The sequence below is a fragment of the Salvelinus namaycush genome, chromosome 3, assembly GCF_016432855.1.
Source record: "Salvelinus namaycush isolate Seneca chromosome 3, SaNama_1.0, whole genome shotgun sequence".
Lineage (NCBI taxonomy): Eukaryota > Metazoa > Chordata > Actinopteri > Salmoniformes > Salmonidae > Salvelinus > Salvelinus namaycush.
The window spans coordinates 55991326-56270751 of NC_052309.1; the positions used below are offsets into that span (position 1 = coordinate 55991326).

Consider the following 279426-nt stretch of genomic DNA (forward strand, 5'->3'; position numbering starts at 1 on the left):
TTGGTTCCAACAGCCGTATCTTTGTGAGTGAACGGATGATCTCTGCATGTGTATTTCCCACCGTAAAGCATGGAGGAGGAGGTGTTATGGTGTGGGGGTGCTGGTAACACTTAACCAGAATGGCTACCACAGCATTATGCAGCGATACACCATCCCATCTGGTTTGGGCTTACTGGGACTATCGTTTGTTTTTCAAAAGGACAATGACCCAACACACCTCCAGGCTGTGTAAGGGCTATTTTACCAAGAAGGAGGGTGATGGAGTGCTGCATCAGATGACCTGGCTTCTACAATCCCCCGATCTCAACAAAATTGAGATGGTTTGGAATGAGTCGGACCGCAGAGTGAAGGAAAAGCAGCCAACAAGTGCTCAGCATATGTGAAAACTCCTTCAATACTGTTGGAAAAGCATTCCAGGTGAAGCTGGTTGAGAGAATGCCAAGAGTGTGCAAAGCTGTCATCAAGGCAAAGGGTGGCTATTTGAAGAATCTCAAAAATAAAATATATTAGCTAGGTGGCTAAAGTTAGCTAGGCTAGGGGTTAAGAGTTAAGGTTAGGTCTAAGGTTAAGGTCAGGAGTTAGGTTAAAGGGTTACGGTTAGGGGAAGGTTTAGCTAACGTGCTAAGTAGTGGCAAAGTAACTAAAAAGTTGTAAATAGTTGCAAAGTTACTAATTAGCAAAAATGCTAAAGTCGTCTGTGATGAGTTTCAAACAAGCAACCTTTGGAATGCTAGACGGTCGCGTTATATGCTCACCCAAACGTATCCTTTAAAAAGGAATGCCAAGCATGTCATAGAACAAGGTACATTTTTTAAACAGATTAAGATGAGGTCCAGGCGAGAGCATTTACTCCACCCACAATCTGTCCGCTTGAGATAAACCCGTTTTTGTGTGGATGTATATAACAGTGTCAAATTACTTGCGGATTTTGATCGAAGTTTCGCAATGTTTACGCTTTAACAAATGTACTAATATATGTGGATGCACGTGGCATTCCGGCAACTTTGAGCAAAACGACGTTTAGTTCTGTGTGTTGTTCACACGCGTACCTGCACTTTCATTGGCTAGAATGGTCCCACCTGATCTTGCCTGTCTTCAATCGTTGAGCACATGTATTTCCATTGTTAGATTGGTCACTCGGCTCTCTTGTCAATATAATAAATAATCTTCGCTTTAGGTCATGTGTATGAGTGGGCTCGTCGTCAAATGATCCGCCTAGTTCCTGTTGAAATTCTAAAGGTGATTGGCTACGCTCTGTGAGGGTGGATTTCACTGACGCGTTCCGTTCGGAACAATAAATAGCGCGAACAAGGCTCCTTCAAATTCACAAGTCTGTGAAGACGCATGAAGAAGTTCTTGCTTCAACAGTGATTGAACGGAACTCCTCTGCCTTCGTCCCGTATTATAGAACATTCCGGATTGATAACTTAACACTTACTTTAACTGTAATAGCAAAATAGTTGAAGGAACTTTATTTTTGTAACATTCATTTAGATATAAAAGAATCTGCCAAGATGGAGTCTCAGATCCGCCAGAACTATCACCACGATTGCGAAGCTGCCATCAACCGGATGATCAACTTGGAGATGTTTGCCTCCTACACCTACACGTCAATGGTAATGAGTCTACCAAGATTACCGTTTTGTTGATCTACCCGTGTATTGTAATGCCTGGGCTTAAATGGCTTTTTTCACCTGACTTTTCTGTAGGCCTAGAAAATGAATAGGCAAGAATCTCAACTCCGTGAAGTACATATTTGAGTTTTATTTGGCTAGGCTATTAAGAGCCTCCAGGTAGATATAGCATTAAAATGAAGCCGGGAATCTATCCTACCTTGGACAGAGCGCGTAACAACTCCTTGACAGGTTAATTGTCAGGTTACCAAGTAGACTACGGACTAGGACGAGACTGATTCATGCTTTTGTCATCAAGTTTAGTTGCCACAACAGAATGCTGTCATGTTTGGCATGTTTTTTTTCTTCTCTAACCACACTGTCTTGTTTATCCACCCAGGCTTTCTATTTCTCCCGTGACGATGTGGCTCTGTCTGGCTTCGCGCATTTCTTCAAGGAGAACAGCGACGAGGAGCGCGAGCACGCCGACAAGCTACTCTCTTTCCAGAACAAGAGAGGGGGACGCATTTTACTCCAGGACATCAAGGTGAGCCCCTGAGCATCGAAAAACCCATTTAGATTGTAGACTGATAGAAGTGTCTTTACTTCATGGAGGAGAGTGTCTACAGAGTTAAGTTGATCAATAGAACCTGGAGTAGTCCTGAACATACTGCCTCTAACCACTGAACTGAGTGTGAGGTGTGTGTGACTCACTTTATCCTAACCTTAACATCTGCTAGTAGTCCCTAACACTTCTGTGTTCACTCTGTCCTGTGTAGAAGCCAGAACGTGATGAGTGGGGCAATGGGCTGGAGGCCATGCAGTGTGCTCTGCAGCTGGAGAAGAATGTGAACCAGGCCCTGTTGGACTTGCACAAGATTGCCTCTGACAAGGTTGACCCCCATGTAAGTTGAGGAATTGCACATCACATAGAAGACAGGTACTGTCTCAGGAGATGATCAGGTTGTAGCTCTGATAACTAATGACACAAGATTGTGTGACCTGCTGCTTCACACGCACACAATAGTCCACAGATGCACACTATACAGACAATGCAGCTAATGCATAAGTTTGCATGAAGGGTGGCAGGTTGCCTAGTGGTTAGAGCTTTGGGCCAGTAACGAAGGTTGCTGGATTGAATCCCCTAGCTGACAAGGTCAAAATATGTTCTGCCCCTGAGCAAGGCAGTTAACCCACTGTTCCACGTTAGGACGTCATTGTAAATAAGAATTTGTTCTTAACTGACTTTCCTAGTTAAAAAAACCTGGAAACACAATATCTGCACTTATGCTGTTACCACCATGCTCTTGTGTTAATGTATCTACAATAGTCTAGTCATTCTCTTGTCTGACCTGTGTTTTCCCTCTTTAGCTGTGTGACTTCCTGGAGACCCATTACCTGAACGAGCAGGTGGAGGCCATTAAGAAGCTGGGAGACCACATCACCAACCTCACCAAGATGGATGCTGTCAACAACAAGATGGCAGAGTACCTGTTTGACAAGCACACCCTGGGAGGCCAGAGCTAAACCACTTCCATCCCCAGGCTACCGCCTCAGTCCAGGACTCCTGCCTTCTCTGATAGATCCTACTGGCTTTGTATTTATAGGGAGGGGAGAGTGTTAAACTGGTTCAGTGCACAGCTGTAACATTGAGGTGTTTTTGTTGACAACACTACTGTATTTTGGAGTGAAGGCATCTTGTAAAAAAATTAAAAAATATCACTAAAGTTTTTATTTTCTAATTGTTGTAATGGATGTTGTATTAGTCTATTCAGGTTGTTTGCTCCGTCTTACTGAGTATCTTTGTTTCCTGGTGGTAAATACTGACAATTGTAGACCTACTAGTGACTGAGGGTCATAACAATAGGGGAAGTTTAACATGAGGTTTATAAAGGACATTACCTCTGACCACAGAGCGTGTCCTCTACCGTATCTTGTTATAGTGCCATGTCAATTAAGGGCCCAACTGTCAACTCTAGGTCCATAGGAGTAAAATGGGTAACTACAGTTGATGTAGACCTTTACTCTGTGCATCACAAGTTTATTAGACGGCCTAGAGGTCAATCAAAGCCGTTAGCCAGCTGTTATGGCACATTTCTCTAGTGATGGAATTTTGGCTCTAACTGAGAAATTCATCTTTAATCATTTTGTTTATGTCAGTTTAATGCCCAATAGTTCCCCTTCAGCAAACTGAACTGCATACTAAAAAAGTAATGATTCTACAAGCCTCTCGTTCACCATAAGGTGCTTATTGGAGCTGTCATATGGTTGCAAAGCTACTGGTAACTTACTGAAATGACGGAACACTTTCATTTTGGTAATGAACAGTCAAGCTAAACTTATACTTTAACTGAAGAAAAAAAATGACGTTAATGTCCATATTCTAAATGAGTTTCTAGTGGATAGACCATTTGGTTAATTGGGAAAATGGCCTAATGAGAACTGTAATCAGCAATGGCATTTTCAATAACTATGCAACTATTTTCTTTTCACAACTGCCACCAACATTTACAACCAAGAAGTATTGACATGGTAAAATAATTGAGTACATTTGTATGGTACTCACTGACTTGGTTTATATTTAGGGTAAAGTTTCACAGCTTTGTCATTCTATTTGAAAATATATTTTACGTAAGGCCACAGAGGGCCAGAGATTTGTAATCATATGTACCCAAGAAGGCCACTAGATGGCATCTGATTAAATTGCATATTCCTTAATTTACCAACATTTGTATTTGTTATGGATCCCTATTAGCTGCTGTCAAGGCAGCAGTTACTACTCATGGGGTCTGACAAATTAAAGGCAGTTCTATACAATAAAACTAACATTACAATACTAAACAGATTTCACAACACATTAAGGGTTTGCACTCAGGCCACTACTCTACTACCATATATCTACAACACAAAATCCATGTGTGTGTGTCTAGTGCATATGTGTCTCTTCACAGTCCCCGCTGTCCCGTAAGTTGTATTTTTATCTATTTTTAAATCTTATTTCACTGCTTGCATGAGTTACTTGATGTGGAATAGTAGCCATGTCATGGCTCTCTGTAGTACTGTGCACCTCCCATAGTCTGTCCTGGACTTGGGGACTGTGAAGAGACCTGGTGGCATGTCTTGTGGGGTCTGCACTGGTGTCTAAGTTGTGTGCTAGTAGTTTAAACTAACAGCTTGGTGCATTCAACATGTCAATACTTCACACAAATACAAGTAGTGATGAAGTCAATCTCTCCTCTACTCTGAGCCATGAGAGATTGACGTTCATAATGTTAATGTTAGCTCTCTGTGTACATTTAAGGGTGAGCTGTGCTGCCCAGTTCTGGGCCAATTGTAATTTTCATAAGTCCTTTTTTGTGGCACCTGACCACACGACTGGACAATAGTCCAGGTGCAACAAAACAAGGGCCTTTAGAACCTACCTTGTTAATAGTGTTGTTAAGGAGGCAGAGCAGTGCTTTATTATGGACAGATCTATCCCCATCTTAGCTACTGTTGTATCAATATATTTTTACCATGACAGAAGTTTATTCTCAACTTGTTACATTTCCACATTATTCATTACAAGATTTAGTTGAGGTTTAGGGTTTAGTGTTTTAATTTTATGTCCCAAATACAATTCCTTTAGTTTTTGAAATTCATGTATTTAGGACTAACTTATTTCTTGCCACCCATTCTGAAAATGATTGCACCCCTTTATTTGTTGTAGTGTTTTCACCTGCTGTGGTGGCTGATGTGTATAGTGTTGAGTTATCAGCTTACATAGACACACAGGCTTCACTCAGCACCAGTGGCAAGTCATTAGTAAAGATAGAAAAAATAAGGGGCCTAGACAGCTGCTCTGGGGAATGTCTAACTCTACTTAGATTAAGTTGGAGAGGATTCCATTAAAGAACACCCTCTGTGTTCTGGTAGACAGGTAACTCTAGATCCACAATATAGCAGGGCATGTACAGCCATAACACTTACGCTTTTTCCAGCAGATTATGGTCAATAACGTCAAAAGCTGCAGAGAGGTGCTTTATTTATTTTTATGTTTATTTAACTAGGCACGTCTGTAAAGAAAAATGTCTTATTCACAATGACGGCCTACCAAAAGGCAAAAGGCCTTTCACGACAAGAGAGACAACACAACACTACATAAAGAGAGACCTAAGACAACAACATAGCATGGTAGGCAGTAACAGAATTCTGTTGTAACAGATAGGCCTACATTATTCAGTGTTTATACATGATACAGGGTATCATGCTTGTTGCTAAATTACACACCTGCCTGATAATATGGACCCATGTGGTTATTGAGCATTTGTTTTTAGTCATTGCAGGCTAAAGGTGGCAATACCAGTTATTGAGTGTAAAGGGGCAATTACTTTTTCACACAGGGGAATTAGGTGTTGCGTAACTTGGTTAATTAAATAAATAAAATAAGTATATATTTTTTTGTTATTTGTAAACCTATGTTCCCTTTATCTAATATTAGGTTTTGGTTGAAGATCTGATAACAAAAATAGAGAAAACCAGAAAGGGGGAAATACTTTTTTATGGCACTGTATATATACACTGAGTGTATAAAACATTAAGAACAACTTCCTAATATTGAATTGCAAACGCATCTTTTTCCCTCAGAACAGCCTCAATTCGTTGGGGCAAGGACTCGATCTTAAGGGTGTCAAAAGCGTTCTACAGGGATGTTGGCCCATGTAGACTCCAATGCTTCCCACAGTTGTGTTAAATTGGCTGAATGTCCCTATGGGAGGTGGATCGTTCTTGATACACACGTGAAACTATTGAGTGTGAAAAACCAAGGGGTTTGGTGATGATTTTCTAAACTGTTAGACCAACAGTTTAAAGTAATATTGAAAAATATTGTTATTTGAGTTGTGATTGGGGTATATTGTTCAAATTATCAGGAAAGTTGTTGGTGTATTTTCCCTCCAACGTTCATCAGAAACAACCATATTACAGCTATTTGTTTAAAAATGCCTTAGTAAGTTACATAGTATATGTTACTGCTGTTCCCTCCTTCTTCCCTTATTTTTCCTAAACTCAGCATGTTTTTGCCCACTCACCACCGCTCAAGTCTGTTTCCACAGTCATGAGACCTAGTTTCCTTCCACCATTGTCACGGTGATAGTGGAAAAGAATGGCCTTCAGGCCAAAGATGGTGGGTAAATGAAGGTAGTTCACTCAGGCCATTTACCACTGTCTGCTTAAGGGGGGCGGAGGGGTGGGGTGGGGGGGGGGGGGGGGGGGGGTGTTCTCCATAGACACCAATGCGATAGCTGTCTGCTTAGTCCTTGACTTCCATTGAAACAGAACCATTGAGGGAGTGAACATCTTGCTTCCTCTTCCGTCTCTGCTTGAGACTCCAGAATGCTGAGTCACAATGACAAGGCAGAAATACAGCCAGGGCAGAGCCTGAGTCAGTCCATACTGTATTACAACCAACAGGAGGTTATGACAGGAGAAAGAGTGGGAAGGAGGGAGAGAAATAGGAATAGAGGGGGAAGGGGAAAGAGTACAGACTAAAAACGCTGTGTCACCCTTCAGAACTTCAAACGAAAGAGTTCTGCAACGGTTAATCATTTACAGTGTTACTATCACTTCTGTTTATAACTTTGACTTGAGAACATTCTTAGTTTTTACGATAAAATTGTAATGCTCAGAAATTGATCAAATGTACAGGCTGGGTACCTGGAGGAAAATGGGGGAGGGTCATGCATTTTTAATTTCAGTCAAGGGGAGGGATTAGTATTTTTAAAATCTAGACCAGGGGAGGGTCATGTAGTTTGTAATTGAAGAAATGTGAATATTTTTCAGTGTTTTAGAATTCGTTGCTTATTAGGCTATATATCGATGTATTCCTCATTCCACCCGATTCTCTGCTGGAAATGCAATATGAAGTGTGCCTTTAGGCTATTTAGCGTGGTCTCAATCAATTGATTCATAGCCTATAGGCTATAGGCTACGAAGTGCATGCTCAGAGAAGCACAGAGCAAAGTTATATTTCTAAGATAGCTGCTGGGATTGCGTAAATAAAACTAGACTGCATTACACACTGTAATTATTACTGATTAGGCCTAGTCCAAAAAATGCAATATCTTGCACGTGGACTAGCCTATAGCTTATGTTCTGTAAAGTTTGAGAAGGAGAGCGTGAAGATGAAGACCGGAGGTCAACTTTGATAGCTTGGTACTACTATAATTGATTTGAAGAAAAACAATATGTTTCTTGCCCATGATGTATTTATCCAACTTATTGACATCACAATAAGCCAGATTTAAGTTACTTACATTGTGGTGCTGAAACTTGAAGCAGCAGTCGCAGCACAATCAATTGGAAATGGACAGCTGATGGTGCTGAAAATAGGCAAATTGGAGAAGGAATAATTCATTTAAACCGTCTTCATTTTAATTAGACTTTACTAACAACAAGAGGGCTTTGTGTTGGAGCCTATTTCTTCTTTTCTATTTAAGAAATAAGAGGTAGCTCTACCTGTTTGACAGACAGAATTATGCTATAGGCTGCTATATCCATAGATTTGTGGTTCAATTCCTCCACCCACCATGCACTCTTTAAATAGCCTCCTCCATGTCAGTGAATGGCTGTTAAAACCAGTACTGGAATTGAGGGTGTATGAGAGGGTATGCCATAGGCCTACCTTTTATTGGAAAACTGGCAAAAATCAAGTGCCTACCCATTGTTATCTTAATATTTGGAATAAAATTAAACAGATCCGATTACATACAGTGATCTATAACAGCACTTTGGTCCGTTATGATTTATGCAAAAAACAAGCTGAAAATACCCTGGAAAAACATGACTTCGATCCATATGGGAATATCATTGTTTAGTTTCTTTGACATTCAGAGTCTGAGCTACAATCTCCTACAGTGGAGGAGGCAAAAAATGTAATTTGCTTGAGAAGTAATCTAATTCTGTCACTTTCCATTGATTAAGCTATTCACCTTATGTACAACAGATGTTTAAACCCAGACAGCTTTTAGGGAAACCCTTGTGACCTGTTGTTAAAGAAGAGTAGCCGTCTGTTAAATCTTACATTGTTCTGTGTCGGTAGGCCTACTGTCTGGGGTGGAAAGGTAGGCCGAACTTTTGAAAGAAAGTACCATGTTCAGATTCATAACAGGGACAGTTCCGTTGCAAACAAGACACACTGATTTGGCATTGGAGAAATATGATAAGATCACTGGTGGGGCAAACTCCCCCACAAAAATGTAGATGCATGCCAGCAAAGCACTAAACAATACATTAATTGCACTATAACGGTGCCCAAACTGTTAGGGCCTAAATAAACCTGTTCCAATAGCAGTCTCAAAACCTTACCATTGCTACACCTGGCAGCAATACAGTTAATTCAGCCTCAATTACTGCCTTTATTAAAAACAGATAGCTGGTATGGCTAACTTGCCATATCAGTTGTTTATACTGACAATGAGAAGCACAAATGATGGCATAAGGGGACAACGAAAGCGATAAGAGGCAATGTGTAATTTCGATTAAGACATTAATATGCAAGTAGGATGAACGTAGTCAATATAACTATTTGGTCAGCACTTTTGAAATGTACAGCGGCAGAATTCAGAACATGGGCCGTTCTTACAGTATTCTCCCTGTGCACCAAGTCAGAACCGTAGGATAAACAAAAGGGGCATATAAGCAGACAATGAAAGCTCTTACAATATTTGTTGATGACATTTCTCTAAAACAGGCTATAGGCTACATGTGCACCACCAAGTGAGAACAGTAGACTAAGTTATGAGGGGGAAAATGACCCAATTATTAGAGTAAGGGACATGGGCTACTAACAGCTTACTACACAACATACACTTCGTATTACTTTCTTAGCCACAGTATGCATATCTCTCTCGCGGCGGCCCCCCTCGTGGGCAAATTTTGTCATCAAAGTCTGGCATTCTCTGGATTTATGGTGCTTTCAAGACAACTGGAAACTCTACAAAAAAAACAAGGTCGAATCATGAAGTCAGTGATCTTCAGGTCGGAGCTCTAGAAAGATGCCTGAGTTCCCGACTTGGAATTCCAAGTTGGATGACCGTTCAAAACGTATTTTCCCAGTCTGAGCTTTCTGAGTTCCCAGTTGTCTTGAACTCACTGAAGTCTGAGATTTCCCAGTTCCAAGTTTCCAGTTGTTTTGAACTCGGCCAATGGCATGGCCAATGTTGAATGTTTATCCTTTTAAGCATGGAAAAGAGAACCTTAACCCCAGACTTGGACCACACACCAACTCCACTGAATAGTAGGCTAGTGATTGCTTTGTAATGTTTGCAGTTAGCCACTGATTCCTTCCAAACCACTCATTGTTGAATTTGCGATTACCAATTTGTTGTGCAATGTTTATGTCCAATGGCCGATTAGCACCGATACGTTTTATCTATAATTTCTCTTCAGAATTTCCTTCATATGACAAGGATTGAAAAGGATTTGCCAGTAGATTGTCAACTTAATTCATGATGATGACTGCTAGCTTGCTAACTAAGATTTTGAAAGTTTGATGTTGACATGATCAGTCCAATCAAAGCTACGGTAGATATAACGTGATTTGAGGTCATTTTATCTGCGGTCAATGACCTTGAGCCTTCTTAGATGGGCACTTCTAATGTAACTATATGGCAGCACCCAAGGGGCTTGAATTTCCGAGCTCTCCCCATACATTTTTCTGTGACGTAGTGTCCCCATGAGTGACAGAACACTGAGCCAATCATGGCGCAAGTAGAGAACATTACCAACCCCTATGCTCTGTATTTTCTGGCTGCCCCACCACCACAGAAAGCACTGAGCTAGGCGGAAACACCTGCATTTTGGAGCTGCCTTACTGAAGAAAGCAAAAAAAGAGAATGTTTGTATGTGGCTTTATTAACTCAATGCTTTTTCTTTTTTATACATTGTTTGCAAACTGATATGTGACACGTATTAATGCCAGAATAACATGCAAAACAGGTGAGGCTCAAACAAAGCTAAACATGAAAAACAAAGCTGCCCTGAATGACAGGTCATCACTGGATAAGATGAACACATAGGGCTATCTCCATGTCCATTCTTAGCCTGTAATTTGAGTAATTTGAGTAGTATAAAAAAATATTCTGCTAATATGTAAAATTACGTAGAGTTGCATGAATTGTTTATAAAGGCACATTTTTCTCGGACCTGCAAATACAATGATAGACTCATGCAATGCTTGTACTAGGAATTAGATCTTTCCACACTTACTCTTGTCCATAGGGGTCTGTGAACACACAACCTTCTATATTTGCTGTGCTAGACCTAAGGGATCATGTTAGCTTCATAATTGTTCTTTTATGTTCAAAATCTAGAAAACCATGCCAGATTTCTAACTAAATTAGCCCTGGAGCATTTAATATAGCTATAAAACAAAACAAAAATATGTTTGGAGATTTGTATTACACATTTATGAATAATCTAAATGTTAGCATTAAACAATCAAGGCCTTTAAACACTTGTTTGACAATAATTGTACAAATGAAATGCCTTTTATGGTGTCTGACGGAGTTGACATAAATCCACTTAGTTGCATTTAATGAAAAAATAGGAGGTTGTTCCTTTACATTGTGTTAATAGCTGATACTTTGGTCTGTCAAAATAGAAACTTCACATTTTGTTAATATTAAGACAAATGTTTGTAGAACAAAAGTTGACAGTCCCATCTTTTAAGAATCCCTGAGCTCTAAAACATTTTTCTCTCTGCCCCATGGCAAAATAATCCATAGATTGTAGCTACACTAGATATGATATAACAAAAGATTGTTGTTATCCAGCATTTCTGGACATTACAGGTTTGCCAAATCAAAACACTGCAGTAGATTCTACAACTAACCTGGTATTGGCAGTACTGTCTTCGTTCCCAATTCTGGAAACCAGTTATCTTACACATGTCCGTGTCCAGTTGCAGGTGGTTTTAGAAATACCAGAGAAAACGCAGATAGATAGCAGATAAAAATATATTTCTTAGTTTTCTCTAGTGTTTGTGCATTTGTCTGTTGCCTTTTCTTTGTTGCCTACGTTTTAGTGCAGGAGTATTCAACTCGAACCCTATGAGGCCTGGAGCCTGCTGGTTTTCTGTTCTACCTGATCATTTTTTTCCTTTTTTTCTCCAAGATGGCGTAGCAGTCAGGCATCTTTTGTCTTCGTCTTGTCATGTCCCGTGTATATATCTTTATATATATTTTTTAAATCTTTTTTCTTTGCATATATTTTATATTTTTTTCTTAAACCCAACTTCAACATACTCTCCTGCAACCCGCCTTTCCCAATGTGGTATGGATCTGCTATTTTCTTTACTTTAGAACCGGAACCCCCAACAGAAGCTAGCCAGCTAACTAGCTACTAGCTAGTAGTCAGCTAGCCACTGCTAGCGGTCATCAGCTAACCTTTAGCCCGGACAACTCCTGCCAGTCTGCACAGCGTGATTCAACCTCTTCACCGGGATCATCGCAGCTAGCTAGCTGCTGTTCTGATTGGCTTCTCCTGGCTAACGTCCCTGTCCCGAAGCAAGCACCAATTAGCCTGGAGCTAGCCTATGCTAGGCCCATCTCCCGGCTAGCTGAAGAGGTCCATCAGCCACTCCTTGGGCTACATTACCTATTTTGCCAATTGGCCTGGACCCCTTTTATTGCCAATACGGAGCCCCGCCGATCCCCTGAATGCCCATTTGCTAGCCTGCTAGCCGCGGCCCGCTAGCTGTCTAGAGCATACCGGATTGTTAGCTGAAGTGGTCCATCAGTCAATTTCTTAGGCTACTATAACTATTTTGCCAATTGGCCTGGACCCTTTTACTACACGGACCCCTGCTGATCCATCACGACTGGTCTGCCGACGTAACCGCACGAGGGGGCTACAACAGACTTATTTCGTCACGACGTCCCTTTAAGGCCCTTCCGCTAGCCTGCTAGCCCCGACCCGCTAGCTGTCTGAATCGTTGTGTCTCCAGCCCGTCCAGCTACTCATTGGACCCTACGATCACTCGGCTACGCATGCCTCTCCCTAATGTCAATATGCCTTGTCCATTGCTGTTTTGGTTAGTGATTATTGTCTTATTTCACTGTAGAAATGATGCAACCCGTCCTGGATGGCAGGAAGCTTGGCTCCGGTGATGTACTGGGCCGTACACGCTACCCTCTGTAGTGCCTTGCGGTCGAAGGCCGAGTACTTGCCATACCAGGCAGTGATGCAACCCGTCAGGATGCTCTCGATGGTGCAGCTGTAAAACCTTTTGAGGATCTGAGGACCCATGCCAAATCTGTTCAGCCTCCTGAGGGGGAATAGGTTTTGTCATGCCCTCTGCTTGGACCATGTTAGTTTGTTGGTGATGTGGACGCCAAGGAACTTGAAGCTCTCAACCTGATCCACTACAGCCCTGTCAATGAGAATGGGGGCGTGCTCGGTCCTCCTTTTCCTGAAGTCCACAATCATCTCCTTTGTCTTGATCACATTGAGTGTAACTCTCCTTCTGATAATCCTGCAATTCTCCTGACATATATCTTGCTCTCGCCTTGTCAAGGGACGCCATTTAACCGGCTGTCACAATCTCCATTTAATCAGCACAAACCCCTCGGGCTTCACGCAATGCTCCCCTAACCCGGACGACTCTGATCCAATATTGCGCCGCCCTATGGGACTCCTGATCACGGCCGGTTGTGATACAGCCCGGGATCGAACCAGGGTCTGTAGTGACACCTCTAGCACTGATATGCAGTGCCTTAGACCGCTGTGCCACTCGGGAGCCCATTATAGTCAATCAGAACTCAAATACCAATATTTTTCTGTATTACTTTAAACTCTTGGTCTAACTCTAACAGTTCAGAAACTCACCACCAAACCCTTCACGCAGGCTTGACAGAGACATTTTGGCTTTTGTAAAAATGGTATTTGATGATACATCTTTCGGTTTCAAATTACATATTGTAGTTGACAAATGGTCTATCAAAGTTGATTACATTAGCCTCCAAATAACTACACAAAATCAGTAGCTACATACATCTAACCATACATAGGTTATTAAGCTAAAACTGTGAAGTAGAAAACTTTTTACAGCTAATGAAAGTCAAAGACTACAGTAATAAAGTAACCTTCCTAACAACTTCAGTTCACATGACCTGATCTTCCACAACTGTTGACAGGGTGCTTTCAGGGTGCTGGGTTATTGCTCAATACATCCATGTAGTTGAAACGTCATTGTTATTCATAAGAACTAGGTCTTCTGGGGCAGTATGTATCAAACGTCTCAGTACTGATTTAGTTTCAGTTTTTGTCTTTTAGATCATATTGAAAAACATTACATCTAATCCTTTCTGACAACAGGCTTGATACCTTTATACAGCCCCTGGTCTTTCCTGGCCCAGTATGTAAGGTAGTACCTCTACTCCAATTGTTTGAGAACAGAACCACCTTTCTCCTAAAATGTAACCCAGAACAGACTCTATCTATCAGTTTGTCATAGCTACTATCTAGGTTCATTGTTTGTTGAAAAATGATAAAGCTACTTCAACATAGATCATCTGTGAAGTATGTGCCCTGCTTTCTGTTACTTTGATCAACTGTTCTAGGTTGAACCTCACTTTATAGTGTAATGTTTTCATTATGAGTGGAAACAAAGTTTTGGAGACAATGAGACAAAGCCTCTTCAGACTGTTGGGAGTGACAGTAGACTTATGCTTAAAATGGTGCTTCAAAAGGGCTGTGACATACTTGGAATTCTTTATTTTTTGGTGAAAAGTGACATCACTTTTTGAATAAATGATGTGTCATGCTTAAAGGATAAGTTTGCTTGTTTGAAACTCATCACTGACAACTTTAGCATTTCAGCTAACCTTTCCCCTAACCTTAAACGTTTATTCTAAATCCTGACCTTAACCTTAGACCTAACCCTAACTTTAACCCCTAACCACTAGCCTAGCTAACATTAGCCACCGACCTAACGTTAGCCACAACAAATTGGAATTCGTAATATATCATATGTTTTGCAAATTCCTAACATATTGTACAAATTGCAGTTCGTAACATATCATACGAAATGGATGATGGACTTCCACAAATGAAAACATACCATACAAAACATATCATACTAATTGGAGTATCCCAGATTTACATTTACTATGTTACGTCTACCCCTGAGTCCAGGTTGTTTTAAGTGACCTTGTTTTAGCAGAAGGGTAAACAGAGCATTAAAATAGCATTTTACAAAGTATTTTCTTATTTTTTTAATGCAAATCTTTTCTGTAATGTTCAACCCAGAGAACATGTGTTAAGTTGTCACGACCGGGTCCATCATGTGACCAGATGCAAAAAGTTATAAACAGTAAGTAATACTGTAAATGGTTAACCATTACATAACTCTCAGTGCTAGACGCGTCACAACAAACCCTGGTTCGATTCCAGGCTGTATCACAACCGGCCGTGATTGGAAGTCCCACAGGGTGGCACACAATTGGCCTAGCGCCGTCCGGGTTAGGGTTTGGCCATGGTAGGCCGTCATTGTAAATAATAATTTGTTCTTAACTGACTTGCCTAGTTAAATAAAGGTCAAAACATTATAAATATTTAATACAGAAACATAAAAAAATGTTTTAAACACTTCTTTGCAGCTTTTGATGTTATTGATCATAATCCGCTGCTGGAAAAAGCGTAAGTGTTATGGCTTTACGTCACCTGCTATATTGTGGATCTGGAGTTACCTGTCTACCAGAACACAGAGGGTGTTCTTTAATGGAATCTTCTCCAACATAATCTAGGTAGAGTTAGGCATTCCCCAGAGCAGCTGTCTAGACCCCTTATTTTTTATATCTTTACTAATGACTTGTCACTGGCGCTGAGTGAAGCCTGTGTGTCTATGTATGCTGATGACTCAACACTATATACATCAGCTACCACAGCAGGTGTAATCACTGCAAACCTTAAGACCTGCAGTCAGTTTCAGAATGGGCTGCAAGAAAAAAGTCTGTCCTAAATATATGAATTTAAAAAACTGAAGGCATTGTATTTGGGACCTAAAATTAAAACACTAAACTTCAACTAAATCTTGTAATGAATAATGTGGAACTGTAACAAGTTGAGGAGACTAAACTTATTGGAGTTACCCTGGATTGTAAACTGTCATGGTCAAAACATATTGATACAACAATAACTAAGATGGGGAGAGGTCTGTCCATAATAAAGCACTGCTCTGCCTTCTTAACAACACTATCAACAAGGTAGGTCCTACAGGCCCTAGTTTTGTCGCACCTGGACTACTGTCCAGTCGTGTGGTTAGGTGCCACAAAGAGGGACTTAGGAAAAATACAATTGGCCCAGAACTGGGCAGCACGGCTCACCCTTAAATGTACATAGAGAGCTAACATTAACATTATGAACGTCAATCTCTCATGGCTCAGAGTAGAGGAGGGATTGACTTCATCACTACTTGTATTTGTGAGAAGTATTGACATGTTGAATGCACTGAGCTGCCAGTTTAAACTACTAGCACACAACTCAGACAACAGTGCATACCCCACAAGACATGCCACCAGGTCTCTTCATGGTCCCCAAGTCCAGAACAGACTATGGGAGGTGCACAGTACTACAGAGAGCCATGACATGGCTACTATTCCACATCAAGTAACTCATGCAAGCAGCAAAATCACATTTAAAAACATAAAAACACAGTAACATATTCACTATAGAAACACATGGATTTTGTGTTGTAGATATGTGGTAGAGTAGTGGTCTGAGGGCAAACACTTGTGTTGTGAACTCTGTTTTGTAATGTAACGTTATTTTTATTGTATAGAACTGCCTTTTCTTTGCTGAACCCCAGAAAGAGTAACTGCTGCCTTGACAGCAGGTAATAGGGATCCATAACAAACACAAATGTATGAAATTTCAAGGAATATGTAATTTAATCAGGTGCCATCTAGTGGCCTTTTTGCGTACTTCAGATTATCACAAATCTCTGGCCCTTTGTGTGGGCTTATCACATGTAAAATATACTTTAAAATAGAATGACAAAGCCGCAAAACATTACCCTAAATATAAACCATCAACTTAGTGAAAACCGTTACCTTTATTTAAAAAAGATGTCATCAATTATTTTACCATGTCAGTATTTCATGGTTGTAAATGTTGGTGGCAGTTGTGTAAAGAAAAATGGATGAGTTGGAGAATTATTGGAAATGTCATTGTTGATAAAACACTTCTTTACAACTGTCCTTCATTACAACTTCCATACAACTCTCCTTCCGTGGCCTCCAACTGCTCTTCAATACAAGTAAAACTAAATGCATGCTCTTCAACCGATCACTGCCTGCACCTGCCCGCCTGTCCAGCATCACTACTCTGGACGGTTCTGACTTAGAATATGTGGACAACTACAAATACCTAGGTGTCTGGTTAGTGCGACCTGTACGCTCTCGTTGTCTGGCCCTCGCTTCATACTCGTCGCCAAACCCACTGGCTCCAGGTCATCTACAAGACCCTGCTAAGTAAAGTCCCCCCTTATCTCAGCTCGCTGGTCACCATAGCAGCACCTGTTAACTCAAAATGACACAACGACAAGGTTCCAGTTTAACAAAGTTTACTATACTATATGAACACACTACAAGGTAGCCATTACACTCGAGGCTAGGTCCATCAACGACTAGACTTCCTGCGCATGCGCACTCTTGACTGAGTGATAGCCCCGTAATAACAGAAATATAGGGATACTTAAAACATGAACTTAACAGCACCCACCTGTAGCACGCGCTCCAGCAGGTTTATCTCTCTGGTCACCCCAAGCCAATTCCTCCTTTGGCCACCTCTCCAGTTCTCTGCTGCCAATGACTGGAACGAACTACAAAAATCTTCTTTAACTGGAAACACTTATCTCCCTCACTAGCTTTAAGCACCAGCTGTCAGAGCAGCTCACAGGTTACTGCACCTGTACATAGCCCATCTACAATTTAGCCCAAACTACCTCTTCCCCTACTGTATTTATTTAGCTCCTTTGCACCCCATTATTTTGTTTTCTACTTTGCACATTCTTCCACTGCAAATCTACCATTCCAGTGTTAAACTCGCTATATTGTATTTACTTTGTCACCATGGCCTTTATTTCCCCTTTACCTCCCTTATCTCACATGGTATATAGACATATTTTTCTACTGTATTATTGACTATGTTTATTTTACTCCATGTGTAACTCTGTTGCGTGTCGAACTGCTTTGCTTCATCTTGGCCAGGGCGCAATTGTAAATGAGAACTTGTTCAACTTGCGTACCTGGTTAAATAAAAATTAGGCTATTTTCCCCGTCAACCATCTGGTATATCCACTAGAAACCCATGAACTATATGGACACATGAAAAATAAATATTTTTAGTTAAAGTATAAATTACCGAAGTTAGATTGCCTGTTAATTACCAAAATTAAAGTGTTCAGTAAATTACCAGTAGCTTTGCAACCATATGACAGCTCCAATAAGCCCCTTATGGTGAACGAGAGGCTTGTAGAATCATTACTATTTTAGCATTCAGTTCATAGTTTACTGTAGGGCTACTATTGGGCATTAAACAAAATGATTATAGATTCATTTCTCAGTAAGAGCCACATTTCCATCACTAGAGAAATGCACCATATGAATTTACTGAGCAGGAGGCAAGGGTTTGATTGACCTCTAGGCCATCTAATGTACCCTTTTGAGATGCAGAGTAAAGGTCCACATTCACTGTAGTTACTCATTTCACATTTATGAGTAATGAGTTGACAGTAAGGCCCTTAATTGACATGGTGTATATAACATATCGTAATAGTGCCCTCTGTGGTAAGGTAATTTCCTTTATAAACCTCATGTTACACTTTCCCTATTGTTATGACCCTCAGTCACTAGTAGGTCTACAAATGTCAGTATTTATCACTGGGTAATGAGAAACTCAGTAAGATGGAGCAAAGAACCCAAATAGACTGATACAACATCCATTACTACAGGTCAATTACAAAACTTGTGAGATTTTTTTTATTGTTTTACAAGATGCCTTGCCTCAAATACAGTAGTGTCGTCAACAAAAACACCTCAATGATAAAGCTGTGTTGCACTGCACCAGTTTAACACTCTCCCCTCCCTATAAATACAAAGCGAGTAGGATCTATCAGACAAGCCAGGAGTCCTGGACTGAGGCTGGAGGCCGTAGCCTGGGGATGGACGTGGTTTAGCTCTGGCCTCCCAGGGTGTGCTTGTCAAACAGGTACTCTGTCATCTTGTTTTTGACAGCATCCATCTTGGTGAGGTTGGTGATGTGGTCTCCCAGCTTCTTAATGGCCTCCACCTGCTCGTTCAGGTAATGGGTCTCCAGGAAGTCACACAGCTAAAGAGAAAAAAACAGGTCAGACAAGAGAATGACTAGACTATTGTAGATACAGTAAAACAAGAGCCTGGGGGTAATGGCATAAGTGCAGATAATGAGGTATTTGCAGCTGTCTAACTCCTGCATGAGCTGCATTGTGTGTATAGTTTGCATCCGTGCGTCTGTGGACTAGTGTGTGTGTAGAGGCAGGTCACACAATCCAGTGTAATTAGTTAGCAGAGTTACAACAACCTGATCATCTCCTGAGACAGTACCTGTCTTCTATGTGATACATGTGATGTGCGGTTCCTCAACTTACATGGGGGTCAACCTTGTCAGAGGCAATCTTGTGCAGGTCCAACAGGGCCTGGTTCACATTCTTCTCCAGCTGCAGAGCACACTGCATGGCCTCCAACCCATTGCCCCACTCATCACGTTCTGGCTTCTACACAGGACAGAGTGAACACAGGAGGGTTAGGGACTACTAGCAGATGTTTCTAGACATAATTAAAAGTAAATTCAGTATATCTCAAGATGGAGTCATTTTAACAGTCAATATGAACAACCACATAAGCTAGAGTTTGAAGCACGTCATGGGTCCGGTGTGGCTCAGTCAATAGATCATGGCGCTTGCAACGCCGAAGATTTACAGAACCCCAGCTCAGAACACACAACTCGTCCATCCTTTTCACGGATGAGCTATTGCAGCAGACAACCACACCGGGTTACACTCCTATCAGCTAAAAATAATAATAAAAAGTGGCTCCAGTGGGCAATTGAGTGGAAATCATTGCCTGGAACAGTGAGCTCAGTTTACTGCGCAGTCCCCAGACCTCAAACCAATAGAGAATCTTTGGGATGAGATGGAACAGGCTGTTCACAGCATGACTATATCGCCGTACAATCTGCAGCAACTGCCTGATGCCATCGTGTCAGCATGGACCAACATCCATGTGGAACATTTGACACCTTGTAGAATGCCCCCAAAAATTCAGGCTGTTCTGGAGGCAAACAGGGGTCTGAGTAGATCTGTTTAACCACTTATTATTTCACACTCACTAGACTTTACCCCGACACACACTACATAAGCCCACAGACAAGCATATTGACACCAGTCACATATCCTGATTGCCTAGTTACTTTTACCCCTTACCTACATGTACGTACTATATTTCTCAACAACCTTGTACCCCTGCACATGTCTCAGTAATTCTTGTATATAGCCTTGTTATTCTTTGTGTTACCATATCCTTTTTTATTTAGCAAGGATGTCTTGACTCTGCATTGTTGGGAATGGTCTCGTAAGTACGCATGTCACTGTAAAGTCGACACCTGTTCTATTAAGTGGACATGACCAATAAAATTTGTTTTGAAACTAGCCAGTGATATATTATATTAACATTGGGAGAGTTTGGATAGAGTGGATGGAATGGAGGCAGTGTGTTCAGGCCTAAGCAGTCAGGACATTATCTCCTCTGGCCACCTTGCTCTAATACCAGGGCAGCCACATAGGGCGTGCCTTACACTGAACTCAGTATTAACATGAATGACTACTCATCCAAAAACCCTTGAAGTTAACAGTATTAGAAGAAAAGGCTCTAGATTGAATATAAAAGGGTTCTTTAGACTTCCTGCCATAGATTCTGGATCAACCACTTGGTTCCAGGTAGAACCTTTTCAACTGAGACCAGAACCATTTCAACCAGAGAACCCTCTATCAAGAAGTTCACGTTTGTATACTGGGCAACAAAAACAACGCAAATGTGTTTTTCGACGCTCAGGCGCTCACCTTGATGTCCTGAAGGACAATGCGTCCACCTCTTTTGTTCTGGAAGGAGAGTAGCTTGTCGGCGTGCGCGCGCACCTCGTCGCTGTTCTCCTTGAAGAAATGCGCGAAGCCAGGCAGAGCCACATCGTCACGGGAGAAATAGAAAGCCTGCGTGGACAGACAAAATTGTTTAGAAACACATGTCAAACGTGACTCATTCCATTATTGAGGGATCTAAACATGATTGACACAGCAATATGATGCGGAAAATCATTAGCCTACTTGGTAACCTGCCAATTAACCTGTCAAGGCGATACGCTCTGTCCAAGGATATATTTATCAGCTTTATTTGAATGATAGGTCTACCTCAAGGCTGTTAATTGCCTAGGCGTACAGAAAAATATTTAGGCCCAGGCATAATAATACACAGGTAAAGCAACAAAATGGTCCTCTTGGTAGCCAATTACAGTCCCCTTACCATTGATGTGTAGGTATAAGAGGCAAACATCTCCATGTTGATCATCCGGTTGATCGCAACTTCGCAATCTTGGTGATAGTTCTGGCGGACCTGAGACTCCATTTTCATTTTATATCAAAATTAACGGTGCAAAAATTGAGATTCTTAGATTATTTTACTAAAACAGTTCAAGTAAGTGTTACGTTAATCTGGAATGTTATATAGCGCGAGAGGCGGGTAGAAGAGTTCCGTTCAATCACTGTTGAAGCAAGAAGTTCTTCTTTCGTCTTCCAAGAGTTGTGAAATGGAAGGAGCCTTGTTCGCTCTATTTATTGTTCCAAGCGGACCGCGTCAGTGACATCGACCCTCTTCTTCGATGCGATTTGACGGCATGTTGGCATCCAATAAATGTTGAATTACCGCCACCTATTAGACTGGAGTATAACTCCCTTATAGTCTACTTATGTTTTTTTTAAATCAACAACCACACCAACAATTAATACAACAAATACCCTACCATCTAAAACTCCACTCACAAAAAAAACTCCACTATACTCCACTATTTACATCTATTTAGTCCTACTTCAGGCCAACAGCATGAAAGGATGGGACACCACCACTTAACACACCCTGTAACTCAAAATAATTAAAATCAAATTTTATTAGTCACATGCGCCAAATACAACAGGTGTAGACCTTACAGTGAAATGCTTACTTACGAGCCCCTAACCGACTGTGCAGTTAAAAAAAGACATATAAGAATAAGATATAAGAGATAAAACTCTTCTGATGTCAAGTCTCGCACACCCAAATACCTCTCTACAGCTGCCACCACAACCTCTATTTCCTGCGACTTTACGTTCCATCCCTGCAGTACAGTTGATAACCATTACTATAAATGCCAAAAATCCAATCTTACTGAAACATATATCACTTGTTGGTTTATCCCTCTGTGCTGGTACAGATCTACTACTCACACCCCTCCTCTTTGGATCTCTCCCCCTTGACCCATCTTCCTCTACTTCTTAACTGCCTCAGCATATGACAACTTCTGCACTACTCTAACCCTGGAAACCTCAACCTGCTTCTCTCGCACGGGACATTTCTGATCCCCAGCTCCATGGGCACCCCTAAAATAAATCTAATCAAATTGATTTATATAGCCCTTCTTACATCAGCTGATATTTTAAAGTGCTGTACAGAAACCCAGCCTAAAACTCCAAACAGCAAGCAATGCAGCTGTAGAAGCACGGTGGCTAGGAAAAACTCCCTAGAAAGGCCAAAACCTAGGAAGAAACCTAGAGAGGAACCAGGCTATGAGGGGTGGCCAGTCCGCTTCTGGCTGTGCCGGGTGGAGATTATAACAGAACATGGCCAAGATGTTCAAATGTTCATAAATGACCAGCATGGTCAAATAATAATAATCACAGTAGTTGTCGAGGGTGCAACAAGTCAGTACCTCAGGAGTAAATGTCAGTTGGCTTTTCATAGCCGATCATTAAGAGTATCTCTACCGCTTCTGCTGTCTCTAGAGAGTTGAAAACAGCAGGTCTGAGACAGGTAGCACGTCCGGTGAACAGGTCAGGGTTCCATAGCCGCAGGCAGAACAGTTGAAACTGGAGCACGGCCAGGTGGACTGGGGACAGCAAGGAGTCATCATGCCAGGTAGTCCTGAGGCATGGTCCTAGGGCTCAGGTCCTCCGAGAGAGAGAAAGAAAGAAAGAAAGAAAGAAAGAGAGAAAGAGAGAATTAGAGAGAGCATACTTAAATTCACACAGGACACCGGATAAGAGAGGAGAAGTACTCCAGATATAACAGACTGACCCTAGCCCCCCGACACAAACTACTGCAGCATAAATACTGGCGGCTGAGACAGTATCTCAGCCTCCAGCTGTTGTCTTCTCTGGGTCGAGGCGAAGGCTCTTTGTGGTGGGAAGATGCCCCATTTACATCATGCTAGTTAGCTTTAACCTGAATAAATTTTTGTTCAGCTTCAGGTTGACCTCTCTGGCTCTCTGCAGGAGAGCTATGAGGTTTCTGTCATGATCTACCATTGCTTATTCGCTTGTGTCGCCACATCCATAGAGTAGAACGTCATCTGCGATCCCTCCCTTTTAGTCTCTGTAGTGTTTCACACTGTCTGCGCTGGTATTCTTCAACTTGTGAAGGAACATTTTATGTTTGTGCTTTTCTAATAACCAATCCAACTGGGTTCATGCAAGTGACTGATTGATTGTGCCTGGGAGGAATCCTCACTATCAGTACAAGCAATTTGGCAGTACCCCCAGAACATTGTTTTGAGAACCGAAAGGGGTGTCTCAGTTTCAAGGTCTCAGCTTGGAGAGAAGGAGTCTTGTGCGGTATTGGTCGGTCACATGCATGAACCAAACGTTAATGATGAATTATTTATGAATAAGCATAATCATGCAAATATATCTTGTCTGTGTAAGCAGTACATAAGAGAACTAACAGGATTTCCCCGGCGTAGCTCCCAACCAACATGTACTATGTTGCATTACGTTTGTTGGAACCTCTCCAGCTGGCTGATAATAAATAATTATTTATTTAAGATGGACATCAGGTGTCCCTGGTGGTAATTTCCACGACAAGCTGGTGGCTTGATTCAAAATGGCATTCTGAGCCATCTATACCTGCTTATGGCTGTCCAGTAACTTTTGTGATGATGTCTGCTTTGTCCATTGAATGTATGGCCATTGTAATCTTTTCTTTCAGTGGAATAGATATTCGTCTTAGTAGCTGCTGCCGGGCCGGGCTGCTGTGTCCACTTCTATCTAGGTTATACTTGGAGATGATCTCCTCAGTTGTCATGGTGCCTCGGCGGATGTGGTGCTTGGGGTGTCGACGTGATGTAATACATGGCTGTGGTTCACATGTGTCACAACTTTCACCGAAGTCGGTTCCTCTCCTTGTTCGGGTGGCGTTCAACGGTTGGCGTCACCGGTCTTCTAGCCATCGTCAATCCACTTTTCATTTTCCATTTGTTTTGTCTTGTTTTCCTACACACCTGGTTCTCATTTTCCTCATTAAGTGTTGTGTATTTAATCCTCTGTTCCCCCCCATGTCTTTGTGTGGAATTGTTTGTTGTAAGTGCTTGTACACATGGTTACTGGTGCGCGTCGGGTTTTGTACCCATGTCGGTATTTTCTTTATGCCGTTGGTTTTGTAATTAAACTGCTCCGGCAATTACCTAGCTCTGCTCTCCTGCGTCTGACTTTACTGCCACCAGTTATGCACCCCTTTACAACATGTAGTAGGTTGAGTCTCTCACGTGTCAGTTGACAGCAGAGGAATCTGTGATGTCTCCATGTCCTTAAACTTGGAGTCTACTTTGACATTGCATTCTCCTGTTGGCTTTATCAGTGTGTCGTCATATAGCTTGAGCGTGGCTTTGCTTGACAGGGGAACTAGATTGCCATCTTGCATGACATGTTCTAGGTCCCCATAGCTTATGACATTCACTGTTGGATCCTGTGTCTAGTTGACATTTTAATGTATGGCTGGGGTCATAAGTCAATTGCTCATCACTGTGTGGAGCTAGCTTTAATTAACCTTTTGTTGGTGCTGTCTTCCACAGAATTAACACGGGAGATGTACCAATTTGCATCGGTTTGGTTATATGACTGACTCATTGTCTACCTTTACTAGATTGAGTTGAGGTTTGTGATGTGCTGGTTTGCAATCTCCGGCAAAATGGTTTTGTTTGGAAGGAAGGAAGGAAGGAAGGAAGCAGGTGGGGAGTTTAATCATAAACCGCACTATACAAACCAAGCACACCATCTGGACATGAACACAAAACCAATACTCCCTGAAGAGTGATGCTAGGGAGTGCTAGATAAAGCGGAGGTAATCAGAAAAGTGATTGAGTCCAGGTGTGCCTCATGATAGGGCACAGGTGTGCGTAATGAGGGTTGCCAGGTGTGCGTAATGATGGGCTGCCAGGACCAGTGGTTAGTAAACCGCCGATGTTGAGCGCCGGAGCGGGAGTAGATGTGACACCATATGCTGGGCATTTGGCTTTAGCATGCACTGTTCCACAGTAATGACAAGTTGAGTCATTTGGCTATCTGTTTGGGACCACAGGTTTGGCCTTTTGATTCTGAACGTCGCTCACGGGAGGTATAATTCAGTCTCTGGTTCCCCTCTGCCAATTTTCTTGATTTGCATTTTGTGCTTGTTCACTTGAGTGAAAATCGTCTGACTTTATTCAGTGTGAGGTTCAGTTCTCTGATCATGCGTGCTCGTGTGCCTATAGCCTTAGTGCCAATGACAAGCCCGTCACTGATAAGTTCCTCTTGTAATGCGCCAAATTCTTATCTTTTAACTTCTTCAGATTTACGATGTACTGCTCTACATTTTCGCATTGACTTTGTTGACAAACATTAAACACATACCTCTCATATAGCAGATTTCTTGAAGGTTCAAAGTGTTACTGGGTCCTCTCTCTCTATCTGCTTCAGACATATGCAAATGCAGCTGTAACAGGTGGCATTTACTTTCCCATCACTGTTAGCGTAGTTGCAACAGACTTTTGTGCCCTTTTTGTCCAGACCGGTAGCCATCTCGCAAATTCCACATTGTGTTCGTTAAGAGACCTTTGTCCAAGTTTTGTGCAGATCGGTCATTCGGTGCCAGAAGAGTAGCGTTTTAAGTGTCTATCAAATTCAAAATGGCAATCCATCAGGGAGGACCTTATGGGTCACAGAGTCAAATTTGTTCCTTGTGAGAATGATGTGTGTACCAAATTTCATGACTTTAGGTCAAATGGGGTGAAGGGCGTGACCTTTGACATTTGCATTTTCAATGTCTTGTTATAGCGCCACCATGTGGCCAATCTGTGTAATTTTGTAAATGTCAGACCACTATTGCAAGACACATCATTCACACAAGTTTCATCAAAATTGGCCAGTGCTGTCTGATATCGCGTGACCTAACATACTAACAGACGAAAACTGATCCACAGTCTCCTCCCCGGTTTCATTGTGGAGAACAAGGCTGCATGGGATTTCTGTTAATGCGACTCCACTTTAGTTATAATGCCAGTTCCACCAACGCAATTCCACCTCTGACGCCGCCAAAACAACCGCTATGCAAATGTCAGCTAAAGCTAATCTGATTGAAGAGCCCAAATCACATTTCAATGAACACGGATGGCTGAAGGGTAAGCAGGTCCAGATAGAGGCTGAAGAATGCCATGTCAGGTATGCTATAAGGCTAATGCTATAATAAAGCATTAGGCCTGGAAATGACCAGAATGTGGGAAAGGCACTGCATACAATTCTAACAGTAAATTATGCACTATCAGCACAAAAATGAAATGAGAGACGGCCATCAGACTAGTGTGTCTGCATGTAGCCTCAGCATTAAGTACATAGAGGATGAGGGCTCAGAAGCCAACGGTTCAGATGAGCTCCAGCAAGCCGTTTTTACATGGTCTTACCAGATTTAGGGCACAACAGTTTTTATATGCCGAGAGGAATAGGCCACTGTACAATATTATTATATTCGTTACAGAATACTATATAAAAATTAGGTGGAGGACATTGTTGGCCATATTTCCATATTTCCTCATTACCGTCACGAAAGAGAAAAAAAAGAGTGAAGACGTATTGTGCCTCTGTTCTCCTTTATAAGCCTTCCCCTTCACAAACTTCTGCCTCAGGACCAACCAAAAGTGTAATTGGCAGCAGGGGGTTTCAAACACAAAATGAGGAATTGAGCCCACATTCAAATGAGGAATCGAGTAGCATTGCGTGGTGTAAGCCACAGAAGGCCAGTAGCTGCGTGGCACTTTACAGTAGGGAAAATCTTTCTAATCAAAGACACACATACACCGAGTGTACCAAATTTTAGGAATACCTTCCTAATAGAGTTGCAACCGGCTTGCTCTCAGAACAGCCTCAATTCATCGGGGCATGGACTCCACAAGGTGTCGAAAGCATTCCACAGGGATGCTGGCCCATGTTGACTTCAATGCCTCCCGCTTTTGTCCTTTTGGTGGTGGCCCATTCTTGAAACACATGGAAAACTGTTGAGCGTGAAACTCAGAGTTGCAGTTCTTGACACAAACAGGTGCACCTGGTACCTACTACCATACCCCTTGCCCATTCACCCTCAATGGTCTCATCCCCTTCATCTACAACAGGGGTCTCCATCCCTGTTCCTGGAGTGAAACCCTACAGGAGAGTAGCTCTCCAGGAACAGGGATGGAGAGGCCTGAGCTACACTGATTTGAAGTGGATTTGACGAGTGACATCAATAAGGGATCATAGCTTTCACCTGGTCACTCTGTCATGGAAAGAGCAGGTGTTATTGTTTTGTATACTGTGTGGGTCTTAATGCACCCCAGTTCACTTGGTACATATTCAGATGGGTTTGTGGTTTCTAGGAAGAAAGAGATACATGCAAATCGTAGACAAACACAAGACTATACACAGTGTACAAAACAGGAACACCTGCTCTTTCCATGACAGACTGACCAGTATGAAAGCTATGATCCCTTATTGATGTCACTTGTTAGAGCCACTTCAATCAGTGTAGATGAAGGGGAAGTGACAGGTTAAATAAGGATTTTTAAGCCTTGACACATTTGAGACATGGGTTATGTATGTGTGCCTTGGGCAAGACAGATTTAAGTGCCTTTGAACAGGGTAGGTGCCAGGTGCACCGGTTTGAGTGTGTCAAGAACTGCAACGCTGCAGGGTTTTTCACACTCAACAGTTTCCCGTGTGCATTAAGAATGGTCCAGCACCCAAAGGACATCCAGCCAACTGGACACAACTGTGGGAAGCATTGGAGTCAACATGGGCCAGCACCCCTATGGAACGCTTTCGACACCTTTTAGAGCCCATGCCTCAACGAATTGAGGCTGTTCTGAGCGCAATAGGGGATGCAACTCAATAGTAGGAAGGTGTTCCTAATGTTTGGTATACTAAGTGTACAAGGCAACTATAGAGGGGTGTGCATGTAATAAAGCCCACCCATGGCTGCACCCTTGCCAAGTCATGTGAAATCCATAGATTAGGGCTTAATTTATTTCAATTGACTGATTTACTTATACAAACCAACTCAGTAAAATCTTTTAAATTGTTGCATGCTGCGTTTATATTTCTGTTCAGTATAATAAGCAGACTCAGGTAGAGCCTGAAGCTAGCATTAGCCGTGGCAGGTATGCTATAAGGCTATGATAAAGCACTAGGCCTGGAAATGACCACAATGCGGGAAAGGCACTGCCCTTGTATAATACAATTATAACCATAAAGGATGCACTATCAGCACAATAATGAAATGTGAGACAATGCCATCAGACTAGGGTGCCTGTATGTAGCCTCAGCATTAAATACATAGCAGCTGAGGGCTCAGACAAACTCCAGCTAGCTGTTTTTACACGGTCCTAGGTCGTGCCGGATTTAGCGACCGACAGTTTTTACACACCTAAAGATAATAGAGTAGCACTGTGTGATGTAAAGCCACAGAAAACAAGTAGCTGCTTGACGCTTTACAGCGGGGAACAAATGTATTAACAGTCAAATTCATCACGGTATACAATTGAGGTAAAAAAAACATCGTCATGACCTTACACACATGCCAGTCATACAATCACTTCCAGAAAAAGCAATCTCATGACCAGCCCTCATGAATTAAGATGGCCTACTTAAAAAGAGAGCACAAGATATGAGGTGAGGTGAATATCTTTTTATTTTGGCTTTTGAACATCAGAAGTACATTATTTAGAATGTTTTTATCATATACATTTCAAAATGTCTAATTGGACATAAAAAAATGAAGACTAAAAACGTGAAGACTACTCGTGCTGAAACAGTAGGCCTAGCCTACATTTTGATCTACATTTTGATTTCTTCCTCAATCTAAGCCCCTTATTGATAACATACAGTAAGGCAAAATTATGAAGGCCTTGTTGGCTGACTAAAGCTGGCTTCCTGTAGAGAATGCATCACCGCCAGTGCTATTAAGGCATCAGACCATGCATAGGAGCACTGGCGGTAGAAGTCAATGATCCATACAGGTTATAACATCTCTCTATGTATCTGGTGTTATTTACCACTGAGTCGTCGGCATACAGTCCTCTGATGGGAGGAAACCACTGGAACATCCTAGAAGGTTTCATAGTCATGAAAGAGGACGTTTCATACGGTTTGTAGAACATTTCCAAATTGCCCTTCTGTCAAGTGCGTTACATAAAATCATTCCCAGAATGCGACTAAGAATGACCCTTACAACCCCCCGCCCCCTTCACTTCAAATAAATGTTCTTGTTTTAATATACTTAATCTCTCACTCTACTGTCTCCCCCTGCCTCTTTCTCTCTCACCCATCTGTCTCTTTCCCTCCCTCTCCCCCCCTCTCTCTCTCTAAGCAGTGGGTATCCAGACACTCTTCCACTGGACGGCCTGTCTCCACATCTCTTCCAGGAGTGAGGCATGAGGCTGGGCCCAGTCTCTCTCTCCATCCTCCTCCTGGCAGTGGAGCCACAGGCTCTTCAGAGGGCTGGCACACGTGTGCTGTAGGAACTGGCAACCCTGTGTGTGTGTGAGAGAGAGATTACACAGCTCATTTATATACTCTACTGGAATGCAATTAAGTGCTATTTGTTGTTGTGTGAGTATACAGGGGTCAAACACACCTCCATACTCCCCCAGTACCATACGGCCTTGATGACACTGTGATTGGCTAGAGCCTGGGTCAGCTGATCTCTGCCACCAGTTATAATGCTGACCACGCCTCCTGGAAGATCTGAGGACTGGAGAACCTAGAGAGACAGGTAACAGATGTGTTTGGGCGAAAATACATGCACACACACACGCAACAGCATACACAAGCAAGCGTGTGCACACAAGTACACAGTTGAATCAAAACGTCAGGGGGCAGGACAGAACTCACCTGGATGAATTCTAGAGCAGGCAGTGGGTACTTTGGACTGGGCACCACGACGACAGCATTGCCCATGGCAACAGCAGCTGCCAGCAGGGAGACCATAGAGAGGAGGGGGGATGAGTCAGGGAGAACCACACCCACCACTCCAAGAGCCTCGGGGATGGACAGAGCCGAACCGGACTGTGGGACGGACTAGAGAAAAGGAGGTTAGAGAAGAGACACTTTATTTACAGTATGACCTCCTGAAGTGGAGAGGCTTTGTTGGTGGCCTGTGTGCCAGCCAGAACGTTGCGTGAGTAAGTGTTGAACACAAACAGCCACTAGTATTATAGAAGTTACTACTATTAGGACAGAATACATAAAAGTCTCACCGGAACTCCGCCCCTTTCCTTATCACAGCGGGCGGCCCAATCACAGAGCTGAGCGATGCTCAGCTCCACCTCCATGTCCGCCTTCTCCAATGAGAGGCCTGTCTGGGAGTGGAGTGACACGGCCATGTCCCGTCTCTTCAGCTCCAAGGTCTCAGCCAGAGAGAAGAGGCACTGAGCTCGGGCCACAGGGCTCTTCTTCATCCAACTGTCAGGAGAGCGAGAGAAAATATGCACAGTACACAAAACATTATTAACACCTGCTCTTTCCATGACAGACTGACCAGGTGAATCCAGCTGAAAGCTATGATCCCTTATTGATGTCACTTGTTAAACCCACTTCAAATCAGTGTAGATGAAGGGGAGGGGCCAGGTTAAGGAAGGATTTTTAAGTCTTGAGACAAGGATTGTGTATGTGTGCCATTCAGAGGGTGAATGGGCAAGACTAAAAAAATGTAAGTGCCTTTGAACAGGGTATGGTAGTAGGTGCCAGGCGCACCGGTTTGTGTCAAGAACTGCAACGCTGCAGGGTTTTTCACGCTCAACAGTTTCCCGTGTGTTAAAGAATGGCCCACCACCCAAAAGACATCCAGCTAACTTGACACAACTGTGGGAAGTGGAGTCAACATGGGCCAGCATCCCTGTGGAACACATGACCCCTTGTAGAGTCCACGCCCCGACTAATTGAGGCTGTTGTGAAGGCAAAAGGGGATGCAACTCAATATTAGGAAGGTGTTCCTAATGTTTGGTATACTCAGCGTAAATCACACACAGACCCAGACTCATATGCATTTTCTTTTCAAACTCCTTTCATGCCAGTCACTTCGAAGGAGAGATGAGAGAAGGCATTTATATGTGATAGTCCATACTGTATAGAGCCCAGAGTAAGATTAATGCTCCACTAAACGTACTCCGTAACCGCCTTCACCACACCGCAGAGGGCTCTGCAAAGAGAATGCGGTGCTTGCCAGAGTTAAAGGGAAAGGGGGACAACTAGTGAGTCGCAGAACTGAATGCACTCACCCAGAAACGTGTCTTCCTCATTTAACCCAACCCCTCTGAATCAGAGAGGTGCGGGGAGCGGAGACCAACAGAGACAACGCTAGATTCACATTAAAACACAGCTCACTTACATACTCTACTGGAATACAATGAAGTGCTTTTTGTTGGTGTGTCTCCCCCAATATGTCAGTATACAGGGGTCAAACACACCTCCCTACTGCCCCAGTATCATACGGCCCTGACGACACTGTCGGTGACGTTTGGTCGATAAAAATCCAGCTTAGAGCAGAGCTTACCCAGGTTGGACCTTAATGGCCGCCTCCACGGCGTTGCGAACGTCTTTCCTCCCCCCGTCAGGACAGTAGGCGAGAACAGTTCCCCCTGGTGCCAGGACACACACACTGCTGCCAGACTCAGACTTACACTGCTTCCCCCCCACATACTGCAGATAGGAACGAGGGGTACTGAAGGAGAGATAGAAACAGGAGGGAGGGAAAGAGGGAATTAAGAACATTACAAGTGACTGAATAAGTACAAAGGCAACTTTTAAAAGAAGTCTCGGAAGACAGACACACACACCTGGATGAATTAGATCCCTCTGGAATGATGGCCGCTGACGCCGCCGTTCCAAACTTGGAGTAATCAACAGAGGCTGGAGAGGAGCGGGGTAGAGGAGGAGAGGAGGAAGGGCGGAGGAATTGGAACAGACCCTGGAAAAGAGAAGGAGTCATTTAGGAGACACTCAGACATAAGGCACACTGTCTACAAACAACCTATAGCCCGACACTCTAGAAGGCATGTGTGAATATCAGAAAAGATTGGATAATTACAAGCATTATCAACAAAATTCCCTCTGGACAGGGACAGAACATGGGTATTCTCCATACCTCCTTCCCTCCATCGATGCAGTTGCCACTCTCCTTGTGGCCAGAGATAGGCAGGGAAGGGTCCATCACAGAGTGGGAGTTCACCCACACTGTACCCACAGACAGGCTGGGGAGAGAGGTTCGAGGAAGGGTTAATAAGGTGTGTATGTGTTATATCTCATAGTCCATCATTTGTCAGGTGGCTTCTGGGTGATAGGAATTATACATCTAACGCAGAGAGGACACACCACACTAAATGTCTTCAGCCATGGTGACTTGAGATTAATATTGGGAGACCAAGATAGTGTGTGTGTGTGTGTGTCCTGTACCTCTTGGCAGCCTCCAGGGCCAGAGTTAGGTCTTCAGTCCAGAGAGAGGCAGCCTGGCCGTGAGGGCTGTGGTTCCCTGTCAAGACAGATAAACAGATGGATAGATGAGTGTTTCATTAGTGGTTGGTGTGGTCATAGAAACCGTATGGTGTGGTCCTCCTTACCCAGAGTGACACCCTCCCCGTGGCTCCTGAAGGAGAGGAGGGGTAACAGAGGCCCGGGGGATGGGGTCACCACACAGGTGCAGGAGGGGGCTACTCCACACAGCACCGTGGGGGGATAGGCAGCACCGGAGGAGGGCGGGGGACACGGCTGGATCAGCTGATACAAGCAAAATACAATTAGGTTACCATTTACTTAAAAAAAATATATATATTAAAAAGGCAATTTTTATTAATTGTGCTCAACACCATATCTAACAAAATGATGGTACAAACAAAGAAAATGCAAATGACAAAAAGCAAGATGAAATAGTCCATATAGTCCAAGATGGAATTCTGAGTTGCAGTATTTGGAACTTGCATTGGATTTACTGCCTTCAGGTCTTCTTGAAATGTTATGATTATTTTGCTCACTGCAGTGCTTGATCAAAATGCTTATACAAAATTTTGCCCTCCATGGCCTAATTGGTATTGAGTGACTGATGTCCCCCACCTATACTAAGACTGTACGCTATGAAAGTAACACATCATTTACCAGGAAGTAGCCTTGTAGTTTTCTAACTTTTGTAGGCTTTTTTGTAGGGTTTTTCACACGCAACAGTTTCCCATGTGTTACCAATAATGGTCCAGCGCCCAAAGGACATCCAGCCAACTTGACAACTGTGGGAAGCATTGGGGTCAACATTGGCCTGAATCATCATGGAACGCTTGACACCTTGTAGAGTCCATGCCCCAACGAATTGAGGCTGTTCTGAGGGCAAAAGGGGGTCCAACTCAATATTAGGAAGGTGTTCCTAATGTTTTGTACACTCAGTGTACATGGTAGCCTAGCGGTTAAGAGTGTTTGGCCAGTAAACGAAAGGGTGCTGGTTTGAATCCCCAAGCCGACAAGGTGAAAAATCCGTCGATGTCCCCTTGAGCAAGGCACTTAACCCTTACTGCTCCTGTAAGTCACTCTGGATAAGAGTGTCTCCTAAACGACTCAAATGTTCAATGTAAATATTGTGACTGACCATGGCCCCCTGCTGTTGGGCCTCCTGTACTGCAGCGTCCACCAGCCTTCGGTCCCCCTCGGCCAGGAGAGGAACACTCTTCATCCCTGCCATCCGAACCTTCAGACGGGCTACAACACTGTCCAACACTGACTCCTGGACACACAGCATCCACTGGTACTGAGGGAGGAGGGTGAGAAAGAGAGCAAAATAAAGAATAGGGGGGGGGGGGTTATTTTATTAGTCTACTGTTCATATAAGTCATATAGGCCTACTGAGTCAGAGAGGGGGCTTTAAATGGGGGCTTTAATTATTTCATTTTTTTTGGTGTGAGGGAGAGGTACAGATCGGTCATACTGTACAACACTGACCACCTGTGGCCATGGTTCGGATTACATCTTGTTCTTTCACAGGAATCTCTTGAATCATTCAATGATTTGGCTTTAAAAAAAAAACACGAGCGAGAAAAGAAAGCCATCCGTTTCACCTCTCTGTTCTTCTTAAAGGCGGTCTCGATCACTCCATCCACGGCACTGTCGATATCGGCAGACTCAAATATGATGAAGGGACAGGTGGCTCCGAGGGAGAGGGAGAGAGAGACGGGAACACCCATGCCTGCTGTGGCTCTGCACAGAATCTCTCCATCCTGAAAAAGAAGGAAAGAAGAGATTGGAGGGAAGTTACTAGTTCGTGTGAGAGAGAGAGAAAAGAGGAAGTTCAATCAAAAGCACAAACACACACGACTGTCACGGGACAACTGTCAAATTCACTGCCGCACCAAATGGAAAACGTTCACGTCACACAGCTAATTGCAGTCCCATTACATTTACATAGAATTCTGGTCATTCGGCAGACCCTCTTATCCGGAGCGACTTACAGTCAGTGGTTTCAACTAGGGTAGATAAAACAACCGCATATCACAGTCATAGCAAGTGAAAACATTCCTCTGATAAAGAAGCTATCAGTGAAATGAGAGCTAGTGAGAAGATGCACGAGCAGATGCATACAGGAAAAAGACATCAACAAGGATGCATAAGCACTACTGACTAACACATTGGTTTGAGTGTGTGTGTGTGTGTGTGTGTGTCCACCTTTTTGTTGCCACTGTAAGTGACATAGCTGACATGCGGGTTTTGTGCCACTTTAGAACCCAGCGACAAAACGTTGCCCGTCACCACATTCAGCACCCCCGCAGGAAGTCCCGCCTCCACAAACAGCTGAGCCAATAACAGAACAGGAGGCGCTGTCCCCACGCCAGGGATCGCCACCACTGCGTTGCCTGGGAAACAGAAACGTTAAGGTCACAAACGGTAGAATAAAAGCTTTACCTTCCCGAAGGGAATCTTTGTCAGGGTAGAAGGTGACAGGGTCCGTTTTGAAACGTTTTTCCCCCCCATGACTTTCTAGGTAATTGACCTTTGGTCATGGTGATTAGATAGCCTGGATCTGTGACTCTCTGTGTGTGTGTGTGTGTGTGTGTGTGTGTGTGTGTGTGTGTGTGTGTGTGTGTGTGTGTCATACCCATGGCCAGTGCAGGTAAGACTTTCAGCATGAGAGAGTAGAGAGAACAGTCGTCAGAGACAACCACTACCACCACACCTGAAAGACACAAACACAAGAGAACATTCAACACACACACACTTCACAAATCACAGTTGTACAATACTCAAGGAAAGATCTCCACGACGTCCATGCACACGCGGATAAAGATCCACTTACAAACACGCGCACACTACGCATGGCCTTACCACGTGGCGTCCAGTCGGGAATGAGTGAGTCTCTGAGCTGAGCCCAGCCGGAGTAGTACTGCAGCAGTCTGACCAGTACTGAAGGGGAACTGGGAGACTGGGCCAGGTCACACAGCTCTGACAGACACTGACCGTGTCTCTGGAGGCCACTCACCAACCTGACACACACACACACACGATGGACGCACACACGCAAGCACACGCGAAGAGACAGACGTTATAGAGATAATACAGAGCATTTCTCAAAATGCTAACTTGAATTTGCCCGGCATAAATATTAGATATTAAATTGTGGTCTGTAGTGTTTATGGTTGCGATGGCACCTAGTGCCAACCTTGGTAGTTTACTCCTGCAAAATGATCCGGAATTATTCGTTTTTAAAATGTGCATTGTTTATCAACTACTTGTTGTTGTTATAGCTTATCAGGTATAGAAGACAGGAATCTCATTTTAAAAGGTTTTTACTATCATTGTTAAATTAGCTGACACATTTGGCTACTTCTCCAATCAACTAGCTAATTGTTTGGATTCAAATGCCAGACTAGCTAGATCGTCATCTCAACTCATCTCCCACGGACAGGACCGAAGTCTGCACCAAAAGATTCAGAAATGGCAGCACACCTCCACTGATTATGATTCCGCAGAAGTTTTGCACATATTAAAAACAACCCTGTGTGAGAAGCTGGAGAACAGCCTCTTTCAATATGGGACCCGGTACCAGACTATTTAACAAACGTCTACTGTGTGCACTCCTAATGAGTGCAGTAGAACATGCACACCGGAGTTGGATGCTAAAGTACACTGGGCCTCAGGGCAACTCCCAAAGTCATTCAGCTTGGGTATTTTAAAAATGCAAAAATCCAGAAACAACAAGAGCTTTTAATGCTGAATGACGTGGTCACTGACTTTCTGCCTCATTGAGACTTGGCATCAGCGCAATGAGTATATCTTCCCTCAACCAATGCGCTGCAACTGGCCACACCGACCTGGACTGTCCTCTCACATCCAGATGGGGTGGAGGATTGGCTGTAAATCTAAAGGACTGACTATTGTGAAGTCTACTCCAGTTACCAGCTGTCTCATCTTTTGAACGCGTGGCTTTCAAGAGCACTGGCTCTGCGTCAGTACTGGCTGTGTTGATTAAAAAAATTATTATAATAATTATAATAAAAATATATATATATTAAAAAAAAAAAAAAAAAAATTAAATTTAAAAAATCGGCCTCCAAAGCTCAACTGACTTTCTTGCTGGACTATCCGAGCTACGAACACTCCTAAGTCTTGTGCCCTGCTATGCTAGTGCTTGGTGATTTCAACATACATGTCGACTCCCCTAACTGCAGTCTCTCTACTGGCATGGCTGATGTTCTGGATAACTTTGGACTCTAACAGCATGTGGACTTTGCCACCCACGACAAAGGCCATTACACTAGAGCTGGTCTGTAATCAGAGGCGTGGATCTGGCCAAACTGGATGGAATTATGCCAGGCCTGTCCGACCAGAAACTCATCACCTTCGCCCTAGCTATTCCTCTGCCCACTCAGCCCAAGAAACGCTCTATAGGAGTCTTCAAACTATAAAACACAGCCACAGCCCATCTCCAACCTGCCAGTTACTGACTCTGTGGCTCAATACAACACTGCCTTGGCCTCCAAACTTGATGAAGTTGCTCCTTTGAAAACGTCTTTCCCCATATCTTCTCCCTGGTACACCGAGGAGCTTACGCTCTCTCAAAGCAACTGGCCGTCGTCTAGAACGGCAGTGAAAGAAAACTGGGCTAACTGTCACGTGCAGATGTTTGAGCGACATCAGAAAGACTACAAACAGGCCTTAAAGCTCAGACATCCTACTACTACTCCCAACTGATCCGCAACGGCAGTGGAAACTATTGGGTGCGCTCTCCGACTGGGAGCAAGCTCCTCCGGCCTCAGCCTCCCCAGAACAGCGCAATCAATACTTGTGCTTCCAAAGCAAAATTGAAAACATCAACACCCCCATTCTGTCCTCTCCAGCCCCTGTAGTTGATCTAGCCGGTCCTCTGCTCCCTGAGTCAAGGTTCTCCACCTTCACCACAGGCACTGCAGCTGATGTAACCAAACTGGTTAGAACAAAATGAGGCCCACCACTTGCTCACTTGACCCTGTCACCACCTCCCTTGTCAAAACCTGCTTACCTGCTCTGGAGCCTTTCACGGAAATCATCAACACTTTCCTCACCACTGGATGTGTCCCTCCTCAGCTCAAACTCGCTGCAGTCATACCAGTACTTAAAAAGTCTGGTTCTGACCCGACAACCTCTAGAACTACAGGCCCATCTTCAACCTGCCATTTCTGAGTAAGCTTATCGAACATGCCATCTGGCCACTCACAACCTACTCGAGCCCTTCCAGCTGGGCATCAGAGCTGGACACAGCTCATGAATGCCGGCTCTGGGGCTGCCAGCACCCTCATAGTGCTGGACCTCAGTGCAGCATTCCAGTCACTGTCAGGGCTGGAGAGTCTCTGGCCTCGTTTAAGGCACATGCTAAAGACTGAGCTGTTCAGAAAAGCTTTCAAAGACCTACGTTAATTCTGTTCTCCTGACGACACCTGTATATAGCTTTGATTGTGGTCCGCTTACAATGTTCTGTGTTTCTGATTGTTATTATTTTATTTTGTATTATTTTCTTCAGCGTCTTGGTTGAGAAAAGCCCTTTACATTAAGTATTATTAGTGTGTATCTCAGTGAGCCATTGACAGAGGTAAAGGGGTGTAGTGTGTATCAGTGAACCCTAGACAGAGGTAAAGGGGTGTAGTGTGTATCAGTGAACCCTAGACAGAGGTAAAGGGGTGGTGTGTAGCTACTTGAGTAGAGTCTTGGCTCTGAGATGACTGGGGAGAGCACTCCAGGCCTTGAAGCCACTGGCCCCAGAGGACACAGACAGGGATGCATCCTCATCCACAGCACACACAGTACTACACACAGGACCACCTAGGGAGGGAGTGGGAGAAAAACATGTCAAAATACTATTTTATTGATGATGCATTTCAAATATAACAAGAGAAAACAGTGGGCAGTGGAGGACAAGAGATATAGATAGAACAACAATACTAAATTAAGGGGATGGCTCCCCTGTAGGTTATCTTTTTTTACCTGAAGAGTCGGTCACATTGCATGTCTGTCTGTCTGCAGAACGGACAAACTTTCCATCGATGAACAGACCGAGAGCACGAGACTGAGACTCAAGCCAAGCCTGAGGAAAGATACAGAGATAGAGCTTACATCAGTGTGTATGAGAGAGTAGGCTATACAATGGAGGATAGGGAAATTTTATATATATATATAAAATTGAAGTATATATACTTCAACTGTATATATATATATATATATATATATATATATATATATATATATATATATATATATATATATATATATATATATATATACAGTTGAAGTCGGAAGTATACATACACTTAGGTTGGAGTCATTAAAACTTGTTTTTCAACCACTCCACACATTTCTTGATAACAAACTATAGTTTTGGCGTGTCGGTTAGGACATCTAACCGACTCGCCAAACAATTGTTTACAGACAGATTATTTCACTGTATCACAATTCCAGTGGATCAGAAGTTTACATACACTAAGTTGACTGCGCCTTTAATAGCTTGGAAAATTCCAGAAAATTATATGGCTTTAGAAGCTTCTGATAAATGATGTCAATTAGCCTTAGTCAATTGGAGGTGTACCTGTGCATGTATTTCAAGGCCTACCTTCAAACTCAGTGCCTCTGTTTGACATCATGGGAAAATCAAAAGAAATCAGCCACGACCTCAAAAAAAAAATGTAGACCTCCACAAGTCTGGTTCATCCTTGGGAGCAATTTCCAAACACCTGAAGGTACCACGTTCATCTGTACAAACAATAGTACGCTAGTATAAACGCCATGGGACCACGCAGCTGTCATACAGCTCAGGAAGGAGATGCGTTCTGTCTCCTAGAGATGAACGTACTTTGGTGTGAAAAGTGCAAATCAATCCCAGAACAACAGCAAAGGACCTTGTGAAGATGCTGGAGGTACAAAAGTATCTATATCCACAGTAAATCGACATAACCTGAAAGGCCGCTCAGCAAGGAAGAAGCCACTGCTCCAAAACCTCCATAAAAAAGCCAGACTACGGTTTGCAATTGCACATGGGGACAAAGATCGTACTTTTTGGAGAAATGTCCTCTGGTCTGATGAAACAAAAATATAACTGTTTGGCCATAATGACCATCGTTATGTTTGGAGGGAAAAGGGGGATGCTTGCAAGCTGAAGAACACCATCCCAACGTGAAGCACGGGGGTGGCAGCATCATGTTGTGGGGGTGCTTTGCTGCAGGAGGGATTCACACTTCACAAAATAGATGGCATCATGAGGCGGGAAAATCGTGTGGATATATTGAAGCAACATCTCAAGACATCAGTCAGGAAGTTAAAGCTTAGTCGCAAATGGGTGTTTCCAAATGGACAATGACCCCAAGCATACTTCCAAAGTTGTGGCAAAATGGCTTAAGGACAACAAAGTCAAAGTATTGGAGTGGCCATCACAAAGCCCTGACCTCAATCCTATAGAAAACTTGTGGGCAGAACTGAAAAAATGTGTGTGCGAGCAAGGAGGCCTACAAACCTGACTCAGTTACACCAGCTGTCAGGAAGAATGGGCAAAAATTCACCCAACTTATTGTGGGAAGCTTGTGGAAGGCTACCCAAAACGTTTGACCCAAGTTAAACAATTTAAAGGCAATGCTACCAAATACCAATTGAGTGTATGTAAACTTCTGACCCACGGGTCTCCCGGGTGGCGCAGTGGTCTAAGGCACTGCATCGCAGTGCTAGCTGTGCCACCAGAGACTCTGGGTTCGAGCCCAGGCCCTGTCGCAGCCGGCCGCGACCGGGAGGTCCGTGGGGCGACGCACAATAGGCCTAGCATCGTCCGGGATAGGGAGGGTTTGGCCGGTAGGGATATCCTAGTCTCATCGCGCACTAGCGACTCCCGTGGCGGGACTGGCACAGTGCGTGCTGACCAGGTCGCTAGGTGTACGGTGTTTCCTCCGACACATTGGTGCAGCTGGCTTCCGGGTTGGATGCGTGCTGTGTTAAGAAGCAGTGCGGCTTGGTTGGGTTGTGTTTCGGAGGACGCATGGCTCTCGACCGTCGTCTCTCCCGAGCCCGTACGGGAGTTGTAGCGATGAGACAAGACAGTACCTAGTAACAATTGGATACCACGAAATTGGGGAGAAATGGGGGATAATAAAACATTTAAAAAAATAAACAATTCTGACCCACTGGGAATGTGATGAAAGAAATAAAAGCTGAAATAAATCATTCTCTCTACTATAATTCTGACATTTCACATTCTTAAAATAAAGTGGTGATCCTAACTGACCTAAGACAGGGTACTTTTTTACTAGGATTAAATGTTAGTAATTGTGAAAAACTGAGTTAAAATGTATTTGGCTAAGGTGTATGAAAACTTCCAACTTCAACTGTACACACACACTACCGTTCAAAAGTTTGGGGTCACCTAGAAATGTCCTTGTACATTAGTGTCTAGTTTGAGAAAAAGACACCTCAAGTCCTCAACTGGCAGCTTCATTAAATAGTACCCGCAAAACACCAGTCTCAACGTCAACAGTGAAGAGGCGACTCCAGGATGCTGGCCTTCTAGGCAGAGTTCCTCTGTCCAGTGTCTGTGTTCTTTTGCCTATCTTTTATTTTTATTGGCCAGTCTGAGACATGGCTTTTTCTCTGCAACTCTGCCTATAAGGGCAGCATCCTGGAGTCGCCTCTTCACTGTGGCGGTCCTCATGAGAGCCAGTTTCATCATAGCGTTTGATGGTTTTTGCTACTGCACTTGAAGAAACGTTCAAAGTTTTTGAAATTCCAAAAAGTAATAATGGACATTTCTATTTGCTTATTCAAGGTATTCTTGCCATAATATGGACTTGGTCTTTTACCAATTAGGTATATGTTCTGTATACCACCCCTACCTTGTCACAACACAACTGATTGGCTCAAACACATTAAGGAAAGAAATTCCACAAATTAACTTTTAACAGGCACACCTGTTAATTGAAATGCATTCCAGCTGACTACCTCATGAAACTGGTTGAGAGAATGTCAAGAGTGTGCAACGCTGTCAAGGCAAAGGGTGGCTACTTTGAAGATTCATATTTTGATTTGTTTAACACTATTGGTTACTACATGATTCCATATGTGCTATTTCATAGTTGATGTCTTCACTATTATTCTACAATTTAGAAAATAATATAAAGAAAGAAAAACCCTGGAATTAGTAGGCGTGTCCAAACATTTGACTGGTACTGTATATATTTGTTACTGCTTGGTTAAAACAATCTTGGTTGACCAACAGCCTAACCACCAAACAATCGACCAGACAACTAATTGGGGTCAGCCCTACTTATAATGTAGGCCTATTAAAATCTGGACAGGTAGACATGAATGAGACCAATTCTGAGTTGGTCACATTTGATTGGCTGCAGAGACAGACACCTCTAACACCGAGAGTAGGGAGGTCAGGATACACTTTTCACTAGTTCCAAGCACATCATACTGCACATAATCTAGCAAAAACTACATTTCTGAAACGTAATCTGGACATGTTAGGTGGTTAGCTGTTGAAAGAGACTGCTGTTCTCTACAGAAGATCCCATCCAACTTGATCCCCAAGACCACATCTCACATGACTGCCTTTGAGTTAGTTACCGTAATAAACTTCACATGGTAATAGCCAGCTAACTCCTATTATCTAAAACATGATGTAAAACGTGACGAGAAAGATAAGTTAAATGTCATTACATGGGTGAAATTCTAACAAAATGTTCTTTATTTCGAGTAAATTGACCTCGAAGGTATGTGTCTTACTACTACTTAGACCTATGCAACCAATATCGACACTTGTGCAGCAAATACATGTTTTTTTTGTTTTTACCTGAGCAGTAGCAGTGCTGGAACTACTCGGTCCGTACTCCATAGATTGAAAGATATCGTGTATTGTCTTGGAGGTGCTGCCAGCCATTACACAATGTTGCAATAAGTAACTTTTAACTTGTATTGATCATCAACAAGAATACTATATATCAGACACTGGCTTGCTTGCTCTGTAGTCCGTCAGCGTGCTAACCAGAAATAATGCTAGCTAGCTTTGCTAATTCTGTGGTCTGAGAGTTCAGATATCAAAAGAAAAGTTCCCCACGACGAACTGCAACGTGCTGAATGAAGAAATATTGTTCTTCCCTGTCGCACTAACTCCCCCCTACTTTACTAGCTTCGTCGCTGCCCTCTTTGCTTTAACTAGTCGGACAAAAATCAACTAGCTACCATGTTGTGTACGGTAGTCGGTTTCTACACGGACACATTAGCGTGTGGACCCATGTTGACAATGCGCATGCGCCGATTGTCTGTTCGCTGCTCGTCTGCTCTCCACTTTCGATTTGCTGTCCGGTCTTGTTACTGTCTGTGGTCTTTCTTATTTCAGGCGTTTGTAGATTCTGCATATTATCTCTAAGGAATGTAGTATTTTCTTAATAGAGAGAAAACAGCAGCAACATCGTATGTCAAATAGAGCTATAATAGGTTTATGTTATAAGAGAAGAACTACAATTGCGATACTGAAGTTTTCTGAAGTTACGGTGATAGTAGCTAACGTTAGCTATCGTTTTGGCGGTGTGTGGACTGCCAATGGCGTGTGTAGAGACATCAGGTAGCTAGGTCTGCCAGTGCAATGTCTCATCACTGCAACAACGTTACCAAGTTATCAGTACATTGTCATTGCTAGCTATCATGATTCTGTTCTATTTTACATTCATAATTCTTTTTTATGTTGTTTAGATCTATAAGCTGATTTTGGTTAAATGTTTTATTCGTTCTACAGATTACAGAGTAGGAGAGGTCCTGCTGAATAGGTGAGTCACTTTCACAGATACTTAAAAATAACCAGAAAGACGCATCTTATCGACACACCTAGCTGTAAACCTGTGGCTGACCCTGTGCTGCTTCTAGTGGTGGGATAAGTACCCAATTATCATACTTCAGTAATAGAAAATGACTCATGTCTAAGTGAAAGTCACCCAGTAAAATACTACTTGAGTGAAGTATTTGGTTTTAAATGTACTTAAGTATCAAAGTAAATACAATTGCTAAAATATACTTATAGTTGAAGTCAGAAGTTTACATACACCTTAGCCAAATACATTTAAACTCCGTTTTTCACAATTCCTGACATTTAGTCCAAGTAAAAATTCCTTGTCTTAGGTCAGTTAGGATCACCACTTTATTTTAAGAATGTGAAATGTCAGAATTATAGTAGAGAATTATTTATTTCAGCTTTTATTTCTTTCATCACATTCCCAGTGGGTCAGAAGTTTACATACACTCAATTAGTATTTGGTAGCATTGCCTTTAAATTGTTTAACTTGGGTCAAACGTTTTGGGTAGCCTTCCACAAGCTTCCCACAATAAGTTGGGTGAATTTTTGCCCATTCTTCCTGACAGCTGGTGTAACTGAGTCAGGTTTGTAGGTCTCCTTGCTCGCACACACTTTTTCAGTTCTGCCCACAGTTTTTCTATAGGATTGAGGTCAGGGCTTTGTGATGGCCACTCCAATACCTTGACTTTGTGGTCCTTAAGCCATTTTGCCACAACTTTGGAAGTATGCTTGGGGTCATTGTCCATTTGGAAACACCCATTTGCGACTAAGCTTTAACTTCCTGACTGATGTCTTGAGATGTTGCTTCAATATATCCACATAATTTTCCTGCCTCATGATGCCATCTATTTTGTGAAGTGCACCAGTCCCTCCTGCAGCAAAGCACCCCCACAACATGATAAAATTTATTTATATAGCCCTTCGTACATCAGCTGATATCTCAAAGTGCTGTACAGAAACCCAGCCTAAAACCCCAAACAGCAAGCAATGCAGGTGTAGAAGCACGGTGGTTAGGAAAAACTCCCTAGAAAGGCCAAAACCTAGGAAGAAACCAGGCTATGAGGGGTGGCCAGTCCTCTTCTGGCTGTGCCAGGTGGAGATTATAACAGAACATGGCCAAGATGTTCATAAATGACCAGCATGGTCAAATAATAATAATCACAGTAGTTGTTGAGGGTGATGCTGCCACCCCCGTGCTTCACGGTTGGAATGGGGTTCTTCGGCTTGCAAGCCTCCCCCTTTTTCCTCCAAACATGACAATGGTCATTATAGCCAAACAGTTCTATTTTTGTTTCATCAGACCAGAGGACATTTCTCCAAAAAGTACGATCTTTGTCCCCATGTGCAGTTGCAAACCGTAGTCTGGCTTTTTTATGGAGGTTTTGGAGCAGTAGCTTCTATCTTGCTGATCGGCCTTTCAGGTGACTTGTTTTACTGTGGATATAGATACTTTTGTATCCGTTTCCTCCAGCATCTTCACAAGGTCCGTTGCTGTTCTGGGATTGATTTACACTTTTCGCACCAAAGTACGTTCATCTCTAGGAGACAGAACGCGTCTCCTTCCTGAGCAGTATGACAGCTGCGTGGTCCCATGGTGTTTATACTTGCGTACTATTGTTTGTACAGATGAACGTGGTACCTTCAGGTGTTTGGAAATTGCTCCCAAGGATGAACCATACTTGTGGAGGTCTACAATTCTTTTTCTGAGGTCTTGGCTGATTTCTTTTGATTTTCCCATGATGTCAAGCAAAGAGGCACTGAGTTTGAAGGTAGGCCTTGAAATACATCCACAGTTACACCTCCAATTGACTAAAATGATGTCAATTAGCCTATCAGAAGCTTCTAAAGCCATGACATACTTTTCTGGAATTTTCCAAGCTGTTTAAAGGCACAGTCAACTTAGTGTATGTAAACTTCTGACCAACTGGAATTGTGATACAGTGAATTATACGTGAAATAATCTGTCTGTAAACAATTGTTGGGAAAATTACTTGTGTCATGCATAAAGTAGATGTCCTAACTGACTTGCCAAAACTATAGTTTGTTAACAAGAAATGTGGAGTGGTTGAAAAATGAGTTTTAATGACTCCAAGCTAAGTGTATGTAAACTTCCGACTTCAACTGTAAGTATCAAAAGTTAAAATATAAATAATTTCAAATTCCTTATATTAAGCAAACCAGATGGCACAATTTGTGTGTTATTTAAATTTTTTTACAGATCGCCAGGGGCACACTAACACTAACACAGACATAATTTACAAGCAAAGCGTTTGTGTTTAGTGAGTCCACCAGATCAGAGGCAGTAGAGATAACCAGAGATGTTCTCTTGAAAAGTGTGTGAATTGAAGTAAAAAGTACATTATTTTCTTTGGGAATGTAGTGAAGTAAAAGTTGTCAAAAATATAAATAGTAAAGTACAGATACCCCCAAAAACTACTTAAGTAGTACTTTAAAGTATTTAATACCACTGGCTGCTTCCAGCCTCTTGCTTGGATGTGTATGCGTGTGCACTTTCCATGGGGTTGGGAATTGACAAAACAGACAGCAAAAAAATGATGTATTCTCTACATTATCAGCTAAGTGCAAGGAAGAAATGAAAACCGTCAGACACTGTGTCGTGACAACAGTAGTTTAGTTTGACACACAGTAGGCAATTTTTTCAATTGAACTAGGCAAGTCCGTTAAGAACAAATTCTTATTTACAATGACGGCCTAGGAACAGTGGGACAGATTTTTACCTTGTCAGCTCGGGGATTCGATCAAGCAACCTTTCGGTTACTGGTCCAACGCTCTAACCACTAGGCTACCGGCCGCCCCAGCCCCACTCCCCAGCTATGTGCTCTAAGAAGGAGTGTTTCTGGACCAGAATGCTCTCTCATCCCCAGAGTGATGCAGGAGCAGCTGGATGAGGTGTCATCAGATGTCCTGGTAGTGGTCTCCACAGAAACCCAGGAGGTGGAGAGTGATCAGGAGCAGAAGATTGTGTCACAGCTAGCCATGATGATACGGACCATCGGAGACGCCGTCAAGAAGGACGGGAAGCTGGACGAGTCAGTTGCCATTGCTTTGTGTCTTACAGTACCTGTTCAATTTCGCAAACTGTTATTCTTGTGAATTCTCATTGATGAATTTGATGCAAAGACTACCCAGCAAACTGGGAACATTCCCATAACATTATCTAAGAATCACATTAAGTTCTAGTTATGGCTTTATCAAACATTAGCCTTTTCTTCTTCAGAAAATATTTCAAATTAAATATCCTTGGGATGTTCTCCTAACATTCACTAAAATGCTGTGCACAACGTTTGTAATAATCACAACAGGACATTCCCCAAATGTTCTCATTAGATTTCCAGGTAATGTAATAACCAAAACTAAATGTCTTCTGTGAACTTTCTTGCAACATCAGGCAAAATGTTTTATACAAACACTGTATAATCATCAGCTCAACTGGACAGGTTTTGTGTTATGAGAACATTTGGCGCAACCTAACGAATGTTCTGGGAACCAATTTTTGGTTTGCTGGGTAGGTAAACAAATATGAATATAGAGTACACTACCGGTCAAAAGTTTTAGAACACCTACTCATTCAAGGGTTTTTCTTTATTTTTACTATTTTCTACATTATAGAATAATAGTGAAGACATCAAAACTTTGAAATAACACACACGGAGTCACGTAGTAACCAAAGAAGTGTTATACAAATCAAAATATATTTAATATTTGAGATTCTTCAAATAGCCACCCTTTGCCTTGATGACAGCTTTGCACACTCTTGGCATTCTCTCAATCAGCTTCACCTGGAATGCTTTTCCAACAGTGTTGAAGGAGTTCTCACATATGCTGAGCACTTGTTGGCAGCTTTTCCTTCACTCTGCGTTCCGACTTATCGCAAACCATCTCAATTGGGTTGAGGTCGGGTGATTGTGGAGGCCAGGTGATCTGATGCAGCACTCCATCACCCTCCTTCTTGGTAAAATAGCCTTTACACACTGTGGAGGTGTGTTGGGTCATTGTCCTGTTGAAAAACAAATGATAGTCCCACTAAGCGCAAACCAGATGGGTTGGCATATCGCTGCAGAATGCTGTGATAGCCATGCTGGTTAAGTGTGCCTTGAATTCTAAATAAATCACAGACAGCAAAGCAAAGCATCCCAACACCATCATACCCCCTCCTCCTCCTCCATGCTTTACGGTGGGAAATACACATGCGGAGATCATCCGTTCACCCACACCGGGTTTCACAGACGCGGCGGTTGGAACCAAAACTTTCCAATTTGGACTCCAGACCAAAGGACATATTTCCACTTTAGTAGTGGTTTCTTTGCAGTAATTTGTGCATGAAAGCCTTATTCACACAGTCTCATCTGAACAGTTGATGTTGAGATGTGTCTGTCACTTGAACTCATTTATTTGGGCTGCAATTTCTGAGGCTGGTAACTCTAATGAACTTCTCCTCTGCAGCAGAGGTAACACTGGGTCTTCCTTTCCTGTGGCGGTCCTCATGAGAGCCGGTTTCATCATAGCACTTGACGGTTTTTGCGACTGCACTTGAAGAAACTTTCAAAGTTCTTGAAATGTTCCGTATTGACTGACCTTCATATCGTAATGATGGACTGTGGTTTCTCTTTGCTTATTTGAGCTGTTCTTGCCATAATATCAAGTAGGGCTATCTTCTGTATACCCCTCCCCTTGTCACAACACAACTGATTGGCTCAACGCATTAAGAAGGAAAGAAATTCCACAAATTAACTTTTAAGAAGGCACACCTGTTAATTGAAATGCATTCCAGGTGACTAACTCATGAAGATGGTTGAGAGAATGTCAAGAGTGTGCAAATCTGTCATCAAGGAAAAGGGTGGCTGTTTGAAGAATCTCAAATATAACATATATTTTGATTTGTTTAACACTTTTCTGGTTACTACATGATTCCATATGTGTTATTTCACAGTTTTGATGTCTTCACTATTATTCTACAGTAGTTAAAAATAAAGAAAAACCCTTGAATGAGTAGGTGTGACCCAACTTTTGACTGGTACTGTATGTGTGTCTATCTGTGTGTTAGTTTACAATGGTCTAAGTCAGTAGTCTAATTCCTACCCTACCTCCAGTGCGATAGATGGAATGGTGGGGAAAATGACCAGCAAGACCAGCTACTGGAAGTTGGTAGAAAAGGTATTTGAGGACAGTCAAATCACCTGGGAGAGAATTGCTGTGCTGTTTTACGTAGCAGGGAGGATAGCTGTCAAGGTATGTTATACAGTGTTCTTGTTACTTTGTACTGTACATCCAATAATAATAACAATCAGTGTGTGTGTATTAAATCACTCTTTTTGTCTCTGTTAGGTGGTGATTGCTAACATCCCCCAGTTAGTGAAGGACATTCTGAAGTGGACTCTGGAGTACTTCAGAAACAAATTACTGGATTGGATCCAGAAACATGGAGGATGGGTAAGCTATGGATACCATCAGAGGCTGCCCCCAAGTGTTTCCCCTTTGTATTAAAATAAACCAAATTGGCAATATTCTATATTGATATAAACTTGGTATTGGTTGTAGAGTAGTGGCGCAGCGGTCTAGGCACTGCATCTCAGTGCAAGAGGCGTCACTATTGTCCCTGGTTCGAATCCAGGCGGAATCACATCCGGCCGTGATTGGGAGTCCCATAGGGCAGTGCACAATTGGCCAAGCCTTGGCCGGGATAGGCCGTCATTGTAAATAAGAATTTGTTCTTAACTGACAACCCAAGTTAATTAAAGGGTACATAAAAATAAATGATGTGGTTTTAACTATTGTTAGAGAAAACGGAAGTTGGATTGTCATTGATTTCTTTCTTTCTGCCCCCTTTCTCTTCTCTCTCTTTCTCCTCGTCTTTCTTTGTTCCCCCTCTTTCTCTTTCCCCCCCTATCTTTCTCTCTACCCAGATGAACAGTTTTGCTGAGCTGGCACGTGTGCAGGTGGAGAAGATGTCCTCTATGAGCGCCTGGTCCTCAGGGATCATCCTGGTCTTCCTCGGAGGTGTCATACTGGGTAGTGTTATCACCTGGAAACTGGCCAGGAGGACCTGACACACACACACACACACACACACACAGTTCCACTCCAGTTCAAATGCAAACGCGTGGGCGTGCACACACACAAATACATTTGTTTACCTAGTCCATGTATTATTAGTTACCTACCTTCTGGTTTGCTCAGGATAAATAAGATGACCAGATGCTGCTGAAAGTGGTGTTGGAGAGCCAGTAGGAGGCAATCTTTCCTCTGGTAAAAAAAAAAAGAAAAGAAATCCCAGTACAAAGATTGGGGGCATTCCCCCGTGTAGGGTGCTGTCTTTTGGATTGGACATTAAAACATGTCCTGACTCTCTGTGGTCAGTAAAGATCCCATGGCACATATTGTATGAGAGGGGTGTTATCCCTGATGTCCTGGCTAAATTCCCAATCTGGCCCTCATACCATCACGGTCACCTAATCATCCCCAGTTTACAATTGGCTCATTCATCCCCCCTCCTCTCCCCTGCAACTATTCCCCAGGTGGTTGCTGTAAGTGAGAATGTGTTCTCAGTCAAACTTACCTGGTAAAATAAGTCTTAAATAAAATTAAACTCCTTTTTATCAGTGCCTTCAAAAAGTATTTACACCCCTTGACTTTTTCCACATTCTGTAGTGTTACAGTGGGATTAAAAGGGATTTAATGCATTTTTTGGTCAATGATCTACACAAAATACTCTATACATCTCTGCACTTAGCAAAAGAGTGTCATCTGCACTGCTATTTTAGTCATCAGTTAATCTGACTTTTCTCTCATCATTGATTTAGTTGAATTATTTCAGTAATTTTAGGGTTTTCTGTGTAGTTGTCTAATGTTGGTGTGGCAAATTATTTTAAACACCATTATTGCACACACAATGAGTCCATGCAACTTATTATGGGACTTGTTAAGCACATTTTTACTCCTGAACTTATTTAGGCTTTCCACAACAAAGGGGTTGAATACTTATTGACTCGAGACATTTCAGCGTTTCATTTTTGATTAATTAGTGAAAGAAAATCTAAAAACATAATTCCACTTTGAAATTATGGGGTATTGTGTGTGGATCAATGACACAGAATCTCAATGTAATCCATTTTAAATTCAGGCTGTATCACAAAGGAGTGTGAATACGTTCTGAAGGCACTGTATATATTGACCTACAGTAATGAAACCAAAGTGTTGGGGCAGAGCTCAGTACATTTTGTCTCACTACCCTTACGGGAAAAAATACATGAATTTCACGTGTTTAACATGTGATCTTATGGGAAGTTAATGTGATAACATGTTAAAGCAACACGTGATAATATGAAATTGCAAAATATCAACATGTGATACTAAGGAACTACACCTCACAACATTTGAAAGTCTTTCATGTGTGAAACTGCAATTCACGTGAGGTGAAAACATGATATTCTCACATATGAAAGGGTGGTGTGAATTCTATGTTGAATACATGTGAACAACTGGTTTCACATGTGAACAACTGAGCTCACATGTGTCTCTTTTGTTTTCAAATGTGAACATTTCTGCTCAACATGTGAACAGTTATTTCACGTGTAAATATGATTTCAAATGTGATTTTCACATGTGAAACTGCAACAACAAAAATGTATATGATATGAAGTGTTCCAAAACCACATGGTTTCAAATGATTTCACATGTGAAATAAAATGTTATATGTGGAAATTTCACATGTGAAATCATGTGGTTTTTCCCATAAGGGTATATCATCATGTTTGTTGGTATCCTGCTAGACTAGGGTATCTGTGCCTGAAATGAGAAACCAGTGTAAGCATAACAGACAGCCAAGCATCATGTTATGTGATTGGTTTTAACAGAGAGGTCATTATTTTTCAATACAATAATATACAGAAATAACACATGAATACCGATTGAATCTTTAGGTTTATGAAAATGTATGAAACGTGTATTTTGATTACAAAATAACGTCTGGAACGTTTGACTTGAATGTATAATGTATTAAATGTGACATTTTATTAGGATAAACAAAATAAATATGAGTTGACGATGATGTTTGTTCTGCAATAATCATGTTTTAACTATGACCCCTTAAAGTACTCAACATGAGTCAGTCAGCTCCATAATATCAGTCGTGATGCTAAATGTACAAAAAAAATGCACAGGACACAAATAGAAAATTTTGGCATAAGCTTTTAATATTTTTATAGAGTTTTTGACGTTTTCTCTTTAAATTGGATTTGTTTGTTTTTCCAGTTAATTTTGTGGGTATTTCGTTTTATTATTCTTGTTTTATTTTCCTATCTGTAAAGGAGAAGAGTTTTTCAGTTTAATTAGCATTCACTTTCAAACTTTCATACTTTTAATAATAGAACTGTTTTAAGTCTCTTTTTTTTCACAAACTTGGTTAAATTATTACTGTTTATTCATATTTTTTCTTTACACATTTCAAAAATATAAAAGGTAAATAATAAACATTCCATTGAAATATATTTTATACAGTTCTTGATTCTTTTTATTTTTTTTCTGTGTTATGACATTAAAATTGTATCCAGCATCAATCTTTATAGCATAAACCCCATTCAGTGTTATTGTAGTAACCTTCTCTTCTTCCGTCTCTGTCTTCCCTCTCTTTCTCCCCTGATAGGAAAGTGGCATGGCTGCACCCAGTGCCTTATTCGCTTAGCGGCGATGTAGTCACAACAGTTGGCAGGACCAATAGAAACATTAGCTGCATTGGCGCTAGTAGTGCAATGTTCTTTCAAATGTAAAATTCATAACACAAATCACTGACAACATGAATCAGACAAGAGTAAACAAAGGCACCAAATGATAAGAAATGAAGTAAAAACACCAAATAATGAAAATGAACAGAAAACAACTGATACAAATGAAGCAAATCAATGATATTGACGTATCTAGAGGGGTAGATTAATAGATACGTCTACTGTTAAAGATAGTGACAGGCAGAATGATATATAGAGATGTACAGATGCAAAAGACAGATGGACATGTAAAAATGGAACAGCATGGACAGATTGGCACAATGCTACTAGCACTGCTGAGATCTCCCAAACTGTTGTATGTGTATCAAGAAAGATATCGGACTCATGAAACTGAGCCTATTTCACATTCCCTTTCCTTCCAAGTGCAATACACATAGAAAGATGGCCAGTGTATTTCTACCAATTCAGTCAAGCCACACTGCAGTAAACAAAAAATATGACAACAAAAAAATGAACATAAAACAGTGATATAGACTTTTTTTTTTAAAGAGTGTTTCAGTTTGCATATTCCCCCCCCATCATCTCACCACTGGCTGACAGAGAGAGAGGAAGACAGATTTCCGGCGAAAAGAGAGTTACTTCATTCTGGCCATTCACAAATAGGTTAAGTCGTCTTTTTTTCTCTCTCCCACGCATGCATTAGAATTCAACTTCAAACAATATGTTAGAAAAACACAACAACAAGGATGCAAAAAGAGCTTCTTCCTCGAAAATGTGTGGAGAAAGAGAAAGAGAGGGGGATAGGAGACGGGGATGAGAGGGAGGAAGACGGGGAAAGAGAATATATGACAGCGGGGTTTCTGGCTTTACTCTGCTCCTTTCTTGATATGTTTTGTATTTGGGTTTCAAGTAAAGTTATGCAAGTGTTGAGCTGTCAATCCTCTCAAGTGGGCGTGGAGGAGGATCACACACACCCCCACCTGCACAACGTGTCTTCTGGTAGCGCACACACATACATTCCCACTGACACACAGTGGTAGTACAGTCATTCACATAAGATGGCGGTTATTCACAGTATATTCACCACCTGTTTTGTGAAAACCCATCCCGAAACTCAGGGAGACTAGATGTGTATGCATGCTTTAAAATCAAGATGAAAACAATACAGAATAAAGTATTTAACAGGTTCCTTTTTTTTTTTTTTTTTTACAGGTGGTAAGGTTGCTTTGACAGTAAGTTTAGGGAAATGGCATTGGACTCCCCCACAAAATCAAGGGTTTGGAACAAATTATTGCTCTGACAATAGACCCCCCCCTCCCCCCTGACATTTTAAATGGAACGGTCTATGTTTCCATTTAACGTGTCTGTGTGGGGTGTGCTACCAGAAGGTTGATGGGGGGGGTATGATCCATTCACCTCTGTCTTTAGCTGTATCTAAGCCAGTTGTGCCCATCCCCTCTTCTCCCCATCCACCTTGCACCCGATCCCTCTCCTTCTCTACCTCACAAACAATCATTTCCATCTTCAGAATGAAATGTCTAGTAGTGATGCGACCTTCCATAATCTATGGTTACTTATCGCTATCATTTCAAATCATTCTTTTTGTAACAAACATCGTGCCATAATAAACTTTTTTTGGAAAGGGAGAGAGTGAGAGAAGGAGTAGGCAGGAGTTGAGAGGGAGAAGGAATGAATGTGAAAGGGATGGGGGTCGAGGAGAAGGAAAAGGGGGAGGAATCAGACATAAGGTGATGAATGACAGAGATCCAGTGTATCAAATGAAAACTGCGAGAACAGCGACATATCCTGAGTGGCAAACTCCAGAGGTCTTCAGGGGAGCCCCTATTCTAATTACTTTAACCCCCACACCCCCATTTACTTCAGTAAACAATGCACCATGCTAGATATAGTAGCTGCCCCCCTTTTCCATCCTTACCCTGCCCCATTCTTGCCCTCCCACACAACAGACAAACAGACCCAACACACTGAACTCCTTTGGCACAATGAAACACTGAAGTTAGTCGTAGGCTACAGTCAAACTCTTGCATAGTTAGTTGCTCAGTTCTCAGTACAGTTAGCCCCCAGCATCTCTGGAACATCATCAAAATCATCATCATTGCGTAATAACAAATAAACAAACAAAAGGAACAGTTTTGGGAAGTGAACACAAGTTAACACTCATTTGAGACAAAAAAAAATCTAAAACGAGCAATATGCAAATGAATGTGACCCAAATTGTATTTGACACGGTCTGAAGTGACGTCATTTTACCCCCCCCCCCCCCCACATTATTAACACTCCTCTCCTCCTCCCCCATTGTAACATTAAATAACACCCTTGAGATGAACCCTGCTCTGCCGTAACACTCGGCTAGACCAGTGTCACCAGAGACTAACCACGGCTCAGATGATGGCACTCTTCATTGGGGATAAACGACATATTATCTCAACTCTGATGTGGGCCTAGCTAAGGGTTTGCGGTGACTGGTGATATTACCTATACATACAGGCCTAGAAACAACACAACAACAACAAAATCACTTGAAAAGAAACATGGAAAAACGGGGAAATAAAACCAAAAATATGTTGTTGTTGAGTGTGTGGTGAGGTGCCTGGTGCGATGCATACAGCCATACTGCAAAACAGGCAGGGGTGGTGGAAGGTCAACAAGAGCTTTTGTTCATCAACAGAAACGACAACAATTTATCTAGATAAGCTCATTATGATAGCATAGATAGACAGTTTGGCGTTCCCTTCACGCATCTTTGAACAGCAGTTTTCCTGGCAATATGCTATCCCCACCTGGGAAATGGAGCAAAGATGGCTGCTTCACCAACGCCGGGGGCACCAGCATGTGTAAAACAAACACTGTTGACTATCACATGGGCTGTAGAGTAAGCGAGTTGGGGGGGTTAAATGCCACAACGACATGTTATACACATCTCCATAATCAGGGAGATAGGCCTACAGTACATTATGTCATAGCAGCACAAAGCTACGCATTGTATAGCTACAATATCAGGGCTGAGCTAATATGGCACTATCTATGGCCAGTCAGTGCAGTGCTACAGGTGCTAGCTACAGTACAGGGTCAGAGCTACATTATCATTAGGCTACACAAGCCAATCAATGTTATTTGTTGTGTTAGGTCATCGCTAATCTCGTTCACCAGATCAGATACTTTCTCCCAATGCGCATTGGGTTTTTAGCCTGGGGACGGGGTGAGGTTTAATCTCTGCTAGGTATCGCTAAACTGCTTTAGTTAGCCGAGACCTTAGAGTCTACAACCGCGTCCCGGTGGTGAAGCTGCCATCTCCCACCTTGAGCACGAGACTGAAAGAACAAAAACAGAGTCCATCATGGTCGTATTCATTGGTGCACACCGTAGCAAACAGCTTTGCAGCGGAAAACTTGTTAGACAAGTTCAGGTATAGTCCGTTCCGGCCCGTTTGGATCCTAGTAAATATGACCCATCGGATCTGAGCACAGTCCAACTAAACAGAGTTATGCAGACAGACAGTGGAGAGGGGACCTGGATGGACAGTGGGGTGGAAGACAGAGAATTGGCAGCAGGGGGCGCAATCAGGGCGGTAGGACGAGAGAGTGAGAGCAGTAGAAGAAGAAGTAGCAGAGAGGGAGAAGAGTAGTCATCGAAGTAGTAGTAGAGTAGTTGTAGTATCAGGGGAAGTTCCTCGCACAGTTCATCTCTGGTAGATTATGTGGTGTGTGTTTATCTTATTTGTCTAAGAAAACATTGTTCAATGTGTATCTTGCAATCTTATATTTTTTTTTCGTTATTCCTTTTTTTATTATCCCAAAACAAAATATAGATTTTTTTTTTTATATAATCCTGCTCTTTTTTAAAATGAGTTGCATATAACATAAATATTTTTTGTTTCGTCTCGATTTTGTACATTTTTTCAATTCCTAGCCCTCTTTTTTAGGGAGGGGGGTGGGGTTAGGGCTTGCAGAAGTAGACTCATGCAGAATAGTCATGCTGGTAAACAAAGTAATAAAAATGCATTTTCACTTTTTCCCGGAATTGTTTATCAAAGTTCACCCTCTTCCCGCTCTTTTCTCACACTTCCTTGTGAACCTCTCTGATCCCCCCAGAGGTGCAGTGCTCTTTGACCTTCCTCCTTTCTACAGAAAGGAGAGAGACCTTTACAGTAGCCACTCTCTCAATGTGCAGTTGACCGTCTGTTATCTTGACACTTGCAAATAGTTACCAATTGGATCTTTTTGAAAAAGGTTGATGTGACTATGATTGTTTGGTTTAAAAAATAAAGTCTCTCTGGTCTCTCTCTCCATCCTTTTGTTCTCTACGTTTCATTCCTCAGGTTTTTTTTCTTCGATCATGCCATGCAGTTTGCTACGGAGGAGGAGCAGCAATGCTGAGATGCAGAGGTTTGGAGATAAAGAGAGGGAGCGATTGAGAGCGAGAAAGAGAGAGGGCAATGTATGTCCTTGTTTTCCAGCAGTCGCTGGCGTTCTTGGCATGCGCATTGCGGTCATGCTTCCAGTGTCTCTCTCCTTTGGCGTCCTCCTCAACTCTCCAGCGCACACACTCTCACACGCGCACACACACTCTGGTTTTCTTTAGTCCCAAATCCTTCAAAGTGGTCGATGAGTAGGTCTGTTAGGGTCAGCCGACACCCTCTCTCATGCAACACGAGTCAACATCAGTCAGTCAGGGAGTGTATCGTATGTCAGACCTATGTGCAGGTTTCTATGAAATGACCAATGGCCTGGTATACTATATAACTGGTTGCTCTACTATTGTGGCCCATAATTCAGTATCTTCTGAAGTGTGTCTCTTGTGAGAGGGTAAGAGAAGGGCTGTCAATCACTGAAAACAGTCCAACAGCTGTGACTGACTTTACATAAGAAGGTAGCGTCACCATAGTGGGCTGACTCAAGAGTCACTGGACGCAATGGTCATTCGGCCTCATACCTTTGCATAGTGTTTGGCTGCAAAACAGTAAAATGACTTATGTAAATGTATTTTGCCATTGGCTAGCACCTGGCTCGCCTTTCTGTAGTCACATCCACGCTGACTGTGTTGAGTGATCTCAGACCACTGCAGTAGTTTGTTTATGTTGCCTACCGTACTGTATGTCCGATCTTTGAAGTACCAAATAGGAAGATTTAAAAACAATTGAATATACTGTATCTGAGAGCCGGTAACATGTCATTTGTCTAAGGGAACATTTGACAGCGGTTAAGAGCATACATTGTCTATGATACAGTAGGATGACAACCAAGTTGTGGAACATTGTCCTACTGTCCCATAACCCTTTGGCTCTTTCCTAGGGGCATTCTGTTCTATTGTTTGTTTCTTTTATCATTTGTCTGGGATTTCAATGTCAATAAACGTAGTATAATAAGACAGTGTAAAGTATGCTGACATAAGGTATGTGTTTCAGTCTGTAAGTCTGTTATGTTGGTCTGGAGTTTGTTTTTCTACAGGATGGTGCTGATTGAGGAGTCCACAGGAACGAAGGATGCTTCTGGTGCGGAGGGATGAACAAATCTCTTTGACTCTCTTTGTCCTCTATCATCCGCCCAGTATCACCATCACCTTCAGTTCTCTTTCTTTCTCTCGCTCGCTCTCCTTTTTTCTCTCCCTCTCCCTCTCTCTCCGGTTACGTATCCCTTCAGCCCACAGTGAATCCAGTAGGGAGCTCTGGGTGAATTGTGTCCTATGGTTGTTCCTCTTCTTGGACAAGAAGGGGAATTTTAGAAACTCAACACTGGGGGGGAAAAAAGAGGAGAGAAACAAGGAGAAGAATCAGTGGAAGTTCCAGCAAACCTAGAAAATCAACCAGCTACAACTGGATGTTTAAAAACCTACATGATCCAGGGTAGTTTAGTTGATACTATTAACCTAACATGAGCTTGAATGGGAGTTTGAATTAATTTCACATTCTCAATAGTTATAGTCCAGTGTTTGATTGTATGACTGGATGGGTTTACTTATGATGAGTACAACTGTTCAAAGCAAATGATTCAACTGATAAAAGCACATCTGACATGCATGTACACAAAATACGAAAAGGCAGAAAAGCCTGTAAGTTTTGCACAGACACACGCACAGACACCAATACAATTGGCGTGGGTGGTTTCAGTCCTTGTGGGCTGTTTAGTCTGCTGGTGTTCGCCTACCTCTTAATTCATTGGTTAGTCATACTCCAATAGGGTGCTTTTCCAGCCAAAAGGACTGAGTCAGTGATTTTGGAGGTCATTCCCACACAGGACTACAGCACACCAGGAATGTTAGTTTAGCTAAACACAGACCAAGACCTGAGAGCACTTCAGAAAGTATTCATACCCCTTGACTTTTCCACATTTTGTTGGCCTTCATACAATACCCCATAATGTCAAAGTGGAATTATGTTTAAAATAAAAAAATTACAAAATAATTTAAAATTAAATGCTAAAATGTCTTGAGTCAATAAGTATTCAACCCCTTTGTTATGGCAAGCCTAAATAAGTAAACATTTGCTTAACAAGTCATATAATAAGTTGCATGGGCTCACTCTGTGTGCAATAATAGTGTTTAACATGATTTTTGAATGACTACCTCATCTCGGTAATTATCTGTAAGGTCCCACAGTCGAGTAGTACATTTCAAACACAGATTCAACCACTAAAACCAGGGAGGTTTTCCAAATGGGTAGATGGGTAAAAAAAAGACATTGAATATCCCTTTGAGCATGGTGAAGTTATTGATTACACTTTGGATGGTGTATCAATACACAACGTCAGTACAAAGATACAGGGATCCTTCCTAACTCAGTTTCCGGAGAGGAATGAAACCGCAAAGGGATTTCACCATGAGGCCAATGGTGACTTTAAAATAGTTACAGAGTTTAATGGCTGTGATAGTAGAAAACTGAGGATGGATCAACAACATTGTAGTTACTCCACAATACTAACCTAAATGACAGAGTGAAAAGAAGGAAGCCTGTACAGACTAACAATATTCCAAAACATGCATCCTGTTTGCAATAAGGCACTAAAGTAAAACTGCACAAAATGTAGAAAATAAATTAATGCTATGTTTTTGGCAAATCCAACACATCACTGAGTATCACTCTTCATATTTTCAAGCATGGTGGTGGCTGCAATCTGGTTATGGCTATGCTTGTCATCGGCAAGGACTAGGGAGTTTTTTGGGGGGGGTAAAATAAATGGACTAGATCTAAGCATAGGCAAAATCCTAGAGGAAAACCTGGTTCAGTCTGCTTTCCAACAGACACTGGGAGACAAATTCACCTTTTAGCAGAACAATAATCTAAAACACAAGGCCAAATATACACTTGAGTTACTTGTCAAGGAAACATTCAATGTTCCTGACTGGCCTGCAGTTTTGGATTAAATTAGGTTGAAAATCTTGAAAATGGCTGTCTAGCAATGATCAACAACCCAACTTGACAGAGCTTGAACAATTTTTAAAAGAATAATCTGCAAATATTGTTTAATCAAGTTGTACAAAACTCTTAGAGACTTACCCAGAAAGACTCACAGCTGTAATCGCTGCCAAAAATGATTCTAACATGTATTGACTCATGGGGTATGAATACTTATGTAAATTAGATTCTTCTGTATTTCATTTGAAATACATTTAGCAAAACAAAATCTAAAAAACAGAGTTTCACTTTGTCATTATGTGGTATTGTGTGTAGATGGATGACAAGCAAAAAAATATTTCATCAATTTTGAATTCAGGCTGTAACATAAACTGTGGAATAAATCAAGGGGTATGAATACTTTCTGAAAGCACTGTATGTATCCTACAGCCTACACACACAGATAGGCAACATGGAGGAAACAATTTGACATGAAACAGAGCGAAGCACAGAAACACAAAACACAAAACACAGTTACACACACTGCGAAAACACAGCACACGAAGCACAGAGCGAAACAGCACACAGAACACAAAACACATTCTTACACTGAGAAGTGATCAGCTTACTTCCTCCTCTCATTTAGTTTTTTTCTTTCTTCCCCAAACTGTCCTCCATTTCATGGTTCTTCCTTTGATGACAATCCTTTTTTTTTATATATATATACAGTTCCTACCCCCTTCCCCCCCCCAAAAAACAAAAACATCATACGTAACATCTGACAGTCTTTCTGTCCTTTTTTCTGTCCACTCCTATCCTCGGGAGACGTTTGTAATCCACTTTTAGGGGAGATGAAACTTTAACGTTTATGGGTCTTTTCATTTTCCCAAAGTCTGTTGTTTCAGTTTGGGGTTTTGTAATGGAAACAGTAGAGAAAGCACATCTCAAAATACCAATACAACAAATTATAGCAGAAAGTGGGTAGGTTGAGATGGGGTGAAACGTGTGTGTCGGAGAGAGAGGAGAGTGGAGGGACAAAACAACCTCAGAATCACATAACAGGGTACATAAGTGAGCTGGGATGAGAACACAGGACACATACAATATTTACACGTCCATACATACAGCAGAGAGGAAGCAAAACATTTCAAACCTTCTCTCTGTTCGGCTCTGATAGACATTACGTCTGGAAGCACTGATTTAAACCAACATAGAGAGAGATATACCTGAGTTGTGAGTGTAGGGAGACTGACGAAGAGAGGGAAAGGGGAAATGTGGAAAAGGGGGAAGACAGAGGTGTAGTCAAAAACATTGCACTGGTGATATTATTCAATTCATTTCTACGTCAGTTGTTGACTAGACTACAAACATCCTCCATTTCAGCATCTTAAAGTCCTTCTCCTTTAGGATTGGTAAAAAAGTGTCTGAAGAACTTCTTCACAGAGTTTTTTTTTAATCTGCAACGATTGAACAAAAACATGCTATGATACACAGACCTGAACATCACTCTACTAACTGACCCCACTAACTAAACCATCAACTTGCCCGTCAATAATGAGCAAAATAACCACCTATCACAACAACCTCTACTGATCCATTCTAGAATGTCACATGCTCACCTCCTACTGCTTGTCAAAGAGCAGCACCTCCCTGTCCCAGTGACAATGGAGGAAAATTCACGCCCCTTTGATGTTAACCGATGTTAATTCAATGTCTATTCCACGTTGTGCCCAGTTGGTATTGACTATTCCTATTCCCTATAATAGGGCTCTGGTCATAAGTAGTGCACTATATAGGGACTAGGGTGCCATTTCAGATGCAGCCTAAAGTTTAAAGAATGTGCAGGATGTACAAGGAAGTAGCATAAGCATTTTTGCTCAACAATGAGTCATCCATGTCTGTAGCCTACGGTTGGTTACGTGTGAATTCTACCACCAGAGGGGAAGTATAGTCTATTTGTAGATTGTTCGTGACAGTCGAGGTTAGTTTTTCCATCTGCTATGACTCAATAACTGTCCTAATAAGTAACCACAAGGTGTAGCAAAACGAAGTAATGCACATCATATCCCAGGTTACAGGTTATTAGTTTATCAACAACAAAAAATGTCACTAATAATGCAAAACGTTGTGTGAGCTTTCCCTCCACATAGTGGAGGTTTTCGTATCGTTTCAAACGTTAAACCCCTAAAATGTTGGGTATGTACTGTATCTCAGGATATTTCAAGCCAGAGAGGGACAAGACAGGACAGGATGGATTGATGGAACAAGAGAGAGGGAGAACAGAGAGGAGAGGAAGTGTGTCGAAAAGTCGGTAGGGTTTGGGTGGGCTTTGGCCGATGTGGTTTTCACCGAGGGAAATTGAGTTTTGAGGACGTGTTCTGACTAACGTGGGAAAAGGAAGAAGTCGATTTGTTTCTCTAGTATTAATTCACAGTTACTGCTTCTTTTTGCATATACCTGATAAGCACTGAGCTCTCAGAATAGTTCTCTGTAAAAAGATAACAAAAATGATCAATCATAAAGTAATTATTATTACCAGTTAGTCTAGTAAGGTCGATAAGAAATAACAGAGCGGCTACACAAGACCACTGGTTACCCTTCCCCATCCTTAAAAAATAAAACTTTCCCAAACCCCCTCCCCATTAGGGTACCAATGGTCTCTTCCACCCTAGAACATCTTAGCATGCATATATAAGCCCAACTCTTCTCAGACAAAACTGTGAGGGCCGAGTGCTTTTTTCCCTAATAGCATGCTGTTAGTCTATATGTTGTGTATAGAAATATACACATTCATATGCACTTAATATATACAGTAAATATATACACATTCATTAAGCTTATGATCAAATCTAATGTCTTCTCAAATCACATTTCCTTGATTATGGATATAGACATATCAATTCCTTATTGCTCGCAATGGAAACCCCATGAAGACTGAAATAAGTCAAAACTTTACAACTGTACAGAACATTTGGACCAATAACAGGTATAAGAAGAATTCCTATAATACAAGAACAAACAACCAAAGCACTAGATTAAGGGAGAAGACAGGGGAGGAAGGGAGGGATGTGGGGATGAAGAGAGACAATTTGAAAAAATAGATTTGGTCGTTTGTAGACTGGTGTCTGGGTGTCAACAAAACCATATATAGGGAATATATCTATGTGTACTACCATATATAACTATATTATCATATATATTACTCTAGGTGTAGAGTACTGGTGCAAGTTGGGGTGAATTCCATTTATATTATATCAACTCTGGAGGTGAATAAAAATCCAAACCATTCATTGAAAACAATCCGACATTTAAGATAACAGCCGATTTTCAATGAATGAATTGAGATTCAATGCATCTCCTGAATTGACTGCAATCAAAATGGAGTGCACCCCAAACATAGTTATAGGTCAAGCTTTCACCCTCCCTGTCACTCCCACCTCAAACTCTACACAGATGAAGGCTTTTCGGATTCTCACCCACTACTATTGAATTAGCGTGGTCCCAGATCTGTTTGTGCTGTCTAGCCAACTCCTATGTCATTGGCAAGCTAAACATGACATGTTTGATGTGACAATGAGTGACAAGGACTTGGTAATAGAGCACGAACCAACTGGCACTCGGGCTACTATTGGATATGTGCAGATATGAAACGCAGATATGGAGTTTATGTCACGTGACTCACAACAGCAGTTCATATTTTAAACGAATAAAAAGTCAAACCTTCTCACAGCATCACTTGAGCCTGTAGAGGGCACAGTTCTCAACCGAACGAGTCCTGAGCTTTGAATTATCGAATGGTTTTGTCTAATTGTATTTTTTTGCTTCGATCGCTGAGCGAGGTTGCCCTAATAGCTTTTTTTTTAGCTTAACACTATCTAGAGTGTATACAGTCCACACCTGTATAAGGCTAATGCTAATGTTAGTCATAGAGAATGCCATGTCTACGAAATGTGAAAAGATTTCACCTTCAGTCCTTACACAACCCTCTGTCTCTAGTGAGAGAGGAGCAGGTAGCAGAGTGAGAAATGAGGAGGGGGAGAGATAGGAAGGTCAAACCCCCAAAAATCACATCAAATCAAACAGACACATTTCAAGTAACAGAACTGGATACGAACAGTTAGAGACATAAGCATTACCTTAATAGATGGCAACATTCGATGCCAATAAATATCAATAATAAAATAGACAGTAACATCGGAAAATACAAAAATAAAAATTTCTGTAAATCAACCGCTTAAATGAAAATATACAATCCATAAGAGTGACAATAATTAAAATGTCGACATTGGGTATATCAAGATAGATTTTTTTTTAAACATTGTCACTATAACCTCGTCATCTTCTACATTTCAACAAAATTTCTAAAGAAATCGGGATTTTAAGAAGTTTTGGTCTCTTTTTTTCTGATGTCTGGTATGGAGGGAAAACAGTTGTCCTCCTTTAACACTTCCTTTTCCCTCCTTTTCCCCCTCAGAAAACATTGAGAAAGAAAGGAATGATGTATAATTCTGATGAATTGCCACTCTTGCATCTTGGACAAGAGGTAGATGCATGTCTGTGTACACAAAACCACACAACTCCCATGTGCGCCACAGATATACAGCATATCTCCATAGGATTAACTATACATAGATACAAATATATTTCTATATATGTATGTTGCCTTTTTTGTTAATTTTATCATTGTTTCGTTCTGTTCTTCTACCAAGCGCTGTCAGTCCATCCTCCATTCACGGTGCCCTCTTTTTATGTGAGGAGCGATGGTTCAGCAGCCAGGACCGGGAGGTGGGGGGTGGGGGGGGGGGGGGAGGTCAAAAAGGACAAAAGAGAAAAAGAAAAAAAGAAAACTGAAAAAAAATCGCTACACTCAAATCATAAGAGTCATTGTGAGAGTGGCGATGTGGTGAAATGCTCGAGACAGGAAGACAACAAAGGATTGAGGAAGTGAAGGGAGATCGATGATGAAGATGATAAAAACCGAAATTGATCTTGTCTAACGGGTGACCCGAAGCCACTTCTGATTATAGCCACACCCTCCTGACACTGACATGTGCAGACTGAAAGGTATAGTTTGATATGTGTACAGATTGATTTCTGAGGAGCCATATTTAGAAAAAGAGAAAGCTTCATTTCATGCACCTGCATACAAGAGGGCAGGGAGGGCGGGTAGGGCCGGTATATGGTCAATGATGAGAAATACCGATCCCTGCTTCGATGGCCCCTTTTACTGCTCCCGACCAATGGGAATGAGAGTCCCACCCCGACCCAGTCTTCTCTACCACACCTAACCCCGCCCCCTAGAGAAAGAAGAGAGAATCCCTCCATCCCTTCTGCCCTTTAATCCTCAAAACCATTATAAAAATAGTTTGTTATTATGTCCTCCCTCTCTGTGGGTTAGGACGCTACTCGGAATCTCTTATTTAAAACATTGATGGCCGTTGTTCAGGCTTTCATCAGAGTCTGTGTATTGCACAAAAGCCCCAGAACGCTTTGCGTTCTCTCCAGCTCTCTACATGGCACTGATAACATCAATAATGATAATGATAATAACAGTAGTAGTGAATGAATGCTAGTATAGTACAACTCTCTAGCACCCCCCAGCTTTTAAAATAATACATTGCTGTTTGATCGGTCGTGAGTCTCTATAAGTGTGTATGTGTGTGCCTGTGTGTGTGTGATACAGTCTATTTTCAGCACACAGAAACGCATTTAACGGTCCATTGAGTCATCTCCCCTGGGAGATCTAGCACTAGCCAGTACATGGCTTGTTTTATGGGTGCTACTAAAAAAAAAAATTCTTACTTTGGGCTTGCCTCTTTTCTTTTCAAAGATTTTCTGTTAAATATAAGAATTTCTTTGTGTGATTTTTTTTTGTTCTTCAAAAACGAATGCATGCATTTGAATATATATTCGATATTTTGTTGGTGTTAGTTACTGTAAGTGTGTTCCTCATCCCAAATACAAGCGATGCGTGTGTGAGTGAGTGGATGGGTGTATTGTTGAGAATTGATGTTGTGTGGGGGGTGTAGAGTATCAGAAGAAGTCTCATTTGACTAAGGAGCTCTTTAGGATTAGTGATAATACGGAGTGCAAAAACAGCACACATTTACAATAATACAGGGAGGCCTGCTATTGTAGCACACTACATTATTTATCAGTCCAAATCACTAACCTACACTCAATCCCTGTTAATAAGGCAAGTGTGTGAGAGTATACGTGTGTGTGTGAGAGAGCGCGAGGGAGTGTGTGTGTGTGTGTGTGAGGGAGTGTTTGTGTGTGTGTGGTGATGTGTGTTCTCATTGCTCCAACAGGCGTAACATTGCTGTAGACTAACGCTGAATACCTCTAAACATTTTGCTTCGGCTTAACATATTGCACATTGCATGTGGTGGGAAAGTGCATGTAGTCATAGTGGATATTTTTGCTATTCATTCTAAGTCTCTTATACACTGCATGTCCCCCTCTACCTGGCTTTCAATATAGAGCATTATTAAATGTGGCTAAATGGCACCCCCTACAGCTCATTATCATTATCACTATTGGACTAATATAAATGGGAGTACTGGGATTACAGTGGTGTTGGTATGTCTCTCTTTCCTGATGCTCCTCCTGCAGTTGACTTGTTGGCTTGCTTCTCCACATCATGACGCTACAAAATGGAGGGGATGGGGGAGTGACAGCGGCGGAGGTTGGTTCCCGGGGGATCGAAAGGGTTGGTGATGGGGGTGAGGCGCATGGGGGCTCCTGACATGCCCGAAATGTTATTGAGGCTGCGAGACTTCTCATAGCCTGTCGCTGTGGTGACCGGGTTGTCATAGTTAGAGGGTTACATTAGGTTAGAGGTCAAGGGGTTACCGGAGAGGTGACAGAAGATAAGTGGTGTTTTTGGGAAAAGTAGTTTTAGGGTTAAAAACAGTTTAAATGCAGGACATTTGGTGCAAAATAAAGTAAAATTGCATAAATGTTTGTGGTTATTTTAAATGTTTTAATGATTATTATGTTATTTTTTCATGTTTAAGGAGGACATGGATATCATTTGGATGACAGAGAAAGATGTCGCGTTAAAATATATAATGGATTAGAAATAGCAAGGAATAGCGATTGTTATGAATAAATAGGTTTCAAAAAACAAAAACCACAATTTAAAAAAAAATCATACCAAATCAAGTCAAACCGAAAATCCAAATCAAGTGTTAAGGCCACAGACAAGGGACAGAGAGAAAGACAGACAGACGGGAGAGACAGGACAAAACAGGAAAATGAGTTATGAAAATATGGCATCAAAATTTTGCCACATCAATATAAAATGGTGCTGTCAGTAGTGTCAGCATACACAGTACAGCACAGTACAGTAGAATATAGTAGGGGGAGAGTACTGATGGATAAAACAGCTGGTGTCAAGCTCCAGTGACTTTTAGCTCCCTCTGGCACACACAAAGAGGGAAGAACACTCATGTGTCTCTCAGAAAAAGGGAGATATTAAGAAAGAGAGAGGGCAGACTCAGCATCCAGATGTTTTAGCCGCCAACACTGAATTCTAATCCTCCAGACAGACTTCAGACAGACGGACAGGGCAACAGTACATACAGTCAAAGCTCTATTCAGCACCTCCCCAGAATAACAACGTGACCAACTTGGACCTGGTGAAGTCGTCAGGATTTGGGAACAGAAACATCAGCAGAACATTTACTGTATGTGTGTGTGTGTGTGTGTGGTGGAAGACCTTATGAAAACTCTGACAGCTTCACCGGGCCCAACAGAACCTGGCTGCCTCCCCTTATTCACCATTTACACCTTCCTCTCGGAGCCCCCATCACAGTAGTAATGATCTCGGGTCAGTTTGACCTTTTAGATCATAACGAATAAAATGAATAAGATAATATTTGAATGTACGGAGGTGACCTGATCCTAGATCAGCACTCCTACTCTGAGACGGTTTGTGAATGCAGGCCCATACTCCCTCTCATGGTCCAAGCCTACCTTATTCCCCAGGGATGTAGTAGAACGTAAACATAAAACACAGTTTTTGCACCTTTTCATTTTGTGGATAGCCTCTATGCACATATTATTATGCCAGATTAGTGTTCGAATTTGCATTACTCCCAACTAGTCGTTGTGATGGCGTTCAGAATGTAGTTTTTGCCACTACTTCCTCAGCATTTCCTACAACTTGTGTCGGTCTGTTTGACATTTTTAGAGAACAGATGTCAATACCCTGGAGAATGACCAGGTAGAGCAAAAGAGATCAAGGTTTGACACAAGCTCAAGCTGTTGTTGCATCTGCCAAAATCTCACAACACCCCTTCAAGGGTGAGCCAAAAATCCAATACCACATTTTAAGAGTGAGCCAAAATCTAACACCATCCCTTTAAGAGTGAGCGAAAAGTCGCATTACCCTGCTCGGACATTGCATGCATCAACCAATGGTTGCATGCCACGTCATTGACTGTGCTGTCAGCAACGTCTGAGCAGTGGAACATGACCGTTATCTAACACCACCCCTTTAAAAACAAGCGAAAATCTAACACCACCCCTTTAAGAGTGAGTCGCTCTTTTCCAAGATACAATTTAGAGGAAAAAGTGGATATAAACCTCAACACATCTGACCAAGCAGTATAATTGTCAGGTTAGGTGGCATAACAGGATAGGTTTGATCATCCTCTGTTCTCTAAACTCAAAGCAGCCACATCTCCTCCTAATGTGACCTTTTTGTTGTCATGAATGACTTTTTTTTCATCGTTACTGATAATAGAGAATGTGGCCCTGGGTTAGGAATGAATGAGGGTGGAAAGGCAGTCACATCACATGTCATCAAACATAAACCTGGGATCCAATTCAATCAATCACAGATAAAGTGAAACCACACTGTGGTTTACGCCGTATACAAGGTCTCACAGACATTGTCATTGGATATTTTGATTTTGTAAAACCACATCTACCCTTAAAATACAGCATCAATATTCTGAATGAAACCTGCAGCCATGCTGAAAAAAACTGCATACATTTCAAGCTGGTTCATGCTGGTCTATACTGGTCAGTGCTGGTCGTCTGACCAGGATGGTCTGGTTCTGCTGGCCGACCAGTATGATCTAGCTGGTCTGACCAGCATGGTCTAGCTGGTTATCCTGGCAGACCAGCCTTCGTTGTGTTTCCGTTGTCTTTTCGCAGATGACCAGCCTTCATTGTGTTTTTGCTGGTGACCAGCATCAGCTAAATCAAAACCAGCATCAAGTCACATTATGCTGACTTACAAAGTGACGTTTAATTCCTATTGGAATCTAACCAGAGAGGATTTCCCACAGTCTGCATTCAGAATGACTGCCATGGTTTAGAAGATGAGGGGGGAGGGGTCGTTCAAAACTGCAGTTGTCAAGTCAACACGTCCGTCAGTGCAGCTGTGAACCGCATCACAAGAGACATCCCAAACGGGAGATGTATATATATAAAAAATGACATCATTAATGCAATTTCAATGTTGTTTGAGTTGCTTAGTGAACCACTAAATTAGCTTGAGAGGATTTTTACGCATCTTGTGCATGAGAACCCATTTAACTTTAAATGCTTGCTTATGTTCATAAGTATGGCCCACTGCTCACTGCAACCAAGTTGCTTGACATAGGCGTTTCAAAGAGCTGTCAGTCAAAGCGAGCTCATGAATATAAGCTCCCCGCCCACTCATCCTGTCTTTTCAAACTTCCTGGTACAGTAGTTAGCCATGAGAGAAAAGGTACTTTTCAGAATGACTGTTGGGTGCCATGTAGAACCCTTTGATTTGTCTCTGTAGGGGAAACTTTTTGAGTTCCATTTAGAACCCTCTCATGAAGAACCCTCTGGTTCCAGGTAGAACCAATGACAGGTTCTACAGTTATACTTATAGGATACTTCGGATGTGCCTGAAGTATCCTATAAGTATAAGTTCCCTGCTACTGAGTTGCAGTAAAATACAGTGGGCCATACTTATGAACATAAGCAAGCATTTAAAGTTAAATGGGTTCTCATGCACAAGATGCGTATCAGCCAATAGAAAAGTGTTGATTTACTTGTATGTGACGCTAAATTGTAGCTGGTCTCATCAGATAACATGGCACACGTTAGCCCTATGCTAACCTCAACAAATGGTACTGATTATGTCCTGGCACAACTTCTTCTTCTATGAAAGATCTTAGACTTTATATCGACCAACCAATGTAATTTCTTAAAATAGGTCAACCCTGGCCATTAGAGGGATAGTTTAAACCTACAAATTCAAGATTTACTACTGTAACAAAATGTTGTGTGCCAATATTGCAGTGATGCATCTTTGATTAGGCCACGTTGTTGTTTACGAGTTCCACACACATCCATGTGCTTTCACGGGGAAAATATAAACGAGGTCCTTACAACAACATAAACCTGTTCACTGCCGGTCCTTGATGCTCGATTCAAAACGCATGTGATGAAGTGGATGATTCTAATAATGCGTAGCCTATAAAACGTTGTAGCCCTACATTCAGGTGTACACGACCATGTAATATAGCCGATGCAATACGATCTGTATGTGTTTGTGTGCAAGGCTGAAGAAATAGGTAGCTCCATATTAAATTCATTCATAATCTTCATTTTCAAGCTGTTGGCTGTAGGCGTCCCTTTTCAACACAATAACACTTGGGCAGGAGCTCACCAGAACTGAGTACCGGCACCTCAAAATGTTCTACTGCACCCCTTATAAAATATCAGCTCAAAAGTATTGTACAGTTCCTGCACTTAAATATAAACAGTACCGGCACCCAAAATGAGTACCGGCACCTATTTTAGTCCAATTCAAGCACTGCACACAATACATGTAAATCAACATTTCAAAGGGGGGGAAACTCATGTGAGATTCAAACCCTTGCCACAATCTGCAACAATTACGTGGACTAGGCACTTTACACAGAGAGCAATTTGACCAGTCAGTCAAATACACGTGATAGTTGCTTTGATGATCAGAACATGCTGTTGGACTTAGTTATGTCAAGGACACTTCCAACTACTTTGACAATTTTAATTGTCTGACGCACCTGTGCCAGGATATAATCAGTACCACCTGTTGAAGTTCGCATAGGGTTAATTTGTTCCATGTTATCTGATGGGACCAGCTACAATTTAGCATTTGGTCACATGCAAGTAAATCAACGCTTTTCATTGGCTGATACGCATTTTGTGCATGTTAACCTTCAACTATTGCTTTTTTACAGTTGATTTACGGTGTTATTGTTTTTTAAATGACTTGTTGTTTACCTTACTTTCACTGCACATTGAAATGTATGTGGGGGCAATGTGCTGGCGGGGAAAAATAACATATTTGGGGGGCATGGTCTAAAATATGTTGTATTTCTGCCAATTGTTAGTGGAAGTATTGTACCAGTTTAAGAGGTTTTATCGTTAAGTTAATGAAGGTTGAGGAGGTAGAACTATCGCACAGTGCAGTGTGCTGCTCAATGAGTGCAGACATTGAAAACCGGTGCAATCATCTAGGTGTAATGTGTGGTGTCTGGGAGTCGGAATGGTGGCGAGTAGTGCAGACGAAATGGAGAAAAAGTTGATGAAGCAACAGCTGTGCTGGAATGCGAACAAATATGGGTGTCAGTCCCGATGGTATGGAGCGGGTGGATGAGGGTCAAGGACTGAAATGGTCTGTAGTGGAAAGACATAGGAAGAAGAGAGATCATGATACTGAAAGCAGTGGAGCGTTTAGTAAAGAAAGCATAAAGAGCACCAAGGTAGGAAGCAAAAGTAATAATGTGTCGGAGTGGAAAGACCACAGGGCCTCATTCAAACCCTATCTGACTAACTAATGCCGTAGAGAAAGATGTAGGTCAAATTAGCTTGGTTCATTGGAAATGGTAGACTGTTAATATTGTGTGGTAGACAGGCTCAGCAAGACAAGATTCTGAAAATGGAAAAGCTTAATGGGAAGAAGATTAAAAGCCATGTCCCTGGTGATTATGCTATATTGAGGGGAGTCGTCACTGGGGTCCTGATATCTATGTCCACAGATAATATCAAAGAACATGTGAAGGGAGGAAGAGTGACTGAGGCCAAAAGGTCGATCAGTAGGAAAGAGGGTCAAAGAAGTGAAGCCTATCAGTGCTGCTCAGGTTTGAGAAGGTTATGCCCGGGAAAGTACAGATAGGATTCCTTAGTTTCAATGTCAGAGATTTTGTCCCGTCCCCATTGCAGTGTTTTAAATGTCAAAGAATGGGATATGTAGCTGTTCAATGAAAAGGCAGGAAAAGATGTGTCAAGTGTGGAGGGGAACATGATTACAGTGAATGTGGGAGCAATGCGAAGGTTAAGTGTTGTAATTGTGTGGGGGAGAACACAGTGTAGCATTCGCAAGGTTAAAGGTTATTGTGGAGACGGCAAAAGAGATATTGGGGGATAACAGATGTTACTGGTGAAATGGTTGTTGACATGCTGAACAATCCTAAGGGTGGAGTGTTTCAGCATTATATAGGTCAAGTTTAATGGGGTAGGGGGGTTGGGAGGGGTTTTGGGAGAGGGTGTGGAAGAAGTTATTAGGGATTTATCTGTATTTTTTATTTTCATGGTAGTACAGAATTGGATAGATCATGATTGATTCCAGCACAGTAGGTAACGACATGCCCTTAAATGTTTGTTTGTGGACCGCCATGATATCATAGAAGAAGAATAAGGTTGAGCGCCTTATTTGTCCGGTCCCAGGAAGTTCATGTTTCATTTTCCTTAACTTACTGTTAGCTTGCTGCAAGCAGTTATTGTGAAATTCACAGTAACTTACTGTGCCTGATCTCTGTCACGCTCACTGACCTGATGATGTGACAGGAAGGTCAGTTTGCTACCAACCAAGAGGTTGAGGCCAGGTGAGGCAGGTTCCCAAGTGCACGCACCACCAGGAATGCTGAGTAGTTGTCACCTAATGTTATATGCTATCTTGTAATCAGAAAGGTTCAGGAAAGGTACAGTGAGCTGCTGGCTGCAAGTAAGTTCCTGTGCACTGTACAATAACTTACTGACATTTGGCTGCCAGTTAAGGTGCCAGTAAGTTACTGGCAGTTAGTTGTCAGTGAGTTACTAGCAGTTACTGGCTATTAAGTTACTGGGAATTTTTAACTGGTTGCCAATTAGGTAACGCAGAATTCAAAGCAACTTCGAGCCAACTCATTTCCATTATTAAGTTACTGTGAAATGTAGTCATGTTACGTTTGGTACCGGAGCTCCGAGGCATGCGTCGAAATTGCTAAGCAGCTAACTTCGAAGCAGTGTGCCGATGCGTGCATCACTTTATCAGTAGTACGTCATCAGTGATGTCCGAGACTTCGTTTGATTCCGTGCTTTTTCAAAACGCGTGTTTCAAAATGCGAGGTCCCACTGATTTCGCCGTGGTTCCGGTGCTTTCTTCGATTCCAAGCTGCTTTCAAACATTGACCTCTACTGGACACTGTACTTACAAATATAGTAATGATTTTGTACAAATATTTTAATCTGACCAGTAATTTATCAAGTAGAGTAGGGAACAATTCAGGGACGTGAGGGTATGAGGTCGAATCCTGTTGAAGGCACACTATTTAGAAATTTGTTTTATGTGAAACCACACTTTCTACACTGTTGTTCAAAAATGTGTTTTATTTGGTATAGTATAAGCTTCTGTCTTCAGCATCCTAAATAATGTCATAGATTCAGATTATGAAAAATAGTAAACTTTAAGGTAAAAAAGGGAAGCATGATGACAGATGTGAACCTGGTATTCCAACTGATTATAGGAGTTTTGATGAACAGTAGAGAAAGAAATACTTTATATGATAATCATACGCTGCTATTTATTGCTGACCAGGAGATGCAACTAATGTACATTGTGAACAGATAATGAAGCTCTGAGTAATGAACTGTTTTTCAGCACAATTTGGTGGAAGCGTCAAAGCCTTCAGAAAGCCTCGGTTTCTCATCACTACTGAAATGCACAGTAACCTCTTTTTTATTTGACCTTTATTTAACTAGGCAAGTCAGTTAAGAACAAATTCTTATTTTCAATGACGGCCTAGGAACAGTGGGTTAACTGCCTTGTTCAGGGGCAGAAGGACAGATTTTTACCTTGTCAGCTCAGGGATTCGATCTTGCAACCTTTCGGTTACTGGTCTAGCGTTCTAACCACTAGGCTACCTGCCACTACTTCTTAACAGTGCAGCTCTTTAAAACTTCTTAGGGATAGCCCCCTTTTTTTTTTTTTTTTGCCTAAATGACATACCCAAATCTAACTGCCTGTAGCTCAGGCCCTGAAGCAAGGATATGCATATTCTTGGTACCATTTGAAAGGAAACACTTTGAAGTTTGTGGAAATGTGAATTGAATGTAGGAGAATATAACACAATAGATCTGATAGAAGAAATTACAAAGAAAAAAACAAACTTTTTTTCCTACCACCATCTTTGAAATGCAAGAGAAAGGTCCCACTTCTAGCCATCACTCTGGTTGTAATTCCGATGGTGTCCACAAGATGGCAGCAGTGTATGTGTAGTGTATGTTCAGCCGGATAACTTGAAGTATGAGCGAGCTATAGGAGATTTAGTGTGAAGTCACCTAGGTACATATGGGCAAATCGTGAAAGAGACATTTGCAATCATAATACATTTTTCTGCAAGAATATTGTAAAATCTGTATACTTGAACTTTGATTTAGCTTTTCCAGTAGCCATATTATAAGTTCAACATTTGCAAAACAATCAGTTTTCATAACTTAACTTCATAACTATAATTTTGGTCCAAAAAGGAAAAGGCATGCTATCGCAAAAGGTTAGCACCTACATTTTGCGACAGACACAGGGTTTCCAGATATTCCCGTAAAGCCCAGCTCATTGGCTATATAGCTAGCTTTATTTGACCCCGATTGGTGCTTATTTGACAAAGATACAGTCATTCAAGTGAAGACCGCCTGCGTCATCGGCGTGCCATGAAGGCGTCGCTCTCTGACCAAATATGGTGTCCTATAGGATATACTACACCCCTAACAATATAGTGAAGTCTTGTTACATTCTAGGATCTCTGAGGAATACATACACACGTGATTTGACTCATTGAAACAACGTTTAGGGTGAGATTTTCACAGATTCCTTTCTTTGCAAATTGAACGAGTGGAAATACAAAATCGATGCTATATGGACCTTTTTAGGATATGAAAAATGATTTTATCTAACAAAACGACACTTCATGTTATCTCTGGGACCCTTTGGATGAGCAAGATTTCAGAATGTAAGTACACATTTCACCTTCAGAGGTGAATTTATCAAACATATCGCGGTGAAAAAAGTGTTTTGTTGTTAGGAGCCCTCCTCAAAACAATAGCATGGTTTTTTCCCCCCGCAGTAATAGCTACCGTAAATTGGACAGTGCAGTTATATTAACACGAATTTAAGGTTTCAGCCGATATAAGACACTTATATGTACCGACATTTGTTGTTTCTCTGTGGCCAATCTCTGTTATGCCCACAGACCTGGTGGGGTTAGCAGGTCATTCAGGTCACTAACAACCAGTTCAAACCCCCAGTTGGGTATAGTCTCAAGTAACCAACATTCAGCGGCAAACTGTCCTTTTACAGCGATAACACCTTAATTTCTTATTGGCAGACTCAACAGCCTTGGTTTCTCAAATGACTGCCTCACCAGGTTCACCAACTCAGATTGAGTTCAGTGTGTCAAATCGGAGGGCCTGTTGTCCGGACCTCTGGCAGTCTCTATGGGGGTGCCACGGGGTTCAATTCTCAGGCCAACTCTTTTCTCTGTGTACATCAATGATGTCGCTCTTGCTGCTGGTGATTCTCCGATCCACCTCTACGCAGACGACACCATTCTGTATACTTCTGGCCGTTCTTTGGACACTGTGTTAACAAACCTCCAGACGAGCTTCAATGCCATACAACACTCCTTCCGTGGCCTCCAACTGCTCTTAAATGCAAGTAAAACTAAATGCATGCTCTTCAACCGATCGCTGCCCACACCCGCCCGCCCATCTAGCATCACTACTCTGGGCGGTTCTGACTTAGAATATGTGGACAACTACAAACACCTAGGTGTCTGGTTAGACTGTAAACTCTCCTTCCAGACATTAAGCATCTCCAATCCAAAATAAAATCTAGAATCGGCTTCCTATTTCGCAACAGAGCATCCTTCACTTATTCTGCCAAACAAACCCTCGTAAAAACGGACTATCCTAATGATCCTTGACTTCGGCGATGTCATTTACAAACTAGCCTCCAACACTCTACTCAGCAAATTGGATGTAGTCTATCACAGTGGCATCCGTTTTGTCACCAAAGCCCCATATACTACCCACCACTGCGACCTGTATGCTCTCGTTGGCTGGCCCTCGCTTCATATTCGTCGCCAAACCCATCAGGTCATCTATAAGTCTTTGCTAGGTAAAGCCCCGCTTTATCTCAGCTCACTGGTCACCATAGCAGCACCCACCCGTAGCACGCGCTCCAGCAGGTATATTTCACTGGTCATCCCCAAAGCCATCTCTTCTTTGGCCGCCTTTCCTTCCAGTTCTCTAGCTGCCAGTGACTGGAACGAATTGCAAAAATCACTGAAGCTGGAGTCTTATATCTCCCTCACTAACTTTAAGCATCAGCTGTCAGAGCAGCTTACCGATCATTGCACCTGTACACAGCCCATCTGTAAATAGCCCACCCAACTACCTCATCCCCATATTGTTATAATTTATTTTTGCTCCTTTGCACCCCAGTATCTCCACTTACACATTCATCTTCTGCTCATCTATCACTCCAGTGTTAATGCTAAATTGTAATTATTTCGCCACTATGGCCTATTTATTGCCTTACCTCCCTAATCTTACTACATTTGCACACACTGTATATAGATTGTTCTATTGTGTTATTGACTGTACATGTGTTTATCCCATGTGTGTTGTTTGTGTCGCACTGCTTTGCTTTATCTTGGTCAGGTTGTAGTTGTAAATGAGAACTTGTTCTCAACTGGCCTACCTAGTTAAATAAAGGTGAAAAAAAAATTATAATATAATAATAATTTGTCAGAAAAACTTGATTAACTTGTTGTTTACCTTACTTTTACTGCAACCAGTAGCCTGTAGTGTACCGTAAAATGACGAACTTTTTAACAGTGCATTTTATAGCATAAATGGAAAACATGGTGGTTCTTCACAACCATCACAACAGTAGTGAACCCTTCCTGATATGCAGTGTTACACACATCACCACTGACAAAGAACCCCTGAAGAACCTTTTCTTTGTGTGTATGCTGGTCCAGCTGGTCTCCAAAACCACACCCATCATTATCATATTTCCCTGCATGCTCTATTGCTGTCTTTAGAATTGTTTGTTTCAATATCTATGTTTTTGCATAGAAAGAGAGTGAGTGAGTGAATGAATGAATGAATGAATGGTCCAATTATTGGATATCACTATTCAGTCTGGATTCCAATAGGAATTATAAATTCATTTTCAAGCCAGCATAACGTGACTTGATGCTGGTTTTGCAGGTGACCAGCTTATGTTTGTCATCAGTGTCAAAAACACAGCGAAGTCTGGTCGCCGGCAAAAACCCAACGAAGGAAAGGGAAATACCTAGTCAGTTGTACAACAATGCATCCAACTGAAATGTGTCTTCCGCATTTAACCCAACCCCTCTGAATCAGAGAGGTGCGGGGGGCTGCCATAATCAACATCCACGTCTTCGGCGCCCGGGGAACAGTGGGTTAACTGCCTTGCTCAGGGGCAGAACGACAGATTTTTACCTTGTCAGCTCGGGCTGGTCACTGACGAAAACACAACGAAGGCTAGTCACCAGAGAAAACCCAACGGAGGCTGGTTACAAGAGAAAACACAACGAAGGCTGGTCACAAGAGAAAACACAACAAAGACTGGTCACCAGAGAAAACACAACAAAGACTGGTCACCAGAGAAAACACAACAAAGACTGGTCACCAGAGAAAACACAACAAAGACTGGTCACCAGAGAAAACACACCAAGGGCTGGTCACCAGAGAAAACGCAACAAAGGCTGGCCTATGCTGATTTTTTTTCAGCAGGTAGTGCGGTTTCATTCAATATCTGTAGTTGATTAAATGTGGGCCATAGTCGCCAACAGCATGGGGAGAGGTTGTAGGCTCCCATCCCTCTCCTCACAGTGTCACAAACCAACAAACAAAATGAGAGACAAAACATGGGTCATCACAAACAATACAAAATATGAAAAGAACACAACACAAAATAATATAACGCTGAATTACTATCACAATTACCAGGTGTTAATATCATTACTGCACTTCCATCCTCTCCAGAAAATAGATTATTTGTGCCTCTGTCTGGAATTTAGAACACCACACCGAGGGGCAGGTTTGGGGTTGGGGAACACTGGGCCAATGTTGTTGCGGCCGGATTAGTTAGTAAATCAGTTTGACGCCAGGCTCTTACATTAATGCATAGCCTATAGGAGCCACTCAGTCATGGGCTGGTGCTGTGAACAGGAGGCATGCTGGGTAATACTGCCCGGGTAGTACAGCTATGCGACAGATCTGGGTCATCGTGTTCCTCACAACCTGACCATTCCTCTTGGCCGAGTGGGTGTGATGAAAGTGTGTGTGTGTGTGTGTGTTTTAATGGTTTGTGTGCCTGTTTGAGGGTACAGTAATTTCCAGGATTCTGTATTCAAACATGTACTGTTAATGTGTCAAATTAATGATGTGTAAATACATGTGCATGTGTCTACTCTCTAATTACAATATATTTACGCATTAGCATGAATTGCCGTTTTCATATCTTTACACATGCATCTGACTAGCATCACTTTAGGTGTAGGGTACAGTACACACATGATTATTATTCAAAGGTACAGTACATGGCTGTGTAGGATAACCTCCTGCCTTGGTCTTTCTCTATTCAAACTCTTGTGTTCGAGACGTCGACCCTTGTAACAGCCCTCATCAATCCCAGCAGCTCTTAGCTGATTAGGAAGTGTGTGTGTGCGCGCAGGGTTCCACAAGCCGTGGGGGGGGAGGGGGTTGATTGAGCTCGATACCTCCCAACCGGGTTGGCCCGTCGTGTCCTACAGTAATGTGACATGTTTGTTTTTTTAGGCCTCGCTTAGCTCAGCTCACTGAGACCAGGACAGGACCAGGATAGGGACGAAGGCCCTGCTCAGGGGAAGTTGAGGTGGGAAAGAACAACGTGGTAACCATGAGTAAACACTGGTAGCCTTTGGTAACGGCTGGTAGCCGTTGGACGGATTCCAGCCATACCAAGCGTAATGATTCATTTGTTGAATTGTAATGTATGTCATGATACAGGGCCGGGAGGTTTTCCTTGGTCAGGTCACAGGGTTGGGGAAAACTCTGGGCCCTCGTTATATAACTCTGAACTAGAGCCTTGGGATTTTCTTGGTCGGATCAGGTGGTCTGGACAAAACTCCTGGACCTATATAATGTCTTAGAACTAGGCTATGTGTAAATACAATGGATAGATAGGTGAATGTGTGGTTGGTAGTGACAATTTGATCGGCCAATAGTCATTAGCCATACTGTTCATCTACCGTTACCCAGATCACCTCCTTCACAGCACCCAACACGCCATGCAACATGCACCTTACAACTAGGGGGTGACAGAGAGAGAGAGAGAGAGAGAGAGAGAGAGAGAGAGAGAGAGAGAGAGAGAGAGAGAGAGAGAGAGAGAGAGAGATAGAAGTACAAGCAAAAATGGTTCATTAAATTATCGCCAAAAAATGTCAAACCATAAATATCAACAAAGAGTGCTAAATAATATAATAATAATTATAATAATAATAAATTTGCCAATTAACGGTACAAATATGATCTATTTTTGACTTTATCAGGAACTCCTATTGTTTGATTAGCACTCTGGAGAACTTAACTCTGTTTCATAGCTTAATTCTTGACACAAATGCATACCTTACTACCACACACACACTCGAACGAACGCAAGCACCCACACACACACGCCATAAAACAAGATGAATTGAAGCTGGCCTGTTGGTATGCGATCTGTAGTTTGGCCAAGAAGTTGTGAGGTCACACAATATCCATTGCCGAAGCTTTCTTGCTCGGGAAACATGCATTGTGCTTCACGATCAAAGATGATCAATGCTATTAGATCTCAGACTATAAAAAAACGTTTAGATTTGTAAAAGCTAATGGACGTAATTCTACTCCATTCTTGCATTTAATCCTTACATATATCAGGTTGAACACATTCACGCCACTCTACAGGACTTCATGGCAAAGCCTGGTTGTTTAATGCAGCAGAATACAGCACTGTTCCTGCCAAAGCCGTGACATACCAGCTTGATCCTCCTGTACCCTTTTCACACTACCGAGCCAAACAGAGCCGAGCCAAACCAAGCTGTACTGCGCTGGCCTGGTTAGTGGTTACGCATTCACTACAATTGCTGGAACTCTGCTGGAATGGACAATGTGAAAATAAGATTTGTGAGCCAGCTCAGTATGGTTCAGAATGGTTCCGGTCGGCTTGTTAGTGTGAAGATTGTGTTACAGAGGAGGAGGGCAGGAAGCTAGTCGGTTGTACGTACCTCAGGTCAAACTTTAGTTATGCTACGCAGGTGCAATGACTGGGGATGTCCTGGGGATGGGATGGAACGGAACATGGAAGTTAGTCTGAGAGGGGGAGGGGGAGGGGATTGAGGGAAACAAGGGGGTACAAGGGGGCAAATATTTCCCCCAGGGCAAATCCACATGCAGATAAGGTTTCCAATATCAGAGTTGCTATATACGTTGTATATAGCAACGTATACGGCAGCCATTTTGTAGTACATCTAGTGTTTGGATCGTTGGCAGTGGATGTAAATAAATATGCACGCTCAGGTAGTTGTCAGATACTGTATAGGCTATATACTCCAGTATTGTGCACTAGATACCTTTGTAGCAATAGAGTTCAATAATATGTGTGCTGTAGTATCACTGAAGTACAACTGTGGTATCACTGTAGTAGTATTACTGTGGTACAACTGTGGTATCACTGTAGTAGTATCACTGTAGTATTACTGTGGTACAGTATCACTGTAGTATCGTATCACTGTAGTATCTATCACTGTAGTATTAAATAAATGCATATAATGTACATTGTTTTAAACTGCTAAATATCTTAATTTGCATAAATGTTTTATTACTTTCCCACTTTTTTGTATTATATACAAAGTATTATATATTTGCATTGGCTGATTATTGTTATGTCACATTGCGAAGCAACATGTAGATTTGTAATCACCCGAGGCAATATTTGAAACACATTTTTCACATTTATGGATGTATGACAGACAACACAATTGGCACAGTAACCATACATACAGTAGACAATCTGTATGTATTAGACATAGCATGACAAACTGAACCCCGTTTTAACACACCCCACACCTTATCCCCAAAGAACATCGAGTTGATTCATAGGAGACCACGCTAAGGCCTAGACGGCCAGCTCTCTGCTATGTCACATGGACACCATACATGAACACACATGCAGAACACACATTACTTACGATGGGGAGAGGGAGAGGGGCACTATAGATGAATGAATAAACCTACTACATCTCCTCCTGATTGAAGAATCTAATCCAACTGTTCTTTTCCTAATGCATATTGCATGTACCTTGTAGGTGGCACATGATGGAGAGAAAGACAGAGATGAGAGAGAGAGAGAGAGAGAGAGAGAGAGAGAGAGAGAGAGAGAGAGAGAGAGAGAGAGAGAGAGAGAGAGAGAGAGAGAGAGAGAGAGAGAGAGACAAAATGGGGTGGAAAAGAAAGAGAGAGGGAGAGGACTGAGGGCAGAAAAGAGAGATTGAGGGTGGAAGAGAGAGAGGGAAAAAGAGTAAGATGGAGAGAAAGAGAGAGGGGGGGACAGGACAGACAGAGAAAGAGATATTCTATGAGGTGAAAAGGGTTAGTTTAGTATTATGGTAATATTGGACGTAATCTAAGAAACAGGAAACAGTTTATTGTACTAACACTGCTACAATGAACATAACCCATAGATGTATATTACACATATATGTTCTGTATATACAGAGGATAACCAGAGTATATACAGTAGAAATGATTCCATGTTGGCGTCAATGACCGAGATAGGACAATAAATAACACACACACGCACACACACAAGCATGCACAGACCCACACCCTCCAGGACTCTATGTCACAACCAGTAAATCCCAGTCTATTTGTTGACATAATGCGGACTCTATGTCACTGTCACATGCAGTATATCCCAGTCTATTTGTGGACATAATGCGGACTCTATGTCACTGTCACATGCAGTATATCCTAGTCTATTTGTTGACATAATGCGGACTCTATGTCACTGTCACATGCAGTATATCCCAGTCTATTTGTTGACATAATGCGGACTCTATGTCACTGTCACATGCAGTATATCCCAGTCTATTTGTTGACATAATGCGGACTCTATGTTACTGTCACATGCAGTATATCCCAGTCTATTTGTTGACATAATATATAATCGTGCCTGCCTGATTTGGCAGACAGTATTTTCACCTGCTGATTCTAAAAGACATCCTATTGGTTTAGATCGAGGGGAGTTGAGCGCATATTGTCATGTACAGCATTGGATTTATTTTTTATATTAGCTGTTCAATGGTCAATATTAGCAATATAAGTGTAATATTATCTTTGTCTTTAATCTGCAGTTTTACAATCACTGCATCACATACCCAGGTATATAAACCTACAGGGATCCTGAGGCAAACCTCAGGCAAAGTCTACCGCCAATAATCAAAGTCCATTCTAAAAGGCCATTGATTATCAAGACAGCCTGGTTTGAACAACAAAATGGGTGCCATGAGATTGCTAATTAAAATATGTGTGTGTGTAGGGGGGGGGGGGGGGGGGGGGGAGAAAGAAGGGGGAAAGGGAGGGGAAGAGAGAGAGGGGGGGGGGGCAAAGTGTCAAAGAGAAAGAGGGAGAGGGAAAGTGAGAAGCAGAGAGAAATAGGGAGAGAACACCATTGTGGAACGGCATCTCCTTCCGTCCATCAATGATTCCGAGTGCAGCACAGAGAGAGCAGCAGCCTAATGGCGGTGGTGCTTTGTGTCTACGGGGGGAAATCAATTGTAGAAGAGATCAACTGGAACAGCGCACATGAGAGAGATTAATTGTACGGACCCCAGATTCTAAACGAACCCACTCCAGTCACATATGGCATCCTATTCCCTATATAGTGCACTACTTTTGACCAGTGCACATAGAGGGTAGTTATCTTCATAGGGAATAGGGTGCCATTTGGGAAGCAACCCTGGACTACTCCAGTGTTTTAAAAGCAGAGCCTGACAGGCTGTAAGTGCCACTCAAGCTGCTCTCAGTGTAAGAGCCCCAGGGGAACACTTTGGTCCTAGATCAGCTCTTACAGGACAAAGGCACTCTGCTCCACTAGGAGTCCTTAGGGAGGGGATTCACCCTGGTCCCGGATCAGTCTGTCTAGGGTTAATAGGGATAGAGGCCACTTCTGGATTTGATGAGGTCTTTCGACAAATAATACATTAGAATTAATAGTACATGAGAATAAAAAGCAAAATTCTACAGAATGTAGAATAAAAAATTATAATAATACAATGTGAACTCAGTGCATCGTGGGAGCATGGTTTGATGACTACGTGTAGCATTATCTGATTTGATTACTTACAACACATAGCACAACACATTTACACATTATTAAAGTGAAAGAATTATGCAATCATTCATTTTAATAATCTAACCCAGAATGCTTTGCACAAAAGTCCCAGAATGCTCTCTTCCACTGTTTCCTTGGCAACAGTGGGAAATAAGGAGAAAAGGGAGAGCGAGAGCGAGAGAGAGAGGAAAAGAAGAGGAGCGGTAAAGATATAGAAGGAAAGGAGGTGGAAAAAATATATATTCCACAGTACATTACAGACAAGAAAATAATAACCACCAATAAACAAATTATACACACATCACATGTACATAAAACACAACACAATATCGACACACACCCTCAAACACACCAATTACACTATTACACTATACAATATTTATCAGAGGAAAGTATTACAGAGAGAGGGAGAGAAAGGCTGCTTCCCAATATGTCCTTTCTCCTGAAGTGTACGCTTGTGCTTTCCCCCAGCGCATTTGAAAAGCATTGTAACCATTGGATTTGCTCTAGACAGAGTTTCCACCATATGTTTCAGGCATACCAATCTTTTTCTTTTAAATCCATGAGGGTAGTGAACAAGTGCACACTTCGGGAGTAAGGACAGATATTGGGACGCAGGGTACAGACGTAAGGAGCCCAACCCTCCAAGCTTTAACCTTTCCTGACCTCTGCACTTTAGCATTTGTCAACAGAGGTCAAAGCTGCACGCGTCATAAAATAAACCACATTAAAATAAAGCCATAAACCAGCAGAACCCCTCCGGGCACAGAAACAATGGAGAAGCGCCAGAAGGAGGAGGAAGAAGGGGAAGAAGGGGAGGTTTAAAGCACTATATCCCACTTTAAAAGCGGAAGGCCGGCAGCCATTTTGGGACGCCTTTGGAGGATGGCTTTTTTCGCTTTTAGAGTGTGGAGGAAGCTTCTATTATTATTACAGGGCTGTCAGGGGCTGTGGCTCACACTCTGTCACCACTAACACCAGTCAGCTAGTCATCACAGACCGTACAGCTACTAACGTCACTTACCTGGCACTGCACTGTGTCTGTCTGATGGTTGGTCCGTCAGTCGGTCTGTTTGTCGGTCCGTCAGTCGGTCTGTTTGTCGGTCTGTCTGCTTGTAAATCAGTCTGTCTGCTTGTAAATCAGTCTGTCTGCTTGTAAATCAGTCTGTCTGCTTGTCTCCCAGTCTGTCTCCCAGTCTGTCTCCCAGTCTGTCTCCCAGTCTGTCTCCCAGTCTGTCTCCCAGTCTGTCTGTGTGTAACACTACGTGTGTGGAGGGGTGCCCAGTGCCGGTAAGCCTTTCAGTCCCAAAGTGTGTACAGTATCTAGACTAGACCTCTATGTTTTGATCTAGCCTGGCCTTGTGCTCTCCCACTAAAGGACTGAAGCACACCTTAAAAGCACTAGACTCGTGAACAGTGTTTCAGCACAGCCAAATGCATCCCCCACTCCAGCCACTGACATTCATACATCTACCGCTGTGTAGACTACGATAGCTTGACATCTTGAGTCAATGCCACTCGTATAGGGACATTTGTGGTGGTTGGGGATTAGGGAGCAGGCATAGATATGATCCAGAGTCAGTCTTGGTTTAGGGTTGTAAAGGAGAATGGAGAGGATTTAGGTCCAATGGACTGACCCTGGACCAGCACATAGGGCCTGGGCTCCCCCCTGGTACTGTGATGAAACAATGTTCTGGTCACCTCAGAGTGGAGGTCCGTTCCAGAAAAGAGAGAGAAGTAACCAGCTTTCACTTCAAGAAATGAACCAGTACACACCAGTGGCCTTTACTCTGCTACCAGTTTATATAGACAAACATGTTCACACTGATTTGGTCTAATCATCTGGATTTAAGTCCGTCACAGTTTTTTTTCTCTCAGAATTCTCCAATTGTGTATGGATTATACAGTATATTGGATTTGTGTATCGTTTGTGTGACTGTTTGTACACTGCTAAACAGGACAGTTGTACAGGTGTCTCTGAGTAAGGAGAGAGGAGACCGTACCAGAGGAAAGAGCCACGGGAGCGAGAGGAGGACACGGCGACACAAAACAAAAACCGACAACAAAAACAACGGGAGCACAAAGGAAAACGCAGAACACAACAACCGACAGACGGACGGAGAGACTGGGGAGAGGACAGCGACAAACAGACAAGTGTAACACAGAGCAACAAGAGCCGACATACAAACGCATGACACGACACAACCTGAGGAGGGAGACAACAACAACAGACACGTCAGAAGACATGGCCCCCCTCACAACCCCACCCCCACCCCTCTCCATGGTGGTCCTAACACACACACACACACACACAGCAGAGAACAGAGGGCTAGCATCGCAGCCGACACAAACACACAGATATACACGCAAACACCTTTGCACGCACACAGCGCTAGCCGACGGACAGAGGGACATCCACAGCCAAACACACGTACCGTAGCTCATTCACACACACACACACACACACACACACACACACACACACACACACACACACACACACACACACACACACACACACACACACACACACACCCAATCAGAATATTGTGTTATGTTGGTAGCGTTGCGTAGTGGCTTAATTGGTCAAATGGGTCATGAAGGGTTCAGTTTACGGTGTGTAACAGGGCTCTAAGACGGGGAGTCGAGGGGTAGGCTACAAGTACGTGTGGTGGGAAATCCTGTGTGTTGTGTGTGCGGAGTAGAGTTCTGAGAGGGCGCATTTGAGTGGAGGCCGGGGCTGAGATTGCAGACGAGGTCTCGGGGAAGGAGGGAAGGAAGGATGGAGGGAGGAGATGAGGAGGGGAGATGGCCATCATATCGCTCACATCACATTACATAACGCCATTTAGCCTCCCATCGCACAATTAAGCCCAGCTCCCCCTCTCTTTCTTCCTCTCTCTCTCATCCTCTCTTTCTCCCTCTCTTTCTCCCTCTATTGGATCCAATGAGTCATGTAGGTCTAATCGACCCCATTCGCTCAGGGCACATTATCTCACCCCTCAGTGGAAAACGGTTGTGGCGTTTTGGTGGCGAGAGAGAGAAAAGAGAAGGTCGAGTAAGAGAGAGAATAGAGAGAGTGGATGAGAGAGAGAGACAGAGGACTACACTGGTCTGCAGAGACTGAGAGGGGGTTTGGGGTCATCCAGAGAGCAGAAAAGGAGGTTAAAGGTTGTGCGTCTGTCTTGTCTGTCTGTGTGTGTGTGTGTCTGTAATGTAAGGTTAAGCACAGAAGTTGAACTGAATGAAATTGACCAGAGGCTAAGCCATAGTTGTGGCGAGCTGTGTTAAATGTGGGGAGATGTAAACACATACATTTCCAAACATACATTGATGTACAGGGCCCTCCTGATTTATTGTCACCCTCTGTAAATATGACGGAAAAAAAGACAGTGAAAAAATGTCCTTGTTGTTTATCAGCTTGATCTTGAACTCAAAATATCATAGGACTCTGATCTTTAATTGAGTTATAATTGTAAAAAATATATAATAATTGGCACTCCTAGAAATTCTTATGAACAAAATCTAATTCATGTATATTTCGATTAATATTTTACTTTTTTAACTTCATCTGACTATTTGGGAAGTCTTAAGTGGTCCATCCATGACTTCCTGTTTCACTGGAGTATAAATATGAGGTGACACACTGGCTAAACTCCCTTAGTCATCCATCAACATGGGAAAGGCCAGAGAACACACAAATGAAATGAGATTAAAGGTTGTTGACCTTCACAAATCAGGCAATGGCTATAAAAAGATAGCTATGAGCCTGAAAATACCCATCTCCACTATTAGGGCAAGAATTAAGAAATGTAAAACAACTGGAGCTGTGATAATCCTGCCTGGAAGAGGACGCAAGTTTATTTCCCCCCCACGCACAGTGAGAAGGATGGTTCAAGAGGCAAAAAAAATCTCCAAGAATCACAGTTGGAGAATTGCCAAAGTGTGTTACATCTTGGGGTCACCAACTCTTCAAAACTACAATTAAACACCCCCTCCATGCCAACAAGTTATTTGGAAGGGTCGTCACCTCTGCTGTCACCAAACCCCAAATGTAAGCGTGTGGAGTTTGCTAAATGCAATTGGAACTTTGATTGGAACCAGGTTCTATGGTCTGATGAGACTAAAATAGAGCTTTTTGCCAACAAACACCAGAGGTGGGTTTGGTGTAAAAAGAGCCGTGGTCATTGATAAATAACCTAAACCCCGCTGTGAAGTATGGTGGTGGATCTGTGATGTTGTGGGGCTGTTTAACTTCCAAAGGCCCTGGGAACCTTGTTAGGATACATGGCATCATGGACTCCATCAAGCACCAGGAGATTTTAGGCCAAAACCTGTCTGCCTCTACCAGGAGGCTAAAACGGGGTCATCCGGCAGGACAATGATCCCAAGCATACCTCTGAATCCATACTAAAATGGTTCACTGACCATAGAATCAAGCTTTGGCAATAGCCATCCCAGTCCCCTGACCTAAACCCCATTGAATACCTGTGGGGTGAGCTGAAGAGGAGAGCCCACAAGCGAGGACCAAGGACTCTGAAGGATCGGGAGAGTTTCTGTATGGAGGAATGGTCTCAAATCCCTTCCTATGTGTTCTCCCACCTCATCAAACATCATAGGAGACGACTCAGAGCTGTTATCTTGGCAAAGGGAGGGTGCAAAAAGCACTATATGCAGGGGTGCCAATAATTGTGACATGCATGTTTTTGAATAAAAAATGTTTTTCTTGATGACAATTTTTTTTCTATGAATAATTTTAACTCAATTAAAGGTCAGATTCATATTATATTTTGAGTGTAAGATCAAGCTGATAAACAACAATTACATGTTTTCACTGACTTTTTTTGTTCAAAGTGTTGACCTAGGGTGTCAATAATTCAGGAGGGCACTGTATGCACACACACACACACACACACACAAACACTTTCACATGCACGAACACACACACACGAACACACACATAAGCACGCACACGCATCCTAACACGCACGCACGAACACGCACACAAACGCACGCGCACACCCGCGAACGAACACACATACATTTACCCTCCCAACCTACACTTAGGACCATATTCCACCATGAAAATGTTGAACCAAACTTTAAAGCTTTACTGTAACAAGCAATTAACTGTCATGCATTCTTAAACATACAACCTTTCAAGAGTGTGTGTGTGTGTGTGTGGGGGGAGGGGGGGGGGGGGGGGGGTACCATGTTACTTCATGTGTGTGTGTGCTTTGATGTGGTTTGTGTGCGTTTGTGTGTGCATGTGCGTGTGTGTGTGGATGCACGCTTGCCATGTTACTGTGTGTTTGCTCATTGTGCTTTCATCCAAACTTTGGTATGTGTCTTTTGTGTTACCTCTGTATCGCTATGGTTTGATCCAGGAGGAGGCAGAGTTTGCATTGAGGTCCTGCTGCAGCAGAGGCCCCTCCGGCTTGAACCACTCCTCTCCTGGGGGGAATGCCGGGCTGGCCGCTGCAGCGTCTGGTGTTTGTTGTGAGGGGAGTGTTGGAGTGGGGTTTGTAGAGGAGTGTATTTGGGATCGGGGATGCCAGGGGCAGGCCGGGCAGGGGGGTTCGTTTTAGGTTGAGGTGGCGGTTCAAATTGGCGGGTGGAAGGGGTTGGATTGTTGGAGGTAGAACCATGGGGATGTCAGGTGAAAGAGGAAGTGGGTGAGTGGCACAAGGTAAATGAAAAAAAGCATGCATGTCCATTGAGAAAGCATGGAGGGGAGGAGGAGAGGGGAGAGGAGGATGAATGGAGGGTGGAGCGATAGCAAGCCGACAGGGTGTGGAGAGGAGAGAGACAAAGAGGAAGAAAGCATGACCAATAAATGAGAGCCAGAATGAGAGCCACAATATAGATATACCCATAGATAGATAGAAAGATACACTACATAACCAAAAGTATGTGGACACCTGCTCCTCGTCCTTATGGGCATTAATATGGAGTTGGTCCCCCTTTGCTGCCATAACAGCCTTCACTCTTCTGGGAAGGCTTTCCACTAGATGTTGGAACATTTCTGTGGGGACGTGCTTCCATTCAGCCACAATGAAGCATTGCTCGACCTCACTAATGAGCATTAGTGAGGTCGAGCACTGATGCTGGGCGATTATGCCTGGGTCGCAGCCGGCGTTCCAATTCATCCCAAAGGTGATCGATGGGGTTGAGGTCAGGGCTCTCTGCAGACCAGTCAAGTTCTTCCACGCCGATCTCGACAAACCATTTATGTATGGACCTCGCTTTGTGCACGGGGGCATTGTCATGCTGAAACAGGAAAGGGCCTTCCCCAAACTGTTGACACAAAGTTGGAAGCACAGAATCCTCTAGAATGTCACTGTATGCTGTAGCGTTAAGATTTCCCTTCACTGGAACGAAGAGGCCTAGCCCAAACCATGAAAAACAGCCCCAGGCCATTATTCCTCCTCCACCAAACCTTACAGTTGGCACTAAGCATTAGGGCAGGTAGCGTTCTCAGCCAGATGGTGAAGCGTGATTCATCACTCAAGAGAACGCGTTTCCACTGCTCCAGAGTCCAATGGGTTTACACCACTCCAGCCGACGCTTGGCATTGGCATGGTGATCTTAGGTTCGTGTGCGGCTGCTCGGCCATGAAAAACCCATTTCATGAAGCTCCCGATGAACAGTTATTGTGCTGACGTTGCTTCCAGAGGCAGTTTGGAACTCCGTAGTGAGTGTTGCAACTGAGGACAGATGATTTTTACGTGCTATGCTCTTCAGCACTCTGCGGTCCCATTCTGTGAGCTTGTGTGGCCTACCACTTGCTCCTAGACGTTTCCACTTCACAATAACAGCACTTGCAGTTGACCGGGCAGCTCTAGCAGGGCAGAAATTTGACGAACTGACATGTTGGAAAGGTGGCATCCTATGACGGTTCCACGTTGAAAGCCACTGAGCTCTTCAGTAAGGCCATTCTACTGCCAATGTTTGTCTATTGAGATTGCATGACTGTGTGCTCAATTTTATACACCTGTCAGCAATGGGTGTGGCTTAAATAGCCAAATCCACTCATTTGAAGGGGTGTCCACATACTTTTGTGTATATAGATAGATAGATAGATAGATAGATAGATAGATAGATAGATAGACAGACAGCATGAATACAGGCAGTAGAAGACAGATTGACAGCCAGATGCAGTGTGATAGCTATTCAGTCAGCGATCGTACTGTACAGATCTCGTTTCAGAACAGGCTGTGAAAATGTGCATTTAAAGCTGAAGAAAGAAAAAAACAAAGCCTAAACCGGTGGGTTGAAATAAGAGTACGTGTAAGTGCCTGTATGTCGAAAAACGATATGATTAATAATTGAATACTAATATATGCCATTTAGCAGATGTTTTTATCCAAAGCGACATACCGTCATGTGTGCATTCATTTTACGTATGGGTGGTGGAACCCACTATACTGGCGTTGCAAGCGCCAAGCTCAACCAACTGAGCTACAATGGACCACTATTGATATGTACTGATATTGTATTGACATGTACCAAACTCTGGCAATAATACCTATATGTTATTTTACAACTCCAGCGTTCCAAAACGGGAATGCAAAGCACCACAGCACATTTAGATGTACAGTAGTAGACGTGGGGTGCCAATGTAATTGAATACAGCATGTGGGAACTGGGCCAACAAAATATCAATCCATTGATATTTCACTTATGCCATAATGTGGCATGACCCAGTTCATATAGGAAGGTCTGGAGAGTGAAACAGCTCAAAACAGCCTGTGGATATTGTAAGTGGGGTCTATGACTGTCAGTCAAAATGATTGGTTATGAGGAATATGAAGAGGGGGAGGGGTTAGGGGAGAGGAGAGGAGGTAGGGAACTACCTGGTGTGTGTGTGTGTGTGTGTGTGTGTGTGTGTGTGTGTGTGTGTGTGTGTGTGTGTGTGTGTGTGTGTGTATGGGAGTGTCATGAGCACACAGTGAGTGTTGAGCTGCTGAGTGTCGAGCTACTGAACCCTTGGGTGTGGCGGAGCGCTGCCCCTGACTCTGACCCCGGCTCTGACCCCGGCCCTGACCCTGAGCCTGACCCGGGCGTACCTTTCCTCACGTTGCCGTCTGTAGCACGGAACTCTCCGGTACTGAGGAGGAAGCAGGCGCGGTCATGGGGATAACGCTCACGGCTCCCGCCGGTGCCCAGACCCCCAGCAGCAGGACTCCTCTCCTCCCCAAGCACCATGTCTATGGTGGGGCAGTCCTCGTTAGCCAGGGCTGCGTTGGCTGCGTCGCCATTCTGCTTGGAATCTGGAGGGGAGAGGGGTAGGGGGAAGAAGAGAGGGGAGAGAGGGGAAGGAGGAGAAAGATAGGGGAGGGATGGGTTGGAGGGAGGGGGAAGACAAGGAGGCATGTAAGAAGAGGTAAGGAGAGTCGACAGAGAAGCGTGAGGAGGTGGGAGAGAGGGGTGGAGGGAAGAAGAGGTAGGGAGGGACAGAGAAGGGTGAGGAGGTGGGAGCGGGGGAGAGATAAGTAGGAGGAAGAAAGAGAAGGTGGATAGGTGGGGTGTAAGGAATGGGGGGGAAGGAGAAGGGTGGGAGAGAGAAAAAAGGAGAGGTAAAAGGATGGAGAGGAGGAAGAGAAAATATGTGGAGGGCAAGAGAGAGATGAAGTGAAGAGGAGAAGTGGAGGAGGAAGAATGTGTAAGAAGAGGGGTATAAATGGAGAGGCGAGAAGGCAGAGAAAGAAACAAGTAGCAGGAAAAGGGGGGATGGGGAAAGGTATGACAATTAGGTTTAAGGTGAGATAATAAGAACAAGGAAGTAGAGAAGGACAGGAATGAAGAAGGAGACATAGAGGGTGATGTGTGAGAACGAGAGGGGGAGGAAGACAAAGGGCGAAATGAATAAAAGAGAGGATGAGATTGTTAAAAGCGAGAGTGCGGGTTGTACATGGTGAAGACGGTGAGGCGAGAAGAAGGAGAGGAGGCAAAGAGGGGGGAGAAAAGAACATTAGTGTCCTGTGATGTGACCAAAACACTGCAGTGGAGGAGAGGAGGCGGGAGCCCAGCCTCACCAGGTCCACACACACACACTGAGCTGAGCATCATTACATTAACACACACATTGCAAAAGAGAGAGGGCGGGACAGCGAGAGAAAGAGAGAAGGGGGGAGGAAGAGAAAGAGAGGGGGAACAGAGATACTATAGAGTGTAGATATGCACATACATGCGCACTCGTGCACACACACACACACACACACACTCACGGTGAGATGCTGCGGGGTAACTTGTGCTTATAGCTTCCGACACAGCTGTCAAATCTAATTTGACGCGAGTTACTGCTCAACAATTTACAGAAATACCCCAGAGGGCCAAACCTCACAACGACACACAGAGAGACGCAGAGAGACAGCGAGGGGGGGGGGGGGGGGGGGGGGGGGGGATTGTAGGGGGCAGAGAGACTGAGAGAAAGGAACCGAGATTGCAGAGAGTAAAGAGAGCAGGAGAGAGAGGGAGTGTGAGAGAAAGAGAGAGAGACATTCAGTAAATAGCATATTACAGAGAGAGGGAAAGTGGTGAGAGAGGGAGAGAGAGGTGTGTGTATATGTGAGCGTGTACAGTATATGTCATTGAGCGTGTGTGTGTGAGCGTGCGTGCGCGCAGATGTCTGTGAGCATGTGTGTGTGTTCAAACAGGCGTATAACACGATGCTGTGGCAACACCTGGTAGTGGAGCCAGGGGGCGTCGGAACATTAAGAGGTCAAAGATTCATTAAAGTAAGAGGCTTCACGAACATCACTCACTCTACCAACTACAAAACTGAAGTACGAAGATCACTATACAGTCTGTCCCTCCTTACCTCTTCTTACCTCCCTCCCTCTTTGCCCCTCTTCACCACTTTCTCTCCCCCTGACTACCGCTTCTTACCTTCCTCCCTCTCAAGTCCAAATAGCTACACGTTTGAACACTGTGTTATTCTGGATGAATCTGTAAATGTCTGTTTCATATTACCTGTTTATACCTGCATTATTTATCAAAAGGATACAGCCACGCACCAGTTGGCAGCATATTAGAAAAAAGAAAAGGCCATCTTTAATCTTCCTTGACGCCGTTGCTTTTGAGCGCAGGTTTAGTACTTCTGACTCAAAACAATACTAAAGCAACATGTCAGGCTATATTGTTCATTGTAAATATGGTATTGGCCCTGACCCTGTATATAGCTTACTTACTTTCTCGTGTTCTCATTTCTATTCGTTCATTTTCAGCTGTTGTCGAACACACGTGGGTGTGAAAAGACGATTCTCTCTCTCAGTGTGCAGAGAATTCTACTAGAAAAAAAAGCCTGAATCACTGTGACATCAAGCATTTCATGTATAATAGGTTTTTGAAAGATCACATAGAATAAAAAACTGCATTTTTTCACGTAATCAAAAAGGCCTACTATTTAGGACGGCCTTAGACTTCGGGCCGGTTTCCCAGACACAGATTAAGCTTAGTCCTAGACTATTTATTTGTTTTTATTTAACCAGGTAAGACCTGGCAAGAAGGAAAAACAGGGAAATAGCAGCGTGTACATAGAATATTACAGAAAAATACTAAATACACACAAAAGACAAAGTGACACAAGTTAAAGATATAATTGAAGATTAGAAACAACTGCAGCTATCACAAACAGTGTTGTCGATCAGAGTCTTAAAAATAGGCAAGGACACTAACTCCCCTAACTTTAATATCTTTTGAAGCATGTTCCAGGATGAAGGGGCATTATGGGAAAAAGATTGTTTCCCCCCCATCTCATCTCAGTTCTAGCCTTAGGAACAGACATGGACAGCAGCGACAGTGAACTAAGACTGTATTGTGTGACTGATCTGGTCAGTTAGGAACAGAGATACAAAGGGAGTTGTCCCATCAATGCTTTGTACACAAAAGTGTAGCAGTGCTTTAGCCTCCCGGTGGAGAGAGCGGTCCATTGCACCACAGCATACAGATCACAGTGAGTGATCCAGCATTTGCAGTAAACCTTAACGCACATTGATACACTGTGTCCAGAGTTTAAGGTACTTGCTGAGGTCTGCATATAGACAATGTCACCATAATCCAGCACTGATTTAAAAAGAAGTGCTTTGAACAAGACCCTTTCTAAATAACGGCAGTGGTTAGAGAGTTGGGCAGGTAACCGAAAGTTTGCTGGGTCGAATCCCAGAGCTGACAAGGTAAAAATCTGTCGTTCTGAACAAGGCAGTTAACTCACTGTTCCCCGGTAGGCCATCATTGTAAATAAGAATTTGTTCTTAACTGACTTTAAATAAAGTTAAATAAAGGTAACATTAAAAAATATATATATGAGAGAGAGAGAGAGCGAGAGCGTTGAAGTCTGAAGTTTACATACACCTCAGCCAAATACATTTAAACTTCGTTTTTCACAATTCCTGACATTTACTCCTAGTAAGAATTCCCTGTCTTAGGTCAGTTAGGATCACCACTTTATTTTAAGAATGTGAAATGTCAGAATAACAGTAGAGAATATTATTTATTTCAGCTTTAATTTCTTTCATCACATTCCCAGAGGGTAAGAAGTTTACATACACTCAATTAGTATTTGGTAGCATTGCCTTTAAATTGTTTAACTTGGGTCAAACGTTTCGGATAGCCTTCCACAAGCTTCCCACAATAAGTTGGGTGACTTTTGGCCCGTTCCTCCTGACAGAGCTGGTGTAACTGAGTCAGGTTTGTAGGCCTCCTTGCTCGCACACGCTTTTTCAGTTCTGCCCACAAGTTTCTATAGGATTGAGGTCAGGGCTTTGTGATGGCCACTCCAATACCTTGACTTTGTTGTTCTTAAGCCATTTTGCCAACAACTTTGGAAGTATGCTTGGGGTCATTGTCCATTTGGAAGACCCATTTGTGACCAAGATTTAACTTCCTGACTGATGTCTTGAGATGTTGCTTCAATATATCCACGTAATTTTCCTCCCTCAAGATGCCATCTGTTTTTAAAGTGCACCAGTCCCTCCTGCAGCAAAGCAACCCCACAACATGACGCTGCCACCCCCGTGCTTCAAGGTTGGGATGGTGTTCTTCGGCTTGCAAGCCTCCCCCTTTTTCCTCCAAAAATAATGATGGTCATAACGGCCAAACAGTTCTATTTTTGTTTCATCAGATCAGAGGACATTTCTCAAAAGTACAATCTTTGTCCCCATGTGCAGTTGCAAACTGTAGTCTGGCTTTTTTATGGCGGTTTTGGAGCAGTGGCTTCTTCCTTGCTGAGCGGCCTTTCAGGTTATGTCGATATACGACTCGTTTTACTGTGGATGTAGATACTTTTGTACCGGTTTTCTCCAGCATCTTCACAAGGTCCTTTGCTGTTGTTCTGGGATTGATTTGCACTTTTCGCACCAAAGTACGTTCATCTCTAGGAGACAGAACGCGTCTCCTTCCTGAGCGGTATGACGGCTGCGTGGTCCCATGGTGTTTATACTTGCGTACTATTGTTTGTACAGATGAACGTGGCACCTTCAGGCGTTTGGAAATTGCTCTCAAGGATGAACCAGACTTGTGGAGGTCTACAATTTTTTTTTTTAGGTCTTTACTGATTTCTTTTGATTTTCCCATGATGTCAAGCAAAGAGGCACTGAGTTTGATGGAAGGCCTTGAAATACATCCACAGGTACACCTGCAAATGACTCGAATGTTGTCAATTAGCCTATCAGACGCTTCTAAAGCCATGACATAATTTTCTGAAAGTTTCCAAGCTGTTTAAAGGCACAGTCAACTTAGTGTATGTACATTTCTGACCCACTGGAATTCTGATACAGTGAATTATAATCAGTCTAATTTTTGGGGGGGAAAATTACTTGTGTCATGCACAAAGTAGATGTCCTGACCGACTTGCCAAAACTATAGTTTGTTAACAAGAAACTTGTTTTTCAACCAACAGTTTAAAGGCAATGCTACCAAATACTAATTGAGTGTACGTAAACTTCTTACCCACTGGGAATGTGATGAAAGAAAATAAAGCTGAAATAAATCACTCTCTCAACTATTACTCTGACATTTCACATTCTTAAAATAAAGTGGTGATCCTAACTGACCTAAGACAGGAAATTTTTACTAGGAGTAAATGTCAGGAATTGTGAAAAACAGAGTTTAAATGTACAGTGGGGCAAAAAAGTATTTAGTCAGCCACCAATTGTGCAAGTTCTCCCACTTAAAAAGATGAGAGAGGCCTGTAATTTTCATCATAGGTACACTTCAACTATGACAGACAAAATGAGAAGAAAAAAAATCCAGAAAATCACATTGTAGGATTTTTAATGAATTTATTTGCAAATTATGGTGGAAAATAAGTATTTGGTCACCTACAAACAAGCAAGATTTCTGGCTCTCACAGACCTGTAACTTCTTCTTTAAGAGGCTCCTCTGTCCTCCACTCGTTACCTGTATTAATGGCACCTGTTTGAACTTGTTATCAGTATAAAAGACACCTGTCCACAACCTCAAACAGTCACACTCCAAACTCCACTATGGCCAAGACCAAAGAGCTGTCAAAGGACACCAGAAACGAAATTGTAGACCTGCACCAGGCTGGGAAGACTGAATCTGCAATAGGTAAGCAGCTTGGTTTGAAGAAATCAACTGTGGGAGCAATTATTAGGAAATGGAAGACATACAAGACCACTGATAATCTCCCTCGATCTGGGGCTCCACGCAAGATCTCACCCCGTGGGGTCAAAATGATCACAAGAACGGTGAGCAAAAATCCCAGAACCACACGGGGGGACCTAGTGAATGACCTGCAGAGAGCTGGGACCAAAGTAACAAAGCCTACCATCAGTAACACACTACACCACCAGGGACTCAAATCCTGCAGTGCCAGACATGTCCCCCTGCTTAAGCCAGTACATGTCCAGGCCCGTCTGAAGTTTGCTAGAGAGCATTTGGATGATCCAGAAGAAGATTGGGAGAATGTCATATGGTCAGATGAAACCAAAATATAACTTTTTGGTAAAAACTCAACTCGTCGTGTTTGGAGGACAAAGAATGCTGAGTTGCATCCAAAGAACACCATACCTACTGTGAAGCATGGGGGTGGAAACATCATGCTTTGGGGCTGTTTTTCTGCAAGGACGACTGATCCGTGTAAAGGAAAGAATGAATGGGGCCATGTATCGTGAGAATTTGAGTGAAAACCTCCTTCCATCAGCAAGGGCATTGAAGATGAAACGTGGCTGGGTCTTTCAGCATGACAATGATCCCAAACACACCGCCCGGGCAACGAAGGAGTGGCTTCGTAAGAAGCATTTCAAGGTCCTGGAGTGGCCTAGCCAGTCTCCAGATCTCAACCCCATAGAAAATCTTTGGAGGGAGTTGAAAGTCCGTGTTGCCCAGCAACTGCCCCAAAACATCACTGCTCTAGAGGAGATCTGCATGGAGGAATGGGCCAAAATACCAGCAACAGTGTGTGAAAACCTTGTGAAGACTTACAGAAAACGTTTGACCTTACATACACTGTATTTGGCTACAGTGTATGTAAACTTCAACTGTAGGTTACCTCAGTTAATAAATACATTTTTGATACTCCTTATCTCCACGTTGTATCCCTTTTTGTTACGGGCTTCGAGACGGTTCGTGACAGTTACATGCTGACCACACTGCACGAGTCCCAAAATAAATTTACACATACATGTTATTCAATCATTGCACCCACACTGCTCACGCACGTCAATGAGAGTCTGCATAGCCAGGCGCTAAAATAGAACTTGGTTCTATTTGTGACACTTGATGCGCTGCAAGTCCTGCCTCTCCCATCTCCTCATTGGTTTTTAGCAGCATATACCCACGTGGGTGATTGAAAGATGAACTGAGGTCCACAATCTGGTCGGTTGTGGTAATGCACCTTAAAGTTGGTTACCAACCGCCATATAAAGTCCAAAAAACAAGAAGCCTGAAGGAGGAGAGATTACTAGAATCAAACTCGGTTTAATGTTACCCTTTTATCTGTGGATTAATTGTTGGAGTAGAGGACCTTGTGCATTTCAGGTAAAATAACAACCTAATATTTATCCCAGGACAAATTAGCTAGCAACAGCAAGCTTAATACTTTTCGACCTGTCTCCAAATTAATATAGTTGGATCAGAGTTCGTTTTGATATTTCAACCTGCGTGTCCTGATCGCGTCTGGTGTGGTTGGACAAAATCAACATGTGCGCGATGGCACACGCGAGCGGTCTGGTCAGCATTTTAGAATGCTAGCGCGTTCAACAGCTGCTGCAGGAATGTGCTGACAGGGATTTCGCCCAGTGTGTGGATATGGTCAATGCGCCCAGTCGCCTTGCAGTAGGCTGCCGCACAGTGAGGCAGCAGTGAGCCCAGTAGACCGACCAACCACCGGTGGCGAGTCCACCCAGCAGGGATATCCTGGGCTAGGAAGTCCAGCGCATCTAGACGTTATGTCACAGCGCACATGTCTTAGCGACACTGCCCTGCCACCATCTTGATTGTACAAATGTAAAGTGTTGGTATCATGCTTTACGAGCTGAAATAAAAGATCCCAGGACTAAACCGCATGTTCAATGGAAATCTTAATTAAATCGTTTTTTTAGTCTAGGACTAGGCTTAATCTGTTTCCCGGAAACTGACCCTACAACTTTCAAACAGACTGAGCCTAGATGGCGTAAAAGAAAGCAAAACAGAAAAACTGCGATTGAAATGTAGATAAGAGTAACAGGAAAGAGATCAGGGTCAAAACCTCTCTGCTCTTATCGTATTTGTTACGTTTTGTAGCAACCTCTTCTCCTCACCAATCCTCTCCCTTCTTACTAACATTTTAGTCATTTAGCAGACTTACAGTAGTGAGTGCATACATTGTCTACTGGTCCCCCGTGGGAATTGAACCCACAATCCTAGCGTTGCAAGCAGCCATGCTCTACCAACTGAGCTACACAGGACTACTAACTGCGCTACACTTGTCTCCTCTCCTGGGCTGTAAGCTGTGCTGACAGAAGGAGCTCTTTCGGTTGTGTGAACTCACCAGCTGATCGGGACTGGCATGTCCACACACACACACACACACACACACACACACACACACACACACACACACACACACACACACACACACACACACACACACACACACACACACACACACACACACACACACACACACACACACACACACACACACACACACAAAGTCTATTTATTACTAGTGTGGGGGGATGGCTAGTGCAAGAAGGAAATAGGCCTATATGATGTACAAATGTATGTAAGTGTGTGTGTGCGTGTGTGTGTGTGAGTGAGTGCAGTGTTTCCCCTATATTCATTTAGCAGCAGTGGCCCACCGCTGCTACATTTTTGCCACCACTACAAAAAATATGATGTAATATTTTACATATATTTCTGCCAAGATGCGCTTTTAAATGGATAGCCATTGGCTCAATGATTGGAAGTCTATGGGAACACTGTGTGTGTGTGTGTGTGTGTGTGTGTGTGTGTGTGTGTGTGTGTGTGTGTGTGTGTGCGCGCCCGCGCAAGTGCGTGTTTTAGGGATGGGTAATATGAAGCAATGTCTGTGTTCGAGTACTCTCAGGAAAACAAATGTACAGTACTGGCATGTTTGCGTTAAACATGGCTGAAGGCAAAAAAAGCTTGTGGTATGCCATCGGTTGTTCCAATTACTGGTTGTTCTGATACACAACTTTAACATTCACTGCCCTTGACATACTCACATCTGACAGACATGTTGTCAGCGCTTTTAAATGTAACCTGCTAAACAGTTGCATTTGAACATTTTGAGTACTCAATATTTAATTGAGTACAAACACCGATTCCAGTACTTGAGTACTCGTGCCCATCCCTAGTGTGTGTGTGTGTGTACATGTGTGTCAGGCTCTGAGTAGCCTACATGTGTAAATTGAGGGTCCCTCTCTAATGCCATTTTACATGCTTCTCAACTTCTCCCTTGTCATAACTAATCCTTCTCTCAATCCACCCCCCCCCCCCCCCCCCCCCCCAACCCTGCACCCATCAACACCCCGCTCTACTCTTCAAGTTTAATTGCTTTTCTGTCCACTGTCAAACAGCGTTTTGACAGGCCAATCTTCCCAACCAAATATTTATAAACGTTAAAGCCGACGTGTTGAGAGCTCCCCAGCAGAGAGAGAAGGATGAGGGTGGAGGGGTGGCTGGGGGGAGGTTAGATTATGGGATCACCCTGCTCTATACAGAGTTACGGTGTCTATCTGACTTCATCAGCTTGTGTGTGTGGCCTCAGCTTCCCTATTTAACATGGTTACAGATCCACTTCATTTCTCCCCACACTCTCTAAATCGGGTTAACTCTACATACTGGAGAGAGATGGAAACACACACACACACACACACACACACACACCACATACCCACACATGCGGTCATGGTAGAAAGGGAGGATTGTGATGGTTGGGAACCATAATCTGACAGAGTGCTATTTCCAGTACCTTAACTACAGTACAGTGATTCAGACATGGGTTATATGTTTTGGTACATTGGGTTAGTTATATGTGACTCAGAGACAAGCCGAGACACCACATCATGTAGAGAGAGTGATCGGGGTAATTTGATGATAATATTAGTGTGAGGGATGCTGCAGGTCACCAGCAGTCAGTCACTCTAGATAGATTCCAAATATACTGCATCCTCACACAAACACACAGGTGCGTGCACACACACACATGCCTCTCCTCCCCTTCCCTCCCTCCATCCCTCTCCTCCCTCCCCTGATCTACTCACCTGTCCTGTTGATCTCGATGATCTCCTCCTGAGCCAGAGGGCAGTCCCCTCCCCCCAGGCTGCCTGAGCTCACCATCCCCGGCCCGGCGGTGGCCATGGCCAGGGCGTCTGGCTTGCAGTAGTTGGGCGAGCCCGGCATGGTGGGCCGAGGGATGTGCTTGCCCTTCCTCTTGGGCAGCTTCTGCTTGGCCATGGCCAGTGAGTAGTACATGCCAAAGTTGTTGACGATGACGGGCACAGGCATGGCGATGGTCAGCACCCCCGCCAGGGCGCACAGCGCGCCCACCAGCATCCCCGACCACGTCTCGGGGTACATGTCCCCGTAGCCCAGAGTGGTCATGGTGACCACAGCCCACCAGAAGCCAATGGGGATGTTCTTGAAGTTTGTGTGTTTGGCGGCCGTAGGGTCGTCAGGGTCGGCGCCGATGCGCTCAGCGTAGTAGATCATGGTGGCGAAGATGAGCACTCCGAGGGCGAGGAAGATGATGAGGAGGAGGAACTCGTTGGTACTGGCGCGGAGCGTGTGGCCCAGCACCCGCAGGCCCACGAAGTGACGCGTCAACTTGAAGATACGCAGGATCCTGACGAAGCGCACCACTCGCAGGAAGCCCAACACGTCTTTGGCGGCTTTGGAATCCAGACCGCTCAGCGCCACCTCCAGGTAGAAGGGCATGATGGCAATAAAGTCAATGATATTGAGGGTGCTACTGAAGAACTCCTTCTTGCAGGGGCAGAAGATCACGCGCATCATGACCTCAATGGTGAACCAGATGACGCACGTTCCCTCCACATAGGTGAGCCAGCCATCGGTCACCACCTCGTAGACGATCTCCTGACGCGTCACATTGCCCACCGTCACGTTTTCTGTTTTGTTGTAGATGGTGTTGAAGGCCTCGTGCGTCTCCAAGCAGAAGGTGGTGATGGAGATGAGGATGAACAGAAGGGAGAGGAACGCACAGTACTGGAGGAGAAGAGAGAGGGAGAGAGAAAGAGAGAGAAAGATGGTTAGGTTCAAGTTTGTTTACTTTGCCAGTTACAGGATTATGTTCCTTGGGCTCATTGAATTCTCACCGAAGACTAACCCAAAGGATCACATGGATTTACAGATGAATGTCATTCACATACGGTATCACAGAAAACATGCAGCAACAGAGGTTAACCTAAACTGCAAAAAAAAACACCAATGGTTCCCAGTTGCACGAATAGATCTGTTAGACACAGTTTTAGGTCTAACGCCAACAATTACACAGAAACTCTGATTAACTCAACAGGTCAACTGAACAAACCACATAGCAACCATGCAGTTAGGATTGGGGAGTAACGGATTACATGGATGACAAAAAAAAAAAAACTGACCGCAATTCGTTATGTTACCAGCAAAAATATTGTAATCCGATTACAGACACTTTTGAAAAACTAGATGGTTACTTCTAGGATTACTTTAACATTCAGAAAAGACGTATTTGACACCTTTCTGTTTTTTCAATGACATTCAAATGAGCATTGGTGCAAATTTCAGTTTGTTCCGCCTGAGCGAGTCTGACCACAAATCAGAGACCAATATGATGACACACCAAATGAACTGAAATCACTCAGTTCTGCCTCAAGGACAAGACTCATAAATGTAAACCTGCTTAAGAGGCATTAGAAGACAAACATTTATATTACCAATTGAACATGTATTGCAGCATAAATCAATGTTAGAGTTTAGCTGGCCATATATGGGCTTCTACTACAGATAATAATACAATTAGGCTATATATTTACATAAAAAAACAACAGTCTGTCAGATTTTCTGTCATTCCAATTAATTTAATACCCTTTGATCTTCAAAAAAGGGAAATGGGCCTAGCTATGGATATATAGATTAGCCAAATTGTTTTAACTGAGCTGCTATATTGTAAACATTTATGAACACAAAAATGTGCTTTTTGGTCTTCATTTAAGGTTAGGGTTTAGGCATTAGGGTTAGCAGTGTGGTTAACGCTAGGGTTATTTAAGGTTAGCCGTGTGGGTTAGGTTTAAATTCCGATTTTATGACTTTGTGGCTAAAACGTATTACATACGCTCTTGAATAATGCAACCAAAACATATTTACGTTACACTCTTGAAAAATGCTAAAATTCACACGCATGTGCAGACAATTAAAGGGTTTATTTTCTCGTTTGTACACACATTAAATGTAGTTTCCAAGACAATAACACAGCTAGCTAGCTAATACCCCATTCATAGACGGTAACTGCTTTATCACATTTTGACGATAGTAACGTTATATTCTGACCAGGGGAGTTTTGTTAAGAGGTCCGGCGCTTCCTCTAAAAATGAACATGCATCGCTTGTAGTAGGGTTTTGGAAACAAAAGTAACGTATACTTCATATCAGCGAGAAATAATACAAATACAAAATAAGTTCAATTACTAGACTCCTTAAGGTTCACACACAGCCACATGTCCATGTTACAGCGCATGTTTACGGAAAACAGACGGAAGAAAGAGTGGACTACCTGTGCTAATTATTTATATGCGTCTCCGAATACCTTGTGTAAACGGAAGATGGACGCCACAAACGTGTTGTCACTGAAAAATACTGTCTGCTGCAACTGTTAAAACCAGTGTGTATTTTACATTTGTGAAAGTAGAGATTTATGTTTCTAGAACCGTACCGCAATTGAGATGGAGCGTTAGCCTGTTTTGGCTTCCAGTGCTGATTCACCTTTAAACAGAACATGTACGGTCCTTGGCTCCTTTCGCCCATTATTGGGCTAGCTAGCTAGTAATGTTAGCATATCAAACATGAATGTTCACCCCTCATACGAAAATACAAGTTCATTTTTCTTAATATCATGTAAGTCAACACAGTTGAGCTTCCCTTTTTTAAAGCTACGGCGACAATTTTAGAATATAACAGGTTAATGCAATATCAGGTGAATACTCAATAAAACGAGTTTAAAATATAATGAACATGTCTGTACATTTCAGCTGTTTCAGAAACATTGCTCAGCTATTCGTATTTTTACTATATGCATGTTGGGTTCAAGGATAATTCTGTTTACACTCCCCTGCTTAGAGGGGGGCAACTGTAGAACGAGTATCGTGCTGAGGTTGCATTCCAGACGTGAGAAATACGCAATATTACAGTAATGTCTCGAGAATAGATACCTCCAAGAATCTCTCGAAATTCTCGTCAATGAGAATACACCCATAGCTGTGGCCTATCAGCTGACAGTGAATGTAAATAAACAGTATTTAGCTGAAAGCTAAATTAATGTTCTCTGATGAGTAGCTATACATATATATAGTGAAGGGTGGCTGTGCTGCGTTTTGGGTCATTGCAGTGGTACTGTGGTGTGCATTCAGACCTGTGCTTCTGATAAGAGACGGAAGATAGGTGGCGCCAGACACCATGAACAACAGACCATAAATGAGAGAGAGAGATGCAGCTAATACAGTATGGGCATTCTGCTGCAATCTCATTGAAGCTGCACTGAGACAGAAAGAGGGAGGGAGAGAGCTAGAGGAAAAGAGAGGCGGAGGTAGAAAACGGTGGGAGACGGGGTTCAAGATGGAGTGTGACTGTACAGTAGAGACAGAGAGTGGTGGAAAGAGGGCGAGGGAGAGAAAGAGAGAGATGGGTGTTAGTGAGTTACGACGCTGTGGGCAATGCGCGGCCACCCTTAAGAAAACAGAGATGTCATGTTCGCTCTCACATAGATAAATGTCTATTGATTGAGCCGGCATGCCTGTTTAAAGCACCAGGCCTTTTCTCCTATCGGCCCCTCTGGGTCAATAGTATTTTTAATTAAAACTTTATTTAACTAGGCAAATCAGTTAAGAACAAATTCTTATTTACAATGACGGCCTACCCCAGCCAAACCCGGACGACGCAGGGCCAATTGTGCGCCGCCCTATTGGACTCCCAATCACAGCTGGATGTGATGCAGCCTGGATTCAAACCAGAAACTGCACTGCACAACTCTTGCACTGAGATGCAGTGCCTTAGACCGCTGCACCACTCGGGAGCCCAACAGTATCTGTTCATCTCAGGCACACAGAACCTCACTCTTTCTCACACAACCGACCTAAACCCAACCCAGCTTCAACTCAACATAACCTCACCCAACTTCTGCCCAGCCTCAACCAAACCTAACACAACCTCAACCCAAACTAACTCAACTAAGCCTCAACCTAACCAATCCACAACCCAGCCTCAACTATGGCTCAGCGATATATTGAATTCATTTGATTCATTCAAATGTATGTTTTAGCACGATATTCCAAATGCCTGTATTTTTTTATGTGGGTTTATGTCCACTTGTTCTCGTGTTGTCTTTTTGGTCTCACTCCTTCTGCTGTGACTGTGCACCTTCCAAATTACACACAAACACCAAACTCATCCCCCTGCCACTGAGAACAACAAATAGGAAAAATAACTTCTTCCTCTCTGACAACATGCGGTTTCTACTCGCCATTTGCATTTGCGGTTTGGTCCAACAGAATCGCTCATAAGGGCAGCAAAACACAGTGACACATTATTTTACTATAATAGAGGAAAACTTAAAAGATGCATTATGCAGAAATCGCTCCGCCATTTCTTGGTTGCTAACATTCTAATAGTTTGCCTAATTTCAGTTTATGTGACAAAACAAGCAAGTATAGTGTAGAGAATCATTGTACCATCTAAACAGCTGTGAAATATATTTTCGATTAACAACAAATATAGCATTTGAAGCTGGTGTACAAAACCAAAAGTAAATGATGCAAAAACAAAAACTTAAGAACAAAGTGGACAGGCTGGCATGCTGTTCAAACAGTGGGGAGACGGACAGAATGGTGTGTTCATAACAATTCAACTGTTCTACCTTGTTAGTTAGCAAATAGATCCAAGTTGGCTAGACTATAAAGATTAGCTGGCTTCTCACTAGCATGTGGGCTTGTGCTTGAGAGATTGTTTATGAGACCTGTGTTCATTTTCTATAATGCCTGCTACAACAAGTTGATCATTATTAGTGAATGTGCATTAGGCATGGTTCTGGTAAAATTTGTAACAAAAAGGGCATTTTCATACACAGTTAAACTATTTTGATCAAATAAAGACATTATTTGTGGGTCTTATTATTGTGGAAGGCCTAAGTAGCCAATGTATACTTTCACAAGCCCTGAATTCATTAAAGTATTGCTCACTGTTTAAAATGCAGTGTATTTTACCTTTAATTGTACAACAAAGCTTATTTAGAGAAAACTGTTTTAAAAATCAAGATATATATGTTGTGAATTGCCCATAAGTTTGATTTTGTTTTTAGGCCATATTGCCCAGCCTTTTTCTCTGCCTCTTTTTTATTTCTCTGCCTCTGTCTCTATATGCCTCTCTCTCTCTCTGCCACCCAATGAATTCCCTTTATGTAACACGTCATTACAGTCACTTATATACGTGTGTGTGTGGTGCTGCTGCTGTTTCCCCCTCTGCAGTGTTACCCTCCCCTCTCTGTTACTTCGCTATCCTCTTCCTCCTCCCCTTTCTTTCTCACAAAAATCTCTCTCTCTCTCTCTACTTCTAGATCTTTAGCTCTCCCATAGCTCCACACTCCTCCTCTGTCTCTCTCTCCCCTTCCCTCTCTCTCTGGTCTATGCAGTAAGCTGCCTGAACGTATCGGGGTCCTTCCAGAGCCCTGGCTGCAGAGTACAGTCGTCTTGCAAAATGCCTGCTCAGATCTCCGTATAGAGAGACACACGTACATCTGGATTGGGAGCTTGCATTTCATACTACACAAACTTAAAACATATAGGTACACACACAACAAAATCCCTCAAATTTTTTCAAAAATACAAAAACCTACACATGCTCAACCGACATTATGAATATCAAACCAACCCAGCCCAAAATGACAAGTGGCTCCAGTGTATATATACCCTTAATACAGTACATTATATTATAGATGTCTTTGAGGATGCGTCTCAAATAGCAGCAGTCGGGTCAATCTTCTCATAACAGATGAATAAAATAAAAAAACAGCCCAAATGAGTGGTCTGGATACTCCTGGGAGAACTGCTTAATTCCCCCAGCCTATTAACATGAACTCATTTAACGAGCCTCATCTCATCTCACTGTGGCCTGGAAACGCTGATGATGAGGAGACCCGTTTCCGTGCCGACTAGAGACACCGCCGCCCATCGCCTGTGATGTCACCTGCCTCGCCATCCTAAAGCACTCAAGCTCCACTTTTGGGGACACTTTTTTTTTGTCGTCTGTGTGTGCAAATCTCACTTCTCTTTCCATTGGATCTTTCTCTTTCTGTTGCTTTATCAAACATTTAACGGTTCCCTCCCTTGACATGCATGTTTTATGATAGATGACTATGTGTGCCTATGTAACCTTGGCTGGAGCAAAAGCATGCCTTTCCCCTGGCCCTTGCAGTTGCAGGGTGAGATGTTCCCCTCTTCTAGTAGCACACAGGCTCCTACTATCCTCCTAACCTTGAGTCCATGACTGTGCCGTCAAATCCTTACTTCCTCAGTCCTTGTTTCCTCCATCTTTGTTCCCTCAATTCTTCACCTTCCCCTCATTGGAGGAACGGATCGAAGGTCCCGCCCCGCTGACCTCCTCGAATAAGCTTTGAGAGGGAGGCGAAGACCCTGTAGGGTCATTGAGCACATCGCGTCTTAAAGCGCCTGAAAGCTCCCTAGGGAGTCCCTGAGATGATACAGTACGTCTGTGTTCCAAATGGCATCCTATTCTCTACACAGTGCACTACTGTTGACCAGGACTCATAAGGCTCTGGTCAAAAGTAGTGCACTATGTAGTGGAATAGGGTGCAGGGTCCTGTCAAAGGTAGTGCACTATATAGGGAAAATGGTGCCATGTGGGACCCAGTCAGACTAACAACACACCTACTGATGGACAGGCAGACAGCCCTTCTGGTACAGGTCAAGTCAGAGGGATGGCCAAATCTCTACCTCCACCCTTCTCCTGAAGTGTATGGGTTTTAAAATGGTGCAAACTCCTCCAACCAATGCTTACACCAATCCAATGCTTTTAAATGCATGCAGGGAAGTGTGCACATGTGCACTTGGGGTGAAGGGTTCCATTTCAGACACAGCCCTGGTCTACCTCACACGGATGTAAACGTGACAGTGATGAGGGTAGTGCTGGGAGGAGAACACTTAGTAGTGGGTTTTCAGTCACACTGAAGTAATGGAGTTGTCTTGAAGGCTATATTGTTCTGAGCTCTAACACACACACACGCACACGCACAAGCAGTGAGTCTGTCAGTCCGTCACACAGACAGATGGAAACGCACACACAGACAGACCCAAAGACACACACAGACAGACCTCTTCTGTTTCCAAATCAGAATACAGAGCACATCTCCATACAGACAGCACACTATGATAGACAGACATATCATCCTATAATATGACTTCCGAAACAGTGCTTTAGTACTACACACATAGCATTATGAATGATGATCTGAGCATCATACTGAACACTGCAATGGTCTGAGGACATCTTTAAACACTGCACCAATATGAAAACCCTCGACATTGCAGCAGAGGAGAGGAGGAGGGGGAAGAGAACACACACACACAGAGAGAGAGAGAGAGAGAAATGACTGGACCGATGTCTAAGAGAGAGTAGGAATTAAATTAAAACATAAGATGAAGGTGGCACTGATGAATAAATTGTTGTTTTCATAAATAAGTGATTATTTACAGTGGTTACGTCTTATAAATAAATGTGTGATCTCAGTAGATCTGTCTGCCTGGAAAAGTGACCAGCAGGAATACTTAAGAATTAGAAATGACATTTGAAAGGTCTTAGGTTTGTCAATGGACATGACGTGCTTTAGAAATGACATTTGAAAGGTCTTAGGTTTGTCAATGGACATGACGGTGGTGTTTCTAAACAGTTATTGATTTTAATCATATTAAAATCACTAACTGCTGAGAAAGACCTTATCAGAAGAGGTGAGACAGCTAGGAGTATTTGAAAAGACGATGTGATCCTTTCTAAGACACCCCTTATCAGGTTTGGGTGGTATCCAGATTGTCATACCTTCATACCACATGAGGCTGCTGAGGAGAAAATGGATCATAATAATGGCAGGAACGAAGCAAATGGCATGGCATCAAACACCTGGAGACCATGTGTTTGATACCATTCCACCATTCTTCCTAATTAAGGTGCAACCAACCTCCTGTGCTTCATACTGACCTTGTACCGTCGCAGGATATTCCGTAATACTGGCACTGAACACAAGTAATCCGAAGTTTAGCAATGCTAACAAGTACAAGTAAATTCCCATAGCGAATGCTAGCTAAATGCTAACGAGCACATTTTATACAGTCTCAAACAAAACTATTTGCAGGACAGACATCCCAGCCCATAAAGTTATACAATTAACACAAAAATGCTACTCACAGTTTGCTGCACGCACAAAGCAAATATTAGACAGCAAGGCTCTTGTTACAGGAGGGGATTCTCTGCTGTTACCAAGAGAAGCTTGGTTTTACAAGAAGCTCACCACTTATCTAACTAGATAACTAGCTACTAAATTAGCAAACCAAATGCACAACTGCAGAGAATTTAGCACATTTTAGACAGTTAACTTATAACTATTAAGATACTGTATATAGCTGGCAAACATTTAGTTGTGAATTCCATACCGTAACTAGATCACCTGGCGCTTACTGCACAACAGTGATTGACTCACAAGGCTCCGGTCTCTCATCATGGTGTGCTTGTAAACAAACACCATGTGACTGGGGACTACCGGTAAACTTCCTAATGAAGAAATAATGTGACAGGTGAAATGAAGAACGTGATGTGCTTTATCCCCGAATGTATTGCACAAGTTGACTGCAGGTATATACTTAAAAAGTAGCTACAAATATTCAAATGTATTAAAAAAAAACGTAGAGAAAATCGTTTCAATGGTATTGAAAAAACATCCCGTGACTATTTCCAAATAGCCCGGTATATGTTATATACGGTATACCGCCCAAGCCTACCCCGAATGTCTAATTTTACCCACATTTAAACTATTTCTAATCTAAATCTGAAACAAGCACAGGCTTCATCATCATCCCCATAGCTCTCTCTGTTTTGCCCTCCCTCCCTCTTTCTCTACTCCCTCAAAGTTAATCTCTCGCTCTCTTTTCTTTTCTCTCCTTTCCCCTCCAATCTAGCCCTCTCCCTCGCACTCACCGCTCACTCAAGTCAGTGACCTAATTTTCATTAATGCCTCCTCAATCTCACAGCTCTCCTATAGCTTCCTCTCCTCCTCTATTCTTCCTCTCCTCTCCTTCCTCACACTGATTTTCCTTTCTGTTTCGCCATCTCTGGTCCACTTTAAATCGAAGAAAAACTTTAAGAACCCTTCATAAAACCTTTAAGCCTCCATAGATGCTTCACAGATCATGTGTAGAGAAAAAGTAATGAGCTTCAAAGTTGTTTGTTTAAAGTAGGACGGCCATCTCTTCCTCTCTTCCTGTCTCTTTTATTGTTCTCTCTTCCCTCGTCATTGTAACTCTATCTCTCCTTTTTATCTCTTAGTGCCTCCACCTTAATTTACTCCTCTTTCTTTCTGTCCTACTCCTCTCATTCCTCCCTCTCTCCTCTCTAACCCTTCCATTGTTTAGTTTGAATAATACATGTGCTTGGAAACATTCCACAGTTCGCTGACATGCACACTGGCCATTAGGCAATCTGGTGTTCACCCCTAAAAAAATGCCTTTTAACAAAAATACAAGCCTTCATGGCTTCTTGAAAGCAACTAAGTGGTCTCAGGATCAAGAAGTTCATACACACAAACGCGCGCGCACACACACACACAGGTCTGCTTGTGCATAAAATAACACATAAAAGTGGATATTTAACAGCATTCTCATTAATGGTCTCTCAGTTAAAAACTTCAGAGTACTGATAAAAGGGGAGCGAGAGAAAGAGATAGTCAGAGAGTGGGAGAAAGAAAGAAAGAACGAAAGAACGAAAGAACGAAAGAACGAAAGAAAGAAAGAAAGAAAGAAAGAAAGAACGAAAGAACGAAAGAACGAAAGAAAGAAAGAAAGAAAGAAAGAAAGAAAGAAAGAGGAATTGCGAGAGAGAGGGAGGGACTGAGAGAGAGCGAGTGAACGAGAGGGGGAGACAGAAAAATAGGCAGAGTGAAAGAGGGAGAGAGAGAAGGATAGATGAGAGAGAGAGATATACAGGATAAAGGAAAAGAGAGGTGGTAGGAAAGGAGGAGTGACGAGAGAAGGGTAGGAGAAGAGGAGAAGAAGAAGAGGTAGTGAGGTGTAAAGGGGGAGAGAAAGAGAGCTTGGGACAGCAGATCACAACAGACTATTAGCATCAATTAGGCTGTATGAAGACGAGCCCCGCTCACAAGTCATCACAGTCAGATCATACAGCACAGCACAGATCTAACATCCCTGAGGGGGAGGGAAACCGAGAGTGAGACAGAGAGAGAGGGGAATCAGGTTAGACTAGAGAGAGAAAGTCAAGAGAGGTAGCAAGAGAGACGCAGGGTTTAAGTGCACCCTAAGTGTGAATACTGGTCATATAGGGTGCACTGTCATATAGAAGGGTGTTCCATGAAACTAAACTCATCATTTACTGAATGTGAGCAGCTCTAGAGATCACCTAGCTATCTATTTCTACTGGTACTTTAAGATGACTTTATTTGTCAATTGTACACAAGGTCCAACCGAACTTTTACTTCTGCTTTATCCCAACCCCTCCAAAAGACACATGCATATAGAGGCTGGAGAGGTAAGAGCAGGGGGTTGCCACACTGGGCACCCGTGGAACAGTTGTTGTTGGGGATTAACTGCCTTGCTCAAGGGCACAACAGCAGGCAACGGCGTCTAGGATTTGATACCAGCAACGCTCCGGTTGCCAGCTCACTTCCACCAGATCTTTCCTGTAAGATCCGGGATTCGAACTGGCAATCCTCTGGCCGCTGGCTCACCTCTCTAATTGCTAGGCTACCTGCTGCCCATATACATGGAGCTATCCTTTCACAATACAGTCATGATAGGCTCGTCAATAACACAATGCATGTTGTTACCATAACATGAAATGACTAACAAAAAGGTACATTTCCCGTGGCCCGGGCGGTCCAGCGGTCTGTGCCGCCGCCCACAGCGGCACACCGACATGGGTTTGAGTCTGAGTATCTGACCCACTGTCTATGTGACACTCTCTCCCCCTATCCTTTCCACTTTCTCTCTCCTCTCTGTCTAATAACAAGTTGGGGTGGGGTTTCCAACTACATGTCATTGTAGCTGGCCAAAGTTTCCCAAAATGAAGAGTTCTGACGAGCCACTGACTGGTCACCAACACTCCTGTACACCACAGTACAGAGGAGCTGAAAACTTTGCTCTCTACGTATACAAAGAAAGAACATGGGATTAATATTGCAGATGTATAAATATTGTAGTACAACACAACACATGGGCTAGACCAGAGCCTGAGTACAGGGAGAAGAGGTGTAGAGAGAGAGAAGAGGCGTAGAGAGAGAGAAGGTGTGTGTGTGTGTGTGCTCATCTAAACACATGTGCATTAGTTATTCTTATAACTGAACAGCAACAGTAAGATACCTAGAAACAATACCATCTATCTGTGTATGGCGGAACTAGTCCCGCCATGTTCCTAGGGTGCTACGGTAGTGTGGGGTGCATAGGAGGCACATCTCTCCCCATCCATCTCTCTCTCCAGCCCTTTTTTTTCAGTAGGCCGTGCATTAGCACTGCGCTCTATTCATATCCCAGACCTTAGACAGTCCCAGAGCTGTGGAGGGACTCTCCAGAGTGGTAGCACTGAGTCGGAGAGAGAGAGAGAGAGAGAGAGAGAGAAAGAAGGGGGGGGAGAGAGAGCGAGAGAGAGGAGAGATGGGGGGAGAGAGACACTAGAGTTGCTACCTAAAACAACCCAGCCTGCTACACACTAATGCACTGCACCACCATCTCCAGTCTGAATAGACAACACAACACGCAAGTACAGTTCATGAGTAAGAAGTGGAGGCAGGGTAAAACAAACATACACACAGGGAAAGTCTTAATGTGAAGAGACGCAGTACACTCTTAGAAAAAAAGGGTTCTTTGCCTGTCCCCATAAGAGAACCCTTTTTGGTTCCAGGTACAACCATTTTGGGTTCCCCGATGGGGACAGGCAAAGAACCCTTTCCACCGAGGGTTCTACATGGTCTACAAAAATATTCTACTTGGAACCAAAAGGGTTCTACCTTGAACCAACACGGGTTCTTCAAAATGTTTTCCTATGGGGACAGGCAAAGAACCCTTAAGTTCTAGATAGCACTTTTTTTCTAAGAGTGTAGAGACACAAACAGACAAAAATCGAAACCAAATCTTAATACACAAAACACACACAAAACACACACCTTGACCGAACCCAACTGCCAGTGTGCAGCTGAGACCAAAGCATAAAACATAGAGCGTAGACTAGAGGACAGAACATTAAGACGAGAGTATAGAAGACAGGCAGGTAGCATCAAGGCAGGGCACAGCGTTTATTGACACCTCATGGGGAATAACTGATGCAAATGTAAAGAGGAGCTATTTGCAGTCCGGTCACCTCCATGACGCTCCGGTCAGCCTCACCCCACTGTAAGGACATGCACACACACACACACGCACACAACACCGTAAAGGACACACACACTCTCGTCACAGTAAGGACACGGTCATGACGTCAGCTTCTTTTGAGTTGGGGAGGGGACAATGACATACTGTACATTAGACCCACTATTCTGCTGAATCATTTCAAGCTATAAGTGTGATGTAATATACTGTAACCCAAACCTGGACAATACTAATATATACTATTAGGACTGTACACTGAGTGTACAAAACATTAGGAACACCTTCCTAATATTGAGTTTGACCTCTGGACAGCCTCAATTCTTTGGTGCACGGACTCTACAAGGTTTAGTTTGAACCTTTATTTAACTAGGCAAGTCAGTTAAGAACAAATTCTTATTTACAATGACGGCCTACCCCGGCCAAACCCTCCCCTAACCCGGACGATGCTGGGCCAATTGTGTGCCGCCCTATGGGACTCCCGATTACAGTGCCGGAGACCGCTGCGCCACTCAGGATCCAGGTGTCGAAAGCATTCCACAGGGATGCTGGCCCATGTTGACGCCAATGCTTCCCACAGTTGTGTCAAGTTAGCTGGATGTCCTTTGGGTGGTGGACCATCCTTGATACACACAGAAAACTGTTGAGCATGAAAAACCCTGCAGCGTTGCAGTTCTTGACACAAACCGGTGCGCCTGGCACCTACTATCATACCTCGTTCAAAGGCACTTACATCTTTTGTCTTGCCCATTCACCCCCTGAATGGCACACATACACAATCCATGTCTCAATTGTCTCAAGGCTTAAAATCCTTATTTAACCTGTCTCCTACCCCTACAATGAGTGAAGTGGATTTATCAAGTGACATCAATAAGGGATCATAGCTTTCACCTGGATTCACCTGGTCAGTCCAGGTTATGGAAAGAGTTTTGTACACTCAGTGCATACTACCACTATATGCTACCACTATATACTACCTACCACTGTATTCTCATACCACTTTGCAGTGCATTCAGAAAGTACTCATACCCCCTTTTCACATGCCTTATTCTAAAATTGATTGAATAGTTTTTTTCCTCATCAATCTATACACAATACACCATAATGACAAATCAAAAATTTACATAAGTATTTAGACCCTTTACTCAGTACTTTGTTGAAGCAACTTTGGCAGCGATTACAGCCTCGAGACTTCTTGGGTATGACGCTCCAAGCTTCTCACATTCTTCTCTGCAGATCTTCTCAAGCTCTGGCAGGTTGGATGGGGAGCGTCGCTGCACAGCTATTTTCAGGTCTCTCCAGAGATGTTCTACCGGGTACCAGTCCGGGCTCTGGCTGGGCCACTCAAGGACATTCAGAGACTTGTCCCGAAGCCACTCCTGCGTTGTCTTGGCTGTGTGCTTAGGGTCGTTATCCGATTGGAAGGGGAACCTTCACCCCAGTCTAAGGTCATGAGTGCTCTGGAGTAGGTTTTCATCAAGGATCTCTCTGTACTTTGCTCCGTTCATCTTTCCCTCGATCCTGACTAGTCTCCCAGTCCCTGCCGCTGAAAAACATCCTCACAGCATGATGCTGCCACAAATGCTTTACCAAAGGGATGGTGCCAAGTTTCCTCCCGACATGACGCTTGGCATTCAGGCCAAAGAGTTCAATCTTGGTTTCATTAGACCAGATGAATGGTCTGAGAGTCATTTAGGTGCCTTTTGGCAAACTCCAAGCGGCTGTCATGTGCCTTTTACTAAAGAGTGGCTTCCATCTGGCCACTCTACTTTTAAAGGCCTGATTAGTGGAGTGCTGCAGAGATGGTTGTCCTTCTGGAAGGTTCTCCCATCACCACAGTGGAACTCTGGAGCTCTGTTAGGTTCTTGGTCACCTCCCTGACCAAGGCCCTTCTCCCCCGATTGCTCAGTTCTTCTAGGAAGAGCCTTGGTGGTTCCAAACTTCTTCCGTTTAAGAATGATGGAGAACACTGTTTTTGGGGACCTTTAATGCTGCAGAAATGTTTTGGTACCCTTCCCACGATCTGTGCCTTGACACAATCCTGTCTCGGAGCTCTATGGACAATTCCTTCAATCTCATGGCTTGGTTTTTTCTCTGACATGCACTGTCAACTGTGGGACACAGTTATATACAGTTGTGTGCCTTTCCAAATCATGTCCAATCAATTTCAATTTACCACAAGTTGACTCCAATCAAGTTGTAGAAACATCTCAAGGACGATCAGTGGAAACAGGATGTACCTGAGCTCAATTTCGAATATTTATGTAAATAAGGTATTTCTAAAAACCTGTTTTCACTTTGTCATTATGTGGTATTGTGTGTAGATTGATGAGGAACATTTTTTATTTAATATGTTTTATAATAAGGCTGTAACGTAACAAAATGTGGAAAATGTAAAGGGGTCTGAATACTTTCTGAATGTACCCTATCTACAATCCAAATGCCCTTGATCACTTAATAACAGACATCAAAAGTCTGTTAAATCAAAACAGACAAGAGTGCCATGATTGGCTCTTCCCAGTGTGGGCGTCTCAAGGGAGGGATCAAATGAAGAACCAATAGCAGCAGTCTGGGAAGAATTGAATTTATGGATTGTAGTTGTTATAAAGCATTATGATGATGGCCTTTAAAAGGCCCAGTGTAGTCAAAATTCAGTTTCCCCTGTGTTTCGTATCATATTGCATGATAACAGCTGATGAAACTAACCATGTAAAAGTGTGAAGAAATTTGATCAGTGTTATTTCCTGATAGTTAATTGGTTAAAAACACAATCTACACAGGACCTTCTAAATCAGCACGTTTGCATGGGTGGGAGTTTCGGCTTTCACCATGTGGTAAATTGGTTAATAGGCCAATAAGAAAGAGTTCCAAACCTCTCTGCCAATAACAGCTAGTTTTCAGTTTCCCTACTCAGACCACTCCCAGACAGTCCCAGCACAAGTCTTGCTTGAGAAATAGTTAAGAACATTTGAATGGAAATCTATTACAGTCAGGTACTTAATTGTTACCCAGAAATGATTTGATATAAAAATGACTACATTGGGCCTTTACCTGACAGAGAGGCTTCTGACAGGGATACATTTACATCTGGGTGAGAACAGATATTCCAAAGCTTCAATTGCGCTCGCAAATGACAGCTCAATTGACGGGGAAACTGACATAACGCTATAGTGGCCTATATGGTCAAACGGAGGCTGGTGAGGGGAGGACGGCTCACAGTAACGGCTCGAATGGAATGAACAGAAGCATATCAAACATATGGAATCCAGACATTATATGAGCCCAACATACGATTTAAAGTGCCACCAGCCACCACTGACGCAGTCTATACTTCCACATTCACGCCAGTCAAAATGTCAAGGTTTCCCACCCAACTGCGCAAAATCCGAAGGAACATTTTTTTCTCTGTTAGCTACACATCCATCCTTCAAAAGCTCAGAGGGACAAGTAGATATTAAAGCAGAAGAAAGACCCTACAACCCTCACTAGCTCTGACATTTAATTGCTTTGGGCCGTAAGCGGCGCGTAAGGGGGATCGCTGCACTGAATCAGCACATCAAAAATCAATAGGATGAAAAACAAAAGAGTGGCGGAGAAGTCTTTAATTAGAAATCAATAGGTTGAAGCCATCAACTAAAAGCATCCATAGATCATAGCAGACAAAAACAGAAAACACCGGGTTTATTGGGGGGTAAAAGTCATATTTTTGATGTGATATCTCTAAAATATCGGGAGGGAAGGAGGGCGACAGAGGGAGGGAGAGCACTTGAGCGTCACGCTAATGTATTGCCTTGAGCTCTCTCGCTCTCTCGCTCTCTCTCTCATGACACGGACCAATGGATACCCAAGGTGGAACAGGGAGGGAGGAGAGGCAGGAGAGAGAAATGAGAGAGAAGCAGTGGCACAGTCATAGGGCTATAGCACAAAGCATATCCATCCGTACAGTAGCTACAGTACGTAGAAGTGCAAACAACCCCGAGCCACGGTGCAAACCTGCATACTGTGTGTGAACGTGAGAATGTGTGCATGTGTGTGTTGTGTCTGAGGATATTGACAGCGGCTAACAAAATGAACATTGTGAGCACAGCGATTATGCTAAAACAGGAAAGAAGGAGAAGAGAGGAGGATGGGGATCAGAGAAGAGGAGGCAAAAAGGAAAGGAGAGAGAGAAAATGTGCTCACTCCAGCTCTGCTAGTGGATAGAGATTGGTGCAATGACTACTGCTCTGAACGGCAAGAACAGCCAGCTGCCAAATCCTGCTCCGGGCTCCTACACAACACAGTCATAACCGAAAGGAGGCCCTGCCAGAAAGAGATCGCTACAGGTCTTTAGAGCTGCATGAATGGAGAATACCATAGGGAGCAGTATCAGTCACGACTCGAATAATGGCCCAGTACAAAGGGCTATGTAGAGAGAGAGAGAGAGAGAGAGAGAGAGAGAGAGAGAGAGAGAGAGAGAGAGAGAGAGAGAGAGAGAGAGAGAGAGAGAGAGGTATAAACCATGCATTATGGAAGAGAGAGAGAGAGTGATGTGGGGTGTAAACCACTGTGACATCATCTGCTTCAACCAGAATGAAATAATCTGCTTTATTTTGACCATTATAATACGAAAGCAGCACAGCTCCGTGTCCAGTATGTGTAGAGGGATATCCATGTGGTAGTAGTTTTAAAACAATATATTTTGGACAGTATTGGATTCTAAGTTAATCTAACAAAAGAAAAACACAGATCTAATATCAGATTTCTTGACCACTAACTCTAACCTCAACTACAAGAGAGATGTAAGAATATCTGACCCTGGGTAACTTCCACGTCCTGTGAGGTATAGGCCTATGTGGTGGGAGGGGCTGTGCTAGTGTGGGATGTAACCGATGATTGACAGTAAGGCCCTGCCCACCTGCCTCTTACTGACACTTTAATGTGCATGAGGTCATCAACGCATTCTCTATTGATCAGCAATCAGTCAGTGTGTGTGTGTGTGTGTGTCCGTGTGTGTTTATGTGTGTGTGTGTGTGTGTATTTATGTTTGAATGCACCACACCAAGAAGAGAAGTGTGTGTCTGAGTGTGTTTTTACGTGAGAGAGAATCCCACTAAAGCATAGAGATGGTGTGTGAAATACAAAGACCCTGCAAGAGGAGGGGAGGAGCGAGGAACGAGCCAGAGTGTGTAAGAGAAAGTGGGGGGATAATATGAATAGCATCAACGTGTGAGAGGAACAGAGAGTGAGAACTGTGACAGGGAGTGCGTGAGGAAGAGAATGAGAGAGGTGGAACTTTTGCATTTGTTTCATGTTTATTATCTACTTCACTTGCTTTGTAAACATATGTTTCCCATGCCAATAATGACCTTTGAATTTGATAGAGAGAAAGGGAAAGAGAGCTAGAATGAAGAGAGAGAGAGAGAAAGAGTGAGAGTGAGAGTGAGAGTGAGAGTGAGAGAGAGAGAGAGAGAGAGAGAGAGAGAGAGAGGTGAAGCGGTAGACGCAGGGACCAGTCGCAGCATCATCAGTAGCAGCATCAGAGCCATCTGGGGGAGGGAGGAGGTTAGGACAGACATACTGTGCACCATACTAGCCAGCTCTCCCTCCCTCTCTGTCTCTCTATTTTTCTCTCTCCCTCTGACTATACATTTATCTCTCTCGCTTTCTTTCTCTTTCTCTCTGTCTCACTCGCTCTCTCTCTCTCTCTCTATTTCTTTGTCTCTCATTCCCTCTCGAATTCTCCCATTTTACTCTCTCTCAGCATCTTACTCATACCGTTTCCTGTGTGATTTGAAGAGTGCCAATAAAAGCTGGTTAAATTAATATATATATCTCCCACACGCTCCCTCTCTCTCGCTCTCTCATTCTGTCTCTCTCTATTTCACTCTTTCCATGCTTCTCTCATTCTCTCTCGCTCCCCCCTCACCCCTCTCTCTCTCTTGCTCCCCTCTCACCTCTCTCCCTCTCTCTCTCTCTCTCTCAGCAAACCAGAGGGAGTGGGAACTGGCCAGAGCTACAAAGCCACAGAGTGGTGGAGCCACAGGGGCCAGGGGCCAGGAGAACCCCAGCGGCCCAGCAGCTGGTCCCTGTCATGGGCCAGAGAGAGAGTGGAGGAGGGGGTGGATGGATGGGTGGATGGAGAAAATGAGGCTCGGGCCAGGGAAAACTCTGAGCCCGGACAGTTATAGCCAGTTATAGCTCTTCTGACCATGTGACCGGACCAGGAAAAATGTACAGGAGTTTATATCAAAACATTACTTAGTGGCAAATTGTAGCTGAATGAGTCTTAATAGTCTTATTAGTTGGAGCCCCCAGTGATAACCTCTCTCTACCCGATTCCACAATGGGTGCCATTTGGGAACAGGGTGCCAGTGTGGTGCCTATTCCCTTAATAGTGCACACATTTTTAAATAGCAAATTGGTGTCATTCTAGAGACCACAGGGTGTACACCCATCCAGCCCAGTCAGATTCATCATATTAACATGTTTTTTAACACTTCTACAACCATTCTGACGAGTTACCATGATTATGAATAATCATGGATCATGAGTTACCAACCACTCCCCTGTTGTTGGTGTTGTTGAAAAGTGAGCATCTCATTGGTGTGCGATACACCACTTTCCATGACAGACTGCACACTATGCAATATGTATTGTGCACTACACACTTTGCCCTACACACATCAACCTTGCATGGATCATTAAAGTGTCTGAACTTTCATAACTAATAGCATGGGGATAGTGTGTGTGTGTGTGTGTGTGTGTGTGTGTGTGTGTGTGTGTGTGTGTGTGTGTGTGTGTGTGTGTGAGAGAGAGAGAGAGTGTGCACGTACAATAATGCAATTGTGTAAAGGTACAGTATGCATGTGTTACTATAAGTGTGTGCATATGTGCATAGGGAGAGCGTGAGTGGGCTGGAGCGGGGAGAGAGAGAGAAGAGAATATGTGTCATAGTTGTGGGTTGAGTGTTGAACAGTACTTTTGAATGGTTAGATCACCTCTCATTGATAAAAACATCTTCCAGAGGAGCTGAGCCTCATTCTCCTCAAGAACTTGAGAGCCTTCTAATGCAATCTCTCCATCATATATATATGATGTACTCTGTACTTGGTCCTCTCTTATTCACTATTTATATAAATGATTTAGACAGAAATGTCCAAAATGCACAACTTCATTTTTATGCTGATGATACTGTTATTTACTGTTGTGCCTCATCTCTTACAAAAGCTTTCCAGAACTTGCAAACTGCTTTTTATACTGTTCAACATACCTTGTGTCAATTGAAGCTTATCCTCAATACTGACAAAACTAAACTAATGGTGTTTTCTAATGCAAGAAATAGACCTCTGAACCTTTCACCTGTTACTACCTGTCAGGGCAAGGAGATTGAGGTTGTAACCTCATACAAATATCTTGGAATTCTAATTGATGACGGCCTCTCTTTTAAATTGCATATTCAACAACTTACAAAAAAATTGAAGCTGAAATTGGGATTTTATTTTAGGAATAAGGCCTGTTTTTCTTTTGAAGCCAGAAGGAGGCTAGTATCAGCTACATTTATGCCTTTACTAGACTATGGGGATATTTTATATATGAATGCTTCCGCTCAGTGTTTGAGATCAATTGACACTCTTTACCATGGCACTTTGAGATTTATTTTAAACTGCAAAAGCCTTACGCACCACTGCACTTTGTATACCAGGGTTGGCTGGCCTTCTCTAGTCACTCGTAGGCTCAGTCACTGGTATACTTTTATTTACAAAGCCATTTTGGGTTTACTACCTTTTTATTTGGGCATTTTTATTGTTCAGAAATGTGGTGGGTACTCTCTTCGTTCACTGGACTTTATCCTGCTAACTGTTCCAAATGTCCGAACTGAATTTGGTAAAAGGTCTTTTATGTACTCTGCGCCATCGTCTTGGAACACCTTACAAAATAATTTTAAACTGGAAGAACTTGTCCCGATTGGTGTTTTTAAATCACTGATGAAGGATTTTGAGGCTGATTCCCTGACCTGTCAATGTTTTTAATTTGCTGTTTTTGATATTGTTATACTCTTGTGAATTCATGAATGGTTTTTACTAGATTACTTGTAGTTTTTCATGTTGTCTGTCTGTAATTTTTTGTAATGACTTGGTGCTGCCTATCTTGGCCAGGACGCTCTTGAAAAAGAGATTTTAAATCTCAATGAGCCCTTCCTGGTTAAATAAAGGTTAAATAAATAAAAAATAAAATATATTCCTCTCCCACCTCTCTTCGTATATCTCTCTATTCCTCTTCCTCTCTCTCTGCCCCTCTCTCACTGTTTCTTTCTCCCTCTCTTTCCGTCAAAAGCAAATACGGATAAACTTGAATTATATACAGTAAGTGAACGTCAAATACATAATGTAGAAGACAATAGTTTGACAACAGGCTCTCCCTTCAGCAAAATATACTTTAACCAAACCTTCCCTGAAAAAAAAACAAGTGACTATCCCCTATACCCCAAATAATAATTAAAACATAAATTGGATAACAGGAAACATGCCTACCATTTACCCTCACTTCTAGGATGGACCAGAGACTAAATATGCCGTTTTAGAAACTGATCCTCGTCCTGTAAGCATTACATGGCAATGCAGGAGTTTTTATAGCACAGGGCTCCGGGCCAGAATGTTGTGGGTTTGCAAACCACCGTGGAAATAGAGTAGGGTGGGAAATATCTTATTTATAATAAAAGCATTGCATGAATCTATCATCGTATTTGCAGGTCTGAGACAAATAAGCCTTTTTTAAAAATGCCATGCAATTCTACGTCATTTCACATGACTGGAGACCTTAGCAGAGTCTTTTTTAATACCACACAAATTACAAAAATGACAGGCTAAGAATGGACAGAGAGAAAGCCCTATGTGTTCATCTCTTCATATTTCTCCAATGCCAAATCATCGTGTCTTGTTTGTAATGAAACTGTCCCTGTTTGCAACTAAATAAATCTGAGACTTCATCATGAATCCGTGGTACTTTCAAAAGTTAGGCCTACCTTTCCACCCCAGACAGTGTAGGCCTATCTTTCCACCCCAGACAGTGTAGGCCTACCTTTCCACCCCAGGCAGAGTAGGCCTACCTTTCCACCCCAGGCAGAGTAGGCCTACCTTTCCACCCCAGGCAGAGTAGGCCTACCTTTCCACCCCAGGCAGAGTAGGACTACCTATCCACCCCAGGCAGAGTAGGCCTACCTTTCCACCCCAGGCAGAGTAGGCCTACCTTTCCACCCCAGGCAGAGTAGGCCTACCTTTCCACCCCAGGCAGAGTAGGCCTACCTTTCCACCCCAGGCAGAGTAGGCCTACCTTTCCACCCCAGTCAGAGTAGGCCTTCCTTTCCACCCCAGGCAGAGTAGGCCTACCTTTCCACCCCAGGCAGAGTAGGCCTACCTTTCCACCCCAGGCAGAGTAGGCCTACCTTTCCACCCCAGGCAGAGTAGGCCTACCTTTCCACCCCAGGCAGAGTAGGCCTACCTTTCCACCCCAGGCAGAGTAGGTCTACCTTTCCACCCCAGGCAGAGTAGGCCTACCTTTCCACCCCAGGCAGAGTAGGCCTACCTTTCCACCCCAGGCAGAGTAGGTCTACCTTTCCACCCCAGGCAGAGTAGGCCTACCTTTCCACCCCAGACAGAGTAGGCCTTCCTTTCCACCCCAGACAGAGTAGGCCTACCTTTCCACCCCAGACAGAGTAGGCCTACCTTTCCACTCCAGACAGAGTAGGCCTACCTTTCCACCCCAGACAGAGTAGACTTACAGACGCAGAAAAATGTCAGCTTTAACTGCTGGCTACTCTTCTTCCAAGGCTTAAACCAACGAGAGAAGGTCACAAGTGTTTTCCTAAAAGCTGTCTGGGTTTAAACGTCTTCTATCTTACAGAAAGTGAGTAGCTTAATCAATTGATAGCGACAGAATTAGATTACTTCCCAAGCAGAGTCTATTTCTGTCTCCTCTGCTATAGAAAGTTGTAGCTCAGCCAATGAATGTCATAGAAACTAAACAAAGACGTCCGCATATGCATTCAAGTCTCTTCTTTCCCAGGTTTTTTACAGCTTGTTTCTAGCATAAAGCATCAAGGACCAAAGCGCTAATATAGATCACTTCATATCATCGGATTCGTTTTATTTTCGTCAAAACCTTAAAGGGATACTTCGGGATTTGGGGAATGAGTCCATTTATCTACTTCCCCAGAGTCAGATGAACATGTGGAGAAGGAAGTTGTTAACTAGCGTTGGCTGGTGAAACTCTCTCTAACTTCCTCCCTACTGGACACAGAGACATATAAATGGTACGCACAAGTTCATCAGACTCTGGGGAAGTAGATAAAGGGCCTCATTGTCCAAATCCTTGAAGGATCCCTTTAAGCTAACAAGGGGTAGGCCTATGCTTTTCTGGAACAAAACAATATTCTTAACCAAAGGTAAGCCTATAGCACACTCATACCCCCTCAATGCGAGTCTTGGTTTTAACTTCACAGACACGGAGGTAGGCTATTTAGAGTGCATGACGCAGCACCATGAGCTGTCTGACTGATTGTGCCACGGCTACCGCGTCATGGTTTCAGCACCACAATCCAAGTTAGTTAAATTAGCGATTATTGTGAGGTCAATATCTCAGTATCGCTGATAAATATAAAAAAATATATATAAAAAAATGCAACATGTAACGTGTTTGTCCCATGTTTCGTGAGCTGAAATAAAATAAATGTCCCATACCATATGCACAAAAAGCTTATTTCGCTCAGATTTTGTGCACAAATGTGTTTACATCCCTGTTAGTGAGCATTTCTCCTTTGCCAAGATAATCCTTCCTCCTGACAGATGTGGCATATCACGAAGCTGATTAAACAGCATGGTCATTACAGAGGTGCGCCTTGGTCTGGGGACAATAAAAGGCCACTCTAAAATCTGCAGTTTTGTCACAAAACACAATGTCACAGATGTCTCAAGTGTATGAACTCTCACATATCCCGTTGGGTCTGAGTGTCCCTGTGTCCTAAGAGGACTTCATTCCTGGAGAGAAGTCAGTGGAGACATCTTAACACCCAAGTGGACATTACTTCCTATCGTCCCTAAGGAGGGAACATTATGAGCCCTTAGAAGTGGACACGCGTTTCCACTGGGAGAGAGAGTCTGAGTGACAGATAGAGAGATGAAGACAGACAGAAAGAAAGAGAGAATAAGAAGGAAAGGGCAGGAGGACGACGAGGAAGCGAAAAAGAGGAGCAGACAAATGAAGAAAGAGAGCGAGAAGGACAGAAAGAGAAGGACAGAAAGAGGAGGGAGATGCTCCCATGTGGGACTGGGAACAGAAAAAGCCCAGCAGCCTTGGGAATATTCATGGCAATTAGGACATCTTAAAGATGGAGGTTTGGAAGGATGGAAACACCATAGGAATTATATTGAAAACAAAGTGGAACAGTGAAGTAATGTTAGCTTTAGGTAGCTAAACTCTTGAAGAACAGTGAAGTATAGAGGGTAATGTTAGCTTCAGGTAAGTAGAGCACTAACCCCTAAGTCTTGGAGAGTGCTTATCGTGTACATTGTATTCCAGTGCATTAGACTGTGGAAAGTACAGTAAGTGCAGTAGGAAGCCATAAACACGCAGGAATACACACACACACACACCAACTGGTCTTACTCTCGCACACACACATGCAGAAGGACACAGACACCCACACACACTCCCTCCCTCTCTGGCCGGGACACACACACACACCCCCTGTCCATTGAGGTGAAACCAGGAAAAGAGAAGGCATTGCATTTTTTCTGCTTAGTATTCAAACCTGATCACTGCAGTGCACTATGCATGTTTGTCCTTGCAAATGTGCCTCTCCTCTCCTGCTCTCCCTCCCTCCTTCTTTCCCTCTGTCAGTCTCTCTTCTCTCTCTGTGCCCTCACATCACTCAGTATTTTACAGTTTTCTTCCTTATTGTACTTTCTCTCTCTCAATCTCCCTCTCTTTCAATCTCTCCTTCTCCCGCAATCTCTCTCCCCCTCTCTCCTTCTCTTTCGCTTTCTCCCTCTCTCTCCCTCCCTCTCCCCCTCCCCTTGTTTATCTCCAACACTTGATCAACCACTCCACACACATATGTTCTGTAGTAAAGTACACACACACACTGCATGGGGGAAAAGCATAATTGTCCTAGAGAATGAACACACACAGGCTCTGGGCACTGAGTCATAGCGTCTGTATTTGTACAGGAAGAGTCAGCAGAGAGCGGAGCAGCCGCTATTCCACAAAGACACACTGGAATCTTCTCCATCATTAAATACAACACACACACGGGCCAACTGTGTCCAAACTGTCAGAGACAGGGCCACCCAGAGATTGACTGGGTTGGCTGGTAAATGTACCCACGCTTCACACTTTGACAGAGAGAGAGAGAGAGAGCGAGAGAGATATTAAAATGCAGAACTTTGCTATCTATCTCTTTCCATCCCTCTTTGCAAATCTCTCTCTTCTTTCTCTCTTCTCTCTCTCTCTACTTCTTTCTGTCCTGTCTTGTATCCCTGTCTGTCCATTCACCTTTATTCTGCACGTGTAGGCTTTTTCCCCAACAGTTTGTCGCCTAAGGTGCTTTGATACTGCTAAGCTCAGGATCGTCCCTCCATTGCTTCTCTCTCCTTCATTCCTCTCTCAAATCATCCCTCTTTCATTACCAGGCAGCGTCGGGCCCTCGCCTCCTCCTCCTCCTCTTTCTTCTTGCTCCGCCGCATCTCTCTCTCTCTCTTCCTCCTTCCCGCCAGCCTCTCTCCACTCTCATCCCCTCTCTCTCTCTCTCTCTCATTCTCCCTCCCCTATACGGAGCTCTGCAGCATTACCGTCATCATCATTTCATGAGTCTCCCTCCTCTCACAGACCTCTTCTCTGCAGTGCGCACGCGCACGCACACACACACCCTCACATAAAAACACACACATTTTCACACATACATGCACACATATCGATACACTCTGTTTTTGCCTGGAAAGTGCCACGAGGGATTTCAACATCGTGAACACACAGAGGGTTTACGGACATCATCATGTTATCGACGTGGTGCACAGAGATTGACGGAGAGGTTTATTGTGTGTGTGTGTGTGTGTGTGTGTGTGTGTGTGTGTGTGTGTGTGTGTGTGTGTGTGTGTGTGTGTGTGTGTGTGTGTGTGTGTGTGTGTGGTTTAACAGCACAGCAGTCTGAAATAATGTTCTGTTTTAAAGACAGGATGTCTCCATCTTTCCTTTACTTCCTCTCTCTCTCTCTCCCTTTCCATCTCTCTCACGCTCTCTCTCTTTTTCTCCCTTTCCTTCTCTTGCTTTCTCCATTTGTCCCTCTCTTACTCTCTCTCTCTCTTTCCCTCCCTCAGATCAGTTTTTCCTGCCCTGTTCAAAAATGAAATCTTGTGGGAGAGAGAATCCGGAGCAGGTTGGGTGAGAAACAGTGTGCAAGGGAATTTCTGTGTGCTATAAACCATCACTTGTGTGTGTGTGTGTGTGTGTGTGTGTGTCATGACCAATGGCATTTGTATTACCAGTGGAGATATTACACAGGAGTAATTGTGTGTGTGTGTGCGCGTGCGTGTGTGTGTAATGTATTACTTGTCAATTCCTTGTTCCTTAGGCAATGTTCGATTCGACTAGGTGGGCCTCACAGCCAAATGGCTTGGCCACAATAACTGTTCTCTACTCCTGTGTAATTTCTCCACTGGTAATCCAAATGCCATTCACTTATCTCCGCTGATCCATAAATACTAATCAAGGATGCAAAGCCTGGCCTTTTCAGCAGCACCACACATGGTACACTTCTGGGAAATTACAGCTGCATTATAATGGTCATGATTTGTGTTTACAGTACAGATTACACAACAGTTTCCTCAAACTCAAGGTGCTTTACATTGTATAGGGGAAACTGGGGTAATACTTTCCACCATTTTGTGGTAAATGGGAGGCAGTTGTGTTTGATATGGCCTATTGACGTTCATAGATACGTTCTAAAGATTGATTTTGTTTCTAATGTAGGCCTAAACATTGTTTTACTGAGTGTATCAATGCACATATACAATTCAAGTGTCAAATCAATACAATTCAAGTAGTCTCGCCACATCATTGCTTGACCGCGGAAACCTGGTTAGCAGTTTTGATTGAACTGGGCCCTGTAGGGCTATGTGAAGAGGCTAATACAGGGCCGTAAGTAAGGAGAATTTGACATCTGCCTGACAAATCCCCAAAAAACTCTAAAAGCTTCCAGTTCTCTCTCTCCGGAGGATGAGAATCATCCCACCATCCTGTAACCAGAAGGGGAAGAGGGGAAGAGGGAAAGGCGAGAGTGGAGGAGAGGAGAGCAAGAGGGGAGTGGAGGAGGGGAGGGAAAGAATGGAAGAAGGGGGAAAATGGGGAACTGAGTGGTAGAGGGGAAGACTGGATTGGAAGAGGGGAGAGAAAGAGGGGAGGGAAAGGGAAGTGGAGGAGGGGAGAGAAAGAGAGAAGAGAAAGAGGAGAAGGAAAGAGGGTGTTTAAGTGTTGGTTTTTTTCACCCCCTGTCCAGTGCCAAATTAGCAATTTTTACACAAGGGGAAAGAGTGTTCCCTCAGGATCAACAGGAAAGGCACCCTCCCAACCCTAACTCTACCCCTTCCCCCAGGGGATGTAGACCAGCGGGACACAAGCCCTATGTCACATGAACACACGCTCTGACTGCTACCTCTCCTTTCGATAATAATACATTGAATTGATAATGTGCTTTTCATTGAATACGAATATAATTAAAAGGCAGTATAAAGGAACAAAAACAAAACATTTGCACACACTAAAAACGCCCAAACTACCTTTTATGTGACAAATGTTACGGTCCGAGGTGGTTTTTTATCAGGTCAAACACCACAGCATATCATCTCACATTGCAGTATACTGAATCAAGTTCATTCAGAGTTTGCTTGAGTGTCTCTCTAACAAGGTATAACTCGAGTACTATACCTTAGCTAGCCTATATGACTGGCTTGACCCTTGACCTGAAATCATTTTGTAACAACTTATTGTTGGCTAACTTTGACGTTTTACATTATTACCTCAACTGATCCCAGGCCACTTATAATAATTTTTGTTCTAACTGGTTCTGGTTAGATCTGATCATAAATCAGCTGTTTAAGGCATAAAGTGACCAGAGCCAACCCACTGAGCAGACACTGGTTGAATCAACATTGTTTCAACGTAATTTGTCAACGTATCGTGATATCGAATCAACATGGAAAATACATTAGATTTGAAAAAAAGTTATTAACCAGTATTGTTTTCCTCTCGTTTCAACCAGCATTGCAAACATTGAAATTAGGGTAAAACTTCAACTTAAATACATTGACTTGTATTTAAATGATGGTGTCCTTCGGGCAAATCAGATGTCAATGTATCCTACGTAAACCCAACCTCACTCCAATTTACTATCACATACAGCTTGTGTAAGAAAAGTTAGAGGAGTTACTTTCAATTCGTCGACGTTACTTAGGACGTCTACGCAAACGAGTATGGAAGCTAAGCAATGTCTAAATGTGTTGACGTGACAGCTCAGCTGAATCAAACACAGCTCGTTTCCAAAGCTAAGTAGGGTTCGTAGAGGTAGGCATCCGGATGGTATACAGGTTCTCACTGAAATGCATTTACCCCTCATGCACCAGTAGGAGTCACTGTTCAGGCAGGAATCGTTGGACTGCGACTTCACATTTTATTTCAATATACCTCTATTTTGGTTGTTGGCATGACGTTGAAACAATGACGTTGATTCAAACATACCATTTTACTATCAACATTGAAACAAGGTCAAATAACATATGTCTTATCAAATATGAAACTCAACATCATTTCAACCACCCAATATATTGAATATATTTATATAATTTTCAACGCAATTTCAACGTATACAGTTCTAATCATGTTGAAATTAGATTGATGTAACAACCTGTTAGTCAGGTTAAGTCAATGTATTTATGTTGAAGTTTACCCTAATTTCAATGTTTACAACACTGGTTGAAATGAGATGAAAACAGTACTGGTTAATGATTTTTTCAAATCCAATGTATGTTCCACGTTAATTCCACGTCGCAATAAATTGACAAATGACGTTCAAACAACTTTAATTCATCCAGTGTGGGCCCAGTGGGGAGATCCATCTGCACTGCAGCACCCCGTGGCACTCTGCTCTCCTCTGTCTGTCCCCTATCAGGTGAATGGAGAGGTGGTATTTTGCCAAACTAAACTCAAGTGACACAAGTCACCTTGCCTGGGACTTGGAGATTTGTGTCTCCCGGAGGCAAACACCAAGTCTTTAGCTCAGTGGGCTAGCACGGCTATCATGACATTGACTCCAGGGCACGGTTCCAATACTTTCAGACTGCCTCCTTCCTTTCAGCTGTTTCTCAAGGTTATTACTGATGACAGAAGGATGCATGTTTAAAGTTTAAGAATGGAGCCAGTCCCTGACTAACTGAACAAAGGACGAAAGGATGCATGTTTAGAGTTTTTGAACGGGGCCAGATACTGACTTACTGAAGGAAGGATGGAAGGAAGGATGCATATTTAAAATATTTGAACAGGGCCAGTCCCTGACTAACTGAAAGAAGGTTGGAATTATGCATGTTTAAAGTATTTGAATGGGGACAGTCCCCTATGAACTGAAAGGACACTGAGGAACTGGATGTGTGGGTGGTACGTAAGGGGTGGTACAAAATTAGATGATGCAAGGATTGACACAGAGAGAAAGTGTGTGTGTGTGTGTGTGTGTGTGTGTGTGTGTGTGTGTGTGTGTGTGTGTGTGTGTGTGTGTGTGTGTGTGTGTGTGTGTGTGTGTGTCACAGAAAGGCTATAGGAGGTGGTCCCTGCCGCTACTCAATTCTGGAAGAGAAAAATTCTCAGTTTTGTGGTGCAGCACCATAGCATACTATTATTGCCTGTTCTCTATACAACAGAATCTTGTTATGGGAAACACAGGGCCAAAACCCTATATGATTCCTACCTCAAACATAAACCTACATACAGTCCATGGTCTGCATTCTGCCTGTAAATAAATGACAATTTTTGTATTTATTAGATTACTTAAAAAACAGGTTACACATAAAGTGACCAGTAGGTAGATTATCTATCATGCATGTTAAAAAAACTGTTAAATTAATTAAAACAAATAACGAAGCTTTTTTATTATTTTAAATTCAAAAGCCCCCTTGATTGGGCCCTATGTGAGAACACCGGCGCTGAAAGCTTTCAGTTCCCCCGACGTTTGTCGCATTTCTACCCGCGGAGGGGCCCCGCTGCCACCGCAGTGGATGCAATTCACACGAAACACTCCGAGCAGGTACAATCGACAACGACAAGGGCGAAAACAATGTGGCTGGGGTACACGCTGCAAACCAGCCAGCGCTGTGTAAGGGAAGCCAAGTAACCGGCCGCTGAGGGCGGGCAGCACGCACATCGGTAAAAGAAAAGAGAAAGGGGAGAGAACCACGGGCGGTTTTGATGCACACGGTGGCCGGTTGCTTCTGCAAAGCACTCTGCTGCATGGGAATGTGCAACGGAGGTGCAGTAACATCCAGCGAAAACCACCGGGGGAGGTGTGCGTGTCAGTATGGGGAAGAGGAGGAAAGATGCAGCCCATCTCCCCTTTTTCGTTCTATATTTAGAGGTAGAAGAGGAGAGGGCGGGGGGGGGGGGGGGGGGGTAGAGGGACAGAATCACAAATAGGATCCAGTCAAACAGAAACCTTAGCAGAAAAACGGCAAGGTGGTGTAAAAGGAGTGGAGTGCAACATTTGTATGCCCAAGGAAATTTGAGACCGTGCTTTTCACGCAATGTCAACAAGCCTCCAAATAGGCTACTCTGTCACATGCGTTTCCCATTACATTTAATAAAGAACAACACAGAAATGGCAATCCGCAGCAGAAGCAGCATTTAAATCGGCCACAGACAGACCAATATGGCCTGGAAATTAAAGGTTTCCCAGTGGTCAATGCCTCCACAGAGGACCCACAACAAATACCGGTTGGTGATAAATAAAACTGCCGATGGGGAAAGGTGAGATCCCTGCCGGCTCGAGCATGCGCGCGAGTAAGTCTGTCGGAGTGCGCACGACACACTTTTGATGTATACAGTACAAAGGAATCTAGTTCACACACGCCGGTTTATTTTCGGCACCCGGGTCCCCTATTCACAGATTGTTTACAAACACCTGGGGAGAGAACGAGACAACCGAAACACCGAGACAAGGACGATTTAGCCCCATTTAAAAAGTGGAACACGTCACATCAAAGTCATCAAACACGTGTTTGCTCTTGATCTCTACGGCCACGTCACCATTGAGTTGATTCCTGGGTGAATAGTATTGTGCATGTGCCATGCAGTAGGCTAGCCAATTTTTAACACTATGGATAGAAAGAAAATACAGATTTGGCAAGCGATGCAGTTTCCGGGGGTGTGCCCATTAACATTGGGAAAACGGATGCCCCTAAACGTATAATAGACTATACTGTTTATTTTAGGCTAATAGTTTGTTGGGGATACTCGAGGACTGGAGTTGGATAACACAAGGTGATCAATATGTTTCGAGAATAAACTTTGCTGAGATGTTCCCTTGACCCTCAGTGACGTGTCTTACGGAGACAATGAGACCTGAGAGAGTTGAGTCAGTCAGAGAAGTTCGAACAAGTGTTCGAGACCGGCAGCATGAACTGAATGATATAACTCAGTGACCGAAACGCGTCCTCGACAATCGACACACTGAGTAGACCTAGGCTATAAGTGACACCAACTTGTCTGGTCGCATTGTTGTAACATAATAGATTGCAAGAGCAGCCATTATGTAGTCAGACACTTTAGTTCACACGAGTAGAAAGGCGAGTAAAGTAGTAAAAGGGAGAGGTCTAGGCGCTGTCTAGTGCTGAAATAGGCCAACAGACTGCCGCTGTCCAGTGCTGAAATACAGAAGGTGTGGGTGGAGCTGTCCGGTTCTAGAGGGATGGGGATGGAAAAGCCAGGCCGCAGGGGTCAGTGTTGTGCCAAACTTTTTCTCCATCCTTCGCAAACACAGCTGATTAAACTAATTGCATTAGAAACTGGAAATCATGATTTGTTGATTATTGGAGTCAGGTGTGTTAACTGAGGCTGGGGCAAAAGTGTGACACCAAGCAAGCACCAGAGGACGGGAGTTGCCCATCTCTGTGCTAGAGGACTGCATTTCAGCAGACTGTTCCGCCTAGGCCTGCTAGTCTCCATCGTTTCTCGCCTCTACTGCTTTACCTACTCCCCTTTCTACCTGCTCATTTAGACTCAAATGACGGGCTCTACTCATATCGTTTGACCTAAATAGCCATAGCATTCCATGTAGCCTACATAATATACAGAACGGGATAAATCGTTGGCAGTGTGTCATTTAAAAAAGCACTAATAACCAATAAGCACTAATAACCTATAAGCACCATAGGCCTAGAAATGTGGCCGCTCTTACATCTGGGGGAAGACTGCAGGACCTACTACAGACTACAGGACCTACTACAGACTGCAGGCCTACTACAGACTACAGGCCTACTACAGACTACAGGACCTACTACAGACTACAGGACCTACTACAGACTACAGGACCTACTACAGACTACAGGACCTACTACAGACTACAGGACCTACTACAGACTACAGGACCTACTACAGACTACAGGACCTACTACAGACTACAGGACCTACTACAGACTACAGGACCTACTACAGACTACAGGACCTACTACAGACTACAGGACCTACTACAGACTACAGGACCTACTACAGACTACAGGACCTACTACAGACTACAGAACCTACTACAGACTACAGGCCTACTACAGACTACAGGCCTACTACAGACTGCAGGCCTGCTTTGTGTGAAAAATTGGGACTCGAATGAGTTGTATTTAATAGTTAGCCTAGTACCTTCATTTGCATGAAGTCTATTAAAAACTTGCTCATCCATAGCAAATAGGAGAATGAATAGGCTAACTGTTCACCTGCAGGATGTTGTTGGTGTTGTGTACTAATAGGTGCATATAGGAAATACGGTGCCGGGGTCAAAGAACTACATACCGGTAGGTCTATATGCAGCTCAGCTGTATGTTTGGCCTAGTCCTAAAGAGAGTCATTTACTTATTTATTTTTTGGGTGATGTTATTTATTCTTTCTCACAAGCGCAGGTATATCTGGGAGGGGAACACAGCTATGACCGACCGACCGTGTCTTCAGCCAAGAGGCGCGAGGATGCGCGTGACATGGACAGAGCTGGATCACACAGAGGTTAAACAGATTTTTTCCTGACATGTCATCAAATATCAAGCGCTCCCTCTGATATCTAGGGTAACCTCTGTAGCAGCACATTCTCAAAAGCACAGTGTGTGTCGTAATTGTAACACGAGTGAAACTGGACCAGGGTCGTTCGTGAAGTTTACAAGGTGGACGAGGGTTAATTTCTCTCTAGAGGTGTGATATTGAGCGCCCGTCAGTTTGCGCGCGCACACACACATAACACACACACACACACACACACACACACACACACACACAAATATGACAGAATACTTAAAACTAACCAAACAGCGCAAGCGTAGTACACGAAAGGAGGTATCCTCTACGGGCATGATGTGAAAAGGGAGCCTAGTCAGCCATTCTAGAGCTTGACAGGTATCGCCACTAACAGCGGGCACTCGGCTATCGTCTACCCGCATTACCCCCTCCCCTCTCTCAGTGTCTGTGTTTGGGGGGGGGGGGGGGGGGGGGGGGGGGGGGGGGGTTGGAAAGCCAGCGCAACTCGCTGCGTAAAGTGGGGGCTTCGCTTTACAAATAACACCATTTGGTGGAGACAGCCACGGAGACATATGGATTAATCAATAAGCGGATACGCACATCCAAGATTGCAAGGCTAAGCAAAAAAAAAATCGCGAAAGAGGGGAAAAGCGACCCCATACAATAGTTTTAGTGCTTTTACTCTCGATCGAAGTCTTAAAAGGGCTAGCACAAACAGCCCCCGATCTCTCCGCCTCCCCCTCTCCTCTTCTCCCCTTTCTCTCCTTTTAGACCGCTGCTTCGTGTGCTGCGCTGCAGCAGAAATCGGCGCGAAGTCAGCTACTATCAGCACCGCAGTGCTACGCTATAGCACAACGAGAGAGAGAGTAGGAGAGAGGGGGGAGGGCTCCGGTGGGCTAGAAGGTGAAAATAAGCAATCCAGCGCACACCCCTGCATCCGTGACAATAAAACAAGTCGTGTGTTGTATTTGATAAAGAGTTGAGGGATACACTGTCGGCGCCGCAGAGCGATGACGACATTTGCCCACTGTGCAAAGAATAAGCCACCCCCAACCGATATGCTGTTTCTCACTATCAAACCGAATGGGGGAATCTGTAGTCAATTATGTTGCCTAATCAATGCTGTGTTAGAGCCGTTTTTTCCTCTCCGTTCCACAGCGTTTTCCATTATTTCATTCATTTTCAGAACATATAATAATGTATTACAGACGTTTTATCCAAAGCGATTTACAGTCAAGTGCGCACACATTTTACGCATGGGTGGCGCCGGGATTTGAAACCCCAATCCTAGCGTTGCAAGTGCCATGCTTTAACCAACTGAGCCATACAGGACCACAACATGTATTATGTTACAAACAGGTCAGGGGCCTCATTTATCAACCAATTTGCATGTGCAACAAATTATTGGGATTTATCAAACATACCGTGCAGTACCGTAAAGTATTCAGACCCCTTGACTTGTTCCACATTTTGTTACAGCCTTATTCTAAAATGGATTACATCGTTTTTTCCCTCATCAATCTACACACAATACCCCATAATGACAAAGCAAAAACAGTTTTTTAGACATTTTTACAAGCTTTTTTTTTAGCTTGCAATACAGTTGATCAACCACTAGGTGTGCACACGCATGGTCTGAGATTTGCGTGGAGATACAGTATGCATACTTTCCCATCAAGTTTTAAAAAAATGATAAATACCATCCTTAGCGGGAATACTGGCACACGCAAGGTTTAGAGTAGTTTTGTGCACTTTTGATAAATGAGGCCCCTGGTATCTTACTATACTCCAAACCTTTAGGTATATGCAGGCAAGGTCACTTTTGCACTCACTAATTTATAAGCCCGCAAACCACGTCATTCAGATAGATTTCACTCCACTTGAAACCAAGGATTCACCATGCTTTCATTCTTCAGTCATTAATTCCCGGCTCTGTTAACATCTCTGTTACAAAGGAAGCCTGAAAGACACAGCAACACAAGCATCTACAACATCCAGTCACTGAATGACAGTAGGGGGACAGAGGGCGTGGTTTATCTGAGATATTTAGGGCTATGAACGGATTTTCATGCTTTTTCCCCTGCATGCAGTCTCTTCAACCAGGCAACACCAGGGACCAGGCATGCAGGCGCAGCCCGGGCAATACGCTGTCTTGATGTGCCCAGTCGACAGAAAATACTCGTTTAACACACAATAATCTGGGTCACGGCACAGCTTTGTCTCCGTAAATGGATATGGATTTTTAGAGACAATTAAGCACGAGGAGGGGGAGCAAGAGAGAGAAGGAGAGAAAGAGGTTTATTGTGGTAGCGATCCTGCTACAGTTACATTTAGTAAAGCCACTACCAAGTGGATGAATCATATTGGCACATATGACGGTGTGCTTCCGCTTCCCTCCAAAGTGTGTGGTGGTGTAAAGTCACGTCCCACTTGGGCTAACCCCCTTTATTCTCTTCCCAGTGTCTTGCAATATGAAGTTCAAAATGTGACCATCCCAAACAACACAAAGTCATCTGTGATTGGTTCACTTCTGTTGTGTTATAAACAGTGGCGGGGGAAAGTACTAGATTGTCATACTTGAGTAAAAGTAAAGATGCCTTAATAGAAAATGACTCAAGTAAATGTAAAAGTAATCCAGTAAAATACTACTTGAGTAAAAGTCTACAAGTATTTGATTTTAAAATGTACCTAAGTACAGTGGTGGAAAAAGTACTCAATTGTCATACCTGAGTACAAGAGTATGACAAAAGTACAAGTACGGACAGCCAGGGGCACACTCCAAGCCTCAGACATCATTTACAAACGCAGTATTTGTGTTTAGTCCACCAGATCAGTGGCAGCAGGGGTGACAATGCATTATATTGATAGGTGTGTGAATTTGACCATATTGCTGATCTGCCTGAGCATTCGAAATGTAACAAGTACTTTTGTATGTCAGGGAAAATGTATGGGAGTAAAAATATATATTTTCTCTTTAGGAATGTAATGGAGTAAAAGTTGTCCAAAATATAAATAGTAAAGTAAAGTACAAATACTTCAAGGTATTTTTACTTAAGTTACTTTACACCCCTGGTTTTAAGCTATAAACCTTACCCTTGTTTTACACTATGTTACTAGTCAACCCTGCAGTGCGAAGCAAAAGTCCATTCAGAAGCATCAGCTTGTTTTGGATCAGCCCACAGTAGGCCTATAGCATTGTGGCCTACAGGAAAAGACCATGCATGCTCAATCATGGGGTGGTTATTTCAGCTTACCAGGAATCTTCTCCATGCACATCACACTGTAAACTCCCTCATCTGTGGAAGTAGTAGTACTAGCCCCAATAAATGTGCATACTTCTATGAGTAGCCCCCCGATAGTTTTTTTAGATGATAGAGCAGAGGGGTACTGATCAGCAATAGGTCGATCCAGTGTTTACCCTCTCCTGTCTGCAATGACAACAAAAAAAACTAATTTTAAGTGATTATAAAAGTAATTTGACATCAGGGCTACTTACATCGATTACATTTATTCATTTCATTCAAGCATTCGAAAATTCAGCTGAAATAACTTCACTTTATAGTCAGAGGGGATAAATGACAAATGTGGAAAATTCAACGCCCAAACCAGGAGGGTTATCTTGGCAACACTACCTGCTGAGTAAGCCTGGGAAGAGACCTAGCTGTCATTTCTCTCTGGGGTAGGGTGACATTGGCCCTGAACACTGATCTAAGGTTATATTTGCATTCCCTCCTCCTATTGGGTAAGGTTAGGATTGGAGGAGAGTAAACTGATCCCAGATCTGCTTCTGAGGGCAACTTCTATACCTGGAGCTGCCACACTGTTTGCGTCCCAAATGTCACCCTATTCCCTATAGTGCACTACTTTCGTCCAGGGTCAATAGGACTCTGGCCAAAAGAAGTGCACTCTTATAGGGAATAGGGTGCCTTTTAGGACGTAGCCTCTGACTCTAAGCCCGTTGCGCCCTCTAACACGAACCTCCGGGAAACAAAAGCCTGCAGTATTGTGTTCCCATGGAGACAGCATCCTTGGAGGTCAGGTAGAGGGCCACCACACCAGGAAGAGAACATCAGGTCAGTTCATCTCATAGAGCTAGACTTAGTAGAACAGATACACAACTCGAAAAACCCACCGCATTGCATAGATTAGAATGTCCATTCTACCAAGAACCTGCATTTAGAAGGACAAGGAGCTATAGCCGCCCCCGCAGGACGACTTTTGGTATTATTTACGCCTGTTGTGTGACGGTGAATATTCTAGTGTCACTCTATGTACGAAGATCTCAGGCTTAAACTGAAGCAATCGGCCCTATACAGACCATTGATGATTATCCCATTTTTAATCAAGAGCGGAATCCCTCAGTTGCCGCCTCTTGACACTTTACACCTTAAATAGGTCTGTGTGTTCTCTATAGAACGCCTTGGTTCTACTAATTATATTTCTATGTTAAGCCGATACCTGTAATAGCCTACTGTAGCCTGGGCCAGAATACAGCATAGCATACATCCTGTTGCCAGGGAACCACATGCGTTCAGTGTTACCTGCGTGAAGGTGTTAATTTGTGTTTGGGCAGGTGCAGGTGTCCACAAGTGAGCCGTTGTAACAGGTAAGGTTACAGGCCTGGCCTGCACATCCTCAACAGTCGACACATTTCAGCCAACAGTTCCTGGTTATGAATGCTCTCTCATCTCAGCAGATGCGTGGTCCTACCGGAATACTCATACAGATGTGTATTTGTTCATTTGTCACAGGTGCAGGCCTGTTGATGTCCCTGTTTTCACACAGAGATAGCCTATCACCTCGAAGGAAAACAGTGGGTAGCCTTCAATAAAAAGGCCACCATACTGAAGATAAATGGGCTATATGGTTTGTCATGTTGAAGGGATGAATGTTTATGGAAGGGGAATAACCAACCGCTGGGGCATCATACCTATAGGGCCACATGTGACATAGGGCTACTGTATGTCACCTTCATAGCTGGCATGCCAACTGCACTGACTAGACCTACACTGTAAAGGGCTTACCGTAAATTTGTCAGTAGCTTACAGGCAGCTCAGCGGCAAGTAAAATGTTGTATTTCATATTACAGAACACAGTATCAAAGCAAGTACTGTGTAATGACACACAGCACAATATCGTAAAATTGACTGTCTTGTACTTTGAAAAAGGTAATGCTACTGTAATCGGAGTGAATAAATTAATGAATAAATTAAATGAGTTTAAGGGTTTGTATTTCACAGTATTTTACTGTAATTACAAGGGATTGGCGCAAGCACTTAGGCTGCTAGGTAAAGTCTTTACAAACATGACATTATATTAATTAATATTTTGTGTTTTATATCAATTGCACTTCTAGAGGCTTCCAAACTGTCAGCGACTACAGGACATGGCAAAATGCTCAACCATTAAGGTTTAAGACTTGCTGCCACTCCCTTATACATTTTAAGTTGAAGGGGCACTATAACTACATACAAGTGAAATTGGTACAGCATTCTCACTCACGGGTGCAACAAATATAGCCTCAACAAATATTGGAATTACAGTACCATTCTAAATACAGCAATTCTTTCCGGCTCACAACATTTTCCCACAATGCCCATAATTTACGGTGTGCTGCAGTAAAACATTTTAAAGTATTTTACTGTTGATAATACACAATTACTGTATCATTTACAGTTTTCCATTAGTGTATGTCACCACAAGCAAAGTGAGATAGGCAATTGATAGGCAACTGTTGACAATTGGTCAATCAACATATAGAGGCAAGCAAAGCTTTCATTCATAATGTTGGTTGGCAACAAAACCTTAAAGTAACTAAGCCTAAAATAACCCTTCACTTGTATAGATTGAGACTGCGGTAGGTAGAGACGTTGATTGGCAGGAAGGACAAGTGCAATGGTTACAGGTAGGTTGGTGACAGGTAGGTTGGTCACACAGGTAGGTTGGTCAAACAGGTAGGTTGGTCAAACAGGTAGGTTGGTCAAACAGCAGGAGAGCATGGTCAAAGGTTTAGGTCTAGATTAGAATGAAAAGTGGTGAGTTAATGAAGTCATTTCTGTGGTGGGCACAAACATGACAATGGTTCCATTCATTAATGATCCATTTATTTAGGTTTTAACTTTATTCGAGTTAGCTAAAGTGGACACTAGTGTAGTTTACAAAACTGGCTGCTTAAAATGCGCCAAAATCAACGGCCAGGGTGCGCAAAACGCGGGTAGCCTATAGACTGGGGCGGGACGCAGCACGAGAAGGCTTGTTAAAACGAAAAAGTTATTGATGTGAGGAGATAAATGAAGATGAGGGGGGGTGAAAGTGGGATGGAGAGAGTGAAAGGCAAGGAGACAGAGAGAGATGCGCAACAGGGGAGTGAACGGTGTGGAAGACGAGTGAGTGAGCGAGGAGTCAATGCGCTAATCGAGATTGAGTGATGAACTCGATGACAACGACGGAGTCGGCACTAGAGGTCCACAAAGAACGACAATTTAATCAAGCGTGGGAACGTGTGTGCGTGTTGTGTGTGTGTGTGTGTGTGGGGGGGGGGGGTATGCAGTACGCTCGAGACGCAGTGGTAACGGGGAAATAATGCGTAAAAATGGAGAAGGATAGAGGGACGAGGTGAGAAGCGTATAGGAATGGAGGACCAACCAAGTGACTGCGTGAGAGGGAACGAGGTACATGGGAGAGAGTCTCCCCACACAACTGTAATAGCGTACTGTGGTGCTAAATATAATCATTTATACAAAAATAGAGAAAATAACGCACTATGGGCCGACAACAGTCAATTTCCAACCTGCAACAATTTCTAAGCACACCAGCACTTGTCTGAGTTGGCTGCTTGTTGGAAATCCCTAACCGATGTTTATGACAGTCACAGTTTTTTTCCTTCCAACTAATTTTCCTTCACTATCAAAGCGATCATCACCATCATTCTGACAAGAACACAATGAACACACCCTCCCTCGTCATCGTATTAACTTTGGACATAGCAGCTAACTTTCATTGACTGCAGTCTGTACACATGACGTCCACTATAAAATATGTCAGGGATATTCAATATATAGCCTAATAAATAAGCATTAGGCTATGCGGGATCTCCCTCTTCTAAATCCAGTTTAACATTCCAGTGCACCTGCAATAGACTTTTGTGGGACGCAAACAATTTTTAAAGAGGAAATTACATAACGAGAGAGAGAGAGAGAGCGCAATACAAGCATCGCAACAGCATGTATCGTGCTGGAGGGAGGACTCACCTTGGCATTCTTGGAAGAATACGGATCCTCAAAAAGATTCCAGAAATAGGGTTGCCACACACTCCACCAGCTCCTCTTGCGCCCGTCTTCATGCAGGCACAGCCTCTTGAGCTCTCCGTCCGCAGTCAGCTCCAGGTCGTCTTCCGGCTCCTCTGGCTCCGGCTGCTCGAAGCTGTCCAGCGCCTCTTCGGCATCCCTGTGTTGACGGTAGTTCATCCAGCAGCACGCCTCCACGTCCGTCTCGTCGATGCCCCAGAAGGCGAGCTCCTCCTCGAACAGTGGGCCGCACACATCGTTGGGACAGTGAAGCTTGCCTGTGCGGTAGTAGTTGAGGATGAATGTGAACGTGCCGGGGTGGCGGTCGAAGAAGAACTCGTCGATTTTGGGGTCATAGTCGAAGTTGCTAAACGCGTCCGGATCGGTAAGCCAGGATAAGCGGGTACCGGGCAAAGTTTTGAGGGTGCTGCGGTAAGTCTCGTGTCGCACCCCTCCGCAGTTTATTACGATTTTCTCGCTGTCTGGCGGACAAGTCATGTCTGCACTGTAACATGCTTTGTTGGGCGACTTGTTCCCACCCTTGCGTCCTTTGAAAGAGGAGACTGACACCGAACTGAGCATAGGGGAAAGGGGGAGGGAGAGGAAAAGAGAGAGAACACAAGGGGAGGGGGGGAGGAGGAGTCTGTGGAGAGGGAAAGAGAGAGGGGTAGAATATTGAGTGGAAGAGTGTGGTGTTGATTTTTTAACATGACGGTCAAATCTACAGATGAGGGTCAAATCTTTGAAATATAAATAGACCATAGACCATGTGTGCGTGCACCATACATAAAGTACCAGTCAAAAGTTGGCACACCTACTCATTCAAGGGTTTTTCTTTATTTTGTACTATTTTCTACATTGTAAATAACACACATATAATCAATGTAGTAACCAAAAAAGTGTTAAATAAATCAAAATATTTGAGATTCATCAAAGTAAAAATAAAGAAAAACCCTTTGCCTTGATGACAGCTTTGCACACTCTTAACCAGCTTCACATGGAATCCTTTTCCAACCGTCTTGAAAGAGTTCCCACATATGCTGAGCACTTTTTGGCTGCCTTTCCTTCACTCTGCGGTCCAACTAATCCCAAATCATCTCAATTGGGTTGAGGTCAGATGATTGTGGAAGCCAGGTCATCTGATGCAGCACACCATCACCCTCCTTCTTGGTAAAATAGCCCCTTTTGATATTTTTTTTAATTTAAACTTTATTTACAATGATGACCTACTGGGGAACAGTGGGTTAACTGCCTTGTTCATGGGCAGAACAATATATTTTTACCTTGTCAGCTCAGGTATTCGATCCAACAACCTTTCGGTTATTGGCCCAACGCTCTAACCACTAGGCTACCTGCCGCCCAGCCTGAAGGTGCGTTGGGTCATTGTCCTGTTGAAAAACAAATTATACTCCCACAAACCAGATGGGATGGCGTATTGTTGCAGAATGCTGTGGTGTCCGTGCTGGTTAAGTGTGCCTTGAATTCTAAATAAATCACGACAGTGTCTCCAGCAAAGCACCCCCACATCATCACATCTCTTCCTCCATGCTTCATGGTGGGAACCACACATGCGGAGATCATCCGTTCACCTACTCTGCGTCTCACAAAGACTTGCGGTTGGAACCAAAAATCTCAAATTTGGACTCATCAGACAAAAGGACAGATTTTCACCGGTCTAATGTGCATTGCTCGTGTTTCTTGGCCCAAGCAAGTCTCTTCTTATTATTGGTGTCCTTTAGTAGTGGTTACTTTGCAGCAATTTGACCACGAAGGCCTGATTCACGCAGTCTACTCCGAATAGTTGATGTTGAGATGTGTCTGCGACGTGAACTCTGTGAAGCATTTATTTGGGCTGCAATTTCTGAGGCTGGTAACTCTAATGGACGTATCCTCTGCAGCTCTGGGTCTTCCATTCCTGTGGCGGTCCTCATGAGAGCCAGTTTCATCATAGGGCTTGATGGTTTTTGCGACTGCACTTGAAGAAACTTTCAAAGTTCTTGAAATCTTCCAGATTGACTGATCCTCTTGTCTTAAAATAATAATGGACTGTCGTTTCTCTTTGCTTATTTGAGCTGTTCTTGCTATAATATGGACTTGGTCTTTTACCAAATAGGGCTACCTTCTGTATACCACCCCTACCTTGTCACAACACAACTGATTGGCTCAAACGCATTAAGAAGGAATGAAATTCCACAAATTAACTTTTAACAAGGCACACCTGTTCATTGAAATGCATTCCAGGTGACTACCTCATGAAGCTGGTTGAGAGAATGCCAAGAGTGTGCAAAGCTGTCATCAAGGCAAATGGTGGCTACTTTGAAGAATCTCAAATATAAAATATATATTTAGATTTGTTCAGCACTTTTTGGATTACTACATGATTCCATATGTGTTATTTCATAGTTGTGATGTCTTCACTATTATTCTACAATGTAGAAAATAGTAAAAAATAAAGAAGCCCTTGAATGAGTAGGTGTGTCCAAACTTTTGACTGGTACTGTAAATACACCTAAACCTACAGGCTAGTTAGAGAAACAATTCACCCAATAGTGCCTGAAACCACAGCTAATTAACAGGCCAATTCACCAATTCTATAGGCTAGTTGACAACAGCAAATTAACCTGAGACAGGGGATGTTATTAGGTGCAGGCTACTATAGTGACAGCAGGTGACTAGACACTGATGAGATGGAGCATGACATAAGGGGCACTGCATGAGAAACCTTGTGTTATCATTAGTGCCTGGTCCGTAGTGGACAAGGTGAGGAATAGTGAAGAAACACGTGCGTACACACAGACACACCGGTAGGGCAATGTTGAATTGGGGAGAGGTAACGTTTTAATGTGATATTACATAACGAATGGGTCCCTCTCTTCTCTCTATTCTCCCCCCTCTCTCTTTCTCACCCCCCTGCATGGCCCCACTCTTCCCGTCCTCCTGCCTTTCATTTCACTAAAACACTTTCTTCAATTAGAGAGGAGTGAGATGAATATGACAGAGTGTTTGATGCCCCCTCCCTCCGTCTCTCTCTCTCCATCCCTCCTTCTCTCGCTCTCTCCAAGTTTCAGGCTTATCCAATGGGAGAGAGGGGAGAGTGGAGGGGGAGAGGAGAGCTAGAGGCAGAACGATTATTTGCTGAGCTGCACAAAATGGGGAGAAAAGACTGCAGACCGTTAATGCACCCTGTTCTCTCTACCTCTCTCTCGCGCACTCACTCTTCCCCTCTCTCCCTCTCTCACCCATCTCTCTCCCTCTTTCTCTTCACTCTCCTCTCCCTCCTCTCTCTCTCCTCTGTTCTTCTCTCCCTCTCTCGTGCTCAGTGCAAAGCTAACGTGCCGTGTAGTCGATTGAGTACATTCTGATGATACTGTATTAACCCTTACTGCGGCGATGCAATGTCATTGATTACACTGGATTAGCTTATCAATTGGCTACATTCCTCCTTTGGTGTAGTCGTTGGAGTGTGTAGCTATACAGCCTCTTCACATACAAGCGAAGGGTCTCCTTACTGCAAGTCTTAATATAGCTGATACACTGCTGTTGTAGTATGTAAGCAGAGCCCTATTCATATTGTCGCTGTGTTTGCAGAGTCAGTGTGTGTGTGTGTGTGTGTGTGTGTGTGTACTGTAGTAGGCTATGCAGTGCCCTTGTACAACGAGGGGTGCATCTCAATAGTCTCCCTTCCTTCCTTCATCTGCACTGATCTGTAATGAGAGGATGAAGGGAAGCACACTAGTCAAGCCTACAGGAGGACCGGCTTTCACTATTCCTGCTCTTGCAGATCAGAGGGGATGAAGGAGAGAAGATGAAGAGAAGAGACGAGAGTAGGAGATGAGAAAAGGAGACGAGAGACGAGGGTCGAAGAAAGAAGACGCGAGAAAGAAGCAAACGACTTTGAGTTGCAGAAATTCGTCAAGGCATTATCCAACTATATGTGCCCTTTATTGAACGGTGATATACTACAGAGTATGGAGTGATATTAGTCTGGATGGCGAGAGAGATTCAGAGGAGGGAGTTAATAACACACATGGAGGGTTAACACACAACTACGTGGATCTGTATCTGCACACACACACTCTCACACACGCACGCACACACAGTCGTAGAGCCGCACTGCGAGCAGGGACCGGGTCCATGCTGGAAAAGTGAATGATCTTTTGCTGCAGTGAAAACAAGAATGAGGCTCCCTCTCTCTCTCTCTCTCTCACTATATCTCTCTCTCCAATCTCCCTCTACTCTCACTTTCTGAATGGCCCTGTCACTCTACCGTAGTCACATTTTGTCCTTTACCTACTCAAAGTAATCCATCCACTTCAGCTCTGCTCTCTTCTCTCCTACTCCTCTTCCCCTCTCCCTCTTTCGCTCTTCCTTCCTTCCCTCCCCTGGCTCACTCGTGTTCTGCATAAAATAATCAGATTTCACTGGGCGAATTAGAACCCGTCTTATTAACCGTTCTCTGCTTTCCTTCCTTCCCTCGCTTTCTCCTCTTACCATTCCTTTATGTTCCTGCCCTTCCCATGCTCTTTCTCTCTCTCTCTCTCTCTCTCCCCCCTCTCTCTCACCCTCCCTCTCTCTATCTTTCCATCTCTGTTTCCGTCCATCTCAGTAAAGGTACTGCACTCATCACATTTACTACCTCCCTCCCTCCCTCCCTATCTCTTTCACACACCCATATCTCTCCTTTCCTCCTCTCCCCTCTGTATGTCCTTCTCCTCCATCCCTGCCTCTCCCTCTCTCTCCCTTTCTGTTCTTTTGTCTTTTGGCTATTCACTTCCGCAGGACCGTTACTTTGCTGGCGGTGCTGTTTGAAACCCCCCTCCTCCTCTCCTCTCTCCGTCTCTGAGTTGAAAGCCCCCCCCACCCACTCCAGATGCCCTCTGTGCCGCTACCTCATGCTATCGCTTCATTAAGTCCAGGCAAACTGCCACGGACCGGACCACAGTCCCCCTGAGAGGAAGGAGGGAACCACAGTCAGAGAGAGAGAGAGAAGGTGAGAGAGGGGGAGAGAGAGGGAGAGAGAGAGAGAGAAGGCGAGAGAGAGGGAGAGAGAAGGCGAGAGAGAGGGAGAGAGAGGGGAGGGGGGGCTACAAACCTCCAAGTAAAATTTGTAGATTAAAAGTGTGTATGGGACACTCATATTTTGTTTTGGGGAAGGGGTTTTCATATCTGTCATAATTAAATATATGAAAATTGAGGAATTTGAAGGAAACATGATATGGAGAAATTGATACAAAAATAAAAGTAAACTATTCTACAATGATGACATTTAATTTGTGGTATACAAACAGTCACCAATGGTCAGCACACATACTCTTTGAATAAATAACTGCATTGTAGATGATTGGAGTGGTTGTCCGTTTCATCACCATGGACAGCGTGCATACCGCGCGTCAGTGAAAACACGTGACAACTTCGGGTATTTCCGGACAAGGACGGAAATTTAGAAGAAAAAAAATAGAGCGAGAAAAGGAAGGAAGCCCGAGGGCGAGATTTGCTGTGATTTCTGTGTCTGCTGGAACGTTACTGTAATGACGGAGTACATTCCAGATAATATACCATGCCCTTAATATGGGTGCTCCCGAGTGGCGCAGCGTTCTAAGGCACTGCGTCTCAGTGCTAGAGGTGTCACTACAGACCCTGGTTCGAGTCCAGGCTGTATCACAACCGGCCGTAATTGGGAGTTCCATAGGGCGGCGCACAATTGGCCCAGCGTCGTCCGGGTTAGGGTTTGCCCGGGGTAGGCCATTTTTGCAATAAGAATTTGTGACTTGCCTTGTTAAATAAAAATGTGTCCGTTGTTGCAATGTCAAATAGCTAATTACTACATCAGAAAGCGTTTATCATTGTAAACACCAAGATCAGGGGTCAGGGGTCTCCGACAGGTGGATCGCGAACTACCAGTAGCTTATAGCTCACCAAACAATTCTGAAAGTACATGGAATTTTCACGTGTTACACCGCAAGCGCCCAGCTACTATTTAATCAACGCAACATTGACATCATCCCCACCACTATTAGCTTAAAAAGCAAAACCTAACACAATATCTGCCAATTAATTGAACAGCAATATTGCCCGTATGTCTGTGTGGTGCGCACGTGTGTCTATCACTCAGTGTGTAGCCATTTGATGTGATAACCATTTTGTGGGTCGACAGAAATACTTCCCCCAAAACCTTCTCAATTAAATGTTAACTACAAATTATGCTTACCTGGCAGAAGTATATCATGAGTAAGTATATCATTTGTATCTATTGTTATTTGCAAACTTTGCCATGACATGAGCAGCAGCATTACAGAACCATCAGTAGACCGGCACATTAGACAACACATTCCTCACTCGAGAGATGTGCAATTAAAAGGGCCAGATGCGCAATTAAAGGGGAATTACAATCAAAAATCCAAATGGGTTAGTCTTCTTCCAGGTCCCCCTAAAAAGGTATTCTAATGTGATTTAAACATTGACATGGACTCAGAACACCACATTTCGTTGTTTCTCTATGAACAATTGTAATTGTATAGGTACAGGTATAGTGACAGAAAACAGTGCAGTGCACTGCTTTCTTTTGTACACCAAGGACCCGGGGAAGATTTGCAGGGGAGAGAAGAGGAAAAGGATGTGCCAATTTGAAAGCTAGAAAAAAATGTGTAGTTCGAGCCATGTTTCATTCAAGTAGCTCTCATACTATAAAAGGTTGGTTATACAGGTTGTTATACAGTGCATTTGGAAATTATTCAGACCCCTTTGACTTTCCCCACATTTTGTTACGTTACAGCCTTATTCTAAAATTGATTTAATTATTTTCTCCCCTCATCAATACCACATAGTGACAAAGCAAACAGTTTTTATTTAAAAAAATTTTTTTGAAAGGAAATATCATATTTACATAAGTATTCAGATCCTTTACTCAGTACTTTGTTGAAGCACCTTTGGCAGCGATTACAGCCTCGAGTCTTCTTGGGTATGATACTACAAGCTTGACATACCTATATTTGGGGACTTTCTTCCATTCTTCTCTGCAGATCCTCTCAAGCTCTGTCAAGTTGGATGGGGATATTTGATATCGCTGCACAGATATTTTCAGCAGTGTTGCCAACTCATTTTCAGGGGAAGTTGCTAGAGGCAGGTTGATTTGTTGCTAAAAGTTGCTAAATGACGTTGTGATGTCATTGCGTGATGACACCATTACGTAATAACGTAAAACTGCGTCATTACGTAGAATAAACAATAAAGTTACTCAAATTGACTGGCCATCACAGCGAAAAATATGATTTGACATTTGTTCAGGTACAGACTGACACTCTTTTCTGTACTTCTGGCTGTATTCTGGCTCAATTTTGATTGAGACATGTTGATTGATGTTGTAAGTTTTGTTCAAGATCAAACATTCATGACCAACTATATTCATTGGGTTTGGCTCGTCCAACCCGTACTACTGCTGCTGCAGTCGGCCAACAATGATTTGCAATTTGCTGAAATTGCTGCTGGCCTGCTGCTGCCTGGGCACGAGCTGAGCACCTGCTGCTGACGTCACTCACAATGCACTTTTGCAGCCAGGCACGTGTGTTGTGACTGAGTGTGTGACAGAGAAATAGTTTTTGTGTCATTTAGAGGGGAAATGTGTGCATTTTAGCGTTTGAGTCACTTTTCAAAAGTTGCTAAAAGTTCCAAATACATTTTTAAAAGTAGCTAAATTTGTTGCTAGGTGCTGTTTGAAAAAAAAGTTGCCAGGTTAGTCTGAAAAGATGCTAAATCTAGCAACAAAATTGCTAAGTTGGCATCACTGATTTTCAGATCTCTCCAGAGATGTTCGATCGGGTTCAAGGCCGGGCTCTGGTTGGGCCACTCAAGGACATTCAGAGACTTGTCCCAAAGCAACTCCTGCATTGTCTTGGCTGTGTGCTTAGGGTCGTTGTCCTTTTGGAAGGTGAACCTTCACCCCAGTCTGAGGTCCTGAGCGCTCTGGAGCAGGTTTTTGTCAAGGATCTCTCTGTACTTTACTCCGTTCATCTTTGCCTCAAAATATATGGCACATGGAAACCAAACGAGGGTGTTCTACGGTGATAGGTGAGATGGGCTGAGAGTGGCTGAGGGTTGGCTTAAAGGAGCTTATGTTTGGTAATGTATTATTGTTATGTGACTGCTGTATATTAAAGTACCATGTATGGAAAATGTATGTACATGTAGCAAAAAAGCTGTAAAAAAAGAAGAAGAAAGAAAATAAATTGTCCTCCGAAGAGGGGGGGTGGTGGAGGGGTTAATAAAAATAAATTAAAAATCTCTGTACTTTGTACTCTGTACTCTCTGTTCCCTTGATCCTGACTAGTCTCCCAGTCCCTGCCGCTGAAAAACATCCCCACAGCATGATGCTGCAACCACCATAGGGATTGTGCCAGGTTTCAGGCCAAAGCGTTCAATCTTGGTTTCATCAGACCAGAGAATCTTGTTTCTCATGGTCTGAGAGTCCTTTAGGTGCCTTTTGGCAAACTCCAAGTGGGCTGTCATGTGCCTTTTACCGAGGAGTGGCCACCATCTGGCCACTCTGTCATAAAGGCCTGATTGGGGGAGTGCTGCAGAGATGGTTGTCCTTCTGGAAGGTCCTCCCATCTCCACAGTGGAACTCTGGAGCTCTGTCAGAGTGGCCATCGGGTTCGTGGTCACCTCCCTGCCCAAGGCCTTTCTTTCTCGATTGCTCAGTTTGGCCGGGTGGTCAGCTATAGTAAGACTCTTCGTGGTTCCAAACTTCTTCCATTTAAGAATGATGGAGGCCACTGTGTTCTTGGGGACATTCAATGCTGCAGACATTTTTTGGTACCCTTCCCTTCCCAGATCTGTGCCTCGACACAATCTTTTCTAGGAGCTCTACAAACAATTCCTTCGACCTGATAGCTTGATTTTTGCTCTGACATGCACTGTCAATTCTGGGAAATTATATAGACTTGTGTACCTTTCCAAATCATGACCAGTCAATTGAATTTACCACAGGTGGACTCCAAGTTGTACAGACATCTCTAGGATGATCAATGGAAACAGGATGCACCTGAGCTCAATTTCAAGTCTCATACCAAAGGGTCTGAATACTTATGTAAATAAGGAATTTCTGTTTTTTATAATTAATAAATTACCTGTTTTCACATTGTCATCATGGAGTATTGTGTGTAGATTGAGGCAAAAATAAATGTAATCCATTTTAGAATAAGGCTGTAACGTAACGAAATGTGGAAAAAGTCAAGGGGTCTGAATACTTTCCGAATGCACAGTAAGCGTTATCAACAAATTAATAAACTGAACGAATAAGCTTGACCAAATACTTCATCATAGCCTCGTCACCCAGGTGTTTCAATAGGGAACTCCAGTGTACTAGGATTCTTCTATGTTCCACATTCTAATAGATCACACAAAACCAATGCTGCCATCAATAGACTCTTCTTGGAGTTTACCGACATGCAGTTTACCACATTAACAACTATGCTACCAACATATATATCATTTTCTCTCTTGAAACAAATCGATAATCTACAGTTGCAGTCGGACGCTTACATACACTTAGGTTGGAGTCTTTAAAACTCGTTTTTCAACCGCTCTACAAATTTCTTGTTAACAAACTATACTTTTGGCAAGTCGGTTAGGACATCTACTTTGTGCATGACACAAGTAATTTTTCCAACAATTGTTCACAGATAGATGAGTTCACTTATAATTCATTGTATCAGAATTCCAGTGGGTCAGAAGTTTACATACACTAAGTTGACTGTGCTTTTAAACAGCTTGGAAAATTCCAGAAAATTATGTCATGGCTTTAGAAGCTTCTGATAGGCTAATTGACATAATTTGAGTCAATTGGAGGTGTACCTGTGGATGTATTTCAAGGCCTACCTTCAAACTCAGTGCTTCTTTGCTTGACATCATGGGGAAATCAAAAGAAATCAGCCAAGACCTCAGAAAAAACATTGTAGACCACAAGTCTGGTTCATCCTTGGGAGCAATTTCCAAACGCCTAAATGTACCACGTTCATCTGTACAAACAATAGTACGCAAGTATAAATACCATGCTGCCGTCATACCGCTCAGGAACGAGATGCGTTCTGTCTCCTAGATATGAAGGTACTTTGGTGCGAAAAGTGCAAATCAATCCCAGAACAACAGCAAAAGACCTTGTGAAGATGCTGGAGGAAACAGGTACAAAAGTATCTATATCCACAGTAAAACGAGTCCTATATCGACATAACTTGAAAGGCCGCTCAGCAAGGAAGAAGCCACTGATCCAAAACCGCCATAAAAAAGTCAGACTACGGTTGGCAACTGCACATGGGGATAAAGATCATAGTTTTTGGAGAAATGTCCTCTGGTCTGATGAAACAAAAATTGAACTGTTTGGCCATATTGACCATTGTTATGTTTGGAGGAAAAAGGGGGAGGCTTGCAAGCTGAAGATCATATTTCGGTTCTGGTGGGGTGCGACAGTTGAACTAAGCTCATGAGGAATGTATAGGTTATGTTCATCAAGAATCAATGGGTATATAATTAATTCAAAATATGGATGTAGCAACTGCAGATTGCCCCTTTAAATAGATTTTTAAAAACAATGTTGCCGTCAATATGGTACGCTCCGACCCTTTTCGGAGCGTACCTGTCACGTTCTTCGCCCTCCACGTCTGAGGAGGAGTAAGAGATATCGGACCAATACGCAGCGTGGTGAGTTTGAGTTTGAGTTTGAGTTTATTTTTACAGGGACAGTGCACATTAATCAACGTTTCAGTAAAAGTGCCGGTTTTAGCCAGCCGGCTAATTTTCAACCGCAGTCCCTGGGCAGGTTATTAAAAACAATTACAATATAGACAATAGCAACATAGAACAAGACATAGCATACAGACATAGCAACATAGGACAAGCAAGACGTAGCATACAGACAGAGCAACATAGAACAAAAAGCAGCAAGACAAAATTCATAAAAGCAACAAAGTGTTTCCACACCTCACAAGTTACAGACAACAGACATGGAAAGCGGCAACACACAGCTAGGGACCATGTTCACAAATCTGATTGACCTTTAGCCATGTCTTCATATTTATTAGAATACTTTTCACTAAAGAACAAAAACAATAAACTGACAAAATAAACAAAGATGCAACAGTCCCGAAATAGTGAACACTAAACACAGGAACACACGAACTGGACAGACGGACGGCTCAGGCGGCGCTGGACAGACGGACGGCTCAGGCGGCGCTGGACAGACGGGCGGCTCAGGCGGCGCTGGACAGGAGGGAGCACCTGTAGTGAGGAGACGGAGAGGCAGCCTGGTGCGGGGAGCTGCCACCGGAGGGCTGGTGCGTGGAGGTGGCACCGGATAGACCGGACCGTGAAGGCGCACTACAGGTCTCGAGCACCGAGCCTGCCCAACCCTACCTGGCTGAATGCTCCCCGTAGCCAAGCCAGTGCGGTGAGGTGGAATAGCCCGCACTGGGCTGTGCTGGCGAACCGGGGACACCATGCGTAGGGCTGGTGCCATGTACTCCGGCCCGAGGAGACGCACTGGAGACCAGATGCGTTGAGCCGGCTTCATGGCACCTGGCTCGATGCCCACTCTAGCCCGGCCGATACGAGGCGCTGCTATGTACCGCACCGGGCTCTGCCTGCGCACCGCGGACACCGTGCGCCTCACGGCATAACGGTGCCTGCCCGGTCCCTCGGTGCCTGCCCGGTCCCTCTCTCTCCACGGTAAGCACGGGGAGCTGGCTCAGGACTGCTACCTGACTTAACCACACTCCCCGTGTGCCCCCTCCCAAGACATTTTTGGGGCTGCCTCTCTGGCCTCCAGCCGTGCTTTCGTGCTGCTTCCTCATACCACCGCCTCTCAGCTTTCGCTGCTTTCAGCTCTGCTTTGGGGCGGCGATATTCACCAACCTGAGCCCAGGGTCCCTTGCCATCCAGAATCTCCTCCCAGGTCCAGGAGTCCTGTGATCGCTGCTGCTGCTGCTCGTTACCACACTGCTTGGTCCTTTGGTGGTGGGTGATTCTGTCACGTTCTTCGTCCTCCTCATCTGAGGAGGAGTAGGAGATATCGGACCAATACGCAGCGTGGTGAGTATTCATATTTATTAGAATACTTTTCACTAAAGAACAAAAACAATAAACTGACAAAATAAACGAAGACGCAACAGTCCCGAAATAGTGAACACTAAACACAGGAACACACGAACAGGAACAATCACCACAACCCACAATACAAAACAGGCTACCTAAATATGGTTCCCAATCAGAGACAACGACTAACACCTGCCTTTGATTGAGAACCATATCAGGCCAAACACATAGAAACAGACAAACTAGACATACAACATAGAATGCCCACTCAGATCACACCCTGACCAAACAAAACATAGAAACATACAATGCAAACTATGGTCAGGGCGTGACAGTACCATGTTACAGCCAACAAACATGTCGCCAGAACAACTTAAATCACAACATGTTCATATCAACGTGAATACTGAGATTATGACCATAGCAAGAGGCAAATAATGTAATTTACTAATAGTAGTCGTGGGATATGGATTCAGCACCACGGACAGCACCCACCTTCAAAATTACAAAAAGGTTTACAGGTCTACATCACAAACATTCAGTTACACCTATGGTAGTACACTCATACACACGCACGCACGCACACACACACATTATTAATTAAGCTAACATGCTGAGTAAGGACGTGCGTAGGACTGCACTGTATGAGAGTGATAGAGAGGAGCAGACAGGGATCACACACACACACACACACACACACACACACACACACACACACACACACACACACACACACACACACACACACACACACACACACACACACACACACACACACACACACACACACACTAGCCCACAGTCGGGAGAGGTTAATACAATGACTGAACTAACAACCCAGGGACTAGAATCAGTACTGACACTGCACTGGGAGAGAGGTTAATACAATGACTGAACTAACAACCCAGGGACTAGAATCAGTACTGACACTGCACTGGGAGAGAGGTTAATACAATGACTGAACTAACAACCCAGGGACTAGAATCAGTACTGACACTGCAGTGGGAGAGAGGTTAATACAATGACTGAACTAACAACCCAGAGACTAGAATCAGTACTGACACTGCACTGGGAGAGAGGTTAATACAATTACTGAACTAACAACCCAGGGACTAGAATCAGTACTGACACTGCACTGGGAGAGAGGTTAATACAATGACTGAACTAACAACCCAGGGACTAGGATCAGTATTGACACTGCACTGGGAGAGAGGTTACAGATTTTTACAATCACTTTGGCACTAATTTCAGAACCTTGTGGTCATTTTTCAAAACTCTAGACACAAAACTCAAAACGGTCATCACTTGTAACACAGGCTGTCCAATGTTCAAAACATTGCATTGTGCATTCATATCTTTAAAGAAACCTTGCACTCACAGAATCATTGGTTCAAATAACTCATGTATCATGAAATACCATAGGAACATTCATTTAGATCACCCACACACAAGATACCGATAGTTTCACTGTGTAGTTGTTCGTACAATCATTAAATATTGTAGTACAAAATATGTGATACATGTTTCATTATGCTACTACACGTAAATGCATCAATGTAAAAGGACTAGTGGAGAGAATACTACAGACACAGTGGAATCATTGAACAAAATATGAAATTTATTGATGAAATGCAATAAAATCACAACATAGGTTTCTTGAATCAAAGCAAAAATAATTAGCTACAAAAAAAGAAAAAAACTACAGTAAAACGTCAACTGCAGTGTTCCTCACCTGGCTTACTGTAAAAAGCAAAACAAAGGATTGATTACTGTACTTCTGTATTTCCCTCAACTCTGTCTTGTGGATTTGGCCACAGGTTCTTATCCACATTTCAATGGATGTTTTCATTAGCCAAACATCTTGGGAAGAATCTTCAGGCATGGCGAATCCAGGCCTGACACTGGTCTGCCGTGATGTCATTGCATGCATCATCCATGGCCTGGAGAAGGGCGGCTTGTTCGTGAGGGCGCCTACAATATACCTTCCACCTCCATGTGGAGAAAAATTCCTCAATCGGGTTAAGGAAAGGAGAGTATGGGATAAGTACAGGGTGGTAAATTGTGGTTGGGCCTGAAACCATGCTTGCACCATTTGAGCATGGTGGAACCTGACATTATCCCACACAATGACATAGGTCATGCCATCTGCTCTACAGACCTAATTTAGCTCATCAAGGATGGTTACATTCGAACAGCGAATCATGTGGCTGCCTGCAACTCAATATATAGAGTATATAGAGTAGAGCGCTTTAGATTTTGTTCGACCAAACATTAGAACAGGCAAGATGAGTAATCTAAGCAACTTTGACCGTGGTATGACTGTTGATGCCACACATGGTGATTCCAGCACCTCAGAAACAGCTGCCTTCCTGGGATTGTTACACACTACAGTCTCTAGAGTTTACAGAGAATGGTGCGATAAACAAAACACATTCAGTGAGCGGCAGTTCTGTGGGCAAAACACCTTGTTAATGAGAGAGGTCAGAGGAGAATGTCCAGACTCATTCAAGCCAACAGAAACGCCACAAATGCTCAAATAACAGCTGTTTAAAACAGTGGTGTGCAGAAGGGCATCTCTTAACGTACAACACCGTGAATAATTCAGGCTGCTGTGGAGGCAAAAGGGGGTCCTACCCAGTACTAGATAGGTGTAACTAATAAAGTGGCCGGTGAGTGTACAGTAATGTCAAATCTGAAAACATGGTCTGGAAAAGTGGTACATGGGACCATAGAAACAGTGTCTGATAAAGAATGCTGATGAAATATTATATCCATAGATAATGTAGTCCAATTGGTTCATGTTCCACGGTAATTGGTGTCAATGGATCTCGTTATCCTGAAACTTTCATGAGCTAAACATGGAATATTGTTTGTCAGTTTCCATAAAACTATGCATTAAGAGTAATGCAACAGTTACTTATCATTTTTGAGCAGTTGTATCAATTGATAGTTAGATCATTGTAATGAAATGAATGGACAGTCATTTCAGATGTAATGTGTGAATTGCATTTTGAAATGGTAATACTTTGATGTTATGTTGTGTCATTTTGAACAGGTGATTTTAGTTCAATGAACAAATGATCTTAGCTTTATGTGTATTGTATCCAAGCAATTGGAAAAAGTGTTAGAGTTTTGAAAAATTAGCATTTTGATCATTGGTTGTGAGTTTTGTGTCTAGAGTTTTGAAAAATGACATCAAGGTTCCGAAATTAGTGCCAAAGTGATTGTAAAAAACTGTAATACAATGACTGAACTAACAACCCAGAGACTAGAATCAGTACTGACACTGCACTGGGAGGGAGGGGTGTTGGAAGAGGGACGAAGAGAGAGTGGAAGTGAAAGAGAGAGTGGAAGGGAAAGAGAGAGTGGAAGGGAAAGAGAGAGTGAAAGGGAAAGAGAGAGTGGAAGGGAAAGAGAGAGTGGAAGGGAAAGAGAGAGTGGAAGGGAAAGAGAGAGTGGAAGGGAAAGAGAGAGTGGAAGGGAAAGAGAGAGTGGAAGGGAAAGAGAGAGTGGAAGGGAAAGAGAGAGTGGAAGGGAAAGAGAGCGTGGAAGGGAAAGAGAGCGTGGAAGGGAAAGAGAGAGTGGAAGGGAAAGAGAGAGTGAAAGGGAAAGAGAGAGTGGAAGGGAAAGAGAGCGTGGAAGGGAAATAGAGAGTGGAAGGGGAAGAGAGAGTGAAAGGGAAAGAGAGAGTGAAAGGGAAAGAGAGAGTGGAAGGGGAAGAGAGAGTGGAAGGGAAAGAGAGAGTGGAAGGGTAATAGAGAGTGGAAGGGAAAGAGAGTGTGAGCAAGAAGAGAGATTGGTAGAGGAATAAATGATTGTGAAGTAAAAAGCAAGAAACACAAATGGCTTAGAGAGATGGGGGGGGTAAAAGGGAGGGATGGAGGGTGGGAGATTGTCACGGCCGTTGTATGGAGGAGACCAAGGCGCAGCGTGGTATGCGTACATTCTTCTTTATTATAAGAATGAACCCTGAACAAAACTAACAAAACAACAAAACAAACTGTGAAGCTATACAAAAGAGTGCTGACAGGCAACTACACATAGACAAGAACCCACGAAACCAAAAGGGACAATGGCAACCTAAATAGGATCCCCAATCAGAGACAACGATAAACAGCTTCCTCTGATTGGGAACCAATTCTGGCCACCATAGACCTACAATTACCTAGACTTACAAAAAACCCTAGATCTACAAAAACCCTAGACAAGACAAAACAAGCATACCCACCCTCGTCACACCCTGACCTAACCAAAATAATAAAGAAAACATAGATAACTAAGGTCAGGGCGTGACAGAGAGAGAGAGAGAGAGATGGAGAGAGAGAGATAGAGAGAGAGAGATAGGGGAAGTAGACAGAGGGAAACAAAAAGGAGAGAGAGAGAGAGACAGAGATAGGGAAGGAGGGAGGTGTGCTGACTGAGCAAAAAATGGGTTCTACTGGAAAACAGGAAACTCCTTGCTGTGTGTGTGTGTGTGTGTGTGTGTGTGTGTGTGTGTGTGTGTGTGTGTGTGTGTGTGTGTGTGTGTGTGTGTGTGTGTGTGTGTGTGTGTGTGTGTGTGTGTGTGTGTGTGTGTGTGTGTAAGATGATGGGATGCGACAACATCAGAATAGAGCCAGAGATAGAAGCAAGCCGAGAAGAATGAGAGTATAAGAAGCAAGCGAAAAAGATGTAGACGGAGGACAAGAAAAAAGGGAGATGAGACAGAAAGAGAGGGGCTGGATGGTGTGGTTATAGTAGAGGGATGAGAGAGAAAAGTACACTGGTTCTGAGAGGGGGGGATTACCAGAGAGGAAGAGAGACAGAGGGAAGGGAAGAGATATAATGTGTGTGAGAGTAAAATAAGAGGTGGAATACAGCAAATATAGCAGGAAGGAAATAAGAAAGAGAGGAGAGGAGGATTCAAATGGGAAGTACGCAGATATGGAATACCACATATAAATATGAGTACCTCTGGGGAGACACAGTGAACACAGAGAGAGAGAGAGAGAGAGAGAGAGAGAGAGAGAGAGAGAGAGAGAGAGAGAGAGAGAGAGAGAGAGAGAGAGAGAGAGAGAGAGAGAGAGAGAGAGAGAGAGAGAGAGAGAGAGAGAGAGAGAGAGAGAGAGAGAGAGAGAGAGAGAGAGAGAGAGAGAGAGAGAGAGAGAGAGAGAGAGAGAGAGAGAGAGAGAGAGAGAGAGAGAGCAGGGGAGGGAGAGAGAGAGAGAGAGAGAGCACAGGGGAGGGAGAGAGAGAGAGAGAGAGAGAGAGAGAGAGAGAGAGAGAGAGAGAGAGATCTACCCAACCGTATGTGGCTGGCTTTTATGCACTGTAGTATATCTGCATCTCCCTCTCTCTCTACAGGGCAGTGCCTCTCTCCTTATCTCTGCCTGCATCTCCTTCATTGTGGTACACAGGAGACATCTAGAGGACACACTGGGGTACTGCGGACTGACAAAATGCTGCAGTCTCCCCCTCCCTTTCTCCCCCCATCTCGTTCTCTTTCTCGGTGCAGTGTGCTGCTGGTTTACGATATCCATCTGTTTCTGGCTTTCACTCTATTGTATTCCCCTACTTTATAGCTGCCATGTTGGTAAGCCTCTCTCTCTCTCTCTCTCTCTCTCTCTCTCTCTCTCTCTCTCTCTCTCTCTCTCTCTCTCTCTCTCTCTCTCTCTCTCTCTCTCTCTCTCTCTCTCTCTCTCTCTCTCTCTCTCTCTCAAAAAGAAAGGGTTGTCATTGTTCTTTGATGACCTGTTAACCGGTACTGCATGAAGAATTCTACTCTGCCCAATTGTAATGAATAAACAGCCGAGACCAGTGGGAGATCGGGAGGGGTGGGGGAGAGAAGGAGGTGTGTAGGGAGAGAGGAAAGGGTGGAGGGAGTCAGGTAGGGATGAATAATAAACGGAGGGAGAGAATAGAGAGAGAGAGACGAATAGAGACACACATACACAGACGAGCACCACAGGCGCTCACACCAGGTCGTCGACAGTGGGCATGAATCACCTTAAGACTAGGGGTACTGCTGTGGGGGAGAGAAAAGACTCACACTCACAGCACACACACACAGCACACACACTCCTTCACACAGCAAATTGGCCAGTGTTGATTTTTCAGTGTGACATTTCTAGTGTTGATTCACTCTTTAAGAGTGAAATGAACACTCAGGATTGTAAAAGAACCCCCAGTGTTGGTGTTAATAACCAGAATTTTTGTTTTACACTTTGAAGAGTAAAACAGTCCCATCAAAACCACACCCATCATTATCATATTTCCCAGCATGCTATACTGGAAGCAGATTTTTTAGGATTGTTTTTAATATCTGTGTTTTTGCATGTACATTAATTGATTGATACATTGATCATTGAGCCACACAAAGATAGATACAATTTATTAGTAAGGTAGTCTTCTTATCAACTTTCCTAACCCAGACAGTCATTCTGAATGCAGGTTGCGGGTGAATAAAAACGACAACGGTTGAATATCCTAACTCATGCTGGATTCCAATAGGAATTACACATGACTTTGCAAGCCAGCATAATTCGACTTGCAGGCCTGATGTGGCCTGTAAACCAGGAGTTTCTAAACACCGCTGTGTTAGGGTTAAACTAGGCCATCAAAGTAAAGCCTTATGAGAACTGGCAGTGGGGTGCCTGGACAACAACCTCTCCCTCAATGTGAGCAAGACAAAGGAGCTGATCGTGGACTACAGGAAAAGGTGGGCCGAACAGGCCCCCATTAACATCGACGGGGCTGTAGTGGAGCGGGTCGAGAGTTGCAAGTTCCTTGGTGTCCACATCACCAATGAACCATCATGGTCCAAACATACAAAAACAGTTGTGAAGAGGGCACGACAAAACCTTTTCCCCCTCAGAAGACTGAAAAGATTTGGCATGGGTCCCCAGATCCTCAAAAGGTTTTACAGCTGCACCATCAAGAACATCCTGACCGGTTGCATCACCGCCTGGTATGGCAACTGCTCGGCATCTGACCGTAAGGCGCTACAGAGGGTAGTGCGAACGGCCCAGTACATCACTGGGGCCAAGCTCCCTGCCATCCAGGACCTATACAATAGGCAGTGTCAGAGGAAAGCCCATAAAATTGTCAGAGACTCCAGTCACCCAGTTATAGCCTGCCCCCTGTTCTAATAATAAACATTTGTTACTTTGACACTGTCTCCATCTGGGTAATCCAAAAGTTACATTACCGATTACAATTTTGGACAGGTAACTAGTAACTGTAATGGATTACATTTAGAAAGTAACCTACCCAACCCTGTGTATCATGAATGGTCCACCACCCAAAGGACAACCAGCTAACTTGACACAACTGTGGGAAGCATTAGAGTCAACATGGGTCAGCATCCCTGTGGAATGCTTTCAACACTTTGGGGAGGGCAACTCAATATTAGGAAAGTGTTCCTAATGTTTGATATACTCAGTGTATGTATTGTCATAGAGTTAAATATGAATGATAGCATTCGCCTAGGTACTCACATGGTAAAAGCCACAGGCCTTTAAAAGGAAAGAATTCAATAACCATGTCTCTGTCACTAACAAATAGTCATGGGTGGTAACTCTACCATTCACTTGAAAAGAAAAGGCACCCTGTGAAATACACAAATGAGCCTTTAGACCATACAGTGTTAAAACAACACCCCAAAATGATTTACTGTAACACTACAGCTGTTCATTTCTTACACTGAGAAAGTGTAACAGCGTCAGTTTTGTTTTCACTGTAGGTGTTGTATATTACTGTACAGTAGAGCTATGCAAACACCATAATCATGTTCATTTGAATATGGAATTCCGATTAAATGTGTCCATCGTGTCCACATTGTGTCAGGATACCCTTTTCCCACGCTATATTCAAATGCCAGTATGTATTCTGGCAAAATATGATTATAACACAACAACAACTTGATTATTGTAGCTAGCTTGTAGCTAACTAACAAGCTAGCTAGCAAAGCTAAAGGATTGCAAACGGTTAGCATAACTCTAGCAAAACAAACATTTGTTTTTCTAAATGTTAACTAGCTGGCTAGTATTTATGAGAGCAGCAAATACTTTCCTCACACGCTAGAGAAGTATTTCCTACAATGTTATAATGAAAAGGTGCCTCTCGCTCCCAAAACACACGTTTTCTGAAGACTTGTTGGTGGAGTGCTGATGACTCCACTCACTGTATGCACTTTTGGTAGCATGATTGCGTCCAGACTGAGGAGCTATCCGCACACAATGCGTCCCTAACCACCTGCTGAAGTGGCAACTGTTGTGCATCTAGACCTGTCTTTTCAATGCGATCATCGTATTCTGATTTCAGAAGTCGCATGTAAGTGTCAAGTGTAGATATGCCCTTACAAGTGCAGACAGATCTGGACAGTGAACCCATTTAAGAAATCCTTTTCCTGTCCTCTGAAATAATTGGCAGGTGTGCCACCTTATGACATCAAGAATTTAAATAAATAAATATTATTTTGAAAGAATATCTGTGAAATCATTTGCATACAGGGAGTGACCAGGAAATGGTCACAAAATGTGGACACAGTGGACGGATAAGAGACACATTTTAATACCATGTGTAGACACACATCTGAAAATGTGGGGGAAAATCCAAAAGTGGACAAGATCAGGCACCAGATTAGCGCCAGGTATAAACGAGACTATAAAGAGAGAGAGAGGCAGAGACACCTAGAAAGTGAGAGATAGAGAACGAAAGAAGAAAAGAGAAATAGAAGAGAGAACTGTCTCAAACCCAGACAAAAAAAGGTGAGAGAATCAAATGAAGACACTCTAGAAGAAGAAAACGAGAAAGACGGGAAGAACGAGAGAGACAGAGGGAGAGGTGAAGCGTTTCCTGACAGAAACGATTCCATCCCGTCTATTCCCATATCTAGAGCTAACAATATCCTTAAGATAGCTTTAACCCCTTTCCTCCTCTCCCCTTCTCTCCTTCTCTCCTCTCATCTCTCGTTAAAAGCTAATTAATAAAATTGCCCTTCGCGGTTAATTACCTCCTCTTTATAGGCCCACGTAAAGCACTCAGGGAATACAGGGAAAAAGAGAGAAGGAGTAATGGGAGAGAAGGAGGGATATACTTGTGTTAAACCAAATCACATATGAACTTGATGGAACCTATTCTTATCCCAGGGAGTCGGGGAGGGAGTCGGTAGGATAGTGTGTGTGTGTGTGTGTGTGTGTGTGTGTGTGTGTGTGTGTGTGTGTGTGTGTGTGTGTGTGTGTGTGTGTGTGTGTGTGTGTGTGTGTGTGTGTGTGTGTGTGCGTGCGTGCGTGCGTGCGTGCGTGCGTGCGTGCGTGCGTGCGTGTCAGTCTGAGGTGAAAGGTCAAGCCTTGTGGCCTTGTGAGGTCAGTAGAGGGCAATAGGTTGAATGGGAATAGAAAAAAACAGAAAGAATGGGAGAGAGAGTGATTTCTAGTAGAGGGGGATAGATGAAAGAAAAGGACAAGTGTGTAGGAGAAAGAGAGCTGAAAAGATTAGATAGGGATCATCAGCAGACATTAATGGAATGGCTACTCTGTAGCATAATGCCATAGCTAGTCATACCCAGACCTATATATTTATACTGTATATACTGTACCTCCTGTATATCTACACTCACCGGACAGTTTATTAGGTACACCACCCCGTTCACAAAAATTGATCGTTCCTACAGACAGTGAGTCACGTGGCCATGGTTTGCTATATAAAGCAGGCAGACAGGCATCAAGGCATTCAGTTACTGTTCAATTGAACGTTAGAATGGGCAAAAATAGGGACCTAAGCGACTTTGAGCTGTGTATGATAGTCGGTGCCAGGCGCGCCGGATCCAGTATCTCAGAAACGGCTGCCCTCCTCGGCTTTTCACGCAAGACCATGTCTGGAGTAAACCGAGAATGGGGCGACAAACAAAAACATCCAGTCAGCGGCAGTCCTGTGGGCGACAACAGCTTGTTGATGAGAGAGGTTGAATGAGAACGGTTAACAGGCGGGCCAAAAACAGACTAATAATGGCGCAGTACAATAGTGGTGTGCAGAACGGCATCTCGGAACGCACAACTCGTCGATCCTTGTCACGGATGGGCTATTGCAGCAGACGACCACACCGGACTCCACTCTTATTGTCAAGTTCTTTCAAAATTGAACCCAGAAGCAGACCAGGACAAGGAGCGTAGGAAGAAGGTGAGTATTTATTTACAAGTAAATGTGAATGGGTAGATATATCCAGGTGGCGTAGCGGGCAGCGGTGGTGAATTGATGGGAGTAAATAGGTGAATCCAATGGAGTAGCGGAATCCTCCGTCGACCAGGCGTGAATGGGGTGAATGATCCGGGTGAGTAACTGAAGGCAAAACAAACGGAGGTAAGTTCAAGGCAAGCAATACGTAAACAAAAATAACAAAACAAATACTATCCAACTGGAGTCTGATACTATGGCACAACATACTGTTCATGGCTAACGATCCGGCAGGGAATGGAAGTCAGGTCAGAGCTTTTTGAAGGGGAGAGATGATGATCAGGACAGGTGTGCAGATTACTGATGGGACACAGGTGCGGGTGAACATCAATCTCCCAACAAGCTAATTCGCCCGGCAACCAGACAGGGTGCGTTCCAGGACACCTGAAACACACTCCAGGACAGACACACAGGCAAACCCAGACTCAGGAAGCGGGATTCGTGACAGTACCCCCCCTCCGACGAACGCCACCGGGCGGACTACCTGGAGCGCCAGGGTGGAGGCGGTAGAAGTCACGAAGCAGGTCGTCATCCAGGATCTGACGCCGAGGAATCCAACTCCTCTCCTCTGGACCATATCCTTCCCAATCCACTAAATACTGGTACCCTCGACCCCGCCGTCTGGAGTCCATGATGCGGCGCACCGTGTAGACAGGACCACCTCCGATCATCCGAGGAGGAGGAGGACGAGGAGGAGGGGGCAACAGAGGACTGAGGTGAACCGGCTTGAGGCAGGAGACATGAAAGGTGGGATGTACTCTAAGAGTTGCAGGCAACTTGAGTCGAACCACAACAGGATTAATGATTCTCTCCACTACAAACGGACCAATGAACTTCGGTGACAACTTTCTCGACTCAGTCCGTAGAGGAAGATCCCGTGTAGCCAACCAAACCTTATCTCCGACCGTATAAGCTGGGGCAGGAATACGGCGACGATTCGCCTGGATCTGATACCGGTCAGACACTCTAAGGAGAGCCTTCCTGGCCCGATGCCAGGTCCGGTGGCAACGACGAATGTGGGTCTGGACAGAGGGAACCGAGAGATCCCTTTCCTGAGAAGGAAACAAAGGAGGTTGGTAACCGTACAGGCATTGGAAGGGGGACATCCCAGTGGCAGATGACGGAAGGGTATTATGGGCATACTCGACCCAGGGTAATTGAGATGACCAAGAGGTAGGATCAGAGGAGACAAGACAACGCAGCGTGGACTCCATCTTCTGGTTGGCTCTCTCCGCCTGACCATTAGATTGTGGATGAAATCCAGAAGTGAGACTGACTGTAGCTCCAATGGCCAAACAGAAAGATCTCCAGACAGCAGAGGTAAACTGAGGACCACGGTCAGAAACAATGTCACTGGGCAATCCGTGGACCCTGAAAACCTCCCTAACCAAGATCTCAGACGTCTCCGTAGCCGATGGAAGCTTGGAGAGAGGGACAAAATGAGCAAACTTGCTGAATCTGTCCACAATGGTCAGAATGACCGTGTTCCCAACAGAAGGGGGCAATCCTGTGACAAAATCCAGGGCCAGATGCGACCAAGGTCGCCGAGGAATAGGTAGGGGGTGAAGAAGCCCAGAGCTGGGCCGATTGGTACTTTTGTTCTGAGCACAAACAGGACATGCGGCAACAAACCTCCGGGTATCTTCTCCCATGGCAGGCCACCAAAATCGTCTGCGCAGTAGCGACATAGTCCGAGCAACGCCAGGGTGACAAGCTATCTTGCTGGCGTGGGACCACTGAAGAACAGCAGAACGGACCGACTCAGGCACGAACAACCGACCGGGTGGACCGTTACCAGGGCCGGGCTGCGTCCGAAGGGCCGCCATCACATCCTCCTCAATCCTCCATGTAACGGTTCCCACGACAACATTCTGGGGAAGAATCGTCTCAGTCTTGGCCCCACTCTCCTCCGTCTTAGAGAACATCCGGGACAGGGCGTCCGCCTTCCCGTTCTTCGACCCAGGTCGGAACGTCAGGGAAAAATTGAAGCGTCCAAAAAACAACGCCCACCTGGCCTGACGGGCGTTGAGACGTTTAGCCGATTGCACGTAAGCCAGATTCTTGTGGTCAGTCCAGACCACAAACGGTTGCTCCGCTCCCTCCAACCAGTGACGCCACTCCTCCAAGGCAAGCTTCACAGCGAGAAGCTCCCGGTTACCCACATCGTAGTTTCTTTCAGCTGGAGAAAGACGACAAGAGTAGAAAGCGCAGGGATGGAGTTTACCGTCAGTGGAGCTACGCTGGGACAGGATGGCGCCCACCCCCACATCAGACGCGTCCACTTCAACAACAAACTGACGGGAAGTGTCAGGTTGAGAGAGAATCGGGGCGTTGGTGAATCGGCTCTTCAAGTCCAGAAATGCTCGGTCTGCCTCAGGAGTCCAACAGAAATTTCTGGTGCAAGACGTCAGGGCAGTTAAAGGGGCGGCCACCCGGCTGTAATCACGGATAAACCTCCGATAGAAGTTCGCAAACCCCAGAAATCTCTGGAGCTGCAATCTCGTACCGGGCTGGACCCAATCCCGAACCGCCCGAACCTTCTCTTGGTCCATCTTGATCTCTCCCCTGGATATGATGTACCCGAGAAATGACGTCGTGTGGGCGTGAAAATCACACTTCTCAGCCTTCACGAACAGACGGTTCTCCAATAACCGCTGCAGGACCTGCTTGACATGCAGAACGTGGCTAGAAAGCTCCTTCGAGAAGATGAGGATATCATCCAGGTAAACGAACACAAAAATTCCAATCATATCTCTCAGAACGTCATTTACCATACTTTGGAACACGGCCGGATCGTTCTGTCAAGTTCTTTCAAAATTGAACCCAGAAGCAGACCAGGACAAGGAGCGTAGGAAGAAGGTGAGTATTTATTTACAAGTAAATGTGAATGGGTAGATATATCCAGGTGGCGTAGCGGGCAGCGGTGGTGAATTGATGGGAGTAAATAGGTGAATCCAATGGAGTAGCGGAATCCTCCGTCGACCAGGCGTGAATGGGGTGAATGATCCGGGTGAGTAACTGAAGGCAAAACAAACGGAGGTAAGTTCAAGGCAAGCAATACGTAAACAAAAATAACAAAACAAATACTATCCAACTGGAGTCTGATACTATGGCACAACATACTGTTCATGGCTAACGATCCGGCAGGGAATGGAAGTCAGGTCAGAGCTTTTTGAAGGGGAGAGATGATGATCAGGACAGGTGTGCAGATTACTGATGGGACACAGGTGCGGGTGAACATCAATCTCCCAACAAGCTAATTCGCCCGGCAACCAGACAGGGTGCGTTCTAGGACACCTGAAACACACTCCAGGACAGACACACAGGCAAACCCAGACTCAGGAAGCGGGATTCGTGACACTTATCAGCTAAAAACAAAAAGAAGTGACTCCAGTGGGCACGTGATCACCAACACTGGACAACTGAGGAGTGATAAAACATAGCCTGGAACATCACAGAGAGTTCAGTTTATTTGAGTGGCCTGCGCAGTCCACAAAACTCAACCAGATAGAGAGTCTTTGGGATGAGATGGAACGGGCTATTCGCAGAATGAATGTACCACTGTCCGATCTGCAGCAACTGCGTGATGCCATCACATCAGCATGGATTAACATCCCTGTGCAACGCTTCCGACACCTTGTAGAATGCCCTGAATAATTCAGGCTGTTCTGGAGGCAAAGGGGGTCGGACTCGGTACTAGATGGGTGTACCTAATAAACTGTATATCAACTGCACTGTACCTACTGTATAACTACACTATAAACAAAAGTATGTGGACACCCCTTCTAATTAGTGGATACGGCTATTTCAGCCACACCCATTGCTAACAGGTGTATAACATCAAGCACACAGCCATAGACAAACAATGGCAGTAGAATCCCCTTACTGAAGAGCTCAGTGACTTTTAACATTGCACCGTCATAGGATGCCATCTTTCCAACAAGTCAGTTTGACAAATTTCTGCCATGGGCAGGAGCTGCCCAGGTCAACTGTAAGTGCTGTTATTGTGAAGTGGAAACATCTAAGAGCAACAACGATAGGCCACACAGTGGTAGGCCACACAAGCTCACAGAATGGGACCACTGAGTGCTGAAGCACGTTGCACATAAAAACCATCTATTCTCGGTTGCAACACTCACTACCGAGTTCCAAACTGCCTCTGGAAGCAACGTCAGCACAAAAAAAGTTTGGGAGCATAATGAAATGGGTTTCCATGGCCGAGAAGCCGCACACAAACCTAGGATCAACATGTGCAATGCCAAGCGTCGGTTGGAGTGGTGTAAAGCTCACCACCATTCAGCTCTGGAGCAGTGGAAACGCATTCTCTGGAGTGATGAATCTCGCTTCACCATCTGGCAGTCTGACGGACAAATCTGGGTTTGGCGGATGCCAGGAGAGCGATACCTGCCCGAATGCATAGTGCCAACTGTAAAGTTTGGTGGAGCAGGAATAATGGTCTGGGACTGTTGTCATGACTGTCCACGAGAATCCAAATAGGTCAGATCAGGTTTGCAATGAATAACTTCAATCAGACCCCCTCTCACCCGTAGAGGGGGAAGGAAAGAACTAGTGGGGATTAACAACTCACATCCTGTTGTAAATCAAGGGAGATGATCCATGCCTGTGCTCTCAAAATTCACCCAAGGAATGTTCTTTGTCTCAACAGACCTTTTTTCCACTGAAACTCTAACACGTTCAAAAGCGAATATTGGAACAATATTTCAAACATAGAACGTGGAGAATGGTCAGAGGCAATCTATAGAACACTAATATCATTTTGTTTGGTATTTTGTGATGTCATTAAAAATGTTATAAAGAAAATACTGTAACATGGAAAGTACACACTACATAGCTGAAGTTTCCATACTATGGGTTGTACATGTAATATGAAAAAATTATGAAAGTGTTTATGTTAAGAGAGGGATGGGATTTGAGAAGAGCATGAGAAGAGCATTCCAGAGCATGAGTTAATGTTTCTGTTCTATACGGTACCATAGACCATACATGGTGGTACCATATACCATACATGGAGACATGGCTCCAGTATGGAGTTGGGGGGCCAGACACTAGTCTCTACACAATGAAAACTGTTGTTACAGCAGATAAGGTCTGCTGTGAATTATAAGTATCTTTCATAGAAATCTTAACCTTGTGACCCATTCCATACATCTGTTGTGTGTCATGCAGACTGAAGGAGGATGGACTTTGCTATAAAATGCTGTGGCTCAAACCAGCTGGTTGAGTTCTCAGTGGTCACCTCCAGGGGTGATTACTGACCAGCTCCATTACTGCAGTAATTAAATAATAAAGTTTGATTGTTTTGAAGAAATCTAAAAGTCTCTCCTTTTGATTACAATAATTCCACCACACATTTCGCTAGGGACCTGTTTTCAGTGTATTACGTCTCCCGTCAATAACCGGTGCAGTGTGTGTGTTTATCCTGTGTTCCCTTAAATTAGCTAGTAAATAAATAATTAAACCAATTTGTGTAGTACTGGATCATAAGTAAGGCTGGCGTTTTTGCCTATGCAAGGAGGTCGCGACTGAATGATGATGACATGATACGAGGTTATGATTAATAAGTTGACTGTCTATAGATGTGATAGGTAAAGACCTTTTAGAGTATAATTCTGGAGGTGGTGTCACGCCCTGACCTTAGAGAGCCTTTTTGTGTCTCTATTTGGTTTGGTCAGGGTGTGATTTGGGGTGGGCATTCTATGTTTTTGTTTTCAATGATTTTGTATTTCTATGTTTTGGCCGGGTATGGTTCTCAATCAGGGACAGCTGTCTATCGTTGTCTCTGATTGGGAACCATACTTAGGTAGCCCTTTCCCTCCTTTCAGTGTGGGAAGTTAACTTTGTTTGTGGCACATTGCCCTTAAGCTTCACGGTTGTTTTGTATTGTTTATTGTTTTTGTCGGCGTCATCCTAATAAAAAGGAATATGTACGCTCACCACGCTGCGCTTTGGTCCGCTTCTTACGACGGCCGTGACAGATGGTAACTCTTTAAAGTACCGCTCTCGTGGTGCCCCAGATCCTAATGTGTTAATTGTTACATGATTAATTTAATTGGGTAACAATTAAACACAGTTAATTAGATCAATAACAGTCTTCAGATTAATGTTAAAGTCAAGTGTTTTTCATGGTTCGGGCTGGGCCCCTTAGATAAAATGTTCTATGGAGATTGCTGTGGCTGTGCGCTCGATTTTATACACCTGTCAGCAGGTGGCTGAAATAGCCAAATCCACTCATTTGAAGGGTGTCATACATTTGTATATATACAGCTCCTTCCGGAACTATTCAGAACCCTTGACTTTTTCAATATTTTGATAGGTTACAGCCTTATTCTAAAATTGATTTGAAAAATCTGCACACAATACCCCATAATGAGAAAGCAAAAACAGGATTTTAAACATTTTTGCTCATTTATAAACATAAAAAAACCTCATATCACATTTACATACGTATTCAGTACTTTGTTGAAGTACCTTTGGCAGCGATTACAGCCTAGTGTCTTCTTGGGTATTTGGGGAGTTTCTCCCATTCTTCTCTGCAGATCCTCTCAAGCTCTGTCAGGTTGGATGGGGAGCGTTGCTGCACAGCTATTTCAGGTCTCTCCAGAGATGTTCGATCGGGTTCAAGTCCGGGCTCTGGATGGGCCACTCAAGGACATTCAGAGACTTGTCCCGAAGCCACTCCTGTTTTGTCTTGGCTGTGTGCTTAGGGTCATTGTCCTGTTGGAAGGTGAAACTTTGCCCCAGTCTGAGGTCCTGAGCACTCCGGAGCAGGTTTTCATCAAGGATCTCTCTGTACTTTGCTCCATCTTTTCCTCGGTCCTGACTAGTCTCCCAGTCCCTGCCGCTGAAAAACATCCCCACAGCATGATGCTTCCACCACCATGCTTCAACGTAGGGATGGTGCCAAGTTTCCTCCAGAAGTGACGCTTGGCATTCAGGCCAAAGAGTTCAATCTTGGTTTCATCAGACCAGAGAATCTTGTTTCTCATGGTCTGAGACTCTTTAGGTGCCTTTGGCAAACTCCAAGCGGGCTGTCATGTGCCTTTTACTGAGGAGTGGCTTCTGTCTGGCCACTCTACCATAAAGGCCTGATTGGTGGAGTGCTGCGGAGATGGTTGTCCTTCTGGAACGTTCTCCTATCTCCACAAAGGAACTCTAGAGCTTTCCGTAGTCCATTGTCAAGAAATACCACACATTGATTTTGTGTAAGCCTATCCAATATCCGTACCAATCGGGTTGCAAACTTGCAAATGTTTCTGATTAGTGGTAGGCTATATTTAGGTTATTTCTCCCTGTTGCTCCCTTTCTGATTTCTGATTATTATTGTATGCCATTCATTTGGATTTCCATGCAAGCGAATCCTTGGTAGCCCAATCCCTCGTTCTATTTCTCTCCCTCTCTCCCTCCCTTTAGCTCTATTGAAGGGATAGGTGGCACCTGGGCCTTTTATCAATTAGATGTGCTCACCTCCTGCATCCTCTCTCCTCCGTCCTCTCTTGCCTCCTTTTGAAAAAGGTCAAAGTTTGTAGAGGAGAATTGGCGAGGAGAGTCGGCGAGGAGAGTGAATATGGATGGAAATGGGTTTGATTGAAATGAGACGGTCCAGATCTCGACTCGCGCATTATTAGGCAAATGACGTTTACAGAGGTGGATCCCAAAATATATGGGTCAAGTGCTCAAAGCAAATTTAGTTAAGTGTGCAAGATATTTATAGATAAAACAATAAGTAGCATATTGTTTTTAAACTTGAGCATGTTTTTCTCCTCTGACAAAACAAAAGCTGATTCCAATGGGGTGTGGCAGATGTCAAAACTCTTCTGTGGTAGGATATACATGAGTATCCTTGATGAAAAGGGGCTATCAAGGAGTGGAGGACACTTTTCTGTTTGCCTACTAATGAATTGACACACTCCTCGACCACTTGACCACTTGATCAGTTTCCAGGTCACAGGAAGGACAAAAAGATTATCAAGGACAACCACCACCCGAGCCGCTGCCTGTTCACACCGCTACCACCCAGAAGCCGTGGTCAATACAGGTGCATCAAAGCTGGGACTGAGAGTCTGAAAAACAGGTTCTATCTCAAGGCCATCAGGCTGCTAAACAGCAATCACTAACTCAGAGACTGCTGCGAACATTTAGACCCAATCACTAGTCACTTTAAACAATGCCACTTTAAATAATGCCACTCTAATAATGTTTACATATCTTACATTACTCATATCATATGTATATACTGTATTTTATACCACCTATTGCACCTTGCCTATGCTGCTCGGCCATCGCTCATCCTATATATTTATATGTACATATTCACATTCACCCCTTTAGATTTGTGTGTATTAGGTAGTTGTTGGGGAATTGTAAGATTACTTGTTAGATACTACTGCACTGTCGGAACTAGAAGCACAAGCATTTCGCTACACTCGCATTAACATCTGCTAACCATGTGTATGTGACCAATACAATTTCATTTGATTTGATTTGGAGGAGAGAGGACTGAGGAGAGAATGTTATTTTATCCAAACGAGAATCGCCCCATGCAGACTGGTCTCATAGACTAGACGTAACATAGTAAACGTAAATCCGGGACACTCAAATGTGTATGATATGTTACATTTGGTATGGTTACATAAACAGTGCTTAATAAGGATCGGACCCTTTTTTTTCATTTTCGCCTAAAATTACATACCCAAATCTAACTGCCTGTAGCTCAGGCCTTGAAGCAAGGACATGCATTTTCTTGGTACTATTTGAAAGGAAACACTTTGAAGTTTGTGGAAATGTGAAAGGAATGTAGGAGAATATAACACATTAGATCTGGTAAAAGATAATACAAAGAAAAAAACAACCTTTTTTGTATTTTATTTGTACCATCATCTTTGAAATGCAAGAGAAGGCCATAATGTATTATTCCAGCCCAGGTGCAATGTAGATATTGGCCACTAGATGGCAACAGTGTATGTGCAAAGTTTTAGTCTGATCCAACGAACCATTGCATTTCTGTTAAAAATGTTGTATCAAGACTGCCCAAATGTGCCTCATTTATTTCTTAATAACTTTTCATGTTCAAAACTGTGCACTCTCCTCAAACAATAGCATGGTATTATTTCACTGTAGTAGCTACTGTAAATTGTACAGTACAGTTAGATTAACAAGAATTTAAGCTTTCTGCCAATATCAGATATGCCTATGTCCTGGGAAATGTTCTTGTTACTTACAACCTCATGCTAATTGCATTAGCCTACGTTAGCTCAACCGTCCCGCAGGGGACCCACCAATCCTGAATAAGTTTTTGTAAATCAGGAGGTGCCGGAACAAAAAGTGCACATGAGGGTGGCAGACTTGGGGTCAGGGATGGTTCTAGCCATTCTGCAGCAGTAGTGGAGACAAAGAAATTGCTACCCCCACAAAACTAGAACAGTCCCAGTAAGCAAAATAATGTATTTTTCATACGTTGAAGTTAAGTTCTATTTAGGTTCGTAATGAAAGGTGAAAATAATGTATTTTTCATACGTTGAAGTTAAGTTCTATTTAGGTTCGTAATGACAGTTGAAAATACGTTTTTCCCGGGTGTTGAAATCAGGTTATTTTCCATTCTGAATGAAAGCTGAAAAGATGTCATGTATAGTTGTCTATGTTTTGGCCTAATCAAAATCCAGACAGGACAAAATCTGAACCAAACATAGATGTCTATGATTGGTTCAGATTTGGTCCGGATCCAGACCAAAAACCAACATCCATGAAGGTGGAAATAAAAAAAAGATGTCCAAAAGGCATCGGCGTCGGTCCGTGCTTACTGCAATTAATTATGAGGTAGAAAAGAAAACCTGCAGGCTCCGGACCTTGTAGGGTACGAGTTGAAAGTGTCGCCGGAAATTACGTTTTAGGAATGCCCATCTAGGTGGACTACTATTTGTAAAACACCAACAATTTATGTTTAATTATTATTTAACCTTTATTTAACTAGGCAAGTCAGTTAAGAACCAAATCTTATTTGCAATGACGGCCTACCAAAAGGCAAAAGGCCTCCTGCGGGGATGGGGGCTGGGATTAAAAATATAAATATAGGACAAAACACACATCACGACAAGAGAGACACCACAACACTACATAAAGAGAGTCCGAAGATAACAAGGCATCATGGCAGCAACACATGACAACACAGCATGGTAGCAACACATGACAACAACACAGTAGCATAACAACATGGCAGCAGCACAACATGGTAGCAGCACAAAACATGGTACAAACATTATTGGGCACAGACAACAGCACAAAGGGCAAGAAAGTAGAGACAACAATACATCACACTAAGCAGCCACAAGTGTCAGTAAGAATGTCCATGATTGAGTCTTTGAATGAAGAGATGGAGATAAAACTGTCCAGTTTGAGTGTTTTTTGCAGCTCGTTTCAGTCGCTAGCTGCACCGAACTGAAAAGAGGAGTGACCCAGCGATGTGTGTGCTTTGGGGAACTTTAACAGAATGTGACTGGCAGAACGGGTGTTTTATGTGGAGGATGAGGGCTGCAGTAGATATCTCAGATAGGGGGGAGTGAGGCCTAAGAGGGTTTTATAAATAAGCAACAACCAGTGGGTCTTGCGAATGGTATACAGAGATGACCAGTTTACAGAGGAGTATAGAGTGCAGTGATGTGCCCGATAAGGAACATTGGTGGCAAATCTGATGGCCGAATGGTAAAGAACATCTAGCCGCTCGAGAGCACCCTTACCTGCCGATCTATAAATTACGTCTCCGTAATCTAGCATGGGAAGGATTGTCATCTGAATCAAGGTTCGTTTGGCAGCTGGGGTGAAAGAGGAGAGATTACGATAGAGGAAACCAGGTCTAGATTTAACCTTAGCCTGCAGCTTGGATATGTGCTGAGAGGACAGTGTACCGTCTAGCCATACTCCCAAGTACTTGTATAAGGTGACTACCTCAAGCTCTAAACCCTCAGAGGTAGTAATCACACCGGTGGGGAGAGGGGCATTCTTCTTACCAAACCACATGACGTTTGCTTTGGAGGGGTTCACAGCAAGGTTAAGGGCAGAGAAAGCTTGTTGGACACTAAGAAAGCTTTGTTATAGAGCGTTTAACACAAAATCCGGGGAGGGGCCAGCTGAGTATAAGACTGTATCATATGCATATAAATGAGAGCACTTCCTACTGCCTGAGCTATGTTGTTGATGAAAATTGAGAAGAGCGTGGGGCCTTGGATCGACCCTTGTTACTCCCTTGGTGACATGTAGTGGCTGAGACAGCAGATGTTCTGACTTTATACACAGCACTCTTTGAGAGAGGTAGTTAGCAAACCAGGCCAAAGACCCCTCAGAGACACCAATACTCCTTAGCCGGCCCACAAGAATGGAATGGTCTACCGTATCAAAAGCTTTGGTCAAGTCAATAAAAATAGCAGCACAACATTGCTTAGAATCACGGGCAATGGTGACATCATTTAGGACCTTTAAGTTTGCAGTGACACATCCATAACCTGAGTGGAAACCAGATTGCATACCAGAGAGAATACTCTAGACATCAAGAAAGCCAGTTATGGAAAAAAGTTTCCAACACTTTTGATAAACAGGGCAAAATAGAAATTGGCCTATAACAGTTAGGATCAACTTGATCTCTCCCTTTAAATAAAGGACCCACCGTGGCTGCCTTACAAACAATGGGAACGTTCCCAAAAAGGAGAGACAGGTTAAAAAGGCCAGAGATAGGCTCGGCAATGATAGGGACTGCAACCTTAAAGAAGAAAGGATCTAAACCATCTGACCCTAGATGTTTTTTGGGGGTCAAGTTTAAGGAGCTCCTTTAGCACCTCGGACTCAGTGACCGCCTGCAGGGAGAAACTTTGTAGCGGGGCAGGAGAAAAAGAGGGAGGAGCATCAGGGCTAGTCGCGTCAGAAGGGCTAGGAGATGAGGAAATGTTGGACGGGCAAGGAGGCATGGCTGAGTCAAATAGGAATCGTGACTTAATGAAGTGGTGATTAAAGAGCTCAGCCATGTGCTTCTTGTCAGTAACAACAACATCATCAACATTAAGAGACATAGGCAGCTGTGAGGAGGAGGGTTTATTCTCCAGGTCTTTCAGCATTTTCCCAGAACTTCTTGGGGTTAGACCCACAGAGAGAACTGCTCCTTAAAGTAAGTAACTTTAGCCTTCCGGATAGCCTGAGTGCACTTATTTCTCATTTGCCTGAACGACAGCCAGTCAGCCTGAGTATGCGTGTGCCGAGCCTTTCGCCAAATGGAATTATTGAGGTGGAGTAACTCTGCCAGATCACGGTCGAACCAGGAGCTGAACCTGTTTTTAATTCTCATTTCCTTTATGGGGGCATGTTTGTTAACAATACCACTGAAAATATAAAGAAAGAGGTCCAAGCGTCTTCGCCAGAGGGGATCAAGGTGATTCTATATCAATTTACAGAGGCCAGGTCATGAAGGAAAGGTTGCTAGAGCACGATGAGTTGCTAGAGCGCGATGAGCCAAGTAAAGCCCCCTCGGCCAAACCCATCCCCTAGCCCGGACAACGCTGGGCAAATTTTGCGCCGCCCTATGGGCCTCCCAATCACAGCCGGTTGTGATACAGCCCGGGATCGAACCCGGGTCTGTAATGACATCTCTAGCACTGCGATGCAGTGCCTTGGACCGCTGCACCACTCAGGAGGCCCACAAATGTCATTTTTAACAAATAGGACAATGGTTAAATCTGCGTTATTTAGAGCCACCCCCCCTGCATTTAGGGTGTGCTCATGTCTCATGAAACCCCCCCTGCGGTAAAGCGGTCAATGGAACTTGACCAAAACAATGTGAATGTCATGGAAACGCGTGAGGAAAAGATGTCGTGGGGGGAGATCCCGAATCTCCTCATTGCCCCCCAGCAAAATGTGCCTACATTTAGGCTGTTGTTTTAAATGTGTATTTCACACTATGTTCAGGTAAAAATCTTAGTATAATGCTTGTATGTCAACCCCAATACATGTTCATGTCATCGTCACCAATCAACTGCATTACAATTAAAAACAACTTTTACAACCACCACCGTTTTCTGTATGCTAGCTATGCTACCAGCCAATACGAACGGGAGTTAGCATTTAGTAGTCACTTCTTCTAAACCTGAAAAGGGAAAACTTGTAAATATTGTGCAGCGAAAACAGTTGTCAAGTCAACACATCCATCAGTGCTGCTGTGAGCTGCATCACAAGAGACATGCCAAACGGGAGATGTATTAAAAAAAAGTTAATAATTGATGCAGTTTCAATGTTTGAGTTGCTTTGTGTATTACCAGATTTGCTTGTGACGATTTTACTGCAACACTGCATCGAAGTTGCTTGACATAGGTGTTTGAAAGAACTGTCAGTCAAGGCGAGCTAATGAATATAAGCTCCCCGCCCACTCAGCCTGTCTTTTCAAACTTCCTGGTAGTCATGAGAGAAATGTACTTTTCAGAAAGGCTGTTCAGGACCTTTTAAAATTTCAAAAGAATCAGAGTTCAACCTTATCATGTGATATCAACGCAAGAGAAGAGATAGACAGGAATTACATTTAGTCTCAGGGGTGGCCAGAAATAACTATCTGAATGCCAACATTTTGTAGGGCAAATAACACTTGCATCAGTAAATCAGTTGCCAGTTTCCACACAGTCAAGTTAAATCATCCCACAAACCTCTTCATTTGAAAATGAACTAGCTAATGCATGACGGAAGCCTGGTCTTATACATTGTAGAAGAAAATATAACTAATCTTCTTTCCTATGAAGAATTGAATGAGCATCTCCATGAGAAAATTCATTCATTAATTCGTCCATTCATTCATTAATTCCTCCATTGATTATTTATTCATTCATTCACTCATCCATTGATTAATTAATAATTCACTCATCCGTTATTCATTCATATTTGACTCTCTTTCCTCCTCCCCCGCAGATGGGGTAAAACTGGTCGGGGATTCACCTGGTGCTCTGTTTGGAGTGGCAGAGTTCATCTTTAAATACAGTGACATGTATCATGCAATTGGCCCAACGTCGTCCGGGTTAGGGTTTGGCTGGGGTAGGTCATCATTATTAAATCCCCCAACTAAGGATCGCTACATTGGTGTCAGAGCAGCCCAGAGACCATTTGGATGTATACAGTTATTGAAGAAAGGTAATAGTGTAGCATCGTTAGTGCAATATCAGATACTTTATTAGTAAATAAATAATGTGGAGGGACTACCAGCATCGTGTAGGGGAAACCCCAAATGACTGAGGGGAACTATGATGACACCTGTCGGAAGACAATGGTCCGGCGTGGGAAAACCCAATAAAAGTTGAATAATTGATTGATATTAATGAATGAATATGATACCAATTGAGAAACCGTGGTAACATGATTGAATTATAAACTCCTTTTCAGGACCCTGTCTTTCAAAGATAATTCGTAAAAATCCAAATAACTTCACAGATCTTCATTGTAAAGGGTTTAAACACTGTTTCCCATGCTTGTTCAATGAACCATAAACAATTAATGAACATGCACCTGTGGAACGGTCGTTAAGACACTAACAGCTTACAGACGGTAAGCAATTAAGGTCACAGTTATGAAAACTTAGGACACTAAAGAGGCCTTTCTACTGACTCTGAAAAACACCAAAAGAAAGATGCCCAGGGTCCCTGCTTATCTGCGTGAACGTGCCTTAGGCATGCTGCAGGGAGGCATGATGACTGCAGATGTGGCCAGGGCAATAAATTGCAATGTCCGTACTGTGAGACGCCTAAGACAGCGCTACAGGGAGACAGGGTGGACAGCTGATTGTCCTCGCAGTGGCAGACCACGTGTAACAACACCTGCACAGGATCGGTACATCCAAACATCACACCTGTGGGACAGGTACAGGATGGCAACAACAACTGCCCGAGTTTCACCAGGAACGCACAATCCCTCCATCAGTGCTCAGACTGTCCGTAATATGCTGAGAGAGGCTTGACTGAGGGCTTGTAGGCCTGTTGTAAGGCAGGTCCTCACCAGACATCACCGGCAACAACGTCGCCTATGGGCACAAACCCACCGTCACTGGACCAGACAGGACTGGCAAAAAGTGCTCTTCACTGACGAGTCGCGGTTTTGTCTCACCCGGGGTGATGGTCGGATTCGCATTTAGCGTCAAAGGAATGAGCGTTACACCGAGGACTGTACTCTGGAGCGGGATCGATTTGGAGGTGGAGGGTCCATCATGGTCTGGGGCGGTGTGTCACAGCATTATCGGACTGAGCTTGTTGTCATTGCAGGCAATCTCAACGCTGTGCATTACAGGGAAGACATCCTCCTCCCTCATGTGGTACCCTTCCTGCAGGCTCATCCTGACATGACCCTCTAGCATGACAATGCCACCAGCCATACTGCTCGTTCTGTGCGTGATTTCCTGCAAGACAGGAATGTAAGTGTTCTGCCATGGCCAGCAAAGTGCCCGGATTGCAATTCCATTGAGCACGTCTGGGACCTGTTGGATCGGAGGGTGAGGGCTAGGGCCATTCCCCCCAGAAATGTCTGGGAACTTGCAGGTGCCTTGGTGGAAGAGTGGGGTAACATCTCACAGCCAGAACTGGCAAATCTGGTGCAGTCCATGAGTAGGAGACGCACTGCAGTACTTAATGCAGCTGGTGGCCACACCAGATACTGACTGTTACTTTTGATTTTGACCTCCCCCTTTGTTCAGGGACACATTATTCCATTTCTGTTCATCACATGTCTGTGGAACTTGTTCAGTTTATGTCTCACTTGTTGAATCTTGTTATGTTCATACAAATATTTACACCTGTTAAGTTTGCTGAAAATGAACACAGTTGACAGTGAGAGGACGTTTGTTTTTTTGCTGAGTTTATTTTATAGAGCTGCCAACAACCTTTAATTAATGCACAGCCTGATATTCAAATACATGTTCAGATAAATTATTGAATCTGGGCAAGTCACATGCAACACAAATACAGGTAGTTAGTGTAACTATTAAATCCATTTGTATTTTTAGCAGATAAATTATGTTGCACTTAGGCCTACACACACAAACACACAGATGTGGTAAGCAATGATTCTGTCAGCTTAGTCTGTACATCTCTGACTTGCTTATCTGAATGCTCTCTCTGTCGTTTTCCCTCTCTCTCCCCTACCGTAAATCTACCTCTCTTTCTGAATTGGTGCTAAGTGTACATCATTCCTAATGTATTTGTTACTTCTATGTATTAACCTCCTTATTTGCCCCAACATGCCAGATGGAAGAAGAGCGAGAGAGAGAGGGAGAGAGAGAGAGAGAGAAAGGGAAGAGATGGAGTAGAGTTGTATAAACATACGCATGTTAATCTAACCCTACTCCATCTCTTCCCTCTCTCTCTCCCTCCATCTCTCTCTCTGTCTCTCTTTTTCCGTCTGGCGTGTTGCCGGAGGGAGGAACGAGGGGGAGGAGAGTGAAAGAGCGAGAGAGCAGGTGGGCGGAAGAGAAAAAGGCAGAAAGGACGGAGGGACTCCAGTGGATTCTGAGGGTAATTTGTGAGATGATGCCAAAATAACCTCTAACCTACTCAGCATTTCTCTCTCCCTGACACACACACACACACACACACATACATACATACATACATAGATACATTCAGTATTTACAGTATACTGCCCTGGTCTCTCTCTCTAGCTCCAGACTGAAGGACCCCCTAAACACAGATATTGGACCAGCTTAGCCCGCTCCCATTAAAACATTAACAATAAGAAACACTAATGCCCAAACTGATCTCAGCTCAGCCTTCGCAGCCTTTGTCCTACAACTCCCTGAAATATGTTGTGTCTCTTGGGACCCCGTGGTCATGCATCACTGGTGGTGATTGATAAATCAATCAGTCCACTACAGTCCTCTTCAAACCCTGCCTGTTTATTGGGCCTTTGATAAATAGTTACAAAAAAACACTGGGACGGTTGACTCCAAAGTGGGGTCATGGTCCTTGTATAAATTAGATTTCACTTGGTGACATCTGGCAAAATACACACATGTTATTGTCTTTCTGACACACACACACACGTACCAGCACGGTCCGGCGCGGTCTCAGACCAGTACAGTCCGGTTCCCCCCATAGACCCGGTTCTCTGTCAGGTACATTTTGGGGACCTCCACGATGTCCCTGAGAAGCCCTCTCTTAGCTCCTCCAGCCCCAGTTTCAGTCCCGGCTTGTCGCCAGTCTGGGATTGCAACAGGCGAGGGACCAGAGGGAGCAGGGTGAGGGGCAGGCACACGGAAGCTGTCCCTGTACAGGCTGTGTTTCCCTCCATAAGGTAAGGGCACAGAGGGGCGGGGCAGCCAAGGGTGGCAGGACATGGTGGGAGGGGCTTTGTGGCCCGGCAGGCGGCTGTGGGTGGAGCTCTTGTTCAGGCTAAGGTAGGAGGAAGGGGCTTCCAGACCAGAGGAAGGGGCAATCTCTGACCTGAGGAGAGAAAAAAGGTGAAAGGTAGGGGAGAGAGGGATACGACACACACAAACACACACTACCCTCTAGTGGCGAAATAAAGGAAATACACACACATATACACACACACACACACACACACACACACACACACACACACACACACACACACACACACACACACACACACACACACACACACACACACACACACACAATCACACTTCTCTGGTGTAGTGGTACCTGCTAAAGCGCCTGTAGTATGCATGAGCTGTGCTGACTAAAGGATCTGCTGTCACAGTCGGGGTCTGGCCTGGATCAAGCTGTCCATAAAGTGCCTGAGAGAAGATATACAGATCTGTTGGAATACAGGTTGGACATTCATTCATTCATTTAGTCTCATCTTTCCACTCACACATTCAACTGGCTCCATTGTTTACTTTTGAAAGGTAGATGTATTCACAATTTCCATTTCACAAATACACTATTCAGACTTGAGAGAAGTTAACTTAACATGGACTTCAGTAAAAAAATGTTTACTTAAATCAATGCTTATTAGCTTAGACCCAAGTCCATGTTAAGTGTACTTATCTGAATCAGGCCCTATGTCATTATGTCAGAACATGAAATATTGCCCAATATTATTGTCAGTTTGTCTGTCAGTTTGTTTGTTTACCAGCAGGGTGCAGTAGTGGTCCAGCAGGGGGCCATGTGGAGCAGCCTGGCCCCTGTAGCTGTCCTGCATTTCACTGATTGGCTTAGAGAGCAGGCGCACTGTCCCACAGTCCCGGAGCTGGGACACACACACACACACACACACACACACACACACACACACACACACACACAATCAGGTGCTACCTTTGAATGAAAACACAGACACACACATACACGCTCAATCGCTCTCTCCTCACCTGTTGTGCCAGCTCATTGAGGAAGTGTGTGTTCCAGTGTGGAGGGGCACGTGGGTGCAGTGTGTTGGCCAGGGGCCCCGTCTGAGGCTTCCTGTCGTGCTCCAAGCGTGAGGTGACAGAGAAGTGACTGCTGGTGGACACCAGGGGAGAACGCTGGAACAGAGGGGGCAGAGATGCACCCTGAAACACACAAGGTGTGTGTGTGTGTGTGTGTGTGTGTGTGTGTGTGTGTGTGTGTGTGTGTGTGTGTGTGTGTGTGTGTGTGTGTGTGTGTGTGTGTGTGTGTGGAGAGCGAGAGAGAAGCCTTGTTTATACCTGGTTCTATCATGCATCCTTTGTCCTGATCTTGTCCACATTCTGATTGTACCCACATTTTTCAGACAGGGTAGACTATTAAAAGACGCATTGGGATCTGATTATGATCAGATCTCCTTGACCACTTTTGGAGGATGTCAGGCACACATTGGGTCTGAATATCTTACAAGTGTAGACAGATCTGGACCGTGAAACCATGTAAATAATCATTATCCCAAAATCATTGACAGGTAGACACTATTGATTTATGGTATCAGTGTGTCTTAAAAAAATGAATATAGCAATATTATTTTGAAAGAATAGCTGTCAAATAATTTGCATACAGGAAATCTGGTCACAATGCTGACAGTGGATATATGAGACACATTTTAATACCATATTTCTGAAAATGTGCACACAATCAGAATGTGAACAAGATCAGGACATGCTAGCTCAGGTATAAACGAAGCTAGAGAGAGTGGGTGTAAACACTTTTAAACACGGATAATCATAAAATATCCTATAGCCCATAGATGGTGAAAAATATAGCTACTGAAACACATAAACCTACCGAGCCATATCTCTTACTAAAATTAGAAGACTTATCATCAGAATTCTTTGAATCGAATTCTTTGAATCTTTATTAGGCCTAATTCAAATTGTAAATCGTCTTCCTCTTAAACCTACCTTGTGACTCTCCACATAAAAAGGCACGGGCTGCACATACATATGGCCGACACCTGCACTTGTCTGTCCCAGCTCTCGCCTGTGTCCCTTCCACAAAGCCATTGGAAGAATGTGACAGTTGATCCAACAACAGGAACTCCCTGTTCCAAAGTCCTGTTCACTTAGCTACTAAAATACCATAAACATGAATGAAGAAAAAGAGGTATCACACATGTATACGCATGTTCTTCAAATCAGCAGAAAAGGAAAGAAAACACGACAGGAGCTTCAACAGTGCTTGAACATTATGCTTTGTTTAGGTAATATCGTCATGGATACCGTAGACGCTACTGGCGCAAATTCTGCGCGCGCACACACGTCACTCAATGGACAAACAACAGTGGACTTTTATTTAATTAAATGTGGCCATATTCTCATCTTGCATGATCTGTTTTAAAACACCTTTATTTGTTTTATTTATTAAAATCAGTGAAATTATTGTAATTCCGTTCATACAAGCAAGGGGTACAAGTTTGTTTAGTCAACAATTGGAAACAAAATAAACATTCTACAAGTGACAAACATCAAGACAGACATGTGAAAATTATGTGTGGTACGACGTGCTGTTAGTCGTACTGTACGTAGTTATGGTTTACGACAGTGTGCTGCTTTACAGATGAATGGGTTGTCAGAATGAGTTGCACATGTCCTTACACCACAGAGCGATTGATGTACAATGTGAAACTGTGCGTTCTTTGACAGCTAAGCTAGATATAGCATTGGCGACGAAGATGGCTGAATTTAGCTTACCACAACCAGCACCATTCCTCGCCGTGCTTGGCGAACCTCCAGTCCCGTGGAATAACTGGCTTGAAAGTTTTAACACTTATCTCAAAGATGTGGACTTTTCTAGAATCTTCGACAAGTGGAGGACAGCACTGCTCCGTCACTGCCTCGGTACATATGATTTTCAGAGCGTTTGGATCGGCTCCTACATTCACCACTGCAGTCAGCATCCTACTGAACCACTTCGCCGGGATAGAGCGCGTGCTCCTCGGACGCTACCGGTTATGGAAAAGACACTAACGCCTGGGTGAGTGCATTCAAAGCAACATGGCTAATCTGAGGGATTTGGCTAGCTCTTGTAACTATGGGACAGTTCAAGACGAGATCAGTTGATAGAGGGGATGTTATGTATAAATACAAGGAGAAACTGCTTTTGGAATCGGATAATTTACAACTTGATGGAGCTATTAAAATAGCACTCCAGGTTGAAGCGGCTTTGGAATGCTCTACTATGCTAACAGACAGCTCTGCAGCATACACTCAGCCCCCAGCCATTCTCACACAGCAGCTTCAACCCGAGCAGGCGCACTACAACGATCACACGCTGCGCACTCCCTCCCACGTTGACAGCTGCATGGACACAGACACCCGCATGCCCCTGCAGCAGGCAGACTGATAAACAAACAAGTAGCTATGGCAACTGTGGGGCTAGCTCTCACAATTCAAGGGCTTCAAATTGCCCAGCCTGTGGGAAAATATGGAAGAACTGTTCAAAATACAATTACTTTGCTAAAGTGTGTCGTTCTGCCCCAGCTGCATACTAGCTCCACCCAGAACAGGCCCTTATTTTCATCTCACCCTCAACATGAACACACTGAAATCCAAACCTTCTCCACTAACCATGTGTCATTCAAGACATGCACTGTGTAGCTGGTCGAGGTGGGTTTGCCTTTGCTACTGGATACTGGCACTGCGGTGTCGTTGCTCAACCTTGCCACTTACAAGTTTTTCAGTCACCTACCACTCCAACAGCCCTCCACTGCCCTGTGTGGGTGTGGTAGATCCAAGATAGACATTACAGGCACCCTCCAGGTCCCAGTGCTCTACGGCGCCAAGCATCTGCCATCATTCACATTTCACATTGCAAAGCGGGGTGCCAACCTCCTGGGCCTCGACCTCTTCACAGGCTTGGGGTTCACACTGAGAGATGAGTGGGTCAGCTGTCCACCAAGTTTCCGGCACATGGCAACAGAACTGGCCAACTCTGTTTGATGGACTCTGCTGCCTCACAGCTTTTACTCACAGGCCCCTAGTGAACCCGGACGTGACCGCAGTAATGCAGCCCCTGCGGCACATTCCATTTGCACTGCGTGATGACGTCACAAAAGATCTCCAGTCACAGTTGGAGGTAGGCATCATTGCGCCAGTCAACGCTGCCCCCTGGATTTCAAACTTGGTCATCGCAACTAAAAAGTCAGTTGGAATCCGGACATGTGTGGATCTCCGTGCTGTGAACAAGGCTGTTGTCCCAGATAAGTACCCCATGCCTACAGCTGGGGAGCTGACTGCACAATTTCATGGTTTCACGGTCTTCACGAAGCTCGACCTACGTCAGGGTTATCTTCAGGTGCCCCTCCATCCAGCCAGTAGAGACCTCACAGCCTTTGTCACACATGCTGGTGTGTTCAGATACACACGCATGCCTTTTGGACTTAGCTCCGCCCCCAGCTGCTTCCAGAAGTTGATGAGCACCATCTTCGCTGGAATACCCGGGGTGGCAGTTTATCTGGACGACATCGTGGTCCACGGCCATGACCTCCACATCCATGACCATCAACTCCACAGAGTTTTCAGTGCTCTACTGCGGAACAACCAGACCCTGAATGGTGGAAAGTGCACCTTTTGCAGTTCCAGCCGTCGAGTTTGTGGGGTTCCGCCTGTTGGCCAAAGGCATTGCCCCATTCATGTCGAACATTGAAGCCGTCCTCCGCATCCCGGAACCGACATCAGCCTCTCAGGTGGCCTCGTTCTTGGGCATGACAGCCTACTACCTCCGGTTTCTGCCCCACTACTCAGACCACAGCGCCCCATCGCCAGCTCTTCAAGAAGAACGAGCCATGGGCCTGGACGGCAGCCTGCTCAGATGCGGTCCGCTCACTGAAGAGCCAGCTCACCACAGCCCCAGTCTTGGCTCACTTTGACCCGTCTGCCCCACCATTGTCACCTGTGACACCTCAGCTGGAGCACTAGGAGCTGTCCTCTCACAGCTGCAGAATGACATTGAGATGCCTGTCGCATTCGCCTCAAGGGCCCTGAGCCCCACTGAACAACGGTACTCTGTGGGCGAACGAGAAGCACTGGCCTGTGTCTGGGCGTGCGAAAGGTGGCACCTCTACCTATACGGCCTGTTGTTCACGCTCCAAACCGACCACCAGTCCCTCACAATGCTACTGTCGGCAGCAGTAACTGGCCACAAGCCACTTCGGCTGCACAAATGGGCCGACCGCCTCAGACAGTATGACAATCAGCTGAAGTTCACTCCTGGGAGGGATAACGTGGTGGCAGACCTCCTCTCATGCTCCTTTGACGCTCCTACTCCGACCGTCTTGCCAGACGACAACGAAACAAAGCTCATACAAATGCTCTACGCTCCCCTCCAGTCAGCTGTCTCACTGGAGGAGCTGAAGCAAGCATCGGAACAGGATCCCACACTGTGTACCCTGCACACCTACATACACACTGGATGGCCATCACGTGTGCCAGAAGAGCTGGCAACTTACGCCAGGGTGAAGCACGAACTTTCTTGCTGGGAAGAAGTCTGTGTCTCTCAAGGGTTTTGCACTGTGGTCCCGAGTGGCCTGCGTTGACGTGTTCTATCAATGGCGCACGAGGGTCACTTGGGCACAGTGAAGGTCAAGCTGCAATGTCGAGACCTTGTGTGGTGGCCAGGCATCGACCACAACATCGAAGCCCTGGTCAGGGATTGTGCTACAGTGGGAAAACAGGAAAGTCCGCCCCACCCCCACTGCTGCCTCTCGCGTGGCCGTCCCGCCCCTGGGAGCACATCCAGCTAGACATCTGTGGCGAGATCCATGGGCATGCAGTCCCTCACCATCAGCGCTTCCTAGTGGTGGCATATGACATCCATTTTAAGTGGCCAGAAGTGGTTCCTTTCAGAACTGTCACAGCACAAGCCATTGTGAACATCCTAGACAGTCTGTTCACAAGGTGGGGCCTACCCCTCACCCTCACCACGGACAATGGGCTCCAGCTAACCTCTGTCGAGTTCTCCTCCTATCTCAGCAACAAGGGAATCAAACACATCCGCACGGCCTACTACAACCCACAAACTAACGGAGGGATGGAACGCTTCAACCAAAAGCTGAAGAACGGCATCAGAGCGCACCTGTTCCAGGGGTGCACGTTCCAGACCAAATGCTAATGCACTACAGAGCAAGCAAACTCACAACAACACAGGTCTCCCTGGCATCTCTCATGCTAGGTCGTGCGATGGATCTGCCACTGGACAGACTCAGAACACAGAGAGCAGCAGAACCGGCGACTAGGCGCACCCAAGGAAAGCAGGCGGTGACCAGGCAACAAAGAGAAATGAAACAGTGTTTCGACAAGGCACACAGGGTGAAGAAGCCGATCATCCAAGTGGCAGACTGGGTCCGAGCCCGACAGCCTCAACGGTGCAACAAAATGGCCTCATTCTGGTAGGACCCCTTGCAGGTCAGTCGACAACTGGGGGCCGCAACCTTCATGCTGAGCAATGGATCACGCTGGCACGTCAGCCGCCTCAGAACAGTCCCTGCCCCTCAAGAAACACAAAACTGACATACAGGCCAGAGACGCCACCTGATGGACCTCCTCCACTACTACCACCCGAGCCACAGCCTCTGTGGGCTCCCCAAGGGCCAGAGCCACTTGCGGCTGAAGAACGGCCTATGAGGGAACGAACTCGCGCTGCTCATCTGAGGGACTACTTAACCTCCTTTCATTCTTAGGCTCCGTTAGGTGTCTTAGTCAACCTCCAGGTTAATGGACTGAACTGGCTAGTTCGGAGAGTTGTTATTTACCTCTTACCTCAGAATGAGTGGCACATGTCATTAAATAACAGAATGATGTACAATGTGAAACTGTGCAGATGTGCATTCTTTGAAAGCTAAGCTAGATATAATATCGGCATTTGAACTCTGGCTGGTGGCCAGCTGTTTTATGCACCGGTTACTTTCACATTGACGTCGGCATAGGCAGCACATCCAATAGGATAGGGATTATAAACTTCCCCTAAAGTAAATGTAATAACATTTGCCAAAATTTGCTATATAATTACTCATGTCTATACATAAATAAATAAAATATTTTAAAATACTGCACCAGAGGATGTGATTTGGCCACAGAGGATCATTTGCTTCTTTTAAAAATGAGCTGTGGATTGTTTTTAGTGCACTACTTGGGCAGTGTGCGTGGTGCGCTGCAAATAGCCTACCAAATAGGTGATTGTTGAGTTGCAGCTGTCAGTGAAAAGCAGTTTAATAGGCCTATCGCAATATTTCTAAATACAATTGTCGAAAAAATATAGTTTAGAAAGCAAATGGCTATTGCTGAAAACAACAACAAAGTAAATAGTCTATTCTGTCTCTAGTTATCAAGATTCTCAACTCCCAATTGAAAGATTTTGGGGGGGACAATAATTTCCTCATCCAGGCTAGATGGACATCATATTGTACAATTGTGTCTCCCCTTTTCGTATGCCTAGATTAGATGGATGTCATTTGTATCTGTTTGTTAGTGTCAGCAGAATATCCTACTAATTTGTGTCAAAACAAAATATATGTTGCTTTCGTCGCCAGTCATATAAAGTGTACACAGCAAATTGGCCCGCGTTGATATTTCAGTGTTATATTTCTAGTGTTGATTCAGGCGTTAATTTCACTCTTACAGAGTGAGTTTAACACTCAGTGGTGTAAAATAACCCCCAGTGTTGCTGTTAATAACTAGAGTTATTGTGTTACACTGTGGAGAGTAAAACAGTCCCATCAAAACCACACCCATCATTATTACAGTTGAAGTCTGAAGTTTACATACACCTTAGCCAAATACATTTAAACTCAGTTTTTCACAATTCCTGACATTTAATCCCAGTAAAAATTCCCTGTTTTAGGTCAGTTAGGATCACCACTTTATTTTAAGAATGTGAAATGTCAGAATAATAGTAGAGTGATTTATTTCAGCTTTTATTTATTTCATCACATTCCCAGTGGGTCAGAAGTTTACATACACTCAATTAGTATTTGGTAGCATTGCCTTTAAATTGTTTAACTCGGGTCAAACGTTTCAGGTAGCCTTCCACAAGCTTCCCACAATAAGTTGGGTGAATTTTGGCCCATTCCACCTGACAGAGCTGGTGTAACTGAGTCAGGTTTGTAGGCCTCCTTGCTCGCACACACTTTTTCAGTTCTGCCCACAAATGTTCTATAGGATTGAGGTCAGGGCTTTGTGATGGCCACTCCAATACCTTGACTTTGTTGTCCTTAAGCCATTTTGCCACAACTTTGGAAGTATCCTTGGGGTTATTGTCCATTTGGAAGACCCATTTGCGACCAAGCTTTAACTTCCTGACTGATGTCTTGAGATGTTGCTTCAATATATCCACATCATTTTCTTTCCTCATGAAGCCATCTATTTTGTGAAGTGCACCAGTCCCTCCTGCAGCAAAGCACCCCCACAACATGATGCTTTCACCCCCGTGCTTCACGGTTGGGATGGTGTTCTTTGGCTTGCAAGCATCCCCCTTTTTCCTCCAAACATAACAATGGTCATTATGGCCAAATAGTTAAATTTTGTTTCATCAGACCAGAGGACATTTCTCCAAAAAGTACGATCTTTGTCCCCATGTGCAGCTGCAAACCGAAGTCTGGCTTTTTTTATGGCGGTTTTGGAGCAGTGGCTTCTTCCTTGCTGAGCGGCCTTTCAGGTTATGTCGATATAGGACTCGTTTTACTGTGGATATACTTTTGTACCTGTTTCCTCCAGCATATTCACAAGGTCCTTTGCTGTTGTTCTGGGATTGATTTGCACTTTTCACACCAAAGTACATTCATCTCTAGGAGACAGAACACATCTCCTTCCTGAGCGGTATGACAGCTGCGTGGTCCCATGGTGTTTATACTTGCGTAATATTGTTTGTACAGATGAACGTGGTACCTTCAAGCGTTTGGAAATTGCTCCCAAGGATGAACCAGACTTGTGGAGGTCTACATTTCTTTTTCTGAGGTCTTGCCTGAATTCTTCTGATTTTTCCCACGATGTCAAGCAAAGAGGCACTGAGTTTGAAGGTAGGCCTTGAAATACATCCACAGGTACACCTCCAATTGACTCAAATGATGTCAATTAGCCGATCAGAAGCTTCTAAAGCCATGACATTTTCTGGAATTTTCCAAGCTGTTTAAAGGCACAGTCAACTTAGTGTATGTAAACTTCTGACCCACTGGAATTGTGATACAGAGAATTATAAGTGAAATAATCTGTCTGTAAACAATTGTTGGAAAAATGACTTGTGTCATGCTTGAAGTAGCTGAAATTTGTGGAGTGGTTGAAAAACGAGTTTTAATGACTCTAACCTATGTGTATGTAAACTTCCGACTTCAACTATAGATGTCTCGTAGATTGATCGCTATGAAATGTTTGTATATTTGAATGTTTAAATATTATGTTATGTGGTACTTTTACATAATTATATTTGTGTGTATTAGCCAGTTTTGTATGTTATGGTGATTTATGATACATTCCAGGATGTCCTTGTTTTAGGTGGCAATTGACTTCTGTTTTGGAAAATTGACTGGGGAGGCTGCTTGAGCCTGGTACACCCCAACCTGCCTAGCTAAGGTAGCAGCAGAGTAAGCCTGCATGAGGCTCAGTTCGTTTGTTTTCTATCACCCGTAGGTCTATTCGTCCAGTTTGGAATTGTAAATATTGTGAATATCTTTACCATTTACCACTATACTTGAACACTGTAAATAAATATCAACACGTATGCACCCGAACCTTCTGCCTCCTGAATATCTGACCGCATCTCAACACTACCTATTTTACGTGGTTTGTTTGTAATGTGTGCTTTTTCTCAAACAAAGTGCCAACTCGAGTGTCTAAGATCTCCAACTAGTTGCTCAGCGTAGTTACCATTTCTTTCCACTAAATAGCAGCCTAAGTTAGATCTAAAACCGGGCCGGTGGTGCGTGTTCAAAGCAGTTTTATCTTCCAAGCTAGATTTTTCTGGCTACACTTGAACCTGTTGTTATAGTCGACAGAGAATTTATACTATTTTTAGAATCATTGTCTTAGAAGATACCAAATGTATGGGAATGTGATTAATCATTTTAGCAAGTCAGATTGTATCATATATATTTTTTTTTCTTTACATAAGGCGTTATTACATAATGCGCTAATGTTATGTCTTGAAAAATAATGATCTCAGACACCTAGAACAAACTCCATGTATAGACATTTTATTTGGTAGTAGAGGCTATTTCAAATTAACTAGTTTTATTAACGCTCAAACCATATGTAGATGCCACTTCATTCTAGGTATGCGCGCCTAACAAAAGACCCACGCATGTATGACGCGCCATACACCTCTTACATTCTCCCTCATTCCCATGGGGTGAACTGGTGGTAAGCAGCCAGCCTGTATGCTCTGCTAAGAAATAAAAATATGTTTGATAGCCAAACATCAAATGTATACTCTAATCCACAATCGAAAATAAATCTGGATGTATTTATGACGTTACATGTTGCTTTCTACGATTCGAACCCCTGTCGTCAATTCAAAATATAAGAACGTTACCATCACGCCAAACTGCGGTAGAACCTTTTAATTACAGTCGGGTGTATTCTACTTCTTACATTTACCTCACCATTATTGGTTATCATTAACTGGTTTAGTGGCTGCTAACAGGTCGAGTAACCTCTTCTAAAGGTTTCTAAAAAATAGTATAAAACAGACTGACAGGAACCTCTGACTGGATGTAATACAGCCACTATCCACTGGGATTTTGTGCTGTATCAACACCACCGCTCTACAACACACACACTCATCCTCCCTGGCCATTATCTGGCAGCATCCGCACTGACACTGGTTTGTGTCACTGCTACACCGATCTTGTTATGTTGCTATTCTTGCCAACTTTTCGACCCGGGGCGATAACATGAAATGTTTAAGGAGGTTTATTGGCTCAATATCTGTGTCCTCCTCTGCCATTAATTAATTGTCAGACTCAGAGCTACTGCTTCTCACTTTTGGGAATTCCAAAACTTTCTCTCCTACCAATGGCAATATGGCGATTTACAGTTAGCTGGCGATTTACAGTTAGCTGGCATTCTAAAGCCTATCATTTCCATTCCCCTTTAACACCAATGTTCCCTCTGAACTGCGTGTGTAGCCCCAAGACTGCCGCGCAGAAATATTAGCCCACAGACAGATGTACGAGATTTAATTTCACTCAATTTTCTAGATCAGTGGTCACTAACTGGTCGATCGCCATCGACTGGTCGATCTCCAAGGCATTGCTAGTCGATCACCAAACATTTCTGCAAAACACCCAACGATAAAGCCTTGTGTTCCTATTTTTTATTTTTTTGTCTCCGCTGTTGTCAGTTGGTGCACTCAATTCAGCAGCCCTGCGCGCCGGGTAGGCGAATGTTGCCATTTTAAACCATTTCATGTGTCTGAATGTAAAACACTGCCTTCCCGTTGGTCCCAGAGAGCAAATCAAGTGCATTATAGGTCTACCGCTGGCCAATCGGATGGCTCAGATGACAGTGTCTGCAGTAACGTAGCAGGCATAAAAGAAAGCTACAGCAAGGTTGATACTGTGAGATTTCAAAACGTTTAAAACCATGACTAGAGAGAGACTGTCAACGAATATAGCAAAGAGCTGCTGTTTTTATGACTGAGTTCATGCTTAAGTTCTTACTCAGCACTGTCAACTCTTAGTATTCAACATTTTTATAACCCATAAAATGTGCGTTCTTCCTGTTTCCACTCAGTGCTACAACCATCACTGCAGCAGTAATGAATGAGTAGGAAAGTGTATCTATGTGCTTTAGTTGTTATTATTAGCGGCTTGGGTCTTTTTTAATGTCAAGGAATATTTGATTTTCTCTGTTCACAAGAGTAACAACATACATTTGTGCATGAGGCAGAAATAATGCGGTGCGACTTGAGTTTGTTAGGCAGAACGCATCGGAGTAGGATTCTATTGCATTGACATGCACTACAGCACGTACTCTACACAGACCAGTGTGGCATAAACAATCAGAGCTGCAGTAGGCTTATATGCAAATAGACCATTGCCATATATGGATCTGTGCCATTTACTTTAAACTGGACTGTGTTTACAGCATGAGCGGTGGTGAGTAGATGCACTTGTTTTGAGATCAAAGCGAAAGCTGCATGTAGCCACATTTTGTTCATATCCTTTGCTAGATAGTGAGTTATTAGCCCAGTTATATTTATTTATTTTTATTTTTCCGTTATTTTACCAGGTAAGTTGACTGAGAACACGTTCTCATTTGCAGCAACGACCTGGGGAATAGTTACAGGGGAGAGGAGGGGGATGAATGAGCCAATTGTAAACTGGGGATTATTAGGTGACCATGATGGTTTGAGGGCCAGATTGGGAATTTAGCCAGGACACCGGGGTTAACACCCCTACTCTTACGATAAGTGCCATGGGATCTTTAATGACCTCAGAGAGTCAGGACACCCGTTTAACGTCCCATCCGAAAGACGGCACCCTACACAGGGCAGTGTCCCCAATCACTGCCCTGGGGCATTGGGATATTTTTTAGACCAGAGGAAAGAGTGCCTCCTACTGGCCCTCCAACACCACTTCCAGCAGCATCTGGTCTCCCATCCAGGGCCTGACCAGGACCAACCCTGCTTAGCTTCAGAAGCAAGCCAGTAGTGGTATGCAGGGTGGTATGCTGCTTAGCCCAGTTATAGATCAGTTGTAGTCAGTAATAGGGAGTGATTGCTTCCTACAGAGCACAAAACATATACATTTCTAGACATCTTTGAAAAGCAAATTTACATTTACATTTACATTTTAGTCATTTAGCAGACGCTCTTATCCAGAGCGACTTACAGTAGAGTGCATACATTTTACATACTGAGACAAGGATATCCCTACCGGCCAAACCCTCCCTAACCCGGACGACGCTATGCCAATTGTGCGTCGCCCCACGGACCTCCCGGTTGCGGCCGGCTGCGACAGAGCCTGGGCGCGAACCCAGCCCAGCCTGGGCGTGAACCCAGAGACTCTGGTGGCGCAGCTAGCACTGCGATGCAGTGCCCTAGACCACTGCGCCACCCGGTAGACAAATCAGGTAAAGAGATTTCTTTTTTGTCTTAAAGGGGCAGTGTTGTATTTTGAGACAGGCTTGAATAAGCTAAGTAACCAATAGGCAGTAACCAATATGCAGAGGGTAGCATTTGTCTGATTCTCTGTAGTAATGGTATGGGAATAATAATTCATTTTATTTTGTAAAGTGGCTTCTTGCATTAAACAACACGTTCTGTCACCTTGTCTGAAGAACAAGTGGATAAACAGGTTAATGTCAAGCCCTGCATGTTTTTTTCTTCAAAAGTCTCATGGAATGTAGACCTACACTGAACACCACACATTGGGTGCTACTGTAGGCTGAATTATAGAACAGCTATTTCCATGTTATAATGTTATGGGATGCATTTTCTCCATTGTTTTTGATGGTAGGCCACTCTCTGTGGGCCTACATTATGATCAAATAGCCACAGTAGCCTACATGGCCACTGTTAAAACTGTAACTTAAAGTGGGTACAGCCTCAGTGTTCACATTAAGCACACGCTGGAAGTTGCACAGAATTTTCAATGTTCAAGTTTGCAAATATATACACTACCGTTCAAAAGTTTGGGGTCACTTAGAAATGTCCTTGTTTTTGAAAGAAAAGCACATTTTTTGTCCATTAAAATAACATCAAATTGATCAGAAATACAGTGTAGACATTGTTAATGTTGTAAATGACTATTGTAGCTGGAAACGGCTGATTTTTTATGGAAAATCTACATAGGCGTACAGAGGCCCATTATCAGCAACTATCACTCCTGTGTTCCAATGGCACTTTGTGTTAGCTAATCCAAGTTGATCATTTTTAAAGGCTAATAGTATAAATAATATATAAATATATATATATAATATATAAAATAATATAATTTCCAATATATTTGAGCAAACTATATAGCTCAGAATTGTTGTTGTTGTTTTTAAATAGCTTAGTATTTGTATTTCATTTGTAGTATTTTTTGCTCATCTTTATCAAGGGTGCCAATAATTTTGCATCTGTAAATGTATGAATTCAAATTTGAGTTGATGATTGGACATTTGGTTTTACGCTGATTCATTTATGCATGTCATTCCTTTTATTATAAGTACAATTCTGTGATGTATTTTAGCTAAAGTGATGATATCACCTCTCTGGTTAAGTGAGTTTGTATGACCCAATCCAGGTAAGAGGGTTACCAATTGGGGTATATTCACTAGGAACCAAACAAACCAAACAGTAGCAAACAGAACGGAACGGGACCTACCTGAATTTGTCCAATAGAAACTCTTGTTTCCGTTGCAAAACATTTCCCTTCAGAGTAAACGGTTTAACGTGGCCTGTGTGGTCCAGTGGTTACAGCCGCTGACCCTGGAACACATGTATGCCAGAGTCGGCATGGGTTTGAATCTATCTCACTGCCCTTTGACTCACCCTCTCACTGTCTTTCCAACACTGTTCTATCTCTTCAATAAAAGCAAACAAATTAGTGGGACTGCCCCACTCCTTAAAAAATACCAATAAAACAAAGAGTAAATGGTTTTGCAACTGTTTGCTACGGTCTTGGTCAAAATAAATACACACTTGGTATTTATGGCAGTCTGATAGTTACCTGCCTGCCTGTCCACCATTACATGATAGGAGATGCTTGTTGAGAGGCATTCTCAGCTCAATGACAAATAGCTGTAGTTCACTATAAAGAATGTAACTATTTGCAGATACAGTATACTCAAGATGGAAAAATATACACAACTTGTTAAATAATAATAAAAATAGGTTTCCATTTAATCATCACTTGTGATGTCTGTGTTACTCTCTTAACAATCCTGAACTGAGCTCTGATAATCAACCAAATGTAATCCTATAGCATAACACAATAACATTTGCTCTCCAACTTAATTACTTACATCACAAGAAGAAAATATTAGTAGATTCAGTAGAGTCATATTCATGTTGAATGAAACCAATCACGTATTGTTGACAGTTTTAACATACTATTACAGTGCTTTTCACATACAATGAGAAGTGTAGCGGACATAGAATCCACTTTTAGTGTATGCCCTATAAGAAAAGATAGAAAGAAAGGAGAATAGGAGAGAGGGAGAGGAAGAGGGAGAGGGAGAAGGAGAGGAGGTGTGTGGCCCCACCGGACAGTGCAGCACAGGTGACTGTGAGGTCAGAGTTATTCCCACTGGAGGAGAAGGTGACGAAGCCTGGTTGGTCAGTGCTGATCTGGCTCTTGATCCAGGCCTGGTACTGGGACACTCTGGCATACACTCCTGGAAAATTTGGTCTAGCACAGCTTACTCCGAAACTCACAACACCAGACTGGATCCAGACTAAGCCCGGTTTGCTCACTAGCGGCCCCCCTGAGTCTCCCTGTACAGAGACAAACGTTGCATCGGGGTCAGTGAACAATGCAATTACCAGCAGAAGTTCTCATGATTTTGGTTTGTGATCATCTCTCATTTGTCTTTAAAGGTCCTACACAGTCAAAATCATGTTTTTCTTGAAATTGGATGATATTTGGATGAAACCAGAACTGCTGCTTCTACATTTATAAAATTGGATCATCAAGTTACTGTTCCCCTCCCCCATGTCAAACACTTGGATTCAGGAGGCGGGATTATTAAGGGCTTTATGTGACGTCACATAAAGCCTCTCATTTTAATACACCAATGGTAATGTACTATTCTCTTACCTAAATTCATTATGTACCGCCTTGTAACGGTCATCGCAGAAGGCGTGTTGACAGAGGGGCGTGGTTTAGATAGCTAGGTAGATAGTCTACCGGTGCCAAAATTTGACTGCAGTGTGTCAGCAAATATAATTAGAGGTGCCCCCTATTCATCTATTCAAGGCAAAGATACTGATAGGTTTCCACTTTCATCTGTTTCATCTGTGTTAGCTAGTAGCTGGCTAGCTAGGGTTTTGGCCAGCATGGAACAAAAGCAGGGGAATGGTTGCCCAAAACGCTTACGCAGTTCTAATGTCATTACATCAAGAGACATTACAATTGGAAAATTCATACAAAGCAGGCTAAGGAAAATGGCAGAAGCAGATTTTATGTTTGAATCAGATGGTGTGTCTAGTGGAGATGAGAGTGAGAGGAATTGGATTACAGTGGCTAATGCAAAAGGAAATAAGAGAAGTGGTCGTGGAATCTAGTAAATCCAAGCCTAGTTCTGGTTCTTTTTTGGTCGGAGTAAAGGTTTTGAATTGATGCTGTTACCTGGGAGATCAGTTTGAAGTCTCGATAAAAATGGTGGATGCGTTGGATGAGGTGGCGTCGATGAGAGTAACGAGAAGTGGGCTTATTATGTTGTTTTGCGTATCGATGGAACAGAAGGAGCACGCTCTGCGCCTCAAGAAGATATTGGATTGGAATGCGTCATGTGTGGATCTTTGAAGCAGGGCACCTATCAAGGGTGTTCTCTGGGGTGGCGCTAGAAGTAAATGCAAAGTGTATACGTGAAGAATTGGATCAAGCGGTTGGTGCACAACGTCTGACCCGCATGGCGGATGGAGTAAGGAAGCCCACCCCATCCATTCTATAGTTTTTTTATGAAGAGTCTCTGCCTTCTCACATGTATTTGGCTTTTATGAGATACCCTGTGAGAGCCTACGTGACCCAAACCCGAGCAGTGTGATGAAGGCAAATTATTTGGTCATGTGGTCATGTGTATGTAGATGGGAGGGGTATCGTACGCCAGCTGAGTCTAGAATGGCAAGAATCAGGGCTGTCCAGAATGTCTCCTATCTGGAGGCGGTGAGAAGAGTGGAAGAAAGGAGTGAAGTTGAAGAAGTAATGGTAGTAGGAGTAGAGGCACCAGGTGATGTTCCTTGTCAACAGAGGGATCCTGACATGTTGCATGTTAAGAAGGTGGACTTTGTGGCGTTTATTGCGTTGATTATCAAGTGCACCGCACAAACGGAGAGGAAATTGGCGAAAATAGGCATCATTGTGAGTGCGGCTGAGCGTTTTTTGAGACTCAGGGATTTTACAGCAGAGGCATTACAAGAAATCCTGTCAATGAATGCTACATTCAATGAATGCTCTGCACCTGAGCCTGTTTAGGGATGTGATTTGAACTATGACTGAAGGAGTGGGATGGTTTTTTAATGTATTTTTTTGTATTTTGTATGACGTAATAGAATAGTAGAATATTCCCATAATAGAATAGTTTTTGTTTCAATACCCCATACGGCAGGTGGCGGCAACACAGCAATAGGTGTAGTCTACCATAAAACCTTAAGAAGAAGAAGAAGAGGAAGAAGAAATTCATACAAACTTCTTTATATCATTGATAGTCATGATATATGAAGATTGTCTGGCAGTCAATATATATTTTTTATTAAATGTACCCAGACAGCACTCACCCTATAAAGTTTCAATCGAAATTGTCCAAAATGAATTAGCTAGCTAGCTTGATAAACAGTGCTGACAATTCCATTTGGGCTAGCTAGATAAATTATATGGCCAACATTTTGTCTATATTGATGACGTTACAATAACAAAATAGTTGGACAAATCATTTGTGAAAGCATGATGTGATGTATGACAGGATTGGAGGTTGCATGCAATTTCAATGTTGTTTGAGCTGCTTCGTGTGTGAGCAAATTTGCTTGCAACAATGCTCACTGCAAACAATGCTCACTGCATCCATGTTGCTTGACAAAGATATTTTCAAAGAACCTCACCGTCAAGGTGAGCTACCCACCCACTCAGCCTACTAGCTCCCCACTCAGTCTGTATTTTCAGACTTCCTGGTAGTTTGACACGAGAGAAAAAGTAGTCATACAAAAAGTTATTTTACATGGGAATCAGAATGACTGTTCGGGACCTTTAAATAATAGCTCTGCAGACCGCAGCTAAAATGCAGCTTTAGCTCTGCAACTACAGTATTTGGAATTAAACACAGCCATGTATCACCTGACAGGAATCCTTTCCTCCCGCCAATAGACCAGCACAAATCATGTTGCTTGTGATTGAACCCACTCCAGCATAGAGACAGGTACACTTCCTGTTCCCCACTACTGGCAGCTCCACCTCCTGTAGGGTCTGGGGTGAGGGCAGAGACACTGAGGAGGAGAGACCATGAGAGACAGGTCACCTTTTACCGATAAACCGTTGTATACATTTCTGATCCTTTGTGATCTGCTCCAACTGTATTGATAGAAACTGAACTTGACAAAAGGTGATATATGTACAGGTATAGGTTGTACAGTCAGGTCCAGAATTATTGGCACCCCTGACGAAGATGAGCAAAAACATACTATAAAATAGTACGAATACTGAGCTATATTGTATGGAAAATGATGTTAAACTGAAACAATTGCTCAGAGAACATGTAGTAAAAAAATATCTGAAAAACATAGGGGTGAAAATTATTAGCGCCTCTTTTTTCAATACCTTGCCTTGCAAAAATAGTGGCACTGAGCCTTTTCCTAATTTGTTTTATGAGATTTGAGTACGGAGAGAGAGCTCTTTGGCCACAAACACCAGTGGTGGTTTTGGCGTCGAAATAAGGATGCATAAGCAGAAAAGAACCCAAACCTACTGTCAAATATGGTGGTGGATGTTTGATGTTATGGCGCTATTTTGCTTCCACTGTTCCTGAGGCTCTTGTTAAGGTCAACAGCATCATGAACTTCACCTAGTACCAGTGCATTTTAGACAAAAACCTTATTGCCTCTGTCAGGAGGCTGAATCTTTTCCACAAGTGGATCTTCCAGCAAGACAACAACCCCAAGCACACATCAACATCCACAAAGAAATGGTCAATTGACCACAAAAATTAACCTTTTGCAGTCACCGGACATTAAACCCATTGATAACCTGTGGTTTTACAATGAAGGATATCAAGGATCTGGAAAGATTATGTACGGAGGAATGGTCTGAGATACCTCATATTAGGAAAAGGCTCAGTGCCGTTATCCTCGCAAGGTGAGGCATTGAAAGAAAGATTTATGATTTATTTAATTTAAAAAATATATATATCTTTATCAAGGGTGCCAATAATTCTGGACCTGACTGTGGCTTGACAATGCAAAGGCAGTATTGGGACCATCAGTTCTAACCTCCGCTATTGGTATTGCCCCAGCCAGTGACCCAGCTAGTAGTGCCATTGTAGTATGTGCTGCCCCCTGCTGTCAGGCAGACCGGCTGAATGTAGTTAGTGAAGGTGACAGATGACGAGAGCTTCAGCAGACATATGTCATTGTCATTGGTTTCACGGTTGTAGTTGGGGTGGCGGATGATCTGAGAGACCGTTTGAGACACCTCGTTGGGGTTGAAGCTTTTCTGATTTTGCCGGCCCAGGTAGACAAGCAGGCCAGACGTGCTGGTGCTGAGAATGAAGGGAGTTGAGGCTAAAGATTATAAGTGTGATTGTTAGTGTGCTTGCTGACACAATTGACCTAATTCTGTAATGTATTTTAGAGAGATAATGTCACCTCTCTGGAGTCACTTATTTGACAACCATAGATAGACCACCATAGAAGCTAGCAAGCACATACATTTTTGTTAGGAAATGTAATTTTCAAGTTTTTAACTCAAGTTTTTGTATTTACATGGTAGAGTTGTCCTCAAATTACCAAAATACATTATCATTTGAATTAGCTCTCTGAATTAAGAGATTATTCATGAATACAGTAGATAAAATAGTACATAGACAAATACAGTGTATAGAGACGTTTCAAATCACACATTGGCATAATATACAGGTTGGGGGAAAGGGAAAGGGGGATACCTAGTCAGTTGTACAAATGAATGCATTCAACTGAAATGTGTCTTCTGCATTTAACCCAACCCCGGATGGGTAAGGTTACGTCATTCTACCTGGCGAAGCAGTGAGCGGCAGTCAGGACCCAGTCTTTGTTGATAAGGGAGCCTCCACAAAAATGGCCGCTGGATCTGTGCAGACTGGCCTGCCATGGCCAGCTCCCTGCCACTGCATTATGACCCCCCACGATCTTTGTGTTGAGAGGAGCTGTGCCGCACACTGGAGGATACAAACCGATGAGAGGTGGCTCATGATAGAACACACAAATCCCTCACAGTATAAAAAGAGCAGCAAGAAACAAAGCTGATTTGAAGTTCTGCAGTTGTATGTAATAACTTACCATCCAACTGTGCATGGCCACCTGGGTGAGGGAAAGTGGATTGGTGTTATTAAAGGTTTTTTCAGTTACCAGGTTATACTACTTAAATTTACATGCTAAATGGGGGAGGATGCTAATATATAAATACTATGTAAAATCGCTGAACTAACCCTTTAAGTTGCTGGAATTAGAAAGTGCCTGTGAAATCTTACAGTTTGTCTATCTATTAGAATATAATGATTCTCTATATAAAACACGGGTTTGTTGTTATCCAGAATGAATGGAGACAAGGGAAAAATAACAAACTCGTTATTCCCTGAAACAGCCCACTTACCAGAAATATTCAGTGGTGTTATGTACTTAAGTAAAAAATACTTTAAAGTACTACTTAAGTAGTTTTTTTGAGTATCTGTACTTTACTATTTATTTTTTGGATGACTTTTACTTCACTACATTCCTGAGGAAAATAATGTACTCCATTATTTACTCCATACATTTTCCCTGACACAGAAAAGTATGCGTTACATTTTCAATGCTTAGCAGGACAGGAAAATGGTCTAATTCACGCACTTAAAGAGAACTTCCCTGGTCATCTGATCTGGCGGAATCACTAAACACAAATGCTTTGTTTGTAAATTATGTCTGAGTGTTGGAGTGTGCCCTGCCTGTCCGTAAAAAAAATTTAAAACAAGAAAATCATGCCATCTGTTTTGCTTAATACTGTATAAGGAATTTGAAATTAGTTATACATTTACTTTTGATACTTAAGTATATTTTAGCAATTACATTTACTTTTGATACTTAAGTATATTTAAAACCACATACTTTTTTACTTTTACTCAAGTAGAATTTTACTGGGTGACTTTCACTTTCACTTGAGTCATTATCTATTAAGGTATCTTTACTTTTACTCAAGTATGACAATTGGGTACTTTTTCCACCACTGGAAATATTACCCTTCTGTTGGCGTCATAGGCAAAACTTGTGGTTTACTCAATGCATTTTTGTCATACCAACCTCCCTTTGCTCAAACTATTCAATGCCTCTCAGTGGAAGTCATTCTAAGGGCAAAGGGAGGATAGAAAGAAAGAAAACTGCCATTTCCAGAATTTCAAGTTTGAACCCTCTTACTTAGAAATCAGTGGAGGCTGCTGAGGGGAGGACAGCTCATAATGGCTGGAACGGAACGAATGGAATGGCATCAAATACATGGAAATCATGTGTTTGATGTAGTTGATATTTTTCCACTAATTCTGCTCCAGCCATTACCACGAGCCCATCCTCCCCAATTAGGGTGCCACCAACCTCCTGTGGTAGAAATATTCTCACTCTCATTATCTTAATATCTAAACCAACAACATCACTGTGTAAAGTGGGTGAAATTCAGCAGTGAATGACAGAAGAATGTGGGCTGGGCTAGACTAGTCTATTTCTTATCATTAAAGAACAAATCAATCATGAATATACAACAGTAGTTTTAGGGAGAATCTTTTATTTATTCTGGGTGGAAACCCCCCAAAAAGTTCTTTGGAACAATAGTATCACTTTGGGACAGTGTGGGAGAGAATTTGATGTTTTAATTATCATACTCATGAAGCTACAAAAGTGTCCGTGCTCAACCTAAACATGTGTAGACAATACAATGAATGAACCGGAATGACATTTACTCTGACGGGTCAACTCAACGTGTCTTCTGTCCAATATTTACCCGGCACTGGGTTGTTCACAAAAATCGAATTAGCATAATAAAAAAATCCCAATAAAAATCAGTTTAAGCTAGAGATATATTTCCACCGGGCATTCCACTGATTTCAAAACTCAGTCCTCCAGAAAATGGAGAGTGGAGAGCATTAGCAACACTATCACAGTTCTTTGTGAGATCTTTAAAAAAAAGCTGCGTTAGAAATGATTACATACACATACCGAGCAGCTCATGTTATAGACAGAAGCGTGCTACATGGCACGTTTCCAATCATGGCTAGCGGGAAGGTTCCTGTCTTTTACGTGGCTAAACGCACTAGGCTCGTAATTTAACAATGTTATCCATATTTACAGATGGCATACAAGTTTGTTATGAAGGAACATGAAAGTTCAAATGTTCCAGAAAGCCTTTCCAGAAGGCACATCTAAAATTCAAAATCAAATAGCTAAATTACCCTTGGTACGACCTTCTTAAAACAATTCCATATAGCTTAGTTGACTGCATTTGATTTGAAATAATAATTCCCTCTTACCTTTTCCAATGCAGGTCAACGCTACTACCACAGCACACAACGCCCACCACGAGTCCATCCTATCAGCTGCTCTGGCTCTCTGTGTCCTGTCTTTAAAATACCCTCTGTTGAACGGGGAGGTACTGTATGTACGTAGGTAGGTAATTGTTTGTATTGAGTCAGGGTGTGACACTTACCTCACAATACCGATCATTGTCTCCTACAACCTGTCATCTCTCTCTCTCTCTCTCTGTCTGTGTGTGTGTCTTTCACAACCTTATGTCACCGATCATTCCCTCCATTACCTAATTTAGCACTCTTTCAATATCAATTGTTCTCAATTCAGTTCAATTAAAATCATGATTTGGCAAATCATGTATTTGGCTGTTCTCCAAATAGCATTTTAGAGTTGTTAAATTGTGTAGAAATGCAGTAAATGATTAAAAAAAACTATTCTTTCAAGCCTAGTAAAATAGAGTAAAGGAGATAAGCAGCTATTGACTGTTTATATTTTTTCATTGATAAAATGTGTTTGTGGGACCCGCGGGCCCCACCAGGAGCCTCTTCACGCGAGAGAAACGATGCATCACCAAAAGAGTAGCTCCAACTACTCCAACAACAGCAGCAGCTACAGCAGGGCACTCCTCCAGCACCTGCACAGCCAGTCATTGCACTAACGAGCATTGGCTTGCGAAACTACCTCTAACTTCCTTCATACTGTAACAATGGTGAGGTATGAGGATAACTTAATGGCATGTCTCAGGCTGGACATGTTGGCAGTCAGGATCTCTAGTCTCCACCAAGTGTTGTTAACACCCCAAAAGTCAGTGGAGAAACAAGCTTTTGGGTGTTCAGAGATAAAACACGTAAGTTCCTCCGACTGGCATGGAAGTGGCTAGAGTCTTTAGAGGTGTAAGGATAATTAGGAGTCTGAAACAATGGGTATTTGGTGCAGTGATAATGGCTGGAGTACATCTAGTTTATTTTAGCATTTTGCTGTTCTCCAAATATAATTTTAGAGTGAAAATAGTGTAGAAATGCAGTAAACAAGCTTCAATAAATAAAAAGGATGAAGCTAAGAACATAAACAACTTCATAGTTAAGAACAGGGAAAACTAGAACAGTGGTCACCAACCTTTTCTGAGTCAAGATCACTTTGAGTCAAAATGCAAGCCAAGATCTACCACTCAGACTTAAAAAAAAGGAAGCATATGCAGCATTAACCAATTAAAACCAGTACTACAGCAATGAGGTTTGCCCTGCCAATGCATTGTTGTTCGGGTCATTTTTGAAAATTATATTTCAAAATTTGAGGTAGGCTATATGATCACACCAGTAATATATCTGTTGTTGTATTACTTGTGAAGCACTGCTGAGTGAGCATACATTTAAATAACTACTTGCTTTTCATTTTGTGTCACGTTCGTCGTACGAACTGGAAGCATACTCGGACCAACGTGCAGCATGATCTGGGTTCCACATCTTTATTTAAAGTAAGTGAACCACAACACAATAACGAACTGACAATGGCATGCTGACATACAACTACACATAAACAATATCCCACAAAACACAGGTGGAAAATGCTACTTAAATATGATCCCCAATTAGACACAACGATAGCCAGCTGCCTCTAATTGGAAATCATAGCAAACACCAACATAGAAAACAAAACTAGAACCCCACATAGAAAATATAAACTAGACTAACCCCCCAGTCACGCCCTGACCTACTCCACCATAGAAAATAAGGACTCTCTATGGTCAGGACGTGACATTTTGACTTTATTGTGCTGATGGTGCCTGCATCTGATGATCAGTCTCAGCGGAGGGAGAGTGCTGCAGACTGCGGGTCCGCCTCAAAACATAATTTACAAACGAAGCATTTGTGTTTAATGAGTCCGCCAGATCAGAGGCAGTAGGAATGACCAGGGATGTTCCCTTGGTAAGTGGGTGATTTGGACCATTTTCCTGTCCTGCTAATCATTCAAAATGTAACGAGTACTTTTGGGTGTCAGGGAAAATGTAAGGAGTAAAAAGTACATCATTTTCTTTAGGAATGTAGTAGAGTTAAAGAAAAAGTTGTCAACAATATGAATAGTAAAGTACAGATACCACAAAAAACATACTTAAGTCGTACTTTAAAGTATTTTTACTTAAGTTATTTAAACCACTGGTTACTCCAATGAACAGAGAAAGTGTAAGGATCAACGCTGGTAGAGATGAGAAGCAGGTACAGGGAGTGAACATTTAATATCAACGGACATGGGACAGGACAGCGTCTGGACATGAACACATAACAACATTAATGCTGACACAGGGAACAAACAGGGGATTAGACAGTTATAGTCGGGGCAATTAACAAAGGGAAGGAGTCCAGGTGAGTCCAATGAGTGCTGCTGCGCGTAATGATGGTGACAGGGGTGTGTGTAATGAAGGGCAGCCTGGCACCCTCGAGCGTCAGAGAGGGAGAGCGGGAACAGGCGTGACAGAAAGTGAAATATTCCTCCATATTAAAAAAGACCCAAGCTGCTAATAATAACAACAACGCAAGCCTATAGATACACTGTCCTACTCATTCATTAATGCTCCAATGCCATTTGTAGCACTGAGTGGAAATAGGAAAAATTCACATTTTTATGGCTTATAAAAGTGTTGAATACGAAGTGTTGACAGTGCTAAGTAAGAACTTAAACATGAACCTACTCATAAAAACAGAATCTCTTTGCTGTATTCGTTGACAATTTCTCTCTAGTCATGGTTTTGAAATTTCAGTATCAATTTTGCTGTAGCTTTCTTTTATGCCTGCTACGTTACAGCAAACATGGTCATCTGAGCCATCCGATTGGCCAGCGTTTGCAACAGTTCGCCTAACAGGCGGCTGACAGGGCAGCAGAATGTGCACCTACCGTCAACAGCCCGAGACTAAAAAAAATGTAATAGGCACACATGGCTTTATCGTTGGGTTTTTTACAGAAATGTTTAGCGATCGAATAGGAATGCCTTCGAAGATCAGTCAGTTGATCACGATCAACCAGTTGGTTACCACTGCAAAAAAATGTAGTGAAGTTGAATCTCGTACTTCTCTCTGAGGGCTAATATGTCTACACAGCAGTCCCAGGGAAACAGTCTCGGGGCTATGTGCACGCAGTTTAGAGGGAACATTGCCCTTGGCTTATTCCACACTTTGTTGTGGTACAGCCTGAATTCAAAATGTATTAAATATATGTTTTTCTCACCCATCTAAACACAATAACCCATAATATCAACTTGAAAACATGTTGGGTTTTTTTGTGCAAATTTATTGTGAATTAAATGCAGACATATCTCGTTTACAGAAGTATTCACACCCCTGAGTTAATACTTTTAGTAGAAGCACCTTTGGCAGCAAGTACAGCTGTGAATCTTTCTGGGTAAGTCACTAAGAGCTTTCCACACCTGGATTGTGCAAAGTTTGCCCATTATTATTTTTTAAATGATTCAAGCTCTGTCAAATGCTTATAGTTGTATTTCTGTATCTTTTTATCCTAAATAACTCCCTAGTCCTTGCCGATGACAAACATACCCATAACATGAAGCAGCCACCACCATGCTTGAAAATATGAAGAGTTGTACTTAGTGAAGTGTTGTGTTGGATTTGCCTCAAACATAATGCTTTGTATTCAAGACAAAAAGTAAATTTCTTTGCCACATTTTTGCAGTATTACTTAAGTGGCTTGTTGCAAACAAGATGCATGTTTTGGAATAAAAAAAATAATTGTACAGGCTTCCTTCTTTTTACTCTGTCAATTAGGTTAGTATTGAAGAGTAATTACAATGTAGTTGATCCATCCTCAGTTCTCATATCACAGCCATTAAACTCTGTAACTATTCTGAAGTTACCATTGCCCTAATTTCCTTCCTCTCCAGCAACTGGGTTAGGAAGGTCATTTGTATCTTTGTAGTGACTCTATATTGATACACCATCCAAAGCCTAATTAATAACTTCACCATGCTCAAAGGGTTATTCAGCGTCTGCTTTCTTTATTTTTACACATCTACCAATCGGTGCCCTTCTTTGCAAGGCAAGGAAAAACCTCTCTGTTCTTTGTGGTTGAATCTGTGCTTGAAATTCAGTACTTGATTGAGGGACCTTACATATAATGAATTGCATGTGTGGGGTACAGAGATGGGGTAGTCATTCAAAAATCATGTTTACCACTATTATTGACCACGGAATGAGTCCATGCATCTTATGAGAATTGTTAAGCACATTTGTACTCCTGAACTTAATTAGGCTTACCATAACAAAGGGATTGAATACTTATTGACTCAGGCATTTCAGCTTTAAATTGATTCATTTCTACAAATTTCTACAAACAAAATTCCACTTTGACATTATGGGGTATTGTTTGTAGATCAGTGACACAAACTCTTGATTTAATAAACGTTTTATTCGGGCTGTAACACAATGTGGAAAAAGTAAAGGGGTGTGAATACTTTCTGAAGGTACTAATGTAAATACAAATAGGCCTACATATAGCTTAATATCTTTGCAAGGAGAGCTTAAGTTGCAAGTAGGCATTTCATTTAATTAAGTAGCTTATACTATGCTGTATCATAAATAAACTTTGATTTGGTTAGCTTGAACACATGGTTATGTAACAGTACTTCTAGGTTTCAGAGCAAGTGACGTAACTGATTGAAACGCTACTAGCGCGTACCCGCTAACTAGCTAGCCATTTCACATCCGTTACAGTTACAATATACCCTATTACAGAATAAAACAGAGGTGAACTATCAATTCATGTAATTTTATTTGCATAGATTAAACCATCTAATAAATATAACAAGTAGTGAAAATAAATCATTACTACGTAGAAGAAATTTGTGTTTAAACAGACATATCAAGCTTTTGGTGTAGTGTATTCATAGCCTCGTACGGACCATCGTGATCTCGCGAGCTTACATTCTGTTTAATGTATTCATGCATCTCAAACTATAACCTAAATGCATTATTACCTCCAACTTGGTCCAATTCACATTTCCCACCCTGACATGCCAATGATGTACAGTATATAAACTCTGGATTGCTGATGCTATGTATTGGCCATTGAGAGGTTTTGAAGCTACTGGTCTGCCATATTGGCACTCTTCAGAAAAGCAGTCCTCTGTAGGAATAAATGTAATTCTACAGTATTTCATTTAAATGTTTGAAGAACCAAATTCGAAGTATTTTTTTTGTAGCGGGGAAAGTAGCAGAAGGTGGAAAGTTTTAAGTTCTTCGGCGTACACATCACAGGCAACAGCGCCTCTTTAACCTCAGGAGGCTTAAGAAATTTGGCTTGTCACCTAAAACCCTGACAAACTTTTACATGTGCACAATCGAGAGCATCCTGTCGGGCTGTATCACCGCCTGGTAGGGCAACTGCACTGCCCACAATCGCAAGGCTCTCCAGAGGGTAGTGTGGTCTGCATTACGCATCACCGGGGGCAAACTACATGCCCTCCAGGACACCTACAGCACCCGATGTCACAGGAAGGCTAGAAATATCATCAAGGACAACAACCACCAGAGCCACTGCCTGTTCACCCCGCTATCATCCAGAAGGCGAAGTCAGTACAGGTGCATCAAAGCTGGGACCGAGAGACTGAAAAACAAGGCCATCAGACTGTTAAACAGCCATCACTAACATAGAGTGGCTGCTGCCAACATAGTCTCTCTGGCCACTTTAATACATTTAATAAATTGATTTAATTAAAGGTATCACTAGTCACTTTAAATAACGCCACTTTAATAATGTCTACATATCCTACATTACTCATCTCATATGTATAAACTGTATTCTATACCATATACCACATCTTGCCTATGCCGCACGGCCATCGCTCATCCATATATTTATAAGTACATATCCTTATTCATCCCTTTACATTTGTGTGTATAAGGTAGTCTTTGTGAATTTGTTAGATTACTTGTTAGATATTACTGCACTGTCGGAACTAGAATCACAAGCATTTCGCTACACTTGCATTAACATATGCTAACAATGTGTATGTAACCAATACAATTTGATTTGATTTGATATTGCCTGCCTCCAGTTATGTTGGTTTAAATTAATGCTGTGCCAGACGGATTACCAGGACGTGTACTCAAAGCATGCGTGGACCAACTGGCAAGTGTCTTCACTGACATTTTCAACCTCTCCCTGACTGAGTCTGTAATATCTACATGTTTCAGCAGACCACCATACTCCCATGTGCAGAAGAATGCCAAGGTAACCTGCCTAAATGACTACCGCCCCGTAGGACTCTCATCTGTAGCCATGTAGTGCTTTGAAAGGCTGGTCATGGCTCATATAACACAATCATCCCAGGAAACCCTAGAACCACTCCAATTTGCATACCGCCCCAACAGATCCACAGATGACACAATCTCAATTGCACTCCACACTGCCCTTTCCCACCTGGACAAAAGGAACAACTATGCAAGAATACTGACTACAGCTCAGCGTTCAACACCATAGTGCCCACAAAGCTCATCACTAAGCTAAGTACTCTGGGACTAAACAACTCGCTCTGCAACTGAATCCTGGACTTCCTGACAAACCCCCCCAGGTGGTAAGGGCAGGCAACAACACATCCGCCACGCTGATCCTCAACACGGGGGCCCCTCAGGGAGGTGTGCTTAGTCCCCTCCTGTACTCCCTTTTCACTCACGACTGCGTGGCCAAGAACGACTCTAACACCATCATTAAGTTTGCTGACGACACAATAGTGGAAGGACTGATCACCAACAACGATGAGCCAGCCTATAGGGAGGAGGTCAGAGACCTGACAGTGTGGTGCCAGGACAACAACCTCTTCCTCAATGTGAGCAAGACAAAGGAGCTGATCGTGAACTACAGGAAAAGGAGGGCCAAACACGCCCCCATTCACATTGATGGGGCTGTAGTGGAGTGGGTCAAGAGCTTCAAGTTCCTTGGTGTCCACATAAACAAACTATCATGGTCCAAACACACCAAGATGGTTGTGAAGAGGGCACGACAACGCCAATTCCCCCTCAGGAGACTGAAAGGATTTGGCATGGGTCCCCAAATCCTCAAAGTTCTACAGATGCACCATCGAGGGCATCCTGACCAGTTTATCACCGGCTGGTATTGTCACACCCTGATCTGTTTCACCTGTCTTTGTGCAGTGTATTTATACCTGCGTTCTCTGTTTGTCTGTTGCCAGTTCGTTTTGTTTGGCAAGCCTACCAACGTTTTTCCGCTTGCTCCTGTCTGTTTCTAGTTCCTGTTTTCCCGGTTTTGACCATTCTTCCTGCCCTGACCCTGAGCCTGAGCCTGCCTGCCATTCTGTACCTTGTCACACCACACTGGATTATTGACCTCTGCCTGCCCTGACCCTGAAACTGCCTGCAGTTCTGTACCTTTTGGACTCTGATCTGGATTACTCACTTCTGCCTGCCCCTGACCTCTCGTTTTGCCTGCCCCCAGTTCTAGTAATAAACTTTTGTTACTTCGACACTGTCTGCATCTGGGTCTTCCCTGAAACGTGAAAAGTATGGCAACTGCTCGGCATCTGACCGCAAGGCACTACAGAGGGTAGTGCGTATGGCCCAGCAGTACATCACTGGGACCAAGCTTCCTGCCATCCAAGACCTCTATACTAGGCGGTGTCAGAAGAAGGCCCAAAAAATTGTCAAAGACTCCAGCCACCCAAGTCATAGACTGTTCTCTCTGCTACTGGGACCGGAGTGCCAAGTCTAGGTCCAAAATACTCCTTAACAGCTTCTATCCCCAAGGCATAAGACTGCTGAACAATTAATCAAATGGCTACCACGACTATTTGCATTGACACCCCCCCTATTTTTCTATTGCTGCTACTTGCTGTTTATTATCTAAACATAGTCACTTTTCCCCTACCTACATGTACAGTGCCTTTGGAAGGTATTCAGACCTATTGACTTTTTCCACATTTTGTTACGTTAGTCTTATTCTAAAATTGTTTTAAAAAATCCTCTACAATCTACACACAATACCCCATAATGTCAAAGCAAAAACAGGTTTTTATTCATTTTTGCTAATTTATACCAATAAAAAAACAGAAATACCTTATTTACATAAGTATTCAGACCCTTTGCTATGATACTCAAAATTGAGGTAAGCTGCATCCTGTTTCCATTGATCATTCTTGAGATGTTTCTACAATTTGATTGGAGTCCACCTGCGGTGAATTCAATTGATTGGACATGATTTGGAAAGGCACACACATGTCTATATAAGGTTCCACAGTTGGAAGTGCATGTCAGTGCCAAAACCAAGCCATGAGGTCGAAGGAATTGTCTGTAGAGCTCTGAGACAGGATTGAGTCGAGGCACAGATCTGGGGAAGGGTACCAAAAAAAGTATGCAGCGTTGAAGGTCCCCAAGGACACAGTGGCCTCTATCATTCTTAGATGGAAGAAGTTTGGAACCACCAAGACTCTTCCTAGAGCTGGCCGCCCGGCTAAACTGAGCAATTGTGGGAGAAGGGCCTTAGTCAGGGAGGTGACCAAGAACCCGATGGTTACTCTGAGAAAGCTCTAGTGTTCCTCTGTGGAGATGGGAGAACCTTCCAGAAGGACAACTATCTCTGCAGTACTTCACCAATCAGGCCTTTATGGTAGAGTGGCCAGACGGAAGCCAGTCCTCAGTAAAAGGCACATGACAGCCCACTTGGAGTTTGCCAAAAGGCACCTATAGTCTCTCAGACGATGAGAAACAAGATTCTCTGGTCTGACAAAACCAAGATTGAACTCTTTGTCCTGAATGCCAAGCGTCACATCTGGAGAAAATCTGGCACCATCCCTACGGTGAAGCATGGTGGTGGCAGCATCATGCTGTGGGGATTTATTTCAGCTTCATCCTTGATGAAAACCTGCTCAAGACCTCAGACTGGGGCGAAGGTTCGCCTTCCAACAGGACAACGACCCTAAACACACAGCCAAGACAAAGCAGGAGTGGCTTCGGGACAAGTCTCTGAATGTCCTTGAGTGGCCCAGCCAGAGCCTGGACTTGAACCCGATCGAACATCTCTGGAGAGACCTGAAATTGCTGTCCAGCAATTCTACCCATCCAACCTGACAGAGCTTGAGGGGATTTGCAGAGAAGAATGGGAGAAACTCTCCAAATACAGGTGTGCCAAGCTTTAAGCGTCATACCCAAGACGCCCGAGACTGTAATCGCTGCCAAAGGTGCTTCAACAAAGTACTGAGTAAAGGGTCTGAGTACTTATGTAAATATGATATTTCCATTTTTTTTTTTTTTTTTTTTTATAAATCAGCCCAAATTTCTAAACCTGTTTCTGGTTTGTCATTATGGGGTATTGTGTGTAGATTGATGAGGGGAAAAAACGATTTATTAAATGTTAGATTACGGTTGTAACCAAACAAAATTTTTTAAATAGTCAAGGATGATCAATGGAAACAGGATGCACCGGAGCTCAGTTTCAAGTCTCATAGCAAAGGGTCTGAATACTGTAAAGAGGGGAAAAAAAGAAAAAAAAAAAAGTTTTTTTCTAAAAACCTGTTTTCGCTTTGGGGTATTATGTGTAGATTGCTGAGTTTTTAAATGTTTTTTTAATCAATTTTAGAATAAGACTGTAACGTAACAAAATGTGGATAAAGTCAAATGTATACACTAGATGACTGACTGACTGGGGGAGCTGTTTGGAAGCCATCACGACTCTGTCTTGGAACTCCCCCATCAGTGTAAAATATATTTAGGAAACTATAGCTATATTTATGAAATATATGTTTGTTTTTATTCTATTAGACACCTAAGTGCATGCTTTTAAATCATGAGCTAAAACTAAATATTAGAAAATACATAAACATTTTCCTTAAAGTATAATTTAGTACTTCTGTTACTATCCCCACTACAACAAAGAAATACTTAAATACATGTAATTTTGTCCTTGAAATACTGTAGAATCCAATTCATTCCTACTGGCTTCATGGCCTGAGCAACAGGCAGTTTACTCTGGGCACGTCATTCAGGCGTGACCAGACGTAAATAAGAGCAAATTCTTATTTACAATGACGCTGGGCCAATTGTGTGCTTCCCTACGGGACTGCCAATCACGGCCAGTTGTGATACAGCCTCAGTCAGCCTGAACCAGGGTGTCTGTAGTGACGCCACTAGACCGTGGGCCTCCTTTTTCGGTGAGCTGACTGAGTTGGGTGTAAGGTGTAATCACATTTTTACTTGTAACTATTTTGGGCACAAATGACAGGCAGAGTGAAATAGCAAGTTGTGGTTTCTTTAGTCCACCTGCCTGCACCTACGGGTGTGAGGCTATTTAGATAAGTGTATATTTCACTCTCCAGCCTGAGAAAGGCAGCAATACGCATTACAGCGTCTAGTGTGCCGGAAGCGGACAAGAAGAAGAAGAAGACACCCACACAGATAGAACAATGAGATTTAGTCATAAAAATATTTGACAACCATGTGCGTTACTTCCGGTTTCCGCATGGCTCCCGCCCCACTCACAGCCATCTTGGGGGGTTTTTCTGAACAAAAAAAAGGTGTGAGACAGAAAAACACTGACGGGGAGAAGCATATTAGACATTTTTGGAACTTGACGGAAAGACGGATGTAGTGATACAATACGATATGAAAGGAAGGGGAGCAGGCGAGGTGGAAGAAGACCAGCCGCACCCCGAATACAGCTAACGTTAGCTAGTAGCTAGCCAGCTAAGCTAACTGGCTAGTGGCTCACCAATTCGGGACGGATTAAGTAGCTAGTCAGACAGCTAGCTAAGCTAGCTAGCTTCTGCTCAGCCCTACCGATAGCTAGCCTAGGAAATTGAGAACAAATCAAATTCGTCGTCGGATGTATGTGAGAAGGAAATCGATGACAATGCATCGTACGTCGATTTGAGACCACCCCCCCATTGAAGAGACCACCGCTAAGGTTACTAGCTACGGATATTGGATATTTTTTTTTTTCTGTAGGTAGAGCGGTATCATAACAAGCCGTGGTAAGTGTTGCAATTTATTATCAACAATGATGGCTAGCTAACTAGCCGTCCATCTTGGCGCTAGTTAGCCAGTTTCCGATTCTGGCCTTAGCGCGTATTTAGCATCAGAATAGTTTTCATATCAATTGACTGAAATTAATTGACTGGCCAGCTAGTTAGCTAACCAGCTAACTGACATTGCTGGCAAGGCATAGTTAACTAGCTTACTAAACTAACGACGGTATGGTGTTTGCAGACATCCATTGATAGTTAATTAGCCAACATGCTAAACTCAGCTGACATTGACATGCCTGAGCCCAAAAAATTATCCATCTATAACTATGACATAGTCCAATGTGGATAACTAGCTAGCTATCTCAATGACAACCACTATTTGAGCATAGACATACTTGTAAACGTGTAGTTAACAAAGTTAAAAGTGAGTGAGACCCATGCATGGTGAGGCAAGACCTAACTTTAGCCTAGGTCCTAGTTGAAAATATATCCCATCTTCAACCTAGGGCGAGACCAGGGTTCGAAACCCGTCTGTCACACAAGACTCATTACATGGCATGACGACATAGAAATAGAATGAATGACACACACTGGTTTTATTGTAGCCAAGCATTCCATGATCCAAGTCCTTTCTTCCAGAATTAGTTAGTCTTGCTACATGGCTAGATCAGTCAGATCATGTTGGGGTGGCAGGTAGCCTAGTGGTTAGAGCATTGGGCCAGAAAGGTTGCTAGATCGAATCCCCAAGCTGACAAGCTAAACATGTGTCATTCTGCCCCTTAACAAGGCAGTTAACCCACTGTTCGAATGCCATCGTTGTAAATAAGAATTTGTTCTTTGGAAAGGTTAAATAAATAAAAATGAATGTTTGTGCTGTCATGAGCAATTCCCTTAGTTGAATGCACAGGCCCCCACGTTAATTTACCCACAGTTCAGCTACTAGCTACCTACTTTACTATGATTCACATCACACTGTAAAAAGGGTGAATGCATACTGGAACAAAACGAGGAAAAATAGGGAATGGAAATTAGTGTAACGTTGGAGAATTGGATCAATTTCAAACCAACAATATAGGCCATCAATTCACATCAGCTGCAATAACTCCCTGGTGTTTATTGCTTGACAACACCTATCGGTGATATGCTGTGTAGCCACTGATGATATCGCAGTTAACTAGATCAAGATGAAGGTCTTCTGTGCTAACATGAGTCTCGAATTGAGCACCGATAGACTGTTACTTTGTAACAGAGCATATTGAATATTTGACCCTAAAGTCATGGGTTTGGTTCACTGGATTTCTATGAAGTCCATATAATGTACAGACATGTTATGTCCTCTCCCCCCCCCCCCCCCCCCCCCTACACACACTCTTGCTTGCTAACACAAACAATTGTTTTGCGAACACATTATTTTGAAGGGTTGATTTAAAGAGTGCATCCAAAGCCCAGTGGGGGCCCTAAGGCGATGTCTTGATGCATTCACTCCAGACTGAATCACTGGAGCTGGTTACGTTAGCTCTGCTAGTTCCTCTCCAGCGGTCACACTCAAAACCGACCTAGACTTAGGCATCCTTCCTTTCTTTATTCCTTGAAATAGGCTAATCACTGATCTTGCATGACATGACTGGAGAAATCATCACGATGGAAGGCCATGCTCGCACCTGTACAACCATGTGAGATCAGTGACTATTTCGAGGGAGGAAGGAGGATGCATTTGAAGAGTGTTTGAATAGGGACTTGGCTGTTTTTATCGGGATAGTCATCTGATGCAGCACTCCATCACTCTCCTTCTTGGTCAAATAGCCCTTACACAGCCTGGAGCTGTGTTTCGGATCATTATCCTGTTAAAAAATCTAATTAAAGTCCCACTAAGCGCAAACCAGATAGGAATTCTACAGAATTCTAAATAAATCACTGACAGTGTCACCAGCAAAGCACCATCACACCACCTCCATGCTTCACGGTGGGGACCACACATGCGGAGGTCAATCCGTTCGCCTACTCTGCGTCTCACAAAGACACAGCGATTGGAACCAAAAATCTCACATTTGGACTCATCAGACCAACGGACACATTTCCACCAGTCTAATGTCCATTGCTTGTGTCTCTTGGCCCAAGCAAGTCTCTTCTTCTCATTGGTGTCCTTTAGTAATGGTTTCTTTGCAGCAATTTGATGATGAAGGCCTGATTCATACAATCTCTTCTGAACAGTTGATGTTGAGATGTGTCTGTTACTTGAACTCTGTGAAGCATTTATTTGGGCTGCAATCTAAGGTGCAGGTAACTAATGAACTTAACCTCTGCAGCAGAGGTACTCTGGGTCTTCCTTTCCTGTGGCGGTCCTCATGAGAGGCAGTTTCATCATAGCGCTTGTTGGTTTTTGCGACTGCACTTGAAACTTTCAAAGTTCTTGATATTTTCCTGATTGACTGACCTTCATGTCTTAAAGTATGTTTCTCTTTGCTTATTTGAGCTATTCTTGCCATAATATGGACTTGGTCTTTTACCAAATAGGGCTATCTTCTGTATACCACCCCTACCTTGTCACAACACAACTGATTGGCGCAAACACATTAAGAAGGAAAGAAATTCCACAAATAAACTTTTAACAAGGCACACCTGTTAATTGAAATGCATTCCAGGTGACTACCTCATGAAGCTGGTTGAGAGAATGCCAAGCGTGTGCAAAGCTGTCATCAAGGCAAAGGGTGGCTACTTTGAATAATCTGAAATATAAAATATGTTTTGGTTTGTGTAACACTTCTTTAGTTACTACAATATTCCATATGTGTTATTTCATAGTTTTAATGTCTTATTATTCAACAATGTAGAAGAATTGAGCGTTCTTATCTAATTCCACATTTACTTTTCATCAGCCAACGAGATGAGTAGGCCTAACGAACAGCAAAAGCACTAGCCTATGTCCACGCAGTAATTGTGGAATGACAGTATATCACAGTATTACTTACCTGTCAGTGTTGTGATTGACTGTGATATAGGCCTAATGATTTCTCACGCCGAGAGTCAAAATGGGAAAGCTGTTCTGAATTTGTGGCTGTTTTATCTAGGCTTGAGCCTTTTACTTTCGGTGTTGGTCCACCAGCTTTAAACAGCTGTAAAAAATATATATATATATATATATATTTTCTGGTATTGGAAATATTTCTCAGCGATTTTAGATGGTACAATGATTCCCTACACTATTCATTGTTTGTGTTCTCACATAAACAGAAATTGAGCGAACAGTGTGTAATTTTAGCATCAAGGAAATGACAGAGCGATTTCCACTAGATAACACAGCCACAAAGTCAGAACAGCTTTCCTAGTTTGACAACAGATGCTGCTCCAGCGGGAGAAATCAATAGGCAAATATCCCAGCCAATCACAACACTGGGATGTGAGAAATCCTGTGAAAGACTATCATTCCACAGTCACTGCAGATATATTATGGGCATTTTCTGAAATTACAGTACAAAAATAAAATCCTGTGTAGCACCTTTTTAAGTTATGTGTAAACCATGTCTCAGCTCTCACAGCACTTTGATTTACACTTAGACAGAGGGGACTGTGTTTTATATAGCTGTAGTGAATGTTTGTGTGTCCATCGTGATATGTACGCTAGCGCTCTCTGCCGAGGTTGAGACGTATAATACATTTTTAATATGGGTTTGTTATTAAGTGCACTTTGTGAGAACTAGCCTCCCTCTCTTTTTGTTTCTCTCGTATCTCCGCACTTGTTCTCTACCTTTCTTTCTCTCTCTCTCTACCTCTATTCCCCTACACTCTACTAGGGCTGGGCGGTATACCGTATTTTACTATATACCGGTAGTTATGCACGGACCGGTTTGGGTTTTTGCTTTACCTTCTATAACAGTATTTGAATGTTTGGTTTGTTAAATGTGATAGGCCGTGTGTAACGTCCATTGTTATAGTTTACTCCGCTACTTGAGTCATCCCTCTCCGCTCTCTCCATGCCGCTTTCCACACAGACCTAGTCCCACCCCGTCACTCAAGGAGCACATTTGTTGTTGCTTGACCACGAGACACGTGTGTTCAGTCTGCATGGTCAATGCAGCACATGCAACAATGTTGATGACAACGATGTTTCCACTTTGATCTTCATAAAAATCCACATGCGTTCTATAATTGCAATATTAGTGTGTGTTTCTTACGTCTGCAAACAGCTAGTTTGTATTTTCTTAGCAAGTTAATTAACCTGTCTAGCCCCAGCGTTCCGCTAGCGGAACTCCTCCCACATTCCACTGACAAGGCAGAGCGCGAAATTCAAAAAATATTTTTTAGAAATATTTAACTTTCACACATTAACAAGTCCAATACAGCAAATGAAAGATACACATCTTGTGAATCCAGTCAACATGTCCGATTTTTTAAATGTTTTACAGCGAAAACACCACATATATTTATGTTAGCTCACCACCAAATACAAAGAAGGACAGACATTTTTCACAGCACAGGTAGCATGCACAAAGCCAACCTAACTAACCAAGAACCAACCAAACTAACCAAGAAACAACTTCATCAGATGACAGTCTTATAACATGTTACACAATAAATCTATGTTTTGTTCGAAAAATTTGCATATTTGAGGTATAAATCAGTTTTACATTGCAGCTACCATCACAGCTACCGTCAAAAATAGCACCGAAGCAGCCAGAGTAAATATAGAGACCAACGTGGAATACCTAAATACTCATCATAAAACATTTCTGAAAAATGCATCGTGTACAGAAATGAAAGACAAGCATCTTGTGAATCCAGCCAATATTTCAGATTTTTTAAGTGTTTTACAGCGAAAACACTATAGCATTATATTAGCTTACTACAATAGCCTACACACAACCGCATTCATTCATCAAGGCACGTTAGCGATAGCAATAGGCACGTTAGCGTTAGCGAATAAACCAGCAAAAGATATCAATTTTCACTAACCTTCATAAACTTTCCTCAGATGACAGTCCTATAACATCAGGTTATACATACACTTATGTTTTGTTCGAAAATGTGCATATTTAGAGCTGAAATCAGTGGTTATCCATTATGCTAACGTAGCTTCTATTTCCCAGAATGTGCGGATATTTCTATTAGACTCTCACCTATTCTGACCAAATAGCAATTCATAAACATTACAAAAAAATACATGTTGTATAGGAAATGATAGTAACACTAGTTCTTAATGCAATCGCAGTGTTAGAATTCTAAAAATATCTTCATTACGACATAAGGCTTATGTTATAGCGAGGAGAGTGGCCAAAACCTGGGCGCAAAACTACTAGTACACAGTTCGACACATATATGAAATAGCATCACAAAATGGGTCCTACTTTTGGTGATCTTCCATCAGAATGTTGGACAAGGGGTCCTTTGTACAGAACAGTCGTTGTTTGGATTTAGAACATCGTTTTTCCCTCTTGATTGAGCAAGGACACTGGCCAAGTGGCGCGAAGCTCCCCATCGTCAACAAACACAGACAACGCAACACGCGTAACGTCCCGAAATTTTTTAAATAATCTATTAAAACTATATTGAAAAAACATACTTTACGATGATATTGTGACATGTATCAAATAAAATCAAAGCCGGAGATAGTATTCGCCTATAACGACAGGTTTTCAAAAGGCAATTCCAGGTCCATCTGCGCGCTCTCCAGAAAAAAAAAATGGATGACTCGTCGTGCCAAGATGATTTATTCCACCTCAGACCAAGATAAACACTTCCTTTCTTCTCTCACGTCCTCTTGACATCTAGGGGAAGGTGTATGACGTGCATGTATACTCATACGTGTCATGCCCATTTATAGGCAGGCCCTTGAACAGAGCATAATTTTCAGACTTTCCACTTCCTGGTCAGAAAGTGTGCTGCCAAATGAGTTCTGTTTTACTCACAGACAAAATTCAAACGGTTTTAGAAACTAGAGAGTGTTTTCTATCCAATAGTAATAATAATATGCATATTGTACGAGCAAGAATAGAGTACGAGGCCGTTTAAATTGGGCACGTTTTTCCCCAAAAGTGTAAATAGCGCCCTCTATCCTCATCAGGTTTAAGCTAAATCGTGTTAGCCACTAATGCTAATCGCTAGTTAGTTGGCTAGCTAATAAAAGTACTGAGTCAGAGCAAACGTAGCTGGCTAATACAGCCTGATACCAGTACTGGTAGAGGCTTAAATCAGCATGTTTGTGCAACAGTATCTTCTAAATCAAAGAGGAATAGGCGAAGCATGAATATGTTGGCTATATGAATAAAGATTTAATGTAGCCAATAGGGTCCCCTAGGAAACACAGAACATCACTTTGTTTCCTACCCTGTCACAATAACTCGTCCGTGACATTTTCATTCGTTGTCATGTCAAACAACACAGTATTCAAAGTGCCCACTATTATTTTTATTCTAACTTTAGAATTATAATAAACGTTCTATTTCCATGATTCCAAAAGTTCACCCAAGTGTTTTGATCTAAATCGCAATTGCAACATTTGGTTAAAAATAAGGCCTAGTATTTTTTGCCCATATCGTGGCACTGTTGAAATGATCTCAAATGATTGCAGGAAATGCAGAAATTGATGGAAATGCAGGCAATTATTTTAGGGTGAAGTTGAATTGAACAGTATAAAACAATCAGAATGGAGAAAGACCGATTTGAAATAATTTTGAATATAAACTCAGCAAAAAAATGAAACGTCCCATTTTCAGGACCCTGTCTTTCAAAGATAATTCGTAAAAATCCAAACTTCACAGATCTTCATTGTAAAGTATTTAAACGCTGTTTCTCATGCTTGTTCAATGAACCATAAACAATTAATGAACATGCACCTGTGGAACCGTCGTTAAGACACGAACAGCTTACAGACGGTAGGCAATTAAGGTCACAGTTATAGAAACTTAAGACACTAAAGAGGCCTTTCTACTGACTCTGAAAAACACAAAAAGAAAGATGCCCCGGGTCCCTGCTCATCTGTGTGAATGTGCCTTAGGCATGCTGCAGATGTGGCCAGGGCAATAAATGCAATGTCCGAACTGTGAGACACCTAAGACATCGCTACAGGGAGACAGGACGGACAGCTTATCGTCCTTGCGGTGGCAGACCACGTGTAACAACACCTGCACAGGATCGGTACATCCGAACATCACACCTGCGGGACAGGTACAGGATGGCAACATCTGCCCGAGTTACACCAGGAATGCACAAATCCCTCCATCATTGCTCAGACTGTCCGTGATAGGCTGAGAGAGGCTGGACTGAGGGCTTGTAGGCCTGTTGTAAGGCAGGTCCTCACCAGACATTACCGGCAACAGCGTCGCCTATGGGCACAAACCCACCGTCGCTGGACCAGACAGGACTGGCAAAAGTCTCACCAGGGGTGATGGTCAGATTCGCATTTATCGTCGAAGGAATGAGCGTTACACCGAGGCCTGTACTCTGGAGCGGGATCAATTTTGTAGGTGGATGGTCCATCATGGTCTGGGGCAGTGTGTCACAGCATCATCGGACTGAGCTTGTTGTCATTGCAGGCAATCTCAACGCTGTGCGTTACACGGAAGACATCCTCCTCCCTCATGTGGTACCCTTCCTGCAGGCTCATCCTGACATGACCCTCTAGCATGACAATGCCACCAGCCATACTGCTCGTTCTGTGTGATTTCCTGCAAGACAGGAATGTCAGTGTTCTGCCAAGGCCAGCAAAGAGCCTGGATCTCAGTCCCATTGAGCACGTCTGGGACCTGTTGGATCGGAAGGTGAGGGCTAGGGCCATTCCCCCCCATGAAATGTCCGGGAACTTGCAGGTGCCTTGGTGGAAGAGTGGGGTAACACCTCACAGCAAGAACTGGCAAATCTGGTGCAGTCCATGAGTAGGAGATGCACTGCAGTACTTAATGCAGCTGGTGGCCACACCGGATACTGACTGTTACTTTTGATCTTGACCCCCCCCCCCCTTTGTTCAGGGACACATTATTTAATTTCTGTTAGTCACATGTTTGTGGAACCTGTTCAGTTTGTCGGTTGTTGAATCTTATGTTCATACAAATATTTACACCTGTTAAGTTTGCTGAAAATAAACGCAGTTGACAGTGAGAGGACGTTTCTTTTTTTGCTGAGTTTGTGTTTGCACCCTAGGGTCACGCACTACTCATAAAGCAAATGTAGAACTTTTCTTAATCAAAAACATAAAATACCGTGAAAAATACCATGTGATATTTTGGCCATATCACCCGGCCCTACTCTCTACCGCTTCTCTATTCCCCTGCACTCTCTCTCTTTTCTCCTACACTCTCTCTCTACCTCTTCCTCTATTCACCTAGACCCTCTAACTCTTTTCTCCTAGACTCTCTCGCTCTACCTCTTCCTCTATTCCCCTACTCTCTCTCTACCTCTTCCTCTATTCCCCTACCCTTCTAATCTCTGTTCTGTCCCGCTCACTTTCTTTTCCCACCATTTCCACCTTTCTCTTCTTCTCTATCCACTCTTCTCCACACCCTTTCTCTCTCTGGATCCTCTACCTCTATCGCCCTAGACCCGTCTCTCATTCCCACCAAATTATCTCCCTCTGTCCACCAGGCCCTGGCTATGCCCTCGAGTGTGCGGGCGGGCAATCTAAAGGACCCGGATGTGGCTGAGCTCTTCTACAGAGATGACCCCGAGAAGCTTTTCGCTGACCTCCGAGAGATCGGCCATGGCAGCTTCGGGGCCGTCTACTTTGTAAGGGAACCTTTTATTAGGGGGAGGGGAGAGTTTTGATTAAGAAAGTGTGTGTGTGTGTGTTTGCTCTCCTTGTCAACGTGTGTGACGAGGTGTTTTGAGAGTTTGTATGAGCCAGAACCTCTTGTTATTGTTTCCAGTATTTGAAGGTTTGAATGGAGTGTGTGTGCGTCACTGTCTTTCTCGATGCTGTGTCCGACAGGCCCGAGATGTGCGCAACAACGAGGTGGTGGCCATCAAGAAGATGTCCTACACTGGCAAGCAGTCCAACGAGGTGAGGGAACGCGCGCGCACACTTAAGTTGATGAATAGAAACGGATGTGTTAGTGCTTGGCTGGAACAAATGCCTGCACACTCAGGACCAGAGTCAGAACCCTTACATAGGCTATTCAAGAATGGCTTAGACTTGTCTCTAAACCATCGACTTTTAGTCTATTTTCCATGATTCCCTGTGGCCTGATGTTTGGTATTAACCCCTGCTCTCGCTTGTTCTCCTCAGAAATGGCAGGATATCATCAAGGAGGTGAAGTTCCTCCAGAAGCTTCGTCATCCCAACACCATCGAGTACAGAGGATGCTACCTCAGAGAACACACAGCATGGGTCAGTATTAGCAGTGTGTGTGCCCCCAGTTACACTATTTGAGTGTCTACTAATAATCTGTCCCCTTCCCCTCCCTCCCTCAGCTGGTGATGGAGTACTGTTTAGGCTCCGCCTCCGATCTTCTCGAAGGTTAGTGCACCACGGAAACACCTGCAGGGATTGTTTTGAGTCATGTTTTTAAGGTCATTTAGCATGTTTTTGAAGCTCTGTGTATAACTGGACTCTGTCCCTCTCTTGCTCTTTCTTTTTCTCTCTTTCTGTCTCTCTCTTTGTCTCTCTGTAGTTCACAAGAAGCCACTACAGGAGGTGGAAATAGCTGCTATTACCCATGGTGCACTGCTGGGCTTGGCCTATCTTCACTCCCACAACATGATCCACAGGTAATATAATAAAAATATATGCCATTTAGCGGACTCTTTTATCCAAAGGGACTACTACTACAAACTACTACTACTACAGTCTCTCGGTCCATGCTACTGTGTTGTCCGTGTGCTGTCACTGCAGTGTCTTAGAGCGATTCTGGCCGTTCAATTCCAGTTCTGTTTTCATTGCTGCGTCTTTCAGTCTAGTCTGTCGTCATTGGTTCTACAATATCTCCGTAACGTCTCAGGGATTTTACTCAGTGCCGTTTCAATGGTCATTCCATTGTGGTTTTAATAGCCAGGGTCCATTTTCCCCGATAGCGATGGAACTTAGGCCTACTAGTGTTTTTAACTATGGCTCTTTCCTACAACGGCCGAAGATGGAACACGCGTTTTCCCCAAAAACGCCACTACACGTGCTTCGTCGGGGGCGTGTCGTCACTGATAGGATCGCTGCTCTCGGATCAGCTTTCTCCATTCAAATATTTCCTTAACATTCAAATTTTTCCGCAATACTGACGCAATCGGAGAAAGAGCGAGAGATATTACCACCTACGGCTGCAAATATTGAGGCAGCTTACTCTAATGCTTACCCAATAAAAATGCAATTAATCACAGATTTGGCACATTGCTCACATGTTAGGCTACACATCATGCAATATATTGAGACAGTAGCCTACAAGTAGCAAAATCAAAGTCAATTGATTGAATATGAAATGTATTTTAATATGATTGAAATGGGCCTATAGTTTACTGTTTTATATCTTTGTGCAGATGTCTCGGTTTTTATTTTAAAGCATTTTTTTATACGTCTCTTGTTTGTGTCAATTGCAAAGACATGGGCAACTTTGTATTTGTAGTCAACTTTGTTCTGAAGTTTTCGCGGTCAGACGGTTAAGCCATGTGATTCTGTTTTAGCGGAGATCAGCTGTATAAAAAGGGATTCGAGAGGGCAAAAAAAGCATGTAATGACACAATTAGTGTTCGCGTGGTCCGGGGTAGGCGTTAGATTCCAACCGTTTTTTCAAGTACGACGTTAATAATGATGGCTTGGCGATTTGAACGATTCTCCTACGAAGGTTCTAACGATAAACTTAGCCTTAAGATACTTTTGGGAAACCGGGTCCTATTCTCTTCTATACCATATATGCTATATAGGGTATGTCACGATCGCAAAGAGGTTTCTAGCCTTAAGGGTCTTTCATGGTTAAGGGTCAAATCAGGGTTATATATGAATATTTTCTGGGGGGTGGAAATGATCATGGGTTAAGAAAACACTCCAGGCTACTCTTGAACGTCTACAATTGTATGGAAAGTATGCAGAAATTACCATGGATATATATATATATTTTAACTGCCCTTTTTCTGGCCCGCAAATTGATTTTGGCCTACAAATCAGCCCCCCCCAAAATCTGTGCGGCCCTCCGTTGATTTTTGAAATTCTGCTGTGGCCCTCGAGCCAAAACGTTTGCCCACCCCTGGGTTAAATTAATACGTTCAACGTCGTTATCTCTGCGCTGTCAACGTTAACATTGTGTTACCGTTGTCAACATTGTTTTTGTCACATTGTGTCAACATTGTTTTTGTCACATTGTGTCAACATTGTTTTTGTCACATTGTGTCAACATTGTTTTTGTCACATTGTGTCAACATTGCTCTTCTCCTCTCAGGGATGTGAAGGCAGGGAACATCCTCCTGACAGAGCCTGGCCAGGTGAAGCTGGGAGACTTTGGCTCTGCCTCCATTGTTGCCCCCGCCAACTCCTTTGTAGGAACCCCCTACTGGTGAGGAGCTAGAAATGCAAACTGGACTATTCAATTCCTTGAAGGCCAAAGTACTGCTGGTCCTCTCCCGTGAATCTACAAATCCTCCCCCACCCACTGCCCTACACACCAGTGGCTGATTTATAAAGGGATGGTTCACTCTTTTTCCAGGATGGCTCCGGAAGTGATCCTAGCGATGGACGAGGGTCAGTACGACGGCAAGGTGGACGTCTGGTCTCTGGGCATCACCTGTATAGAGCTGGGTAGGCATCGCACACCACATCAAGAAAGAGAGAGATTTCAGAGGTTAAAACTAACAATGTAGCATAATACAGGAAATATGACGGCATCTTAACCCCGCAGGCCCTCACTGTCTGAGTGGTCTGACCTAACCCCTGGGAGTTGGTAATAGTCTGTTGTCTGTTTGTTCCGGCATTGTTACTGGGATTTAAGAGACTCAGCGCTAAGCTGCTTTGGCTGCGAGCGAACACGTCCTCTCTCTCCCTTCTCTCTATCACTTGGTCACCTTCTCTCGATTGATCTCTCGCTCCTCTTCTTTTTGTACCCTTCTCTCTCTCTCTCTTCCTTGTCTCCCTTTAGCGGAGAGGAAGCCGCCTCTGTTCAATATGAATGCTATGAGTGCCTTATACCACATCGCGCAGAACGAGAGCCCCGTCCTAGCGTCCAATCACTGGTGAGCATCACTCTCCCTCTTTCTCCCTCATGCAACACTCTCCACTCACTTATCCGTCTGTCATTCACCTAACCCCCCCTCTCAATTTCTTAACTCTTGAACTCCTTTTTTCATGATCTCGCCTGTACATCACTGTCTCGTTGTCTCTCAACGCTCTCTTTCGCTCACTCACCAGCTCTCTCTCTTCTCTCTTGCGCCGCAGGTCTGATTATTTCCGTAACTTTGTGGACTCCTGTCTACAGAAGATTCCACAGGACAGGCCTATCTCTGATGTGTTGCTCAATGTAAGAGTGCAACACACACACACACACCTCTTCCTCGTTCCTCCTCTCTTCCTCAATTTCTCTCTAACTCTTTTCACCCCCCCCCCCCCCCCCCCCCCTTTCTTCCCCCGTCTGTAGCACCGGTTTCTGTGTCGTGAGCGTCCCCTGACGGCGGTGATGGACCTGATAGCGAGAACCAAGGACGCAGTGCGGGAGCTGGACAACCTTCAGTACAGGAAGATGAAGAAGATCCTCTTCCACGAAGCGCACAACGGACCCACCCCAGAGGGAGGCGAGGAGGAGGAGGTAGGAGCTCCGCCCATGTTAATAAGGCCCATAATGGACGACCTCTGGTTGTAGGTTGGGGAGGTGGTGGTACGGGGCACACTTGTTAGGGCAGATCTGTGTCGTTCACTTACAGCGCCTTCAGAAAGTATTCATACCACTTGACTTATTCCACATTTTGTTGTTACAACCTTAATTCAAAATTGATTAAATATATTCAAAGAGATATTCAATGTCTGCTTTTTTTTTTTTACCCATCTACCAATAGGTTCCCTTCTTTGCAAAGTATTGGAAAACCTCCTTGGTATTGGTGGTTGAATCTGTGTTTGAAATTCACAGCTCGACTGGGGGACCTCAGTAATTGTATGTGTGTACAGAGATGAGGTAGTTATTCAAAAATAATGTTAGACATTATTATTGCACACAGTGTGAGTCCATGCAACTTATGACTTGTTAAGCACATTTGTTCTCCTGAATGTATTTAGGCTTTGCTATGACAAAGGGGTTGAATACTTATTGACTCAAGATATTTCAGCTTTTCATTTTTTTAAATGTCTAAACAATTCGACTTTGACATTACGGGGTATTTGTGTCACTGGCCTACACACATCTCAATGTAATCCATTTTAAATGCAGGCTGTAACACAACATTTGGGAAAAGTCTAGGGGTGTGAATACTTTCTGAAGGCATTGTATCTCATGTTAACTTTCTGTCTCTGCCTGCCTGTCTGTGTATAAAATCTATTTTTTCCCCCTCTCTCCTTCCCCCTCCCTCTCACCCAGGAGGTGGAGCAGTACCTGCTGCGCACGGGCACTGTGGGCAGCATGGAGAGTTCCCAGTCTGTGCCCAGTATGTCCATCTCCGCCAGCTCCCAGAGCTCCTCGGTCAACAGCCTGGCGGACGGCTCCGACGACAGCAACGAGATGGCCATGATGACCGAGGGAGAGCACACGGTCACCTCCAACTCCTCCATTATACACCGCCCTACTGTAAGTCTGAGAGAGTAGTGTGTGTGTAAATGCGATGAGGAAAGGGGGGGTGGTTATGATGACTGAGGGAGAGAACAGTCTCCATCATACATCGCCCTACCGTAAGTCTGAGAGGTGTGTGTGTCGTGCGTGTGTGCTAGAGAGAAAGAAGATGGTGGTGTGTGTATGTGGTAAGTATATCAGGTGTGTGCAATTCGTTTTTTTTGTGGACATTAATTAAACTTCCCTCTCCTCCTGAATTCTCTCTCCTTGTCCCCCTCCCCCAGGGTCAGGATAATATCTATGATGACCCATACCAGCCAGAGATAGACCAGCAGCAGCCCTCGTCAACCGCCCGCCGCAGGGCCTACTACCGCAACCGGGACCACTTCGCCACCATCCGCACGGCCTCCCTGGTAAGCACATCCCCAAACCCCTGTCTCTGACCCAACCACTAGCACAACCCCTAACCCCTCTCTCATACTACTATGAACGCTTTTATTGTTTTCTTACAATTACTTTGCCTGAGCTTGATTGAGTTTGCCTGCGATCCAATGGAACTGTCCCACAACTGAAAACCCCACCCACCTGTCTCCAGGCAGGCTCAATCGAAAACTCAGATGTCAGATACTATTGAGACACATTCCCTCTCTCTCTCTCTCTCTCCTCCCCACTCTCTCTCCTCCCCACTCTCTCTCCAGGTTACTCGTCAGATCCAGGAGCACGAGCAGGGCTCAGCGCTGAGGGAGCAGATGTCCGGCTATAAGAGGATGAGGAGGCAGCACCAGAAACAGTTGATGGGCCTGGAGAACAAGCTGAAGGCTGAGATGGATGAGCACCAGCTGAGACTAGACAAAGAGCTGGAGAACCAGAGGAACACCTTCGGAGGAGAGGGGGACAAACTGGGCAAGAAACACCAGGCCATACTGGAGAAGGAGGTGAGGGATGGCGGGACTGGAGGAAAGAAGGAGGGGTGGAAAACCAGAGTTTGAGGAGAGGGGGGTCAAACCGGGCAAGAAGTAGGGAAGTGGTACTGTGGAAAGATGAACAGAATGTATTATTTTTCTCCCTTCTTCCCAATATTGTGGCTATATCCAGGAAGGCCAAAGTTCCAAAAGCTGGGCCTAAAATAGTGTATAAGAGATCATACAAAATATTTTGCATGATGATAAACATTTTTGTTGGTCTAATGTGATTAATAAGGAGCATCCAGATGCTGCACTTGATGAATTTAGGAAATTGCTTCTTCCAATTATTGATAAACATGGACCTGTTACGAAACTGCCTGCTAAAACTGTTAAGGCTCCATGGATTAATGAGGAATTGAACAACTGTAATGGTGAAGGAGATGGAGCAAAAGGAGTGGCTAATAAGTCTGGCTTACTGCAAATTAAGAAACGATGACTAAACTCAACAAAGAAGAAGAAACTGTATTATGAAGCCAAGATCAATTATGGAAAGAATGATGGAAAAAAACTTGGAGTACTTAAAATGAAATTATGGGCAGAAAGACAAATTCAACTCCCATCTTTTATCGAATTAGATGGCTTTTTCATCTCAAAACCTTTTGATGTTGCCAATTATTTTGCTTATAGAGAAGGGTACTCAACATGTACTACACTGACACAAATGACTGAAAGAAATTGATAATAAGATTGTGTGAGCTGTACTGTTAGATTTCAGTGCAGCCTTTGAAATGATTGACCATAATATGTTTAAAAAAACATGTGTTATGGCTTTTCAACCTCCGCTCTGAATCCATGATATGGCAATCTATCTAATAGAACTCAAAGGGTTTTCTTTAATTGGAGCTTCTCTAATGTCAAACACCTAAAATGTGGTGTACCGCAGGGCAGCTCTCTAGGCCCTCTTTTCTTTTCTATTTTTTACCAATTACCTGCCACTGGCATTAAACAAAGCATGTGTCTCCATGTATGCTGATGATTCAACCATATACGCATCAGCAACCACAGCTAATGAAGTCACTGAAACCCTTAACAGTTGCAGTCTGTTTTGGAATGGGTGGCCAGTAATAAACTGGTCCTGAACATCTCTAAAACTAAGAGCATTGTATTTTGTACAAATCATTCCCTAAGTTCTAGACCTCAGCTGAATCTGTTAATGAATGGTGTGGCTGTTGAATTACTTGGTGTTACCTTAGATTGTAAACTGTCATGGTCAAAACATATAGATTCAATGGTTGTAAAGATGGGGAGTGGTCTGTCTGTAATAAAGAGATGCTCTGCTTTTTTGATGACCACATTTCAAAAACAAGTCCAGCAGGCTCTAGTTTAGTCTAATCTTGATTATTATCCAGTCGTGTGTTCAAGTGGTGCAAGGAAAGAGCTAGTGTTGGCCCAGAACAGAGTGGAACATCTTGCTCTTCACTGTAATCAGAGGGCTGATATAAATTCTATGCATGCCAGTCTCTTGGCTAAGAGTTGAGGAGAGACTTACTGCATCACTTCTTCTTTTTATTAGAAATGTGTTGAAAATCCCAAATTGTTTGCATCGTCAACTTACACACACAGCTCTGGCCCCCACCAGGGGTCTTTTCGCAGTCCCCAAATCCAGAACAAATTCAAGAAAGCGTACAGTATTATATAGAGAGAGCTATTATTGCATGGAACTACTTTCCATCTCATATTGCTCAAATGAACAGCAAACCTGGTTTAAAAAAACATCTCACGGTATAACGCCTCTCCCCTATTTGACCTAGATAGTTTGTGTATGTATTGAAATGTAAGCTACGCGTGTCTTCAAAAAAAAAACATGCATTGTTGTAGTTCTGTTTTTGTCTATTAATGTTCTGTATTATTTCATGTTTTGTGTGGACCCCAGGAAGAGTAGCTGCTGCTTTTGCAACAGCTAATGGGGATCCTAATCAAATACCTCTCTCTCCAGACCAAGGCAGCCCTAGCTGAGGAGAAGAAGTTCCAGCAGCATATCCTGAGCCAGCAGAAGAAAGAGCTGACCAGTCTACTGGAGTCTCAGAAACGCCAGTACCGCCAGCGCAAGGACCAGCTCAAAGAGGTACAACCTTATTCCAACCACACGGCAACCTTGTTCCAACCACACGGCAACCTTGTTCCAACCACACGGCAACCTTGTTCCAACCACACGACAACCTTGTTCCAACCACACGACAACCTTGTTCCAACCACACGACAACCTTGTGTTAACTCGAAATGACACAACGACAAGGTTCCAGTTTAACAAAGTTTACTATACTATATGAACACACTACAAGGTAGCCATTACACTCAAGGCTAGGTCCAACAACGACAAGACTTCCTGCGCATGCGCACTCTTGACTGAGTGATAGCCCCGTAATAACATAAATATAGGGATACTTAAAACATGAACTTAACAATCTCCCCCTTTTATTTAAAGACAAATAAAACATCAACAACATAATTAAATGTCCAAGTATTATTCAAGATCCCCATTACAAATGGGTTGTGTGACAGTTCTTATTTGTATTACTCAAGCTGCCACTTTCCATTACTGAGAGCCTGTAGGAGCGAGAGCCTGTAGGAGCACAAGACCGGATGCTCCTTTTTTAGTCAGACAGTCAGCAAGCTGTTCCTTTGTGGTCTACCACAGAATCCGCTGGATTCTCTGTGCTTGAATAAGTTCCTTGATGCTGCTAATCTCAAAGTATTTTCTCTGTGACAGACTTGGTTGACTTCACAGCATCAACTAATGAGTAGTTGTCAGTGACACAAACTACAGGTAGGAAGTGCCGTTTTGTCCCACCAGTGATAACCTAGCGAAGCATCACGGAAGACAACTAGTTTCAAAGAGTCATCTTTTCCAACATGCTGAAACTTTAAAGTCACTTGTTGTGATTTCAGTTTACGAACAACTTTGTTTGCCTCATGAATGGTTTGTACAGTGGCGTGTTTTGTGTTAGATGCCAAGTTGCAACCATCAAACCAGGTCTACTCTGTCTCGCAGCCCATAAAATTTGTCCCATCTTTGACCTCAATTGACCAGCTTCAATTCCACATAGAGGGGAATTCCTTTGTACGGCTCTTGAAGAATCCATGTGGATAGGTTGAAGATTCTTGATATAGCTCTCCTGTTGCATCAGTATTTTTCCATCAACTGTAATAAACTCTATGCCAACATAACAAAAATGATCATGCTCCTCACGGCCAACCTAGAAAACAGCTTTGAGGTGTGGAATCACAGTTGAAGCAAAGGTCTCTGAGCCACCCCAGATAAAGTCATCAACATGACAGGCAAGTACTCCAGTCACATTGCAGTCTTGATCAAGCCAATAGAAGACTGCAGGATCCACTTGTGACATTTTTCCACCTGTATTCAGCATTGTTGCCTTGACTTTGTTGTACCAGTAGAGTGATCCATCTGCCAGTCCATACACACACTTTTTTATTTTCCACAGAGTTCCTTCACTTTAAGCTTCGGGCGGAGTCGGATGTGAATGTCCCTTGACAGCTCTGTTCCCTGCAAAAATCCAGATTTTATGTCTATGGAATTAAGTTTCCATTTTTTCTGGCAGATCACTGACATCAGCAATCTGAGTGACTCTGAGGCGCATGTCGGTGAGTCTTTTGGGAGTTCTTTAGCAGCCAGCTCCTCAACCTCTAGCCACTAGACGTGCTTTGGGCACTATTCCAGTTAAGGATTCTTTAAGGGTACACACCCACCTTGTTGAGACGCACTTTTGGCCAATGTCTTTGACTTCCTCAAACACTCCATTTTTCCTCCAATTACTGAGCTCATCTAGCTTAGCTGAGTCAAATGACACGTCCTTTGTTTCAAGTACATCATCATTTTGAATGTCATTCTGTTTTTCTCGATTTTTCCATTGGTTCAATTCTGATATTATCTACAAGTGGCAGGTCAGCTGACCCTCTTGTACCAGAAAGTGTAGCTGGTTCAGAGTACTGCAAGTTGTACCAGTTTTTGTGTTTTGCTTTTCCTGCTCGTCCAATGACGGTTGCTGTATGTGGAATACCACTTTCTCTGTCCGTGTATTTAACAGTTTGTCCAGTTTTCAGATTGGAACAACCATGTTCTCTTAACACATGTGGCTGTTGAATGTTTTCCTCATTTGAACGCTCAACAGTATTACCTGTGGCATGGTTGAAGGTCTCTGCTCCATTTCCTGTGTTAGTTTCGGTGTCCATATCATCGGATGCGACATCTGGTAGGTTTGTGTCTGTTACTGTGTCCTTTTTGTCATTTTCATTAGGAGACTGATTCTCAGCAACAGCCCCTCTATCTTGTTGATCATTTACTTTCCGCAATCTTGAGTGATGCACCCTGACAATCATGCCTCCGTGCCTCACAAATATCACCACACCATCTTGACCAATGACTACTCCCGGTCCTTTCCACTCTTGACAGTCAACTCGTTTGTAGTACACTTTGTTTCCAGTTTCGTACTTCTCATCATCATTATTCCCTGAACTGCTGAGTAACTTCTGAAGTCTGTTAACTGTATCATGTCCAAACTGTTTGTAAAGCTTTAACAATACTTTGTGTTTTTCTTTAGTGCTCATGTTCTCTGTGACTGTCAGAATCTTCATGTGCTCTGTGTCAGTCAGAATCTCATTTTTGCATGGACTCTGTGTGATGTCTTTGTCTAAAATGTTTACACAATAGTGGCCTGAGGTAGTAAGTTCAAGAGTCACTGGTTGTTTAAACATCACTGCCGTGTCATTTTTTATGTCTAGTACAGCCTCTGCCTTCTTGAGGGAAGCTTTGCTTAATAGTAAGGGGATATCTGTAGGGACCACCTCTGTTTCAATGTGACACTTAGTCTGACCAATTTTTGCTGGTATCTTAACTCTCTTGGTAGAATGGACAATTCTCCCGTCTCCAAATTTGAAAGCTCTGTTGCTTGGTGTGTCAATCATATTTTGTACTTCTTTCATATTTAGTTCACTGACATAGCTATCAAGCCATTTTGCACCACACACTGTCCGTGTACATGCAGTATCAATCACAGCAGATCCTAAGGATTCAACTATAAAAATCTCAGTATCAGAAGCAGATTCATTTGAAAACAGTGTAATGTTACACTGCTCTATCTCTGTGTTTACATTTTCCTCTGTTAGTTTAACTTGTTCATTTTTATGAGGACAGTCTTTAACCCAATGGTAAGTGCTTTGACAAATAGCACATTTCGATCTCCTTCCATATGTGTCCAGTGGATTTGTGCTGGGAAATGGCGCCCTCTTCTGGTTGTCTTGAGAACGTGACTTGTTGGCGCCTTTTCTGTGCTGCTCGGTGTAATATGCTGCGTCACTCACTTGCATTCCATCTGTTATTGGCGCGACAGACGTCTTCTCACCAAATATTCTTTTTAGTGCCGACTTCATAGATGCAAAAGTCAGCACAGTACAAGCAGTCAAAGCCAACTGTTTCTCCCTACCATCTAGACAAGCAGTGTCTAGCAACTTGAACGCTAGCACTGCATCTGGGAGAACCATGTCATACTTGCGCATCCTATTGTACCTCTGTTCGAAATCAATGATGTAGTCTGCCATTGCAACCGAAATATCTCTCGTAACACTGTCAAAGTTTGAATATGCCTCGTAGGCACGGTCTTTCTCTTCTTTGAGAAATACAGAATCCAGTGCTGTGATCAAAGTTCCCATACCGTCATCCTTGTTCAAATCCTCAACGGATATTTCCAGTGCTGTATCTCTCGCTCTTCCCTCGAGCGATAATACCACCGCAAGTGCTTGCTTTTTCGCGTCCAGATTAGTAACGCGTATCCAGATTCCCAGTTCATTTTTCCAACTTTCGTACGACCTCTTCTCGTCGAAGCGAGGTGGCACGTTGTAGTTAGAAACCATCCTCTGCTACCAATGTTAACTCGAAATGACACAACGACAAGGTTCCAGTTTAACAAAGTTTACTATACTATATGAACACACTACAAGGTAGCCATTACACTCAAGGCTAGGTCCATCAACGACAAGACTTCCTGCGCATGCGCACTCTTGACTTAGTGATAGCCCCGTAATAACATAAATATAGGGATACTTAAAACATGAACTTAACACCTTGTTCCAACCACACGACAACCTTGTTCCCTTCCCCCTGTGTTGTTTTGATTGGCTTGTGTCACCCCCTAACCCAGGGTTCCTCAACTGGCGGCCCGCAGGCCAAATGTTATTTGGCCCCCCAATTTTTCTAAGCAAAATATATAACAAATAATAAACGTTTTCTTGTTGCACATAAGACTGTAAAAACACCAGGAAATCAGCTCCACAAATCAGCTAAACATTTTTAGAAATCTATTCCCAAGTATTCCCATGCATAATAGAGAACCAAGTCATCGTATACAAATGTAAGCAAGGTTTAAAATGATGATGTTTTCATCAAACAATGTATCTGTTCTTGCGGTTTATTTGCAGTTTTCAAATTATTTGTAATCCTACGGATTTTTAAATTTTTTATCACAGTGCAGCTGGCTCGTCTGCTCTTTCTCTTCACTAACGATGCAGGTGTGTGTTCAGTCTTCTGTCTGTTCCCCTAGCCTATTCATTGATGATAGGCCCTGCTTTACTGAAGTTTTTTTTACTGCTAGAAATTGCGAGATGCAGCTTTTGATTGCCGATAGATAGACCTAGTGCACGGTTCTGACTCAGTCTGTCTGGTGGCCGACCTGCCTATACTGTGCCCCTCCCCTCTCTCTCCATCCCTTGCTAGCTTGCTATGGGAGATGCAGGCAGCTCGAGATAATTTTATTGACAGTTAGTTCCTCTTCAGAAGCGGCATTCCTTTACAGACAAGTAAAATGCCCGTTCAGTGGCACTTCGAAACCTTCTCTGGAGAAGGTTTTGTCTGCATTTAAAAAGCCTGAGTGTACCCTTAGACACAAAAACATGCCCTAGCCGAGGCGCTTTCAATGGTATATGACTGCGGTACATTTAACTTAATTGCCCTAGTGTTTATACATACGTAATAGGACCATTACTCTGCTTTGTGAAATTACGTGGAATTTTATGAGCAATTTGTCACGTCCCTACCTTCAACCCTTCCCCCTGTGTTGTAATGAGTGGCTGGTGTCACTCTCTAAACCTTCCCCCTGTTGTTTTATACTGGGAACCGAATGAGAACCAGTCGACCCCTAAGCGGGAGAAGCAGGAATTGCTGGTATCACCCTCTAACCATTCCCCCTGTGTTTCTATTAGGAACTGAATGAGAACCAGTCGACCCCTAAGCGGGAGAAGCAGGAATGGCTGGTGCGTCAGAAGGAGTGTCTGCAGCAGCTGCAGGCGGAGGAGGAGGCGGGGCTGCTGAGGAGACAGAGGCAGTACTACGAGCTGCAGTGTCGCCAGTACAAGAGGAAGATGCTGCTGGCCCGACACAACCTGGAACAAGACCTGCTCAGAGAGGTATAGCAGACCTATTGTAGTACCTAATAGTATAGGTATATTACTGGGGGAGATTGACCTGCTCAGAGAGGTCTCGTCCACCAGCCGGCTCTCTGTCAAACCATCTGGTTTCACAGCGCCTCAGAACTGAACTTAAATCGAGTTGAATGGAAGCTTATGACCGGAGCGGTGAAAACAGCCACCGGTTTTAATTGGCAGACCTGTCCATCACCATCTAGCATAACCCTTAGAACCCCCCACACACACCATTATCGACTTCAAGCAGAAGTTATTTAAGATAGAAATAGTTTTTACATGTAAACTTTATATGCTTCAAATCAGAATCAATTCCCAAAAATATGGCTAATGTGATAAAACAATTATTTTGATTGGCAATTTTGCTATTTTTCAAAGTCACATCTAATACAACTGTTGCCTCGATTTAGAGCCACACGTCATAGTCGTGTGATTCGCACAAAATTTGAATTGATTAGCAATAGGTTTGGGCGTTATCCATATTTTCATATCGTTATACCATCCATCTCTCATCCCCGGATTTACGGTTTTACCGGCTTAGTACACAAGGATGCGCCAAAAAACACAAAGCCCATTGGGTGTGTATTACTAGAATGCTAACAAAATTAGTATGAGTAATAACAAATTCCCATGGAATCTGCTTGCTAAATGTACTAATAAGCGCAAATGAAAATAAATGAATTGCAAAGACAGGCAATCCAGGTTGTAAATAAACTCCCCTTTTCAGGAACCTGTCTTTGAAAGATAATTCGTAAAAATCTAAACTTCACAGATCTTCATTGTAAAGGGTTTAAATACTGTTTCCCATGCTTGTTCAATGAACCATAAACAATTAATGAACATGCACCTGTGGAATGGTCGTTAACCTCTCTGGGATAGGGGGGACGCTTGCGTCCCACTTGGCCAAAAGCCAGGGAAAATGCAGAGCGCCAAATTCAAATAAAATGATATAAAATTCAAACTTTCATTAAATCACACATGTAAGATACCAAATTAAAGCTACACTCGTTGTGAATCCAGCCAACATGTCAGATTTCAAAAAGGCTTTTCGGCGAAAGCATAAGATGCTATTATCTGATGATAGCACAACAGTAAACAAAGAGAGTGTAGCATATTTCAACCCTGCAGGCGCAACACAAAACGCAGAAATAAAATATAAATCATGCCTTACCTTTGACAAGCTTCTTTTGTTGGCACTCCAATATGTCCAATAAACATCACAAATGGTCCTTTTGTTCAATTAATTCCGTCCATATATATCCAAAATGTCCATTTATTTGGCGCGTTTGATCCAGAAAAAAACAGCTTCCAATTTGCGCAACGTCACTACAAAATATCTCAAAAGTTACGTGTAAACTCTGCCAAAACATTTCAAACTACTTTTGTAATAAAACTTTAGGTATTTTTAAACGTTAATAATCGATCAAATTGAAGACGGGTCTATCTGTTTTCAATACAGGAGGACAACAAACTATTGCTACTTTTCTAGTATTGCGCAACTCTCAAACAGTACACATAACGTTACACTGATTCAAGATGGCCGTACTTCTTCATTGCACAAAGGAATAACCTCAACCAATTTCCAAAGACTGGTGACATCCAGTGGAAGCGGTAGGAACTGCAAACAAGTCCCTTAGAAATCTAGTATCCCAATGAAATCTCATTGAACAGACAGTGACCTAAAAAAAAAAAAAATCTGAATGGTTAGTCCTCGGGGTTTTGCCTGCTACATAAGTTCTGTTATACTCAGACATGATTCAAACAGTTTTAGAAACTTCAGAGTGTTTTCTATCCAAATCTACTAATAATATGCATATCTTATATTCTGGGGATGAGTAGAAGGAAGTTGAAATTGGGCATGCTATTTATCCAAAAGTGAAAATGCTGCCCCCTATCCTAGAGAAGTTAAGACACAGCTTACAGACGGTAGGCAATTAAGGTCACAGTTATGAAAACTTAGGAGACTAAAGAGGCCTTTCTACTGACTCTGAAAAACACAAAAAGAAAGATGTCCCGGGTCCCTATTCATCTGCGTGAACATGCCTTAGGCATGCTGCCAGGAGGCATGAGGACTGCAGATGTGGCCAGGGCAATAAATTGCAATGTCCGTACTGTGAAACGCGCTACAGGACGGACAGCTGATCGTCCTCGCAGTGGCAGACCACGTGTAACAACACCTGCACAGGATCGGTACATCTAAACATCACACCTGCGGGACAGGTACAGGATGGCAACAACAACTGCCCGAATTACACCAGGAACACACAATCCCTCCTCCAGTGCTCAGACTGTCTGCAATAGGCTGAGAGAGGCTGGACTGAGGGCTTGTAGGCCTGTTGTAAGGCAGGTCCTCACCAGACATCACCGGCAACAGCGTCGCTTATGGGCACAAACCCACCGTCGCTGGACCAGACAGGACTGGCAAAAAGTGCTCTTCACTGACGAGTTGCGCTTTTGTCTCACCAGAGGTAATGGTTGGATTCGCGTTTATCGTCGAAGGAATGAGCGTTACACCGAGACCTGTACTCTGGAGCGGGATCGATTTGGAGGTGGAGGGTCCGTCATGGTCTGGGGCGGTGTGTCACAGCATCATCGGACTGAGCTTGTTGTCATTGAAGGCATTCTCAACGCTGTGCGTTACACGGAAGACATCCTCCTCCCTCATGTGGTACCCTTCCTGCAGGCTCATTCTGACAATGCCACCAGCCATACTGCTCGTTCTGTGCAGGATTTCCTGCAAGACAGGAATGTAAGTGTTCTGCCAAGGCCAGCAAAGAGCCCGGATCTCAATCCCATTGAGCACCTCTGGGACCAGAGGGTGAGGGCTAGAGCCATTCCCCCCCCAGAAATGTCCGGGAACTTGCAGGTGCCTCAGTGGTAGAGTGGGTTAACATCTCACAGCAAGAACTGGGAAATCTGGTGCAGTCCATGAGTAGGAGATGCACTGCAGTACTTAATGCAGCTGGTGGCCACACCAGATACTGACCCCCCCCCTTTGTATAGGGACACATTATTCAATTTCTGTTAGTCACATGTCTGTAGAACTTGTTCAGTTTGTCTGTTGTTGAATCTTATGTTCAAACACATATTTCGTTTGCTGAAAATAAACGCAGTTGACATTGATAGGACGTTCCTTTTTTTGCTTCGTTTACATGTACGGTATGAGCTACCGAATGTCATTTTTGGTGGGTTTGAACATTTACAAGCGAATGTGAATGATAAACGTTAAAAATAGGATGGCCATGCATCGTTTTTGCAAAAAATACCTCTCGTTTTCATTGTTAGCTCATTTACTTGTATGGCTACCACTGACTTAATCTATTTTCTGCTGAATGTGTTGCACTAATGTATTTTCTGTGATGGAAAACTATAGTTGAGTCTTCCTGATCACACATCACTGGCTGAACTGTTCTGGGGAACTACGGTATGCTTCATAATGTGACAGGTGAAATGAGAAAAGCCATCTGCAAGTGTATTACTTAAGAAAAATATAAAGGCAACAACTAAACTGAGTTATAGTTCATGTAAGGAAATCAGTCAATAGATTTATTAGGCCTGACTATGGCAGGCATATGCCAATCGTAATGTGTTTTTCCCAGAAAGGGCTTTTATTACAGACAGAAATACCCCTCAGTTTCATCGGGTGGCTGGTCTCGGACGATCCCGCAGGTGAAGATTCCGGATGTGGAGGTCCTGGGCTGGCATGGTTACACATGGTCTGCAGTTGTGAGGCCAGTTGGATGTACTGCTAAATCCTCTAAAACGTTATGGTAGAGAAATGAACATTACATTCTCTGGTGGACATTCCTGCTAATTGCATGCTCCCTCAACTTGAGACATCTGTCGCATTGTGACAACTTTTAGAGTGGCCTTTTATTGTCCCCAGTACACGGTGCATCTGTGTAATGATCATGCTGTTTTTAATATGCCATCATGGCAAAGGAGTAATACTCACTAACAGGGATGTAAGAGAGAGAAGTGTTTTGTGTTTATGGAACATTTCTGGGATCTTTTATTTCGGCTCATGAAATATGGGACCAACACGTTGCGTTCATATTTTTGTTTAGTATAGCTATAAAAATGTATTGATAAACCATCCTGTAGCTATTTCCAAATAGCCCATATACCGCCCAAGGCTAATTAGCATGTAAATCCACAGTCCCACACTGGTGCCAGGAATTCAAGGAAATTAACCGTAAGGTGTAGGGGTGGATAGGAATTGGGCGAGGCTTAACCTCGTCTCTGGGCCCCGTGCTCAATCCCGACACCTTTCTCCACAATAGTTTTTTCCCCCCTCAATCTACACACACTACCCTGTAGTGACAAAGCAAGAAATGTTTGCTAGAAACATAAGTATTCAGACCCTTTACTCAGTACTTGAAATCACTTTTGGCAGTGATTTCAGGCTCGAGTCTTCTCGGGTATGACGCTACAAGCTTGGCACACCTGTATTTAGGGAGTTTCTCCCATTCTTCTCTGAAGATCCTCAAGCTCTGTCAGGTTGGATGGGGAGCGTCGCAGCACAGCTTTACCATTATAGTGTATTGTGTGTAGATTACTGAGGAAATAGTTTTATTTTAGAATTAGGCTAGAAAATAAAATGTGGAAGAAGTTAGAATACTTTCTGAAGGCAACATTTTCAATAACAGTATTTTCACCTGTTGGAAACTAGTGTGTAAACACGCAAAAACAAAAACAGGAGGCATAGAAATACCACACAGAACAGATCTACTGCTTTCAATGAGAATGACATTTAACATTGCATTTCTATGTGAAATTGATCAGGCACCCACAAAGTTAAAAAACATTTAACTGAAGTAACCTATATACAATTAACAATGGTGTATGTAGTCAGTTGTGTGAGTGGTTGTGTGCATAGCTGTGGTGTTGAAAGGTGCCAAAGCACAAATCGGCCACAAGCAAAAATCTGTGTCGCCACGGCTCATGGAACGCGTCACTGCACACGCAGAGAACACCTCTGGGAAGCTCTGCGCTCTCATCTGGAATCCCTACAGTTGATGGCCTATTGGAAACCACTAGAGATGGAGACAGGCCACACATGCTCACCAGCCAAGTTATTCCCAAAGATAACGTTGATAACCTCAATAGGCAACGAAGGATGCACCCCTACAACAACCTCACCTTTCACCAGTTCAGAATCCAACATACATTTTTGCAATGGAACTGACAGAGTTCAAACCTATTCCCCTAATTAAAAGACTATTCCCCCGAACAGTCTCCGCAGAGAAGGGTAACACAGACTAACACAAACGACTCAGAGGCACCTGTCTCTCAAGATCTTCACTGGCACTAGGTCGTTACTTCCTGACATTGACACAAAACCCTACGTAATGAAAGGCAAATAATCTGGGTCAATATGGACTTTCACATGCCCTTGGGCATGAGCGAGGGACAAGAGTGAACTGATGTGGGACAGGCGCTGCTAACACCGTAGGCTTAGGTTTAACAAGCACTGAATTTACCCTTAGCCCTGAGAACAATCACATTTATTTATAAAGCTCTTACATCAGCTGATGTCACAAAGTGCTGTACAGAAACCTAGCCTAAAACCCCAAACGGCAAGCAACGCAGGTGTAGAAGCACGATGGCTAGGAAAAACTCCCTAGAGAGGCCGGAACCTAGGAAGAACCAGGCTATGAGGGGTGGCCAGTCCTCTGTGCCGGGTGGAGATTATAACAGAACATGGCCAAGATGTTCTAATGTTCATAGATGACTAGCAAGGTCAAATAATAATAATGTGGTTGTAGAGGTTGCAACAGGTCAGCACCTCAGGTGTAAATGTCAGTTGGCTTTTCATAGCCGATCATTTAGAGCAGCTCTCTTGCTATCTCCAGAGAGTCGAAAACAGCAGGTCTGGGACAAGGTAGCACGTCCGGTGAAGAGGGCAGGGTTCCATAGCCGCAGGCAGAACGGTTGAAACTGGAGCAGCAGCATGTCCAGGTGGACTGGGGACAGCAAGGAGTCATCAGGCCAGGTAGTCCTGAGGCATAGTCCTAGGGCTCAGGTCCTCTGAGAGACAGAAAGAGAATTAGAGAGCATACTTAAATTCACACAGGACACTGGAAAAGACAGGAGAAATACTCCAGATATAACAGGCTGACCCTAGCCCCCCGACACAAACTACTGCAGCATAAATACTGGAGGCTGAACAGGACATTCGTTTTTCCAATGACCAGAACCCTGACAGTAGTGACACTCTTGACCGAAGTCAGCTTTACCACAGGAGCCAGGCTCAACCCTAGTTGAATGAAACTCTGCCCGTGAACCAGAGTATCTCGGTGGGCGATGCCCAAATCTCTCCGAACACCCCCACTCACTCCAAATACAGGGCTCTGCAAAGACACGGGAGTCAAAATGTACTCGTCCACCAAAACTGCAGCTTCAGAGAGAGTCTTCACTTTTCACGGTCAGCTACACCAAGACCTGCATATGCTTCCTGCGCTTTACCGGTCAACACACACTGCAACATTGAAGTGCGGTCAGAATCAGGCCAACTCCTAGCATCAGCAACATGCTCAAACAACAAATAACGTCTCAGGGTCCAACAGTATCAAATGAGTCCAGGGCACAACCGAGAGAGGAGCGACCCCTAGGTAAATCTGGGTAACCTTCCCAGGACAAAACCCCGAGAGCTTCCCTTCCTTAACCAGCTCTAGCCGCTCTTGTTGCAGCTTGATTTTAGCACGCGCCAAATCCTGTTTTAAAATCCAATTCCATTTCAGACTTAACACAATCATGCTCCAGTTGTAACAGAAGCAGTTCTTTCTGTTGTTCAAAAGACCGACTACTAGGGCTCAGACAGAGCGGCCATTGTAGCACAACAGGGAGACAGCGAGTCCGAGGCTGCCCAGTGGTAACTTCTATTATATATCAACCTAACAGAATTTGACGTTTATCACATTTCAACCTGTTAGTGATCAGCGATCTTCAACAGTTCTTTAGTACATAATTCTAACAGTTAATCTGATGGACAGCGAATGTACTCATCTAGTTAAGACGCCATAGTCACAAGTAAATACTAAAAATAATCTCGCTCTTCCCCTCTGCTGAGCACACCAGACCACAAGAGAAATGCCAATCACACTGGGCACCACAGGAGAGAGATGAGACAGTTGAAGTCGGAAGTTTACATACACTTAGGTTGGAGTCATTAATATGGCTGCAATCCCGGTAACGGGATGATATGACAACAGCCAGTGAAGGTGCAGGGCGCCAAATTCAAACAGAAATCTCATAATTAAAATTCCTCAGACATGTGTCTTATACCATTTTAAAGGTAATCTTGTTAATCCCACCAAAGTGTCCGATTTCAAATATGCTTTTCAGCGAAAGCACCACAAACGATTGTTAGGTCATCACCAAGCCACAGAATAAGCACATCCATTTTTCCAGCCAGAGATAGCAGTCACAAAAAGCACAAATAGAGAAAATTAATCACTAACCTTTGATGATCTTCATCAGATGACACTCATCGGACTTCATGTTAAACAATACATGTATGTTTTGTTTGATAAAGTTAATATTTATCAGAAAATCTGAGTTTACATTGGCGTGTAACATTTACCAGTTCCAAAAACATCCAGTGATAGTGCATAGCCACATCTATTCAACAGAAATATCCATCATAAATGTAGATAATACAAGTTATTCACATGGAATTATAAATATACCTCTCCTTAATGCAACCGCGGTGTCAGATTTCAAAACAAACTTTGCGGAAAAAGCAAACCATGCAATAATCTGAGACGGCGTTCAGAACTATAGTCAAATTAGCCACCATGTTGGAGTCAACAGAAACCAGAAAATACATGATAAATATTCCCTTTGATGATCTTCATCAGAATGCACTCCCAGGAATCCCAGGTCCACAATAAATGCTTGATTTGTTCGATAATGTCCGTTATGTCCAATTAGCTACTTTGGTTAGCGCGTTTGGTAAACAATTCCAAAGTCACAAAGCGCGTTCACTAAAACGTGACAATGTCCAAAAGTTCCGTAACAGTCAGTAGAAACATGTCAAGCGATGTATTGAATCAATCTTTAGAATGTTATTAACAAATCTTGAATAACGTTCCAACTGGAGAATTACATTGACTTCAGATGAGCGATGGAACGGAGCTCCCTCTTTATGTGAACGCGCATGGTCAAAGAATGGTCACCTCATGGCAGTGGTGACTAATTCTCCTCTCATCCGGCCCCCCTTCACAGTAGAGTCAGACAAAGCTCATCCATATCTCGCTGGGCTTTCAATGGGAGCTTGGTTGAAAATCCACCAGCCTCAGAATTTCCACTTCCAGTTTGGATTTTTTCCTCAGGTTTTTGCCTGCCATATGAGTTCTGTTATACTCAGACATAATACAAACAGTTTTAGAAACTTCAGAGTTTTCTATCCAATACTAATAATAATATGCATGTATTAGCAACTATGACTGAGGAGCAGGCCGTTTACTCTGGGCACCGCTGTGCACCTTTCATCCAAGCTACTCAATACTGCCCCTGCAGCCATAAGTTAAAACTCGTTTTTCAACCACTCCACAAATTTCTTATCAAACTACAGTTTTGGCAAGTCGGTTAGGACATCTACTTCGTGCATGACAAGTAATTTTTCCAACAATTGTTTAGAGATTATTTCACTATCACAGTTCCAGTGGGTCAGAAGTTTACATACACTAAGTTGACTGCCTTTAAACAGCTTGGAAAATTCCAGAAAATGTCATGGCTTGATAAGCTTCTGATAGGTTGATTGACATTTGAGTCAATTGCAGGTGTACCTGTGGATGTATTGCAAGGCCTACCTTTAAACTCAGTGCCTCTTCGCTTGACATCATGGGAAAAGCAGAAGAAATCAGCCAAGACCTCAGAAAAAACATTGTAGACCTCCACAAGTCTGGTTCATCCTTGGGAGCAATTTCCAAACACCTGAAGGTACCACGTTCATCTGTGCATACTATTGTTTGTAAGTATACACACCATGGGACCACACAGCCGTCATACCGCTCAGGAAGGAGACGCGTTCTGTCTCCTAGAGATGAATGTACTTTGGTGAGAAGTGCAAATCAATCCCAGAAGAGCAAAGGACCTTGTGAAGATGCTGGAGGAAACAGGTACAAAAGTATCTATATCCACAGTAAAACGAGTCCTATATCGACGTAACCTGAAAGGCCGCTCGGCAAGGAAGAAGCCACTTCTCCAAAACCGCCATAAAAAAGCCAGACTACGGTTTGCAACTGCACATGGGGACAAAGATTGTACTTTTTGGAGAAATGTCCTCTGGTCTGATGAATCAAAAATAGAACTGTCTGGCCATAATGACCATTGTTATGTTTGGAGGAAAAGGGGGAGACTTGCAAGCCAAAGAACACCATCCCAACCGTGAAGCAAGGGGTGGAAGCATGTTGTGGGAGTGCTTTGCTGCAGGAGGGACTGGTGCACTTCACAAAAAGAGATGGCATCATGAGGGAGGAAAATTGTAGATATATTACAGCAACATCAAGAAAATCAGTCAGGAAGTTAAAGCTTGGTCGCAAATGAGTCTTCCAAATGGACAATGACCCCAAGCATACTTCCAAAGTTGTGGCAAAATAGCTTAAGGCCAATATAGTCAAGGTATTGGAGTGGCCATCACAAAGCCCTGACCTCAACTCTATAGGGGGGGGAGGCAAATGATACTACCCTACCCCGATCTCCCACTGAGGTACACAGCAGATTGTACTCACCTCAGACTGATGTCCCAACAGCGAGTAGAGCAAGGGTTTCCAGCCTGGGCAGGGGCCTGGAAACTAACCAATGATACTATCCACCGCAGTGGCAAGTTCAAACAAAAGCAACCAGCACCAAACATTACAACTCAAAAGCTGTAACAAAAGATGCAAAAAAGAGTTTAACATTAACTCCCAAGTTCTCCCAAACACAATACACATACCAATAAGCCCCAACGACACTAGTATTAAGCCCACTGGCATACTCTACCAGGCAACGCACTTGTTTGATGACGTCACCGGACAACCAAAATCACTGATGCGTATCTAAAGCACTATACTAAACACTTAAGAGTATGCCGTGAATACCAACCAAAGCGCATTCCAATAAGCATTAACCCATCATAATGCAACAAAATACTATCTACCAAGATGTCTAGGAACCAACCTTATAATCCCGGACGAGCCCCCATGTGTCACAAACCGGCCCGAAGCCTGTAACAAAAAAGGAGATAAGGAACAACAAAAATATATATTTATTAACTGAAGTAACCTACATACAATTAACAATGGTGTGAGTGGTTGCGTGCATAGATGTGATAATGAGGGGTGTTGAAAGGTAGCAAAACAGCCGCAAAAATACCACTACCAAAATCCAACAGTGTGAGAGTCTCCTCCATGTATGGGGGAAAGGTGAATTTATCCCGGGACACACCCGGGCCCAGGTGTGTCCCATTCCGCTGACGACCCTCCTAGCTCCGCCCACCGACCGACGACATCCTATTAAGGAAAACAAGAGCAAAGAGAGAATCCGGCAGACAGACTGGGAGGGTCGTCACACCATCTACTAATAGGTGCCCTTTGCGAGGCATTAGAAAACCTCTCTGGTCTTTGTGGTTGAATCTGTGTTTGAAATTCACTGCTCGACTGACGGACCTTACAGATATCTGTATGTGGGGGTGTACAGAGATGAGGTAGTCATTTCAAAAATCATGTTAAACACTTATTGCGCACAGAGTGAGTCCATGTGACTTGTTAAGCACATTTTTTACCCCTGAGCTTGTTTAGGCTTGCTGTAACAAAGGGGTTAAATACTTATTGACTCAAGACATTCCACCCCCCCAATTCACCCTCTGAATGGCACACATACACAATCCATGTCTCAACTGTCTCAAGGCAATTATCTACATACATACATACATCACACACAGTACCAGTCAAAAGTTTGGACACACCTACTCATTCCAGGGTTTTTCTTTATTTTTTACTATTTTCTACATTTTAGAATAATGGTGAAGACATCAAAACTATGAAATAACACATCTGAAATCATGTAGTAGCAAAGTGTTAAACAAAATATAGTTTATATTTGAGATTCTTCAAATAGCCACCCTTTGCCTTGATGACAGCTTTGCACACTCTTGGCATTCTCTCAACCAGCTTCATGAGGTAGTCACCTGGAATGCATTTCAGTTAACAGGTGTCCCTTGTTAAAAGTTTATTTGTGGAATTTCTTTCCTTAATGCATTTGAGCCAATCCATTGTGTTGTGACAAGGTAGGGGTGGTATACAGGAGATAGCCCTATTAAGGTAAAAGACCAAGTCCATATTATGGCAAGAACAGCTCAAATAAGCAAAGAGAAACGACAGTCCATTATTACTTTAAGATATGAAGGTGTCAATACATAACATTTCAAGAACCTTGAAAGTTTCTTCAAGTGCATTCGCAAAAACCAACAAGCGCTATGATGAAACTGCCTCTCTTGAAGACCGCCACAGGAAGGGAAGACCCAGAGTTACCTCTGCTGCAGAAGATAAGTTCGTTAGAGTTAACTGCACCTCAGATTGCAGCCCAAATAAATGCTTCACAGAGTTCAAGTAACGGACACATCTCAACATCAACTGTTCAGAGGAGACTGCAGCGATACACTATCCCATCTGGTTTGAGCTTAGTGGGACTATCAATTGTTTCTCAACAGGACAATGACCCAACACACCTCCAGGCTGTGTAAGGGCTATTTGACCAAGAAGGTGAGTGATGGAATGCTGCATCAGATGACCTCAACCCAATTGAGATGGTTTGGGATGAGTTGGACCGCAGAGTGAAGGAAAAGCAGCCAACGATTGCTCAACATATGTGTGAACTCTTTCAAGACTGTTGGAAAAGCATTCCAGGTGAAGCTGGTTGAGTGAATGCCAAGAGTGTCCAAAGCTGTCATCAAGGCGAAGGGTGGCTACTTTGAAGAATCTCAAATATAAAATATAAAACACTTTTTTGGGGGGGGCACTACATGATTCCACATGTGTTCATAGTTTTGATGTCTTCACTATTATGCTACAATGTAAAAATAAAGAAAAAAACCATTGGACACACCAACTCATTCAAACTTTTGATATATATATATATATACACACACAAGCTACTTAATTGTATTGTGATCACTTGGTTGACACGTTTCCTACCCTCTCTCACTCCCCCTCCATATTTTTTCCTATACCTGTTTCTTTCCCTTTCCCCAACTCTCTCTGTGGCTCTCTCCCTTCTCCCCTCCCTCCAGGACCTGAACAAGAAGCAGACCCAGAGGGACCTGGAGTGTGCCATGCTGCTGAGGCACCACGAGTCCACCCAGGAGCTGGAGTTCCGTCAGCTGGGCGCGGTGCAGCGTACGCGGGCCGACCTGATCCGCACGCAGCACCAGACAGAGCTCACCAACCAGATGGAGTACAACAAGAGGAGGGAGCAGGAACTCCGGCAGAAACACACAGTGGAGGTCCGCCAGCAGCCCAAGAGCCTCAAGGTAAGGCTCCCTCTCTCCTTCCTTCCTTCCCCCTCTCTCGCCTTCCTTTCCTCCTTCCCTCACTCTCCTTTCTTCCCTCTCCCAGTCCAAGGAGCTCCAGATCAAGCGTCAGTTCCAGGACACGTGTAAGATCCAGACGCGTCAGTACAAGGCCCTGAGGAACCATCTGTTGGAGAGCACTCCCAAGGCCGACCACAAGGCGGTGCTCAAGAGGCTGAAGGAGGAGCAGACCAGGAAACTGGCCATCCTGGCCGAGCAGTACGACCACTCCATCAACGACATGCTGTCCACACAGGCTGTGAGTAAGGCAAGGACCCTACCGTGCACCTCTCATACACCTGACAACTACAACGACGCAATACTTCAAAACAACTACACACACAGAGAGACATAACCCACACAAAGACACGCACATACTGCAGATCACACCCACTACACATCAACTATACACCTACATATTAAACCAGCCACACCAAAAATGTATACCAACAAATTTCAGTTCAACAAACACCTACTACGTCCATGCTAAGCTTTAGAACTACTTAAAATACAAATTAGAACTACAAATCCCACATTTTGAGTGGTAGACATCCCCAAACCGTCCATTAGACCAGGGTGTGCTCTACCATTCCCCCTCTAGCTGCGATTGGACGAGACCCAGGAAGCAGAATACCAGGTGCTGCGGATGCAGCTGCAGCAGGAGTTGGAGCTGCTGAACGCTTACCAGAGCAAGATCAAGATCCACACAGACTCCCAGCACGAGAGAGAAGCCAAGGACCTGGAGCAAAGGGTGTCCATCCGCAGGGCCCTGCTGGAACAGAGGGTGAGAGCGACACGGAGAGATGGAACGGAGGGGTGTCTGAAGGGAGTGTGTGTGTGCAAGAGAATATGTACAGTATAGATGACACCAAAAAGGATAGGCCACTTAAAATATTATTTTTCTCTCCCCTCCTCCCTCTCTCTTAGATTGAGGAAGAGATGCTGTCTCTGCAGAACGAGCGTTCAGAGCGTATCCGTACTCTACTGGAGCGCCAGGCACGGGAAATCGAGGCATTTGACTCGGAGAGCATGCGTCTTGGCTTCAGCAACATGGCTCTGACGGGCATCCCCGCCGAGGCCTTCAACCAGGGCTACCCCAATCCCAGCCCCTCCTCTGGCCCCGGGGGCTGGCCCTCCCGCCCTGTCCCTCGCTCCGGGAGCCACTGGAGCCACGGCGTGCAGAACTCTGTGGCGCCCCCTTCGTGGCGTAGCCAGAACAGCTGCAGCGGTGGAGGAGGGTTCAGCCGTGCCGAGTCAATCACTTTGTCTCACGGCCTGGGGAGGGATAGTGAGATGAACATGAGTGGTAGAGGCCACTCCTCCAACTCCTCATCTTCTTCCTCTTCCTCCCACCATCATCACCATCACCAGCAGCAGCAGCAGCAACACTACCTCCCCCAGCACTACCACCACCACCACCAGAGCACGCCGCACCTGTACCGAGAGAGCCGCGAGCGCGAGGACCGCGAGAGGGAGAGGGAGTGGGGGGGTGGGGGAGGAGGCCACCAACACCACCACCACGGGGGAGGAGTTCATCACCACCACCTCTCCCAACACGCCTCAGCCCAGTCCCTCGCTCTCCTGCCACCTCCGCCTCCCCCACCACCTATCTCCCTCTACTCCTCCTCGCCGCCCTCCTCTTCCTCCTCCTCGTCTTCCCAGGGAGGGGGATACGGGGGTCTGGTTGCCAGGGGCCCCAGCCTGATGGCCCTGAGGAACAGCCCACAGCCCCTGAGGAGGACGGCCTCAGGGGGGCCCGGCGGGGCAGGGGGGGGCGAGGGGGTTCTGAGCCGGAGCACCTCGGTCACCTCACACATCTCCAACGGCTCCCACCTCTCCTACTCTTAAAGGGGAAGGGCAATGATAGGCTCCACCCCTCAGTCTTAATGGGGCGGGGTGAGAGAACAAACCAAGCCTGCCCTTTCTCTGAGGTTGCCTCTGAAACGATACCCTAACCCTCTCGTATGGGGAATAGGGTATCGTTTGAGATATGCCATGCAGTGAGTGGGGGGGGGGGGGGGGGGGGGTTTGAATGTCCCTGATTTCACTTCTACAAGAGTGTTTGTTCATGGAGAGGTGGTGCTAAAACAGGTTTACCACCACAAAGGGCCGAGCCAAAGCAGGTCCACCATTCCTATTGTTCAAGGTGATTTTTATTGTTGGATGAGGTCATCTCTCACAAATTCAGGAGAAGGGTTTAGATGAGGGAGGGGGCGGGGCTATTAACAGTAAGGTCAGACAGGGCTGGCCACCAGTAGGGGTCAGTTGAGCAGACTAGCTGCTTAGATTAGACAGACACCTTAGAGTATAACAATGTCTACACAGACGGGAGGGATACAAGTGGGAGGAAAGCGGTGTTTTTAAAGGGGAGTTTTAACAGCAATGGGTTTCTCTGCTGACATCAAACTGAGAGAAATTAATGGATGTGGAGATAAAATGGTTCGAAAGAGGGTGCTTTAAAATACAATGTAAACTATGTAAATAACGCAGAAACTAACACGCGAAGCATACTAGGTAATGATGGGTCGTATACTGTCCATTTGTGGTGGAGCAAGGAGCTGAACCACGAGAGGCAACTACAGAAACAGTTTTTTTTTTTTTGGTAATAGGATTTTCAAATATATGACAGATGTAACACTGCCATCCGGTGGCTCGGCTGACCCAACACAACTCTGCCACTGCCGAGCAATAATTTCCCTGTGAACATGATGAAAGCGGGTGTGTGTACAGAGCTCAATGCTCGCTTAGTTTTTTCACGCTTGACCCATTCCTGGACACACAGCCTGGTAGGTGTGTGTAGAAGTACATGTGCATAAAGCAGTTATTACAATTCAATGCATGAAAGTGCTGTACAGAAAGCATTGTATTCATACATGTTTATAGAAATGCATATAAGTATATAATACCTGTCAGAAGTTTTGACAGTAAAATTGAAGATTGTTCACTGTCCAACACCTTTGTCCTACATTGTACTTAGTGTACATAAAAGCACTCAAACGCTGGTAGAGTAATAATAATGATCATTTTGCCATGTGAATAGAAATTGGAAAATAGTTTTGAGGGAAAATAGATATGGTTGCTATTATTATTATTACTACTAGAGCAGTTGTAATGTTTGTTGTACACACTAATTTTGTTTAAAAAAAAAAGTTTTTTAAAAATGTTTTAATTGCCAATTTTGACCACTAGGTGGGGAGTAAGAGCAATGTTACTGTTATGGAGCGCTATGGAAAGAATGCTATTGTTTTTATTATTTTTTAACGAGGAGAAAAACTACTACCTTTTCCCCAAGCATTCCCTCTATGGTCTCAGGGTCGGAGTCTACTGGGCAGTGCATTACCACGAAAGGTCGTGGTGTTATAGAGCCAGTATTAAATGTGGACGGGCCGTTCATGTTTTTAGCTGTATGTGTGAATATATTGAATTCTAGACTAAAGTCAGCCTCTACTCCAGCACGTTTTGTGCCATATTGTACCTCTCTTCTTGTGGTTCATGTTGACACGGACTAGCCAAGCTTGTTGATTGTACACTACAGTACTCATCCTATACACTACTACACCCCACCAAAAATAATCAGAATTTGTTGGTTACATTTTTTTGGTCTTTAAAAATATATACGTATATAACAGCCAAGAACAAGCAAGTGCATACATTTTAAATAGCTTGGTGTGAATATTTCATTGTGTCCTTCCTTTCTGGAAGATATTTCTAGATAGAACAGGATTGGATTGAAGCGAAGTGTCGCCACTTTTATGCTTTCACCTTACCACTCATCAGTAGTCAAGTACGAGAAAGGAATGAGCTATTTTAAAGTATTCTAACCGAGCCCAGGATCTCTTGTGTAGAGAATCACCATTGGCTCCTAAACTCACACTGCCAAATCTGAACAGAACCAACATTACGACAAAATGGTGGGGTGGGAAACATTGGGTCTCCAGTGGTGCATTTCAATACTCTAACCTCTAAGTTACCTCAAGACACGTCTGGGGTGGTTTACTTCAGCTTACACGTTCACGATGGAACATGCTGGATTCATTTTCAGAGGCTGTGATTTTTAGACTAGGGCATGGAGACAGAGCTGACGGGACAGAGAATGTGTGATGTCGCTGCCCACATGTAGTGCTGATGTATGCTTAGAGGGGTGGGTCTCAATAGTCAAAAGTAGTTCCTTTTCCTTATTTCATCCCCTTTACCGGCATATAGAAAACAGCACAGGTGAAAGGACTTTGGTGGATGTGTGTTGGAAATTCACTTGAACCTGTCCTTTCACATCATTCAAACGAAGGAGAGATGAGGGGACTCCTAAGACTATTGAGATACACCTCAGTTGGTGGGGCAGGGCAACGGTGATGATGGATGAGCGAGAATCTGATAGAAAGAGGAGGAATGGATTTGTGTGCTGGGATATAGAACTGTTGTACAGAGAGAGAGGCCAAGTTACGTTCAGGTTCAGTACAAAGTGGAACGGAGGTCTGCTACAGAATTTGTTGTACAGAAACACAAAAATAATTTTGAAAAATAAAAAAAGGAAAAAATGACTTTTGATGCTGTCTTCATTTGTACGGACTTGGTTGGAATGTGTATCAGTTCAAAGGAACGCCCACAGACTATATTAGTTGGTGTAACTAACCATGAAAGATGTAAGGTAAAGATTACATGTTGTGTATCCTTAAAAAGGACATTGACTTGGGGAAAACCACTCCAGGGCCCATAGGGGTGCTGATCTAGAATCATGTCCTCCCTGTCCATGTAATTGTATTCATCATGATCTAAATGGCGTAACTGATCCTAGATCAGCACTCCTATGAGATATTTGAGAGTTGATAGTGGAGTTTGTTTGCAGGGATTGATGTTTGTACTCATTTATGTGCCTCTGCGTGCTAGGCTAATTACACTGAACAAAAATATACATGCAAATGTAAAGTGTTGGTCCCATGTTTCATGAGCTGAAATAAAAGATCCCAGAAATGTTCCCAGATGCACAAACAATCTTATTTCTCTCATTTTATGCACAAATTTGTTTATATCCCTATTAGTGAGCATTTCTCCTTTGCCAAGATAATCCATCCACCCAGTGTGGGTTCTAGCTTGTATGGCTCCCTGGGCGAACCCCCCCCCCTTCAGCCCTGCCCACCCGGCACAACAAAATAAAAAGCATTCTGCACTAACTGTCATTTTTATTCAAACGTTTGGAACACAAATAAATAATCATAGCATTTAAAACTATATAAATATAAACAAAAATAAGACTCATAAATATCAAAAAGAGGCAACAAAGACGAATAGAAACAAATGAGTGATTTGGCACTCGAGCATCAATACATTATCCACCCTCCCCCAACATTGTCAACCAAGAGTCAAAACTAAACCAATTCACCTTGGTGGTGTGCAGACTGATTTTATATTATTCTTAATGATTTCGCACAAACCAGAAGAAAATTAAACAATATGTCTGAAACTAGATATTCACAGTATTATGAATGAATTGTGGTTTATTTGGTAGCATTTCGTAGTGTGACTGATTTGACTAATTGCATTAGTACTGTACAAAGTTAGAGGTGCGCTATTTGATTCCCGCGCTCCCCCTACCCCGGGCTTTCAGTGGTGGGACGTGAGGTCAACCTACCCACGCCCCCTCCCTATCTTGTACTTCTGAGTGGGAGACCTGCCTGCCTAGCTCACAAACTAGAATCAGGGCGCCCTCTCCGACAAGGTTAATTGACCCACAGTCCCACACGATGACATATCATTGACGTGACGTGCAAATGAGCGATAGAAAACTGAGCGCGCAAATGTCATCATTCCAATTTTTTGGGTGCGGGCGCTCCGTGCCACTGCCGGCAAGATGCCACATGGTAGTCATTTCCAGGTCCAGTGCTTCATCCTAGCCTTCTAGCATACCTGTCATGGTTAACGCTAGCTCCAGGTTCTACCTGGGCCTGCCGGATAGTGTACCGGCAGGAGTAGACGTGACAGAACCCCCCCCCCCCCCCCCCCCCCACGGATGATCCAGAATGTCCCCCTGCCCGTCCTGGGCAGCTGCCCATGTCGCCTATACCTAAATCCGCCACTGCATCCACCTGACAAGTGTGGTATATGAAGAGTCTGATTAAACAGTGATCATTACACAGGTTCACCTTGTGCTGGGGACAATAAAAGGTCTCTTTAAAACGTGCAGTTTTGCCACAACACAATGCCACAGATATCTCAAGTTTTGAGGGAGCATGCAATTGGCATGCTGACTGCAGGAATGTCCGCCAGAGCTGTTGCCAGAGCATTTCATGTTAATTTCTCTACCATAAGCTGCCTCGAACATCTTAAGGAATTTGGCAGTACGTCCAACAGGCCTCACAACCACGCCAGCCCAGGACCTCCACATCTGGCTACTTCACCTGCGGTATCATCTGAGGGTGGGCTATAATAAAGCACTTTCGTTGGGAAAAACAAATTCTGATTGGCTGGGCTTATGCCCATCCATGGCTGCACCCCTGCCCAGTCGTGAAATCACTGATTTCCTTAAATGAACTGTAATTCAGTAAAATCTTTGAAATGTATGCATTTATATTTTTGTTCAGTGTATTTGTTAGCATTTCCTGCTAAATGTTTGTAGCTCACCGATAATGCTATGGCTACACAGGGGCTGTTCAGTCTGATGCCATTGTCTCACATTACAGTCCTTATTGTGCAGATAGTTAATCTTTTACTGGTATAATTAATTGTATGCTACGGTGGCAGTTTCTTTCCCACATGGTAGTCATTTCCAGGTCCAGTGCTTTATCCTAGCCTTCTAGCATACCTGACATGGCTAACGCTAGCTTCAGGTTCTACCTGGGCCTGCCGGATAGTGTACCGGTAGCAGTAGACGTGACAGTACCCCCCCCCCCCCCCCCCCCCCCCCCCCCCACACGGATGATCCAGAATGTCCTCCACCGGAACCCAACACCGCTGCTCTGGGCCATACCCCTCCCAGTCCACCAGATACTGTAGCTGACCCCCACCACATCGGGAGTCCAGTAGAGATCTGACTGCATAGGCCGGGCCCCCCTCGATGCCCGGGGGGTGTTGAAGGGGTGTCATGGGGGACAGCATCAGCTAGGGGACCAGGAACCACTGACCTGAGAAGGGAGACATGAAAAGAAGGTGAGATACGGTAGTCACTGGGAAGCTGTAACCTATACTTCACCTTGTTGACCCTCCGGGGAACCTTGAATGGCCCCACAAACCCGAGGGCTCAGCTTCTTGCAGGTGGAGTGGGAGGCTCCTTGGCGCCTTCCAGCCAGTGTCTCCACTCCTCTAATGCCAACTTCACCGCCAGGAGCTCTCAATCATTGATGTCGTAATTCCTCTCTGCAGGGGACAGTTTCTTAGATGCAATTTCTGTGGATTACCCTGTCGTTGAGACAGAACTGTCCACACGCCCACCTCTGACCACAAAGGAGATTGTGGGATCTGGGTGTTTGAGCAATGGAGCGGAGGTGAAACGTCCCTTGAGTTGAAGGAAGGCCCCGTCGGCTGCTGGGCTCCACACCAACCAACGGGGACCACCCTTGAGGAGAGAGGTGAGAGGGGTGGCGACTGAGCTGAAGTTCCTGATGAAATGGCGGTAGAAGTTGGCAAATCGCAAAAACCTTTGTAACCCCTTTATGGTGGTTGGGACTGGCCATGACCTGACTGCATCTACCTTCTTGTCTTCCATCCTCACTCGCTGCGGGCTGATTTGGTAGCCTAAGGTGACAGCCTTCTGATGAAATTGGCACTTGTCAGGCTTGACGAACAGGTGCTTAGCCAGGAGGCGTTCCAGGACTGCTCGAACGTAAGTGATGTGATCCTCCAGGGTAGCCTAGCAGACCAGGATGTCACCACCTGGCGTCCGAGCATGTCCCTGAACACCTCGTTAACGAATCCCTGGAACACTGACTGAGCATTGACTAAACCAAAAGGCATCACCAAGTACTCGTAGTGACCAGACATCGTGCTGAACACAGTCTTCCATTCATCCCCCTATCCGATGCGGATGATATTGTATGCACTCCGCAGGTCCAGTTTGGTAAAGAACCGGAGTTGTTCTTTGGCTGCCAGCACGAACGGGAGAGGGTAACGGTACATTGTGGTGATTTCATTGAGTCCTCTGTAATCTGTACATGGATGTAACCCTCCATCCTTCTTGGCCACGAAGAAGAAACCAGCCGAAGCAGGAGAAGTGGACGTGCGGGTGGAACCTTGTTGGAGCGCCTTTTGGATGTAATCCTCCATGGCCTGGGTCTTAGCCACCGACAGAGGGTAGATGCATCTGCGCGGAGGAGCAGATCCTGCCAGCAGGTCGATGGCACAGTCCCAGGGGCGATGAGGAGGAAGACAGGTGGCGCGGGTCTTGGAGAATACCTCCCGCAGGCCCTGGTATACCTTCGGGATGTTGAGCTGAAGGGCAACCATAGGACTCTCAACTGACGTGGAACCACAGGGAACGGGGAAGCAGGTCCTCCGGCATTCAGGTGACCAGTCTGTGATTCTCATCCTTGACCATGAGATGGTGGGGTTATAGCGTTGAAGCCAAGGGAGGCCGAGGAACTGGTGCACAGGTGATGAAGAAGGGGATGTTCTCCTGATGAATGGACTCCACGGTGAGGGTGAGTGGTTGGCTGATGTGTGATGGTTCCGGTTCCTAATGGCCGACTATCGAGGGCTTGAACCGGGAAAGGAGAGGAGAGCGGATATGAGATGATGTTAAGGAGGCAAGGGTCTGGTCAAAAAAGTTCCCTGCGGCACCAGAATCCACTAACGCTGTAGACACAGTACATGAGGGACAGTCAACTAGTGTGATAGACACCAAAAAGAGCTTAGCAAAAAGTGAGGAAGATGGAATACTCACTCCTGCCCCAGGAGCAGGAAGATCACGTGACCGTCCCTCTGCTCTTGTGGATCCCGGATTGGGAAGTGCCGGACACCGCTGAAGCTGGTGCCCTCCTTGACCACAATACAGACAGAACCCCAACTGTCTCTGTCGCGGGGAGGCGTGTGACCTCTGGCTCTGATCCAGAGTGTTCACTGAGGGAGGGAGAGAAACGATGATAGTACCGACGCTCCTGAAATAGGTTATCCAGATGGATGGCCGTCGCAATGAGTGCGTCCAAGGAGAGGTTGTCGCCTCGACAGGCCAGTTCCGTCTGGTCCTCCTCACGCAGACCTCTTCTGAATAGCGTGCGAAGCGCTGGCTCATTCCATCCACTGGATGCTGCTACTGTCCGGAAGGTGAGTGCGTACTCGGCAACCGTCTGGTCTCCCTGCCATAATTGAAGTAAGCACTCACACCCCACTCTGCCCTCTGGGGGATGATCGAAGATGCACTTGAACAGAGCCATGAAACCCTCATATGAATCTAGCTCCTCTCTCCTCTCTTCCATATAGCCCAGGCCCATTCCAACGCCTGCCTAGTCAGCAGAGAAATAACCGTGGGAACCTTGGACCTTTCGTGGTGGGGGCTCGTGGTGGGGGCTCGTGGTGGGGGCTCCCATTTAGTGTGTAAAGTAGAGGGAGCACTGAAGTAGGAAGCCACGGAATTTCAATGGGGCACTATCATATATATCCGGGAGGGACAAATGGACATGGCTGACCTGAACGGGTTGCTGAATGTGCTGTTGTGCTGGTGGGTCGACTGGTTGTAGAGTATTATCCGCTAGTTGACGACAACGACTCCCGGGCATGTTCAAGACGTTGCACACTGTGAAGAGCCTCCTCCATAGCTGTCCTCAGTTGTGCCAGCTGGTCATGGTGTTGACGTAGAAGATATCCCTGCTCGCCGACCGTCTGGGAGATATTCTGTTTCCTGCTGCTTCCATTGTTGGAGTCAGTATTATGTAACGTATACGGTGGGAGTCGGAAAGCAAGTGCAGGTGGTGAGTTTAATAATAAACGGAACATCGAACAATATAACAAACACAAGTAGCGTATAGACATAAAACACAAACAATACTGACTGGGGAAAGAACCTAAGGGAGTGCCAGATATAGGGGAGGTAATAAGTGAAGCAATGGCGTCCAGGTGTGTCTGATGATGACGTGCAGGGCCACGTAATGATTGATCCCAGAACCAGTGGTTAGTAGAGCAGCGACATCGAACACTGGAGGGGAGGAGCGGGAGTAGACGTGACACATGGCTCACATCAACAGCATCATCCCGGATACCCTAGACCAACTCCAATTCGCATACCACCCCAACAGATCCACAGACAACGCCATTTCAATCGCACTCCACACTGCCCTTTCCCGCCTGAACAAAAGAAACACCTATGTGAGAATGCTGTTCATTGACTACAGCTCAGCGTTCAACACCATAGTGCCCACAAAGCTCATGACTAAGCTAAGGACCCTTCTACTAAACACCTCCCTCTGCAATTGGATCCTGGACTTCCTGACGGGCCAACCCGAGGTAGTAAGGCTATCTGCGACTGGGGCCCCTCAGGGGTGCGTGCTTAGTCCCCTCCTGTATTCCCTGTTCACCCACGACTGCGTGGCCAAACACGACTCTAACACCATCATTAAGTTTGCTGACAACACAACAGTGGTAGGTCTGATTACCGCCTATAGGGACTAGGTCAGAGACCTGGCAGTGTGGTGCCAGGACAACAACCTCTCCCTCAATGTGATCAAGACAAAGGAGCTGATCGTGGACCACAGGAAAAGGCGGGCCGGACAGGCCCCCATTAACATCGACGGGGCTGTAGTGGAGCGGGTCGAGAGTTTCACGTTCCTTGGTGTCCACATCACCAACGAACTATCACGGTCCAAACACACCAAGACAGTCGTGGAGAGGGAACGACAACACCTTTAACCCCTCAGGAGACTGAAAAGATTTGGCATGGGTACCCAAATCCTCAAAAAGTTATACAGATGCACCATCGAGAGCATCCTGACCGGTTGCATCTCCACCTGTTTTGGCAACTGCTCGGCATCTGACCGTAAGGCGCTACAGAGGGTAGTGCATACGGCCCAGTATATCACTAGGGCCAAGCTTCCTGCCATCCACAACCTATATCCTAAGCGGTGTCAGAGGAAAGCCCAAAAAATTGTCAAAGACTCCAGTCACTCAAGTCATAGACTGTTCTCTCTGCTACCGCATGGCAAGCGGTACTGGAGCGCCAAGTCTAGGACCAAAAAGCTCCTTAATAGCTTCTACCTCCAAGCCATAAGACTGCTGAACAATTAATCAAATGGGCACCTAGACTATTTTACACTGACAGCCCCCCGCCCAAGTTGTTTTTACACTGCTCATACTCGCTGTTTATCTATGCATAGTCACTTTACCTCGACTAACCTTTTCCCCCAGACACGGTCCCGACATTTGTTATTTTATTGTTATTTAAAAAAAAAAAAAAAGAGTTTAACTAAGAATTTGTTCTTAACTGACTTTACCCTTTAATTCAAGGGTGCAGACACCTAGCACTATTGTTTGATTAGAGGTGTTTCTGTAGCACATGAGATGGAGTTTGCAAAATAATTGGCCACTGGATTGGCGCAAATAATCATAATATCACTACTTTGTAGCTAGTTAACATTTAATAGAAAAGTGTTTTTTCTTTCCATCTACCATAAGACTGTTAGGCCTATCATTATCGCAATATTTTTCCTGTTCCTTAACTGTTTGAAAGCTGGACGTTTTACTTCATATTATAAGGTATGTCTTACCTTGCTTCAAAGTATCCTATAGCCAAAATCCCACCATAGAAATGTGGAGGCAATTATTTTTTATAAAGACTTATTCATATGCGTTCTCCTGTTCTATTTGTTGTCTTTCAACTTTCTTTCATTATCTAGCAGCCAAAGGCATTATCCTAATCATATTAGCAACCCATGATAGTTGTTGCATCTTTAAATCCTCCCTCTGTCTAACGGATATTTCCATCTCTGTCCATGAAACCGCTTGCATTTTAGAACAATGTTTTCCCGCAAATTGCATTTTGGAACATTCACGGGTAGGTCTACTGCCGTGTGTACATTACTGCGCCTAAAATGTGAAGAAATTCTAGTTGATCCATTTTTAAGCTAAACATTCCGATCAGTTCCATCAACCCTATTAATTGATACGCCATATACACCCACTACACTACTTTGATACGTATCAGTGGGGATTAAGAAGTAAGTATACGCAATGCCCACTGAAAAATAGTGGGTATACAGCGTATACCCTCCACTACACTGGGAGTGTGTTTCGGTGACAATAAAACCTATTTTCCCTGACATCCTTTGGCTCTGTTCTTGCCCGACATCTTTGTGGTCCTTCACAAGTCCCTGAGTCAGTACATAGTGTTTAGTAGAGGTCATCCAGATCCGTTCAGTTTTTACAACTAGTACAATAATGATTTCAGTGATTTCATGATTTCACAATTGTACAGGCCACTTGACAGATCAAATCATATTCTGGGCCAAGGTTGTACGGTCACACTTTGTAGAGATTTACAAGAATCTTTTAAGGCCCTGAAATAGCCAATAGTGATAATTGGCTTACTGATTTTGACTGAGAACATGGCCATTGCCAGCTGTTATTTGCAGTGCAAAGTGAGTTTGCAGTCATTTACCGTATGTACATGGATCATTCATACAGTAACAGCAAGTAGGACACTCATGCATGCATACGATGTGCATGTGCCCTCATAAGCCAAAAATAGCTTGATTTCTTGTCCCCTGTCCTTGATGATTGAGGCTAAAAAATGTTTCAAATGGTACTCTATTCCTTATTTAGTACACTACTTTTGACCAAGCCCTATAGGGCTCTGATCAAATTTGGTGCACTATATAGGGGAATAGGGTGTCATTTGGGAAGACGTTTTACAATTAAAGGGGAGGTGCCTAGTTGTGCGTCTCACCGGAAGTCTGACGTCGCACAGTAATATGTCAAAAATAAAAATCTACATTCGAGGAAGTCAGAAGGGTACTGTAGCTAAAGCTAGAAGAGTGGAATAAGACAAATATTGTCGTTTGTCGAAAATAACCTCTATCGAAAACCCCTGAAGACCACTGCAATGGCCGAGGAAAACATCTTCCTTTTCGTTCCGAATTTGATCGGTGAGTTTCTATTTACATGGATGGTTCCAATCCAATGAAAACTGTCTAAAATGTTTTGCTAGATTACGTTAGCAAATTAGCAGCTAGCTACAGTAGGTGTAATATATATGTATTACAGTTGATCTGGAAGTATTACGTTTTTTGGGCGCTAAAATAAGGTCAATTGTACGGCATAATGTTATCTGTCTGTTTGATTTGAGCCGGTTTTGCCATCATGAATCATGGCTATTACAGCGCATTCGGAAACTATTCAAAAAACCCTTGACTTTTTCCACATTTTGTTACGTTACTGCCTTACTCTAAAATTGATTAAATTGTTGTTTTCCCTCATCAATCTACACACACTACCCCATAATGACAAAGCAAAAACAGTTTAGACATTTTGCTAATTTATTAAAATACTGAAATATCACATTTACATAAGTATTCAGACACTTTACTCAGTGCTTTGTTGAAGCACCTTTGGCAGCGATTACAGCCTCGAGTCTTCTTGGGTATGACGCTACAAGCTAGGCACACTTGTATTTCGGGAGTTTCTCCCATTCTTCTCTGCAGATCCTCTCAAGCTTGGTCAGGTTGGTTGGGGAGCGTCGCTGCACAGCTATTTTCAGGTCTCTCCAGAGATGCCCATGAACGATTGGGTTCATGTCCGGGCTCTGACTGGGCCATTCAAAGGACATTCAGAGACTTGTTCCGAAGCCACTCTTGCGTTGTCTTGGCTGTGTGCTTAGGGTTGTTGTTCTGTTGGAAGGTGAACCTTCGCCCCATGAGGTCCTGAGCGCTCTGGAGCAGGTATTCATCAAGGATCTGCAATTGCTAAATTGTAATTACTTCGCCACTATTGGCCTATTTATTGCCTTACCTCCTTACTTCATTTGCACACACTGTATACATATTTCTCTATTGTGTTATTGACTGTACGTTTGTTTATCCCATGTGTAACTCTGTGTTGTTTTTGTTGCACTGCTTTGCTTTATCTTGGCCAGGTCGCAGTTGTAAATGAGAACTTGTTTTCAATTGGCCTACCTGGTTAAATAAAGGTCAAATAAAAAATATATAAAAATTTCTCTGGACTTTGCTCCGTTAATCTTTCCCTCAATCCTGACTAGTCTCTCAGTCTCTGTTGCTGAAAAACATCCCCACATTATGATGCTGCCACCACCAGGTTTCCTCCAGATGTGATGCTTGGCGTTCAGGCCAAAGAGTTCAATCTTGGTTTCATCAGACCAGATCATCTTGTTTCTCATGGTCTGAGAGTCCTTTAGGCAAACTCCAAGCGGGCTGTCATGTACCTTTTAGTGAGGAGTGGCTTCTGTCTGGCCTGATTTGGTGGAGTGGTGCAGAGATGGTTGTCTTTCTGGAAGGTTCTCCCTTCCCCACAGAGGAACTCTGAAGCTCTGTCAGTGACTATCATGTTCTTGGTCACCTCCCTGACCAAGGCCCTTCTCCCCCGTTTGCTCAGTTTGGCCGGGTGGCCAGCTCTAGGAAGAGTCTTGGTGGTTCCAAACTTCTTCCATTTAAGAATGATGGAGACCTTTAATGCTGCAGATATTTTTTTGGTACCCTTCCCCAGATCTGTGCCTCGACACAATACTCTCGGAGCTCTACGGACAATTCCTTCGACCTCATGCCTTTGTTTTCGCTCTGACATGCATTGTGAGCTGTGGGACCTTATATAGACAGGTGTGTGCCTTTCCAAATCATGTCCAGTCAATTTAATTTACCACAGGTAGACTCCAATCAAGTTGTAGAAACATCTCAAGGATGATCAATGGAAACAGGATGCACCTGAGCTCAATTTCGAGTCTCGTAGCAAAAGGTCTGAATACTTATGTAAATAAGGTATTTCTGTTTTTTATTTGTAATAAATTTGCTAAGATTTCTAAACTTGTTTTCGATTTGTCATTTTGGAGTATTGTGTGTAGATTGATGTGGAATTTTAAAATAAGGCTGTAACGTAACAAAATATGGAAAAATCAAGGGGTCTGAATACTTTCCAAATTCACTGTATATTCACAATACAAGTAGCTATAGAGAGATGGCTAGTAGTGTGAAGGAGCCAGTGCCAGCAACCTGTATCACCATCTAGCTATGTATTGGAAGGAGTGTATTCGGTGCCAATCCTGGGTTGGTTTAAATACTATTTGAATTCATTTCAAGTACTTTATCTGGGCTTGATTGAGCTTGACTGGAAAAATGGAACCAACAGTAGGAAAAGTAGACCCTTCACCCATCTGGCATGCCAGACAAAGGCAAAAAGTATTTTAAAGAGTTCAGATATTCTATTTAAAGGCTATAATTTAAACCTACATATCCGTCCTGTTAGGTTTCTGATGTGTGGCTTCTTAGGCACTATCTTAGGTTGGGAAAGTTCTCTGTAGAAATTCTTTAAGATTATGTAGCTCACTAGAATGCCTGGCGATTTTCTCTCAGAAAGGGCGAAGGTCTCTGTCTCAGAATGTGTTGTCACATTGGGCTTGCCAAATCCTGTTTTTATCACCACCACCTCCCTTCACCCACCCTTGGCCCTCCTTCCCTCTTTCCTCCTCTCTCGTCCTCCCCTCTCCTCTCCTCTGATCTTATCCTCTCTGTTAGGCTATGCCCGCATCGTGCTGGCTCTGCTTGCCTTCTACCTGATGCCATGCTGTCCCGTACCAGCTGTGTTCTTCTACCTGCTCAGTGCCCTCCTGGATGCCTTTGATGGGCACGCCGCCCGCGCCCTCAACCAAGGTACCACTATTACAACTATTCATGTCGTTTTTACCCTGTGGTAGATTCAACCCATGATAGATTTATTCAGACTCTCTGGTCTCAGAGTCGGAGCGATTGAGCGTTGTGCTGATATCAGAAAGACTTGAACAATGTTCTTATAAGGCTGCTGTCCACTAAAGATAAATCATGATTAGGTTGGGATGCGCTTCATGTTATCCATATTATTTGTTTGAATAAAAAAAATTGTAATTACAGAAAGTGGAAATGGGTCATCACAGGGAAGATGGATCGCGTGTCGAGCCTATTTGTGTGCACAAGCCGCTAATCCCTACCTAGGTCCATATAAAAAAGTCACCATGACACGAAACAATGCAACACTTTTTTTTGCAACAAACTTAGTATTAGGTGGCTACAATGACAGTTCCACGTTGGGTTGTAAAAGCGTCGATATTGTTCTGGATGTCGGCGAAGTACCTCTTTGCCCCCGTCGTTGTTTGTTGAGAAAATTGGCGACAAAATCTTTTACTTGACAGTACTTCAGATCACGGCTTTGAAAATCAACAGATTTACCACTCCACTTATTCTGCTCTACGTATTGAACCCAGCAGTAAGTACCAATCATAGTCGATTCAACATCCATATGGAGTTTAGATTCCAGGTACTCCCATCAGCTTCTGTGGATCCTGTAGGTAGATGTCTTCTTCGGCCCTGGCTCTGACCGTCTTGTGGCCCTTCTCCAGTCAATCCTGCTCGATCAGCATCTGGGAGTGGAAGGCAGCTCCGTTGACCCGGTGCGTCGTGGAGCGGGAGGACGTCTGGTCGTCTCTTAGCATGGCGCTCCTTAGGCGCGGTCAGGTTAAAGCTGAGCTGACTCTCCACGCGCTTGCTGTCCTCAAGGAGGAGCGGCTCGGTCTCCAGATCCATCTGCACGAACTTCAGATACTCATCCATCCAGTTACGCACCGCCGAGGTCTTCTCCCCGGCAAACACCGGACGCAGCATGTCCCCCATGTCCCAGCGGTACCTCCTTGTTGTCTATGAGGATCACCTCTAACACCGTGGAGATGACCAGGGCCACCCCCCCTACGGCCCGGCATACTGGTCAAACCCCCCCCAGAGCAATGCTTAGCCTTTCCACATAGACGGGTCAGCCACGTGCTCCATCATACCGGAGGAGTGGTCCTGGAGGACGGCAGTGGAGCTCAGCCCAGAGTAGTGGGTGCTGTTGATGCCCACGTCCGGTAGATCCTTGTCACTTGGGGCCCTCTTGTGCGGTTTGGACCACATCTCGCCCGGAGTATGACAGTTCCTGCCCCATTCCCACAGCTGTTCCAGTCTAAATCTGCGTCTGGCTTTCAGGCAATCCTGGAGAATAACAGCTCGGACGTTTCTCTCTCCTTTGCCGTTTCTCTTCTATTATAAAGTAGCGCCGTGGTCATGAACCGGAGCTCATTAGCTGCACAAATGTACAAATCGGAGGTTGAAAGGCCTTGTCTGATGCTGATGTATCTGTTTTGTGTATTGGCTGAAAAAACTTGCTGTTTGCATCTGTAAGGTTTCGTAATACTGCTAATGAATAAGTCCAAAAGAAAAAGGAAAAGCTGCATACTTTATTCACCAACATTTCAACAGCTAAGCTGTCTCAATCAGGGTTTCATGTCAAACACGGCAGGTCACAAGGAGGTTTCCATTGGACACTTGCAGGTGTCTGTAATCACGGCTATGGCAGCAGGTGATAGGCCTGTCGTTGATCCAAATATCAACAATGTATTAAAAAAAAAAGAAGGCATGAATGGAAATCAACCGATCGGGCGAGTGGTTTAAACGTGCACGAAACAGGAGTACGAATGGGAGAAGCAAAGGTATGTCAGAATAGACCGAGCGGAAATGTGAAAGTACACAGTCTGTCTATATGTGTCTTTAGTGACCAGTGGGAACCTCCAGTGGTCTGCAGCCGACAGACATAAGGTTGGGCGGTATCTAGATTTTCATACAGCCATATCGTTTCTGTACCATACCGAGGTTCACGGTATTACCAGAAGTGCACATAAGGGGCAGTATTGAAAACATTAAAAAAATCATCATAATAATAATTACACACAAAACAATTTAGGCAACAGGGACCTTGATTCAGGAGGGGGTTGAATGTCTCTGCTGTAACCAAGATGATTGGTCTTGACATTTAGCCACTTAGCTAGAAAGTAAGCAAACCAAATGCATAGCTGGAGCCCTGCGGTGGATATCATTTATTTGACACATCTTACATTTCTTATAGTTATACTTAACTTATAAGATATAAGCAGTGGCGTAGCACACAGCCCGCCCCCCCCCCCCCCCATATTTTTTGGGGTTTACGGTATTGAAAATCAGTCTGTGTTTTTGAAATTCCAGTATACAGTATTAAAGGTATATCACCCAAGCCTAGACAGACATATTGAGTACTGTATCGTGATGACTTTAGGAGTCTATTGATTGGGAGTGAAGAGATTTGTGTTCTCGCTGTCATTGTCACTGCACGGCATCACATTTTCCATACACTGAGTCGTACAGTTTGCAAATGTCTCAGCTATCTGGAGCTTTGCCTGCCAGTGGTTGAAGTTCCTGCACAGCATTCTCTAATTCCTTTTCACATAATTTGCGAAAAAATATATTTGGGTAATCAATTTGTATAAATCAATGTGCTGTACATAAAGAACCTCTCCCTATCTCTCCCCTGTCCTGTAGGCACTAAGTTTGGTGCGATGCTGGACATGTTGACAGACCGCTGTGCCACCATGTGTCTCCTGGTCAACCTAGCTCTGCTTTACCCCTCCTACACCTTCCTCTTCCAGATCAGCATGAGCCTGGACATCGCCAGCCACTGGCTGCACCTGCACAGGTACATAACAAAAGAGCCTCGGAGAACCATGAACTGCACATTACATACGATTTACACAAATAATAATGGATTCGGTGAATGTTTCGTGTCCATTAAGCGGGGGGGGGGGGGGGGGGGGGGGGTTGTCGCCGATTTCTTTGAGTTGTATTGGGGCTCCTCGCCCCATCCACAGCCAAGTGTGTGTAGTTTGTTGATCCATCAGATGTATCTAGGTCAATGTGGCTAACATGTTGGTTGCATCTCAATAATCCTCTCCTTCGACTGATTTGAAAGGAATGGACACGTGACAGCAGACTCCCAGTAGTAGGCACCCACAATATTGCTTTAGCGTGTGTTTTTTTCAATTTGGATGAAGGAAAAGGCTGTTTTTAGACTACTGAGATGCGCCCAGGGGCATCACATGCATATGTAATGGTGATGAAAATGGTGGTGTAATGTCCTTGTACTGAATTAAAGGTTAAACCTCTTTCTCTCTCGCTCATCTCTCTCTCGCTCTCATTATGTATCTCTCTCATTCGGGCTCTTTTGCTCTCACGCTCCCTCCCTCTCTCTCTCCATCTCGCTCCCCCGCTCTCTCCCTCCCCCGCTCTCTCTGTCTCGCTCTGTCTCGCTTGCTCTCTCTCTGTCGCGCTCTTTCTCTGTCTCAGCTCAATGATGAAGGGATCCACCAGCCACAAGGCCATTGATCTATCTGGAAACCCCATTCTTCGCCTCTACTACACTTCCCGGGTAAGAAATAGTCATACACACACACACACACACACACACACACACACACACCAACCTGGTCATACACACACACACCAACATGGTCATATACACACACACACACACACACACACACACACACACACACACACACACACACACACACACACACACACACACCAACACACCAACATGGTCATACACACACACACACACACCAACATGTTCATATACACACACACACACACACCAACATGGTCATACAACACACACACACACACACACACACACACACACACACACACACCAACATGGTCATACACACACACACCAACATGGTCATACACACACACACACACACACACACCAACATGGTCATACACACACACACACACACACACACACACACACACACACACACACACACACCAACATGGTCATACACACACACACACACACACACACACCAACATGGTCATACACACACACCAACATGGTCATATACACACACACACCAACATGGTCATACACACACACACACACACACACACCAACATGGTCATACACACACACACACCAACATGGTCATACACACACACACACCAACATGGTCATACACACACACACACCAACATGGTCATACACACACACCAACATGGTCATATACACACACACACCAACATGGTCATACACACACACACACACACACACACACACCAACATGGTCATACACACACACACACCAACATGGTCATACACACACACACACCAACATGGTCATACACACACACACACCAACATGGTCATACACACACACACACCAACATGGTCATACACAGACACACACACACCAACATGCCAACAGGCGGATCTAACTGCTGTCTTCCATAGCCGGTGCTGTTTGTCATGTGTATGGGGAACGAGCTCTTCTTCTGCCTGCTCTACGTCTCCTACTACATTGAGGAACCCCATGGTGAGTCTCTTCACTCTACTCTCTTTTTCCCCCCACCTTCTTTTCTTAGTTTCTCCCTCTCCTTTCATATCCCCATTCTCGTTTCTCTCCCTTTGCATATCTTCCAGTCTCCGTTCTCTCCCTCTCTTCAAATCGCTCTCAATCTCCCTCTGTAATATCCCTCCCTTCTTGCCTCTGTCTAAATTCGTTGGCTCATATTCACTCACAGAGGCGTAGTTAATCCTCTGCTAAATAGCTGGTCTGTACACCAGGTCCTACGCATTAGGAAGGGGCAATGTGGGAACAATGGACTTCTTCTCTTCTTTTCTCTTCTCCAGTGTGGCTGCAGTGGCTGCTTGGTGTCTGTGCCGTGGTGTGTGTGCTGAAGTCTGCCATCAGCGTTCTGCACCTGATCACCGCCTCCAGGAACATGGCTGCCATCGACGTGTCCGACCGCGAGAGGGAGAGGAGCAAGGCCGAGTGAGAGAAGGAGAGGGGTGGGGGGCGCTCTTAATCCCTTGGTACGTGTGTAGATCTGAGAGGATGGGTGTAACGATTTGGGAACCAATCCACCTTGTCCTCTGATAGGCTAGGTCCGGCTTTTTTCCCTACGTTTTACACCGACCCGATCCTCTCGGATCTACTTGAATGCCTAGGGGCTAGAGGTCGAGTTAGGATAAGGCAAAGAAGAGGGGGAGAGAGAGGGAGGGTGTAGGAGGCTGTAGATGGGTGCTTCTCAATAGTCTAAAGTGGCTTCCTTTCCTCATTTCCTTTCCTTCCATCTGCACTGATCTGAAAACGAGAGATTGGTGAAAATAGTATGGCGGATGCCTACTAGTCAATACTGCTTACCCATCCAGTTATTTCACATCAGACGAGAGAAAGGATTGGAGATGAGGAGAGGAAGCCACTAGACTATTGAGATGCACCCTGTGTCCCAAAAATCTCAAATAACCCACTTTTCTTAGTCGCCGCTTGAGCACTGATAGGAAAGGACGTGAAATCATTGGGGGGAAAAAAACGTTAGTGATATCGAAGGGAAGGATACAAGAAAATGAGGATATTTGAGAGGATTGGGAAACAGACAGAAAGCAGAGACAGAGTTGCTGTGTTTGTTGAATATAGTTGAAGTGTGAGAACAAATATTATTGTGTGACGTAGCAAAGATGGAGGTTAAGCTTAGTCAGGGGACCTTTTTAAAAACCAATCTGATGATTGTTATTTATTTTAGTTAGAAGATTGTAACAACTTAAACCTTCCGTTATTAAGCCTACTTGTATAGTGTTATAAGCCTGACATAATAACTGGTGTCAAAACTTGAAAAAGTCAACAGTAATGCTATATTTTTGTATGCTAGCAAATCATTGCAGGCTTTAATATTGTCTAGCCTAACTAGCCAACATGAATCACTTTTCACCCGACCTTATTTAGTAGACTTCATAACCAAGGGTTTGAGCGATACGTGTTTATCTTGAAATACTCTTTTAAGTGGTAACGTCCAAGTCACTATTATTGCTGTTCCTATTAATATTTCAATTCCTATGGTTGTTTTTATTATTATCTGTCGCCGTCATCAGTAATGATTTGAAATAGTTGCACTAGAGATGTCGTTCACCATCAGTTCACTTGTTATCTTGACAATTGAGTCTTTACAGCTTTACTTTTGTTCCCATTATTTCTTATTTTTTTTACTGTGGTAATCAAATCAAATCAAATTGTATTTTTCACGTGGACCAAATACAACCGGTGTAGAGCTTACCGTGAAATGCTTACTTACGGGGTAGACATTGCCCCGGCCACAGATCTAGGATCAGATTACCCAACCACAACTCTTAACCTTGACCATCAGGAGGATAGCATATCTGACCCTGAACCAGTGCTTAGTTGCAACTTGTACCAACTGGTAATGGTAGGGGTGCAACTTTCACTGGGGACATGTCCTCCCCCACATTCTGAAATTTCATTTTTGTCGCCCCCAGGTTTATCATTGGAATGTGATTCTAAAACGAGGCAATGGTGTGCTTTAGGACCATGCGGACGCCTCCGAGCGGTCGGGTAGGCTGTTTGGAGTGTTTATCCGACTGGATTAAAAAATATATATAATAATTGTCCCCCCCACTTCTAAAACCAAAGTTGCGCCCCTGGGTAGTGGTGACTGTAGAGGTGGTGTTGGACCTTTACGTTGCAGTGATGATTGGATGGGGAAGACGCACACACTTTCTTAGACGTGTGCGCACACTTTTTTTGCAGACACGTATACACACACACACCCACGCGCTTGCCACACACATACTCACACACTTGCTTACAGACATGCATTCATCTATATTGGGCACATTCCTGAGCTCAAGTGAAGATCACCTGAGTATTATGTTTTGAGTGTTATTATAAATATTATTCGACGAGCTTTTCTATCATCACTATGTGACCGTGTGTACTATATATACTGTGGCTGATCTGTTTTATTGTCAACCATTAGAAACTGTGTTTGGAGTGTGGCGACGATGCTATCAGCCAGATGGCGTCAAAGATCTCTAGTTCATTTGAGTTCAACAAGACGTCTGGGAGAATGTGCTGTATACTTTGGATCATTGTGAAGGTGAGAGGGAGGAGCAAAAAAAAAAACAAGCCATGTGAGATCTATGATAATATCTGAAACTGCATTGTGGGTGTCAGTGTAAGAAAGGTGTTTTAGGTTTTATTTCCATGCCGTGCCTCCGGCTTGCAGATATTGTGGAGAATGTCTTTGTCAACGGCAATAGATGAAAAGGTAATAAAAGACAACTTTGAACCTACCAGTTTGCTCTCCTATCTTCAGTCGTTATGTGCATGGCTTCTTGTACAGTGTCCTTTTTTCAAAGGACCAATCCCAGTCTCTAGTTCCGCCCCAGAGACCGTAAAGTGCTGGAAAGGCATAGGAAACGGCGAGGGCGAGCTAAAAGGCAGTGGGGCCGGACTCGAACCCATGCCGACTCTGGCACAAATGCGTGCCAAGGTGAGCGGCTGCAACCGCTGGACCACACGGGGTCCCACCTTGTACAGTGGCCGTTGAGTTTCTAGATAGTGTTGTCAAAGTGGAGGTCCAGAGTCGTTCTAGAAATTCCTTATTTTTTTCAGAATCAACCAATAGGAATTTCTAAGCAAAAAACATGCAGACTTTTAGTCTTGAGTTCTGATGCTGCTTTCAAGACAACTCGCGGCATTAGCAACGTCGTCGTTGTCCTCTACGATGAACTCTGGGAGGGGACTGTGTATCTGTCTCCGTGCGTACATGCTTATGTCACACGCGATATCTGACCCCACTGGCCGGATTTTGACGAAACTTTGGCGAATGAGGCGGCACGCCATTTACATCCGGCATTTACAAAATTGGCCAGATGGTGGCACTATAACAAGCATTTAAAAAATGCAAACTATGAAAGGTCACACCCTTTTGATCTAAAGTCATGAAATTCGGTACATAGGTCCCTCACAAGGAACTCATTTTCCTCAGGGATCCATAAGGTCCGTCAAGATGTATTTTCCGCCATTTTGGATTTTGTGAAAAACTCTTAAACGCTACTCTGGCACCAAATGACCAATCTGCACAACTTGATGTGTGGCATCTAACTAAGGTCTCTCTGTATTTTCCAGACTATTGACCAATAAACATTCACATGGATGTGGTCTGCCACATAAATATAAGCTTATAAATCAGTCAAGGATACTTGTTTTGTAACAAAGTTTGGTAGACATGCTGCAAACACTGTCGTGACTCCACATATGCAAGAACATTCATATTGTCCACAAGGTGGCGAAATAACAGGCACATGTTTATCTGTTTGACTCAGAGATGAAATTTGGAAGACATTCTCAGGTATATAAGTCTAGCTAACCCACGCAATATCTCAGATACCACTGCCCCAATTTTGAAAAAACTTGGGTGAATGAATGTCTTGCCATAGAGATCTGCCATTTACTAAATTAAGCATTGGCCCAAGGAGCCTATCGTAATCAACTGTACGTATGTTAGTCACACGGAAGAGGTGCCTCTAATGGTGCCTCTTCCGGTCAAAAACAATACATGACACATTTTTGGAAGTACATAGCGGCAGTATGTGACGATAGTTGCATGCATGGCAGGCATATCTGGTGAGTAACGAACATATTTTGACAGCTGGTGAATGGTAGCTTTCTGGGCAGAGAGAAGTTCTTGTCATATTCATAATCTCCTCTGCTCAGATACTGGTTCAGCCTTTGGCTAGTTAACTACACTGAACAAAAATACAAACGCAACATGTAAAGTGTTGGTTCCATGTTTCATGAGCTCAAGTAAAAAATCTCAAATTTTTCAAATGCACAAAAAGCTTATTTCTCTCAAATTTTGTGCACAAATTTGTTTACATCCCTGTTAGTGAGCATTTCTTCTTTGCCAAGATAATCCATCCACCTGACAGGTGTGGCATATCAAGAAGCTTGGGTGTGGCAGGTAGCCTACTGGTTAGAGCATTGGGCCAGTAACCGAAAGAGCTTGCTGGATCGAATTCCCGAGTTGACAAGGTAAAAATCTGTCGTTCTGCCCCTGAACAAGACAGTTAACCCACTGTTCCCCGGTAGGCCGTCATTGTAAATAAGAATTTGTTCTTAACTGACTTGCACTGTTAAATAAAATAAAAAGCTGGTTAAACAGCATGATCATTACACAGGTGCACCTTGTGCTGGGGACAATAAAAGGCCACTTTAAAATGTGCAGTTTTTCACAAAACATAATGCCACAGATGTCTCAAGTTTTGAGGGAGCATGCAATTGACATGCTGACTGCAGAAATGTCCACCAGAGCTGTTGCCAGATAATTCAATGTTAATTTCTCTGGCATACAGTGCATTCGAAAAGTATTCAGACCCCTTGACTTTTTCCACATTTTGTTAAATTACAGCCTTATTCTACAATGGATAAAATAAAATAAACATCCTCCTCAATCTACACATAAAAGCCCTTAATGACAGTCAAAACAGGTTTAAAATATATATATATATATTTAAAAAAACGAATTTACATAACTATTCAGACCCTTTGCTATGAGATCCGAAATTGAACTCAGGTGCATCCTTGAGATGTTTCTACAACTTGATTGAAGTCCACCTGTGGTAAATTCAATTGATTGGACATGATTTGGAAAGGCACATACCTGTCTATATAAGGTCCCACAGTTAAAAGTGCATGTCAGAGCAAAAACCAAGCCATGAGGTCGAATGAATTGTCTGTAGAGCTCCGAGACAGGATTGAATAACTTTTTTGGTACCTCTTGGGAACGGTACCAAAAAAGTTATTCAGCATTTGTATGTGTATTTATTATGGATCCAGCAAAATTTAAGGCAGTTTATAAAATTTAAAAATACATTCACAGATTTCACAACACACTGTGTGCCCTCAGGCCCCTACTCCACCACTACCACATATCTACATTACTAAATCCATGTGTATGTATAGTGCGTATGTTATTGTGTGTATGCATGTGTCTGTGCCAATGTTTGTGTTGCTTCACAGTCCCCGCTGTTCCATAAGGTGTTTTTTTAATCTGTTTTTAAATCTAATTTTACTGCTTGCGTCAGTTACTTGATGTGGAATAGAGTTCCATGTAGTCATGGCTCTATGTAGTACTGTGTGCCTCCCATAGTCTGTTCTGGACTTGGGGACTGTGAAGAGACCTCTTGTAGAGTATACATGGGTGTCCGAGCTGTCTGCCAGTAGTTTAGACAGACAGCTCGTGCATTCAACATGTCAATACCTCTCATAAATGAAAGTAGTGATGAAGTCAATCTCTCCTCCACTTTCAGCCAGGAGAGATTGACATGCAAATTATTAATATAACCTCTCTGTGTACATCCAAGGGCCAGCCGTGCTGCCCTGTTCTGAACCAATTGCAATTTTCCTAAGTCCTTTTTGGTGGCACTTGACCACACGACTGAACATTAGTCAAGGTGCGACAAAACTATGGCCTGTAGGACCTGCCTTGTTGATAGTGTTGTTAAGAAGGCAAAGCATTGCTTTATTATAGACAGACTTCTCCCCATCTTAGCTACTACTGCATCAATATGTTTTGACCATGACAGTTTACAATCTAGTGTTACTCCAAGCAGTTTAGTCATCTAAACTTGCTCAATTTCCACATAATTTATTACAAGATTTAGTTGAGGTTTAGGGTTTAGTGAGTGTTTTGTTCCAAATACAATGCTTTTAGTTTTAGTAATATTTAAGGCTAACGTATTCCTTGCCACCCACTGTGAAACTAACTGCAGCTCTTTGTTGAGTGTTGCAGTCATTTCAGTCGCTGTAGTATCTGACGTGTATAGTGTTGAGTCAACCGCATACATAGAAACTCTGGCTTTACTCAAAGTCAGTGACATGTTGTCAGTAAAAAAATTAAAAAGCTAGGGTCCTAAACAACTTCCCTGGGGAATTCCTTGGTTAGGGAGGTGACCAAGAATCCGATGGTGACTTTTACAGAGCTCCAAAGTTCCTCTGTGGAAATGGGAGAACCTTCCAGAAGGACAACCATCTCTGCAACAATCCACCAATCAGGCCTTTATGGTAGAGTGGCCAGACGGAAGCCACTCAGTAAAAGGCACATGACAGCCTGCTTGGAGTTTGACAAAAGGCACCTAAAGAACTCTCAGACCATGAGAAACAAGATTCTCTGGTCTGATGAAACCAAGATTTAACTATTTGGCCTGAATACAAGCGTCACGTCTGGAGGAAACCTGGCACCATCCCTACAGTGAAGCATGGTGATGGCAGCATCATGCTGTGGGTATCAGGTTTCAGGTAAGACCCAAGTGCAGACTGTGTTGAAGTAACAATGTTTATTGCAATAACAGGGGCAGACAGACGACAGGTCAAGGCAGGCAGGGGTCGATAATCCAGAATAGTGGGGCCAAGATACAGGACGGCAGGCAGGTAGGTCCAGGGTCAGGTCAGGCAGAGGTCGGTAATTCAGAGTAGGGGCAAAGTCACAGGACGGCAGGCAGGCTCAGAGTCAGGACAGGCAAGGGTCAAAACCAGGAGGATGAGAAAAAGAGAGACAGGGGAAAAGCAGGAGCTGAGACAAAACTCTGGTTGACTTGAACAAACAAGATGAACTGGCACAGACAGACAGAAAACACAGGTATAAATACCCAGGGGATAAGTGGGGAAGATGGACAACACCTGGAGGAGGGTGGAGACAAGCACAAGGACAGGTGAAACAGATCAGAGCGTGACAGTGGGGATGGTTTTCAGCGGCAGGGACTGGGAGACTAGTCAGGATTGAGGGAAAGATGAACGGAGCAAAGTACAGAGAGATCCTTGATGAAAACCTGCTCCAGAGCGCTCAGGACCTCAGACTGGGCCGAAGGTTCACCTTCCAACAGAACAACAACCCTAAGCACACAACCAAGACAATGCAGGGGTGGCTTCAGGACAAGTCTCTGAATGTCCTTGAGTAGCCCAGCCAGAGCCACGACTTCAACCCGATCGAACATCTCTGCAGAGACCTGAAAATAGCTTTGCAGCGATGCTCCCCATTCAACCTGACAGAGTTTGAGAGAATCTGCAAAGAAGAATGGTAGAAACTCCCCAAATACAGGTGTGCCAAGCTTGTAGCGTCATACCCAAGAAGACTCGAGGCTGTAATTGCTGCCAATTGTGCTTCAACAAAGTACTGAGTAAAGGGTCTGAATACTTACGGAAATGTGATATTTCAGTTTTTAGTTTTTAATACATTTGCAAACGTTTCTAAAAACCAATTTTTGCTTTGTCATTGTGTTATTGTGTGTAGATTAATGAGGGGAACATTCAGCTGTAACGTAACAAAATGTGGAAAAAGTCAAGGGGTCTGAATACTTTCCGAATGCACTGTAAGCTGCCTCCAACGTCATTTTAGAGAATTTGGCAGTACATCCAACCGGCCTCACAACAGCAGACCACGTGGAACCACACCAGCTCAGGACCTCCACATCGGGCTTCTTCACCTGTGGGATCGTCTGATGGGTGTGGGGTGTGGGGTGCTGAGGAGTATTTCTGTCTTTAATAAAGCCCTTTTGTGGGGAAAAACTCATTCTGATTGGCTGGGTCTGGCTCCCCAGTGGGTGGGCCTATGCCCTCCAAGGCCCACCCACGGCTGCACCCCTGCCCAGTCATGTGAAATCCATACATTAGAGCCTAATGCATTTACTCCAACACCATCATTAAGTTTGCCGATGACACAGCAGTGGTAGGCATGATCACCGACAATGACGAGACCTGGCCGTGTGGTGCCAGGACAACAACCTCTCCCTCAACGTGATCAAGACAAAGGAGATGATTGTGGCCTACAGGAAAAAGAGGACCCGAGCACGCCCCCATTCTCATTGACGGGGCTGTAGTGGAGCAGGTTGAGCGCTTCAAGTTCCTTGGTGTCCACATCATCAACAAACTCACATGGTCCAAGAACACCAAGACAGTCGCAAAGAGGGCACAACAACGCCTATTCCCCCTAAGGAAACTGAAAAAATGTGGCATGGGCCCTCAGATCCTCAAAAGGTTCTACAGCTGCACCATCGAGAGCATCCTGACTGGTTGCATCACTGCCTGGTATGGCAACTGCTTGGCCTCCGACTGCAAGGCACTACAGAAAGTAATGCGTACCGCCCAGTACATCACTGGGGCCAAGCTTCCTGCCAGCCAGGACCTCTATACCAGGGGGTGTCAGAGGATGGCCCTAAAAATTGTCAGAGACTGCTCTCTCTGCTACTGCACAGCAAGCGGTACCGAAGCGCCAAGTCTAGGTCCAAGAGGCTTCTAAACAGCTTCCACCCCCAAGCCATAAGATTCTTGAGCATCTAATCAAATGGCTAACCAGACTATTTGCACCCCCCCCCCCCCCCCCCCTCTTTTACACCACTGCTACTCTCTGTTGTTATCATCTATGCATAGTCACTTTAATAACTCTACCTACATGTACATATTACCTCGACTAACCGGTGCCCTCGCACATTGACTCTGTACCGGTACCCCCCTGTATATAGTCTTGCTATTGTTATTTTACTGCTGCTCTTTAATTACTTGTTACTTTTATTTCTTATTCTTTCTTTTTTAACTGCATTGTTGGTTAGGGGCTCATAAGTAAGCATTTTGTTGTATACGATGCATGTGACTAATACAATTTGATTTGATTTATTTAAATTGACCTTATATGAACTGGAACTCAGTAAAATCTTTGAAATTATTGCATGTTGCATTTATACTTTTGTTCAGTAGATCTAACATCGGAAACTTTAGCATAGCCAAAGAGTGTTGAATATAAAATAAAATGTCAAGTTTGGTCCCTATTCCGTTTGAAATGTCAAGCAGGCAAAATGTTTCAAAGAAGTTTTACTAAACTAAACGAGCTTCACCGAAATGTTGGTAACCAGTAGTGGAGGCTGCTGAGGGGAGAACGGCTCATAATAATGGCCGGAATGGAATGGTATCAAACACACCTTTTTTGGGGGGGGGGTTCATGTGTTTGATATCATTCCATTCCCTCCATTTCATTTCAGCCATTATTATGAGCCGTCCTCCCCTCAGCAGCCTCCACTGGTATCCAGTTTAATGTATTGCTCACTTCAACTAGGCTGGATGTGTCTATTCATAAAATATTATCACAAGTTATACCAATAATTCCAGGAAATGCGTTATAATTGTATAATATAGTTTTATCATTTCATCTTTGGTCTCTGTCTAGACATGGCTTCCTGCAGCAGTCTGCTGTCTGAAGAGCAGTTCCAGTGCTCTATCTATCTGGACGTGTTCACTGAGCCAGTCACCACTTCATGTGGACACAACTTCTGCAAGACCTGCATCGGAAAGTACTTGAATAGCAATTACGTGTGCCAGTGTCCACTGTGTAAAATTACTTTTGATAGGAGACCAGATCTGTGTCGATACTTTGATTTCTGAGATGGCCGCTCAGTTCAGGAAATCAGTTCAATGGAACGCTACCAGCAGCCCAGGCCAGCACCCTACTAAGTCTAGAGAAGTGGCCTGTGACGTCTGCACTGGGACGAAGCGCAAGGCACTACTTTCTTTCCTGGTGTGTCTAACCTCTTCCTGTGAGACTCACCTGCAGCCGCAGCCCTGAAGAGACACAAGCGGATCGACCCCGTGGAGAGGCTGGAAGACAGAATGTGTAAGAAGCATGACAGACTCCTGGAGATGTTCTGTAGGACTGACCAGGCGTATGTGTATCAGT

At 43.6% G+C, this 279426-nt stretch overlaps 9 protein-coding genes across 18 annotated transcripts; 4 read left to right on the top strand and 5 right to left on the bottom strand.

Annotated features, from left to right (window-relative positions):
• The first annotated feature begins 1484 nt into the window (after positions 1–1484).
• LOC120032779 (ferritin, middle subunit-like) lies at positions 1485–3355 on the top strand. The gene is made up of 4 exons (XM_038978963.1): positions 1485–1616; positions 2014–2160; positions 2393–2518; positions 2985–3355. Exons 1-4 carry the CDS (start codon positions 1515–1517, stop codon positions 3138–3140), a joined length of 531 nt encoding a protein of 176 aa, XP_038834891.1. The 5' UTR covers positions 1485–1514; the 3' UTR covers positions 3141–3355.
• A 15249-nt stretch (positions 3356–18604) lies between these two features.
• LOC120032758 (ferritin, middle subunit-like) lies at positions 18605–21505 on the bottom strand. The gene is made up of 4 exons (XM_038978944.1): positions 21206–21505; positions 20749–20895; positions 19279–19404; positions 18605–18980 (listed from the first exon to the last, which is right to left on the bottom strand). Exons 1-4 carry the CDS (start codon positions 21311–21313, stop codon positions 18825–18827), a joined length of 537 nt encoding a protein of 178 aa, XP_038834872.1. The 5' UTR covers positions 21314–21505; the 3' UTR covers positions 18605–18824.
• Positions 21506–28882: 7377 nt separating this feature from the next.
• On the bottom strand, positions 28883–42931 carry aldh16a1 (aldehyde dehydrogenase 16 family, member A1). Its single transcript, XM_038978986.1, has 17 exons — positions 42539–42931; positions 38695–38794; positions 38406–38532; positions 35563–35720; positions 35336–35413; positions 34906–35093; positions 34302–34460; positions 33836–33994; positions 32826–32982; positions 32662–32737; positions 32354–32459; positions 32046–32176; positions 31763–31930; positions 30468–30672; positions 30103–30288; positions 29846–29971; positions 28883–29741 (listed from the first exon to the last, which is right to left on the bottom strand). The coding sequence occupies exons 1-17, from the start codon at positions 42623–42625 to the stop codon at positions 29574–29576; spliced, it is 2379 nt and encodes a 792-aa protein (XP_038834914.1). The 5' UTR covers positions 42626–42931; the 3' UTR covers positions 28883–29573.
• A 122-nt stretch (positions 42932–43053) lies between these two features.
• On the top strand, positions 43054–52041 carry baxb (BCL2 associated X, apoptosis regulator b). Of its 3 annotated transcripts, none has more exons than XM_038979010.1 (6): positions 43054–43309; positions 43481–43511; positions 46337–46584; positions 48646–48784; positions 48881–48985; positions 49459–52041. In XM_038979010.1, the coding sequence occupies exons 3-6, from the start codon at positions 46424–46426 to the stop codon at positions 49600–49602; spliced, it is 549 nt and encodes a 182-aa protein (XP_038834938.1). In that variant the 5' UTR covers positions 43054–43309; positions 43481–43511; positions 46337–46423; the 3' UTR covers positions 49603–52041. The 3 variants fall into 3 exon arrangements, with proteins under 3 accessions (XP_038834938.1, XP_038834923.1, XP_038834929.1); XM_038978995.1 differs by having other exon boundaries at positions 46420–46584; XM_038979001.1 differs by having other exon boundaries at positions 43054–43511.
• A 14234-nt stretch (positions 52042–66275) lies between these two features.
• LOC120044430 (potassium voltage-gated channel subfamily C member 1-like) lies at positions 66276–141788 on the bottom strand. 2 transcript variants are annotated; one of them, XM_038989077.1, is made up of 4 exons: positions 141171–141788; positions 101042–102002; positions 91376–91579; positions 66276–66421 (listed from the first exon to the last, which is right to left on the bottom strand). In XM_038989077.1, exons 1-4 carry the CDS (start codon positions 141786–141788, stop codon positions 66276–66278), a joined length of 1929 nt encoding a protein of 642 aa, XP_038845005.1. The 2 variants fall into 2 exon arrangements, with proteins under 2 accessions (XP_038845005.1, XP_038845006.1); XM_038989078.1 differs by lacking the exon at positions 66276–66421 and adding an exon at positions 88678–88793.
• Positions 141789–179367: 37579 nt separating this feature from the next.
• On the bottom strand, positions 179368–184072 carry zgc:193811 (uncharacterized protein LOC559801 homolog). 4 transcript variants are annotated; one of them, XM_038979032.1, is made up of 6 exons: positions 183628–184072; positions 182839–183003; positions 181858–182010; positions 181620–181736; positions 181187–181281; positions 179368–180961 (listed from the first exon to the last, which is right to left on the bottom strand). In XM_038979032.1, the coding sequence occupies exons 1-6, from the start codon at positions 183640–183642 to the stop codon at positions 180586–180588; spliced, it is 921 nt and encodes a 306-aa protein (XP_038834960.1). In that variant the 5' UTR covers positions 183643–184072; the 3' UTR covers positions 179368–180585. The 4 variants fall into 4 exon arrangements, with proteins under 4 accessions (XP_038834960.1, XP_038834951.1, XP_038834969.1 ...); XM_038979023.1 differs by having other exon boundaries at positions 181858–182037; positions 183628–184065; XM_038979041.1 differs by having other exon boundaries at positions 181858–182037; positions 182839–183006; positions 183628–184058.
• Positions 184073–187292: 3220 nt separating this feature from the next.
• LOC120043925 (trypsin I-P1-like) lies at positions 187293–203365 on the bottom strand. The gene is made up of 7 exons (XM_038988526.1): positions 203308–203365; positions 201095–201115; positions 200811–200973; positions 200051–200319; positions 198903–199051; positions 196117–196348; positions 187293–187417 (listed from the first exon to the last, which is right to left on the bottom strand). Exons 1-7 carry the CDS (start codon positions 203363–203365, stop codon positions 187293–187295), a joined length of 1017 nt encoding a protein of 338 aa, XP_038844454.1.
• Positions 203366–213773: 10408 nt separating this feature from the next.
• On the top strand, positions 213774–250896 carry LOC120032847 (serine/threonine-protein kinase TAO2-like). 3 transcript variants are annotated; one of them, XM_038979060.1, is made up of 20 exons: positions 213774–214289; positions 222858–222998; positions 223201–223272; positions 223498–223599; positions 223683–223728; positions 223883–223979; positions 225632–225745; positions 225896–225987; positions 226325–226418; positions 226621–226702; positions 226820–226987; positions 227750–227956; positions 228223–228351; positions 228637–228873; positions 230840–230968; positions 236116–236319; positions 248612–248851; positions 248937–249158; positions 249492–249674; positions 249818–250896. In XM_038979060.1, the coding sequence occupies exons 2-20, from the start codon at positions 222867–222869 to the stop codon at positions 250736–250738; spliced, it is 3471 nt and encodes a 1156-aa protein (XP_038834988.1). In that variant the 5' UTR covers positions 213774–214289; positions 222858–222866; the 3' UTR covers positions 250739–250896. The 3 variants fall into 3 exon arrangements, with proteins under 3 accessions (XP_038834988.1, XP_038835001.1, XP_038834993.1); XM_038979073.1 differs by having other exon boundaries at positions 248937–249149; XM_038979065.1 differs by lacking the exon at positions 213774–214289 and having other exon boundaries at positions 222637–222998.
• A 10859-nt stretch (positions 250897–261755) lies between these two features.
• Positions 261756–271993, top strand: cdipt (CDP-diacylglycerol--inositol 3-phosphatidyltransferase (phosphatidylinositol synthase)). 2 transcript variants are annotated; one of them, XM_038979552.1, is made up of 7 exons: positions 261756–261948; positions 264544–264678; positions 267385–267538; positions 268186–268267; positions 269138–269219; positions 269537–269719; positions 271178–271226. In XM_038979552.1, exons 1-6 carry the CDS (start codon positions 261906–261908, stop codon positions 269680–269682), a joined length of 642 nt encoding a protein of 213 aa, XP_038835480.1. In that variant the 5' UTR covers positions 261756–261905; the 3' UTR covers positions 269683–269719; positions 271178–271226. The 2 variants fall into 2 exon arrangements, with proteins under 2 accessions (XP_038835480.1, XP_038835473.1); XM_038979545.1 differs by having other exon boundaries at positions 269537–271993.
• The last annotated feature ends 7433 nt before the right edge of the window (positions 271994–279426 follow it).

Coding starts and splice junctions, on each gene's coding strand:
- LOC120032779 (XM_038978963.1), top strand. CDS start 1,515: ATGGAGTCTCAGATCCGCCAGAACTATCACCACGATTGCGAAGCTGCC. Junction 1,617..2,013: donor CCTACACCTACACGTCAATG/GTAATGAGTCTA, acceptor TTATCCACCCAG/GCTTTCTATTTCTCCCGTGA. Junction 2,519..2,984: donor CTGACAAGGTTGACCCCCAT/GTAAGTTGAGGA, acceptor TTCCCTCTTTAG/CTGTGTGACTTCCTGGAGAC.
- LOC120032758 (XM_038978944.1), bottom strand. CDS start 21,313: ATGAAAATGGAGTCTCAGGTCCGCCAGAACTATCACCAAGATTGCGAA. Junction 20,896..21,205: donor CTTATACCTACACATCAATG/GTAAGGGGACTG, acceptor CTGTCCACGCAG/GCTTTCTATTTCTCCCGTGA. Junction 19,405..20,748: donor TTGTCCTTCAGGACATCAAG/GTGAGCGCCTGA, acceptor TGTCCTGTGTAG/AAGCCAGAACGTGATGAGTG.
- aldh16a1 (XM_038978986.1), bottom strand. CDS start 42,625: ATGGCTGGCAGCACCTCCAAGACAATACACGATATCTTTCAATCTATG. Junction 32,460..32,661: donor GCCCTGGAGGCTGCCAAGAG/GTACAGGACACA, acceptor CTCTCTCCCCAG/CCTGTCTGTGGGTACAGTGT. Junction 29,742..29,845: donor GGTACTGGGGGAGTATGGAG/GTGTGTTTGACC, acceptor ACACACACACAG/GGTTGCCAGTTCCTACAGCA.
- baxb (XM_038978995.1), top strand. CDS start 43,288: ATGGCGTGTGTAGAGACATCAG. Junction 46,585..48,645: donor AAGGACGGGAAGCTGGACGA/GTCAGTTGCCAT, acceptor CCCTACCTCCAG/TGCGATAGATGGAATGGTGG. Junction 48,785..48,880: donor CAGGGAGGATAGCTGTCAAG/GTATGTTATACA, acceptor TGTCTCTGTTAG/GTGGTGATTGCTAACATCCC.
- LOC120044430 (XM_038989077.1), bottom strand. CDS start 141,788: ATGCTCAGTTCGGTGTCAGTCTCCTCTTTCAAAGGACGCAAGGGTGGG. Junction 102,003..141,170: donor ATTCTTCCAAGAATGCCAAG/GTGAGTCCTCCC, acceptor CTTCTCCTCCAG/TACTGTGCGTTCCTCTCCCT. Junction 66,422..91,375: donor AGACGGCAACGTGAGGAAAG/GTACGCCCGGGT, acceptor CGGTCACCACAG/CGACAGGCTATGAGAAGTCT.
- zgc:193811 (XM_038979023.1), bottom strand. Junction 181,737..181,857: donor TCAATGAGCTGGCACAACAG/GTGAGGAGAGAG, acceptor TGTGTGTCCCAG/CTCCGGGACTGTGGGACAGT. Junction 180,962..181,186: donor TACTACAGGCGCTTTAGCAG/GTACCACTACAC, acceptor TTCTCTCCTCAG/GTCAGAGATTGCCCCTTCCT.
- LOC120043925 (XM_038988526.1), bottom strand. CDS start 203,365: ATGGACTCGTGGTGGGCGTTGTGTGCTGTGGTAGTAGCGTTGACCTGC. Junction 199,052..200,050: donor GGGCAATACCAATAGCGGAG/GTTAGAACTGAT, acceptor TCTCCTCCTCAG/TGTCTCTGCCCTCACCCCAG. Junction 187,418..196,116: donor CACCTGTGCTGCACTGTCCG/GTGGGGCCACAC, acceptor CTTGAGGGGCAG/GGACTGTTCTGAGGCGGCTG.
- LOC120032847 (XM_038979060.1), top strand. CDS start 222,867: ATGCCCTCGAGTGTGCGGGCGGGCAATCTAAAGGACCCGGATGTGGCT. Junction 228,352..228,636: donor CCATCCGCACGGCCTCCCTG/GTAAGCACATCC, acceptor CTCTCTCTCCAG/GTTACTCGTCAGATCCAGGA. Junction 228,874..230,839: donor AGGCCATACTGGAGAAGGAG/GTGAGGGATGGC, acceptor CTCTCTCTCCAG/ACCAAGGCAGCCCTAGCTGA.
- cdipt (XM_038979545.1), top strand. CDS start 261,906: ATGGCCGAGGAAAACATCTTCCTTTTCGTTCCGAATTTGATCG. Junction 267,539..268,185: donor CACTGGCTGCACCTGCACAG/GTACATAACAAA, acceptor TCTCTGTCTCAG/CTCAATGATGAAGGGATCCA. Junction 268,268..269,137: donor GCCTCTACTACACTTCCCGG/GTAAGAAATAGT, acceptor TGTCTTCCATAG/CCGGTGCTGTTTGTCATGTG.